General features: G+C 32.1%; 33 protein-coding genes, 2 long non-coding RNA genes, 1 other non-coding gene and 6 pseudogenes across 62 annotated transcripts in view; 23 read left to right on the top strand and 19 right to left on the bottom strand.

Moving 5' to 3' along the window:
• LOC100820495 (ATP-dependent 6-phosphofructokinase 4, chloroplastic) overlaps positions 1–10,266 on the top strand; it is a 10,594-nt gene extending 328 nt beyond the window's left edge. Inside the window, exons 1-15 of one of the 3 annotated variants that reach the window (XM_014763284.3) lie at positions 1–56; positions 1,351–1,397; positions 1,538–1,577; positions 1,688–1,750; positions 1,820–1,957; positions 2,410–2,568; positions 2,666–2,719; positions 2,818–2,886; positions 4,294–4,423; positions 4,596–4,636; positions 6,879–7,103; positions 7,691–7,739; positions 8,694–8,848; positions 9,267–9,371; positions 10,069–10,266. The exon at positions 1–56 is cut by the window's left edge and continues 327 nt beyond it. In XM_014763284.3, the coding sequence (XP_014618770.1) occupies positions 1–56; positions 1,351–1,397; positions 1,538–1,577; positions 1,688–1,750; positions 1,820–1,957; positions 2,410–2,568; positions 2,666–2,719; positions 2,818–2,886; positions 4,294–4,423; positions 4,596–4,636; positions 6,879–7,103; positions 7,691–7,739; positions 8,694–8,848; positions 9,267–9,371; positions 10,069–10,077 (1,340 nt within the window). In that variant the 3' untranslated portion in view covers positions 10,078–10,266. Of the gene's footprint in view, positions 57–1,350; positions 1,398–1,537; positions 1,578–1,687; positions 1,751–1,819; positions 1,958–2,409; positions 2,569–2,665; positions 2,720–2,817; positions 2,887–4,293; positions 4,424–4,595; positions 4,637–6,878; positions 7,104–7,690; positions 7,740–8,036; positions 8,206–8,693; positions 8,849–9,266; positions 9,581–10,068 lie in introns of those variants that run through there. The other 2 variants (XM_003536226.5, XM_041005829.1) reach the window with 2 other exon arrangements.
• A 760-nt stretch (positions 10,267–11,026) lies between these two features.
• LOC100499732 (DNA-binding domain-containing protein) lies at positions 11,027–12,510 on the top strand. The gene has a single exon (NM_001248324.3). It carries the CDS (start codon positions 11,317–11,319, stop codon positions 11,920–11,922), a length of 606 nt encoding a protein of 201 aa, NP_001235253.2. The 5' UTR covers positions 11,027–11,316; the 3' UTR covers positions 11,923–12,510.
• A 3,015-nt stretch (positions 12,511–15,525) lies between these two features.
• On the bottom strand, positions 15,526–18,281 carry LOC100814994 (UDP-glycosyltransferase 79A6-like; annotated as a pseudogene).
• Positions 18,282–23,158: 4,877 nt separating this feature from the next.
• Positions 23,159–24,966, bottom strand: UGT79A6 (flavonol 3-O-glucoside (1->6) rhamnosyltransferase). The gene has a single exon (NM_001288595.2). The coding sequence runs from the start codon at positions 24,943–24,945 to the stop codon at positions 23,551–23,553; it is 1,395 nt and encodes a 464-aa protein (NP_001275524.1). The 5' UTR covers positions 24,946–24,966; the 3' UTR covers positions 23,159–23,550.
• An 8,127-nt stretch (positions 24,967–33,093) lies between these two features.
• On the top strand, positions 33,094–37,316 carry LOC106794862 (inactive UDP-glycosyltransferase 79A6-like; annotated as a pseudogene).
• Positions 37,317–41,146: 3,830 nt separating this feature from the next.
• Positions 41,147–41,936, top strand: LOC100306353 (putative oleosin). The gene has a single exon (NM_001250553.3). It carries the CDS (start codon positions 41,212–41,214, stop codon positions 41,653–41,655), a length of 444 nt encoding a protein of 147 aa, NP_001237482.1. The 5' UTR covers positions 41,147–41,211; the 3' UTR covers positions 41,656–41,936.
• Positions 41,937–43,423: 1,487 nt separating this feature from the next.
• Positions 43,424–61,974, bottom strand: LOC100814462 (polycomb group protein EMBRYONIC FLOWER 2). Its single transcript, XM_006589274.3, has 24 exons — positions 61,850–61,974; positions 61,338–61,396; positions 58,140–58,233; positions 57,903–58,050; positions 57,501–57,556; positions 56,233–56,338; positions 55,964–56,126; positions 55,804–55,872; positions 53,197–53,336; positions 52,935–53,003; positions 52,132–52,259; positions 51,512–51,544; positions 51,364–51,395; positions 51,124–51,176; positions 50,977–51,033; positions 50,834–50,893; positions 48,792–48,838; positions 48,603–48,694; positions 46,942–47,545; positions 46,169–46,217; positions 45,333–45,416; positions 44,726–44,802; positions 44,332–44,421; positions 43,424–43,910 (listed from the first exon to the last, which is right to left on the bottom strand). The coding sequence occupies exons 3-24, from the start codon at positions 58,187–58,189 to the stop codon at positions 43,769–43,771; spliced, it is 2,349 nt and encodes a 782-aa protein (XP_006589337.1). The 5' UTR covers positions 58,190–58,233; positions 61,338–61,396; positions 61,850–61,974; the 3' UTR covers positions 43,424–43,768.
• A 1,284-nt stretch (positions 61,975–63,258) lies between these two features.
• LOC102659934 (RNA-binding protein cabeza-like) lies at positions 63,259–64,161 on the top strand (annotated as a pseudogene).
• Positions 64,162–65,955: 1,794 nt separating this feature from the next.
• On the top strand, positions 65,956–66,880 carry LOC100813926 (uncharacterized). Its single transcript, XM_003535422.4, has 2 exons — positions 65,956–66,205; positions 66,702–66,880. The coding sequence occupies exons 1-2, from the start codon at positions 65,956–65,958 to the stop codon at positions 66,878–66,880; spliced, it is 429 nt and encodes a 142-aa protein (XP_003535470.1).
• A 1,599-nt stretch (positions 66,881–68,479) lies between these two features.
• Positions 68,480–71,257, bottom strand: LOC112998193 (cytochrome P450 76T24-like; annotated as a pseudogene).
• A 182-nt stretch (positions 71,258–71,439) lies between these two features.
• Positions 71,440–72,551, top strand: LOC100500505 (uncharacterized). Its single transcript, NM_001248400.2, has 2 exons — positions 71,440–71,615; positions 71,937–72,551. Exons 1-2 carry the CDS (start codon positions 71,456–71,458, stop codon positions 72,332–72,334), a joined length of 558 nt encoding a protein of 185 aa, NP_001235329.1. The 5' UTR covers positions 71,440–71,455; the 3' UTR covers positions 72,335–72,551.
• Positions 72,552–74,055: 1,504 nt separating this feature from the next.
• SODB2 (iron-superoxide dismutase) lies at positions 74,056–78,352 on the top strand. The gene is made up of 9 exons (NM_001250972.2): positions 74,056–74,109; positions 74,203–74,246; positions 76,116–76,166; positions 76,523–76,711; positions 76,803–76,974; positions 77,213–77,334; positions 77,451–77,477; positions 77,598–77,621; positions 77,936–78,352. Exons 1-9 carry the CDS (start codon positions 74,094–74,096, stop codon positions 78,023–78,025), a joined length of 735 nt encoding a protein of 244 aa, NP_001237901.2. The 5' UTR covers positions 74,056–74,093; the 3' UTR covers positions 78,026–78,352.
• A 602-nt stretch (positions 78,353–78,954) lies between these two features.
• LOC100819431 (ethylene-responsive transcription factor ERF062) lies at positions 78,955–80,527 on the bottom strand. Its single transcript, XM_014763282.3, has one exon. The coding sequence runs from the start codon at positions 80,383–80,385 to the stop codon at positions 79,222–79,224; it is 1,164 nt and encodes a 387-aa protein (XP_014618768.1). The 5' UTR covers positions 80,386–80,527; the 3' UTR covers positions 78,955–79,221.
• Positions 80,528–87,665: 7,138 nt separating this feature from the next.
• On the bottom strand, positions 87,666–87,992 carry LOC100812861 (glutathione S-transferase U7-like). The gene has a single exon (XM_006590119.1). The coding sequence runs from the start codon at positions 87,990–87,992 to the stop codon at positions 87,666–87,668; it is 327 nt and encodes a 108-aa protein (XP_006590182.1).
• A 4,439-nt stretch (positions 87,993–92,431) lies between these two features.
• LOC100818544 (chaperonin CPN60-2, mitochondrial) lies at positions 92,432–96,990 on the top strand. The gene is made up of 18 exons (XM_003536222.5): positions 92,432–92,618; positions 92,898–92,922; positions 93,044–93,175; positions 93,399–93,558; positions 93,666–93,841; positions 93,962–94,057; positions 94,334–94,438; positions 94,583–94,669; positions 94,745–94,834; positions 94,917–94,997; positions 95,085–95,153; positions 95,399–95,476; positions 95,598–95,693; positions 95,798–95,897; positions 95,981–96,084; positions 96,286–96,391; positions 96,501–96,579; positions 96,666–96,990. The coding sequence occupies exons 1-18, from the start codon at positions 92,581–92,583 to the stop codon at positions 96,775–96,777; spliced, it is 1,734 nt and encodes a 577-aa protein (XP_003536270.1). The 5' UTR covers positions 92,432–92,580; the 3' UTR covers positions 96,778–96,990.
• Positions 96,991–97,614: 624 nt separating this feature from the next.
• Positions 97,615–100,850, bottom strand: LOC100812317 (pentatricopeptide repeat-containing protein At3g23020). The gene has a single exon (XM_003535420.5). The coding sequence runs from the start codon at positions 100,468–100,470 to the stop codon at positions 98,029–98,031; it is 2,442 nt and encodes an 813-aa protein (XP_003535468.1). The 5' UTR covers positions 100,471–100,850; the 3' UTR covers positions 97,615–98,028.
• A 1,087-nt stretch (positions 100,851–101,937) lies between these two features.
• Positions 101,938–114,453, top strand: LOC100811780 (general transcription and DNA repair factor IIH subunit TFB1-1). Of its 4 annotated transcripts, XM_041005828.1 has the most exons (20): positions 101,938–102,455; positions 102,549–102,627; positions 102,768–102,829; positions 103,039–103,099; positions 103,635–103,743; positions 104,547–104,622; positions 104,947–105,042; positions 105,970–106,014; positions 107,331–107,387; positions 107,507–107,662; positions 107,761–107,826; positions 108,548–108,671; positions 109,355–109,411; positions 109,492–109,601; positions 110,571–110,762; positions 110,933–111,046; positions 111,281–111,358; positions 112,402–112,449; positions 112,596–112,664; positions 114,142–114,453. In XM_041005828.1, the coding sequence occupies exons 1-20, from the start codon at positions 102,375–102,377 to the stop codon at positions 114,223–114,225; spliced, it is 1,764 nt and encodes a 587-aa protein (XP_040861762.1). In that variant the 5' UTR covers positions 101,938–102,374; the 3' UTR covers positions 114,226–114,453. The 4 variants fall into 4 exon arrangements, with proteins under 4 accessions (XP_040861762.1, XP_006589335.1, XP_006589334.1 ...); XM_006589272.4 differs by lacking the exon at positions 110,933–111,046; XM_006589271.4 differs by lacking the exon at positions 111,281–111,358.
• Positions 114,454–116,359: 1,906 nt separating this feature from the next.
• LOC106794861 (probable glutathione S-transferase) lies at positions 116,360–117,295 on the top strand (annotated as a pseudogene).
• Positions 117,296–121,313: 4,018 nt separating this feature from the next.
• Positions 121,314–122,206, top strand: GSTU42 (glutathione S-transferase GST 15). The gene is made up of 2 exons (NM_001304515.1): positions 121,314–121,625; positions 121,847–122,206. Exons 1-2 carry the CDS (start codon positions 121,314–121,316, stop codon positions 122,204–122,206), a joined length of 672 nt encoding a protein of 223 aa, NP_001291444.1.
• Positions 122,207–124,496: 2,290 nt separating this feature from the next.
• On the bottom strand, positions 124,497–130,905 carry LOC100811257 (uncharacterized). 2 transcript variants are annotated; one of them, XM_006589267.4, is made up of 7 exons: positions 130,744–130,905; positions 130,552–130,650; positions 129,797–129,931; positions 129,593–129,682; positions 128,085–128,234; positions 125,977–127,559; positions 124,497–125,634 (listed from the first exon to the last, which is right to left on the bottom strand). In XM_006589267.4, exons 1-7 carry the CDS (start codon positions 130,804–130,806, stop codon positions 124,707–124,709), a joined length of 3,048 nt encoding a protein of 1,015 aa, XP_006589330.1. In that variant the 5' UTR covers positions 130,807–130,905; the 3' UTR covers positions 124,497–124,706. The 2 variants fall into 2 exon arrangements, with proteins under 2 accessions (XP_006589330.1, XP_006589331.1); XM_006589268.4 differs by having other exon boundaries at positions 129,797–129,919.
• Positions 130,906–132,966: 2,061 nt separating this feature from the next.
• Positions 132,967–140,215, top strand: LOC100810711 (uncharacterized). The gene is made up of 10 exons (XM_003535417.5): positions 132,967–133,313; positions 133,529–136,325; positions 136,407–136,712; positions 136,788–136,874; positions 138,183–138,335; positions 138,585–138,748; positions 138,837–138,984; positions 139,319–139,441; positions 139,569–139,656; positions 139,951–140,215. Exons 2-10 carry the CDS (start codon positions 134,046–134,048, stop codon positions 140,136–140,138), a joined length of 3,537 nt encoding a protein of 1,178 aa, XP_003535465.1. The 5' UTR covers positions 132,967–133,313; positions 133,529–134,045; the 3' UTR covers positions 140,139–140,215.
• Positions 140,216–147,593: 7,378 nt separating this feature from the next.
• Positions 147,594–151,154, top strand: LOC102659661 (uncharacterized). 2 transcript variants are annotated; one of them, XM_006589266.4, is made up of 5 exons: positions 147,594–147,825; positions 147,911–148,019; positions 148,470–148,704; positions 150,653–150,781; positions 150,866–151,154. In XM_006589266.4, exons 1-5 carry the CDS (start codon positions 147,737–147,739, stop codon positions 150,991–150,993), a joined length of 690 nt encoding a protein of 229 aa, XP_006589329.1. In that variant the 5' UTR covers positions 147,594–147,736; the 3' UTR covers positions 150,994–151,154. The 2 variants fall into 2 exon arrangements, with proteins under 2 accessions (XP_006589329.1, XP_006589328.1); XM_006589265.4 differs by having other exon boundaries at positions 147,600–147,825; positions 150,863–151,154.
• Positions 151,155–155,283: 4,129 nt separating this feature from the next.
• Positions 155,284–166,836, top strand: LOC100817476 (non-lysosomal glucosylceramidase). 2 transcript variants are annotated; one of them, XM_006589264.4, is made up of 18 exons: positions 155,284–155,778; positions 156,623–156,733; positions 156,911–156,967; positions 157,086–157,162; positions 157,323–157,422; positions 158,025–158,098; positions 158,985–159,094; positions 159,181–159,284; positions 160,502–160,555; positions 160,655–160,710; positions 160,801–160,839; positions 162,441–162,582; positions 162,682–162,866; positions 163,662–163,729; positions 163,903–163,975; positions 164,535–164,596; positions 164,679–165,882; positions 166,295–166,836. In XM_006589264.4, exons 1-18 carry the CDS (start codon positions 155,698–155,700, stop codon positions 166,554–166,556), a joined length of 2,859 nt encoding a protein of 952 aa, XP_006589327.1. In that variant the 5' UTR covers positions 155,284–155,697; the 3' UTR covers positions 166,557–166,836. The 2 variants fall into 2 exon arrangements, with proteins under 2 accessions (XP_006589327.1, XP_014618766.1); XM_014763280.3 differs by lacking the exon at positions 155,284–155,778 and having other exon boundaries at positions 156,617–156,740.
• A 3,479-nt stretch (positions 166,837–170,315) lies between these two features.
• Positions 170,316–174,695, bottom strand: LOC100810184 (protein disulfide isomerase pTAC5, chloroplastic). Of its 8 annotated transcripts, none has more exons than XR_005886680.1 (8): positions 174,052–174,695; positions 173,566–173,661; positions 173,271–173,399; positions 172,412–172,649; positions 171,259–171,320; positions 171,059–171,154; positions 170,807–170,910; positions 170,316–170,690 (listed from the first exon to the last, which is right to left on the bottom strand). XR_005886680.1 is itself a non-coding variant. In XM_006589260.4 (7 exons), the coding sequence occupies exons 1-6, from the start codon at positions 174,643–174,645 to the stop codon at positions 171,059–171,061; spliced, it is 1,230 nt and encodes a 409-aa protein (XP_006589323.1). In that variant the 5' UTR covers positions 174,646–174,691; the 3' UTR covers positions 170,316–170,910. The 8 variants fall into 8 exon arrangements, 2 of the variants coding, with proteins under 2 accessions (XP_006589323.1, XP_040861761.1); XR_005886678.1 differs by having other exon boundaries at positions 174,037–174,691; XR_005886679.1 differs by having other exon boundaries at positions 170,316–170,679; positions 174,037–174,691.
• A 2,506-nt stretch (positions 174,696–177,201) lies between these two features.
• On the top strand, positions 177,202–181,270 carry LOC100816419 (pre-mRNA-processing factor 17). Its single transcript, XM_003536218.5, has 2 exons — positions 177,202–179,125; positions 180,946–181,270. The coding sequence occupies exons 1-2, from the start codon at positions 177,390–177,392 to the stop codon at positions 180,950–180,952; spliced, it is 1,743 nt and encodes a 580-aa protein (XP_003536266.1). The 5' UTR covers positions 177,202–177,389; the 3' UTR covers positions 180,953–181,270.
• A 1,106-nt stretch (positions 181,271–182,376) lies between these two features.
• LOC102669879 (uncharacterized) lies at positions 182,377–185,385 on the top strand (annotated as a pseudogene). Its single transcript, XR_001383256.3, has 2 exons — positions 182,377–182,466; positions 182,759–185,385. The product of XR_001383256.3 is annotated as an uncharacterized protein (transcript).
• A 2,241-nt stretch (positions 185,386–187,626) lies between these two features.
• Positions 187,627–192,003, bottom strand: LOC100815883 (nuclear transcription factor Y subunit B-8-like). Of its 2 annotated transcripts, XM_006588431.4 has the most exons (7): positions 191,814–192,003; positions 191,351–191,581; positions 191,040–191,169; positions 190,569–190,574; positions 190,385–190,465; positions 190,207–190,245; positions 187,667–188,025 (listed from the first exon to the last, which is right to left on the bottom strand). In XM_006588431.4, exons 2-7 carry the CDS (start codon positions 191,569–191,571, stop codon positions 187,978–187,980), a joined length of 525 nt encoding a protein of 174 aa, XP_006588494.1. In that variant the 5' UTR covers positions 191,572–191,581; positions 191,814–192,003; the 3' UTR covers positions 187,667–187,977.
• Positions 192,004–195,847: 3,844 nt separating this feature from the next.
• LOC100809650 (lysine-specific demethylase JMJ706) lies at positions 195,848–199,657 on the top strand. Its single transcript, XM_041005826.1, has 9 exons — positions 195,848–196,144; positions 196,803–196,959; positions 197,045–197,264; positions 197,475–197,528; positions 197,609–197,688; positions 197,784–198,061; positions 198,356–198,751; positions 198,952–199,061; positions 199,287–199,657. Exons 1-9 carry the CDS (start codon positions 195,955–195,957, stop codon positions 199,506–199,508), a joined length of 1,707 nt encoding a protein of 568 aa, XP_040861760.1. The 5' UTR covers positions 195,848–195,954; the 3' UTR covers positions 199,509–199,657.
• Positions 199,658–200,495: 838 nt separating this feature from the next.
• LOC112998148 (uncharacterized) lies at positions 200,496–203,481 on the bottom strand. The gene is made up of 2 exons (XR_003263210.2): positions 202,880–203,481; positions 200,496–201,113 (listed from the first exon to the last, which is right to left on the bottom strand). It is a non-coding gene; the product is annotated as an uncharacterized lncRNA (long non-coding RNA).
• Positions 203,290–203,412, bottom strand: MIR10189 (microRNA MIR10189). Its single transcript, NR_161645.1, has one exon. It is a non-coding gene; the product is annotated as a microRNA MIR10189 (primary transcript).
• A 3,665-nt stretch (positions 203,482–207,146) lies between the features above and the next one.
• LOC100815350 (peroxidase 5) lies at positions 207,147–208,700 on the top strand. Its single transcript, XM_003536216.5, has 2 exons — positions 207,147–207,523; positions 207,622–208,700. The coding sequence occupies exons 1-2, from the start codon at positions 207,308–207,310 to the stop codon at positions 208,390–208,392; spliced, it is 987 nt and encodes a 328-aa protein (XP_003536264.1). The 5' UTR covers positions 207,147–207,307; the 3' UTR covers positions 208,393–208,700.
• A 601-nt stretch (positions 208,701–209,301) lies between these two features.
• On the top strand, positions 209,302–210,640 carry LOC102669652 (uncharacterized). Its single transcript, XM_026124253.1, has 6 exons — positions 209,302–209,420; positions 209,483–209,628; positions 210,024–210,070; positions 210,162–210,318; positions 210,387–210,431; positions 210,499–210,640. The coding sequence occupies exons 1-6, from the start codon at positions 209,302–209,304 to the stop codon at positions 210,597–210,599; spliced, it is 615 nt and encodes a 204-aa protein (XP_025980038.1). The 3' UTR covers positions 210,600–210,640.
• A 410-nt stretch (positions 210,641–211,050) lies between these two features.
• LOC121172896 (uncharacterized) lies at positions 211,051–212,873 on the top strand. The gene is made up of 3 exons (XR_005886677.1): positions 211,051–211,236; positions 211,328–211,375; positions 212,578–212,873. It is a non-coding gene; the product is annotated as an uncharacterized lncRNA (long non-coding RNA).
• A 2,247-nt stretch (positions 212,874–215,120) lies between these two features.
• On the bottom strand, positions 215,121–220,357 carry LOC100808570 (uncharacterized). Its single transcript, XM_003535413.4, has 8 exons — positions 219,890–220,357; positions 219,028–219,167; positions 218,781–218,880; positions 218,556–218,654; positions 217,299–217,646; positions 216,271–216,363; positions 215,959–216,165; positions 215,121–215,540 (listed from the first exon to the last, which is right to left on the bottom strand). The coding sequence occupies exons 1-8, from the start codon at positions 220,214–220,216 to the stop codon at positions 215,283–215,285; spliced, it is 1,572 nt and encodes a 523-aa protein (XP_003535461.1). The 5' UTR covers positions 220,217–220,357; the 3' UTR covers positions 215,121–215,282.
• Positions 220,358–221,267: 910 nt separating this feature from the next.
• Positions 221,268–225,730, bottom strand: LOC100808041 (uncharacterized). The gene is made up of 4 exons (XM_006589258.4): positions 225,184–225,730; positions 222,351–223,592; positions 222,197–222,267; positions 221,268–221,622 (listed from the first exon to the last, which is right to left on the bottom strand). The coding sequence occupies exons 1-4, from the start codon at positions 225,625–225,627 to the stop codon at positions 221,322–221,324; spliced, it is 2,058 nt and encodes a 685-aa protein (XP_006589321.1). The 5' UTR covers positions 225,628–225,730; the 3' UTR covers positions 221,268–221,321.
• A 6,978-nt stretch (positions 225,731–232,708) lies between these two features.
• LOC100527139 (RNA recognition motif-containing protein) lies at positions 232,709–237,702 on the top strand. Its single transcript, NM_001248545.2, has 6 exons — positions 232,709–232,899; positions 233,010–233,112; positions 233,218–233,288; positions 235,767–235,958; positions 236,041–236,159; positions 237,262–237,702. The coding sequence occupies exons 1-6, from the start codon at positions 232,786–232,788 to the stop codon at positions 237,305–237,307; spliced, it is 645 nt and encodes a 214-aa protein (NP_001235474.2). The 5' UTR covers positions 232,709–232,785; the 3' UTR covers positions 237,308–237,702.
• Positions 237,703–238,069: 367 nt separating this feature from the next.
• Positions 238,070–242,607, bottom strand: LOC100807504 (carboxyl-terminal-processing peptidase 2, chloroplastic). Of its 10 annotated transcripts, none has more exons than XM_006589252.4 (7): positions 241,596–241,658; positions 241,014–241,360; positions 240,740–240,874; positions 240,339–240,421; positions 239,984–240,192; positions 239,376–239,525; positions 238,070–239,138 (listed from the first exon to the last, which is right to left on the bottom strand). In XM_006589252.4, exons 3-7 carry the CDS (start codon positions 240,759–240,761, stop codon positions 238,955–238,957), a joined length of 648 nt encoding a protein of 215 aa, XP_006589315.1. In that variant the 5' UTR covers positions 240,762–240,874; positions 241,014–241,360; positions 241,596–241,658; the 3' UTR covers positions 238,070–238,954. The 10 variants fall into 10 exon arrangements, 8 of the variants coding, with proteins under 8 accessions (XP_006589315.1, XP_006589318.1, XP_006589317.1 ...); XM_041005824.1 differs by adding an exon at positions 239,204–239,283 and having other exon boundaries at positions 238,999–239,138; positions 241,014–241,819; XM_041005823.1 differs by adding an exon at positions 239,204–239,293 and having other exon boundaries at positions 238,999–239,138; positions 241,014–241,817.
• A 5,770-nt stretch (positions 242,608–248,377) lies between these two features.
• LOC100814470 (haloacid dehalogenase-like hydrolase domain-containing protein At2g33255) lies at positions 248,378–250,661 on the top strand. The gene is made up of 5 exons (XM_003536215.5): positions 248,378–248,787; positions 248,858–248,900; positions 249,049–249,109; positions 249,335–249,469; positions 250,289–250,661. Exons 1-5 carry the CDS (start codon positions 248,448–248,450, stop codon positions 250,451–250,453), a joined length of 744 nt encoding a protein of 247 aa, XP_003536263.1. The 5' UTR covers positions 248,378–248,447; the 3' UTR covers positions 250,454–250,661.
• Positions 250,662–251,254: 593 nt separating this feature from the next.
• Positions 251,255–254,566, bottom strand: LOC100806973 (pentatricopeptide repeat-containing protein At3g57430, chloroplastic). The gene has a single exon (XM_003535410.5). The coding sequence runs from the start codon at positions 253,978–253,980 to the stop codon at positions 252,088–252,090; it is 1,893 nt and encodes a 630-aa protein (XP_003535458.1). The 5' UTR covers positions 253,981–254,566; the 3' UTR covers positions 251,255–252,087.
• Positions 254,567–258,042: 3,476 nt separating this feature from the next.
• Positions 258,043–259,560, bottom strand: LOC100813935 (myb-related protein 305). Its single transcript, XM_003536214.4, has 3 exons — positions 259,338–259,560; positions 258,900–259,029; positions 258,043–258,810 (listed from the first exon to the last, which is right to left on the bottom strand). The coding sequence occupies exons 1-3, from the start codon at positions 259,495–259,497 to the stop codon at positions 258,300–258,302; spliced, it is 801 nt and encodes a 266-aa protein (XP_003536262.1). The 5' UTR covers positions 259,498–259,560; the 3' UTR covers positions 258,043–258,299.
• Positions 259,561–269,603: 10,043 nt separating this feature from the next.
• LOC100806441 (ripening-related protein grip22) lies at positions 269,604–270,267 on the bottom strand. Its single transcript, XM_003535409.4, has one exon. The coding sequence runs from the start codon at positions 270,236–270,238 to the stop codon at positions 269,765–269,767; it is 474 nt and encodes a 157-aa protein (XP_003535457.1). The 5' UTR covers positions 270,239–270,267; the 3' UTR covers positions 269,604–269,764.
• Positions 270,268–271,115: 848 nt separating this feature from the next.
• Positions 271,116–279,595, bottom strand: LOC100805915 (ripening-related protein grip22). The gene is made up of 3 exons (XM_041006220.1): positions 279,582–279,595; positions 279,186–279,498; positions 271,116–271,202 (listed from the first exon to the last, which is right to left on the bottom strand). The coding sequence occupies exons 1-3, from the start codon at positions 279,593–279,595 to the stop codon at positions 271,116–271,118; spliced, it is 414 nt and encodes a 137-aa protein (XP_040862154.1).
• Between the last annotated feature and the right edge of the window lie 4,712 nt (positions 279,596–284,307).

Below are 284,307 nucleotides of genomic sequence, written 5' to 3'. Positions count from 1 at the left end.
ACGATTTTGTCCTCGAAGACGTTCCACACCTCACCGACTTTCTTCCCAATTTGCCGGTACCACTCCGTTGCTTCTCGTTTTCAATCTGTTTCCATGATTGTGATTTTGTGGACAAACACGTAAAACCACAAAAATGCAGAAAGAGTAAAAAAGGATATGATTATATGATTTTTTTATTATGTAGATTCTATTTTTCATTTTGTAGATAAATATATACGAGAAATTAGGCCATGACAGTGTAAAATAATTTGACACGACTTTTACCATAACCAATTTAAAAGTCAAGGATGATTTGCCGCTTGACCATTAAATTCTAAATATATTATTATGTAATTTTGTTATTTCAGTTAAACTTTTATTTTCATCCACTGGTCAATGTAAAGATTTTTACACTGTGAAGTGCAAACCAATCAGAAATCACCCTATAACTTTTGAAATCATACATAACAATTTGTATTTTAAACTAAAAAAAAAAACTCTGATTCGATTTAATTGTAAAAACTTTTACATTGTAACATGGACCATTTTATCAATTGTACAAACTTTTACATTGAAATCATACATAACAATTTTTATGTTTTTCTGTTCAAAGATAAAGTAGGCATACTTTTGTCAATGTAAAATTTTTTATACTCTCAACCTATCATAAATGATTTTTTTGATATTATGATGTATACCGTGGATTGTAATGCTGTAGTTTTACATCATGATTTCTCCTGGAATATCTGTTGTTGAAATGATTGTCTGTTTTGTTTCTCTGTGAAAACAGCATTTTCCTTGGAAAATTTTCTTGTGGATTTAGTCCAAAAACCTTATTTCAGTCTCTCAATAATATGTTCATTCTCAATTTAGTCCCTCATACTCATAGTCATGGATCAATTTTTACAATTCAGTCCCTCGCTGTCACTGGTTAAAATTTGCTTCAATTTTGTCCCTTGGGAGCTGAATTCAAGGTAAATTTTGATTGCAAGGGGACTAAATTGGTGTATGCTAGTAATTGGTTATAGAGATTCGACAAAGTTGATCCATGTAGCCGACCCCACCTAGTGGGATAAGGCGTTGTTGTTGTTGTTGTTGTTAGTAATTGGTTAATGAGGGGCTACATTGCCAAAATTGATTTGTGAGAGACCAAATTGTGAGTGAACACATAAATGAGGGATCAAACCTAGGTTTCTGTCAATTTGTAAAGGGATTGAGGCTCTTCAATGTTGTGTGTTTGATTTTCTTTGTTCTGATGTATTAGTTGTTTCAAAGGGACTTTTTCCCTCCTAATATGTTTTTTTTCCCTCTCTTCTTTTCTAACCATATCGGTGATTTCTAATATCTAATGCATTTCTTCCCTTTTTGCAGTCATATCCAAACCCATTGCAAAAGAGCCAAGGCTACTCAATTGTCAAGTAAGTCCACTTGCAATTTTTTTTAGAAAAGTTTGTGATTTGGCATTGTAACTTCAAAGATTATATTTTCTAGTTCCCAAATTTTGTTTCTATTGATTATTTTAATTTGATTCTTTTTTAAAATTGTTTTATACTTTCAGGAAAACTTTTGTGAGCCCCGAAGATGTGGTTGCTGAAAATGTAAGTGATACAATCCTCTCTGCGATTTTTTGTGGAATTATTTTCTTTATGAATGATTGATGTCCCTCCTTTAGCATTTCTCTACATTTCTTATAACTTTTCATGTCCAGGTTGTTATTCAAAAGGGAAGTCCTAGAGGAGTTCATTTTCGGCGTACAGGACCTCGAGAAAAGGTATAAAACATGGAAATGTCTGTCCATTTGTAATCTTTAGTAACTGATGATGCCTTCTTCTAATATTAGGTTTATTTCAAGCCAGAAGAAGTACGTGCTTGCATAGTGACTTGTGGAGGATTATGCCCAGGAATTAATACAGTGATTAGGGAAATTGTATGTGGCTTGAACAACATGTATAATGTTGAAGATATACTTGGGATTGAGGTGAGTTTTGTGAAATTATAATATTCTGATCTGACTATCTGTTAAAATATAATACTCCTTGCTTTTGTTAATTAAAGACTAAATGATTATTGGTTTAAATTTATAATATTCTTTTTATAAAGTTCAGTAATTTATGGCTATTTTCTTGTTTGTTGAATGACTAATGCATCATTTCTTGTTTTAAATCTATATTTTTATAACTAATTTATTAAAGCGATGAGAAAAAATTATTAATGTGGAAGACATTCTAGATTGTAGATTGGTTTTTATAAAAAGGACCAAGCTAAACTTCAAATTTGGGTGTAGTAAAAAGGGCGTAAATATTTTCTATTTTTGTTTCATTAACCAATGCCCTTTGGTTGGGCATTGGTTAGCAACTTATCATTTTCCTTTTATTATGACCTTTTCATGAGTTCTTATTAGTCATCATGTTAATCCTGAAACTGATTTAGGGAGGATATAAAGGGTTTTATTCAAAAAATACCATGATGTTGACTCCTAAAGTGGTTAACCATATCCATAAATGTGGTGGAACCTTTCTTCGTACATCTCGTGGAGGACATGATACCCACAAGATAGTAGATAACATTGAGGACCGGGGAATAAATCAGGTGTATACTTGTTAAATTTTATTCATTTTTTCTTTAATTTTCTATAAATTGTGGACATGATATCTAAACCAAAGGAGATTTGATCTATGTGTGTTAGGTATACATTATTGGAGGTGATGGTACTCACAAAGGAGCTGCGCTCATTTATGAGGTAATTGGTTACTTGCACAAAATTAATTATTGTCTTCAGATAGTCAATCATGTAGTTTTCTTTATGGAATAATGTAATATAATCATCTTTTTATGAAGGAAGTTAAAAAGCGTGGTCTTCAAGTGGCTGTGGCTGGGATTCCAAAGACAATTGATAATGATATTGCTGTAAGTTCTTAGCCATAATCTGTTCTGAACTTTGTTTACATGGAGATTTAGAATCATTAGTGACATATTCTTGTAGTTTGATTTATGGAATAATGTAAACATGTCACAACCCAAAATTCAGGGCAAAGACTAGTGCATAGGATGTAAGCCTTCCAACCATCTGCCAAAATCATAGGAAAACAAGAAAAATTCTGCAGGAAATCAGATAGTTTCCCCTAAATTTGTAGATCCAATTGTAAATAATGGGGCAACTCTACAAAATCAATAGTCAAATAAAAAAATAACATCTATTAAACTCGTCCACCAGTACAAGTGTGGGCAACATAAGTGTTCACTCTCCTAAATATGGCTCTGAATTGTACGCTATTCCTTCCCTCCCATCTACTAAAAACAGAAATTCAGAGTAACAGAGTCATACGGCTCAGTGAATTGATCTATCAAACACTTTTTCCTTGGCAGCATTACTCCATTGCAACCAATTTCTCAGTCTGTTAGCTTTGCTAGGTTGGATTAATACACTGCTTTTGGAATCACATTCTATTATTTTATTGTTTGGTTGTTGGGGAGAGTTGTCGGATATTGCTTGTGATGCTCTTTCTTTAAATACTTGTCAAGATCTTAGTGAGAGTAGTTATCATAAGGTACCTCGAAAGTATATTGAGGATTATAATACGGCAGGATTTTGTTACAAATCATATTTATGCTGCTTGTATTTCAGAAATCTGCTTTGTCTGAACTATTAGAGAGAGGGTTGGAGTAGCGCCTATTGTAGAGAAGATGGTGAAAAATAGACTTAGGTGGTTTGGGCATGTAGAGAGAAGACCGGTAGACTCTGTAGTGAGGAGAGTAGACCAGATGGAGAGAAGACAAACAATTCGAGGCAGAGGAAGACCCAAAAAGACTATAAGAGAGGTTATCAAGAAGGATCTCGAACTTAATGATTTGGATAGAAGTATGGTACTTGATAGAACATTATGGCGGAAGTTGATCCATGTAGCCGACCCCACCTAGTGGGATAAGGCGTTGTTGTTGTTGTTGTTTTAGTTAAATAAAGTGATTTTGACAATTATCTTTTTTTTTCTCCTTAAACTAAGATTTTCTCAAGAAAGATAGGAGAGATACAAATGCAAGATGATAAAAAAACATAAAAAATTGTAGGTTTTCTTTTGAAAATTAGGTTTTCTTTCTTTTTCTTGCTTTGTTCTGCTACCATTGGAAGAGTGTTTGGTATTTTTATTTATGATATATACTAATTCTTTACTTGAGTGTAATTTAGTAATTGTAGCTAGTCGTTTATATATGAACACTGTCTACTTTCAATGGCATTCTTTATATTTATTAAAACAAGTATATCCTTGGACAAATGAAGCATTTTTTATGTTATTACTTGTTTGTGTTTGGCTCCAGGTGATAGACAAATCTTTTGGATTTGATACTGCTGTGGAAGAAGCCCAGAGAGCCATTAACGCTGCACATGTGGAGGTTGAAAGTGTTGAAAATGGAGTTGGAATTGTCAAGCTGATGGGCAGATACAGTGGTAAACAGTAGTTTCTTCTCTTTTTGTATTGCAATTCTAATTTTCTAAATAATTTTATTCAATGAAATGACAAAAAATGGGAGCTTTTTCCTATGAATGAAATATTGGTATTAGATCTTTAAGCATCATATTTCTCTTTTCAGAGATATACTTTACAAGCTTCCATATGCAGGTTTCATTGCAATGTATGCAACATTGGCAAGTCGAGATGTGGTAAGGCATTTCCCCTATCTCAGAATTTATCAGTAATTATCACGTTTGGTGAACTGATTCTTTTAGTAGTGAAAAATTTGTATTTCTTTACTGTTTGTTTTTGCCATGTCCTAAATCAGTCTAATGGATCATAAGCTTTAGGACTTGTAAAATAAAGAGATTTTTATAAAAAGTGTATCCTATCTAGAGTAGGGATGGCCAAAAAAATCCACGCCTGTGGATATCCGCATATAAAATCCGCAATGAATTTGAAACGGGTAGTGTAAATGGATATCCGCTACCTGCAGATACGGGTATTTCATCTACCTATTAGTTAATGGGGTGGGGGAGGATATCGTAGTCCCTGCACCCATGGGTACCCACTACCCGTAGAATTACCAAAATAACCTCATATATATATAACTTCGTACCCCATTGCCCAGAGGCTCTTCGCTATGCGAAGGTATGGGGGAGGGATATTGTACGCAGCCTTACCCTTGCATATGCAAAGAGGCTGTTTCCGGATTCGAACCCATTACCAAAATAACCTCATATATATATATATATATATATATATATATATATATATATATATATATATATATATATATATATATATATATATCAATTGAAGAGTAAGGTTTGTTTGAAGAGTAAAATATCAATTGAAGAATGGAAGTTGAAGTTGTTTCTATTATTATTTAGACTTAAGGAATTGAATGGATGTTATGCAATGGACATGTGTTAAAGAGTCTAATTCTCGTGGAGTTGTTGAGCATTATATATTTTTCTTTGTTTTGCTAAAAAAAGATTTTTTTCAGTTTTTATTTTATTTTTTTAATATTCATGGATATCCATGGATATCACGGGTTTACAAATATCCGCGGATAGTTGCATATGCGGGTTCACAGGACGGGCATGGCCGGGTATTTTAGCACACGGGATGGGTAGCAGTTAGGCACTACCTGTGTCCGCCCGTGCCCGTTGCCATTCCTAATCTAGAGCACACTGATCTTATCCCTTGGCTTTTGAAAATCCTCCTCCTCCTCCGCCATTTCAGGCTTCGCTGCTAAACTCTCATCCTCCGCTGTATGGAGAGATCACTCTTCTGTCCTGGTGACAAATCCGATAATTTTTTCTCATTAAATCACATAAGTTAGATAAGATTTTTTTCAACAAATTGAACCAGTCATCCAGGCTCATCACCTTCATCACTTCGTGGTTGCTTCTCAAATTCCTTCTTGATTTCTCACCGAACTGGATCTTGATAATAATTGCATCAATCCTGAGTATCTTGTGTGGAAACAACAGGATCAAATACTTCTTACTTGGCTTCAATCTTCTCTTTCCACCTCCAAACTTTGTAGGGTTCTTGGTTGTGTTCATGAATACGAAATTTGGGACAAAATCCATGCCTATTTTCATCATCAAACTCAAACAAAAGCACGACAGTTGCATTCTGAGTTACACAATTCTTTCTCGACAATAGCCTCGGAGCAAATTCCTGCTTCGAATAAAAGCCCTAGTTGATTTGCTCTATTCTGTTGGAGATCCAATTTTGCCAAAGGAGCATTTGGATGCTATTCTCTAAGGTTTACCCCAAGTCCCTAATTGCTTTGATTGAAAGTCCCAATGATGTGATTACTATCGAAGAGGTTAGGGCCTCATTCTCGCTCCGGAACTGTGATTGAAAAAATATTGCAAGAAAACCTCACCAGACTCTACCTTCTCTGGATCTTGATCAATTTGACTCAATCTGCTTCTCAGATCCCTACCACTTCTTTTGATCAAAACATAACATGTTCCTCTGATCAGAATCAATCTTCGCAATTTACTTAATATCATGGTTTTGGTTGGAGGCTGTTTTGGCCATGGTAGGGGCCGTGGCGGTCGTTGTTCTGTTCAGTGCCAGGTGCGCTTCAAGTTTGGTCGTTGTTCTGTTCAGTGTCAGGTGCGCCTCAAGTTTGGTCACACTGCTTTCGCCAGCTATAACTAGTTTAATCAACAATTTTAACCACAAGCTTCTCCTAATGCCTTTGGTACTGTGTGGTCTCCATCTATGGGCCCAATGCACAATCAGATGTTTAATTTTTTTAAATTTCTTTTTCTTGTTAGATGACAATTCAGACCTCTTTTATGATGTAATAGATATTTTAAATGAATGAAAGGAGTTCATCACGAAACTCTTGTTTGGCTTGATAGATTTTTATCTGAACATTAAGAGAGGAAAAGAAATGCCTACTAATAGCAAGAGTTGTAACAGGATTGCTGCTTGATTCCAGAGTCTCCCTTTTATTTGGAAGGAAGAGGTGGGCTTTTTGAGTTTATTGAACAGAGGTTAAAAGAAAATGGGCATTTAGTTATTGTGGTAGCAGAAGGAGCAGGTCAGGAATATATTGCTGCAGAAGTGCATGCAGCAGATAAAAAGGATGCATCAGGGAACAAGCTACTTCTTGATATTGGTCCATGGTTATCTGATAAGATCAAGGTATGTTGCACTATCTTTCCTTCTGTTGTAACATAGACACCTTTAAATTCACTGGGCTTGAGACTCCATAAAATTGGTGATCTTTTGGAAAGCTGATTTTAGAACTTTTAAGATTTATGATTATGACTCTAGCAAAAAATCTAATCCAAAGAAAGTCCTGCATTTCCTTTAGAATCTGAATTATGCTGATGGGATCTATTAACTTGCTAATAGACCAATTATATAGTCATAAATATCAATTATAGTCATTTGTAATTTTCTTGTTAAATTCATTTTCACATTATGTTTCCTCTCCTTTTAATCATGACATTTAGTGAGATTGCTGTCAGATGGGAAATTTGTTGATGTGAACTATAACAACTATCCCAACCTATCTTCATAGTCTAGTTCACTACTTAGTTTTCTGATTATGTTTTATTCTTTGTTGGAAAGTCGCCTTATTGCAGTCACCCCTAGGCCAAAAGGGCTACCTATGGGCTATGGAGGGGCTAACCAGAAAGGTTAACTGTCGTATAGTGTAGCCACCAGGATTTATCATCTTAAAGTTATTCACTTTGTTTCTTAATTGACATGTTTTTTTATTGCAGGATCATTTCTCAATGTCTCGAAAGATGGCAGTGAATATGAAATATATAGGTATTTTCATGAGTTTCCCACAAATCTTTTATATTTATTTTAATTATGCAAGATCATCTTAATGACAGTTGCCTACCACTAAGGCACTAACAATAGCTTAATCAGTTTGTCTTTTTGTAAGAAATCTCATATATGTTATCCAGGAAGAGATCTAAATATTTTTTAATTTTACATTATATTGTATCCTATGGAAAGGAAATGCATAATTTAGTTACTTCTAAAAGATTAGACAAAGAAAAGGTATAGAAAGTTATGTTTTGGCTCCAGAATGTAACAGAGGGTGTGTTTTTGTGCTAGGATATACATCATTCTGCCTCCTGTGGAGTTGGCTCTGATGATCAACACTTACATTAGTCATAAAGAGATGGAATCTGCTTCAATTGGACAATTTTATTCCTCTAACTGGATATACATTTCATAACCGAACGGACATAAAAAAGTTTCATCAATTCATTTAATTCAGCGAGAGCTATAAGAGTAGTATGACTTTAAATCCTAATCCTCCATGTATGATTTATATGGCCTAGATTTATTCCTCTCACTCTTAAAAATGACTCTCACTAGATATGCTCTCTTTATATGTATGTGTGCGTCATAATAGATTTGTTATTTGATATGAAAAAAAAATTAATATTTTCTGATAATAGCTATTACATTTTTTTATGTAACCACTAAAAGTCTAAAACATTGTAATTGAATTATCATTATTATAATCTGAGAAGTTCAATAGGTTATGGAGGAAAAAAATTACTTTAATATGATAATTTAATATTTTAAACATGTGGGCCATAACATGATAGTTTATATTTGTAAAATTTTGAAATCAGTTAGAGTAGTTCTTCACTACTTTTATTTAAAATCAACTAATGATGGGGGCAGTTGTTACTTCTCTATTCAAATCTTGAATTTTGTTGTTTTATTTTTATTATAAAACTTGTTTGTTTACTTTCATAGATCCAACATACATGATTCGGGCTATTCCAAGTAATGCCTCGGACAACATTTACTGCACTCTTCTTGCACATGGTGCTGTTCATGGAGCTATGGCTGGATATACTGGCTTCACAGTCGGGCCTGTGAACAGTAAACATGCTTATATCCCAATTGCCGTGAGTGGTTCATTTCATTACTCATGTTTATATTCAATTCAATTAAATTACTTTTATTGCTAAAAATTATGCTACGCTTAACAATTTTAGTATTTTTGTGTTGTTTTGTTTTAATTATTTTCTGATATTTTTTTTTGTATTTTATTAACCACCTTTAGATTCTTGTATTTTTTCTTGTATGCATTGAGGAAAATACCATACATGAGTCTTTTAAAGAGACATTTTTTTATTGGAAAAAAAAACTGAACTGATCTAACTAGGACTAACTATTTATGTAAGTTAGATAGTGTAGATGACTGAATTAAGATCCTGAAGAGATTATGTCTCGTTTCTCAATCTCATATATTATCGTTTTACTTGTTTTTCCTCGCATTATGTAATATACCTGCTGATCTGATCTTCGAACATCTTGTTGCAGCGTGTGACGGAGAAACAAAATAAGGTCAAGCTGACTGATAGGATGTGGGCTAGACTTCTTGCATCGACGAATCAACCAAGTTTCGTTGCCTCTGATCAAGAAAGAGTTGAGAAAGAGATAATGAATATATAAATAACATGAATATTGCCTCTCTATCTAGGTTTAAATGTTTAATGGGTATTGATTGATTGCAGCGAATTGATTAGCCAGATGATGCATTAACATTTAGCATATGGGGGCTGATAACCTATTCATTTTTTATATTTTATTAATTGGGCAGTTGATGTGTTGAATGAAAATTATAATTTAATAAATTGATGTACGGGCATGATAATTCCACCACAGGATACACCCACACTCAATCTGTACACTTTAGGCGCGTAGAATGTGTTTACACTTTACCAAAAATGATTGAAAACAGTTTTAAAGACCTTCATATTAGCATTTGCATTTGTTGAACAAACTTAAGATTTTATTATATTGTTTTTATGTGAAATCAAATTATACACACACACATATATATATGTATATATATATATGTATATATATATATATATATATATATATATATATATATATATATATATATATATATATATATTATTTCGTGTGGTTCTTTTTCATTTATTTTTAAAATGCTCTGAATGACTAAATATGGAATATCATATATGCTATGGTTATGGTAATTATCTGAACGACTTAAAGCTTCATCTGCCTTAATCTAATTGGATGATGCATTAACGTATTGTGCATGAATATGATACATTGATACTGATTTTTTTTTTTTTTAATTTCTTAATAGGGAAGTTGACATGTTGAAAATCAGAATTTAATAGTACAGGCATGATCAGAGTCATGACTCATGGCGTAACCGTAAGGAAGGTGTACTTTGTGACCTACAAGTTGTAGATTTAAATAGCCTCTATGCTTATGGTGACCCGGCTGCGGCCAGACGTAAATGAAACTAGAATACACATAACAATATCAATGTTTTACGTCAGTCTTGTGTTTAAAAACTGCAATTCCACATTTACTTGCTAAAATATTTTGTTTTAATCAGAAAAAATTAATTGGAATGGATCATATCGGGAATAAAAAAAAAGTGATTTAGCCATTTAGGGGAAGTGAGACAACGCTCTTGGCTTGTGTCTACTAACTGTTATACTAGTTGCAGCGACATTTGCACAAAACTAAATTATATCTGTACCAAACAGGAAAAAAAAAACTTTTTTTGTCAATTATATTAGAGATAAGACATATGAATTCTCTTCACTCTTCTGCTTTTCTGGTTTTGGCTAAACTACTGCGCAAGTGTATGAATTATACATCTGCGACTACGAGGGTGCTTTTGATGTGATTTGTTTAAAATATCAAAATTAATGTCCTTAAATGTTTTGATACAAGTTGAAGTTGGTTGTCCAAATGTATTATTAATCACATCATTAAAGCAGCAGCCTTTTTTCTAGCTTGCAATGCAATGTATACTAATCAGCAAGATACATACCAAAAACAACTTGTTGACTCTTGGCATTGCAAGTTGCCAAGTTTCTTGTCCCTGTTTGTTTAATTTATTTATTTGCCCTTGTACAAAACAGCTGTATTGCTAACTGCCAATGACCAAGTTGAGTATCTAACTAATAATGATTTTGTTGCATCAATGTGGGGTACCACAGAAGACTATTTAATTTGGATAAGATTATGTACTTCCAGGGTGAAAACCGTGTACATTAAGGGCTCCATTCCATCAACTAGACACACGTACGTAACTAGATCATCAATTCTGATGTATCTTGTCATAAAACTTGGTTCATTTGTTAAGGACCGGGCTTATATCTTATAAGGACATGAAATCCGTTACCAATTTAAAGACCCTGTTGGTGGCTTACCCTGATAAGTTCAGAAATCCAACTCGTCTAAAAAATATCTGATGTATCACACGTCAGAAAGTAGGACCCTTCTCTAGTGACAGATTTGTCTATATATATCTTACTTGTATCTTCTTTTCTGCATCCCAAATTCAACCACCTACTGCATCAAAAAATTCTTAAGGATGGCCACAGCAGAAGAAATTTCAACTTTGAAACTGTTGCGCCAATATCTCTTGGGGGATATTTCAGACCCTTTTCTCACCAATCTCATTCCAGTAAAACTCGAAGACCGCTCATCAGAACTTGATATGGGTTCAAACTTCTCAGAACATAGCAGCTTCTGCAAGTTGCTAGAATGCATTGATTTTGAAGCAGACACAGAAGTGGTAGGTCTCACGTCTCATCATAAGGTCGAAAACTCCATTGAAACAAGTCTTCCACATAATTCCAATTTGCCAGAAGAACCAATGGTGTCAACGAAAAAGGAAGCAACATGTTATGCAACAAGGCGTTACAGAGGTGTGAGGAGAAGGCCATGGGGGAAGTTTGCGGCAGAGATTCGCGACCCCAAAAAGAAAGGGAGCAGGGTGTGGCTTGGCACATTTGACACTGAGATTGATGCTGCTAAGGCTTATGATTGTGCTGCCTTCAGAATGAGGGGTCACAAAGCCGTGTTGAATTTCCCTCTGGAGGCTGGAATGTCTCATCCAGAGCCCAACAGTAGTGGCAGGAAAAGGAGAAGAGATTATACAACAGCTGTCACAAGTTCAAGTCATGTCATGTCATGAGAAATAATTCAGTGTGGGATAACCATGTTTTTCTTTTGGCATTTTTTGTCAGTTACATAAGTTAATGCAAGGTTTTATAGTTCTACTACAGTTGAGCGTGATGAGGTCTGTTATTTATATCCTTGACTTATGATTAAGGGAAGCAAATGGGGTGAAATTGAATTAAACCAAGAATTAAACAGTTCATAAAGAAACCTAGTTCTACTTTTTTATTTAAAGCTCTCAAAGTAGAATGTGTGATAGTCAGTTAGTCACGACTCACCTTAGTCATTATATAATTAGAAAAATTCTCATTGTATCTTAACTATACCTTTATTCTCAGGATTACTAACCACATCGATAATGGCCTGTTTTCATGATTAATTATAATAGGCAGCTTTCTGATAAGGACTAGGGTATTATGGGATGCTTATTAAGTCCCACATCAAGTAGTATGAGATATTCAGTGGAGTATTTAGCCGTTCTGTCTTTCTTACCTTCCTAACATCTAATTCTTATGGGATGATTTCCCAAGTGCCTTGGATATGACAATGATTTTTGCTTTCATAGTTACTATAATCTAGACAATAATTTGGTCTTTCCTATTTATATTTTTTTAGGAGATCCTATTTATATTGGTTATAGTTCAATTAGAATTTATTATTTTCTTATTTTACTCAGATTCTACTTGCATATATATAAACGATGTAAAAAGACTTATGAAAATTTGACACTTTTGGGCAAGAATGTCCCGTGGAATTGCCAAATGGAGAGCAAGTAGTGACAATACTAAGGACGAAATTATGATCCTTGAAACTTAGCAATGTTTAATACGTTCCTATATTGAATTGTAACTTAACCTAAGTGCCTCAATTGATAGATGATGCAGACATTGTACAATTCAGTTTCCTAAATTTATGTTATGCAAGAACTTACCTCGAGGAAGATGATTGGAGTGGGCGAACAAAGAAATGAGTTATACTATTTTAGAAGAATTCGACATGAGAAAGCTTACAAAGTTGGCAAAGTATCTTTGTTTGATATTTGACATTGACACAAATGACATCCTATTTTGAAGAATATCGAGTTAATCTCAAAGGTTAGTAGAAAAAAAAAATTACTCTCATAGTAGCAATTTTTGAACTCCTAAGATTGGGGTGGTGGTACGAGGTTAGATCTGGTGCGGTTCTAGTGCATGGTGATGAAGAAGTAGTTGTGCTTTTTTTTGGATAAAGTGAGTTTGAAGACGAAAATGGAGTGAAGAGAAAAAGGAAAAACAAGATATACACAGATCTGACTCATAAATGTTAGCGGATTGACTAATCCATAATGTTGTTGATGTTAAACAGTCTCCAAATTACATAATTTAGAAGTTTTTTTTTGGTATCCCTAACAACAAATCCATAATTCTTCGAACATAAGTTTTGTATGACTAATCCGGAACACATTCTAGATTACTCAATCCGAAACCATTAGAAGACTTCCGGAGGAGCAAATTTGTGGGCCAACTTACTGTTTTTGCTATCTACAAAGAAGGAGGAAGACAGAAAGAAGAAAACAACTATTGTTTCATTGAAAGACTGAGGGAGAAGGAAGGTTAATTTGGGGATATTAAAAATTTGGGGTGCAGAAAGTAAAGGCCTGTTTCATTCTTAAATCATTGGGCTTGAACAAACCCAATTTTTCTTTTTGTTCACATTTTATTTTGTGTTAATAATTTATCTTATTTAATATCCAAAATAATATTTTATATTCAATTTAAAGTCTTTCTTTTGTTTCTTGTGAGGTTGGACTTCCACAAAGATAATAAAAATATAACAATTAAAATGTAATTTTTGTTCTCCTATTTTCTCATTCATTTTTTACTTGAAATATTTCATCCTCCACTTTAAAAAAGTTTTTGATTTTAGTCCCATATTTTTTAATTACGATATATCGTCCCTTACCTTTAAAATATCCACAATTTTAGTCTCTATGACAAATTTCAAACGTTGATATATGTACTTTGTCAATGTTGATTGACATGTGTTAATTTATTATCCACATGACAAATGTTTTTTTAATTATTTAATTACTAACAAATTTAATTTATTAACAAAAATAATTAAAAAAACTATACAGACAAGTTTAAAATTAATTAAGGGAACTAAAATTATAATTTTTTTAAAAGTAGAATGATGAAATATTTCAATTTAAAAATAAGAAGCTAAAATCATAGATTTTTTTAAAATGAGAGATAAAATGTCTCAATTAAAAAATAGAGGGACTAAAATCATATATGTTAAAAAATAAGAGAATAAAAATTATATTTTAGCCAAATATAAAGTAAAAAAAATATAAAAGACTTTAATATATATATATATATATATATATATATATATATATATATTTAAAATTTAATATATTTTTATTCCCTATAATATACTATTTTTAATTTTAATTCTTATAATATTTTTTTCAAAATAGTCTTGTAAAATTTCTCTTTAGTTTTAGTCCTAACGATATCCAGTGAGTTGATATATATTGAATTTTTTTTTATCTTCAACGTACGATTAGCATAATAAAAAAATGGGAAATAGGTGGCTGGGATTAAGATTGATTTTTCTTTCTTTTTTTTTTTCTATCTGAGAGAGGCGCGTTGTAGTGGCCATATTAGAGAAGCTAACACCTACCTATGATTGTAAGAATGCCAATTGTATGGGTTTGAACTTTTTTTTTCTAACAAAACCATTGCTGAGTAAGTAACCATATATTTTTTTAAACATTATATAATAAAGCTAAGTAGTCATATTGTATTATACAAGGAGTAATTTTTCAGAACCATATAACAACGATAAAAATTGTGCATTAAATGTAGGCGGAAAGTTGTCCCACTTTGAATAGTGAATATGCAAAAAAAGCTGGATGCTTCATTTTGTCTTTAGCTTGCCTATTTTCACCAGCATAGGAGGATGACAATTAATGAGACTCTCATGCATGCGTTAATGCTATGAAAGTAGTTAGACTTATACCCCTAATTTAGAGTGTATGGAAATGAAAAAAAAAAGAGAGAGAAAGCAACGAAGTCCTAAATATGAAACCAGATCGAGAAAAAGGCAAAGTGCATTTCATTTTGCACTTCAACGTTGTTATAGTTGTTCCACGTGCTTACTCTTAAAACTTGGGCAGGATCTTACAAAAATAATATATATTGTGACATTTTTATGTTCCCATTATTGTTCAACCTATAATCCAAACCAATTTACTGTAATTTATATATTTCAAACATTAGAATGGTTCTACAATTTTGATTTATTTATTTGCATTTCAAATTTTCAAAATAAACCTTGTGCAAAAACTACAAGCCAACGTTCACCTTGATTTCAATTAAGCAAGGATGCATTCAATTCCTTAAATTTTGACCTCAACCAGTAGGAACTCGATATTCTCAATTTACATACAAGCAATATGTAAACTTCTAAGGTGGATTATGCAGCCAGCATGTTTGTTTAGAGAATTCATACAGTAGAAGCTGGAGAAAGGAGACACATTGGAAGAGACTAGACTAAGAAAATGGATTGGTCTTAGTAGACTTTATTTTACACTAATATTGGAAGAGACAAGATTAAGAAAATGAGCACTCACCAAACTAGTCACACATTCACACAGCGCAACTAATACACGATCGAACAGTTCAGATTTTAAATGATAGCTGATAGTCCAAGAAATTCGAATCCTGAACACTAAGCTATAGACTTCAATTGGGCAACCAGATCAGTGATGAATTTGTTCTGAATTCCCTTATTTGATAAAAACTCCTTCCATTTCATGTGATTTTCTTTTATGTGCTTCCCAGGCTCTTTATCATCCTCCACCATGATAGTTTTTACTGCCTTCAGTATATCCTCTTTCTTAAAGTTCCCATCTTCACTCCTATTCCCCTCAATCCCTGCCTCCAAATCCTTGGCTATGAGCTTAGCATTGAAAAACTGGTCAGCCTTGAAAGGCAACAGCACCAGTTCACAGTCACTGGTCAGAGCTTCAACCACAGAATTAAAGCCACCATGGCCTAAATGGCATCCTACACTAGAGTGTTTCAGCATAAGCTGCTGCTAAAACCAACCAGTGTGCACCAGTCCCCTATTCTTCACTCTTTCCAGAAACTCTTTTGGCAATGCTCTCTCCAACTCAGCTTTGGCAGAGAGATTGGATGGGAAATTTAGAACCAAAACGAAAGGTAAGCCAGTGAGTTCTAAGCCACTGGCCACTTCTTTGATTTGATCATCATTCAGAAATTTCTCATTGCCAAAGGAGCATAATATGACAGATTTGGCAGGGAAACTATCTAACCATTTGGATCACTTTTCCTCTAGCACATCCAATGGTGGCTCTGGGACAAGGAAACCAGATAACAAAACCAGTTTACCAAATTGCTTTTCTATGTAGTCTAAGTAGGGTTCTTCTATCTCCTTGCATGATCTAAACACTACAAGTGAGCAGTCACACATAACCGGTAAGGTTTTTTTCACCAAATCTTTTGAAGAGGAACATCAAGTCCATGGCCTCAAAGGCCTTGAGGGAAATGTTGGATTTTTTAGGATACCCCGGTGGAGGCTTTTTAAGATCATCAAAAGTGATGTTTCTTCCTTCAACACCAGCAAGCCTTGAAGGCACATTAATGCAAGAATCAGAAATTGCAGAGAAGGACACAAAGCGAACAGATTTGATCTCAAGTTCAGAAGCTAGTTTTGGGAGCCAGTTTTGTGCAAAGTCCAAGAAAACATAATGGGGTTTGAGTTCCAACAAAAGGGACTTTACATGAGATTGAGTAAGGTCAATTGCAAGTATGAGCTTTCCAGCCAAGTGAGGTGGCAATTCAGCAGTGCTGGTTATGCCATTTGGTAAGTGTAATGGGATAACAGTGATGGCTGGATTGAGATTAAGGGTTGATTTGATTCTGGGAATGTTGGATGCAGCTGACAAGAAAGTGATACTAACACCATGATAGAACAACTTGTTGGAGAGTTGAACAAATGCGTTAAAGTGACCAAATGCAAGGAATGGAAACATAACCACATGAAGCTGATCATTGTTCACAACTTCACTATATATCTTTTTTTTGTTTATTTTTCTGCAAGTTCCTTGTGGATGACGGCTTGCTCAAACCGTGCATGGTCATTGGTGGTTATAGAGTGGTCTATTACCAGATTTGGTATATTAGATAATGCTTTGTGTATGGATTGATTACCAGATTTGCTGAAGTCGTGTATAACACTTTCATATTGAATCAAATTTCGGGGTTCAACCAAAATTGTTCAATCGGATAAAATCAGAAGATTATAATTCAAGAGTTTTGTTTTGGTCTTGTATGTTTTGTCACACACCGTTATGCTTTTTGAATCAGAATGATTATTTATGATCAAAGAACAGGTGGTTTTTGGCGGTTGATGGAAGTTTTTTTTTTTTAAAAAAAAACTGCCGTTGATGGAAGTTTTAGTAACTTCCATGTAACTTCCAACCGTTGATGGAAGTTTTAATAACTTCCATGTAACTTCCAACCGTTGATGAAAGTTTTAGTAACTTCCATGTAACTTCTAAAATTTGCCTAAACCGAACATCTCGTTATTACATTAAAACAAGCGTGCACTCTTATTTTAACATAATAAAGAGATCAATTACACTAAAATGTCCAACACCTCGTACCTTGATGGGGCTCCGGTTATCAACCTCCGGGTAGTTGAATTGAAACGTGTGGTTCATAATCTTGCCAAAGTTAATTTTAATATTCTTGGCCCAAATTATGAATGTAGTCCCACTACAACAACCAATGAGTCATTAAGCAAGATTTTGGGATCAATAGAAAAAACATGATCGAGAGAGAGACTTCACTAAAGTAATTTTTTTTAAGGATATTAGTCATTAGCAAAAAGTCACAAAAGTTTCCTTTGGTGGCAATTATTTTTACCCTTTCGTAACAATAAAAAGAGCCACTAAAATACTTACTGACAATTAAATTATTGTCGGTATATCAAAAGTCAGTAAAAATAGTACCAACAACCATGAAAGAGTGTGGGTTAAAACCCTTTCTGTGCAGCATAAATAACAACCAAAAGTGTGACACCCTCTACCCCAAACATATATGTATTAATAATAAAAAGAAAAAAAATATAATTAATTAAAAGTTCTTAAAACACATTTAAATAAAATCATTTCAAAAGGGTAAAAGGCTCACATTCACTTTTTTTTCATAATAAAACTTGTCCAAATAAATAATAAAATTATTTTTGACTCAAACAAGGTCGTCCAAGACTTCATGCAATTAATATAGAAACTTATATTCCAAAATGTCACATCCTCTCAGAGCATTGTGTTCCTGCATCTTCTAGTATGAGGTTCTCCATAGTCATTCACCTAACCATTTGCTCCTACGAAAACAAAGTTTAAGATTATCACAAGATTCAAACACAAATAGCACACAGGACGTGAGTTATCACATTCCTAACTAATAGAGAGAAACGAGACAACTAAATATACATATCATGTAAATGAGATACAACTTAGTTAAACATAACTCACGTAATTCCACCACTTTGTCGCGTTACATCACATCACAACACAACACGTCTCATTTATTTTCACATCATTCACATACTCAAATATTAAAACACAATATCACTAAATCAATCAATATCAATGAATACACAAGCGTTCTGCAACAAATACACTAAGACTCAAGCCTATATGCAATGTGATACCATGTTAGTGAAAACCACCCTGGGGCGCTTAGGAGTACATAATAAGTCACACCACATAATGGGTATGCCAGGTCATTCTCACTCAATAAAATCATAAGGTGACTAGTCAGGGTCACTCTGTTTTGCGAGAATGCTCCAACCATATGGGATCAACATAGGCTTAAAGGAGCACTCAAACCGAGAGTGTCTTTACCCCCAAGGTCTAGACTCCGAATAATCCGTTAGGGCCTCACCTTCCTGATTCAGGTCCAACTCCTAAAACAATTTTTGCACGGAGGCACTACTTATGAGTTATACAATACCCACGACCTAACACTCGTGTTTCAAACACGTTCAATACATTGCCCTACAATTTAACACTGGTTCCTTACTAGGAATCCTACACTTTCCCTTTAACACTGCATATAAATATTTTTTTCAACATAAACACTAGTCAGATTATTGTATAATTCACAGCTCACAACACAAGTATTGTCACATTAAGTCTTAACTACATACTTATTCACAACTAAATCTCGTGTCCACAATTTAACATATCATAATATCACAATCCACCATCACATGTTTACTTGTATCTAAAAAATTAACACATTTAACTTTACACTTATACTCAATCTCAATGACAATGTTATAATCTCAAAACAACATGTTATTTTACAATTCATCACATATTCAATTTATAAACACTGCTCATGAATTATACAATACTCATGACCTCACACTCATGTTTCAAACATGTTTAACACATTGCGCTACAATTTAGCAGTGGTTCCTAAATAAGAATCCTACAACTTCTCTTTAACACTGCGCATAAACACTTTTCTCAAGATAAACATTAGTCGGGTTATTGTATAATTCACAACTCACAACACAAATATTGTCACATTAAATCTTAACTACATATTTATTCACAACCAAATCTCGTGTCCACAATTTAACATCTCATAATGTCACAATCCATCATCACATGTTTACGTGTATCTAACAAATTAACACATTCAACTTTGCATGTATACTCAATCTCAATATAATTATTTATCATGCTAGATCTTATCCAAAACACAAACAAATCATACAAAAATATTTCTCATAACACGGGGAGTAAAATCCGTCAAACAGCTCACATAATCATATAGAAAGAATTACAATAATTTGTATAAAATAAACAATTAAAGAGAATATTATTTAGAGTACAATTCATGTTAATTAACAAGAAAACTCAAATTTTAGGATTCATACTCAACACAAAACGCATCAATTTCATGGTAATTTCTCATTGGGATATCAATTGGTTTGTCAAACATGTATAATTCACAGTTATAATTGTAAAAATAAAATCAAAAATTTCAAAAACACCCAAAAAACACATTCCAAATGATACTCTAAGAACCCCAACACATGTTTTTATTACTCCCCAATTGTGAATAACACATCTTTTACTTCTAAGCAGGTTCACGTGTTCATTTTGATAGTGATAGCGACATCTCTAACAATTTCCTGAGATTTTTCAAGCTTTTCCTTTGATTTGTTCTGATAGGATTTCCAAGTGGTAGAGAGAAGGAGAGAGATTATAGCCTACATTTTGAATTGTCTTCGTGTGATTCCTTTTTCTCTCTCCATGAGTAATATTTAGCAAATCCCAATGGTGATGGTATGCATAATTGAATTGCAAACCAGGTGTCTAAATTTCACGATGATCTAACGGTTAATGAGTCTGTGATCGTAATTTTACTAGATAGATTTTGAGTCTCTACGGGAAAAAAGAAAGCTACGATACGAAGGACATTTATCTTAGCTCGATATTTTTTGGCAATTTCCAACGATGAGAATGCTTGAAAATGAGTTTCTAACCTAGTTTTGAAATATCACGATGATCCAACGGTTAAAGAGCTCAAGATCGTCATTTTATTAAGACAAATTTGAGTGTATAAAATAAAGAAGATTTTGGAAAGAAAAAAGAAAAAATGAGAAGGCGTAGAGCATATTGTCAAAACTGACCTAACATGTCTTTATATCTAAGATACTCATAACCTATTATTTACTCTATTTATTTATTTTTATTATTTTATAAAAAGGAACTCTATTTTTCCTATCAAATAAATAAATCAAATATCCTTTTTTATTTTTTTTCAAATCATTTTTTTAATACATTTATTTTTCCTTATTTATTTAATTATAAAAATCTCACCATTTTCTAAAATTCTAGTTTTTTAAACTAAAAAAAACCTTTTTAATTTATTTACACAAAATTAGATGTTAGAAAAAGCTCGGTCAAGTTAAAAAAATGTTTTTTTCTTACTATATAAACTACATTCTGAATTAAGGAAGGGAAAAAACTATGATCCTGCGCTATAAAATCTGATCATATCCACATCTGCGAAAATAAATAAATAAAAAAAAATATATACAAGGTAAACTAAATAATTTTTACTTCTCAACAAAATATGTGTGGTACAATCTTCATGAGTATGCAGGGTTGCCATGATCAAATTACATTTTGAAGTCTGAAATAAGCTAAATAGTGGATCGTATAACACTGCTTAACATAAACTAATTAAGTAAAAATGGTCTGAGATACTAACCCAAAGGCTGGGTATACAGGCATTGGAGGTGATATGCCTCTTGGATGTCTAACAGGAAAGCACTTTCTTAGGTCCTAGGGTCTTGTCCAAATGACCTTTTCATGGAAGTTTCCCCTGGTACACATAATTAAGCAATTATTCATAATAACAGGTAGTGAAACTTGACCGTAGACATAGATTATTAGGTATATAAATTGTATTTGGAAAAGCTATAATTACCCTAACTTGGCCACCTTGATCTGTCATTCTCTTTTATTCTCATAGTTTGGGTCTTTGAAGATTTGGGGATCTCTCATTTTTTTCAAGTTCTGTAACTCAGCCTCTTCTAGAGAATGAATGGCAAATGTTGTTGCTTGCTGCAATTGAAGTTACATACTCATCATCTCTTATATAGTCATCATGAAAAGTTGTCCTTTGGAGCCAGTTCCAAGCATTGTCATTTCTACTGCCACTGGATCCATGATGTTTTGGTGAATGTCAATCAGAAAATGACACTCTAAAGTAGACACCAGCAATTTTGGATCTTAATTGTTGCAAAAACAGAACAGAGCATAAAAGAAGGTATTGAAATGAGAAAGAAAAGAAAGAACTTTACTGAATAGTAAGAAAAGAACAAAAAATGGGAGAGAAAACTCTCCTTCAAGGATTTGTCTTTCAGAAATGATTTCTCTTATCACAAAGAGCTAATGCTCAATTTACAATGACAACAAGTTTGTCTCTGCCTCTCTTCTATCCTTCTTCCCCTATTTATATCTAATAAACCTCTCTAAACAACTAACTCATTAATAGACTAACTATCTTAACTAAATTTTCATTCTCCTTATATATAAAGAAGAGAGGAGCAAAACTGGTATGGTGTAATTCAGATTTTCATACTTAGATTTTGTACACTTCTAAACTGTTACAACTAGTAGTCATCATTAGTCCACACCTCCAACTAGCTTTTTCTAAACACAAGCAACTTTTAACCAACCTTACAAGCTCACAACCAAGTTGCTGTAAGAAACAGTTCTGAATGAAACTACAAAAACAGAACTTAGAGCAGGCCTTATACGTAAAGCAACTTCCATAGTCTGGATCAAATATGATCTACCTCTTCTCACTTTTGACAAAGAATTTTATATAGCCTGATTTTTTTTAAAAAAAATTACTTATACAGTAAAAATTTATAGTAATTTTTTTTATATAATCTAAATGAAACATATTAATTTAAAATTACTTTTTTTTTTACCAAATTTTAAAATTACTTTTTATCTTACATCTTAAAATATATAAAAAATTACATAATCAATTTTATCTATAATTAATTATTAAAATAATCTTTAAAAATAATAGAATTCAATCATGTGCGTTAATTGTTGCTCCATCAATGGTGTAAGTAAACCTTAGCATCGAGAAATCAGGATAGCACCGCATGTGGTCCATAAGATGTTTTTGCTAAATTTGATATGAATTATTAGGTACATATCGTGGACATGTAAGCAAAGAAAATTTGCAATTTCATTATTGAAATCCAATGGAGTGCTGCCCTCTTTGCACTCCATAACTTTCATTAAAAATAAAATAAAAAATCCAATGGAAGTGCAGTACATGACAGTCTACAAATTTCATGTAAATTCAAGTGTCTACACTGGATAAACTTCTATATTTCAAATTATGCAGAAAACTAAACAGGGCAGTAGAAACAGAATGATAAATGATTCTCGGACACCTCCTTAGGTGTAGACACCAGAGAAGCATATTGACTGCATGGCTCCATTGAAAGACCATGAAGTTGTCTTGCAACAACAAAACCAATCGTTTATCAATCATGTTTTCTGTGATACCATTAGTGAGTTGGCTAGATTGATAACATGTCAAAAGAATATTGGCTAGGACCGTAATTGACTTGGTGGTGTTAGAGTAGGTTATAATTTCTTGTATTCAAAGCCATATTTATTTAGAATGGTTCTACATTTATTGGTCACCTATATTACAAACGATATTTGTTCCATGCTCTACTTTTTCTTTTCTTTTTTCCTTTCTAAATTTCAAAACAAACCATGTGCACAAATTATAAGACAACTTCTTGGTCTTGACCAAAATCAGTAGGAATACAATAACTTCAAGTTACAAAAGCAATTTTTAGCTTTTTTAAGGTGAATCTCCTAACTGCATTAATTGATCGGGAGAAAGGAGACACAGAATAAAACCTACAACGGGAAAGCAAAATCACAAGAACAACGAGACTGACCACGCATATCTCAATTGATATATGATAATATGATCATTTTGAACTATAGTTTATACTTTCTAGTCTTGGTAGACTTTATTTTCCATTGGAAGAGACAAGACTAAGCCATAGACTTTAACTGGGCAACCAGATCTGTGATGAATTTGTTCTGAATTTCCTTATTTGATAAAAACTTGCTCCATTGCATGTGGTTTTCTCTTATTTGCTTCCCTTGCTCTTTGTTATCCTCCAACATGACAGTTTTCAATGCCTCCAGTATATCCTCTTTGTGAAAGAACCCATCTTCATCACTCCTATTCACCTCTACCCCTGCCTTTAAATCATTGGCAATGAGTTTAGAATTGAAAAACTGGTCACCCTTGAAAGGCAACAGCACCAGTTGACACTCATTGACCATAGCTTCAATCACTGAACTAAAGCCACCATGGCATACATAGCACCCCACACTTGAGTGTTTCAGCACAAGCTGCTGCTGAAACCAACCACTGTGCACCACTCCCCTATTCTTCACTCTTTCCAAATACCCTTTTGGCAATGCTCTCTCCAACTCAGCTTTGGCAGAGAGATTGGATGGGAAATTCAGAACCAAAATGAAAGGTAAGCCAGTGAGTTCTAACCCACTGGCTAGTTCTTTGATTTGATAATCACTCAGAAATGTCTCACTGCCAAAGGAGCATAATATGACAGATTTGGCAGGGAAACCATCTAACCATTTGGACCACTTTTCCTCAAGCACATCGGTTGATGGCTCGGGGACTAGTGGACCAGATAGCAAAACTGGTTTTCGAAATTGCGTTTCTATGTAGTCTAAGTAGGGTCCTTCTATTTCCTTGCACGTTTTGAACACTATGAATGAACACTCACCAAGGCTTTGCAAAACTCGCTCATAACCAGTAAGGTTTTTTTCACCAAATCTTGTGAAGAGGAACATAAAGTCCATGGCCTCAAAGGCCTTGAGGGAAATATTAGAGTTTTGAGGATACCCAGGTGGAGGCTTTTTAAGATCCTCAAAAGTGATGTTTCTTCCTTCAACATCAGCAAATCTAGAAGGCACGGTAATGTAAGCATCAGAAATGGCAGAGTAGACTGAGAAATGAACAGACTTGATGCCAACTTCAGAAGCTAATTTTGGGAGCCAATGTTGTGCAAAGTCAAAGAAAACATAGTGGGGTTTGAGTTCCAACAAAAGGGACTTCACCTGATCTTGAGTGAGGTCAAGGGCGTGTATGAGATTTCCAGCTAAGTGAGGTGGCAATTCAGCAGTGTTGGTTATACCATTTGGGAACTTTAGTGAGATAACATTGATGGCTGGATTGAGATTAAGAGTTGATCTGATTCTGGGAATGTTGGATGCAGCTGACAAGAAAGTGACATGAACACCATGAGAGAACAACTTGTTGGAGAGCTGAACAAATGGACTAATGTGGCCAAATGCAAGGAATGGGAACATAACCACATGTAGCTCATCATTGTTCATAGCTAATTCACTAGGCATTGTCTCTACTTTGCTCAATACTGGTTATAATATATAGTGGCCTGGTGGACACCAGATCTGGTACACTAAATAATGCATCGTGCCTCAATTGGGCAACGTACCTATTTTCTAAAGTAGTTGGAACGTGTGGTTCATAATCTTGCAAAATTTATTTTACAACTAGATATTGCTTCCATTCTACTCCAAATTTATGTAAGATGAATTATCCCAAATTATAAAAAAATTAAATATATTTTTTTCAATGGAGTACCCTTAAATGATACAAAATTAATTGTCATATGTGTGACACCCTCTACCCCGACATATAAATAAATAAATAAAATATATTGGTAAACAAAAATCAAATGGGTAAAAGGTTCACATTCATTTCAATTACCAAATAAACTCATTAAAAATATATTCGGCTCAAAATAAGGCCGTCAAATTTACAAAAATATTTTGTTAAATCAGTGAGGTGAAATAAAATAGACTAACATCATAAAATTAACATAAAAACTTATATCCCAATGTCACATCTTATCAGAGCGTTGTGTCCCGACGTCCTTCAGCACAATATTCCTTAAAGCAGTTCACCTAGTCATCTGCTCCCCCGAACACAAAGTTCAAGATCATCACAGGATCCAAACACAAACAGCAAACTGGGAGTGAGTTATCACATTCCTAACTAATAGAGAAACAAGACAACTAGATATACATATCATATAAACCAAATAAAACTTACTTACATGTAATTCACGTAATTCCACCACTTTGTCATTCAAAATTCACTTTTCATCCATCAATCACACTTTTTAATCATCAATCACATTACACAATAATCACACGCTCTGATCAAGACATAATAACACCTCAATTTCATAATAAACAATTAGCAAACGCATGAGACAATTATGCTAAGACTCAAGCCTACATGCAATGTGGTACCATGTCAGTGAAAAATCACCCTGGGGCGCTTAGGAGTACATAACAAGACACACCACACAATGGGTTTGCCAGGTCACTCTCACTAAGTAAAATCATAGGGAGACTAGTCAGGGTCACGATGTTTTGCGAGAATGCTCCAACCATATGGGATCAGCATAGGCTTAAAGGAGCACTCAAACCCGATGACCCCCAAGGCCTACACTCCGAAGAGTCCGTCAGGGCCTCTCTCTCCTGATTCAGGTCCAACCCCTAAAATCATTTTAGCACACAGACACTGCTAGTGAATTATACAATACCCACGACCTCACACTCGTGTCTTAAACACGTACAACATATTGCGCTACAATTTAACACTGGTTCCTAAATAGGAACCTACACTTTCTCTTAAACATTGGTTCCTAAATAGGAAACCTACACTTTCTCTTTAACACTGTGCATTTACACTTTTCTCAAGATAACACTGGTCGGGTTATTGTACAATTCACAGCTTACAACACAAATAATGTCACATCAAGAATTAATCATACATTTATACACAACCAAAACTCATTCACAATTTCACATCTCATAATGTCACAATCCACCATCACATATTTCATTTATAAGCACTGCTCATGAATTATACAATACCCTCGACCTCACACTCGTGTTTCAAACACGTTTAACACATTGTGCTACAATTTAACACTGGTTCCTGAATAGGAAACCTACATTTTCTCTTAAACACTGCACATCAACGCTTTTCTCAAGATAACACTGGTCGGGTTATTGTATAATTCATAGCTCACAATATAATTATTGTCACATCAAGTGTCAAACACACACACTTATTCACAATCAAATATCATGCCAACAATTTAACATCTTATAATATCACATCAATCATCTCATTTTTACATGTATCTCGCAAATTGACACATTCAACTTTGTACTACTCAATCTTCACTATAATATTATAATATCATTATAATAACTTATTACACCTTATAACTCATACACATCACACAATAATAATATTTGCATATACAAAACATATATATGTATATGTATATATTGTTTTTAATCAAAGGATTTCTATAACAATTAATTTAATATTACATCAAAAGAAATTACCACTAGACATTAACCTTATAATTTTCTTTAATTTATTATTCTAGTATTACAATAATTATATACACATAACATGTTGATCATCGTCGTAGAAAAATTAGAACAAGATAATAATTTGTATAAAATAAGTCATTGAATAATATTATTTAAAATATAATTTGCTTAATTTTTCTAAGGGGTTCACACTCAACACAAGAACACATCAATTTCATAGCAATTTCTCATTGAGAGATCAACTGATTCATCAAACATATATAATTCACTGTAATAATTAAAAGGATAAAATAAAAATTGCAAAAACACCCAAAAACTCATTCCAATTGATATCTCTAAGGATCCCTACACATGTTCTCACTAATAGCAGCATCTCTAGCGGTTCTCTGAGATTCCCCCAATTTTTTTTCCTCTAGCTGCTCCGATAGAATTCCTAACAGAGAAGGGATTGAAGCCTCCACTTGTACTGTCACCATGCGATTTATTTTTCTCCTTCCACAAATATTATCTCGCAAATCCCAACGGTGAAAACGTGCGAAATTGAATTTCGAACAACATATCCAAATTTCATAAAAATCCAACGGTTAACGAAACCGGAATCGTAGTTTTACCGAGACAGCTCTGGGTTTCTACGGGAAAGGAAAATGCTACAATGCGAGGGGTATTTCTCTTAGCTCAGACATAATATCGAAATTCCCAACGGCGAGAATGCTCGTAATTGGGTTGCGAACGTGGTGCTCAAATTTCACAACGATCTAATGGTGAACGAGTCCAGGTTAGGTGGCCTGCGGGAAAAAGAGAGGGTTTTGGGAGAAGAGAGAAGAAACGAAATTGTGAGGCAGAGGAGACTGAGGAGTCAGTCCGAAAACTGACCTAGCATGTTGCTATTTATAGCTAGAGGCATTTACGACCTATTATTTACTCTATTTATTTATTTATTATTTTATAAAAACAAACTTTATTTTATTCTCTATCAAACAAATAAATAAAATACCTTTTTTATTTTCTCTCAAATCATTATTTTAATTAATAATTATATCTCCTTATTTATTTATTTATTTATAAAATCTCATCATTTATTTTAAACTCTATTTATTTATAAATAACAATCCTTTTTAATCTAGTTTACGAAAATTGGGATGTTATAAAATCTCATCTTTTATTTTTTTAATTAAGACATTTTGTCTTCCATTTTGAAAAAATCTACAATTTTAATCCTTATGATTAATTTCAAACATTAATCTATGTCTTTTGTAAACGTTGGCGGACAATGGTTTGTTTATTATACCCATGAAAAATATTTTTATTTTAATTATTTAATTACTAACTAGCTTAATTTATTAAAAAGAATTAAAAAATATATAGTCAACAAGTCTGAAATAGATAAGGGGACTCAAATCACATATTTTTTAAAAGTAGTGGAGGGAATATCTCAATTAAAAAATAAAATATTAAAATTACGAGTTTTTAAAAAATAGAAAATAAAAATTTCAATTAGAAAATAGAAGGACTAAAATTATATTTAAAAAAATAAGAGATGAAAATTATATTTTAATCTTTTAATTATTATATGGTCTCCATCGTGACCCTAATTGCTCTAATAAATGAGTCATTAACTTTAATATCATTGTATTTTTTTTATACATATTGTCATTATATTTTTTTTAATGTCAATCAATTAAAATAACTTTTTTTAATGTAATCTTTAAAGCACCTTTTATTAAAATGAATAGTTTTATTATATAATAATCTTTAATTAGATCATAATGTAATTTTTTTAGATTCATAATGTAAATTACTTATTACGGTGTCAGTTAATTCTAATTAAATTTTTAAGAATGTTTATGTGTTCGCTTTGCACGTTTGCAAATTGCAACTAATATCAATTATTTTTCTTCAAAAATCAAATATAAATTATTAATTTTTGTTGGGCTTAAGACTTTATTATATTCATATCAATCAGATTAATCTTTGATACATAACACTCATAATCTCGTATAAAAAAATTTAAAAAGTATATAATTAAAAGTGACTCAAATTTAAACATAAAAACATATAATTAATGAAAGCGGGAAAGGTAGGTAGAGATCATTGGTTGATGCTAGTCATTTCAACCACCCATTTTGTGAATTAAGGGCTGTTTTCACTTTTCAGAAGTCTTTAGTGGAGGACCACTCTTATTATTAGTTCTATTGTTTTGAAAATTTGTATTTTCTTTCTGCACATGCATTAAATGAAAATGTATATAAATAGAGATAAATTGTAATATAAAATATTTTACATGTCCTTGTTGAAAATTATATGCAACATAAGTTGTATTTATTTGTTTTTAAAAATTACAGATAAAATTTTATTGTTAAATATCTTAACAATATTAATTAAAAGTATTAAATACATTTTATTGAAAAATTAATCATTTAAAATAAGTATTAAATATTTTAAGTTTATGATACATTTTTAATATATTTACAACTTTTATTTTTCTAATTAAAGTGATTTAGTTTTAGGAGCTATTATTGAATGAAAGTGTTTTTAGGATTTTTTTTAATTACTCATCTCTTTCGATTTATTCCTTTCAGCTTTATTTCTAAATTTCGCTACAATAATAAAAAAAAATTTGTTAATAAATAACAATAGTCTTAAGTTGCAATATAAATTATTTATCATAAATTTAAAATCTATATATTTAAAATATTTATTTATTATAAATTTTAATTATATACAATAAATATTTATTATTGCTTAAACCTAATATATATATATATATATATATATATATATATATATATATATATTGAAAAAGTTGTAAAAAAAACAATAGTAGTGTATGAGGAGAGGAGCCATCACGTATTTTTATATCACTTTTTAACTTTAGATTTAATTATTATATACGTCATTTAAGTTAAATTTAATTTTTTAATTTTAAAAGGCTCATATATATTGATCGTGTTTTTTTAAAATAATATGTTCTTCCAATATCTTTTTATGTTTTAGTTTTTTTTTCCTCAAAATAATTGATGTTTTAGAATTTTAAAGTATAATTATTTTTTTCTCAAATATATCTTTATTTAACATTCAATGTTAATGGTATAGTAGGTATTAAAGATTAAGTATTGAATAAGGTGATTTTAGTCTAAAGACATCAATTTTAGGTTCCATTAAACGTTTCTTAATATGTGCGCAATAATCTTAAACATTAAAAAAAATGAGAGTTAAGTAATAGTTCAATTAAGTTCTTTATGTAAGATCTCCATCTAAATCATTAAGGGCAAAATTGAGAGGCCACGTTACAGTGAATATGTTGTTTGTGGGAGGGGGTGAGATAACAAGGGAGACCAAAGGAATTTAGATTGGTCGACTGAATATAATATGATGTGTGAGCATTGTAATTTTCTTTTAGTCGTATCCTTAATTTTTATGGAAAAAAAAGGGGTTGAGAAAAAAAAAAAGTTTGTTACAGTATTACATTATATGCTAGGGTTACTTTAATTGCATGTTTCCATTTGATACATTCAAGGATTGAAAACAATGTTGGAGAGAGCTCCACACATTTCTTGCGGGAGAGGATGAGTGTAACATTCTATTTTTTTTAAATAAATTAAAAAAGTTTTTTAGTAAAAAAAAATAGTTTTAGAAAATGGTGAATACCCTAGTTATTCATTTGATAAGAAATAAAATAGAGTATTTGTTTATAAAATAATAAACAAAGAAAAAATAGAGTAAATAAAAGACTGTGAATACCCTAGTTATAAATAGAGGTATCTTAGGTTAGTTTTGAGACTCACGATATTTTTTTTAAGCCTCCTCATCCTCTCAATTTCATTTTCTCTTCTCCTCCTCCCAAAACTTTTTTTTTTCACATACCATCAAACCTGTCTCAAAAAAACGATGATCTCGGACTCATTCAGTGTTAGATTGTCATGAAATTAGAGTACCAAGTTTGGAACTTATTTCTGAAAATTTAAACCGTTGGGAATTATGAAAACATGTGGGAGCTGAGAAAAATACGCTTTTCATCGTAGCTTTTTTTTCCCGCAGAAGCCCAAAACTGTCTCAATAAAATTACGATCCCAAACTCATTAACCATTGGATTATTGTAAAATTTTGATATGTGGTTCGTGATTCATTTCCGCACATCTGTACCGTTGGGATTTGTAAAATAATGTTTTTGAAAGGAGATATACTCATCACACTTAGACAGTAGAATGGAGACTTCAATCTCTTCTCCTTCTCTCTAACGTTTGGAAACCTTATCAGAACAGTCAGAGGACAAACTTGAAGAATATCAGGAAACCGCTAGAGATGCCGCTATTGCTGTCACAATACACACGTAAGCCCACTTAGAGGTAAGGGATGAGTTTACTACAATTGGGGTTAGAATGATGAACATGTGTAGGAGTTCTTAAAGGATTAAATTAGGATTTATTTTAGGATGTTTATTATATTAAAATTCTTCTTGTATGATTATGTGAAATTGTTTGAGGAGTTTTACTCCCCATGGATTGAGAAATATTTTTCTATAATTTATTTGTGTTTTGTATAAGATTAGCGTAATAAATAGTTATATTGGGATTATGAAATCATGATTGAAATTGTATATAAGTGATAAATTGAATATATGATGAATTGTAGAATAGTATATTACTTTGAGATTATAATATTGTTATGGAGATTGAATATAAGTACAAAATTGAATGTGTTAAATTGCGAAATACACGTAAACATAAGATGATTGATTGTGACATAATGAGATGTGAAGTTGTAAACATGAGTTTTAGTTGTGAATAAGTGTGTGGTTAACACTTGATGTGACATTACTTGTGTTGTGAGCTGTGAATTATACAATAATCCAACCAGTGTTTATCTTGAGAAAAATGTTGATTCATAGTGTTAAAGGGAAAATGTAGGTTTCTTAGTTAGGAATCAGTGTTAAATTGTAGCGCAATGTGTTAAACGTGTTAGAAACACGAGTGTGAGGTCATTGATATTGTATAATTCATGAGTAGTGTCTGCTTGCAAAAATTGTTTTAGGGGTTGGACCTGAATCAAGAAGGTGAGACCCTAACGGATTCTTCTGAGTCTAGGCCTTGTGGGTAAATACACTTGATTTGAGTGCTCCTTTAAACCTATGTTGATCCCATATGGTTGGAGCATTCTCGCAAAACGGAGTGACCCTAACTAGTCACCTTATGATTTTACTTAGTGAGAGTGACCCAACATACCTATTGTGTGGTGTGTCTTGTTATGTACTCCTAAGCACTCGAGGGTGGTTTTTCACTAACATGGTATCTCATTGCATGTAGGCTTGAGTCTTAGTATAATTGTTGCATAATGCTTGCTAATTTTTTATTATGAAATTGATGAGTGTTATTGCGTCTTGACTCGAGTGTGTGATTCATGTGTAATGTGATTAGTGATTGAAAAACGAATTTTAAAGATAAAGTGGTGAAGTGACATAGGTTGTATTAAGTTAAATTACGTTATAAATATTTCCATAATTTATTTTGATTACATCTTGTTTATTTGTTTTGTTATTTTTTTATGTGCTAACTCACTCCCTGTGTGTAATTTGTGTTTGGATCGTGTAATGATCTTGAACTTTATGTTCATGAAAACAGATGACTAGGTGGATGACTTTAAAGAACCTTGTGCCAGAGGACGTTGGGACACAACCAGACTCTGATAGGATGTGACATTGGGGATGAGTTTTTATTTTAATTGCATTATGTTATTTTATTTTATTTTACCTCACTGATTTAACAAAACATTTTTTGTAAACTTTGACGATCTTGTTTTGAGCTGAATATATTTTTAATAAGTCTTATTTGGTAATAGTGAAGTGAATGTGAACCTTTTACCCACGTGAATTTGTTGATCAATAATTTTATATGTTTTATTTATTTATATGTATGTCGGGATAGAGGGTGTCACAATCAGCTTCCATTCAAGGGTTGAAAATAATCTTGAAGAGGGCTGCAAACATTTCTTGGGGAAGACCGGAGAGGATCGACTTCCTAGGTTGGAATTGGATTTAAGATTCAAGGTACTAACGATGCTAAAATCTGGTGTATAGAATATAGAATATAGAATATTATCAACCTTCAACAAAGAGAAGATCTCATGCATGCTCTTGACCTCACTCAAGGTCAGGTGAAGTCCCTTTCATTGGAACTTAAACCCTATTATGTTTTCTTTGACTTTGCACAACACTGGCTCCCAAAATTATCTTTTGAACTTGACATCAAATTTTTTTCACTTCTCGGTCTACTCTGCCATTTCTGATGCTTACATTAGTGTGCCTTCAAGGTTTGCTAATGTTGAAGGAAGAAACATCACTTTTGAGGATCTTAAAAAGCCTTCACTTTTGTTGAACGTGTATCAGCAGTTGCTTGTTAGTTTGTTATTTTCTATAAATTGTTTGACCAAGTTTTTTTGTTATTGTTATGTTAGTGGTTGGTTATTATTTAGGAAGTCAGTTAGTATTGCTTCTTTTTGTTACAACAAATCTATATTTAAACAAATGATCATTCAATAAAAAAAAGTGTGCATTCATCTCCTTTAATATTGTGATTTATGCTTATTTTACAACAGATTAGTATCTAGACCCTTCTTCTTAAGAAGGAACTATGAGTGAATTGAGTGAAAGCCATCACAAAAAAGCCTAAACACCTTGCTTCAATTCATTTGATAAATGGATTTTGAAACACCATACACAATACTAGCACCACCTGTGTTTGATGGTGACAATTATGAAATCTGGGCAGCAAAAATAGAGACACATCCGGAGAAAAATGATCTTTGGGATGTTGTTGAGGAAGACTACAAAGTTCTTTCCTTACCAACTAATCTAACAATGGCTTAGATAAAAAAATCAAAAAGAAAGGAAAGCAAGAAAGTCAAAGGCAAGGGCTACTTTGTTTGCTGCTGTCACAAAAGAAATTTTTACTAGAATCATGACCATCAAATCAGCATATGAAATCTGGAGTTTCCTCCAGAATGAATACGAAGGAAAAGAAAGGATTAAAGGAATGCAAGCCCTAAATTTGGTTAGAGAATTTGAGATGCAAAAAATGAAGGAGTCTGAAACAATTAAAGAGTATGCTAACAAGCTTCTTAGCATTGCTAACAAAGTAAGATTGTTTGGTTCTAATTTTTTCGACTCAAGAATAGTTGAGAAAATACTGGTGACTGTCCCTGAAAGATTTGAGACTACTATTACATCCATGGAGAATACTAAAGATCTGTTCAAACTTACCTTCACAGAACTTGTAAATGCTTTACAAGCCCAAGAGAAGAGAAGAAAAATAAGGGTTGGGGTTTTATGGAAGGAGCATTGCAAACTAACCAATGAGAGAAAAACAAGTGGAAGAAATACAAGAAGAATAATTTCAACACCTAAGAAGCAACAACTAACACTAGCAACAATAATGGAGACAACAAAGGATTTTCTTCTTGCAAGCACTGTGGCATACTAGGTCATCCTCCTTTCAAATGATGGAGAAGACCTAATGTTAAGTGTGAAAAGTGCAACAAGTTGGGACATCATGTGAGAATTTGCAAAAGCAATTTTCAACAAAAGAATGTGGCTCAAGTTGCGGATCAACAAGAAGAAGAGTAATGTTTGCAGCAACATGTTTTACCAGCAACAACTCAAATGAATGTTGGCTAGTGGATAATGGTTGTACCAACCACATGACCCACGATCAATAGCTTTTCAGAGAGTTGGACAAGTCACAGGTATCAAAAGTTAGAATTGACAATGGTGATCTTATCACTGTTGAAGGAAAGGGGACTGTAGCCATTGAAAGTTGTGCAGGTACAAAATTAATTTATGATGTTTTGTATGTACCTGAGATTCATCAAAACTTGCTAAGTGTGAGACAATTGATTGAGAAGGGGTTTAAAGTCATATTTGAAAATAAGCACTGTTTGATTAAAGATGTCAATGACAATGAAATTTTCAATATCAAAATGAGAGGCAAAACTTTCTCATTTGATCCATTGAAGGAGGAGCAAGTAGCCTATCCAGTTATTGTAAACAATACAAAATTCTGGCACAAAAGATTAGGTCATTTTCATCATGCAGCTGTTGAGGAACAATGCGCAATCTCACTCAACCATTATGCAACGAATGTTTTAAATAATACAGATTCTGCCATGAAGAGAACATCGTCAGTCTATTAAAAAGAAATGGACTAATGGCTTTGATCCTCTGAAGCCTTGAAGGTTAAAAAGATGGAGTTGGAGATTGAATCACAATTTATGAATGAAGCTTGTTTAGAATTGAATAATACCATTGAGCATTCAATCCAAAATGATAAAAAAGAAAAAGAGATCCTTTGTAAAAGAAAGAATATGTTAATGGGTGAATTGGAACAACTCCTTACTTTAGTTAAACAAAAAGAAACAGAGATAACAAACAATGACTATAATTTAGAAGTTGTAAAAAATAAGATAAATAAAATTGTCTCTAGATTTAAAGAGATGCAGTCAAGCATCCAACAAGGTATAACATCCTTCAAGCAAATGATTATTTTCATAGATAAAAGAGTCCTTAAACTAGAATTAGAAAAGAAAGTTGCTAGTGCTGTAAGAAATTTCAAGGAGGTTGCACGAATAGCTATTAAAGCAAAGTCATTGTGTGTTGAAAAAGAGAGCATTAAGATAGACATAGATACAACTACATTAAATCTTGAGCTACTAGGAGGAGTGTTGAACGTGTATCAGCAGTTGTCTGTTAGTTTGTTATTTTCTATTAATTGTTTGACCAGGTTTTTAGGATTATTTGTTTTATTTTCTATTACCTACTAGCGGTTATGTTAGTGATTGGTTATTATTTAGGAAATAAGTTATCATTGTTTCTTTCTGTACAATAAATTTGTATTTAAATAGATTATCATTCAATAAAAAAAAGTGTGCGCAGTCATCTCCCGTAATTTTGTAAGTTACGTTTATTTTACAACAACTTAGGTATCCTCAAAACTCCAATATAATTTCCCTCAAGACCTTTGAGGTCATGGACTTCATGGTCCTCTTTACAAGATTTGGTGAAGAAAACCTTACTGGTTACGAGTGAGTGCATGATCGGTCCAAAAATAAAATAACTTTAGGCCTATCAATATTTGTTATTAGTTTTTTAAACTAAAAAAGATCATACTTGATGTCTATAAAACCTCACATATCACTTTTTTCTTTAAAGTAAAAATGGTTTCTCTCAATTTTTACTTTAAGCTTCACTACTTTTCGACCATGAGGAGTGTTGCTAAGCCTTGGTGAGTGTTCATTCATAGTGTTCAAAACGTGCAAGGAAATAGAACGACCCTACTTAGACTACATAGAAACGCAATTTCGAAAACCGGTTGTTTTATCCGGTCCACTAGTCCCCGAACCATCAAGTGTGGTCCAAATAGTTAGATAGTTTTCCTGCCAAATCAGTCATATTATGTTCCTTTGGCAGTGAGACATTTCTGAGTGATGATCAAATCAAAGAACTAGTCAGTGGGTTAGAACTCACTGGCTTGCCTTTCATTTGGGTTCTGAATTTCCCATCCAATCCAAAGCTGAGTTGGAGATTTTTATGTATCAATTCTATTTTGTTTGATCTGTCTGTTATTCTCATTCTTTTGTTTTTCCCTTTGTTGGTTTTGTTTTCTCTTTCATTTATTGTAATAACATAAATTATAACAGCACAGGAAATCACACACGCTTCCTTTTGTTACTCTGTTTTTCTTAAAAAACAAGAAATTGAAGTCAGCACATGCTAATCAAAGCAATATTCAAATCCTGTGATTGCTTTCATTTATCTAAATGTTTAACCTCCTAATCTGTTATTCATTTTACGTGAAAAAGAAAAACTAAACTCAAAATATTTTAAATTTGTGAGATTTCAAATAGTTAGTCATGAATTTAAGTAAACTTTGTTTCATCTTTTCCTATAAAAATTGTCATACAATTTCAAATAATGGTACATATGTAAATTAGAACATCCATGTAACATATAAAAGTGATTCTATATATTTAATACCTTTTTCTTATTCAATTATTTCAATAATTTATTTAATTTTTATAAGTAAAGCCATCAATTTAGACCATTATTAATGAGAACTACGATTAGTATGTTGATGCAAGATAATGACGTAAAAACACAACCATCACACCCATGACACAATTTTTCGGGTTCCACACATCATCCATTTTCCTGCTTTAAAATCCCAAATAACGAAATTAACAAAGGTCTTAATAATACATGTATAATGAAAAAAGTTATTAATTTTATCTGCATATAATATTCAAAACGACTATTTTTTTTCTTCTAAAACAGTGGACCTCAATATGTCACCTAAGTTTTCTACTTCTCCACACTATAAAATCCTCTCAATCCCCCTTTTATTTTTTCTCAAACTAAAATGAACGGTGTGAGTGTATCTGAGCAATGGAGCGACGTGCCGTTTAGGATGGGGGACATGATCATCTTCAACTCCCTCCGCGACGCCGTTTCACTCGGTTGGTCTTTGTCCGATTGCACGACATCGAAACCCGAAAACGACGCCGCAGCAGATAGACCAGCGCACGAAATAGGTTACTCCGATTCCAAAGATGTCGTTTTGGCGCAGAAGAAGAGTTTGGGAACGTGCTACAGAGTAGTGAGGCACTTATCAAACGGCTGAGGGAGAGGGTGTAAGACTGTACGTACGTGTGTTGATGCATTGCATATCAGCATAGGGTGTTTTGCTAGACAGAGAATAACAGTTGCCTAATTAGTGACGATTAACGGTGTTTTTAGATATATTAAATTGATAAAGAGATACATGTAAGATGCCATCAATAATGCAAAGAATAAAGATATATAAAAGTGTTATATGGGTAATATAACTCTTTTAGTGAGTGTTTATCATGTAAATCTAAAATATTTATTTATGAGTTATTTTATAATTGAATTTCAAATCTTCTTTTTCATATTTATTTTATAAGTTATAAGCTTCTTTTTCATAAATTATCTTCAACCCTAGTATTATTGAGTTTCAAATATTTAAGTAAAATCTCAAATATTTTAAATAAAGTCTCAATTTCCTGATTACTTTTTTACTATTCATTAGAATACGAATGTAAATATACATATTTATATCACATCGGCCATGACTAAGAAATTTTATTGTATAATTTTCATCTTTTTTCATCAATTCAATATGTTCTCTATTTCTCTTTCATTTTATCTTCACATATCCTTTTTATCTTCATAACAAAAATATTTAGTAATTGTATAATTCATGATTAATTGATTCATAATCTAAAAGGTAATAAAAACGCATTGGTGGATTAAAAATAAATCCATATTAAAAGTTTCTTTTACCTTAAAAAATATCTAAACAAAATTCTTTATTATTAAAGGTTTTTATTTTAAAAGTGAATAAAACCAAATAATTGAGTATATTAAAATTAACGTTAAATTATTTGAATATTGTTTTGAATTAATCAAAATCTATTTTGCTTGATTTAATTTTATACGCACCAATAAAGAATGACAAATTGGACATTTTATTCCACTTCTCATTTCCTCGAAATTTTAATCAATTAAGCTTGACACTTAAGTAATTAATGTTGGTGAAATTCATGAAATGTTAATGTGAAAGACTAATATAAATTGAGCCAATATGGAAGAATGGTGGCTGAGATATTCCTTCTTGAAAAACACCATTCTATCTAATCAAGCTTGACCTGGACAAATAGCCCGAAATAACATTCCATTTTACAGTCAATGGAATAAATGGACGACTTTATATTTTCCATCCCATAGTTAATTGATGTTCTTATAGAAATTAATTGTCTATAGTTTGCCATCATAGAAGTCAGGCTATTCATATTTCTGAATGTGAATATACAGTCGTTTTACTTGGCATACGATGGTAGGGCCGGGAATAATAAATTAGACCGCTTGACAAATATTTTACTCATTTTTTCTTAAAAAAAATAACAAACAAATTTGTTTGAGTAAAAATAAACACTGAATTAAAAAAACGATCCTGGATTTTTTAACCGTTGGACTGTGATGAAATTTTAATACTTGGTTCATGATTAATTTCCTCACATCTTCACTGTTAGGATTTGTAAAATAATGTCTGTGGAGGGAGAAATACTCGTCGCACGTAGACAATAAAATGGAGTCTTCAATCCCTTCTCCTTCTCTCTAACGATTGGAAACCCTATCAGAGCAGCCAGAGCAAAAACTTGAGGAATCTCAGGAAACCACTAGAGATGCTGTTATAGCTGTCACAATACACACGTGAGCCCACTTAGAGGTAGGAGATGAGTTTATCGCAATTAGAGTTAGAATGAACATGTGTACCGATCCTTAGATAATTAAATTCAGTTTATTTTGAGATGTTTATTAAATTGTAATTTTTCCTTTATGATTATAAATACAATATTGATGTCCTGATGCAAATTGATTGATAAAATAAAGTACTTTTGTTGTTTTCATTTTTTTATACCTATGTTTTGATTAATTGATTTTGATATAATTGTGTGAAATTATTTGAGGGGTTTTACCTCTCCATGTTGTAATAAACCTTTTGTATAAATTGTTGTATTAAAATTATGAAATGGTGATTCAAATTGTGAGTATATATGTGATAAATTGAACCTGTGATGAATGTTGAAATACATGTGTATTAGGATGTGTGTACTGAGTTGTGAGTTATGAATTGTGCAATCACACAATTGTAAGACCCTTTAAGGACGATGAGTTTTTGCGCGACGAGTATTGTGATGAGATCCACTATGCGGACCTAACAAGTTTAATCACAAGCGCGACGAGATAAAATTATTTTGAAAACAATTGAAGAGTCGTGTGTATTGCGTAGTTCATAGGTAAAGTGTATATGATTCATGAGATATGATAACGTGTTAAATTGGGATTATACCATTGTAATTGAGACTGAGTGTATGTGATTTATTGAGTATGTATTAACTTATAATATATATGTGCATTGAGATATTGTGTGCATTGAGTTATGAACTATTAATTGTACAATCGTGCGACTATAAGACCCTTTAAAGGCAACGAGTTAATGCTAAGACCCTTTAAGGGCGACGAGTTAATGTGCAACGAGTATTGTAATGAGAATCACTATGGGGACCCGACGAGTTTAATCACAAACACGACGAAATAAATCTATTTTGAAAACAATTGAGGAGTCATGTGTTTTGTACAGTTCATAGATATAGTTTGTGTGCTAAAATGTTTTTTGGGTTGGACTTGAATTAGGAGGAAGAGGCCTTGACGGACTCTTCGAAGTGTAAGTCTTAGGGATAAATACACCTGGTTTGAGTGTTCCTTTAAGCCTATGTTGATCCCACATGATTGGAGCATTCTCACAAAATAACATGACTCTGACTGATTTTCCTATGATTTTACCTAATGAGAGTGACCTGACTTACTAGTGTGTGGTTTGTCTTGTCATAATATTTGCTTATTTTTTGGAAGAAAAAAATAAAAAAAGTTAAACCATCAATAGGTCTAATTTAATTAGTTGGATAAATGTACATAAAATTATTATAAAATTTTAGCATGTGTTGGATTCTTACTATCAAAAAAAATAATTACACTAATGAACTCATTCTCAAATATTGCTTTATGCAATCAGAGCTATTTTAGTTATGCATATGCAAATGTCCTATATGAGTATGATTCCTTGTTATATTTATGGCAAATATATTTATATGGAGTTCGTTCTGATATAAATCGATAGCGTTTTGTGGATATATATAATTGTTAGAGAAAGTAGAAGCTTTATATATCTTGTCTTGGTATATTAAAACGGTTTTATTAATTACATTTTCTTTCATTGCAATTATTCATTACAAAAACTGAAATAAACTACTAGCACATACATGAACATGGCCATATAGAAGCTAGAGCAGCACATACACATGTTGACCTACGATCCTTGTAAAGTGTTAAGGCTGGTCCAAAACATGCAACAAACAAACAACCAAAGCACAAAAAATAGGTACAAAACCTAACGTGTCATCAAACCCTGGCATGGTTTTTGCATGCAAGCCTTGCATGAAAAGCTTTCCAACACGTGCCACACCACCTCCTCAGGTGTTGCCACACAGCCCTATATTCACCAATTTCTCCATTTATACCCCCATTCCCACCACCTCAAACCCTATCACACTAATCACTCACTCTTCACTCAAAACTCTTCTCTTTCATTTTCATAATTCCCACACATTATGGCTGAGCTTCACTACCAACCACAACACCAATACCCCCTCCGCTACCCTAACGATCCACACCAACAAACCCGTTCCTCCACCCACCAGGTCGTCAAGGCCGCCACCGCCGTCACAGCGGGCGGCTCCCTCTTGATCCTCGCCTCGTTGATCCTCGCCGCCACCGTCATTGCCCTCACCATCGTCACCCCGCTGTTCGTCATTTTCAGTCCGGTTCTCGTCCCCGCCGTAATCACCGTTGCGCTCCTGAGCCTGGGGTTCCTCGCCTCGAGTGGGTTCGGTGTGGCGGCGATCACGGTGCTGGCGTGGATCTACAGGTACGTCACCGGCAAGCAACCACCTGGCGCGGATCAGTTAGACAGCGCGCGTCACAAGATCATGGACAAGGCGCGTGAGATCAAGGACTACGGACAGCAACAAATCAGCGGGGTCCAGGCTTCTTAATTCTGCACTCGCACGCACATGATCGTATCCATCTCGTGGAATATTTCTCTCTTTGTCTAGTTAGTTTATATTTACCATTTATGAATGAATGAATGCATGATTGAGCGTTAAAGTTGAATTTGAATCTCTCTTTTCTTTGTATTTTCGTTTATTGTGGGTGTTCGCTCATCATCACTTGTTGTAATGTCTTAATTTTGTGTGCATGCTGCGACTATTCAAGGACGATCCATTTGTGTTTTTATTCTACTCTTATTTATTTATTTATTTCCTTTTTTTATGAATCGGTTTGCTTGTTTTCTAATTTTTAATTTTACGTCCCCCCTCCCCCTCCATATGCATACCTGAAAATAATAAAATATTTGATTCATCATAAAAAGAGGTATTTTAATAAGATTAATTATAAAAATTTGGACTTCGAAGCCTGAAGCAATGTTCATTGTTTTGTCAGATATAGAGCATCTACTAATTTTCACCGGGAAACTTCCTTAGTAAGATTTTCCCTTTCTAATCATATTTTTCATTGTATAAGTATTTACTAGTTTTTTTCTTATTAATTTTCATCAAGAAACTGAATCTCCTTTCGTGAGATTTTCTCATTCACAGTCTCGCAAACAAGACCCCAAGACTTCCTTAAGACTTAATTAAGGGAGTTGAATTTAGCACTATTTCAACCAACCACTTCTTGGTACCGAAATGATGCTCATTATCACTTTATTTTATGACATAGTAGAATCTTCCGTTGTTGTTATTTATCAGCGAGAAATAGTTTTTCTGTGATATTTTAGTTCCAAAAAAAAGTTGAAGGGTAACAACGGTGTATCTATCCTGTTTTGGAACTTGCGTGTCAAGAAATCTTCTTTTTTTTAATGTTTTATGATTTTTTTTCATCTCACGATCGCTGATTCGTATAAAAACTCATTAAACTTATTTCTAAGGAGTAATCTGTATCCTTACCCTCGTCTTTAGATACAAGCGGAATGATGTTATAAATTGTCTTTCGAATCACTATGACAGACTAAACTTCAATTACTTAGGTACTGAGGTTTATTTTTGAGATTAATTTATCTCTGTTGTAAATATACACGAGTTTGGGAATTGGGTTCCATCAGCATCACTGAACCAAATTATAGCTAATCTCAATCAAATCCTAATTTAAAAAATTAAGCCCTTATCATAGCTAAATGACTAGTCTAATTTTCAATGTTTCTTAATATTATGTAAGGTTTTTTGCCCTATATCTCTTGTCAGCCATATCATACAATATAACGTGAAAGAGAGAAAAAATATAAAATTAGAAATTGAATCCTTTGCCCACCCTTGCATTTGTCCCTCTGCTTAGACCATTGTTCCAAGTGATCTACTACTAGTAATAGGTGGATGGGGTTGGGTGAGATTGAGAACAAAGATGGCTCGGCCAAAGGTGGAAGGAGTGCACCAGATTATGGGCATGGTGGCCTCAAAGCCGGTCCAAAAAGTAAAGTAAGACAACTAAATTTTAGATTTATCAACGATAAAAAAAATATTTATTATTAATTTTATAAAATAAAATATTGCGGATGTTGATCAAAATGTTCAACATAGCTTTATCATTTTGAATAAAATAAAATTCTTAAAATTTACTTTAGTTTAGGCCTCACTTATTGTTGATCATGAGTGGCCTGTTTCGGGATTCTGCTAGTTGGTGGATTGCTGGTTTTGCAAAAGTTTGCAGGATACACGTCTGCATAAATATGCATGGACAAATTTGGCTTGCAATCAAGAGCTCAATTCAGTAAATTGGAATCTAAAAATTGAAAATATGAGCCTGGCAATCCGTTCTTGATGTCAAGAATAATAAAAAGTATGGCATAGCAGAATTTCAAACACTTAACAGAAATGAATCAAGAATATAAAAACTTAGGGAGCTTAAGAACTTCTTCAGCTCCATGCCGCTGAAATTTTTATCCTTGGCAAATTTATGGTACAACCAAAGGTAATAACTAATAACAGTACATCAAAGACAACAATTAAAACTAAAAAGATTCCGCAAGACGGTGGCAGTAATTTGCACCTTGTAAAGAGAAGTCCATTCGTTTGTTTTGATTTGAAGGAATTAATTAAAACTAAATTTTCTTTAGCTTTGGGGATCTTGATTCTGCCTTTGGGGATCTTGGTTCTGCTTCCGGCATTGTTCGAGAATATTATTGCATGCAACGAAGGTCGATGTCTTTAGAAGACCCTGATTAATTAGTTTGATCATAAACATTCTCCAATTCCTGTCAAAATTATTAATTTCGTAATTATTTCCAGATTTTTGTACATCCAATTCGAGCATAATGCATGACATGTTGACCAAGTAAAGCCACAAAAGGTGATGAAATAGCACAATCTATTGCAACTATTAGAATCAAACTATCTTGACAAAAATTGTTTTTGAAGATGTACATGTTGTCATGATTATGTTTGTTGAATTAAGGTTAAAATCAATAAAAAGGACAACTTAGTGTCCGTTAGCTCCCACCTAGTGAGATTTAAGGTATAGATGTATGAAGCCTTGTCACCACAAACAGAGAGATTATGTAGAAAAATATTGATAAATAAAAAAAGGACATCAGGCAATGATGAAAACAACAAAGTTAGGTATAAAATTTCTTATGTCTCAAACGGGAAAATACAAAAGAGATCGATGCTAGTTACCAGGCTAACGAGTTGGACTGGGCAAACTCAGCAGAATGATATTTTGTGAAAGCTTCACAAGCCCAATTTATGTGACCATCTGCCAGCACTCTGCCACTAGAAGAAATTGATTGAAACCAGAAAGTAGAAATCCAAATGGACAAGCATGGAGATATAAAGTGGGTTGAATGGTTAAAGAAGAAAAAAAGAGAAAAAAATTGTGAGTTCGATCTCTCCTAACAAAACTAACATTTGACAATAAAAAAAATGGACAAGCATTTCACCTTTCTATATCTCATATCTCAGCATTCAGCATATATAATATATACATTTTACTTGTTAATGATGACAATAAACAAAACTAGGAAGATCCAACAAGAAGTGAATTACTTGAATCAAAACGAAAAGAACTAACCGATGTTTCTTAATAAATGCGTTCCACAGAGATAGGAACTCTTTCACATGGTCTGGCGCATCAAGAATAGCAAGTCTCTGCATATCAGTGTGTGTCAATGCTTCCTCAAAAGATAGCAAAAAGTGTGAAAAACAGTTAAGGGTGAAACAGACTTCAAAATTCAACCTCAGCCTCAATCTACACCTATGTTGAAATTCTATTCGATGAATCATGAGATAGTTTTCAAGTTGTAAACTTGGAATCACAAAAACTAAGCTCTCAGAATAAGGTCCAAAACATGGTTAAACCAAACAATTATAGTGGAGATGATCTAAAATTCAAAAAACTTTTTTTTTTCTGTTAAGAAGAATAATATGGTATGGGGTCAGCTTATTTATTTCTACAATCTGGAATAAAATTTGTTTAAAAAAATCCTTATGATTGAGACTCTCAGTCACAGATAGATAAAGCTTCAAAGAAAGGTAATTCTATATCACTTTTAAGCTCTTGCCAGCCACTCATTACTATTAAGTTCTACCAGAGTTTTGTTGTTCAAGAAAAATTACAATTAAAGAAAATTAAATTGTAGAAAACCAAAACAAGAGATCACTTATATAATGGTACATACCCTTCGATCTTCAATCTCCTGAGCACCCTCATTCATTTCATCCTCACTATCTTCATCTAATAGCGCTTCTTCAAGTGCCATAGGCTTTTTAAGCAGGAAAAAAAAGACAAAAATGAGTCAGATCGTCAGACATGCGATAGCAAAGGGAAGTATTAGAAACCAACAATGACAAGTAAGCCTTTTCCTACTAAAAGTTGTTGGCTAAATGTAAACATTAGACATTTGAATACAATGAAACATGAACTTATTGTTTTGTTTTGTCTGACAGAAAAGAATGTTGTTTTCAGGTCACCATATCTCATGACAACTAGAAACCAATATAAATACTAATAGTAGTGAAATTATACATAATGCAAAGTTTCTGCAACCATAATTACAAATGATACCAATAGAATGCATAGCTTGACAGCCAAAATGCATCACTTTGATGTTGTACCAAAGTCAGAACAAAACTTACAACTATCAAAGAAAAAAATGTACTCAAATTGTGATAGTTTTCTATATTTCTTGCATACAACCCCAATTCATACATGCATCTCCATTGTCTAGAAATATATATTTGATAATTTGTTTGTTTAACGGATAGAAACAGGTAGCAAATAAAAATTTGTTTTAGAAAATTAAAAACTGCTATCTGATTCTATAGGATGAAATTACATTTCCCAACTAATGTTAAGAGAACCAAAGAATCTCCACACATTTATATCAGAAGCATTGAGTTTAGGCCTCTCAATCGAACTTATAAAGTTCATGGTTTCTTCAACACAATTCCTATTTACATGAAAATAGAATAAAAGTACAAAAACATAAATTAGTAAATGGCTGTCACTCATCACCTGGTATTTGTGAGAGTGATAGAACTGCCGCTTCTCAAACCGGGCAACGCTGAAATGTTTTGAAAAGAACTATGTCAAAGCTGTGTCCATTATGTTATTTCTACTTTATAGCAAGAGTTATAATCACAAGTAGAAAATTATAAATGAAAAATTCTTTTTCAACTCTGCCTATATAAATTCCAATGAGATCACGCTTATATAGGTATCACATATATGGAAAATTTTCTATACCTAAATGTGTAATGACATCCTGGACAAAATAGAAATTGTTATGACATCAACTACATTTGACATAAAACATAAGAAATTTTGAATTCAGTGATAAAGTGAAAAATCAAGCTCATGCATGGCTAATAGACCCTGCTAATTAGCATACACTGATATTCAGAAGTTAACAAAACTCAAACAAATCAACAGCCTGCCAGCCACATACGAAGAAGATGCCAGGTGTGACAAGCTGCTACAATCAATTAGTTTTATATATTATTAAATCATTTCAATTTTCAAAAATAACTAGCAATTATGGCATCAATGATCTATCAGGGGCACTGTTTTTTATTATGATAATATGACAGCATACAATTATGTAAAAAAGTATTAAGTTGCAAGATGAAGTTATTTTTGCTTGGGAAACATATTTCAGTAACATTTTGTTTTAGCATTGAGATCAGAACATTTCCGGTTGTAAACTCGTAATAATGGATATATAAAGTTCTCAGAATGTATGAACTGCCTTTAGTTTTCCAAGGATAGAGAAAAGATCAAGGACATACATTCTTGGGTCATATTGCTCAATTGGTAACTTGTCTTTCTTCCTAGCTTTCCGCACTTTAGGAGCCCCATGATCATGCTTAGACGTTGATGCGACACAATCCTGGCTAGGATTTAAAACAATTACATTTGAAACCCCTTCATGGTCAACTTGTGGCACTGCTCGTGTCCCACCATGATGATCAGATAGTGATGGGACATAATCTGGACGAGGAAGTAAAATTGCATTTGTAACCCCTTCACTGTCATCTTCTAGCATTGCATGTGTCCCATCATCATCTGATGGGACACAATCTGGACCAGGATGTAAAGTTGCATTTGACCCTTCATGGTCATCTAATAGCATTGCACGTGTCCCATCATCACGATTAGAAACCCCTTCATGATGTAAAGTTGCATTTGAAACCCCTTCATGATCATCTAGTATCATTGCATGCGTCACATCATCATGATCAGATACTGATAGGACACAATCCGGACCAGGAAGTAAAATTTCATCTGAAACCCCTTCAGGGTCATATTGTAGCATTGCATGTGTCCCATTATCATGATCAAATATTGATGGAACACAGCGCGGACCAGGATGTAAAATAATAGCTTTTGATTCTGCATTGTCATAGCAATATGTGATACACTTTTTACACTTAAACATTAATGCTAGTATTCTACAACTATCCCATCCAACACATGATTCTTTCATAATCATGCTCAACAAATATAATAACGATTAGAATATATATAAGAGAACCATTTGATACAATTTGTCAAACTAGAGATTTGTAGTTTAATATCATTACATTGAGCACATATATTCTAAGCTAATTTTTTAATGGTTTTTTTTCACTTAAAAGAAGCTTGCAGCCTTGGTTGATTCAATAATACATGTCTAGCTTTAAGTGAGTGTGTACAACCTCTAAACAGACCTGTAAAATGTTTAATACAAACTATTAACTGTAGAGAGACTGGTCAGAACCAGGCTTTCTTTAGGTCATGATCATTGGCTCCGGGTGATTTGACGACAAAATTTCCAGAACACAATGTTGCTATCGATTTCATGGAAATTATATTGCCCGGGTTTACATCACACTCCTCTGGACCAGATCAAATATCTAATCACAGCTATCCAATAAGGAGATTGACCTCCTCTGTGGTCACATCTTTTTCTTAATGAAAAGGAAGCACTAAAGCACCTAGGTTTTTAAGGTGAAACGAATTGTGCCATATATGATACCATATGTTGGAAAACAATAGTTTAATAAAACCCTAAAACCTATCAATTTCTTTCTAGCCTTAATTTCCCCAGATAGAGTTTTCTACCCTTAAATAAGTATATAAAAATGGCCCTAACTTTTCATGTTTTATATCCTTAGCCTTTTACTATTGTGCAGATAAGTAATTCTCAGATAACTACATATTTGGCCCTTCCTTCAACATGTAGTGGAAAGAATTAGATGGCTAGAATTTTATTTTTGGCCACACTGTGTTGCCACTGTTATTAATTCTTAGATGATTAGAGGTCCCCACCACTTTGACATAATCCAATTACCACCCTTGAATCAAGTCAAATTCTGACCGGGTTCTGTCAAATTTTGTAAGCTATGTAGAACATAAATTGTATCACCAACTAAAATACTTCATATAGTTGCAAAAGTAAGTTACACACCATCGGGTGAAGGAACTCCAGCATTAAAGAGCAATCGGTCTGTCTCATTTGTTCTACCACGAGTCGGTTCTCTATGCTTAAGTCGTTTGGCACTGCATATAGATATTCTTAGTTGACCATTTTACTTCATAACATGTATCTATATGAGGAGATGAGAAATTTCAGAACGGTGAGAATAAAATAGCTTACCAATATAGAAAAGTTTGTAGTCTTGGATTAATACCCGCTCCAACATCCTGCAGAGAAATTAATTAAAAAATTTGAGGAACAAATACAAAATTCTAAATGCATTCATCCTAAAACCTTAAACAACCTTGTTATGCTTCCATTTTTCTAGACATTTGTTCTCTACAAGACTATAAAACCATAGAAAGGAAGCAACCATGCATCCTACAAGATTAAACTATTATGAACCAGAGCAACAATGCTTTAGCTATTAGATTTCACCTCTTGCACAACAACAAATATCTCAAGTTCAACAGATATGTGAAATGACCGCAGAGGAATTCTTAATAAAGAAACCACTTTTCCTTCTTCAGTACTATCAGAGTAATGCAGATTGGAGAAACATATTTAAGGATTGCTGTGCTTTCAGGGACTATCATGTTAACTTATACAAATTTTGGAATTTAATTTTCTCTTATTTAAGAGAATATATCATTATTTTATGTATAACTAGAATAGTGACCTATGCAAAAGAATAGGAAAAAGCCTTCAAAAAAACTATTCAAATGAAAATTTCCTGCTGAGGAAAATCAACAAAATATCATATTAAGCAGAAAAGAAAGTAATGACAGCTTGACATGAGATAATATAATGTTAAGATTTATAGGAATATTATAGATAGGGGTGGGAATAGGTCAGACCAGCTTTGAAAGGCCTGAGCCTAGCCTACGATGAATCTTTGAGGCCTGAGTCTGGCCTATAGCCTATCAAAAACTTTTATTTTGACTTGGCCTGACCTTTTTAAAAGTCAGGTCTAGTCTTAGCCTTTTTAAAAGCTTTCTTCATAATAAATATTTAATATTTTATAAAGTAGAAACGTAATAGGAAAGTTAACAAAAAAAAAAGAAAAGTCAATCAAAATAATGAGGAATATAAAAGGGCACATGATTCACACCTAAATTATAATTAAAGTCCTTGATTATAGGAATAGAAGTTATGGAACAGTGTAATCAAAGTCTGATAGTTTGAAAAAATAATTAATTGTATCCAAAAAATAATATTATATATTGGTACCCAAAAAATAATATAGGTCGGCCTATCAGACATATAAGGTTTTTTAATAAGTCTAAGTCTAGTCTATTTAATTTAATAGGTTTTTAAAAAAAGTCTGAGCCTAACATTTTAATTAAATAGGTCAGTTCAGATCAGACTTTATGTAGGTCGAATTGTAAGCCTATGTAGGCCGGCCTAACCTATTCTCACCCTAATTATAGACAAATTATGCATTCATATGAAAATATATTATAATGTTAAGATTTCTTATTTGATTTTACATTGTTTTTAGGAATATTATATTTGTTAGGATTATCTAGGATTTTCATTATTTTTGGGTTATAGCTTATAAATACCTCTTAGATGTCTTACGTTATTCAAAACTTCATAATAATAATACTGAGATTTTCTTTTTCCTCAGAATATTTGAAATCTGATCCATGGAATACTATACCCTAGAGGAGTACTCTAGGCCTATCATTCTACATCACATTTCACGATGCCACTGAAATTGATTGGAACTGGCATTCTATATGAGAAACCATGTGTTTTCAAAGCTTCTATCCACAACTCTAGTTTACCATTTAATCTCTATAGGGTAGTCTAGAACCAAGGTGAAAGGATAAGTAACAAAAATATTATTCTTGCTGTAATCCTATGCTATATATAGGTCAATCCCCAATTGCTTCACCACATGGTGTTTGCATACCACTTTCAACACCAGTATACAAGTTTTTCTTTTCGAAGTAAATTGTAAAAAATGTCAAGTAATTGCATGTTATGGACATAAAAAGTATGGACATGGAAGAATAGAATAAAAAAGAAATAAAACAAGCTTCAAAATAAGAGAATCTAATAAGCCCCCAAAACATTAGAGGTCTTAAATGAAAGAGTATGATTAATATTTCCAACAATAAACACCAACAAACAGATTATAACCAATTTGATATTAAGATTGATAATAGATTTACAAAAATTAAAGACGAAAAAAATTGAAGGCAAACTGTTCAGACCTTTATAGTACTGATTACGGTCTTCACACTCAAAAAGACAAATGGAAAATCCTCCGAATTCTGCAAAGTTATTTATTATTGAAACCATGGCTTACTACAACTTAGTGATTAGAAAGCTATCAAGAGTTTTGAAGATTACTGACCGAAAATTCAAAATTGAAATAGCCATCATGTGACGATTGTAGGTGACATTTTAATCCCTAAAACATGTCAGAAACGTTAACAACAAGTTTATATTATCATACTGATAAATGTAGATCTCTAAATCATTACTCAAAACTAGTCTTAACCTTGTATGATGCACATCGATCCAAACAAATTGTACAGGAGAAATTTTCAGTTACTGCAGTCAAAGCTTTCAGTTAATATTTAACACCAATGCTAATATTCTAATATAAATGTAAATATTCTAACATGTGTTAACCTGTACAGTAACTAATTTGTTTGAAAAACACATTATTTAATTCACCAAGTAGAAAAAAAAATCAAATAATAAACAAAAGAAAAACGAAGAACAATATTTGCATTACCTTCCGTTCTGTGCAACTTATTATTATAATACCTGTAATATTTTTTATAAACAAAATTGATTAAAATAGACAGAACAGAATGATTATAATTTCTTCTATCAGAGAAAAATGTCAAAAAGAGACAAGAGTGCACTAGAAAATGTAATACCTATAACAAAATACCACATTTCCTTCTTTGGACCTGAACCAAAGAAGCAACAAGAAATTAAAATGTATGTCAAATTTGTCTAATAGAAATTACAAGAAAGTTCAATCACCACCACCAAAAAAATCTAGTACTTTTAGTTATTGGAATTCCAAAATAATGTAGTACAACAAAAAAAAATTGATAGAGTTGAAGAACTAACATTCATGAAAACCCAATGATTTATGGTAGTTAATAAAGATATACCCCAAAGAAGGAGAAAGGTATTCATAACTTCATGAATCACTGTTTTTCTCACTTTATTAATGTGACAAGAGAGCTTGATGAACAAGCTTTAACAGCTAAAAAGTTTATATAGAAAATTTATTAAAAGATTTTTTTGTCATATGACATATGGAATATTCATCAACTTTATTAATAATTAATTTTCATCAAAAAATTGGATTGGTTTCCTTTAGTTGAATTTTTCTTCTCAATTATATTTTTTCATTCATAAGACTCAAATATAAAATCTTATTTAGGCAGACCAACGGATTAACATATCTTGCTGGTAAAAGTCTAAAACAATAATATCATCATATCTTGTACTCTCCAACAGAAGCTTATGACAAAAATGAAATTACCAAAGGATTTGTGATGAAGATGGCGGAATCCATGATACTTCTGTGCTTGTATTTGTCTGGCTAGAAGATTTTTCCCTAGCTCCAAATTCTTCAAGACAAAATGAGACTTCAAATTGCTCTAATTTAGCCTTTTTAGATTATAAGAACAAAAAAGAAAAAATCAACGGTCACTATTAATTCTCCATTAAAGAATTAAGTTGTTGTGTATGCATCAACTTAAGAGGGGTGTCAAAGTGGCTAAGGTTTTTTTTTCAAAATTTAAATAATTCTTCTAAAAACATAAGCTAGAATAAGATCAGATTAGGCTAGAATACGATCAGATTTATCTGCTCTTAGTCTTATTTTTTGTTTTATTATATTAATTTGAATTGTAATCAGATTTCCACAAAATATGCCTATTTATATCATATTTTGTAACTTCCACTAATCAATACAATAAGAATTATCATTTCTTCTAGAAAATTAGGTAAAATAAAATCAAATTAGCCTAATTTTTTGTTTTGTTTTTCCTTGTATATGCTAGTTTGAATTGTAATCAAATTGATTAGAGAATCTCCAACTAACTCTACCTATTTATACCATCCTTTGTGATTTCAATTAATTAATGATATAAGAATTATAATTTCTTCTTCTAAAATCTAAACTACAAATTGATTTAGTTAATTTACTCTTTGGAAACCATAAGAACAGAAAAGAAACAACAAGAAGCAGTGAATATAAGTTATTCATTAAAGAATTGAGTTGTGGTGGGTGAGTATTTTTGCTTAGTGGGTAGATGATATTGATGTAGAATAAGCCTCCACCTTAGAGTTCCTGGAATCTTGAATTGAGATGATCTTGCTCTTTCTTTGAATACAATACTGCAAATGATACTGCAACATGAAAAAAATTGTTAAGTAATACATCTGTCATAATTGTGAAGACTGAAGAACAGATAAAAAAACTTGACAAGATTGATAGACAAAAGCAGTACCCATAAATAGCATATATTTAACTAGAAACAAAGGAAGCACCAAAGGGGAAAAAACTATTTGAGCATCAATCAGATATAGTTAGATTTCATACCGTCAAAATACATGGATGCAAATTCATCTCAATCTTAATCTTGCCTGGCTTTCGCAAAAGAAAATATGGAAATACATTTCCATTATCTTGATGAAAGTTCAAAGATACTTTTCCATATAAACATCTCTCTCCGCCCCATGCTGTCAAGTACAGAATGAAACGATGTGATCATATGAAGGTTAAAAAATTACCCTTTTCCATAACAAAATCATCATAGTATTAAGGGAAAAAAATAATCCTCGAGTAGTAAAGCTTGTAAAATATCAGATTTATTTTTATTCTGATGAAAAAAGAAATTCATTAAGACAAAGAGAAGGTGATTGCAAAGAGTTAGGGGATAACAAATCCTCCTTACAGAAATAAAGGAACAAATATATAAATCATCAAACTATCAGTACGAGAAACCACTTCAAAAAGACCGTACCACCTGTCCAATTCTGTGATTTTCAGGAGACTGTAATACTATCATCCATTATGAAATGCCCTATTATCTTTGGGGGATATTCAGATAACAAAATCATTTCATTTACTTGCAACAAAGGTGACCAGGGTTTGAGTAGTAAGGTACAGAGAAATAGAACCAATGTAAACAGGCTACAAATTGAAGCATACATTCTGTCAGGCCTGCACATGCATTTATACTACACAAAACAGTATATAAATTGTGTAGATATCAATCGATCACCCCCTTCAATCTAGCTCCAATCAATCCATCTACACTTCCTTAATTCACAAGGTTTTCCCTTAGCAGTACTACTAGTTTACTAGATATCATTCATTGGCCTCTAAATCAAATAACCTGGGCAAATGAGAAATGCTAGAGTCCGAACAATTCATTTGTCCCACTTAAAAAGAACTATACATACATGTATATATAATCCTCAGTTTCTACCTATGAAAAGAACTATATATATCCAATCCTCAGAGTCTTGTTTACTCCTAAAAATGACCATAGCACAGCATTTAAAATCGTGCAATAGAACATTCCTCAGATCACCCCAAATCATCCAAGAGCTTAAGTTGTTACATAGAGACTAATAATTCTTTTTATCTCAGACACACCAATCATGTGCTGAAAATTGAAATTATATTTTGTTTAAGAATAGGGTGGTAAAATCTAACTGTTTACCAATATCAAAGAGGGTTAATGCCACATTACATACAAGGTAAGAAAGCTGAAACAATTATTGATAACGGTAAAATTTAAATTTAATTGATAGTCAAATCAGACAAGAATGGTTAGATTTTCTCTATTTTACTATTATTTTTTATAAAATAACGAAGATTTTAATATCTTTTCAATTCTTGACCTGCAGGAATGCAGGATTCAAAAAAAAATAATTACAAGTGCTTTGAAGATAAATGATGCAAAAAATTTAAGAAAAAACCTTAAGAAAAAGTGAAGTTGGAACATCTCGTTTAGCACAAGCCACGCCCAACATGACACCTCACTTAACAGCCAACCCAAGCTTAGGGCAAAGGAAACCCATGAACAAACCTGAATGCATGCTCAAAGCGAATTCCGCGCTAAGCGCGTGATCACCACCATACTCGTTAAGCTCAACTGTCGTGCTTAGCGCAGGATTGCGTGAAAATTAAGTTAACTAAGGTTTATAAAAGGAGTAAGAAACAAAGGATAAAGTCATACCGAGACTTAGAGTTCTCTACTAAATACACCCAAAAGCATTTTAAATAGGAGAAACCATTAACCCTCTCTATAGCCATTTCTTCCCTCCTTATCTAGCTCTCTTCTTCTTCCATCCTCATTAATTCTTAAAGTATAAAGTCTCTCATGACAATAAAAGACTAAACTCTCATTGTTGAGAGTCTACCAGTCAAACTCTTGTAATGTAATTCTTTCCTACAATTTATTTAATGTAATTCTAGTTTTTATTGTTCTTTTCTGTGCTTATTGTTATTGATTGCAGTCTGATCACCTATATTTGTGCATCTATTTAGGATGTAGGCATTGGAAAGTGTTTATTTTCTAAAGAATTAGGAAATAACATCTAAATAAAATTGTGTCTAGGAATAAAATGAGTTTGTTTAGTCTATTCATACATCTTTATTCTTAATATAATTTACTGTTTTATCTTTGAAAAGGAATTTGCGAAGAGAAAATAGATAAATTAGATTCCTTCACTTAAGGAATCAGGATTAGAGTATCAGAGTGGATATGGATAAAAACTAAGATAACATTAGATAGAAAAAAATTATTAACATTACACCTAAGTAGTTTTGAATGCTGGGATTCAACATATTTGCATTCTGAATTCATCTTTTGCATTCAAAAATTATTTATTTTTCTTGTCTTTTTTATCTTCTATTTTTTTTATTGATTTCACTTATAATTCATCATCTCTTTTATTATATCTATTGCTTAAAAATTGAGTTTATATTAATCTAAGTACAAACAAAATCTTTATAAATTCAACATTCGAACTTTTGTTTTAACTTTACTATGTATGACAATTTAGTACACTTGTCAATGAGTTAACAATCGTTAAGAATATAATATAAAGAGCGATGGACCAAGAAATAAACATAATTTTATAAAGAACAAACATATTTTGAGTATCAGAAGTTAGTAGTTGAAGCATATCTCACATTCATTAGAAGACACCTCCACAGGCCACGGGCTCGAATTGGCTCTAGATAATGAAATTGGGTTCCCCGCTGCAAGTAAAATAGTTAGAACATGGAGTTTAGCAAAAAAATTAGGCATATGTATTTTCATGTTAATTGGCTCAAACAACCATATGCATACCAGAAGCAAAGACCAAGAACCAATATTTGGCAGTGCTAACTTCCCCAGCTAACTTATCAAATTCGGGAAGCATGAAGTTTACTTCGAGTTGAGTATTCCCCTTCCCATCAACTCCTGAGAGTCCTTTAAATGAGGATATCTTACCAACATGATACCTTTGTGCCTTTTATAAGTTAAAACAAAAAGTATTATGCAGCAAAAAATGTTATTAGAATAAGGCACTATACGATAAGAAACTAATAAGTGTATGCAAGAATAACTATTCCTACGCTTCGAGCTTCCGTATTGGGATCCAGCCTTCCCAGACAGACACACAAAGGAAACAGCGCCCGATTATCATCATCTTTCCATGACAACGAAGCCGTCAATACAAGCCTATACATTCAAATGAGATACCTCATTAGCATCTCAAAATTGATATTTATATTGAACTACAATGGCAAAATGAAAACAATGACTTCAAATCCCTAGAAATTATCGAATTCAACCTTAGCTGGGAGGAAAAAAATGTCATTTGAATTAAGGTAAAAAGAAAATGCATCACAAGGTCTACATAATAAAAACCTCATCTATCTTGAAGCATCATAAATGGAAACAATATTTTGAGATGGATGCATTGATTTAGTCAATGTCACATGTAAAGTGCACACAATAAACCACAACAATAGTATTAATAGGTCTTTATCTGTTAGAAATTCTACCATAATTAAGGTTGGTTCACATTCAAGTAAACATGAAAATTTAAATACTTGGAAAATTGAAGAGTGCATTCCAAGATATGCATAGGAAGTTGTGGAGCACTTTACAAAAATTTGAGATTGATTTCTTTGGTCTTGAGACTTACACATTCCACTTAAGAAATTGAAGGTTAGAGTTATAAAGAATTTTGTGAATATAACTCATTTATTGACATTTCTCACTCACTCTTGAAGGAAGTCACACTCATCTCCTATAAATAAGGAGGCTCATAAAGAATTGGAGCATCCCATCTCATGACAACCAAAAAGAAACAAAGCGAGAGTGATAGTGAAAAAAGATAGTTCTGATTTTCACCACACTTGTGAGAGTTAAGAAAAATTATAAATCATCTTTATTGGGTGAGGTTGAGAGATATTCTCTTATATCAAAAGAATCATTTTAATCCTACTTTTAATAGTAGAATTATTTATTAACTTGTCTCATGATTTTTATTTTTTACATTGAAAGAATTTTCATGTTAAAAAAAATTGTGTTGTTTTTTTATTCTCTATTCTTATTTTTTGGTTTCTGTTAAGTGCATATTTTAAGTTTACAAACAGAAAAATAGTGTTTGTTTCCCAACACTATGTTAGAGGCTCAAAGAAACTCGATTACAAATGCCACACTCGTGAACCAAAACTAGCATGTTAAATTACAAACTAGCAACTTAAATACAGTTATTCAACTGAACATTACATAGCATATACATCTACATGGGCATATAGCATATAATAAACATAAATCTCTTAAAGAAAACGAAGTAAACAGGAGAAGGAAGATTATATATAATAGATTTTACCTCTTCTTGCGCTTAGCCTTTATATGGTAGTCCATACATCTCCGAAGGTATAATGGCTATAAGACAGACATGTATATTATTAGAACAACATGCAATGATATTATCAAGAGCTAAAATAAAAAAGGAAGCAATAAGTACTACTAAAGAGAAGTAAATAGTATAAGAAATTCTCCTAAAACAACAGGTAGAAAAAGAGACAATTTTCAAAATAAAATAAAATAATAATACCAATAATAAAATCAGCCCCTATGAGGTTATGACTCATGCAAAATATATATATATATATATATATATATATATATATATATATATATATATATATATATATATATATATATCCCAATTCCTAATAAAAGTTATAAATTATGACATAAACAGTAAGACTCTCTTAATAGATTTTACCTTTTTTTTAGTACGACTCTTAATTATGTTGTAGAGCTCTATAGGCCTGCAATAAACAGTAAGACTCTCTATCGCAGCAAGCTTCTCTTCCTCAGATAAATTCTCCCAAACAACTCTATTGTTTCGTTGACCTGTTCTTCTAGAATTTCTGCAGAGGCAAACAGATATCAGCATTTGTTATGTTGCACCCCTTTTGGGGTGGAGGGCTGCAGTAACTTCCCGTGGAAGGGAACTTACGTTTCAGAAGCTGCCATTCTTGCTGAAGAAGTCCCAGGTATATCTGGCATTGATCTGAACCTTGACAATTGTGAAATTCTCCGAAGCAACAAGCCTACAACGGAAAAGCAGTGCAAAAGAAATCATCAAAACCATATATATTGAAAACATAGCAACACTCAGATATAAAGATCCATTGAATGTTGAGATTCCATATCACAGCTGAAAGCATTGGTGCTATCTAAGGTGAAGAATCGAATCAAGTGGTGCATTAAAATTACCTTGTATAGCAGGTTTCTAACTGGAAAAAATAAATAATTAAAAATTATGTAGAGGAATTTGGCTCCTCTAAAGTGAGCAGTTGCTTACTTTGGAAGGTAAGTAACTACCTTTTTTTTATTGAATAATATTAATTGTTAGTTTTTGTTAATGGGAGAATTTAAATTCGCAACCTCTCTTTCTTATCTTTTCTTCTTTCTTCATCACTAAATCAACCTTCTATGTCCAGTAAGTAACTAACTTCAGTCAATATGAAAATATCAAATGTTGATATTTCAACACATGTTATGCACGATAATTGATTTTCTCATCAACGATTAAGATTACTCTATCCTCTAAAGTGAATACTGAATATTAGCTTACTTTAGAGGAGACGGGTCCAAGAGTCATTGAAATTTTTTGAAATTGCAATACCTCCAGTTCCTACCCCAGATTAGGCAGATGAGACACATTGGTGGGAACATCAAATGTCTCACAGTGTGCCATTGCCTGAAAACCGAAAGTGGCCATGTCTATTTGATTGTTTTCAGTTAGAGTTTCCTTGGCATTGATTCACATTTTCTATCTAATTTCGTTTCTATCACAAACAGTGGTTGGATTGCAGCTTATGAAGCAGTTTCATTAACAGTAGTGAGTGAGTCCATAAGAGAGAACCAAAAATGAAATCAAAAGCCACCAACTCGGTCCCAATTTAGCAATGCAACCACATGAGAATGTGTTGGGTTGAAGACTTAAATATTGGCCAAGAAAACTGTAGGCAAAGTTTAGAAAGAAAAAACATTTTTTGTGTCCTTACAACCACAATAACATACTTTACTGCGTCTATGTCGCTCTGTTCTGTCTTAACTCCTAGTATTCTGTCCCTAGTATATGTGGTCGTAAAACAATTGATAGCTAACCAACAAGTTGTTGGTCCTATTCTTAGCCGAAGTGATTCTGGATTCAATCCTCTCATGTTTGGAAAAGACGTGTGTTAAGACTTAAGAGAGAAAATCTTATTAAAAATGATAGATGGTTGTGTACTTTGAGTGATTATCGATGGTTTAGCAATCTAACATATTTGAATGCTAAACAAGACATCCCTAATTAATATGAGCCCATTCTTTAGAGCTGTCAAAACGGGTCAGCTCAGCCCACGTGGGTTGGCCCGCAACGGGTTAAGCTAAAAGTGAACTAGCCCAGCTCAGCCTACTTTTGTGTGGGCTAACAAAATGTCAGCTCGGCCTGATCCATCACGGATTGGTGGATTATGCGGGTTGATCCATTTTTCTGTCTTTTTTTGTAAAAAAAATTAAATTATTTCAAACAACTTAAAATAAAATCCAATATAAAAATCAAACTAAATCAAATCCAAACATTTAATATTAAAGTGATTGAAGTCTTCAAAATAAACATTCAACATTAAGATAATTGAAATTTAAATATCATCAAGAATAAACTTCTAAACTATTAAAATTAAACATTAGAGTCATGGACTGTGAAATCCAGAGCAACTTCCTTTTCTTTTTCAACATCACCATTAATTTCATCCAAAGACAAAAAAAAATAAACAATATCATTAATAAGTCAAATAAATAAAACAACACACATTATTGTTATGATTATTTTAAGAACAATTATTGTTATGTTTTTACCCATTACTTCATATTGATTATGTGAGTGAGAAATTATATAAATGTAAAATTTACTCACATTATTGTGATTATATGCTATAAAACTATACTCATATCTTTGATGATTTCAAAGTTAAGTTAATTATTTTATATTTTACTCTTTTTACTTATTTAAATATTAATAAATATGAAATATACAGGTTATAAGAAAATATATGATAAGTTGTTTTAATAAATCATAATATTTGATATATTGTATTTTATGATGATAACCCCATGAAAAGATTGATCATCAATATGTTTAATTTTAAAAGATATTCATAATACTTACAAATTTCATTTATAATGAATTATTTATAATAAATTATAAAATAATAAAAAAATTATTTTATAAATATTTTATAATGCAAAATTTTAATGAATTTAAATTTAAATAATTATAAATTTATATTTATTATTTTCTTTTTAATTTATACGCACAAGGAGCAAATCATGGAAATTTTCAATAGGCTTAAACATGTTTGAAGATAATACCTGTTTAATTAAAAATATAATTAATTTTTTTACTCAATTTTAATGTAATTATATTTAATATGATACTAAATATTTAGAAAAAGATAAATTTATTGATATATATATATATATATATATATATATATATTAAATAATATTAAATAACAATAAAATATTAAGAAATTATATTTTGAAAAAATTAAGAAAGGTGCACCCATATCACTTCTTATTGTTTTTTGAAAAGCCTATTTGTATTTGGGAATGGACTTTCCTCCCTCTCTCCTTTATGTTTCTCCCTCACCCTACTACAATCCTTTGTATGACCCAAGGCCAGTGTTTATCGTTCAACAAGTACTCATTACCTTATTAATTCTCTGCCTTAATATCTCATTTCGTCAATTGTTACTCAAATGAGTTAAATTAGTAATAAGTAAATATATTCCTAACATTTTTTAACATTTCAAATAATAAACTAGTATAAAATTATAAGAATGAAGTTAAGTAAAATTTAGTTTAAAAAATAGTTGAGTAAAATTTTAAAAAAAAATCTATAGGAATGAAAGACAAATACAAAATAGTATACAACAATTCACGCATGATATTCAACCAACTAAGAAAAACTCTAGTAAGATTCTAAATTAGTATAAAAAGATCATAATACATGTCTTACAAAATAATAAATTCACAATAAATAATTAAATTATAGCAATTCATATGTAAATATCATTTAAGATCCTTATTTATTTAAAATTATATTGAAACAAAATTAAAAATTAAAATTGGTTCAAACCAAATTTTGTCCCCTTGTTCTTACCTAGTTTTCACCGATTCTTGATCGATTTTTCACTCCACTGCATTGCTCAAATTGGGGACCTAACCAATTATCGATCAAATTAGATAAAAGTTTAAATTAAAAAAATATGCATATTATATATACTATAATATAAAAAAAAATAAAAGAAGTGTAGACTTTATACTAGGACCCTCATTTATCTCAAATATATTTTTGAATAAAAAATTCAAAAAAAATGTCATTTGCTTTTAGTCCATTTTTGACCTTTTTGTTACTTCGTCAAATTCTTGGACGACCCAAAATAATGACCTAGTCAATTACTGTATTTCTTGTTAAATTGATGACCTAATCGATTCATCGATTTTTCCATCAAATCAATCAATTGATTTTCATAAGATTTCTATCTCTATTGAATAAAAGCTTCAAATATAATTATCAATGGTATCAAACATATGAAATCCATATCCACCCATAAGGGAGATGCAAAGATTTTAAAATAAAACCTAATCCCTACTAAAAATATTAAAAAGTACCTGGTATGACTCGATCTTCAACAATCTTCACAATAATTTAGAATGAATCTAGATCAATCCTTTTTGTAACTCTCAAGAATTAGGGTTTGTATTCGGCGCAATAGGGTATGAAGAAATGAAATGGGAAAACCCAATATATAATACTTTGACATCGGTCCAATTAAGATAATATTTTATTCCTTCAGAAACAGTTATCATAAAGTAACAAATCACTATTCGACAAATGTACCCAATTTTATTATTGTACAATAAAATAACTTAATAAATGTGGTTTGGGATGTAAAAATAGATTGGGCCCAATGGATTAATTTGCTCAAATGGATTGGGTTGGTTCATGCAGTTCAACCCTTCAAGCCGACCTGCACAATGCATCAACCCAATTGTTAAACTAATGACCTATTTGATTCATTGATTTGTCTATTGAACCAATTGATTTCATAAAATACCTATCTTTGTCAAATAAAAACTCCAAATATAATTATGATTTTACATTTTTTTATCAATAGAGGAAATTCATATCCACTCATAATGGATATACAAAGATTTAAAAAAATCCTACTAAAAATACTAAAAAGCACCTGGTATGTTTCAATCTTTAATAATCTTCTCAATAACTAAGAATGAATCTGGACCAATTTTTGTAGCTATCAAGAACTAGGATTTGTAAGCGGTGTAACGAAGTGAAAGGGGAGAATCCAATATATATAGAACTTTGAAATTGATCCAATTAAGGTAATGTTTTTTTTTCTAAAAAAAAGTTGGAATGACCCATTAGATTGATTTTTTTTTCTTGAATTAGGTTAGGAAGTTAGATTTTCATAGACACACCACAAACAACTTCTATTTTAGATCAGAATTCACCTCTTACTCACTACACACATCACATGCTCCCTGCCTCCCCTGCTCAGTGCTCTCAGCAATGCTCCCTCTTAGTACCGCATGACTCCTTTAACCACTCATCTCTGATCTCAAACATGATACGTATATGTTATTGTGTATGATTTGCTAACGAATTTTCAATGAGTCAATTACATGTTGTTTCAATTGTTTTAATGATACTCGGGTTGGCTCCTTCGAATGCTTAATGCTAGCAAGTTATTTATATCTTAAAATACCTTAATTTGATCCCAGCTAAATTATTCAATAAAGACTTAAATATGTTTTTAATTTTTAATATATATCCAAATTTTGCATTTAGTCCCTAATAAATTTTTACTTTGTAATGGGTCTTTAATATTTAAAAAGTTTTGTATAAAGTCTCTACCGTTAGAAGGAATCCATTAACTCTTGATGTAATCGTTAACTTGACACGTCGACAAACTATATGTGATGCCACGTCGAATTAAATGTGACACGTCGACAAACTATATGTGATGCCATGTCGAAAAATAGAAGTTATATCTGCAAAAATGGACCCAAAAACAGACGAAGGCGAGGGAGGGTATGGTGAGAGCGGCAATCCTATGGATCAGTTCCACCGTAACGAAGCTATATCCGTTGTTGCCAACGAGGGTTTCTTGGGCGAGGAAGAAGATTGATGATTACGAGGACCCTTACAATGATGTCAATGTCAAAGAAAGGTTCTTCAATCTTTGTACAAGAACGATGATTTAGGGTTTTGAAACAGTGACATCGAAGAAAAGAAGCCTTCGCCATCATCGTTGATTTTGGATGTCGTCTGTGTTTCGATTGCAGGTGTCGGTGGCAGTGGAGAGGGTGTCGGTGGTGGTGGAGGAAGCGAGGTTATGGAATCTAGGGTTTTAGGGAGGGTTAATGGGTTTCAGAATCAAGGGTTTAGAGGAAACAAGGTGGGTGTCATAGGTGGGATTGGGGTTGAATTAGGGAACCAATTTGGGAATTTGAGTGAAATTGAGGATGAAGGTGGGAATGATGGTGTTATGGTGAAGGGGATTGGACAATAACCACATGATGGGGTTGTTGGGATTGTGGAAAATGAGGGTTTTGTGATACAAGGTCAAGGTGGTGTTGGTGGTGGTGGAGGAGGTGGGAATGTTAATAGGGTTGGTGGAAATGGTGTTGGGAATAATGCGAGTGTTGTTAGTAGTATTAATGCTAAAGGAGTTGAAGGTGTCGGTGGTGGTGGTGTTGTTGGTTCTGATGCTACTATATTGTTTGTGAGTGATTTACATTGATGGACTATTGATGTTGAGCTTCAAACTGAGTTTAGTAAATATGGGTCTGTGAAGAAGGTGAAATTTTTCAATGAGAAGGCAAGTGGGAAGTCAAAAGGGTGCCCATTTGAGTTTTTTTACCATTTTGTTACAATTGCTTGCAAGGTAGGAATGGAATGAATGAGCATGTTTTTTTTTATTTTAATTTAATTAAAATATGATGTCATATCAGACGATACATGATCAGCTTACATATCATATTTAATCTGATATGACATCACAAATAATTTATCAACGTGTCAAATTAACAGTCACATCAACAATTAATGAATCTTTTCTAAAGGCAGAGACTTCGTACAAAACTTTTTAAATATTAAGAATCCATCACAAAACAAAAATTTATTAAATATCAAATGCAAAATTTAGATATATATTAGAAATCAAAAACATATTTAAGTCTTTATTAAATATACTAAGTTATCTATATCTTAAAATACCATTGATTCATGCTCTATCTTGTTATCATAAAGTTCGCGCCTATTACATAAAGATTCGTTGCTTAAATGAATCAAAAAGCCAAAGTTATATGTTACCTATTTTATACCAATATTTTACAATAGCTTGTATTGGAATTAAGGATATATAAACCCTTTGTTTAATACTACTACTCTTATGGTAATGACATAAAGTGTTTGCATCTGTTAGAGGAAAAAAAAAAGGTGCAGATTTTATCGTGTGGTCTCATAAAGTTGTTGTATCACCATCACCAAATTATATTACCGAATGATTTCATAAAGCTGTTGTTAGCTAATTGATGAGAACTAATTAAGCGAGTGATTTTGAATTCTATACATATTATTTATCACCGAAATGACTCTCAGATACAGCAGCCACATGTGGTAGAAAATAGAAGTTGGATACACTGTATTAGTCTGCATATGACCATAAACAGATCTCTTATGCTAGGAAGATCTGGGGCATGGAGGGCTTATCAGAGATTATCTTAGACAACATGGTTAGCAGGTTTCTCAGAATCATCTGGTTTTTCAACTAGTTGGCCTGAAATAAGCGATATCAGAATGTCATTTGCGAATCGAATTCAAAGCTGGTTATCAATCTCATTTAGTTTTTAGTATTTTTCTTCTATTGAAGATATTAAAATTTTACCTTAATAGTTTAGATTCATCTTTCATATTAATTAATTTTAAGATTAAGTTATAATTTTGATCACCTTAATTTCTCAAATTCATAATTTTAATCTCGTGATTTTTAATTGTAACATTTTGTCTTCCTAATTTTATAAATTGATAATTTTGATTCACCAGTTAGATTATTAAATAATAATTATAATTAGAGTTATTAAGTTAATTGTAAATAATTAAAAATTATTAATTATTAAAAAAAACTTTAATCAAGAACTAGGATTTATAAGCGGCTTAACATGATGTAACGAAGTAAAATGGTTTTTTAGTATGAAACAGTAGTCTAAGTAATATGTATTCATACAAAAGTATACTAATCATTGGTGTAAGTAATATGAAACATTTCAATGTCGAAGTTTAGAGTTTGTTGTTAATTATTTGAACAAATATCAACAAGCAAGTGGAGTCTAACTATTTTTTTTTTAAGTCGGAGTCTAATTATTCTTTATTGGAACCATTTTTGAAAAATTCACATTTAGTTTGTTAGAAGACGCAATAAATAAGGTGATTGAATTGGTAAGAGGGTGTGTGAGTGAAGAGAGAAAAGATTGCCGAACTCATTGAAAGTGGCATCATTCTCTCGTAGAGACTTTTTCTCATCTTTCTTTGTTTTCTTTTTATTTGGAGTTTTTTTTATTGTGATGTACATGTTGTTTTGATGCACAACAATTTATGACTCTGTGTTCCTCTAACTTTTTCTCTCTATTCCAAATTAATTTACATACAATTTTCTCAACTTCGAAAAAAAAAATCAATTAACAAACTAAATAAGATGCATAGGTCTGCAAGCTGGAACAGGTTTTCTGATGATTACTTCAAGCATGCCACGACGAGTTCTCCATCTTCAGGACATAGATCATCTTATTCTATGTTTGATGGCAACAATTTGCCTACATATGACCCCATTGCAGAGTTGGCTAAGAGGGAGAGGGCACGTGTGAAGTTCGCTGAGAATGCAGTGCATGTTATCCCTTTAGTGCTAATTATTTGTGCCATCATTCTTTGGCTCTTTTCAAATCCAGGTGAATGATATAGAATAACATGCATTAAAGTACGTACAAATTTATTTCTTGAAACGTATATCTGAGTTTCAAAAGTTGGTTCTTCTTGATTGATATGATTGCATTTTTGATAATGAAGTTTTTAAAGTATATACGTTTTGTTGACAAAATAATGTTAATTTGATATGATATGTAAATTCTACTATATATAGATCATTGTTGAGGTTGATAATCTTTCCCAACCTTACAAGGGAGTGTGTGTCTTCTTCTAATATAAACTTTTTACAAAAATAAAATAAAAAAGATGAATTAAACCTTCCAATGCGTGAAATAAGATATTATTAGTCATAATTGAATTATTTATAAAAAAATAAAATGTGTCTCTAGATTATAATTTTGTATCATTGCTTATTTGATTATATTTTAAGAAAATCAAATGTCGTGTACTTTATCTTTCTCTTTGAATTATTTGACTGATTAGTTTTTTTTTCCTTTCTGTTTTTTCTTGTAATAATAGATGTGGGAATCATAGGAGATCCAATAGGAGCAAGAATCGAAGGATTAAGTCTTGAAGGAGAAATTGAAAATGATAGTGACGGTACTCAAATGGGTTTCTTACCTATTGTGACCTCAGAAGAAATATCAACGACAGAAATTGGTGCTGATAAAGATTCGATAATTCCAAAGAATTTTTAGTGAATGATTTTTTATTTTATATATATGCGGAAAAGCTAAAACTAGTCACCTTAATTAACGTGTATTATTGAAACTACTAATGTAATATTCTTTAATTGCTTGAATTATTTCCTAAGGTTTGATCAAAGAAAGCACAAGTTTTTTTCTTTTGGTACTTCTAAACATTTTATACATTAATAAGATTATAAAGAATTAATCGTCATCAGAAATCAAATTTATTTTACTTTGTAGCCATGCATATATTTAATTATGTGTAGGCCTATCATTTTTTTGTATTTATAACTCCTAAATATTGTCTAGTTATGTTTTACATTAAATTAACCTCAAGACACAAGAGGTTGGCTGAATATATAGCATTTCAATTTTGACAAGTTAAAATGTAATTAAGTACTTTGTAAATTCGGGTACCCATTATATTTTGATTTATTTTAAATTGAGACACTAAATATATTTTACTTTGATTTTTTTTTGTAAAAAATGTTCTTACATGAAATTCAATGAGAGTTTAGGTTCAAATACACTACAAGAAAAGCATATATATATTAGAAGGATTCACTTGTATGAGTAATGATATATACTTCAACACCCATTATTAATTTTAAACATCTCATTAATATATATTTTTTTATTTTTTTATCTTTTTCTTCTTATCACTTCATAAATCCTCTAATACAAATATTTTTCTTTCTTTTTATCATTATCTTTCTCCCAAAGTATTTAATAGCATTGTACGTGAGTGACCATTTATATTTTTTCCTACTTGTATTTAGGGGCAGTTAAGTTTACGTATACTTTTATTTTCTATTTTCAATTGTTTGTTTTCATTTTTTAATTATAAAATTGTCACCTTATTTTTATTTTATTTCCTGTTTTTAAATATATATTTGTATAGAAAATACAAAAAAAAGTTGTTAACAGGGTGTTTCCTGTACAAATTAATTAAAAACAATATGGCAAGTTTGTGACTAAAAAGTGAAAATAGAAAATGAAAACAAGAAAAAAAACGTCCCTTGCATTTTCTGATTTTATATTCTGTTTCCATTTTTTAATTATATATTTACTATTTTGTTTTCAATTATTTATTGTTTTTAAATATTTGTACAAGAAACGTAAAAACAATTATTTTTCTACCATATCATTTTTTTTCTTACTAAATCAACTTGAACAAAGTTACACTCACATATATAAAACTTAAAGCCATTAAATCGTCCAATCTTTTGCAACAAGGTACATTAAGGATCAAGTTATTCAAAAGCCTGCATCAATTTCAGGCTCATCTACCAAAAACACAATACATGGAAGGAAGAAACATACCCAACAAAGCTGGCAATAACGAGAATGAAAACTGAAAGCAAGTCATTAGAACCTGTTTAAATACAAGGATTGTTAAAAGTGTTTTTAAGACCTCTTCTACCAGAAAAAAAAAAAATATTTTCAGTAAAAAAAACTCATAAAAACATTTATGACTTGTATCCAAAACAAATGCTTAGTATACTTGTTGTTTATAATAACGGGAATAACTCGATCGCAATGGTTGATCCAAGTAGTCCATGTCTTTAGGCCCCATGTTATTTTCAGGCTTCAAGTCAAAAGTGTTGATCAAAGATCCCGACATGGATCAAGTGCAACATTCTGATAGCAAGTGGAGAGCCAGGTAATATGCATTCCCCACTGCCAAATGAAGTAAGCTCAAAATTTCAACCTTAAGAACCTTTCTGGTGAGAACACGTGTGCATTATCCCAAATGCTTGGGTTCTTTCCAATAACCCACTTATTGATTAGAACTTTTAGGACATATGATAGAGTAAAAATGAAAAAAAGAGTTATAAATTTAATTAAACATTAAAATTTTAAATTAAAGTGTGGTTTCAAAAATTTTTATGTCTTTCTGATTTATTTCTGATTTATATGCCGTTGTATTAGTCCCTAAGTAGATCCTATTAATTATAAAATAAAAATATCTCAATTTTACTATTAGTTCTTCTATTTCCTTAATTATATAAATTTTGTGCTCAAACTTTTTTACAAATTTAATTTCCAATATCTCAATTGTAGTTCATTAATATGTTAGCTTAACATGTCTAATATTTAAGTAGAACATTAACATGGTACTCAAATGTGCATCAACACATTTATGTTGACGTGATATTCTACTTTATTATCATCATGTCAGTATTTCTATATTAAATATTATAATTGTACATTTAAAATAGTGAGGGTAAAATAAATTAATTTCATGAAATAAAAAATAGAATGACAAAAGTATTCAATGGAATATATACACGTATAAGCAGACTGGAATTACGACAAAAATATATAGAGGGAGATAGGAATTAATATACATACAAGGAATAAATGTTTGATCTGTTTTTTATTCATCTTCTCGCTATTCCCTTGAGAAATGTCCAGCAAAATATCCAACATGTCGTTATTGGTGTCAATTTTCCCTTCCCTAGCTCAGCTTCATCCATTCGTCAATCAAGGGTTCCAGTACCTCGAACAACTTGTCTATGTTTTTTTGGAAGGCAAAAGTTATATTAACATTAATAGTTAAAAAGGTACATCAATATGAAATGGGAAGTATAGTAAGGCACTATACATATATACCCCTATGTTAACCCAAAAGAGTTAGCAAAAAACCTGCAGCTATACCAAGTATATGCAAAACAAAAAATACCCTCATAAACACCCAAACAGATTCAAACACCACGAGGAAAAAAGGATCCCCTCTGTGAAACCCCTTTTACATGCAATACATTGCCAAGTGACATGCTTGATAGAATTCAGACAGTGTGCCTTCTAATGCCTTGAGGATCAAACACACCAAGTTTGGCGTTCCGGTTGCTTTCAAGAGATAGAGTTCCCGCTATGTGCTTGTACTCGTCATTACCTACAAACAAAAGTTATAAGATTGGTTTGTTGATAAAAGGAAAAGAAAAAAAAAATCATGAATTCGTTAACAAAAAATCAATGATTAACAACTAACGTTTAATGATAAAAATTAAAATAAAAAAAAAAAAACATTATCTACATAGGGAACCAAATGGCGAGACACAAACGTGTAAGTCAAGAAGTTAATGCGTTAAGAGTTGTTTGGCCGACATCATTAAGAAGTTCCTGAAGTTTTATATGTCTATGGTTTTGGTGGAAAACAAATGGCCGTGGCATATATTTCTAAGTTCTTGCCAAAGCGGTGAGACCGGGAGAAAGATCAGGCTGTAACGGTTCTGTCGGGGTTTGTTCTGTCTGAGAATAATGTGTCGTGGGTTTGGAGAATCTCTTTGAGTGCGTTTGGCGAAGAGATTATGATGGTGGTTGCTTGGCCTATCTTGATGCGCATTCTTGTACAGTTCAATGGAGTTTCTGATGATAGTGAAAAGGGAAGGTCCTGGTGGAAAGTTCGTAATTTTTCTGCATCTTGCATGCAGTTCGACAAACTGTGCTGTGCGAAAGAAAGAAGAGGAAGAATATGGATTAAACCTATTTCACAATATTTAATCTATTTACTAAGACAAACATAATAACATAATAAAACAATTATTATTTAATGAGGAGGGCATTACGGTCATTACCAGTGAGATTTTTTCCGTTGAATTCAACAATTGTCAGCTGGCTGCTTCTAATTTGGCCAGTCACACGGGCACCAATGCCCCTTAAATGAAATATTGACACTTTTGTATTTACAAATGGTAGTTAGACATTTAATATAAGTATAGATAAAAAATAATTTACTGAAATTTATGTAACTTAAAAGCATGTAGACCAATTTGTAATTTAATCCTTCCTCGTGTCTATATATATATATATATATAACCTCCTTTCAAAAAAAAAATTAAATATATATATAACCAAAACTGTTAATACAAAATGCATGATTTTACGGTTCATAACATTTAATATATTATGATGAGTTTTCAAATTTCATAAGTTTTTATAACATTATTCAATAATTACGACCAATTACAAATGGTATGTTTATTTTAAACATTTTATGGTATTTTTTACATAGACACATAGACATATTAAAAAATATTTAAAATGGTTTATATATATCATTAAATAAATAAATAAATCTAATTATTTTTAAAATAAAAATATTATTTAAACTAATGATGAATGAAGAGTAGTAAAACACAAGAAGGGTCGCTAAATTGGTCGCTATTTGCTATTGATATTAGGTAGTGTCTATGCTAATATGGTGATTGCAACAATGAATTAACTAATATCCATAAAGGTGTGGAAAAACATAACCAGTTCGTATGATGACTTAGCTTTATGGTAGAAGAATAAAAATAAACATCTTGAATAAATTTAATTTAAGTCAAACCATTGGCTTAACGGCAGCTCAATACCGTTTAACCACTGCCCAGCTAACATAACTCCTTCTCAGTCCATCCCACCAACTTGATGAAATGCATATTCCAACCTTGCAATGTAGAAGCAACTATTATTTCTTCTAATTTTTTTAATATATAATGTAGTCTTTTTTCTGGGTAGGTTATCCAATAATGAGCAAACTTCAAGTATATAAGATGGATCCTATGGTGGCCCAAGTTGTTAGAACTCTTGATCAACATGGAAAAGTTACTCTTAGTCTATTCTCTTCTCTTTTCTGTAGTGATTATCACATGCTCAGCCACTACTTACACGGTTGGAGATAGCTCTGGCTGGGACATTAGCACAAATCTTGATGCATGGATTGCAGATAAGAATTTCAGAGTAGGGGATGCTCTTGGTAAGTCCCTCAAATCTCTTGTTATAACTCAAGGGCATTTGAAAGAGCTCATGAAGAGTATATTTGAATTTATAAAAATAACTTGTAACTTTTGTAAGCTCTTTACTTTAATTAGACTCTTGGAGCAATCTAGGCTCATTTTAATAACTTATTCATTGGGAATTGAAACTTCAGGTATAGGTGGATAGTACTTTCAATCAATTAATAACAAAATTCATGGAGATCAAATTTTATGCTCTGCATTTGTAATTTTTAAGATAAAATTTATTTGTATCAGAGACTAACAACAAATCTTTGAGAATTTATTTTTTTTCCTTTCAGTTTTCCAATATTCATCAGGCCAAAGTGTAGAAGAGGTTACAAAAGAAAACTTCAACACATGCAACACCACCAATGTTTTAGCAACTCATGGAAATGGGAACACAACAGTGCCATTGACGAGAGCTGGAGACAGGTATTTTGTATCTGGAAACAAGTTGTATTGCCTTGGAGGGATGAAACTTCATGCTCATGTCCAAGGCGACGATAAATCACTAGCACCAACTCTAGCACCTAAGGCTGTGGCTGGATCAGATCAAAACACCGCCACACTTCCACAGTCTCCTTCATCAAAGAAGAACACACATCTTTCGGCAGGAGCGGCAAATCCTGCAAGGGATGCACTTCATCTAGTTTATATTGCTCCTATGGCTGCTATATATGGGATGATGAAGATTTGAGCATCTATGAAACTTTCTTTTTTTTTTATGTATTATTTTCATATTTTGTTATATTAATTCGAGAGAGAAAAAAAAAGTGGCAGTTTTGCTTGGTTTGGAAGAGTCATATACAGCACACGTTGTACATGATTGTTGAACATATTTAAAGGACATGCACATTCATATTGTTTTATCTGTAACAACCCTAGCATATTGATCCCTCATGAAAATGTTATGCACGTTCATATGCTCTGCCTTTGAGGTAGGGGTGATCTTGTTACTCATTCAGAAATCACCTTTCACTATGCAGAGATCACCTTTCACTATGGACAACATCTCGCCGATTAAAATAAAAAATAAAAAACTAAGGACAGCATCTACAAAAAAAAAAGGTGTTTTAAAATGTTTAAGAATATTTATGTTTAATATTTTTAGCCGTATATTTATTTGAATAAAAAAGTATTAATAAAAACCCACGTTTTATTTTTGAGTAATGATAATTGTGCAAGTTTACACTAGTGTTAACTCATGTGTTGATATACAAGCCACAAGATGACCTAAGAACAAAAAAAATTAAAAAATACAAGCCACAATATAATTTGTACCTCTCTTTTGTTTTTCCATCAAAGATTCTTTATATGCGTTCTGAACCTTTATCCAACAAAGTTTAATCATTTTAGAGTCTGATTGTTTCAGCGTTAATGTCATGGGAAATGAAGTCTAGTAGTAGAATGGGCAATTTTTAGAGCATTTTTGTTATAGCTAATCCTCCTCTCACAGTGGATTAGCATCTTTTTTTTTAATAAGTCAGTCATTATAAAGAAAATTATATAATTGGCTATATTCTAATTAGTTTACAACGGAAATTAATTTGCATTATAAACTAACCATTATAGGAAGGAGATCTAGTTCACTGGTTAAATAAGATGTGGGGGTATTTTTTTTTTTTATCAAATGGGTGTGTGAGTGTTGTAAATTCATAATATGTTTAATTGATACGGATAAAAATAAACCATTATAATAAAAAATTATTATTTTATATTTTAATTTTATTTATAAACTAGCCACTAATTTTTTATTAATGAAATGGTATGCATTTTTCATTATTTTTAGTTTATTTCCATAAATAAAATAATTTTGTAGTATTTTTAAATATTTTTCAATTTTTACATATTTATTGTTATAAAATTATAATAAAATGCATATGCAGAGAAAGACTTTATATTATCATTCAATCACAAATTATCATTAATTATTTTAAGATAATAATTTTAAAGATTATCAAAATTATCATTATGATCAATGATTCTTTAAAAAAAGTTACTCTATAACTTTTTTCTCAATAAATTAACTGAAATAAAAATATAAAAACACACGGTATGGTCCACAAAAATTAGTTAAGAAATTAGTTTTGAAGTTCTATTTTGTTATAATTTTTAAATCTGATGCGGTAGTATAAATTCCACAAAAATAAGTTAATAAGCACATTTAAGAAATTAAGCATTCATCCGAGATACTCTAATTGGATAATTTAAACTTTTGTGTGAGCCGTACAATTAATATATGATATAATTATGTAATAATATATAGATACTAATCGATAAAGATGTAATAATAACGTAGAATTTGTACTGATGGGGCTGTGCTGGTCGTACCTGCACAACTTAGTGTACTACAACATTGGAATTGTACTAACACACTTTCTTGTTTATATTGCCCTGTAAGGAATGGGTAGACCTTTGTCCAAAATCCTCACTCCAGCCACACGCCTCAGTAGACCATGGCCTCATTGGGTGGTAAGTTTTGCACTAACTCTATCCTTATGCACAGTTAGTACCTTTACATTTTTTTTTCTCCAATTTTTTTATTGATTTCGTGTTGCTTTGCAGGGTTACAAAATCTAAGCGGCATCAATTTTCTTATCAAAAAAGAGGTATTCTTTTCATCAAGAAAATTATTTGAATGTGCATTCACTGTGTACAACTTTTGTTGTTGTATAAAGTTGCTGCTAATTACTTACTAATGGGTCTGTTTTGCATAAAATAAGACCGATAAAGGTCATCCTAAGTACACTTTTTGCATGTGTTTAGAACTTTAGATCTGTTAGATCAACCAGAATCATATTAAAATACTGGTTAATGTGATTTCATATGTGAATGTTCATATGTTTGATTCTATATATATTAAAAAAAACTTATAACTAATTTTGATTTAAAATATCTTTGGGTAGTTTTGTGTTGAATAAAAAAAATACATTAAAGCATTCACACATAAATTCAAAATCAATTTTAACTCAGATTAATTTCATTCAAGAACAATTTTGCAAACGCTTACTCAAGCATGCACACTTCTTCTATGTTTAACATTAAGAGATTTCTCAATTAAATTGGCACAATTTGTCAATTTAGTTATTGCTTTATTTTCATTGAGCTCATCAATATGTAGAAAGCTGATTTTCGGAGTGCATGAAACATTTCAGAAATTAATTTCCGAAATGCATTTAATATATTCTAGAGATAAACTTTCGAAACATTTGTACATGCTAAAATTATGGGGAGGAAGTGTAACACTGGCACCAAGGAAGGGGTGGAATGCTAGTGAAGATAAGAGAAGGAGGTTATGTGCAAGAGATGGAAGAGATATTGTGATGGAAGGGGAGTAGGTGCCAGAAAAGTGGGGTGCTGAAAAGTAAAGGGGAGCGGTATAAGAGGGAGGGGTGAGAAAGGTATTTTGAGAATTTTTAAAAAATCGCAAAAAAAAATGGGAGGTGTGTAGGACAAAACAGAGAGTGTAAAAAAAATCATCCTCCATCCAATTTTAAGGAAACCCAAGCTGAAATTCACTTCACCCGGTGTGGGTTGGCCTAGTTTATTGGCCCATCCTCTTATAATAGTTTTTTTTTTATCAAGATTATATAATACTTTTAATAATGATAGTGCAAAAATCTTACGTACTTTTTTATAGGTTAACTCTTTAGATTAAGGCTTAACAAAAGTTAGAGAGTGCAACTTTTTTCAACATCAAATGTTTTAAAGACAAAATTTAGTTTTAAATAATCAAATGGGGTAATGGGCTTATCTGTCTGGCATTGGCCCACAAAAGACTCGTCTGAAAAAACAATCTTTTAGTCCAGTTCAATTAACTAAACCTAAAAAAAATATATTAGCATGCACTGGGCTGACCAAATTGACCGATCCGAAATAACAAGTAATCCTTTCGTTCCTAATTATAATATTTTTTTAAAATAATTCAAATTCTTCAAAAAATACTGATTAGTTTAATTAATAACATTAAATATATAAATAATTTTTATTATTTTTTAAAAATATCCTTAAAATTATTTGAACTCTTTCTCTTTTTATCTAATTACTCTCTGTTTAATTAATGATTGAATGCTAGTTTTATTCTCCAATCCTTATAAAAGAGATAATGCATTTATCTTTTTAATTCATAGTATTTATTATAAAATAATTGAGAATATTTTGATGAAAATAAATAAATAAAAAACTTAAAAAAGAGTATTAAAAAAAACAACAAACAAATTTGATAAAAGAATCTTATATCTGAGAACAGTGAGAGTATATTTGTACACAGCATGAGTGTGTATCAGTGCACTGTGCATGTCTTGCAATTTTTAGAATTTAGTGTGTGTCTCATGTTTCTGCAAAGGAGGTTAATGAGTTATTGTAAATTTGTTGAGAGTGTCTTCAATTCCCGCAAATAAATAAAAAATCCTGTGCTTTCGCATGTTAAGACACATTTTGTTTTCCTTGTCCTTAAGAAAGGATGTTGTATGCTGCAGGGTCCAAAAGTCAATGCGAAGTTCGAGCTGAAGCCGCCACCATATCCACTGGTAATAAGACCTAAAGTTTCAATGTTTACAAGAGAAATCATTATGATTTTTCAAGAGGAGCCATGTTTCTAATGGCACATTGAAGAAAGAATACTTAGCTTTTTATAGTTTTCAAGTTTACTTTCTATAGAAACTTTGGTTAGTCTTATTCTAGTAAAGAAACTTTAAAAATGAAACGATTTATGCACAGAGGCATAAGTTACTTTGGTTAGTCTTATTTTCTACCCATCATACTCAAAACTTAAAATGAATCACACAAGGCTTCTAGTGGGAAAAAATTAGGTTACCTCTTCATCCTATTTTATAAAACCAAAAGAAGAAAATTCTAAAACTGTTGTGATAATGAAATGTTTCAGAATGGTTTGGAGCCGGTGATGAGCCAGCAGACACTTGAGTTTCATTGGGGGAAACACCACAAGACATATGTGGAAAATCTGAAAAAACAAATTGTTGGGACAGAGCTTGATGGGAAATCACTAGAAGAGATTATAGTGACATCATATAATAAGGGTGACATTCTTCCAGCTTTCAACAATGCAGCACAGGCATGCATGCTTGTAACCAGAAACTCTTATTCATGTTTCAAAACCATGGCTTAGGAATCAATTAATCAATCTTGTAATGCGTACTGTGCAGGTATGGAACCATGACTTCTTCTGGGAGTGCATGAAACCAGGTGGAGGTGGAAAGCCATCCGGGGAGCTTCTAGAACTGATTGAAAGAGACTTTGGCTCATTTGAAAAATTCCTTGATGAGTTTAAGGCTGCTGCTGCAACACAATTTGGTTCAGGATGGGCTTGGCTTGCATGTCAGTAATAACCCCCTTCCACCTTACTTTATGCATAAGTTACAATCAAATTTTTGGAAAAACTAAAACGATAGAACTTCTACAAATTAATTTATGCATAAGTCAATTTTAACTTATAAGTTTATTTTATTTTAACTTTTTTTATGTTATTCACTTATAAGTGCTTATCAAGAAATTTATCCAGACAGAGAGTTACATATCCTTCTTGTTCATTCACTTTTTTGTTGATGAAATATAGATAGAGCAAGCAAATTTGATGGGGAAAATGCAGCAAATCCTCCTTCACCAGATGAGGACAACAAGCTAGTGGTGCTCAAGAGTCCCAATGCTGTGAACCCCCTTGTTTGGGGAGGCTATTATGTAAGTAGTAATAATATTATTGTTCCTTACTTATCTTGAAATATGAATGATAGTTGGGTCTAATGAGTTCATTTCCCTGGTAAATTCTGATGTGATTTTATCTTAATTTCTTGCAGCCACTTCTTACCATTGATGTTTGGGAGGTATTAATCATATTTGCCTTTTGTTTGTTATTTGATGAAACAATTTGCACATACAAGCTTTATAACAGTCATTAATAACAACTTGCTGACTTTGTAATACTTGTTTTCATTTTTGTACAGCATGCTTACTACCTTGATTTTCAGGTGATATTTTGCTCCAAGCATTATATAATTAATGGAAGAGTTGCTAACTCACTGTCTGACATTTTTTTCCTATACACTCTCTAGTATTGGTTGAAATTTATGTGAATCTCACTAATACGGTAATGGGCTCACCAATTCGGAAATGAGATCCACATATTTAGTGAGACCCATATGGATTTTATCCAATAAAAGAATGTGTTGGAAAAAGGGTGTCAAAGAGTGTGTTACTAGCACTTATCATACAGTTATTAGCGAGAGTTGTGTCCAATAGATAAATTTAATTATGACTTGAGACTTTTTTGTTATCTTTCCAGAACCGGCGCCCTGATTATATATCAGTGTTCATGGATAAGCTTGTTTCCTGGGATGCAGTGAGTTCTAGACTTGAACAAGCAAGGCTTTAATTAACCAGTGCATGATGCTGAATTAAATGCAGAATAAGTGATTTATCCTGATAGTGATGATGAATTGGATGGCGTCATGAGGAATAGTGGATTATTTTTATCTAGAAAGTGTACGATGGCACATCTTTTGTACTTTAAATAGGTGTTGTGGTATCAGGCTAAATCACTTCAGCCTGCAGATTATGTTCTATAATTAGAAATCTTAGTTATGGTTCTCTTTGTGTGACTGTGTGAACAATAAAATTGCTTATGCATGAACATTCAGCAAAATAATACTATGTTGTAGAACCTTTTCACGTAACTTGTACGAGAGCGTATCTTTTTTTCCATGAGCATCACTTAGGATTCAAGTTGAAACTACATTATAAGTGAAGGGATTGGGAAATAGGGGAAGGAAAGTCACATTTCTGCATAAAAATGTGTCTCAGATTAATTATGACACAAATCTCCATCACAGTCAACTGTTTAAAATTAATCCTACCAAATTCTAAAACCAACCAAACACAATATCTTGTAAAATAGCTACAGCCTACAAGATCCTATACCCACCCAAATACCGGTCATTTGGCTTCAAAGTTGTAGGACTGTAATGGATTCAGACTACTTTTACAGAAGCAGAACTGTAATGAATCCATTCCAGGCACATTCTTCAATATACGTGTTTCCAGTGGTATATTGCAGTAGAATGTTAAGGACACAGTTTTGGTATATTTTATCATATTTTCAAGCTTTCAAACACAAAGCATAAAGTTATACTATTGGCTTCTCTGTTATTTTTTTTTGCCTATAAATCTATGCAAAGCGATCAATACAGGTGAATAATTCTTAAAAATCACAATCTCTACCCTTGTTCTCAATGTTGACTAGGTATTTCTCAAAGACTCAAACAGCCGTTGAACCAAGCAAGTGTTTTGTTCAGAAGCAAAACAATCTGTGAACCCTTAGCATGATAATAATTGGTGGAAACTTAAATTCTATCTATAAATGACCCTGAAGAAAGGGTGTTAAAAAGGATACTAATTTCAATACATCATTATAGGAAAATAGGAGCCCGAAGATTCAGTGTGGGATAGGAACTGCAAAATCTAGAACTAGGTAATGTGCTTCTAGCTGAAGTTGTGGTCCAAATGAGAAATATAATTGTAGATAAAACAAGAGCTATTGTATGTGTGCTTTCAAAGTAGAAAAAAAAATGGTTATGAATTCGAGACAAAAAGTTCATCCCAAATGATGTCCATGTCTAAGGAGGGCATTCTACTTAACTGAACACCTTCCACATCTGATGTCTCATGGTGTGTGCTTTTGCTTCTCTCAGTTATCTCAGCTCCAAGCCTTATGGATGAATCCTTGCCACTTATACTTTTCAATTTGCCATTCTCATCATTGTGCTTATTGCTTGACCCTGGTGGTGAATCAGTTGGCTTCCTATGAGAAGAACCACCTTTTGATATTGCTTGTAGTTTTGCCTCCACAAGTGCAGCAGTGGTTCCATTTAGAGAATTTGCCTGAATTACATGCTTGAGGTCAGGGAAGTTCAACTGAGCATACTCGCCTCTTAGTATATATGCTGCTGTGTCATATGCAATGGCGGCGTCTTCGGCTGTGTCGAAAGTCCCTAGCCAAACCCTTGTCCTGTTTCTTGGTAATCTAATCTCAGCTACCCATTTCCCCCAGTGTCTTTGCCTCACACCTTTAAACAGCTTGCCTCTTCCACCATTCTTCATAGGCTGAGTCCTAGTGGCACTCAACCAATTCTCGTCGAAAGACTTGGACTGTGAATTTGATAGGCTCTTGTTCATTTTGTGTGCATCCCCACTACCTGCTTGATGCTGGTTTTGGACAAACTGAGACACATGATATGAGGGGTCTGAAGTTGCTGACATGACTTCACCACCTTTGATATTTGAGGATGATATTGATGAGTACACCATGGAAGGTTCCTGCAAAAACAAAGTCAAGTTTGGAAATTTTGGTATGGCAGAAGAGGATGCTAAGGAAGTTACTGGTTCATCAAAACATGGTGCTATGGTTAATGGTGGGAGAGTTTCTAAAAGATTTAGAGGAATGGAGCTGTTTTTTGTGTCTGAGGCTGGGAAGATAGAATTGGATTGGTTTTTCTCTTTGCCATTCTTGATGTCTTGATGGACATTGAACTTTGCAGGGATATGACTAATCCAAGTGGCTAAAGGTGCCTCTTCTTTCATTGAAGTAGGATTTGAACATGAGAAAAGGTTTTCAGGTGATGATGCTATTGATGAGTTTGCCCCACTTTTTAATACATGAAGATGATTAGAGGCAGTGAGAAAGTGAGAATGGCCTCTTATAATTGCATTGTCCAAAAACTTTGATCCTGTTGCCATTTCTTACAAACAAGTTGGAAATTTCTTTTGTGTGAAGATTTCCTTCTTGGGAAATGTATCCTTCATATAGATCCTTCAGGCAGTAAATCCGAGACAGATAGAAATGATTAAAATGCATGCACTACACTAAATACATTTCCTTCGGGCTAAGGCACACCTCATATTGGAAGGTATCAATTAAGGTTTATTATTATAATACTAAAAGGAACCTACTTTGTATTTCATTAGGTATTTGTTATGGCTTCAATGAGGTATATTTCTTTATAAGGATTTTATTTTCTACTTACAATTTATGCTTGCATTCTATAACATGCTTTTCCTTCACAACCAATCGGAATCAGACAGCTCAGGCTTTTTTGGATCAGCTGTCATACAGGATGCAAAGCATTGAGAATTGACATTCGTTTAACGACAGAAACTTACTTAATTTAAGACCTTCATGTTCATTGTTTGTTATTATCCCGGGTATTATTCTTTTTTCTCATTAATAATCATGTGATTTTGTTGAACACCCACATGCTATATTCTTCTCTTGACTGTGCTAATGTAAATTAATGTAGACACACAATGAACCAATGACAATTTTGTTTTTTTGTCACTGATGCATTTCTTAGACACTAGGCATGATAAAAAACTATGAATTTATAATAATAGATATCCACTGATCTACTGATGAAATGTCTTTTTTTTCCTGGTAAACCCGATATATCTCGTGATAAAAAACTAAAAATAGACTAATCATTTGAGATACTAATATTTATTTGAGTTATTTTCTCTGAATAAATGTTCTTTCATATACATAAACTTAGAGATTGCATTTCTGACCACATGCTTAAAGAATATAATTATTTGTCAACCATACCATATAAGTTGAAATGTCTTTCTAATCACCGAGTGAGGTGGCAAACTACATAATTTGTTCTCCTTAAAATGCACTAATTTTGAAGGGTTTGGCGGTGCAATTGATTAACAAAGGTTAGTTATTTGTTTTTTCCTTTCTGGTGGTGGAAACGAAGGCTTATTTTCTATATTATCATATATACACGAATACTATATTTATCAAGGATTTAATTTTAATATCCTTTGTGTTAGTTTGATGAAGTCATTGCTACCTTTTTCCAAGACTAGTATTAAACAAATCCTTAAAGAGCGTGAGCACAGCAAAGTATGCACTTTATGTATTTTCTTTTCAGCCCGCACTACAGTGTCTTTTGAGAATGGCTTAAAGACACTGAAAACGGTTCATGTGGTAGATGCAAAAAATGAAAGTGCACCAGAAGCTAATGGCAGTATCCACCTCCATTTTTGAGGCTACAATGATTAGAACTGCACAACATTGTGATTCATTGCTCTAATCTTAAGCCATCCCATTTATTTCATGCCACATGGCAAGACCACTCTTAGGAAGTAAACACAATTTTTTAAAATGCTTATATGCGAGACAGATTCTAGGCATCTTTCACTCTTCATGTAACTTTTTAATAACACACTTTATACCATTTACAATAGGTGTAGCTGTTTTCTCAATTACTTTATAAGCCATGCACATGGTTCTGACCAGGAAAGAATGTGATGTATACCACGAACTAAAAATTGCTTAGTAAAATAAACAGGACAGGAGGTCATGCATCTGATTTTGCTTTAGTTAGCTGTCAACTTTTCCCAAATCAAACCATGATTCTTTATTCCTTGCCTTGTTTTGTACATCAGCATTGATAATCAAGAACAGATTAATTAAAAAAATGAGCCTCTTCCACATCAGCTCTGCCTAAACTGAGGATCATGGTGGTCTTGCAGTTTGTCTAGTTGATTGAATAAAGATGTGGCTTGGTTGGCACTTCATCACTCGATGAGACATTTCATAAAAAAACAATGGTGTGAAAGACTGAGTAGATGGTGCCCTAAGCCAATAACCTCTACTTGACCAACTCTTTGAGATTGGACATTAAATTTCAAAAGTTAATATAAATAACAGAAAATGCAATACAATACTACCGTTTATTTAATTATTATAGTATTATTGTATTAATATGAAATTTTAAAATATAAAATATTAAAGAAACAAAGAGTATTTAAATGTTTATGCATCGTTGGTTGAAGAAATTATTTGGTACTCTTAGACTACTTAGTCTATAGTCCCAACTAATCTCTAGATGACACACATAATCAAGTGTTATTAAATTTTTTCTTTTAAATTGAAAAACTTAAATATATGTAATTAAAAAATTAGTCGGTAGTCTAAGATCTCCTAATAAATTCCTCCTTTTCATAACTCTTCTCCTTTATCTGATTGAAGGAACAAATCATTCTTACATCTGTATTTAACGTTTTATGCTCTCAATGTTTTCTTTCTTTTTCTTTTTTTTTGAAAGTCACGCTTTCAATGTATATAATCAATTTCAGCATCAATTTTAAAATTTAAAAAAAATCAATTTGTTAAAATGGTATACGTACAAGAGTTTCAGCTTCAGCGGAATACGAGTAAAACTCTAAATATAATTGAAGTTCGCTAATTGTTTTTAAGTGGTTTAATGAATAGTTATTTAATTCCATTTTTTTCCAATGCAAGCATCCGTGCAACCAAACGTATAATCAAGTCAAAATTAAGTAAATATTCTAGCTAATCCACATCTTTTATTTAAAGAGTATATTTGTATGACTTTTTCAATAACACTTGTGCTAGTGTATGAGAGAGTGGCATTGGTACATGATGGTATTATTTTTTTTTTGCAGAAGGTACATGAGGATATGTTGGCTTGTTAACTTGTACAACTACCCTATGTCTATTAAAATTTTGTAATGGGTCACAAGTTAAATATTATAAGATGGCTTTTAAAACATTAGTCATATGTTTTTCTTAAAAGAGTTACAAACCTATATTACCATATTTGAGATCAAATTCGGTTTCATAATTCACTCATATTTTGGATTCAATTCTTATTGGTGGTTCTTTATTGTTATGTCACTTACAATTTTTAACAAATTAACTTGTAGCACGCCTTCTTTTATTTAAGAGTAAGAGAATCTCGTAGCTCTCAAACTTTGATTTCACCAAAAAAGAAAATTGGCATGGGTTTCATAAAAGGTATCAGTACATTGTAACTACTCCTATACGGTTGGTCGAGAAACGCACACACTCACACTTTTACTTTTGGTATTCCACTATACGTTCTGTTGTAGGATTCATGAACCTCTCCAAGCAAAATATTCTAAAACTATGGACAATTATTAATTACCAGTTAGGGTATTGAAAAAGATAGATCATTTTACAACAAGAAACCACCTTAGTAAAAGTGAAAAAGAAAAACAAAGGAAGTTTAAATGTATATCAGATAAAAAATATTGAGTAATAATCTTTTCTATTTTATCAGAAAAAATTAAAAACAAATATTTCCTTAAAATAAAATGAATTATACATGCACCAAACTAATCTTTTTCTTCAGCATATATACCTCTTTCAATCTTGAACGAATATGATAGTTTTGTCTCGGAGGAAACAGAATCTATTTCTTATTTAAAATCTTCCGGGTACAAATATATATGTAGAGGCAAATGCATGAACCCTACGCCATCATATATTATAACATTATTTGTCCACATATTTAAATCTAACAATGTTGATCGTGAAACACAATATGAAATTATGTTTGTAGTTTTTTGTTATTTTCTTCAAAACGATCCAAGGCATGCCTAACATGTCTATGCTACGCATTCTTCAATGATAGCATCGTAAATTGTTTTTTTTCAAATTTTTAATTAATTCATTCATATAAATTTGGATTTACTATATTTTTAGTATCTAAACTTTTTAAGAAAATTGTTATTAGTTTCTATATAATTATTTTTTTTTTACTGATTTTAGTCTTTAACTTTTTTCCGTCAAAGTTAAGGGACTATATAAGAGTAAGGAAAAAAACCAGTTAAGAATGTTGATTAGTAAATTCAGCATTAAAAATAAAAATTTTAAAGAATTTAATTACTAAAAAATAGTAAATCATTTTTTATGACCAAATCATCTTTTGTTTTTGTAATAAAAAAAATTTTAGAAAAAAACATGTGGAAAAAATGGAGTTACTTTAACATTTAAATGCTAGCTAGCTTATGGGTTATGGCTAACAAGAATAAAAATAAAGTTGTAATTATTACCAAGTAATGGCCCTTCGATTCAAGATTCAAGTATGCTACTACCTGTAACATCCCAATTTTCGTAAACTAGATTAAAAAGGATTGTTATTTATAAATAAATAGAGTTTAAAAAAAATGATGAGATTTTGTAAATAAATAAATAAGGAGATATAATTGTTAATTAAAATAATGATTTGAGAGAAAATAAAAAGGGTATTTTATTTATTTGTTTGATAGAGAATAAAATAAAGTTTGCTTTTATAAAATAATAAATAAATAAATAGAGTAAACCTAGCTATAAATAGCGTTAGGTCAGTTTTCAAACTGACGGTGCCTCTTCTTTTCCTCATTTTCGTTTTTCTCATTCTCCTCTCAAAACTCTTTCTCTTTCTCGCAGCTCACCAAACCTGTCTCAGAAAAACGACGATCTTGGACTCGTTCACCGTTGGATCGTCGTGAAATTTTAGTACCATGCTCGCAACCCGATTCCGAGAATTCTCACCGTTGGGAATTTGGTATCATGTATGAGCTAAGAGAAATACCCCTCGCATTGTAGTCTTTCCTTTCCCGCAGAAACTCAGAGCTATCTTGGTAAAACTACGATCCCGGTTTCGTTAACCGTTGGATTGTTGTGAATTTTGAATATGTTGTTCGAAATTCAATTGTGCACGCTTTGACCGTTGGGATTTGCGAGATAATGTTCTTGGAGGGAGAAAAAGGAATCGCATGAAGATAGTTCAAATGGAGGCTTTAATCCCTTCTCCGTTTCTCTGACGTTTGGTACTCTACCGGAGCAGTCGGAGAAAAAACTGGAGAAATTTTAGGGAACCGTTAGAGATGACGCTATCGCTATGAGAAGACACGTGAATCCGCTTAGAGGTAAGGGATGAGTTTATCACAATTGGGGGTTAGAATGAACATGTGTAAGGATCCTTAGAGAACTAAATTTGGGTTTATTTTGGGATGTTTATTGAATTATAATTTTTCTTTATGATTATGAATACAATATTATTGTGTTCTATGTACCAATTGACGTCCTGATGAGAATTGATTGATAAACTTGAGTGCTCTTGATGTCTTTGTGTTAACCCATGATTTTGATTAATTGATTTTGATACAATTGTGAGAAACTATTTCAGAGGTTTTACATCCCATGTTGTGATAAAACCTTTTGTATAAATTGTTATGTTGAGGTTATGAAATGATGATTCAAACTGTGAGTATGTGATAAATTGAACATGTGACGGATGATGAAATACATGTGTATTGAGATGAGATGTGTGTATTGAGTTGTGAACTATGAACTGTGCAATCACACAATTGTAAGACCCTTTAAGGGCGACGAGTATTGTGATGGGATCCACTGTGGGAACCCGACGAGTTAAAATGATTTTGAAAACAATTGAGTAGATGTGTGTATTGCATAGTTCATAGGTAAAGTGTATATGATTCATGAGGTGTGATAACATGTTAAATTGAGATTATACCATTGTGATTGGGATTAAGTGTATGTGATAAATTGAGTATATATATGATTGAGATATATATGTACATTGAGTTGTAAACTATGAGTTGTACAATCACACGATCATAAGTCCCTTCAAGGGCGACGAGTTGATGTTAAGTCCCTTTTAGGGCGACGAGTTGATGCTAAGTCCCTTTTTGGGCGACGAGTTAATGATAAGACCCTTAAAGGGCGACGAGTTAAAATTATTTTGAGAACAATTGAGGAGTCGTGTGTTTTGTACAATTCATAGATAGAGTCTGTGTGCTAAAATGTTTTCTGGGTTGGACCTGAATCAGGAGGGAGAGGCCCTGACGGACTCTTCGGAGTGTAGGCCTTGGGGGTCACATGGTTTAAGTGTTCCTTTAAGCCTATGTTGATCCCATATGGTTGGAGCATTCTCGCAAAACACTGTGACCCTGACTGATCTCCCTATGATATTACCTAGTGAGAGTGACTTGACTTGCTAGTGTGTGGTTTGTCTTGTCATGTACTCCTAGGCGCCCGACAAGGTTTTTCACTGACATGGTACCACATTGCATATAGGCTTGAGTCTTAGCATAACTGTTGCATACGCTTGTTAATTGTTTATTATGAAATTGATGTGTTATTATGTCTTGATCGGAGTGTGTGGTTCCTGTGTATTGTGATTGATGATTGAAAAGTGTGATTGATGAATGACAAGGTGATGAAATAGTGTGAGATATGCTAAGTAAATTGTATTTGGCTACTATATGTTGTGTTGTTTCTCTCTAGTAGTTAGAAATGTGATAACTCACTCCCGATTTGCTGTTTGTGTTTGGATCCTGTGATGATCTTGAACTTTGTGTTCGGGGGAACAGATGAATAGGTGGATGACTATAAAGAACCTCATGCTAGAGGACACGGGAACACCACGCTCTGATAGGATGTGACATTAGGATATAGGTTCTATATTAATTGTATGAAACTTAGATGACCTTCTTTGAGCCGAGATGACTTTATTATTTATTTGGACAAGTTTGAATATGATGTAGAAGAAAGTGAATGTGAGCCTTTTACCCATTTGAAAGGCTTGTATTTTAAAATGTTTTAAAAATACTTTTAATTAATATTTGAATTTTACTCATTTATTAATATATATGTGAGGGGTAGAGGGTGTCACACTACCAATGTTCTCTAATAATCTTACATCCCAACTCTTGAAAAATGATTTGAAATTAGGCATTATCTTCAACACTCATTCCTTGGAAAATTGACTGATATTGACTGATTATATATATATATATATATATATATATATATAATAGCAGTATCATTTTCCAAATTTCACAACTAAATTTAAGACTGTTTACATCACGATCATAGAAATCCCAAAGTCTTAAACTTTAGAGCTGTCAACAAAATTTTTGAGTGACAAAAAGGGAATTACTTCTATTTATAGAATATGACTATATGACTGGATCAAAAATCTGAGGTCCAACTGTCTCATTCTAATCCGTCTATCATTACATATTTTTCACATCAAAAGTTGAATAACAAATATTAATAATTCAAAATTTTAATTAAATAATGTTAATCTAAAGGAAAATCCATCAAATTCAAAAGCCAAACACATATATATATATATATATATATATATATATATATATATATATATAATGCAAAATTCCTAGTGGTGGTGGTGACAAGCTTGTGTAACCATTGCAAGAAACATCTGCCTCTTTTCTCTGAAGTACTCAACTGCTAGCTCATGAGGTGGGAGATTGTTATTTATGACAGGAATTTCCAAGAAATTCACCATCCAAGAGTGAATGTGAGGAAAGGTATCAGCTGTGATGAACTTGACTCCAATCACATCTCCCATGGCCACCAAAGTATGTGCAACCCATGCCAAAGCTAAATCTGCCAATCCAATTGTGTTGCCACCCATCAATTTCTTTTCACCAAGCCCATTTTCCTTTTCTATCACTCTCAAAGTTTCCAAAGTCTCTTTCATTGCCCTCTCCTGTAGTTCTCCAATCAAACCGAAAAAATTTCCACATGTCTGTTGTCTGTGAAAAATAGGTTATGGAAACAATAAATGGATTTTTTTTAATAAATGGGAACAGTTGTGTAGCCAATTTAGTTTTTTTTTTCTCCATCACTGAAACGAAGGCAAATGCATGGTTAGCATTTTGTTATTTGACCCTTGCACAATTTTATTAACGATAATTTTTAGTTAATTGACAGTATGAAATCTAACTCTACATAAAAATTATGCTCCAAGTTTTTTATATTATCAAAAATCAATGTCTTCTAGGGATAATTGAGATATTTAGGCTTAGTGCGTTTTGTTTTAGGTTAGATTCTTCAGAATTACATTGAAATATCATGATTTTAAGTAATTTTTTACATATTTATATGACGTTTATGAATTAATTGTCAGTTAAAATATTTTTATATAACTTTTGGATAAAATAAAAAATATACTAAATTTTATTACTAACTTGATTTTACAATAAATATATTCAAATGTAAATTATATTATAAATCAGAATACATAATGTGTGTCTTCAATTTTTATTTTTTTTGAGGTACATTTCGTATATTATCTTTTTAACTAGAAAAAAAAATCATCTCTTAATTATTTCATATTATATTTCTTTAATCTTTATCTATATACTAATGAAAAATTAAATTCTTATATTAAAGGTCCAAAGGTATAATTCTAACCCGAGATGCAGTTTTTAACATGACATAAGCCAACCCATAAGAAAGGTCCAAAATAAAATCTTCAAGATATTGCATTGTAATGTTAGCAAATGGGAGTGTTTTTCAAACTTATCAAAAATAGTATTTCAAAACGAATGAACTTTCTCCTCTTCAATTAAAAACTTTCTCCTCCAGAAGAATAGAGAAATTACTGTTGTACTTTAATTTTATGCAATAATTATTATTATTAATTATACAAAGGAAGAGATATCGAAACTTCCGTTGACTTGACTAATGCTAATTTACGAAAATGAAACTCCCCACTCCCACAAGGTAATTTATTTATTTATTTTAAAGGCAAAAGAAAACTCCAAACAGATAATTGTAAAAAGATATTGAACAAAATAGCCTTTTCCCCCTACACTTCCAATTCACGCTTGAATTACACTTGCTAATGACAAGTTAGTTATTTTGATTAGGCGTGGAGCTAATAGTATGATCCTTTTTGATAATATATATATATAAAATGAGAGATCAAATTATACTGGTTTAACTTTAATAATTATTATATTATTTTATAATTTTTAATTAGATAATGTTTTTTTAAAATTGATTGTTGGATTGAAAGTTCATTTAACATAAATCATATATACAAAATTTTATATTAATCCAAAATCATTTTTTACCTCGTTCATATAGACTAAAATCAATATAATACAAATATTTTAAAATATACAAAAATATGCATTATTTGATTATTTACTTATTGTTCAATTTTAATAAAATTTAACACAAATAATTTTGATAATATGTAAATATAATTCAACAGTTAAATAATAAAAATTATATTTTATATTAAATTATAAAAATAATATAATAATTATCAAAATTATATTAATATAATTTGATTTTACTTAGATTCATGAATAGGGTGAATCTTAGTAAAGCATCCAATTCATAAACTCAAATTGTCATGGATTGTGGCAAGTGACAAGGTGATGTAAAGTTTATGAGTATCATAGAGGCCCAATAGGCCATTGCAGGAGCCTAGAATATGGAAATTGACATCCATAGTGTAGCTAGCTACCACATTTTTGGAACATTGATTTTGTAGGATGCAAAATTGTTATAAAGTGAATTTTTCATGAGTTTAACTTAATCCTACAATATGTCTCATTTTTTCTCATGACAACCTGCTATGTGAGACATTCAACACACTCCTCTATCTAGAAATGACTGACCAAAGAGATTAAGGAAGAGAGCTCGCCGGAACCTTAAGTAGGATCTCCAACATTAATGTTTTTCTCTCTCTCTATGGATATGTTTGACTTTCCAAGAACGTAACGCTTATCTCTCTTTATGAATATGTTTGACCTTTAGATTTTTTATTTATTTTTGATCCATTCATTTTCTTCATTTTAGTATCTATAATTTCTTTTTTTTTTTTATATAATTTTGATCTTGCAAGAAATTTTATTTATTTTTAGTTCATATAACTTTACATTTTTTCAAGTTTAATCCTTTTAAATTCTAAAATTTTCATTTACAATTCTCATAAGTTTGTATATATAAGAATCAAATTAAAAAAAAAATATACATAAATTAAAAATAAATAAAATATGTTAAAGGAACCAAATTAGAAAACCTAAGAAATCAAAATTTGAAAAAATAAACTTAAACACAAATTTCCTGCACACTTATTAAAAAAAATAAAATTTTGCACGCTTTTTTAAGATTTTTTTTTTCATCTCTTACTTTTGGTATCATTTATCACACTTCTCTTTCTATCTCACTCTTTGAGATAAAAACATGTTAAGGTTTTTTTAGAATGAACTTACTCTATTTTTAATTGAATTTTGACCAATCAGAAAGATTACAAATTAACTCACGGTCAGAGGGTAAATATCGGCTGCAGTCTGCAGACTGTGATGGCCATATCATGACGTTACTTAAAGTCTTTTTCTTTTTATATTAAGGTCTAACGATTAAAAAACTCACGTACCTGATTCGTAATAAACAAGAAACTCTTGATTAAAAGCATAATTAATGCGGTCAGACTTAATCGACCTAAGAATTAGGATCTTGCTAAGGACACTCTTAAATTTTAATTGAACTGAAGCGTTATTCCATGAGAGGATAAGCAGAATGTGTAGGTTAATTTGGGGTTCAAGGAAGGGAAAAAGAGGGTTATTATGTTTGGAGGATGCAAGAATATGAGGATTCTTTCTTGGGAGGTGTTAGAATTCCGTTGTACATGGTTTTTAAGAGTCTCAATTATGTATTTTATGGCTTCAGATGGATAATCATAATACCTGTAATAAATTATTTGCTTGTAATATTCTAAAATATATTTGTAGATGTCTTGTTCCTAGATAGATATTGCGTAATACATAGGTAATCCAAAACTATATTTTGGAATACCTATTTCAAAATATTTATTTTCACCACAGGTATTTTAAATTGTATTTTTGGATTATCTTTGTATTATGGCTTCCATTCCCACGACATCAAGCAAAAATGCTAGTTAGTATTATTATACAAAGACGCAAGAGGTGTCTATTGGTGAGTAATAGATAATGAAGGACATATTTCTTCATTTTCATTTCTTTAAAGATTCCTGTGGGGTGTAGAAAGTAAAAAATGAGATGCAGAAAACAATGGTCTTGTATAAGTGGTCACCTAGGCCGAAAGTTTTGTATCAGCCCAATTTGCTTAATGCACTACATTTTTTGTTTGGTGCACCTCCAAAATTTCCTAATTCAAACAAAACCCTAATTGCCTCTCTTCCAAACTTTCATGACCAATGCACTCCACCTCCACCCAAACACCACCACTGCCACATCCAATGCCTCCACACCACACCAAACCCACCACCTCCACATGCATTGTTGTGAGCCACAAACATTCATGCCACTCTAACTTCATCATCATGCAGCACCATCATAATATAATTGTGAATTCAGCAATATGTAATACACACAGATGCATTAGCATATAACCTATCTTCTCATTAAATAAATGGTAATATAAAATGAACATAATAAAAAAAATTTAGAGCATAAAAAATTAACATAACTAGTATTTTAATTCCTATGTACACCAAAAAAAATATTTTTTTTATAAATTTCTATAATTTAATAGTATTTGTGCACTTAACTTTAAAGAATCGTACATTGTTTTCTCTATGTCTTTATACTTTTGCCAATTTATTATAATTTTACGGATTCAGCAAAACATAAGAATTAAAATTGTGTTTAAGTCAATTTTTGACAATGATAAGAGTGGATAATCTCATTTAATTTTTATTCACAAATTATTTTTTTTATCTTAACATCTCTCTATATTTCTTTAAAATAATTACATGTAACAATAATGTCAATTGTTAAAATTAATATAATTAAAGTGATTTAGAATTCTTAATAAATATATTTTGCAATTGTAACATAATCGTCAAAATAGATCATGTTTGTCTTTCTCAAAATTTACACGAGTGTTTTAGCATCATCAACTAATAAATCAGCATAAACCATGCAAGATATTTTTTGAAAAAATTTAAACATTAAACAATTATCTTAGTTATTATGATTTTTTTAAGAATTAAAAAATTGATTTTTGATATATCCAAATACCATTAAACACAATGAAAAAAAAAAAAAAACAAGAGTGTTGGTTGGGAAGATAGGCACGTCAATCCTCAAAAGGAAATAATAAAATAAACAAAACAAAAATAAAAACCTTTGGAGTTTGGAACATAAAACCCTAAACCCTAGAAGGTGCTTCTTCTAGAGCCTTCCTTTCATTTCCCTTGAAAAGGAAGCGTGAAGCGTTTTCCCTCTGCATTAATTTGTATCTGCAGTCTGCAACAACTTCTTCTTCAGTTCTTCACACCAATCATGTACCGCTTTGCAACCTCCCTCGCCTCCAAAGCTAGGTAAGTAACTCTCCAATGCCAGTGTTGCCTTCTCTACTACTCCCTCCAGCTTCCTTCCTCTCTTTTTTTTTTTTTGTTTTTTCTTTCTATTTTCCGCAACTGCTCTTCTGGGTCGCTGAAACAATGCCCGAGTATGGATCATTTTTTTTTTTAGGGTTTTGGGGGGTTGTATCCGAGATAGATCCAGTCATGTTGGTTTCCTATTTGTGGTGCTTTATGCTATAATATCTCATTGTCTTCAATGCTTTTGACTGTAAATTTTTGTTCTTTTGGTTGCAGAATTGCTAGGAGCAGCACTCAACAGGTGAAACACCATTCTTATAATGACATTTTTTTTGTTCAAATTGTTTTGAGATTAATGAGATCTCTTTTACTTGTAATCTCTGTTCTTTATGATGATGGTGAGTTTTTTTTGCATTGCATAGATTGGAAGTAGGGTCAGTTGGAACAGGAATTATGCTGCCAAAGACATTAAGTTTGGTGTGGAGGCCCGGGCTTTGATGCTTAAGGGTGTTGAAGAGCTCGCCGATGCCGTCAAAGTAACCATGGGCCCTAAGGTAACCAAGCTGATGCCTGATAGTTTCTTTTCTTGTTATGTCTGCTAGTGAAAGATATCTTTGGCAAAGTGTGGCACCTGTGTTTTTATCAATCATTTATTTATTCGGTTTTCTAAGGGGAGAGAATGTCTTTTGGATCCAGGCTTGAAACATATCAATAGTAGTCCCTTCATTTTGATTGGTGTTGATCACGATTGTTATTGTTAAATTGGTGTTTTTATAGGGGCGTAATGTGGTTATTGAGCAAAGTTTTGGAGCACCCAAAGTGACAAAAGATGGAGTAACCGTTGCTAAGAGCATTGAATTCAAGGATAAAGTCAAGAACATCGGTGCCAGTCTCGTAAAGCAGGTTGCCAATGCTACCAATGATGTGGCTGGTGACGGTAAGCCATTATATCCGTACTGGGTTATACTTTATTGTTAAATCTTCAGCATTGACTACTTTGTTATTAAACAAATGGTAATAATGAGGGAACATTCTAATTGGCAGGAACCACTTGTGCTACAATTCTCACTAAAGCAATATTTACGGAAGGGTGTAAATCAGTTGCAGCTGGAATGAATGCGATGGACCTGAGACGAGGTATAAATATGGCTGTTGATACTGTGGTGACAAATCTGAAAAGCAGAGCACGGATGATTAGCACTTCTGAAGAAATTGCCCAGGTTTGTGAATCTTCCTTTTTTGTTGGAGCCACTACTGGCATATTGCAGGAGATTGGAATCAACGAGAATGATTTTGAACCATAGTATTAACAAAGCTGCAATTGATAAATGTGGTGATAGGTTGGAACAATATCTGCCAATGGGGAGAGGGAAATTGGTGAGTTAATTGCAAAAGCTATGGAGAAAGTTGGCAAAGAGGGTGTCATCACGATCTCAGTAAGTTATTATTTGTTCATCTTGTAAAAAAAATCCTTTCTTTTGGTTTTACAATGTTTTCCTCTTCCTGGGGACAGTTTCTTTTTTGTAATTTTTTATCTCCTTATAATGTACGGTATATTTCCCCTTTATGATTTTAAATTCCATTTCAGCCATCCATATTAAGCCTTTTCCATTCATCCTCGTTGCCTCCTCCAAAGGGGTCCGTGGTTTGAATTATGCCGTGCATTTATCAATATGAATATGCTAGGGCCTAACTTTTATAAACTGTTTCAGGATGGTAAGACATTGTACAATGAGTTGGAAGTTGTGGAAGGAATGAAGCTCGACAGGGGATACATTTCTCCATATTTCATAACAAACCAGAAGAACCAGAAATGTGTATGATCTCACTTTACATCTCCTACTTCAATCATTAGAAATCTTTCTGGATAATACTATCTAGAATTTACCTTGGTAGTGAGTCCTTTTTATGTTAATTTCTGATATATTATGTGTAACCATGTAATGACTTTGTGCCAACAGGAACTTGAGGATCCTCTCATTATAATCCATGAAAAGAAAATCTCAAGCATAAATGCTATTGTTAAAGTATTAGAGTTGGCTTTGAAGGTGAGCAATGCCATTCACTTTATTTTGCACTGACTTTTTAAATATTGGTATCGGCTAACACTTCTTTATTGCCAGAGACAAAGGCCTTTACTGATTGTCGCTGAGGATGTGGAAAGTGATGCCCTTGCAACTCTTATTCTAAATAAACTTCGTGCTGGAATCAAGGTTGGTTTTGCCTATCTGTAGTTTTACATTTTAGTTCTTAGGCGCATTAAATTTTTGGATCGTTGATTTTTCTGTCCTTTAGGTATGTGCCATCAAAGCTCCTGGTTTTGGTGAAAACCGTAAATCTGGTCTCCAGGATCTTGCTGTTCTTACAGGAGGTCAAGTAAGTTTTCTGTTTGCTGAGGTTACTACTGTATTAAATATTCCATCTTACAAACTTGTGAATGATACATTTTTGGTATTTATCTAGCTTATCACTGAAGAGCTTGGCTTGAATCTTGAAAAAGTAGATCTGGAGGTGTTTGGCTCTTGCAAGAAGGTAGCCTTTTAGCTTAATTTGCTGTAGCATTTGAATTTGAATGCAGGGATAGAGCTTTAGTACTTTTTCTTTTTTTTTCAATGTTCATTTCATAGTTTTGGTATAGGATGCTGACTTTTCTCCTGGAGCAACTACTTGTGTTTAAGCTTTTTAAAGAAAGTGTCATTAAATTTCTCTATTCTATGCCCATACTATTTTCAAGGTTAAATGATTTAGAAAACTGAATAAGGTTCTGTATGTTTTAGATAACAATTTCTAAGGATGACACTGTCATCCTTGATGGAGCTGGTGATAAGAAAGCAATTGAAGAAAGAAGTGAGCAGGTCTGTTTGAATCTTCCACTATTATTAATTTTTATTCTACCATTGTTGGTGTATTCTGTTTCATGTACTGATACTTATTGATGTTTTTTACTTGTTTCTTGTGATGAATTTTAACAAGCAGATTAGATCAGCAATTGAAAATAGCACTTCAGATTATGACAAGGAAAAGTTACAGGAAAGATTAGCCAAGCTTTCTGGGGGTGTTGCAGTACTGAAGGTTTGTTTATTTGAGTTTACCTTGCTTGCTGTTAAGTCTTATCTGGTGCTTCATCATATGGTTTTGTCATGATAAAATTAACATCTGAAACCTTACTTTTGCAGATTGGAGGAGCCAGTGAGGCTGAAGTTGGTGAGAAGAAGGATAGAGTGACAGATGCCTTAAATGCAACCAAGGCAGCTGTAGAGGAGGGCATAGTACCAGGTAGATTATTAGCACTGGCAGTTGTATGCTTAGTTCTAATTCTATGTTGTTCAATCAAATTTGATGTGTTGTGCTTTGTGCAGGTGGTGGTGTTGCTCTTCTCTATGCATCAAGTGAGTTGGATAAGCTTCAAACTGCTAACTTTGATCAAAAGATAGGGGTCCAGATCATCCAAAATGCTTTGAAGGTTAGTGTTTTTCTTTTGCTGATTTTCATTTTAGATTATCCATAGCATTGTTTCTGGTAGGTCACTACTCCACAGATTTTTCTCTCTCTCATCCCTTATTCCCTTCAGGCCTCATTCTGCAATATTTTGAGCTTTATTTGCCTTGAGACCTGGTATGGTTTAACTAACCCTTTTTACTACCTGTTCTGACGAACAATGCAGACTCCTGTGCACACAATTGCTTCAAATGCCGGAGTTGAGGGTGCTGTTGTTGTTGGTAAACTATTGGAACAGAATGATCCTGATCTTGGATATGATGCAGCCAAAGGTAAGGGTTCTTGGTTGCTTTTTGCGGATGTGCTTACTTCTGTCAAAAGATATAGCCATTTCATTGTTATTGATTCTGCTGCCAATTGTTTTCCCTGCTTTGTAATCAGGTGAATATGTTGATATGGTTAAAGCTGGAATCATTGATCCATTGAAGGTTATTAGGACCGCCTTGGTTGATGCAGCCAGGTAGGATGTTGGGAAACTTGCCGTTAGATATTGATGTATTTGGTTTGTTTTATGTAGCTTTGCTTATCAATATTTTTCTCTTGCAGTGTGTCATCTTTGATGACAACAACTGAAGCTATTGTGTCTGAACTCCCAAAGGACGATAAAGATGTTCCTGCCATGGGTGGCATGGGTGGTATGGGTGGCATGGATTATTAAGGGGCTATTTCCCCTGATGAATCTTGCTCCCTTTAAATGGACGTAGATTGGGGTGGTGTTTCACCACTATTTTGCCTTTTTTTTCTTCTTATTTATTGACAGAAGGCATCAATGTAATCATAGTGAGAGATAAGAGATCTTGGGAGGAAAATTTGCTATTGTTGTTGCAATGACATTAAGGAACGTCTGAAACAATTTTCAGATTCCAAATTATTAACACTGTTCCATTCTAAAGTTGTCAATTGAAAGACGGCTCCTTAATAATTTCAACAGATTGAAGTCCTTTTCTAACATTGTAAACTTTTTTATTTAAATAACTTTTTGTTGCAAGAAAAACTACAAGATGTTTAAAATAACGTTTTTTAATTTGAATAGTAAAAAATATTCATAAAAAAGCTGAGTGGTTAAACGTGTTCTGATATAAATTTATTAAAGCTCAAAAGTGGATGTGTTTTTACTTCTTTTCAAACAAAATTTTACTTTGCAAAAAGCATTTTCGTCAATTATGATCTTTAATATAGGATCTCGATTGAACAGTATAATTCGGTAATATTATAAACACATTTCGAATTCCCCGTTTTCTCTTTAAAATATATAAAGATCAAAACAAAGAGCTGATAGTTATAAATTTATAATATACATCATACTTTCTTTTTTGAACTCAATATACTTGAGATAGATAAAGTGTTTCAAAATTAAAATTCTACGAACAGCTTTATCATAAAAATGATTAAAAGGATTCTCTCCTATACTTCGTTTCTATTTCCACAAATGCAAACAAAGTGTTAGAGTTGAATGCATAATTAATCATAGTTCAAAAGAGGAATATGACTATGATTTAGCAAAACATGGTTTAGTCAATCTGAGCATACGATCTTGATCTTCACGTTCATTCTGAAAAAGGAAATTTATATTTACATTAAATACAGAAAAATTTATACAACATAGGGTTTCATGAAGTACACTTTTATCTTTCAATTTACACTTAGGTCCAACCAAATTTAAAAGATTTATGCTTGGATTCTGTCTCGCTGCATCAGTTCAAAGTCTCGGCTTCAGAATTTCTTTGCTCCGTATTTGGCAAAAAGTACAAGGTGATCCTCATACCTCAGTCCATAGTCATATTGCAACTTTGCAAGGTTTACATAGAATAGATCACGTTCAAAAGTTGTTTGTCTATTCTCACAACTTTAACGCAGTGTCATTTAAACAGTCAACTGAACTTTGCATGCTTGATTGCAGAGGATATATCTAGTCATGATCATAATCATCTACTTCAAGCACACTTGAGAGTGCTAACATCCATGCCTGCAAACCGTTGGAAGCATCCTTTTTCACCAATGCTTCTAATTTGCCAACAGCCAGCCTTGATACTCCATATCTCAACAAAAGATTTCCAAGTGATCTAAGACTACAATCATTAACTTGAATGGAAGCTCTTACCATTTCCTTAAAAGTCTCTATTGCTTCCTTGGGTCTCCCAGCAATAGCATACAGGTCAAGCACATTGTTATAACTTAACTCTGTCAAGGGTCCCAATTTTCTTATCTGTTTTGCAATTTGAATGGCTTCATCAAACCTTTCAATCTTCTTATACAAGCATAGCATCATTGCAAATGTAAATTCATTTGCACCTCCATTTTTCTTTAAGGTATCAAATATCTGTTTTGCTTGGCCAACCATAGATTGCTTAACATAAAGATCAATCATACAGTTTGAAGAATATACATTAGGACCTTCTTCTGATAATTGAAGCAACTTGTATGCTTCTTGTGCTTTTTCCAGGTTGTCAATTTTTGCATACAACTTGATCAATGAATTATATATAACTGTATTCCCTGGCAAGCCAGCTTTCTTCATTTCGTCAACATAACTGATGGCTTCTTTAACCCTTCCAGCATCAGAGAAAACATTGATTAATATGCTGTAAACTATAACATCAGGCTGCACACCATGCCTAATCATTTCCCAGTATATATCTTCAGCCATTTCCAATTGGCCTAATTTTGCAAAGCTGCAAATCACAACACAGTATGGGATGCAATCACTTACTAATCCTGCCTCCTGCATTTTTTTCAGATATGGTTTGGCCATATGCGGCTGGTCAGAAGTGGTCAAAATTTGTATGAGAGAAGTATAGCTGCATCTGTCTGCAACTACACCATGTTGCTCCATACTATCAAACAATTGACATGCCTTCTCATAGCATTTCCCTATGCCATAAGCTTTAATCATCACATTGAACTCAAGGACACTGAGATTCTTCTGTTTTTGGCTCCAAATGAAGACTTTCTCGGCTTCCAATGTATGCCCATGCTCCCCATATGCATCAATGCTGGCAGCATAGCACTCAGATGTCATATTGCCAGCTACATGAAACCTCAGAAACCATAACAAGGACTGATCAAGCATTCCAGCTTTTATGTACATCCTAGTCAAAGCAGACTGGGTATATTGATCAATTTCAAGCCTCCTCTCATCCATCTCCTTTACAAGCTCTTCTGCTTCACCAACCATTTTCCTTATTGAGTATGCATACAAAAGAGTACGGTAACTCACAAGATCAGGCTCAAGGCAGGCCTCCTTCATTATTTCAAAATACTTTGTTGCCATGCCTATATCATCATGCTTAGCATAAAGAGAGATTAGAATATTATATGTCCTTGTGTTCGGCGAGCATCGAAGTTCTTCCATTTTCCGGACAAGCAAACTTACTTCCTCTAACTGTCCATGGTTTCCACAAATGTTAATCATCGTATTGAATGTCACCGTGGTTGGTGCCACGCCTTGTTTAAGCATCTTCGCAAAAGTCTCAGATGCCTCTTTCAGTTGACCAGCCTTTCCATACGTATCAATCAAGGTGTTATAAGTATGCGAGCCAAAAGAAGCATTAGCACACACAACCCTCTCATCCAATTCCAGAGTAGCCATTGCGTTATCATTACCCAATGACCACTTTTTGAAAAACTCCTCAGCTTTCTGAAACTCTCCTGCCTTCTTGTACAACTGAACCACAATCACCATAGTAACCTCATCAGGCTGCACCCCTTGTCCCAACATCATGTCGAGCCAAGAAAGCGCATCGTCTCTGCGCCCTCCTTTGCTATAAACATCAATCAAAGTTCCATAAGTGGAACAGGTGGCAGCAATGCCTCTAGCATTCATCTCATTCCACAAACTCTCCACGCGCCTCCACTGACGGGCCCTGCCAAGGCTCCTCAGCATGATGTTGTAATGAATCGTGTTCAATTCATGACCCTTTTTGTTGAACCACTCGAAAATCTCCAAAGCTCTGTCCCACCTCAGCTGCTCCTTCAAAATGATGCTCCTCTCCTTGTTGCTAAGCCTCTCCTCCCACGGCCCAAGAGCCTCGTCCACACCGAGAACTGCGTCCAATGCTTCTAAAATCGCCGGAATGCATCCACCATAAGAGACGCGTTTCGTCGAACACTTGGTGTGCGACTTCTCCGGTTTGCTCTTTCTGGGAACACCCTCTTCGGGATTCTTCTCCGGACGGCGTTTCTTCGAATGGGTCTCTTGCTTAACGGTGCCGTTATGAAGAGGGAGTCTTTGTTTTCTGCGTGTGGGGGAGACTTGTTCGGTTTTCTCTGGCAGAAGAAACGCGTTTGCGTTTGCGTTTGCGTTTGCGAGGAGGGGTGTATGGGGGTACAAGAGTTGCAGCTTCACGAACATTTCTACGAACAGAAAGAAGAACACTTGAGTGGTAAGTTACTTCAGCGTTACTCGGCAAAACACGACATGAGATGTTTAGGTTTGTTAATTTGCTGCGGGTTTTGGTTTTTCAGTTACAGGGAAGACTGTGTGGTGGAGTGGGGTGAAACTGGATTGTTTTGAAGCCATTTGGATTTTTCTGTTTGGTTTTGGTAATTGCTGGTTTTTCTGCTATTTTTTTCATTATTAATTATAAAAAATGTCATTTTATTTTTACAAATTTGTATAGATATAATAAAAATCCTATTTTATTATTTGTTAATTTATTTTTTATTTTAACTGTTTTTTACTCATTTTTAAAATATAGATCATATCTGAATTAGTAAGTTTAGTGTGAGAAAATATATTTTTTTAATTACAAAAATGTCAATTTTTTCTAGTATTTTTTTTAAATAAAATACTCTAACACTAAACTTACTTATTGTAAAGAATTTCCTTTTAGTTGAGGAATCTTCTTAAAAATTCTCAAAAAATTTAAAGATAAAACGTAAAATTTAACCTTTATTAAATTTATATTAATTAGCTATAATAATGATAATCCAAAGCTATTAGCATGTTTGGTAAAAAATTGAAAAAATGAAAATTATTTTTTTTAGTATCTTATTGGTATAAAATATCACTAATTTTGTTCCTAACTAATATCCGTTAGTTCAAATTTTAAATAAATCAAAGTCAATGTCATTTAAATCAACATTGCTAACAAATAATTATTTAGTATGTTAAAAAGGAACAATTAAATAATAAGTGAGACTTAAATAATTTTTATAAGATACTTTTTACTTTAAATATGTTGGATATTTTAAGTAACATAAGTGGTCTTTTTGTCAATGAGGCCCTTATAGTTTATAAATACTAACAATATATTTTTTTATGAACTTAAAGAATAAGTTTTAATTATTTTATTTTTAGGCGACTTTAATGTGTGTTTGCATCATGTTAGAAACTTATTTTACTATTTGGATTCGACTAACCTCCACTTCGTAGTTGGTCCCGTAAACTACCTGAATACATAGAATCTTACGAGAGGAATTGAGATTCTTTCATTCAATTTCCCTTGTATAAGATTCAGACAACTTAAACTTTAATTCAATCTATACTATGATGTCTGATCATACCTCTAAGCTAAGGAACTCACAGAATAATATTAGTGAGAAGATTTTACCAAATTCAATAAAAAAAATACTGTCAAACAAAAAAACACATATTCCAATACACCAAACAGAGAAATAAGTGTTTTGTCTCGTTAGGATCAAAAAACTGTCGAACCTAATTTTTATCTAAACAAACACAACTTTGGCTTTGAACGTACTTTTGAAATTGATTTATGAAAAAAAATCTCATCTAAACATGTTATTTATAGGATTAACTGATTAAGCATCCTCCGTCCAATATCATAAGGTGTAGTTGAAGTAACTAGTCACTTGGATTCTTTAATAGAACAGCATTCTGGTCATACCTTACTTTGAAAAACAAAAAATCACCCACCGGTAAAATTAAAGGATAATGTGAACACTTAATTTTACTGTTCGTTTGTCTTTGCTCTGTTGTTGAAAAGCATAATATAATAACATGATGATATAATTCCTCTCCCAGTGTTGGCTTTATGATTCATCGCCTCCCCTTTACACGGCGCCGTTCTTCTCTCTCCTCTTCACATCGACGGCGGAGACGCGATTCTCGGAATCTCGGAAGCGGTTGATACTTTGATCCTCTTCCTCAACCCTTCCCTCTTTAAAAGTTTCACGTCACAATGCGGAGCATACCTCATTTCCCAAACACCACACTCTCGCAAACGCGCTTCTGATTCTTTCTGTTTCAGATTAATCAATCCTCTGAACTCTTCGCGCAACCGAAATTTCAAAAACATGTCGTCGCGGCAAGTGGTGAAGCGTGCCAAATACAAAACCACTGTCAAAGACCCTGGCACCCCCGGCGTCCTCAAATTGGTGCAATTCGCATTCCCACCTTAATTTGTTTATTTAATCTTTCGTGAAATCTGCGTTTAATCGTTTATTGAATTTTGTTTCCCTTCTCTGCAGACTCAAGATAGGTTCGTTTTCAAGCCGAATGATCCTACCTCGAAAACCAAGCTCGATGTGGAGTTCAGATTTATTCAGGGTACTTATGATTCCTTAAACTGATTATAAAGTTAAATAATATGGACTCTTATTTAATTGCCTGAAAATTATTGATACTGCAATATGCATGATTTTGATTGCGTCCTTTTTTCTTTTTTGTTCTGCTGGGAAACATTGTAGGTCATAAAGTCACTAAAGAGGGATCAAAGCAACCACCATTGCTTAACCTTATCCGTGCACAGGTTTTTCTATTTTTAATCTTGCTGCTCTTGTTTACATTTGTTGTGCCATTTAGTGTTGTGTTGGTTCCTTTTTTTTTTTTGCTATATGTTATGCTTGAATATTGCTTGTTTGAATTTTCAATGCTTTTGGTTCACTAAGCAGTACTACACTTAACATGCTCTTGTCTCCTCCTTTTTATATTTATGAGTATTAAGATGTGGTGTTTCAGGGAAGTTGCATTTTCGAGTTAGAAAGTTTTGCAGATCTTCATGTTTGCCGGGAATTGGTGGGTAAGTTCCTTACTTTGGCTGCTTAAAATTTTATCCTAGGGGCTTCTTTACCTTTTCTTTTTTCTTTTATTCTTTAGTTGTCATATGCTGTAGCTTATCATGAGGCGCTACTATGCTGTTTACTTGTTTGATCACAGGCTTAAGTCTCAGAGTAACGGAGTTAAGAGTTTTTTTATAAATTAAGCATGTTAAACCAGTAAAAAATGTAATTAAAATATGATTTCAGATGTGTTGCTTGATAACTTATAAATTAAGCATCATGTATTTATTTCCCTGGTCTATACATATGTCAGAGAAGAAAATGATGCATTGCTTGATAACTTATTTTCTAGAATTTTGTTGTATTCTCCCCCTCCCCCTTTTGTTTTCTTTAATGCAAATTTACTTGGGAATTGAAAAAAGACAATGGTATAAATTTAATTAATGAGGAGGTTTTTGTGATTTTTCTTTTATTCCATTTTTAATGTTTAATATTTTTTATTTTCAGTTGTTTTGAGTATGCTTCCATATTATGCTGTTTGTTCTGTTTGAGCAGGTTTTGCCCTTAACAGGAATGTGCCTGGAGAAGCTACAAAAGTTATTTCTGAGGAACAGCTCAGCCCTGCTGAAATGGCACTCAGGATAAAGCTATTGCAGGAAGATAGGTATTTGGTTTATGATAATGCACTTTAATTGCTTTAAAAGAAAGGAGTAATGATTAATGTGCCGCTGGGATTTTCTACCCAACGTCAACCTGTCACATGTGGTTAACACGTATTGAGAAAAACTCAAGCCGCATATTGACAAGAGATAAGGCCACAATAGAATATATAAGTAGGAGACAACCCTCATCCTAAGAGTTAGCTTTTGGGGTTGAGTTAGGTCCAAACTCACATTCTAAGATAGTATCAAAGCCTATCCTAGATCCATTAAACGGGCGACCCACCATGTCATCCACACACCAAGCCCAATCGTGATGAGCGTGAGGAGGTGTGTTGAAAAAAATTCAAGTCCCACATCGGCTAGAAATAAAGACACAATAGAATATATAAGTGGGAGACAACCCCTCACCCTATAAGCTAGCTTTTTGGGGTTGAGTCAGGCTCAAACCCATATTCTAAGAACACATGAAAACATGATTAATTTTACTTCACTAGTGGCCAAGACTAAATGAATGTGTTTGTATACAATTACTGATTTGTACTTGTGGAACTAATGGTTAAATATGCCTCTTTAACAAAGTGTACAACCAAGAAGAGAGAAGGGAGAGAAATTTGAATTTGAAATGTAATAAATGATAGGATGGTGGAGAGAGATAAACACAAAAATAATATTGTATAAATTGTTGTATGTGTATCACATCTCATTTTTTTAATATTATGTTTTATCTACTCTAAGGTTATCTTAGTTTCAGATATTCCTTGCTTCCCTCATTGTTACTGATTTTGCTAAAGTTCAACTTTTGCAGCAAGTTGCAGAGGCTTCATAAGGAACTTGTGGCTAGTGGTAAGCTCACAGAATCAGAATTTTGGGCTACAAAGAAGGTAAAGATATTATGGATATAATATAATTTTCTTAGTAGTTTGTTATGGTCTGCAAATATCATTTGAATTTTAAACTCTAGTGAGACCATTCTATGTTGCTGATGATAGGTTGTTGGTTGATATAATGATGGTTTAAAGAAATTTACTCATGAAAAGTACCGTGCAAAGTATTTTTGCAAATAGATATTCAGAGGCATTATGCAGCTTTGCTCTATTGATGTTTACTCTTTTTGTTTTCATTCGGAAGATATCTTAGCCTCCAATTTCCTTGTATTTTTCTTCTCTTCATCTGAATGAATTCCTTATATTAAATATATTTTACAGAAATTGCTGGATCAAGATGAAAGCAGAAAGTTAAAACAACGGATTGGTTTTAAAAATTCTTTGATCTTTGACACAAAGCCTATGAGTGATGGACGGGTATGATACTGCATCTCCTTCTGCATTGGTGCTCTGTCTTTAAGATTTCTCTTAGATGTGTCTCTGCATAGTTGGATGTCATCATGAGAACATTGTATAAATGGGCATTGAACCTGATGAACATAGTTAATTTTGTTACACAGTTCACAAGAAACAACTTACAACACAAAATAACCAAACATTTGTTTTGGTAATTTATTATGAAAACTTGTTTCAGATATAATACAACAAGCAAATTCGTTTGGGAGAAAAAGATTATACTTGCTCTGTTTTTATGAGCTAAACCCATATCATGTCTATTACCCTGATTTTAAAGTCATTCTCAGATTGTTTAATACAAACATTATGCTATTTGATGAAGAACTTGTATAAGAAGCAGAGACTGGGTCTAGAATTTCTGATTTATTTACGAGATTTCCATTAATGAACTTTAGTAATCATGGACCTGCCTCCATAAAAGAAAAATGTTTTCAAAATAAAAACTGAAACATGTAAAAGCTGTTTGTATTTTACATTTTTTAAAATAACCTATTCTGCTTCCTTGATTATAAACACTGAGAACAGAACGTTTACTTTTGGCTTTTCAGAGTTTAAAAATGTTTTGAAAATGGTAATCAAATGGGCCCTATATTTTTCTTGTATCTGTACATTCAATTGGTTTTTTGACATTGAAAAAGTAGCCAAACAAGTCCTATATTTTTTTTCCATATATAAAAATGATTTTAGTAAAGCTCAATAAGATCATTTGATCTATTTAGCCAACCCCATCTAATGAGATAAGTCTTGTTTATTGTTATTAAGCTCTTATGTAGAGTTGGTGAATTTTAAATCCATGTTTAGTATCTTTTAATAGTTTCTGGATTTTATTTGGCTTCAGATTGCATGCATATTTTAACTGAGTTATTTTCCCTTATTCTTCTTTTTCAGATAAACCAGGTTAAATTTCAGTTGACGCCAGAGATAAAATATCAGGCATGCTTTTAACTCTTCCCGAAATTAGTTAATTAGATTTCAAGCTAAATCTTGAATGATTTGATTCTATGCTACAAGTGTTTATGCTAAAATTTAAGGTACACAATTGTCTTTTTATTGTGATATTTGCTCATTGGTGGGTGCTAATTGTGATATTTGCACAAGTGATACTGTTGTGCACTGTACAATAGAGGGGATGGTGGGTATATAGACAAAATCTTATGCATGAAATTTTAGCATGATGAAAACAGTATTTAATTGAGTGACATTACAGTCACCTTTATACATGCGTTATATTTTATACAATCATTTATAGCACATGTTTTAGTTTTCTCCTCTTTTTATGTTTGTTTTTTTGCACATTCATGTGCATGCACATGGTTCATCTTAGTGATATCAGATGGAAGTGATAAGAAAAATAGTTTTACTTGAGAAAAGTGGTGATTTCATTATGCCCCTAGCATTGGGGTTTCTAAATTCCTTCCATGTAATGGGGTAAGACTTGGTAGTTGTTGATGTCAATGAATTGAGCAAACTTTCAATTTCTTCATTATTTGTGAGGATCAGCATGATTAATATATAAGGTAAAATATAGTAGCACACTAGCACTTGAACTCCTTTTATTTGAGGTTGTAATTGTTTGTTCCTTATTATGGAATCATCTTTTTGGGGTGTTGGAGTTGGTTAATTTGTTGTTTAAGAATATTAAGATGGTTTTTCAACCAAAGACATACAGTTCAAATGGGAAGATGGAAAAGGAACTTCCAAGATTAGTCACCACAGTAAATCACGGCTTCAAAAGAAATTTTTTGATGTTGGCTTTTCAAAGTTAAGAGAGGGTTCTTTTAAGTTTACTTTTAATTTAGAATTTAGACTCTTTAAGTTTTAACATGCAAGTTATTCAGAGGAAGTTTTCTTTTTAGTGTTTGGGTAGTTGCAGTGGCTCTATTTTCGGTTTTATCGTATGGCTTTGCACTGGTTTGTGGTTTATCTTATGTGTTTTTCCTTTTCTTCCATCATGTGGTTTTGTTAGAATATCTTGGCATATCTCTGAAGTGCTTTAGAATATATAGGATCAGTTAGTTTGCTAATTGACCAAGCAACCTTGAGTTGTTTCTCAATCTCATTAGAAATGTTTCCTTATTTAACTGGGGGTTAGGATTCTTATCACATTAGTGGTCTTGGGATTGTAATTTCAAATGTAATTCTTTCAAAATAATTCTTCTAAAGTACATTTTCCAATATTTATTTCTTATTTCTGGAAAAAATTGAACACATGACTTATCCTTACTTTCTTTGCACTATTGTCTTTCCAGATTTTTGCCCTCAAACCTGCCGTCCACCAGGCATTCCTCAATTTTGTACCTAGTAAAGTATGTTGAAAATCAGTGAAGTATTTATTATTTATCTTTGATGATAATTTGTGTGAAATAACCTAGCACTCTGCTTATTAAAATTATTTCTTTTTCTCCCCGTGGTCTTCAAATTTAAGATGAATGAGGTAGATTTCTGGAATAAATATTTCAAAGCTGAGTATCTCCATAGCACCAAAAATGCTGTTGCAGCAGCTGCTGAGGCTGCTGAAGATGAGGATCTTGCTGTTTTTCTGAAAGATGATGAGATATTAGAAATTGAAGCTCGAAAGAAGGTCTTTGTCTTCTTTCTCTTTAATCTTGATTCTCATTGAAGATCTTTTAGCTGCATTCTCTATTCCATTTATATTATTATGTTTATGTCTGTTTGCAGGTTCGAAGGGTTGATCCAACTTTAGACATGGAAGCAGATCAAGGAGATGATTACACACATCTTCCTGTATGGTGAATGAAACTATTCCTCAACCTCATATAGGAGGTTCTTTCACAGCATAGTTTTTCATATTTTATGCAAGTTCACCCTTTTTAGTGTAAAATTTCACCTTGCAACTTGTATCACTCTTTGTATTAAATAGTGATAGCATACCTTGTTACATTTTGCTAACTATGTTGGTAAGATGATAACTGGAAGCATGATTATAGTTATATAAATTATTTAATTTAATTTTTATTTTAAGGATTCAAATCTATAGTTGGCATATCTTTTCCTTGAAAAAGTTGTTTTACTAAGGCTGTCTTGTATGTAATTTGCTATTGTTTGCGCAATGAAGGAAAGCAGTTTTGCTTTGAATTTTTGTAGCAGAAATTACTCTAGTAAAACATTCAGTATTTTAGTGTAATTTTAGGGCTCGTTTGGTTTGAGAAAACTTTTTCTGAATAGTTTTCATTTTCAAATTTTCAAGATTTAGAAAATGTTTGTTTTGACTCTGTTTTCAAATTTTCTGTTTTCTCCCTAGAAACCCTTGGTAATGCTTTCGCATACCCATCTCTCTCCCAGCATTTGACATCTTATTAAGTGTATAACTGTATATTGAGTTATATGTGTGTGTGTCTATATATATATATACACACGCATACATTTCTGTTTATGTCATTGATTAGAAGTGCTAGATTTGCATTGAATTTCTGTATCTTAACCTTCTATGCTATTTGATGATAAGGATCATGGGATTTTCCGAGATGGTAGCAAGGATATATCTGAAGCCCAAAATTCTTTGTATAAGAGAACATTGTTGCAAGATCTTAATAGACAAGGGGCAGTTGTTCTTGAAGGAAAAACTTTAGGTAGTTTCCTCTCTTCAATTTGACTTTTTCTGTGTATTTACCAAAAATAATTGTTTTATAATTTTATTCTTAAATTTTGTTCACATATTGGCTATATTTTATGTCTTCCCATATCATAATGCTTTCCCTATATTTTATTTTGTCTAAAATTTATCTGTTGGCAGACAAAAAAGTTATCGATTGTAAATTCATAAGATTGGCAAACACTGAATAATGCATATCATAATTAAGTTATTACCTTGTGATTAATTTGCTTTACTCCTGTAGCCATATTTAAGTTAGCTTTTAATTATTTCTACTCTGTAAAAGAGCTCATATGCAAAGTGAGGGGAGAGATATTTACTCACACACACATGCTTGTATTATCACTTCTCTGCTATTGGCTTCTCTTAAAAATTCTTCGATGGTTTCAGCAGGATTTTTAGTGGTTGTGAAGAATCATGGTACAAACTGGAAAAGCTTAGCTTTTAAGAATCTTAAACTTGTCTTCTGTTCTTATTTTGTTGAAAAATTTTATTGGCATTAAGTGTTTCCTTGACCTAGAGTAAGAAACACTTTAACAACATTTTCCCATGATCAATTGAGACTCTTGAGAATAGAATGCATTCAAATGTGGATAGGTGCAACTTATTTATGCCCATATGGTCTGGTCTGATGAGTCAAATTTGAAAATATAAATGTAGATATGGAGATGGAACACCCAAGAACAGTAGCAGAAATTCTTGCCCGGAGAAAACAGGGTTAGTGTGGCTGACTTTTTTCTTGTCCTTTTTCCCTTTGATTCACACGGAGCAAATTCTTATATCATTCCACTATTCAGAATGTGATGGGGTTGTAGATGAGGAGCGACGAAACAGAATTTCTAAAATGACCCCGATTGAGGATCTTCAGGCACAAGATAATCATCCATATGCACCACTCTGTATCAAGGTCCAATTTTGTCTCAGGAATTAAATGAACAATGATTATTATAGCACTGATATATTTTTAGTTAATAACTCGATTTATGAAATGTGTGCTCGTGGGCACATGGTATGAAAGTATTAAATACACCCTGATAAAGGCTTTAAATTACATAAAAGATAAAGCATTAATAACTTTTGTGTATAGTTATTAGAGTCGGACCGGTCATCGACTTAGTCAAGGTGCTGATGCGGATTATATTAAAAAAATATTAAATAATTTATAACATAAACTTTTATACATAAAAAAATATTAATATAATTATAATCAAATGATAGTATATACATTATATTTGTTACTACTTTACAGAATAATTATCTGGGTTCAAATCAATCCTTGTGCTTTTTAGTAAATTGTTTTTATTTCTAGCACTTAAATGAATACTATGTGTGTATGTGAAGTAACAATATTAATATAGGGAAGAGAAAGAGGCATAGCCTCGTAGGTAAGGGTGAGGTACACGTACAACAACTCAGGAGAGAGAAAAATATGCATTGTAGTGTGTGGCAGTGGTACAGGCGTATAACAAGCAACAGAGGAAAAAGAAAAAGAGGCATAGTAAAAAGTGAGCATGCAGACAGACATCGGGGAGGTTCTAAAGAATTCTCCGAGTGACCGAGTTTGCTAAAAATCGGCCGAGTTAGACCTTTTTAACCGGTTCATATACATAACCGATCGAGTAACAGGCTTGAACCAGGGCACTGGTTCCCGGGTTAATGAGTTGACCCGGTCGGTCCGAGTCGAGTCCAATAACACTGCTTTTGTGCTTTTGATATAATAATTTTTTTTCAATAAAAACTTTCTATCTTTGACTTATCATTTACTCATGGGCATACAATAGAAAACCCATATAAAATTTATTAAATAATAATTAATTGTATTTTGGGATAAAATATCTATTTAGTGTTATGACTTTTATATTTGTTTCTTGATCAGGATCCTCGTGACTATTTTGATTCCCAACAAGCTAATGCTGTAAAAACATTGGATGATTCCCAAGCTGGAATGGAGCAAATGAAATGCAGTTTGGGTTCTGAGGAAGCCTATGACTCTTTGAGGGCATCAATATCTAAAATCAAAACTACTGGATTAAGGGATCCTCTCTTTAGTCCAGATGTTGCTCTTAAGGTAATATATTTGTATCACATAATTCTACATTTAAAAAATATATATCTATTTTTTTTTACTATTGACAAATGTATATGGTTAAATGCTCGATATTTTTCTATGACAATGTTTCTTTTGTAATAACAAATATTCTCTCCTTTTGAAAATAAAAGCCATTTATTTTTTTCCAGGTCCTTAACGGATTGACTAAAAATATCACAAGCACCAAATATCATCTTGGGAAAAGTTCTCAAGAGAGTGTCCTTGATATTTTACCCAATTCAACTAAGGAGAAACTACTAGATGTGAGTCATCCCCAATTTTTCTGAGATCTTTGAGAAGGATAAAGGAAAATAAAAAAGAATGGATGGAAAGAACAGAAAAAAGAGAAGGGGATAATCTATTTGTGTGTTGAGATTATTTGCTTTTACTTTCAAGCTTTAGTTTGGCTTTCAATAGTTTTTTTTTTTTTTTCTCTTTTTAGGATAGTTCTGAATGTTTGTATTTATGTTTTTGTCATACATGCATATTTCTTCCAGCATTGGGTGTGCAGTCAGGAATTGCTGAGGCACTTTTGGTCTTCATATCCAGTTTCAACACAAAACCTTGTCAGTAAGGTACATGTTGAGCTGTTGTGATTTCAACAAGATCTTTCAATGATGATTGCTATGCATGACCCATCTAATATTGCACCACTAGAATAAGTCTGGGATGTGGATTTGCTTGCAATTATTTCTTGAGCTCATCATATGTCATTTGTTTTTGTCATGGATCTTCATCACACTTTTTTCCCCCATCCCTCTATCTCTTGCTGTTTTATTTTAAAGAGCGGCATATTCACTTCATGATAATATATTGTTATGGTTTACATTGCAAGAAGTTTCTATTGGCTTGCATGATAGGTCAATCAGTAAACCAGTTTTGTCAAAAATCCTGCTTGATTTTATATAAACTGTTGTGCTGGCTTTAATAAGAATTTCTTAGTTTGATATGAGAAGAGGTAATGATATGGGGTTTGATATTATGTCATGTACTATGTGCATTTTGATGAACTGTTTCAGGCTAAGTAATTGTTAATAAACCATTTATCCCATTAGACTTGGCTTTTACATCATGTATCCAATAATTACATCTCTAACATGTGACTTATCAATAAAAGCCCGTTTGTTTTAAGATGTTAGTAACTATTAAACTAATATCTGTAACCTTATGAACTTATTTTGCTCAAAGGGTCAAAGAAAGGCTTCGATACCTTGTAAGGAATCACTTATCTGAGCAGTTAAGCAGGGGCTTAAGCTTCACTTAAAAACTCTAATATAAGTAGTCTACGTCAGATGAGTATATTAGTTGGGCAACTTCACTTAAAAAATCTAATATAGTATAATAGCCTATATCACATCTTTGTGAATCGTCTATTCTGGTAGGCATCACCTCTTCTGTCAGGCATTTGTGGAGAGGGGCTGATGAAAAGTCCCACATCACCAATGGTCTCAATTTTTGGGGTGCAACTTATATATTTGTTGGGCAACATTTCACTTAATGCCAATTGGTTTTAGGATGAAATCTAGCAGTAGATATGTTTATAGTGATTCATTGAGTAATCATGCCAAATTGCATTTTATTATATCTCATGTTTTCTTCACTCATCAATTAAATGCAGACAAGAAGACTGAAAGATTCCATATCACAAATATATTCTAAACTTGAGGTATGCATTTAGCAAAAGCCTCTACTAGTGTTCCTCACTCCACTGTGTTTGCTCTTATTCTGTTATTTTGTGGATACCTGCATTAATTTTATTTGTAGTAAGTAGTAACTACTATACTGTTTCTATTTTTATTTGTTGATTCCTAGGACATAAAGGTATCTGCTGAGTCAGACCTGCGGCACCATGTTTCCCTTGTTGTCCATCCTATGCAGCAGGTGAGCTCAACATACTACCATGCTTCATTTTTTGTGTGTGTGATCTTCCTAAATTGCTGCATATCCTGCCTCCTAAATAAAAGAAAAGTACAACTTTTATGGAAACTAATGCATTTTCACAAGTTTAATAGAATTGTTTCTTTTTCAGATTGGATTTGACAAACACAAACCACTTCCTACTTAATGAAATCAACTACTTTGAAATAAACCTTTTATAGTTTATTTTATTGGTATTTATTGTGTTTTGGCTTAAATGTGCTTTGAGTTCTTAAAAATATGGCTAAATTTGATTTTATTCCTTCAATGTTTTTTTTCTGTTTTGGTTCTCATAAAGTTTATAATTTTAGAAAATGATTTCTGACCTCTGTCGCCACCTGGTGGAAATGTGACATGCATTTAGCCATGCCACTTTAATGACCATTTTGAGATGGCATAAGATGTGACATGCTTAGATTCATGCCACTTTGCCAGTAAGTGGTGGTAGAGACTCTTAAATTATTTAAAATTTATGAAAACCAAACCAACAAAAGATTTTTTGAAGGACTAAAAACAAAATTTAGTCATATTTACTTGGTTCCTTCTAAACGCAGTTTGGTCATGTGAGTCCTAATGGGAGATAGTCTGATTAAACTTTCATTAAATGGTATTGAAAAAGTGGTTTGTGAAAAGCCAAATGGCATCAGACCATGTATCTAATCCCACTTGGTGCACTGTTTGCAATTACCATATCTTAAACTGCTTGTTTTCACCTTTCATGCTCCTAAATTATTATTATATAATTTATAAACATGTATTTTATCACTTGAGGATGCTAATTTCTTTTTGTAATTTATATTGTCACCTTTTAATATTTTTTCTCTCTCAGAAATATGAGATAGGCTTAATTATGCTCTTGGTTCCTAAAATTATTATTTAAGTCAGTCCCTACAAAAATTAAATGCTGTTTTAGTCCCTGATGAGGAACTAAACAGAGTGTTTTTGTTAAATACAGAGATTAAAAATGAATAAAATTTAAATTGGAACTAAAACCAAAAAAAAGTAATATGTTAGGGACTAAAAGTATATTTAAGTCTTATTTTATTTTTCATTTATCACCCATCCTGACTTTCTGCACAGTGTGACTGATGAAATTATGTGCAATGGAGAATAGCAAACATTGACCATTAGTTTCAGTGTTTCATGATTTTCCCTTTTCTTTTTTTGTTTTTCCTCTTTCAGAAAGAAGGCTTTCTGCTTCAGTTATGTCTGGGTTCCCCCTCCCCCCAATCTATAGTTATCCACTAACTCTGTCTATGCTCAATTCAATTCTTGTTTTTGGCACTAGTACGGGTGTTTTGTGACTACTGACTGATGTTCTTGTTCAGTTCAATTTAGTGGACGGATCATCATGCCATTGTTTCTTATTGTCTTTTTCTTTTTAATCTTGATGTTTATTCCACCTTATGAAGGATTAAAAAATAAAGACATTTTGGTGCAGGCTCTGAATGCTGCCTTGTTACACTATGAGGCTGACATCAGGAAAAGAAATGCAAGAGGACAGAAGCCTAACGGTTATGTTTAGTTGGAGAATGTTTCGCTCTCTGCACTGCGAGCATCATACTATAACAATTTAGGAATGTATATTCCATCAATTTTGCCGTGAACACAAACCCGAATGGCCATTTATATCGTGATGAAAAAAATGAATTTCCATGAGAATTAGTCAGCAACAGTCTTAATTGATAGTTAACATGTAACGTAGAATTACTTGTTAACACTGTCCCAAGGCAAAGGACACAAGTTTCCAGCTCCTCCTGTCTCCCTCTTCCTCCCTTTAATATGTACTTTACTGCTGCTTTACTTTAGAAGCACATACAACAAAGGATAAGTGAATAACGTGGTTTAATTAACTGCTCTGTGTTTGTTCAAGACGGAAATAATTATACTGCTTTGTGCTTACAGCAATACAATTTTGTATATTTATTGTATTGCATACTGTCATGTTGATAAAAAAAAAACTAGAATTGTCTTACTAACATGGCATTAGAAAAATATCTATAAGTTTTAGAGGGTTCATAATCTTGCAAGAGTTTACTATAATTACAAAACATGAGAAAAAAATAAAGAAATAAAGATAGAGAAAAGAAAATGGAAAAATGAAGGAAGTAAGAAACCCCCACAGTAAGAATGTGAGAACATCATCATGATTTGTAGACATTGCTGACTACCTGAGTAAGAAGCAAACATCATGTTCTCTTAAATTTAATTAACTTTCCGTCAAAATGATACTTTCGTATTCGCCAAATGAATATTTGGGTGAATCGGGATATTTTTTGGGCGAAAACATTTCAATTAATATGTATGATTAATTATTCTTTGTAGCACAATTATTTTTTTTTCATTGTGGTTGACATGTTTGTTTTGAAATAATTCTCATTTTAGAGATTTGAATATGCTAGGAATCATGTTATTTAAAAAAAAAAATAAAAGGTAATTTTTAATTGTAGTAAAAAGGAAGAAACCCACAGTAAGAAAGAATGGCATGAATAAAGTGAGAAAGTATATTTATTTTAAAGAAAAAAACACAATTTAATACGAGTATATGAATATCAGTGCACGCGCGTTCAGAGTAGGTAGTGGTCATTTTTCGGCTTTGCTTGGCCTTTTGGTACTTTGAAAAGTAGACAAAAATTCACAGTTTAGTAGCACGGTAGAAATGCAATGAAAAATTCATAGATGGTTAATCAAGAAACACGTTTCAAGATTAATTTATGAATTTTCCCTTTATTTTTACTCTCACGTCAAAACTGACCCTAATAAAGTATTCACAATGGAAATACATTGGTAGGGTTGGATCGGGGGTTCTGGCAAATTTGTTACCTAAACCAACAATAGATACCAACACATATTTAACGTAAAAAAACCTCAGTAGATAAGAGAAAAATAATAGGTAAGAGTAGAAAAATATTTTCACTATATATCTTCCCCTTCAAATGAAAACGAAAAATAAAATAAAATCTAATTAAAAAGAAACTATATCATTAAATGAAGGAAAAGGAGTGGGCAATTAGGCATAGATATATTTATTAATTACTGATGCAAGCAATGACGACACCGATCGATTTGCCATAAGATCCTTATCAAATTTCATCACCCTAACGAAATGTTAAATACCAAAACTCAAAAACTCAGACTTTTCCACAAAGGTATATATCGGATTGTATTTACACTAAATAATGAAAAGAAAATTAGAAAATCTTATTTTAAAAAGTTGTGCTAACTTGTATAACAATAGGTAAGCCTTTAACAGCATATTATAACAATACTTCAATAGAATTTGGATATTTATCCTTTAATAAGTTAAATTTTTTGGGTAACCATGAAAAAAAATTCCTAAAGATTTGAAGCATACATGCCGTTTTTTCTTTCATTCTTACATTAAAAAATCCTTATCACATAAATTTTGCTAGGATAGGAACTTGCGTCATTCGATATATTGTAAATCAGAAAGACAGCAAAAAGGGGAGCACCTGACTATTTTTTAAAAAAATACGAGGTTTCTGAATATTTTGAGAATTTTTATTTAGGTCTTTAAATTAAAAAAAAATGTAAACAGGTCTTTGATTTTGTAAAAAAAAATTGTAATTAGTTTCATTTAGTTATTTTTTATGACATGAAACTATAAAAAAAATAACAATTTATTGTGATTTTACTAAATATGGCCACACGACCAATTGCTTCCTACTGATTCCTATGAGAGAGCTCTGGCTCGGTTTGGGTTAAATATGCTGATGACATGGTACAATATTTTTAGAATGTTATTGTTGATCATATAACAAATTTTATACAATACTTTCTACAACATTATTATTTCTGTTCTCTATATTTTTTTCATCATAACTTGAATAAAATTGTTTCTTGTGAATGATACATACATGTGGACGGTAAAAAAAATATTTTTCTCCCAATTCTTTATATATATATATATATATATATATATATATATATATATATATATATCTTTTTTCCTTAATTTGTACAAAAATGTTAGTACAAATTTAATATATAGCTATCATTTTTCTATTTTTTGAATACTTAACCATGCGTATTTTTCTAACTTTTCCATCATGATCACAATTTAATGTTCTATTTACCTTTAATTAAGTAATTAATTATAACCAACTTACTGTACTTTGTTTTCTCATTAATTACTTTCTATGTTATAGAATTCCTATATATATTAGTTGTTCAGAGTGACGATCGATAATGATGGTTTTAATGTTTTAGGATGCAGTTGTGTCACTTGCTGTTAGCAGAAATGGTGAATAGCAAGAGAAGGCCATAGAGAATAATAATATATGGGAGCATTTCAGAGTGGTTGAGGATCAGTGCTTAAGTGATCAGAATAATTTTTTTGGGGGGAGACACTTTTAACATTGTGGACATAGCTTTTTGGGTCCATAGTCAAATTTCTTGAGGTTGTAGAAGATACTCTTGAAGTGAAGATTCTGGATGATGAGAAATTCCCTCACTTGCATTCATGGTATAATAATTTCAAGAATGCTCCTGTTATTAAAGAAAACCTCCCTGACCATGAGAAAATGGTGGGTTTTTTTAAGTTTTTCAGAGAAAAACTTTTGGTGTCTTCCTAACAGAGTAAGTGAATCGTTTTCTGCAACATGGGAATTCTTGGTGCAAAGCTAACGATACCGTAAAGTTGTATTTCTTTGGTTAATAAAATTTAAAAAGTTTATCGATCCTAGGAAATTTACATTCATAATAGGTATATAGAAATTATTTGCTAGTTTTAGATAACAGGAGATCAAATTAAAAATTTTACAAATAAAGAAACCAAATTTAACTTATCTTAAAAAATAAGAGACCTGATTAAACCTATTAAAAATGGAGGGACTGAATTGAACATAATAAATAAATTAAGAAACAAGAAAAATTATTGTATTCAACATTTAATTTTTATAATCAAAATTTAAACAAAAAATATTTTTAAATTTTTAAAAAAACAAATAATTTTAAAAACAGAATTTTACAGTGTGAATTATGAAACAGAATTTTAATGTTTGCGTCAAGAAACTTACAAATTATTATAAGGTGGAAAAATTAAAGTGAATTATAAATATAAATAAATTTCATAAAATTGAAAAATACACGTCATATATTATTATTTTTTATTATGTTATGTGTTATATAATGCTGATACTAAAAGATATTAAAAAATATATTAATTTTTATAAGAAAAATGCAATACCTAAATAAAAAAATCGACACACAAATAAAACAATACCTATATTTTTATAGTAATAATAATATTAGGATGTAAAAATAGTATAGAACGGATAATCATATTATTCACAACAATAATACTAAACATATTTTAGATCCACTAACTATAACTAAATTACTTGCTGAAATATTAAATACATTAACATTATCATAGATATAGTGTCATTAAAATAATATTTTTAATACTATAATAACCTTAATTATAACTAGTACGTGTAAATCGAGGAAAAGAAAATATGTCATGCAGCGGTGCTCAAAAACAATGATGTTGCTGATAAGTATATTAAAAATTGGTTAAATATTTATTTTTTCCCTAAATATATAATTTGCTGACAAATATGTGAAAGATGAAAATATAAAATTTAGTCTTTGAAAATGTAAAAAGTGTGATAAATATATTTGGCGATTCGGTTAACTTACATCACTCAAATAACCTACATGAGACATAGGGACAAATTTATCATTAAAATAATCAATATAGTCATATCTAATTGTCAACATATACGCATATTTGTCATATAATATTTTTTTTACTTTTTGTCTTCCTAATTGGCTAACAAATGCGTCCTTAAAATATGAAAATACAAAATTTAGTCTCCAAAAATGTAAAAAGTACGATAAATATATCTAAATGTTAAAAGTAAATTGTGATAATTACTATAATTTGAAAAAAAAAATATAATGATGGCGACAATTTTTTTTAACAAACTCATTAATTGAGTTCAAAAGAAAAAAGAATACTCGTTTTATAAACTATAAATAATTTATTTTACACTCTCATGCTTGATTGAAGGTTTAAGTAAAAAAAATGTTTATTGTAAAATATTATAGTTAAATTAGATCCATGAATAATTTTTAGGAAAAATTGTAATTACAATGATACTTTTAATTTGTAAAAAATATTCACCTCTTTTGGAATGATTTTTTTAAGGTTGTGATTTTTTAAATGATCAGTCAATAAAAAATAATTGAGTGATTTAAAAAAATCAACAAACTTTTATTATAATTTGTAATTTGATGTCATTGCATATACTAATAGACATTCATATTTTTCGTGAATCTTCTTTGCGCTAAACCTGGATTGCGCACTAAGTAAGGGGTCAAATTCTTCCAAAAAAATTTCAAAGGCTTTTTCTTTTAATTTTTGCATTAGTTTTCCTCCAAAGCACTTATATTAATCAATAAGTGCAAATATATTAATTTCTTTATTATTTCATTAAAAATAACAATAAAGTACAAAAATTGTAATCATTCTTAGTCAAAATTGACTATCAATTAATTCAAATTTTGCAATTATCATAAAGTCATATAATTGGACCAACATTTTATTGATTTAAAAAAAGTATGAAAAATGACTTATAAACTTTAATAATTTAATCCTCTACAACTATAATTTAATAAATGAATAATATGTTTATAAATTATTAAGTAATGATATATAAACTTTTACATAATTCAAACTTTTGAATTAACTTTCTTATAAAAAAAACCATACTACTAAAACTGATGTATCTATTATTGTATTTGGTCTCTATGTTTGGATAGGACATTATCCTATGGTATTAGAAGGTCTAATGGTGTTAGGATGTCCTAGCAAGCCTAGCAAATTATAATTTTTTTTAATATTTATATAGTCTTTCAAAATGAAGGAAAATAACTTATAAACTTGATAATTTTTCCCTCTACAACTATATTTTAATGAAATATATGTGCACAAATTATATTTATATTTAATTAAAATTATTATATATGAGAAATTAATTATTTCTATAATAATTATTTTATAAATTATACTAAAAAAATGTTTATGATTGATTAATAAAACAAAAAATGTTGAATCTATTACTATATTTTGTCAATAGGTTTGAACAAGGAATTCATCACATGATACTAGAAGGTCTCATGATATTAAAAGATTTCAACAAATTATATTCTTTTATATATTTAAATTGGTGTTTTTGCTAGCCTACTTTTATATATACTCTTTTATATATTAAAAATAACTTTTTAAAAATTTGAATGACTAATTTTTGAAGAAACAAAAAAAATAATTATCAAATTTTAAAAAATATATTTAAACTTAAAAAAAACTAATCCCTACATTTAAAAGAAATTAAAAAAACGTAGTAGGCATGTGAATTGTGATTGCTATTAGTGACTCCTTATTATAGCGTCACTCCTTATAAGGCCGAACTATACGTCCACACCCATCTCTCTTTAGGTAGGAAACTGCAAAACAAATTTCATTGCCCCAACTTCTTTCGTTTATCCTTTCCGAGTCAAAAAATTTGGCTACGCGTTTTAGTCTTGTACGTCACTTAATAGTAAATTCCTACTTTGTCAACTAAGGAGGACACGTGTCAAAGGCAGAAACGTATTTTTGTTAGCCTATTCTTTTCATATATGTTTAATTAATAGAATAGAATAGATAGGTCATTGATTAGGCATGGTACAAAAGGGAGGGTTAAATTAAGTACCCAACAAACCCAATAAGTTGTTATGTAATGGCTTTGAAAATTCGGACGAGATCATTACTTTTAAGAAGCATTACAAGATGTTGGTTTTTGTTTTGGCAACTGTTATTTATAAAATTAATGGTGACACCCGTGCATTGCACAATTTTTAAAAGAAAAATAAAGAGAGACTAAAATAAGTGGGGGGAAAAACTTAAGTAACTTTAAAACTATATGAATATTTTTTTAAGAAAATTGTATGAACGACACGGGATGATGATGGAATAATTTTTATAATACTTGATAATTTGAGAAAAAAGAAGAGGTGAAAAAAAACTTTATTGGCTAACTTTTTTAAAATAGCAAAAAAAATATTTTTTTTAATTACCTTTTCATTAGAATTGTTTTTTTAACTGAGCTAAAGAAAACAAGGTTGGACTTTCATTTTGATTTGTTTATTTGATTTTTTATTTTAATTAACAGATAAAAGTAAAAAAGAAAGAGAATAAAAAGTTGATTTCACGATTATTATCAAAAGAAAATAATTTTCACAAATATGGAATAATTGTTTAATATTCAAATGATAAAAGTCATATTTATTAGTTTGTGATGTAAGCAATTACGCCAACCTCAGAAAAAGAAGAAGCAGCAGAATGTCAGTCTTCAAATAAATCAAATATTTCGTCACCAAGGCTAAATTTTAACTTGCTTTAAAAAAATTAAGGATAAACCTAAACATTTTCTTAATTCAATCATTGTCACGAGTCACGACATATTTTTGTTCAAACTTTTGTTAGCAATTAATAGTTTATTTTATTTCCAAACTTGTGCTAGAAGAAAACCCCAAGGATGAACAAAAAACAAGATGGATCACTATATAAACAGGTTAGTGTTGGATTAGGAAAAATAAGTCAGGATGGCAGAGGTGAAGCTTCATGGATTTTGGTATAGTCCCTACACTTTGAGGGTGGTATGGACCTTAAAGTTAAAGGATATACCATATCAAAACATAGAAGAAGACCGCTACAATAAGAGTCTTCAACTTCTTGAATACAACCCAGTATACAAGAAAACTCCAGTGCTTGTCCATAATGGAAAACCCTTATGTGAGTCCATGCTTATTGTTGAATACATTGATGAGATTTGGTCACATAATTCATTACTTCCTGCTGATCCCTACGAGAGAGCTCTGGCAAGGTTTTGGGTTAAATATGCTGATGATGACATGGTAATTTTTAAAAACTTAATCATGTAGTACTACTTAAAGTTTCTAGCCTTTGATCTTGATCAAGAGCACCTGCATTTATACAATTAATATTAAATTTATCTGAACTTTGGCAATAATTAACTTAGCATACCATCTTATATTTTCTCATTAATTACTTTATATGCTGCAACATTTCCTATTTTGATCCAAGTGATAATAATATTTGGGGTCAACTTTTGAAGTTTTCTGCAGTTATTGCATTCTTCCTTAGCAATAATGATGAAGAGCGAGAAAAGAGCATAGAGAAGATATGGGAGCATCTCAGGGTTGTTGAGAATCAGTGTTTTGGTGATCAGAAGAAATTTTTTGGGGGAGACATTATTAACATTATGGACATAGCTTTTGGGTCCATATTCAAAATTCTTGTGGTTGCAGAAGATATTCTTGACGCGAAGGTCCTGGAAGATGAGAAATTCCCTCACTTGCATTCATGGTATAATAATTTCAAGGATGTTGCAGTTATTAAAGAAAACCTCCCAGACCATGAGAAAATGGTGGCTTTTGCTAAGTTTATTAGAGAAAAACGTTTGGCATGTACCTAAGAAAGTAATCTTATATGAGATCAAGTATGAATCACTTTGTATCTGTCTGAATCGTTTTGTTATGCGTGTTTCTTTAGTTTCCACTCCATTATTAGGATGTCTTGACATATCTGTGAAAGCAATAAAAGTTTAATGGGATGTACTGGATTAGAATTTTAGAAGGATTTTAAAAGAATTTTTTTATAAAAGAATTTCTTGTAATATTTTTTTAGGATTTTTAAATAATATAAATAAGCTTTATCATATTTAATTAAGATTTATAGAATTTTTTAAAGAATATAACTAAATCCGTCAGTATTTAATTAATATTTTTTATAGCTTAAAAAATTGATATTTAAAAATATACAAATTTAAATAGATTATTTTTTAAGATAGATTTCGATGAATTTTATTTGATTTTTTAGTATAAAATATCTATCAAATAATCTGACTCAAACCCTTACGATTTTGTTAGACTATTTTCTGTCTTATGATTACTAGATTTTCTTTTTCCTCATCACAATGTATTTTTCTCAATTCAATACCTAATGCAAAAATGATATTGACTAATTGAAAGAGATACTGAATGAATAACCGTCAACATTAATATTCTTATTCTTCTGAATGTATGTGTCATATATGTTTTTTTATTTTTTTAAACCAAAAAAGGTCAAATATACTCCTCCCTTTTACACTTTTTTGTTTGCTTTCTAAACTAAATTAATATTTATCTTATCTATTAATGTTAATCATGTTTGTCTTATACTAATTATGTTCATCACATGATTGACTTAATATTTTCATAATTATCACCCTTAATTTTATCATTCTCCTAACTTAATAATCCTCTTACAAATTTTTCACCTTGATCACTCCCTTCTAGTATAGATTTATTATTACATTTCATTTAAACATGTCATTAGATTTATCATGAAATAATTATATTAATTGAAGAAAAAAAATTAAAAAATCAACCTATAATTTTATATTTATTGTTCAAATCTAAAAATGAGAATGAGTAGATATTATTGTAAAAAGGATTACTGTAAGACCTAAAGTTAGAAATAATTTAGTTATTAAAAGATTAAAAAAATTATATTAATTTTACTTTTTTTAATTCAAATTTCATTATTTTTTATTACTTTTTTATCAATTATTATAATTTTAAATGTGTTTTTAAAATTCACATAATTCTTTTGAATCTTATAAATATATATAAGCTCTTTTTAAATACTTTAAATTCTTATGATATAAATGTATTAAAATCTAAATTATTATAAAAGTCTTATAAAAAATCTAATAACTCATAATATCTTTCCACAATCTTTAAAATAAAAAAAATTATACTGAAATTATCATTTTAAAATCCTAATTTAATACACACATAATATAAGATGACTGTACTTAATATTAAATCAAACTTCCAATTATCGAATAGGTTGCTGCTCGCAATTGAATTAGTTGACTGACTTGTATTTGCACCACTATAGTAAATATTTGCAACTTTAAATTAAGGGAAAAAACAAAACAATCTAATTTAAGAAACTATTATTTTTTAAGAAACAATTTTAATTTAAGAAACTATTATGAAATGTAGGATGGACATATAAAATAATCAGTAGTTAGGTATACAACTATGCAAGCACATACGACCTGGATTCACGCAATGATCCATCACCTTATGGAATTTTAAATATAACCCAAAGTCTAACTTTTCCACAAAGAGTCAAAGGCAGATGAAATTACATTTACAATACTATACAATGTATGTACAGAAGTTAGAAAATCTTCTAAACAATTATGTTAGATTATATACACAATAGCTATGCTTTTTAACTCTAATGCTTTAATTTTTTTTAATAGAATTTGATTATCATCCTTTGAACAAATTTAATTTTTCGCTATAAAGACAAAATATCCTCTAAAAAATTAAGCACATACAGTGACCTTTTTTTTCTTCTTTACATTAAAGAATCATTATCCAGATATGTTTTCTACAATTTTTAACTTTGCTTGTACTAGGATAGGATAAGTGCTTGGGTTCGGTACAGAAAATAAATTTTTCAGCAGTTTTTCAAATTACTTTATTATTCATACTCCTCCACAATATTATCACCTCATTTTTCTGTTCACATTATTTATCTCATCTTTCACTTTTTCTTTTCCTTTCTTTTTATCTCACTTTTCGCCTCCTACACCCAAAAATAGAATGTATATGAATATCAATCATTTTTCTTTTTAAGTAAAATAAAGTTAAGGGGGGCAAAAAGAAAAATAACATCATTTAAAGTGAAGACATTGCTACGGTACATAAGTAACAGTCTTCTAGTAAAAAAAAAAAAAGTAACACTGTCTTGACGTAAGACAGATTTCGTACTTGAATGCTACATAATGCTAAATCACTACAATACAAGATTAGTAAGGGTAAGGAGGAACTAAATTTTACTGAAGATGATCTGCCACTTTAGATTTATACAGAAGGCAAAGATTTCTTTACAACAAAACATGCATCAATCAATAATCAAGCTCGAGAATTACTCTGCATAGAAGATGAACATACCTCACCGCTCCCGGTCAATTCCTCAAAGTGAGTAATTACGTCTTCAAGTTGAGAAAACTGAGTCAAATATTTTACATGCAGTTCAGTGGTATCAAAATCATTAAGCTGCCACTGGGATAGACCGTCACCAATAATTTTTAAACCATTTTTCAGCAATTCCACTCCTCTGTTAATTCCATCAGGAAGTTTCCTCTTTTTATGTGATTGGCTCTTGTGATCAACTTCCATGACCTCACATTTCTCTCTCTCTTCAGCAATTGCTGAAATCTTTTGGACCATCTGTTTCAACACAAAACCTTCTCTCCCAAGCAGCTCAAGCTGTTCAGGGATTGGTGCAAGTGTAAGAAGAGCTATCTCCTTTTTAAGAAATTTTCCAAACTCAACCATAAATCTTTGCTGATCTGACTCCACTCCTGAAACTATATCATATGAAAGCGCTGCATCTTCTGGAACAAATCTCCATAGCTTATTGCACCTAGTACGAGAAGCAAAATATCCAAATGCAGTTATTGCCAAGTGACTGAGTGCCCAGTGCCGCTCTTTCAGGAGCAAGTGATATAATTCCCACACAGCACAGCTCTTTGCATCATCATCACTTTCTGAAATTTCCATGTGAACAAGTCCTGCAAGGAATTGGGCCAAATGTGGTTTGCATTTGTCCAAAAGGGCTGGAGGCTCAGACAAAAAGATATTTTGAATCTCCATGATGACTTGTTCAATATCATTTGAGGTATACAGTTTTTTAAAATATGAGATGATCCCTAGAGTTTCACTGAAAAGCTGAAGATAACGGTCCTTGATTACTTTGTCTACAGTACTTTTGTAATTAGAAGAAATTGCAACCAAAAACTTCCGGGCCCTTTCATCAATATGAGATAGTCCATCCTGGCTGCAGGAAAATGGGAACACAAGTCTTAAAGCTGGGACCAACATAATATTCAGGTTCAGTGAAAGGATAGAAGAAGATAGGTTGAAAATTGAACTGAAGCAAAATCAAGTCCGTCACATTCAGATCAGGTTGAAACGTGCATGTGAGAGATCAAACTCAAATCTGACTTTTGCTTCCAAGATTTAAGGAGTCTTTGATATAAAGACATAACAAACTATACAGAACTAATAAAAATTCCAGTGTACATGCCTGTATGTGCTGTATGAAGGCTACTTTAAATATTTCATTTTGACTTATAATAATCCAAAAATGGATGGAATGTAACAAACCAGAAATACTTACAGTGATTGCAAAGAAGCAGAAAGAATAAAAACTGGAACACCAAACAAGCCAGAGGAGCATGCCACCAATGACGCTTCATCAAAGTTGTCTATGAAGTCAAAATAATCAGATATAATTCTTTGAATGGAAGTCTTTCTCAATTCATCTGTCAGTAAATCAAAAGGAAAACCTTCCATGAACAAAGCCAAACAAAAAATTGATGACAACTGTGATTTCCCATCACCAACAAGAGACATGTACACCTCGTTAACCATTGATTGTGCACCATTGGTTAAAAGCATGCATATTGATCTTGCCAACTTTCTGAAGGAAGAATAAGGCACAAAAACTGAGTATGAGGATGCCAACAGCTTAAGTAATGAACATAGTTTGCTAAGGATGTTGTTTGCCATTTGTGTTTCAGCATATCGCAGCATAAAGCACCAGCATTCCATCACAATCTCCCAGCATAGAAAGTGAGGATGAAAGAAATTCTCTAGTAAGAAAGACTCCAACTCCTCCCAAGCTGTACTTGAACAGATCACAATCATGAAGGTTTTGAATGCTTGCAAGAGGGAAGTAAACATAGGTTGCCTCACCAGTTCTGCTGTTTTTCCAGATCCATACAATAAAGGAAATTGCAAAACAAGTATATGAGAATAGACATCTTCCTCAACTAAAACATCCAAAAACCAATAAAGCTTCTGAGTTATTGCTATTTTCATATCTCCATCGAGCCCAAGAGAATATCTGAAGAAGTTAATAAACAATACAACTCGACCAAGTATTAGTATTTTTGCTCTGCTCATACTTTCATAACTATTGCAAAAGATATCATTAACCCATGCAAGGTTACAATCACTTAAGGTTGGACAATCAAGGCCAGAATGAGAATCCCCTTTATTAGTGAACAACCATTCTAGCACCTCAAGCTTCTGTTCCAGTTTCAGTTTATAAGAATTTAGCAAAGACAAAAGCAAATTCAATGTTGTTTCCTCCAGTAGTTCGGTAATTACCACAGATGCACATTTCAGAAGGTTTTCATTACTTACAAAAATCCAAAAACATGTGATCTTGAGAACACACTCTGTAATTTCCTTGTACACTGTATAGGCCTGATGAGGATACAGTGAGCATATTTTAACAGCATTAATTAGGTAAAATTTCACAGGCACAAAGATCCTTTTAGCTTCAGTTACAGAAATGGCTTCATTCAGTGAGGAAGACCAAGCCTGGGCAGCACATTTCAAAGGCTCCGTTATCAATGCAAGCAATGTTAACACTATATTTGCTACGTCAACTTCTGTAAAATGCCCACCACCAATTTGAAGCAAAGAAACAATTCCTTTCCAGGAGACATTAAGAATATTGACTGAGTTGCCACCATCATTTGCAGCAAGGACACCAATCTGAGACAGCTTTTCTATTGCACATTTTGTTATGTTGATAACATGGTCAACAATAGCAGGCTTGTCAAGCCTCAACCATTTTTCATCACCTACCTCCTGGTTTATTAATTCAGAACGCACCTTGCATAATTTTACCACGGCATCAATGACCACGTGTGCAACCTTCAATATTTCTGATCCAAATGATTGAATTTTCTGCTTAATAGCAGAAAATAACTATGCTTAGAAACAGATAGAAAATTTTGCAGTGTAAATATGAATACAAGAAATATCATCTCTGCAACATTGTTTTTGCTCTTACTAGCACTTTAGTACCCAACATTCACTACCATAGAGTATCACTGAAATAAGAATATAGAAATAATATATTTAACCATTCAAGGACTTTATTGAAACAGAATGTCTCACAGGGATCAAAATTTCAAAGGCATGCCAAAGGACTGATAAACTATTGAGTTCAATTTTGATCAACAATCAGAGAAGTCTTTTAATGCTACAACTCAATCATGTGTTGACGGGTATGAGGTTGAATTTTTAAGCAGTTGTCAAAGTCACTCTCCTTTAATAATGTGGAAATGCATGATTAAGTAATAATAAGGTTGAAAGAAAATAATAACTGGCAATAGATCAAAACTAAATCCCAAATCATTTAATTAAAACGAAAAACAAATATAAACTGTTCCCACATTGTCAAGTGTGGTACAGAGAGAAACATGTTACCTTAGCCTCTGATATAGAATCTTTAGTCAGATTTAATGCTTCTAAAATGAAGATTTCAACAGTGTCCATCAATTCCTTGTCACCAAAATCAGTGAATTTCAACAAAGTTGAAAATGTTGATGCAGAAAACCTTAGGATCTCCACAAGAAGCTACACAACATGACAACATAATAAAAATTGATGTCACTAAGAAAATTATCAAATGAATGTTTCAAGAAGACTGAAAATCAAGCAATTCCTCCAAGAGCTTTACAAATCAAAAGACTTGTATGTTCCCTACTTTTGACTCTGTCAAATTGAAATCTCAATCAATGACATTGCCATAAATAAGCTTGTCAGTAAAAGCTTTTATCAGGAAAACATATCAAATATTTTCATGTTTCTATCTTCTTGGACTTTTGCTAATGGTTTGCTTTTCTATCTTCTGTGTTTTTTTGGTGCTTTAGGAGGTCCTTTGTTCCCTACTTTTGACTCTGTCAAATTGAGATGCTAATGCCATAAATAAGTTAACAGTAACAGCAATGTGCAGTTCTTCATCCCACATCAGTCACAGTGCATTTCATTGTCTCCTGGGATATTACTAAAAGGAAGCATCTTAGGTTTTGAGTACTTGGAGTATTATCAATGAATTTGTCTAAAGTAGAGTAGCAATGATCTTTAAGGACCAAGGAGATTTCTTTGGCAAAGCAGCTGATTTGGGATGAAATTTAGTGTTTCACTTGTATTTTCTATAAAACAACGTTGAGGTATTGGCCTATTGTGCATCTTTGCTCCATTGCTATTTTCTTTTTTTTCTTAGCCAAGTTGTGTCATTTTGAGTTTTATAATATACTCAAATTTAATAGACAGAATTAGCTACATTAGGATGGGTTTCACAAACCATAGCTTGCAGGGGCCATAACTTATTTTCCTAATTGTCAGTTGCAACTTGCAAGTCAATTGGTGGTTCAGGTTTACAAATCAGCACATGTAATTGTAAGCTCACTTATAAATATTTCATCAATAATGACAACCAGTGAGTAGTGATTCAACATTGAGACTACTTAATTTTTCCTCTTACTGTTTTTCTGTTGTCCTTCATTGTCCAATGTTATTTCAAATAAGTAATCCTCTTTGAGCAAATTGCAATATTGCATGATCATAAAGAATCATAAAAAAAAATAACAAGAGAAACATAATACAAATATTATCTCTTCTTTCCCTTTATTGATCAAAGGAAACTTGCATTCAGTCATATTTGTCCAGCAAAGGCATCTCTTAAATATCTACTTTTCCTGGTGTTGGGGAAATAAATATATTCTATTATCTGCAAGAGTTACTTTTACTGCTAGTAAAGGAGAGATCAATTCCAAATTATTAATCAAGGGAAAAATATACAAAACGATCAAGAAAAACTATTAAAAATATAATAATATATACAACCAACCAAGAAACCCTTTTTTTCTATTGTAAAGTAAAATACCTTTTCAATTATTATTTGAGTTCAGTCTATGACAAAGAACTCTTACCTGGTAAAATACAGAGCTATGTTCATCTTCCTGAGAATCTTCGGATGACAAAAGACTCATCTTTAGATGCTTGTCACACCAGACACAGGCCTGATAATGAGATTGTGTTATAAGAAAAGACATACAAAATTAGGACATGTGAAAATGTAAAGGGATATGTATATGGATAAAGAGAAAGTAAAAACACGAGACGAGTAGAGATACCCTGACTCCAAGAGTGAGAAATTGTGGTAAGCAACTGGATGGGTTAAAATCCATATAGCTCAAAGCCACTTGTATAATGCTTCTATTTAGCATGCACTGGGTCACATCCAAACATGTGAAGTTCTCCCAAAAGATCAAACTAGTAGTTAAGGTGGAAACAAGGAAGCAGACAAGTAATAGAGTTCCATAATAGTAGCATACAAGTAAGATCATAGCTCATGTCCTATTTGAATAAACTTCTCCATAAACACTTATAGTGGAAGAACATAAGGTAGAATGGATTGAGCTTCTTCCATAAGTTAAAATCAACTCATGCACCTCAACTTTTGAAAAAGTTAGATGAAAGTACTTTTATAAAAATTAAGTGTATAAGTTGAATTTAACTAATGGAAGAAGTTTAATTCATTTTTAACTCCTTAATTTCTTCTTCTACAAGCACTTATAGAAAAACGTCTGCAAGCAGGGCCTATGGTTATGAAGTTTCATTATCAGGTAATCGAGCTCTTACTTATTCTTGAATTTAAATAAAAAATAATCTTAGGCCTATATATTGCTTGAATTGCCATGAATCTTATAATTTCAAGCACAAACACTAATGAAATCATAATCATTAATAATAATTAAAAAAAACCAATAATGCATCTAACAAGTAAGTATGCTACAAGTGATTGATTGGAAAGATATAACGGAGTTTTGCAGAGTTTTGAATTAACATGCATCTGTACGGAGATTTGAAAGAAAGCAAACAAGGATACTACGAGGCAGTTAATGACGGAACCATAGTCGGACTCGGACACGTTCTTCAATTCTATGCGTCGAAGATCGTTAAACAACTCAACGCGATCCTCCACAATCTGTACATAAAACCCTAAAATCTGAGACCACATTGATGAAGTGAAGTTTACAAATAGAAACAGAAACGATAGAGAGAAGAAGAAGAAGCTTGCCTCGGAGGATTTAATGGCTGCGAGTACTCTCTGAATATCTGTGCTGGAGCTCCCTTCCGCCATTTTACACGCACTCTCTCTTTCTCTTCTCTTTTTCCGTTTTGCATATATCCATTTTCGACTGTGTTTTGTTTTTTGGTTCCTGGTTTTCCCGCCAATGCGAGCGATTATTTTTCGTTTCCGGTTTTCCTTTCCTGCCCTTGCTCCGGGTCCTTTTTGAATTTTAAGTGGAGGATTAAATTGAATTAAAAATAAATAAATTAAAAGGCAAAAAGTAAATTCAAATCACACTTCTCTGTACAAAAAAAAAAATCACATTTATTCCATCTAACAATGTTAAGTGTTAGGTCAACCAATTAAAATATTATTATGTTATGGAAAAAAAATGGTCCAAATAAATATAATGCTACAAAGGATTAAATAGAAGACAACATTCCGTGGCTAAAATTAAAAATAAAAGAAAAATGAGAATCTCACTTATTGAAAATGTCAAAAAAACAAAAAGAAAATTTAAAGCGGAAAATAAATGATTATATTAAATAGTTTATTTTTTAAAAAACAAAAATTAAAGAGTTTATAATCACATAGAATCTCATCCAAAGAATTATTACTCCATACGTAAATATAAGAGAAATAATTAATAAGTTTGTTAATGTCAATTAATTTTATTAATTAGATTTAAAAATAAAATTTTTCCTAAAATAATTTTTATTAGAAGTTGATATGAAAAATTAAAATAACTCAACTAAAAATCACAATTAATTGATGAATATTTTTTGGATAATATCATTAAATAGGACAAATATAATTAAAATTTATTTATATTTAAGTTTAATTTTTGTTGTTGCTTATATTTAAGATAGAAGAAAGCATATATAATTTGAATTTTTACGTATCTTTAAGATTCTATGGTCTACAAGATCAATACAGATTAAATAATAAAAACATAATGTAATACATGTTTCGTGCGGATGGGTGTCTATACCATAGACACTAATAAATAAGTTAAGTTATAAAATTATTATTATTAATATTAGATATAGATTAAAAAATGCATTAGATGTAGATTAGGTTGGGTTGAGTTAATCGATTCTAGAACTCAGCTGCTTATACTTAATCTCACTATAATCAAGTTATACAAGATGACTTCTAACTAAATTTGATAATCTAATTCAAACTATCGAATTGTAGTTGAGATGAGTTGGTGAGATCTTAGAATCAATTTGTAGATGTTTATACCTAACAAATATATATAGAGAGAGAGGGAGATGGATAAAAAAAATATAGCAAAATTTTTAAAGAGATTCATAAACAAATATTATTTTTTTCTTATGTATAAAAAAATACTTCTTTATTTTCTAGTTATAAGATCCAAGTTTGAAACAATATTAATTAATTTTTGAGTAAATTATAATTTTGGTCCATAATTTCTTAAATTCATGATTTTGATTTTGTTAAATTTTAATTATAACATTTGGTTTTTTTAGTCTTATAAAATGATAATTTTTATCCTCAAAATAGATTAATAACAAAAAAAATTAATTAATTGAATTATCAAGTTAATTACAAATTAATCAAAACCATTAATTCTTAAAAAATTGAATAAAAAATTTACTATCATAATTTTTTCACAATATTGTATTTTTCTTCTTCTATGCAAGCACTCCTTCTACCTTTACTATTGCATGTGATTCTATCAAAAAAATAACATGTTATGATTAATAATCTTTTATTAAAAAAAATTATTAGTTAAAAATTTATCAAGGGATTAAATCGCAAATTCATAAAATTAGAGGACCAAATATTATAATTAACAATCAAGGAAACTAAAATCATGGTTCATGGAGACCAAATGTTATAATTAAAAAACTAAGAGACCAAAATTACAATTCAATCTTTATTTTTATAAGAATATACTTGTAATGTTTTTTTATTAATTATTCTTAAACTAGAAATAATTATCATTAAAAAAGAAAGAGAATATATGGATAAATTATTAAAAAAAAAAGAAATATTAATAATAATAATTATATTTTTTAGAAAAAGTTATAAATTTAAGAAAAAAAATTATTATTATCAATTAAATTAATATATTTTTTTTAATATTGATAAATTAGATAGCTGAATTTTATATACAGGAACGAGTTAAGGAGCAAGTATCAACTAAAAAAAATATTTAAGACCCTTGGATGAAGTTCCCCCATGTAAAACAACACGATGATGTGGCCTAGGCAAAGGTCGTGGAAAGATTTAGGAATGTTTTGAGATGGAAGTTGGAAGAACCTCGTTTTCATACTGTCCAAATCCTTACTGCGCCATTTTAAGCAAATACAATTGTTCTCCCACATCTTCGTTGGAAACTCCGAGCCTCATGGAACGTTTTTTCCTCTTTCTCTCTCTCATTCTCCCGCCTCACAAACAACAAACAAGCTTTCTCTTCCCTCTCAACAAAAACCAAACTTCAACTCCCATTTCTCTCTTTTGGGTTCCTCCAACCCTCCCCCAAAACCTTGCATTCCCAATTCAACAATCTTCAAACCTCAAATTCCAATGCATGGGCAAACAAAAAGGTATCCATTTTAGAAAAAAAAAATCATTGGTTTTGTGTTTAGTTTTAGACCAAAGGGTCCAGTTTTTTATTATAATTCTGCAGCATGCAACACTTTTGTTTCTTTTGGTTTAATTTGAAAAGAAAAAAAAAGGTTCTTAATTTGCTGAAAATGCGTTTCCTTTGATTCCTCCTTGCTTACTTTGTATTTGGCTGTTCATGTGCCTATTATTGCAGGGTTGGAATTCTTAAGTTCCTTCATGGAACTAGGGTGCAGGTTCCTTTCTAGGACCATCTATACAAGAAATATTATGTGATCATAGTGATATCAATGGTGGTGGTGAACATTCATATTCCTCTTATGATTGTTAATGAAGGGATTGTGTAGAATTCCCAGGATATTTGTTGGTTCTCCATCATAATTATACAAGTTTCTCTGCTGATTTTAATTGCTTTTTTAGAGGGATTTAGTAATTATGTCACCTTCAGAATATGGTAATTAAGACGGGTGGATGATGTATGAAAAATTGTACGCTGTTTAAGGTTTGGAAACTCTTTGTGTTGGATAGGTTGTTACCTGGAAATTTGGCTTAGAAGTGAAAGAATAGAGGATTTATCTTTTTGACTTTGTGTCTTGAATGGGTAATTTTCAACAGGACAAAAACTAGCACTGGTTAAACGTGGTTAGATGTGGAGAATTCAATGCTCTAGTGCAAAAACTGTTTATATGAAGCTAACTATATGATCATCCACCATGAGCAATGAGGATCCTGGCATTTCAGGCAAGCAATATATAGATACGGTGAGTGTTGGTTTAAGCGACAGAATCTCTTCTGATGATGATTCAGACAATATATGTCTACAGACGGGTGAAGAATTTTCTGCCGAGTTCTTACGTGATCGGGTTGCCTTAAGGAGATTTCCTGTCGTTACTAATGCAGACCAGCATATGCCAAACAGGTTGGACTTTAATATTAAAGAAAATAATTATCAACTGGTTTATGAGGATCTAAAGCATGTTCTTGGGCTAAGGAGAACAGAATCTGATAGTAACTCAGATTTGTCTGAGATTGCTTCAGTCAGAGGATATGCTGTTGAAGTTGACGGCAGGGCTTATCCTAATAATTTGAGCAGATACCAGTGTGAACACGGCGGTTTCAGACAAGCATCAGGTAAATTTTCTAGACAACTATCCGGTAAATTTTCCGAGGGAAATGGTTGTGATCAAGTTAATTCGGGACCAAATGCTCCATCTGTTTATGTCGTTGAGTCTCCTCATTGCCATCCTTATGGATCAGTATTCTCAGAAGGTTCTTTCTATAAGAAGATAAAGTTTCTGTGTAGCTTTGGAGGTAGAATACTACCAAGACCAAATGACGGGAAGCTCAGATATGTGGGTGGAGAGACACGGATAATATCCATCAGGAAGAACATCACATGGGAGGAACTTATGAGGAAGACTTCTGCTATTTGCAGTCAAACTCACATTATCAAGTACCAGCTTCCTGGAGAAGATCTTGATGCTCTTATATCTGTTTGTTCCAATGAGGATCTTCATCATATGATTGAGGAGTGTGAAGAGCTTGAAAGAGCTGGAGGCTCTCAACGGCTTAGGAATTTTCTCATACCTTCAAATGAATGCGAGAGTCCAAGTTCCAATGAAGCAAGAGTCAATCAGCCAAGTGATGCAGATTATCATTATGTTGTTGCTGTTAATGGTTTGCTGGATCCAAGTCCAAGGAAGAATTCCAATGGGCTGAGTTTGGCAAGCCATGCCAATCAGTTTGGAAATACCTCTGATTACAACAGTCCACATTTCTATAGAGACTCATCCACATCTGCATTTGCTTCAGAGATGAAGGATTGCACCCCAAATTCTCCAAATTTGGTAGGCATACTCTCAAAACCTGGTACTCAATTCTTTCCAGTCCTAGCAGGCAAGTCATTCAGTCAAATGTCTCCTTTATCTCCCACTTGTGTACAGCCTAAAGATCCCAAAATTTCTAATGTACAGCTATTTAAGGATAAACCATATCATGCTATTAATGAAAGCATTACTCCCTTTGTTATGGAAAAAGTTCCATGCAACAATTCTTTGTTTGTAGAAAATGCCAATTATGTTGATCCAGTTGCACACCATAACAATCTTGCTCAAGGGCCTACATGTGTGAATTACCATCCTAATAACCAATATATAGTGGAGCCTGACCTGATCAGGAAGCCTGGTGAGAATCTTCACCTTCACAGACGGAACAACAGTAGCAATGAGTTTGTCTCTTCTGCGGCATGTAGTCTAACTGATATGATCTTCGAGAGACCTTTAGTCAACAATGAAGGTTCATACCATTTTAACAAGGTTGTCTCTCGTCCTCATGAGTCATCGAGTTTATTCTCAGATTCTGATGTTAGAGAGGGATCTTGGTACAGAATGTTGCATGCGCATTCTGACTCAACTCTTAAGGAGAATGATGAGAACTATAAAGTTCACTTGCAATTTCCCCTCAGTGTAGAGAGAGACAATTTGCCATCACTGAAAAATTCAAGTTCTTTAGAAGAATGTTCAATACAGCCTGGAGAGATGATCGATAGGAAAGAACACCTGGCAAAGTATCAAAATTTGCCCATTTTTGGAAAGACTGATAGTTTTAATGTGTCAGAAATTGGTAAAGATATCTTGCAACTTGCAGATAAAAGCAATGATTTTTTTGATGAAAATGCTGGAGCTATGTCACAAGACAATGCCATAGATTTAAAACATTTACAGTACATTTATAGCTCACATGGTGTTTGCTCATCTTCACCAGATTTCCAAAGCAGTGAATGCAATTTATCTACTGCATCATTTATCTCTTTAGAATCCACAAGAAACCTGAGGGGGAAACCATTAGACAGAACTGCTTCTGAGTTTTCCAGGAGGAGCCAATACTCATCGATGGTTCACCAATATGCTATGCCGGAGACAAAAGACGGTCAACCACTTCTTCCTTGCTCTTTTGAGTCCCAAACTGACAGAGGGTCCATACTACCTATCTCAGTATGTATATCTCTTTTGAATTCGTCAAATCAACTGCAAGCTTGCATATAATAATCACAGTATTTGCATATTTCAATTCAGTATATGGACATGTGTTCTTCCTTAAGAGAGGTTGTTATCCCTGTTGAAGATCCTGCATACTACCTGCACCAAAAGGAACATAACACAGTCATTAAGAATCAGTGTTCTGAGTATATCAATGAATTTTGTGTCCACAAGCCTGTGGCAGAACCAGTGGCTGTTGTCAAGGGACCAAGGGATTATAATTCTTCAGGTATCCAGTCGTGCTTAAAAGTTGTCTCAAATGTAGATGAAGAGGCTGATGTTGAACCTACATCTCCTGAAAAGGAAGGGATAGAATGTGATAATCCAGAATCTGAAAGTAAGGTGAGAATCTGCACATCAAGTTGCTGTTTATGGTTTGTGATAACTGATTATATAATTGACATGAGGTTCTTATAGCATGCAGAATCTGATAGTGGAAACTTCAATAAGCCTAATGGTGATAGAGCAACTGCTGAAACTGAGGCTGAAATTTATGGTTTACAGGTGAACCTTTGCAGTTTGGTATAGTACATAGATGAATGTTACTATTTGTATCTTCAGTATTATCATGAATGCTTGGAATGGTTTGCTGAGTAATTTTTCAACACCGGGGTGGTGATAAATGCCCTACACTCTAAATTTTATCGTCAAAGTTGAATTTCACAAATATGATGTTTAGATATTTGAGTCCTGACCAACGGTCTATTGTGTTCCAGGATAGATAGTTTTTTTCAAAGCTATTGTTTTGTTTCTCCTAGGAATTCTGATGCTAACAATGTCGGGCTTGCCTGTTTAGCCTCGATACACCTTTTCTTTTTGTGTTTACGGAGGCGGGGGGAGATGTTTCCCTAATCTTAACAAAATAAACAGTTCTCAGAAGGGTGGTTGTACTGAATTGGGGAGGGCCAGGTGTGCTTAGCCAGAATAAAACTTATGTGGATTCTGTATTTTCTTAATCTTGAGAAAACTGGTTTACCAGAAATAGTTTGTTGTCATAATTTGAGCCAAACTGTCTTTTCATATAGAGGTGTAAAATAATATTCACTTAATGGACCAACCTGTTTAACTTTTTGGCTGGATTGTGTTTCCTGAGGCTTTAAAAAATGCCTTGCACTGGAAAGGAGGTTGCCCATTGCCTGAATTGAGCCTGGCCAACCTCATTTATCTTGAAATTTTGTTGGTGAATTGTGTTTTCATAAGGTTAAAATTGGCCCAACCTTTTCTATCATGAAATGGTGCGGTCGTGCGCTGTTTGCTTTCTAAGTCTTGCAAAAATGCCTGTCTTGGTCTTAAAAAGTGGTAGCTGGCTTGAACTGAGCAAGGCCGATTTGCCTGATAAGTGGAGCTGTGTTTGCTTACATTAAAAAAAATAAAAAAAAATTGGCCTGGCTCAAAAAGTTTGTTGACCCTTTTGAGACTAGTGGCCAAACTGAATGAGAGGATAATACATTAAAACCCTGAAACTGTCTGACCTTATCAATATCATTATATTACTGTGTGTTTGTGTGTGAACAAATTATATTTTCATGAACATTTTATACTGCAAAATAGAATCATCAGACAACATAGTTATAAATTATATTGCTGTTAATCACTTGAGGATTAATGGCAGTATTAGCAAATGAGAAAATTCAGATAGGCCTAATTCCTACTGTAATGCAATCTTTCCTCCAGTTGTTATCTTCTTTCTTTTGTTTCTTTTTTCTTTTTTACACTACTCTTCTTGAAGCTGTTTTAATAGGATTAGAAGAAGGCAGATTAGAACCCACTTGTATCTGCGTTTAATCTAGTGCTTCTTTTGTAAAAATGCAGAATATTGAGAATGATGATCTTGAAGAATTGCAAGAGTTAGGATCTGGAACATTTGGAACTGTTTATCACGGAAAGTGGAGGGGAACAGATGTTGCAATTAAGAGAATAAAAAGTAGCTGTTTCTCTGGTAGATTGTCGGAGCAAGAGCGGTTGGTAGGTCCCCATAAATTATAAGCTAGTTGAATTTGCTAGTATCATTTATTTAGTTTACCTCTCGAATTTATGTTGATACAATTGCCTGTATAAAATTATACATGGAAAAGTACTTCCATGGTAAATGAGGAATTTGATTTCATTGATTTGGAAAATCTCATTTTTACCGGCCATTAACATATATTTACATAAAAATCTCTTGTTTGATAATGTTTCTCAGCTGTATGCTTTTTTCATCTGTTTCTGCAGACTAAAGATTTTTGGAGAGAGGCACAGATTCTGTCAACTCTTCACCATCCAAATGTGGTGGCATTTTATGGGGTAGTTCCAGATGACCCAGGTGGAACATTGGCAACAGTAACCGAATACATGTTGCATGGATCACTGAGGAATGTTCTCATGAAGAAGGATAAGTAAGCTAACTTACGTATCTAACTTGCCAATGCTAATTGTAAAATAGACCTGCAATTTATCACTCTTACTCTACTATACTTTGTGCAGAGTGCTTGACCGCCGGAAAAGGCTCCTGATTGCAATTGATGCAGCCTTTGGGATGGAATATTTGCATTTGAAAAATATTGTTCATTTTGATTTGAAGTGTGATAATTTACTTGTCAATCTGGGCGATCCTGAGCGACCTGTATGTAAGGTATTTTGCAGCAGAAACAATAACTCTTTTTTCTGACTTGTGAGGTTTTAAACAAGTTATTCTCCTAAACATTTGTTGTAATGATAAATAAAAACAGAAGTTCACAACTATTGGAATCATTTCATTGCTTTATATTACTTGTTAAAGTAAGTTTTCCCAAGTTACAAATTTAATCCTAGTTGTTATCCAACTTCCATACTAGTTATTACCTTTTCTCGTTTTCTATATCTGTTTAGTGATCTGTATTTTCTCTATATCCTTCATTTTCCCTCTAGTAAGTTTGTTGAAAGAAAAATTATTGGAATAACATCCTTGGCGGATGTCTGTTCTCTAGGTTGGAGATTTTGGCCTATCCAGAATTAAACGCAACACACTTGTTTCCGGTGGTGTCAGAGGAACCCTTCCATGGATGGCGCCTGAATTACTAGATGGTAACAGTTGTAGGGTATCTGAGAAGGTTAGGAACTTCATCTGTCTTTCTGTCTTGTTTACTTTGATTTTTACCAGGCACTCGCATGTGGACAGAGCAAGCACTGTCTTGGAGAATGTAATATTGAGTGTCTGTCTATTCATGACTCTTGTAGGTTGATATTTTCTCATTTGGCATTGCAATGTGGGAAATGTTGACCGGGGAAGAACCATATGCTAACATGCACTGCGGGGCTATCATAGGTAAGGTTTTGTTACTAAAACCTCTGGATATCGTTTCTGTCATGATTCGTGTGGAAGTCACTTATTACAAGCAATTGTAGTGTATTTTGCAGTTTAGCATTAATAAACATATTGCTTGCATTTTTAGCATAGGTGTGATAATATGTTCCAAATTATCATGAGCATAGTGCATTACTGCTTCATCATTGAAGCATTGTATTTATTCTTATCACCACTCAACAGAAGATTGCTTGCAACAAATCTTTGTTTGAATTCTAACGATGAGTTTGTTTACTTTCTAATTATTTAATGAAGGTGGTATTGTCAATAATACGCTCAGGCCTCCGATTCCAAAACGATGTGATTCCGAGTGGAAAAAGCTGATGGAAGAGTGCTGGAGTCCTGATCCTGCAGCCAGGCCAACCTTCACAGATATTAAAAATAGACTTCGCAACATGTCAGATTCAGTGCCCAAAAAGAGACATAACATTGCTAGACGATGAAACTTACATTTTTTTTTCTTGTAAATTAATGTATGCAAATACAAAAGAAAGATGAAAACAATTGTTCAAGTTGGCTAGCATTGTTTGTACAGAAACCGTGGTGTTAAAGGCATAAGCTGAAAATGAGTAAAATCCTTTTTATTTAGGTTTAATTAAAAAATTTACCACCTAAGTTTAAATTTTATAATTTTTATCATTCAAGTTTTTAATTTTAACATGTCAAAAAAAAGTTAAAGATAAAAAAACTATGTTGTTTTGTAACAGCTCGATAATAAAATACACAAAAAAAAATTAAATGATAAAATATATGAATTATTGAAGGTTGGATGGCAAAATTAGTAAAAAAAAAAATGGATCGTAGAATCAACAAAATCATGAAAGTTTGGGAATAAAATTCACAAAAATAAAATTTGAGTGGTAAAATTTATAAAATAATAAAGATTTGGAGGTAAATTTAACAATTAAGACTTTTCTTTATATTTTCTTTGGTATCAACCCTTTGTGTACGAGTATCCTTTTTTATTTTAGGTTAAAGCTGAGAAATTCATTTGCTATTAGTAGATAACAACATTACATCTTTGTTGATGAAGGTAGCCACTTGAAAAGGGGCATCCTCTAGCCAGAATTTTTCAAGATAAACAAAAGCTAAATGAGCAAAGCTACGAGCTACTGCATTGGCACTTCGTTTGGTCCAAGTCAAACAAGGGTTGTGGGGGCCCGTGAATAGGGATGGAAAATCGGACCAGGCCAGCGGGTCAGCTAGTCCGTTATCAATTTGATGGGACGGTATGGAAATCTTAGCCCACCAATCTGTCGTGATTCATCCTGCTTAACATGTTAATCCATTAGGTCAGAGATGGGACAGTTTGGCTTGTCAGCCCACAATATTAATTTTTTTAAAATAATTATATTAATATATGAGATTATTAAAAAAAAATGATAGGAAGGATATTTTAATTTGGTTTGTATTTAATTACTTTGCATTATTTAAGATTTTAAAATCAGTTTTAGAGTTTATGATTTTGTGTTGTGATTTACCTACTTGATAGACTTGTTATTATTAATTATCATTGAAGATTATTATTATTTTGTGTGTCAATTATTTTTTAAGAATTTTTATTTTTTTAAAGGATGAATTAGCTTATTAGCCCACCTTCAAGCAAGACAGATCAGAATGTCCAACCTATTAAGTCTAAGCGGACCGACTCATCCCACCTTATTTTTGGTAGACTAGTGGCAGACCGGGCCAAAATAGGTAATGCCAACCCATTTTGCCATCCTTTCCCATGAAGGCGAAAGCACAATCCTCAATGACACCATCAAAGTACGTTAAAGGTTGCTTTGGTCTATTCCTTCAAGCGTGAAAGAGACTTTGATAATCAGTCTCATGAACCACTCTTTGGAAACATATGTGAAAACCCATTTTTATACACCACCAAAAAGCTAGAGCTTCCTCATTTTGAGCCTCAAACACAAAAGGCAAAAGAAAAGAAGCTGCAGCTAAGTATGAGTTCACTTATTTTTGTAAATATTAAATTAAAGTTTCATTATTTTTGGATCTTGTATTTAGGGTTCTATAATGTAAGTAAGGTACTCTAGAAATGTAAGATTTTTTAGTCCTTGTATTTTAGGACACCTAGACTAGATTTTGTATTATGAGTAATTTTGTAATTTCACATGCATTAAGTGAATATTTGATGTGTGTATTGGAAAATAAATTTAATTGAATTGAGAGAAATTCAATCCAATTAAATTTTAGAGGGAGAGATGAGCATTTGGTTGTTACATCTCTTTGTCACATCATATAGTCACACTTTGTGCATGTCATTCATGATTTACATGCTTCATAACACCTAAGTACACTTAGTGGAGAATTTCGGAATTGATCTTGGATTAGTGGGCTAAAGTATAGCTACAAAATTCACTAATCATAATTAGTGAAATTTTGACTCCAAAATGTGGTTCCACAAATTCAAGTAAAATTTGAATAGAAATTCAAATTTTCCTCCAATTTTGTGTGACACTTAGGCTATAATTAGAGGTCATGTGTGTGTATATTTTGAACTTTGATCATTTGAGAATTAAACTTCAAAGATCTCATTTGAGGCACAAAATTTCGTGCTCCTTCTCTCCTTCGCCCTTCACTAATCTTCTCCTACCTTCAAATTCTTATTTATGGCTTCCTATGGTGGTGAGTTTCTTCTTGACTCATCTTCTCCTTGAAGTGGCGTCTTTGATCATCTTTATTCCTTTTCCATTTTGTTGTCATTCATCTTCAAGAAGCAAAGGATTCCATTGATGAAGAAGATTCAAGGCCTACAAGGTCTACATGGAGCTATATCAAGGTCCAGACCAAATTTATATTGGTAATGGACAAGGTTTGCCCATTCATTCCACTAGTTCTTCCACTTTTATTTCTCCTATTAATTCTAAATTGTCTTTGTCCTTGAATCAGCTGCTTCATGTGCCTACTATAACAAAATATTATGTCAGTAAATTTGCTCTAGACAATGGTGTATATTTTGAATTTCATCCTAATTATTGTTTTGTCAAATCACAGGGAGTTAATGAGATCTTGCTTAAAGGCTTACCTGGACCTGATGGTTTATATGTCTTCCCTAATCTTTGTCTCCAAGGCTCAATTCCTACCAGTTCAGCCTCTTGCTTTGTTTCAATTTTTGTAACCAATGTTTGTTCTTATGTAAATACTCTCAATTCTGCTATAAAAAAAACACTTTTGTTGATAGTGCATGTACTAGCATAGGCTCTCAAACTCTTTACACCTTAGACTAGGTCATCTTAGTTCTAATGTTTTGAGACTTGTTCTTAATCATTGTAAGATACCAATCTCTAATAAAAATGTGTTTTAACTTTGTATTGCTTATTGTGTTGGTAAATCTCACTGATTACTTACCTGCCTCACTATCTGAAACAATTTATAATAAACCTTTGGAACTAATATATAGTGATCTATAAGGTCTTGCCCACATTCCTTCTAAAAATGGATTTTAGTATTACATAACCTTTGTTTATACCTATTCTAGGTTCACCTGGATCTATTTGCTTAAACATAAATCAGAAACCTTCACCATTTTTCAACAGTTCAAGCTAATGGTTGAACTTTAATTTAACTCCAAAATTAAGAGTGTTCATACAGATTGGGGAGGGGAGTTCAGACTGCTCCCTAATTTTTTAGCAAGCCAAGGTATCAGTCAGATTGATTTGTCCTCTCACTCATCACCAAAATGGTGTAGTTGAAAGGAAACACAAACATATTGTGGAATTAGGACTCACTCTTCTTAAACAAGCTTCCCTGACTCTCAAGTTCTGGGATTTTTCCTTCACTACAACAATATACTTGATAAATAGATTGCCTGTTGCTTTTTTGCATTTTAATGTCCCCTATATTGTCTTGTTTAACAAAAATTTAGATTATAGCTTTCTTAAAGCCTGTGGTTGCTCTTGTTTCCCTTTCCTTAAACCTTACAATCATCACAAGCTTGAATTTAAGTATCGGGAGTGTGCTTTTCTCGGGTATTCCACATCTCATAAGGGTTACAAATGTCTTTCTCCTATCGGCAAACTCTTTATCTCTAAGGATGTTGTTTTCAATGAAGTCAAATTTCCTTATTTAGATCTGCTCTTATTTTCCTCTAAGTCTGATTCACATTTTAATAACCCCATCTCTTTTATTCTTTCCATCCCTATTGTTCCTCAACCTATTTCTTCTTTTTTCCCCCTTTAGCAGTTCTGTTGCTAGTCCTACTTCTGTTAATCCTAAAACTGATTCAAATTCCGACCCTAGTTGTTTTGTCCATGCCGAGTCTAGTTTTACTGTGGCATCTGAGGTTCCTAGTCCTACTATTGATGCTGAATCCACTTCTGTGCAAGACAATTCTCCTTAGTCATTAGATTTGTCTACCTTTGAAGTATCTCACAGTGCAGCATTGGAGATTGTTCCTACAGTTAATTCTTATCCTCTGCAGACCAGATCAAAGTTTGGAATTTATTTACCAAGACTTAATCCAAACTTGTTACTTGCTCACTGTGAACCCAAATCTGTGAAGTAGACTTTGGCTGATTCAAAATGGTTAAGTGCAATGAAACAAGAATATGAGGCACTGATGAATAACAATACCTGGGATTTGGTTTCTCTTCCACCCAATAGGAAAATAGTGCGGTGAAAATGGGTGTTTAGGGTCAAAGAAAATGCAGATAGAACTACTAATAAATACAAAGCTAGACTGGTAGCAAAAGGATTTCATCAAGTGGCTGGTTCTGATTTCACTAAAACATTTTCCCATGTTATTAAACCTGTTATAGTAAGGTTGATTCTTACCTTGGCCCTAACCAACAAGTTGGAACTTTTTAAACTTGATGTTAACAATGCCTTCTTAAATGAGGAAACCATTTATATGCAGCAACCCTCTAGATTTGAAAGTCCCGATCTTTTTCTTGTTTGTAAATTGAATAAGGCTCTATATGAGCTTAAATAAGCACCAAGACAGTGGTTTTATAGAATAAAATCTACACTCTTGCATCTTGGCTTTTCTGCAAGCAAGTGTGATCCATCTTTTTTTGTCTTCAAAGATACCACTTATATCATCTATGTTTTGGTGTATGTTGATGATAATATAATTATTGGCAGTTCTGTCAATTTAGTCCAGCAGTTCACTCTAATGTTTCCCTTAAACAACTTAGGAAACTAAATAATTTTTGGGAATTGAAGTCAAGACCCTAACTGATGGCTCTATTCTTCTAACTTTAGGCATATATATAAGAGATTTCCTATGGAAAACTAAAATGGTTTGAGGCTCAACCTATTGCTTCCCAATGGTTTTTGGATGCAAGCTTACTAAAACATGAGCATGCCTCTTCTCAGATCCTACCTTTTATAGATCAGTAGTTGAAGTTCTTCAATACTCCACTATAACCAGACCTGAACTAAGTTGTTGTAAACAAAGTTTGTCAATTCATGGGCAACCCTCTTGAATCTCACTGGACAACAGTGAAAAGAATTCTTAGGTATCTCAAAGGCTCTTTACACCATGGCTTACTTCTCAAAGTTGCTACTCCTGGAATTCCCGTTCCCATTAAGGCCCTTTGTGATGCAGACTGGGCTTCTGAACTTGATGATCACAAATCTACTTTAGGAGCTGCTATTTATTTTGGCCCTAATCTTATATCTTGGTGGTCTAAGAAACAATAGATTATTGCAAGATCAAGTACTGAGGCTGAGTATCAAAGCCTAACACAAGCCACAATTGAAGTGTGGATTCAAGCTCTGATGCCTTCATACAGTTTCTAGACTAAAAGAATTAGGAGAGAGAGAAAGAAAATGAAGAAGTAAAATATCATTTATTAACTCAATGAACTTGAGGTTTACGAACAATATATATAGACAATTATGTTAGTCTCTAACAAAATTGGCTAACAACTAACTAACTACTTATAATTGACTAGCTTCTACTAGAAGTGTCTAACTAGCTTCCACTAGAAGCTAGAGGAAACTGCAGTTGAATAACTGCATCTCCTTATAATACTCTAATAGTACAACACATTCTCATTTCATCCTTTGAGCTTTTTCCACACCCTTTCACGCACAAAATGAAAAATCTGAGTCTTGGATCTGCCAACCAGAGCTGGTAAACCAATGTATTTTCCTTGCTTTTCCATTGCCTTTACCTTCAGAATCATTTCAAGTTCATTAATGTGATTACTAAGCACATTTCGGCTACAGGAAAGTTCAAATTTGTGCAAATTTATCCTCTGACCTGAAGCTGACTCAATCCTTTATAATGGATGCCAACTAAGAAGCTTCCTCTTGAGTTGATCTACAGAACATCATGCTATCATCTGCAAAAAAAAAAAGATGGGTAATCATAGGTGCCCTAGGGCAAATCTTCAGACCATTAATAGAGTTCATCTCCACTGCTCTACTAATGGAGGCCGAAAGAGTTTCAGCACACAAAATGAAGTATCCTTAAAAGTTCCTCATTGCATACCAAATTTTTCTTGGATAGTTGGATGAATATTTCTCTTTATGCATTCACTGTTGCAAATAAATAAAAGGGAATGTAAATACCAAACAAATACATATACGTGCCAATAATCTCCATGCATAATGTCTAGAATCTTTTCGTCCAACATTTTTTTATAAGAAAAGTTGATGAATGACACTATGCATAACTCATTTTCAGCCTAACCAAATAAAGTCTAAATTAAAAGAATCGACTTAGAAAGTAAACAAAAATAAAATGTGTTGATTGAATTACTGAACGAGTAGATCAACTAGAAATGAATTGTTTTATCTTATTGAGTTCAAGTTTAAAAATTACATCAAAGTTAAAATTCATTCAAAAATATTCTTAGCTTAAATTATCATACTCAAATTCGAATAATATAGGTGAAATTTAAAGAGAAATCTGTATCCACCTACCATTTTATAATGTTTCATTGAATGAATATTTGAGATTCTTGTAGTCATTCAACATCATATTTTTATGTTACAATCTTGTGTCACTTTATTGTATGTATGTATTTTTTTGTTTAAGAGAGAGGACAACGAGTGTCCCACTCTTTTTAAAAAAATAAGAAGATAAAAAATGTAATAAATAAGTGTTGATAATCTTATTCAATTCAATGAATTTTTTTTAAATAAAAAATTAAAATAATTGAAAAAAATTAAAATTTTGCATTAAATTAATTGAATATTATATTTGATTTTAAAAACTAATTTATTTAATCCAAATTAAACTTATACATATACATATTTTTATTTATAAATTTATGATATAAGTCATATTTATATTATATATATATATATATATATATTTAAAAAATTATAGCACAACTTATACTTATTTATAAAATATATTCAATTAATTTTTTTGGTAATTATTTGAATAAAGATATACTATAAATATAATATTATTTTTGAAGCAAAAATACATGCAAAAGCATCATAATAGAATCAGGCATCCTAACATAGTTGACATTTCTGGCACTAACCATCATTTGCAACACACCTAAATATCACTAAAAAAGGAGCAAGAATAAAAAAAAAGGGAAAACATCAACGAAACACATAAGGACGAAAAAAACAATCTAAGTATACCTATAGTATAACTATCAAGTCGTGTAAATATAATTTCAATAATTCATATTTAAACACATATGAAGTTATTAATTAGATAATAACTTATAGGTGAGATATTTGATATTTTTAATTATTTTTAGTATGACATTATATATCTTATTGTTTACTATTTAATTGTTTTTGAAGAAAAATAAAAGTAAGACTAAAATCTTACTATTTCTTCTGCGTATGGGCTATTCGAGGAAGTTATGGTCCAAAATCCAAATACTAAGCCCACTTTTTTTTTGGCGCGGAAAGAAAGAATTTTGAATTTCACAAAACTAAACAAAACCTTTTCCCCTTTCCCGGAAAAACTTTCACGAGTGTCACACAAACAAACACTGATACTAAAACACCAACACTCACTCTTACTCAGTTACTCGTCCCTTTCATTTGAAAAGAAAAGAAAAACGAATTGAAATTCCTGTGTTCTGGTCGTTTCACTCAAATCACGAATGCAATGAACTCAAAAAACCAAACACCGATTAGGGTTTTCGGGCAGCGAACCATTGCTTCAACGTTCCGCAATCTTCCACCACGCAATCCTCCGTAAGTCAGCTCTGTTCCATAATTCCTTAACTTCAAAAAAAATAAAATCGATTGATTTATGATGACGCTTTTTTGCTGGAACCAGTTCTGAAGGAAACGAGAGAAATCAAGCTTCACGCAAGAGCGAAACCGCGCATCACTCGCTTTCGCACTTCCTCACCCTCAAGCCGCAAAAATCTCCTCAAACAGTTCCGGTAATTTCTTTCTATCATTTTCCTCCCTTTTTTTGTTTAATAATTTTATTTCCGTTTATTAAAATGAAATGGTAAAATTATATCGTCAACCAATGATTTGTACCATCGAGCACCGGATGAACTGATATAAATTGTTCTAGCTTAATCAATAGTCTCAAGTTTATGAGATATAAGGTTGGCCCCTGTGGTTAACAAAACTGACAAACTAACATTTGTGGATAAAAAAATAAAATAAAAATAGGATCTTGAGTTTACTGTATTCAGTATGCAGTTGTGTTAAATAATCGAAATGAGACATTTGTTGCATACAGTAATTTTAGCCGGCTCGAACAAGATTGACTCTAACAAGGAATGAATATTTTTTCATCAAAAAAATGATAATTTGCTCGTGTCCTCTAGTTTTAAGAAGTGTTTTTTTTTGTGTGATGAAATTCTTTAATTTTTTTTAAGGGGAAATCGACGCCTTTTCTGTCACCACTGGGTTTAAAAGGTGAGGAGGGTGGAGCTGTGAAAGAAGTTGAAAAAGAGAAAAACGGTGGCAGTGATGATAAGGTGATTTTTAAAAGCTTTAAGCACACTGAAGAGGACAAAAGAGACTTTGTTGATCAAATTGAGGTTGGTGAATTGGAAAATTCAGTTGCGGAGGATATTCAGGAGTCAAATAAAAGGAAAACTCCTTTCGAAGGTTTGTCTTCTCCATCCTACCAAATTTGACCTGGTGTTTCTTAGAAGTTAAAATTAGCAATTTATATTTATTTTGTTATTCAATATTCTGATTGGAATTTCCAAATGATTTTTCCAATTACAGTATTATTGCCTGATCCTTTCTTGAATAGTTGTTGCACACTAGCTTCTTTGCCTAAAAGAATTTATTGATGTCATAAACAACATGTATTCTAGGTATGTTTGAATAATCTTCTCCGTAAACAATTTTAGGAGAAGAACATAATAAGAAAAAATGAAATGAGTTTCTTCATAAGCTAATAAATTAGCTTATGTATAAGCTAATATATAAAAGCTTTCTCATATTTAGTTTCTCTATAAAGATGATTTTTTAACTAACGCATAAGCTTATTTTAGTTTATAAAAAAGCTATTTTCATTCTTTTCTTTTTCTTTTCCTCTAAACATATTTATGGAGAATTTTATTTTCCCTAAAATCTATACTGACATCCTTTTTAAATCCATCTTTGGAAAATCAAGTAGCAGTGGGTCTCTTATTTCATTATTTTCCCCCTTGTTCGTGTCACGAGCATTCCCTTTGGGAACTTTACTATGTAATATCTATACAATTTACAATGCAATGCAATGCAATGCAATGGGTCTCTGTTTTCATCATTTTTCCCCTTGTTCGTGTCATGGGAAAATTTTTGGGAACTCTGCAAAGTAGCGCGACTTAAGTTTTCTGTTTGTTTAGCCCATGTTTGTGAGAAGTGAAAACCTAACTTTGCACTGCTTTGAACTGAGACATTGGCAAGTACTTTTTTATAGTTGACCACCTCTATTTGACTGACTATTTTTTTGGGTACAATTTGACTGACTATTTATGAATTACTACCTCTGTTCAATATCTATTGATGTTTTAGTTTTAGTTTTTTTTAAAATTTATGATATTTTACAAATTCAAAGTATTATTAAGTATTTTTTTTCACATATACTCATATTTAGCAATTGCTACAATAGTAATTTATCACAACCAAATCGGATTAAATAAAGATATTTTAGTCTAAATACAATACATCCATTAAATACTCTTTAAAGTTTAATCAATGCTAATAGTATTAACTTTAAACATCAATTTATGAAACAGAGGTAATATACAATATTGAGAGGATTAGAGGAAGATTGTTTTCTAATATCTATATTGAATACAGGGTCAGCTGTGTATTGATTCTGATTGAGAAGGCTGTCTAATTCGAAAACAGCTTTTTTCTGTGTCTAGCTTTAATAGGATGGGATCAGTTAGGTTCAGAAATGCCAAGAAACCTAAATAGTTAAAGGATTTTATTGGATGAGCTAAAGATATTTATACTACATGTTATTGTCTTTCTTTTAATTTCCTAAAAGTAAGATGCACACTTGGATGGTTGTTATTATTTGTGGGCAGCTATGTAGGCTATTTAGAGGAGGGTACCGCATTGTGTAAGGACATGAAAAATAATTATCCGAATAGTATATTTTTCCCTTTTAGTCGCTTTTCTAGTCTAGTCTCCTTTATTTACCAGTAGCTTCCCACCAAGACTGGTGTTGTGAAGGAATCTACTGTTTCGTTTGCCTTGGTTGCAGGCATGATTTTGAGTTTTGATCATAACTATTTCATCACAATAGTTTTCACTTTTCACCCAGAGGTATCTACTCTTATTGGATAATTGATATGGATGTAATAGCTTGCCTGAAAATATATCCAGAAGCCATTTACTACGGAGGTTTGAGATTGAATGGACAGAAGTTAAAAAAATAAACTGCAAGTGCCAACATAAATATGACTAATGTTTCCAATTGAACAATCAAATACTGTAGAACTCTTGATCAATATAAAGACATGATACTCCTTTTCTGCGAAGGTTTTTCTTTTTTCATTTCATAGCATTTTTTGTTTCCTCTTTGGACACTCTTTATTCCATATGTTCACAGGTGCAAATGAGAGCCAAACTGCACGAAACAATGTGGTAGTTCTTGGAGGAGCATCAAAGTTGAAGCCAAAAAAAGGACAAATTGGAAATGACACTAGCAACAAAAGGCCAAGACCTCATTATAATCACTGTATGATTTACATGTTTTCATATATTGTGTAATAGACGATGGATTTGAAATCTTAGATATTACAATTTACATTTTTTTTAGCAGATGCAAATGGCCGTGGCTGGTGGGATTACGACATGGAAGGTGTTGATAATGAGGAATTGGGCTTCAGTGATGAAGTATGGGAGGGGGTGGGATCCACCACACTTGGTGGAATAGTAGATTGGCATTGATTTAGACATTTTGTGGTAGTGAGGAATTTTGTACTGTCTCCCTTGGCTTATCATTGACATCAATGCAATGCATTCCTAAACTCATTACTCCATGTAGACAAGAAAGTCACTTAGTGTATAGATATTTGAATTGCATTTCAGTTTAATTAGTTTACTTCAAAGCATATGTTCAAAAAGTTGGATGCCTTGCGTTATTTGAAAAACAAAAGTCTTAAATTAATGGTTCTAATAACTTTTTTAAAAAGGAATTGGAATTAAGCACAGTTTGTCTATGGTGCCGTGTCATTGTTATTATTGGTAGCATGCTTGAAGGTCACTCCCAACAGAATCCAGTAAAGGTTAAAATAATTCTTTAAAACTTTTGCGATACTTTAAAATGTTGCAAGTGTATATATATATTTGGAATTTGGAATTGCCAGTAACACGAGTTTATGTATTCAGTTTGTTTCCACTCTCATAAATCAAAGATTGTTTTGCCTGATAGGGATAGTAATCAGTTTTGCTTTCCTTGTCTATTGAGTAACAAATTTGGTGGTATAGTATAGTTGATACGTTAGTGAATTTCTTCAGAGCATGAGCTTAAAAATCTCAATCAATATTATAACTGTTCTAAATATACATGAATCCTCAAGTAATTGGGGATGCAAAGTCAACCCTTTGAAACATTGATGGGTCTGAGATCAAGGAGTCAACCTTTTAAGCAATCTGTTTTAACACACTTGATTTGAAGTTGGTAATTTATTATTTTTAAAGTTACCAAACGATATTTGATAAGAATATTCACGTAGGAGTCATGGGTTGGTCTAGTTTCTTATTGCTTTTGTGTAGAGAGGGTGCTTGGATGCAACTTAGAAAATATAATTGTTTAGACCAGAAACTGCGCAATAGCTATCAATTTTCAGCAGATCTTTTTTCTAAAAGTTCACACGGTTGAATTACAGTCTTTTTCTTAATAAATAGTATATGATTGATTAGTTTGTTGATTTTTTATAATAACTAATTTTTTTATACTAACAATGTATATAATTATTTTTGCATCATTATATTGTCATGAAAAAAAAACTAGTCACGTACTTTTAATTTTTCTAATTTAACTCACTAATTTCTTAAGAAATTCTAAATGACAAAGTTTAAAAGCATTATTTAACCTACCTAACTAAAAAATTTACATTGTAAATTCATACTAAAAAATTTAAATAACTTTCAAAGAATCGATGGCTTTTAAAAAATAAAACAAAAGCATTTTGCAAATGGTAACAAAATAGTATATTGTCGAGATTAACTACTTCCACCAAAATTATGGAGGGAATAAACCTATAGGACCATGATGTCGAAATAAGATACTCACAAGGAAAAGGGAATATGGGAAATGACATCAGACGAGAGAGAGAAGACGTCTTGCTTAATGAGATAAAAAATGTTAATATTATTAAAAAAAATCTAATTCGATAAAAAAAATAAAAACTAAATCAAAATTTAAGAATTGCAAAAATTAAAAATCTATATAAAAATTAGAATAACTATATCAAACAATAATGTATATGTAATGTATTACCTTAAGAAAACTATTGAATGTCATCTTATGTGTATATTATTTATATATGTCTATTTTTTAACATCATATAGAACCCTCTAATTTATGATCTCATTATATTTGTACTTTCTCCATAGTTACTGATATTAGCTTTGTTTATTTTTAATTACATAGTAGACATGTGATTTTTTATTAAAATTTTAATTCTGAAATTATTCAGATCATCTTTTTTTTTTGTTTAAAACTCTTATTTTTAGCACGTCATTATTAAATCTTTATGGACATTGTGGTTTTGTCTTTAAATACACTTTCTCTTTTGTTTTTTCAATATACATCGCTTTGTAATTTAATTCTCAATTTATATTATACTAGACTTTGTACTTTGATTCATACCACTTTGTAAATGAAGGGGACCAAAAAAATTAGAGAGCTGTAAACTCAAATGAACGTGAATATACTTTCTCTTCTTTTTGTTTTTTTTTTTTAATTTAAAATATTAAAAAATATAAATATTATATTATATAATTTTTTTAATTGGTTTTAAAATTACTTATTTGTTAAATTAAATTTTATAATTTTGTTTTTTTTATTTTTTAAAAGAAAATGATATTATTAAATATAATTATTTTTGTTTTATTATTTAATTTACTTAACATATTTTTTAGTTGAATACTTTTTATTTTAAATCTGAATTTTTTAATATAATTATTTTTAATAAAATTATATTACTAAATATAATTTTTTTGTTTATGTCATTAGATTTAATTAAAAATTATAAGACTTTTTGTTTAACAAATTATTTATAAAAAAAAATTATATTGTATTATTAATAAAATACTTAAACAATTACACTTGGCTAAGGAAAAAAATTTAAGATGAAAATATGTTAGAACAATTTTTTGTGTTATGATCATCATTAGTTTTGTCATGTTTACATTGTAATTATATTTTTTAATATGTTTCATTTTTTTCGACTATCATCTAAGTTATTACACTTTGAAATTTTATGTCTATTATATAAGATAAATGTATCGATTATTTTTTGAATGTATTTTTAAATTTATTTTAATACTACTAACTAATTTTCTTATTTTTTAATTAACGAACATAACAACAAAAATATAAAAAAAATAGAAGAGAGAGTATATTCAAGAAAAAAAACCCACTATTGTTGTTGAGTGAAACTTATGTTCATTTATTTTCATGGACTAATATTCCTGATATCACAAATCCAATCTCACATCTAGAATTTCAAGTAATCAATCAATTCTAAATTTATTCTTGATACTTGCTCAAAGTCTTTTCTCCATGGCTAGTGTCACTTGATAATATATGATAAAAATAAATTAGGAAAGAGGTAAACTATATATTTTTGTATTTACATAACAGAAAAGATTAATCTATAAATCTGGAAACAATTTATCATCATTGAAGGTAAAATAAGATTATATCTTTAATTTAATTACATAATCTTATTAAAAAATTGAAATCATAAATTCAATTTCACATGGTTTCAAGTATTATAATAAATATTTCAATTAGTTTTTGATCTTTTTTCAATTGAAAAATGCATTTGATTATTCAATAAACAAATTTTTGAATAATTTCTAAATAATTTTTAGTTTTTTTTAAATGCCGGTTGAAATAATATTTTTTAAAACATTAATTTTAGTTTTTTATATTTTATTTTATTTTTATCTTTAACATATTTATCTGACTTTCTAGTTATTTTTTCTAAATAAATTATATTTTTTATTATTATTTTATAATTTTCAATTATTTTATCGACTAATTTTATTAAATACTAATAATTTAATAATATTATTTTTTAACTTCCAACTATTAACTAACTTATTAGTTTTTGGTTAATTTTTTCGAACACAAATAACTGTGGTGGGCTTTTCCCTCATCTTCTCCTGATGAAACAGCGTAACAACCGCCCCTTGACCCCGTCCGTGATAGAATCAGTGAATCACCTTGTCGCATGGCGGAGACGCATAGAGTGCGCGTGTTTGGTCACCGAAGGCACATTTCATGTTATTTTTCGTTTCAACGGCGTCTACTAGTCACTTAACGTAATAAAAAACTGTGTTGGAAACGTGTTTCCAAACACGCGTGCACACTATTTTTATTTAACTGAATTATACAATTGATCCTAAATAAAAAATAGTGACATTATTTTTGTTCAAGTTTAATTATATATTTAGTTTGGAATAAAAAATATATAATTAGTCCCTAATTATAATTAAAAATCAATTAAATTTCTTATTTATTAAAAAAACCACATCTTTCAATTATTTAAAAATACTATAATTATATATTTATTTTTAAACAGCTAATTGAGCTAATGAAATTAATAAAAATTATAAGATTATAATATTTTTAAACAATTAAAAGATATAATTGAAAATTTAATAATTAAGAAAACAAATTAATCTTTTAATTGTAATTATGAGATCAATGGTATAATTAACCATATTATTTATTTACCATGATTGATGAGCAGTCATTAATATATTTTATATTAGCACTAAATGATTAAATAATCCAAGAGGAAAAATACGAAATTATAGTCTAGGAGACCCACCTTTATTTAAAAGCGATCAAATGAAAGAGACCGGATTTTACACATCAATCCAAACGAAAGTTGTTCACCACCAAATATACAATACTTTTACTTTACGAGCACAAAATTTTAAATGATTATTATATTTCAGAGTTATTATTAAGAGAGAGAAATAAATAAATAAGCATTAAAGAGTGGTCACCAGAACATGTTGTTTTTCAATTCAAACACTCTCTCTCTTTCTTTCTCCCTGTCGATCCGAGTTAGCATTCCAAGGAGCGAGTCACTGACTCGCTAGCACAGGCGGCGTTTTCTCGTTTCGCCACGCATCATTCGATTTCGCTCTGTTCTGCTACGCTCCACTCCGCACCATAACGAATCGAATCGAATATCCCGAAACAATCACGTGATATTCGATCATCATCTATTTTCTCCGATCAATCACGAGATATTCGATCTCCTTCTCAATCTCCACAGTTTAACTCCAGCTTCAAACACACACCACGCGCGCAAACTTTTTTTTTTTTTTATCTTCGCGTTGTTATTGATTTTTCGTGGTTGATCTCTCTCTCGTTGTTCCGAGAGAGTTCTGTGTCGTGGAAGCATGGTTAGCGGCAACATTTTTCATTGTAGAAAAAACTCGTGGCCTCCGCAAGAGTATATCAGTAAATCCACTTTGCAGCTGGTATATAACTTATTTCTTGTTTCTTATTTTTGTTTCCGATTCTTCTGGTGCTGATTGACATGGCTGCTATTTTGTTTTTGTTGATAACTAATTCATTTCGAGATTCTATGGTGTTTTTTTTTATGTAGTTATTGTTATTATGTTGCTATTTATTTTTGGTGAATTGGCGTTTTGGTTTCATGATTTTAGTTTTGTGTTTGCATGTGATTTTAATTTTTTAAATATTTGTGGTGAAGAAAAAGAGAAGGAAGGAAGATGGTGTGAATTAAAGGAACACTGTTAATTTGCTGAACGACATGCTGCGATTTTGTTTTTGTTGATAATTGAATCCATTTCAAAATTCGATGGTGTTTTATTTATTTTTTATTTATTAAGTTGTTCTTCGTTTTTGGTGAATCGGCGTCTTGGTCTTGTTATGTTGCCGCGCCTTTTGTGATATAGTACGTTTGCACCTTTTGTGGTAAGCTTATCCAGAGTAACTTCTCGGAAAAGAAAATAAAAAGAAAAATGAAATGACTTTTCTATAAGCTGAAATTCCGCTTATGCATAAAGCTAATTTGTAGAAATTCTCTAAAAGAACTTCTATAAATTAGCTTGTCTATAAGTTAATTTGAGCTTATGGAGAAGTTCATGTCATTTTTTCCTCTTAATTTCTTATCCTAGAAATTCTTCTGGATAATATTACCCAAACAGATCCTAAATGATGAAGAAATTAAGGAGGAAAGATAGTACGGGTTAGATGAAAAATTGTCGCTTAGCTAACGGCTGTGCCACATTCACACGTGTTATTGATAGTTGTTGATTATATCTGAAGTAATCTGTGTCCCTGGCATGGTTTTTGCAGTTTGATTATGATAGTTCTGCTCCCCCTGAACAAGCTTGGAGAAGGAGATTAAACAGCCATGCCAATCTTCTTAAAGAATTTAGAGTAACTTTTACGGAAGCTATAAAAATGGCAAGTGGTATTTCTCTTTCCCAAACCAACAACTGATAACAAGGATTTGCCAGTTTAATAGATGGGAATCCTTTGTATACATATTTATATAGATAGTTTTATTATTATTTTGTTAATAATTTGTAAGTTCATGTTTATCTATCTCTTCTGATTGTCTATTGTGTTTTGAAATTCCAGGTTCGATTAGGTATACGCATTTGGTCATATGTTAGGGAAGAGGCTTCTCATGGAAGGGTAGATTTCAAATTCTCCTTCATTTTTTGGTCATTCATTGCTGTCTCTGTGTGGGTACTAGAGTAATATGTTGAAACTTAGGATTCCAGACTTCATTTTGTTGGCCTGTTTTCTTCAGAAAGCGCCTATTGATCCTTTCACTCGAGAAAGTTGCAAGCCATCTGCATCTCAAGGAGTTCCACTTGGAGGGATGGGGTATGATTTGATCCAATTGAAAGCTACCAATTAATTGCCTGACTTGCTAATTCTGTATACCATTCTTTACAAATGTGTTTATCCATGGCCTTTTGTAGTAATTTTCTAGAACAAGTTTCTTCTTGTATTGATTTGAACATGACTATATATACCTACACAGGAGTGGCAGCATATCAAGAGGATTTAGAGGCGAGTTCCGACAATGGCAAATTATTCCCAGCTTATGTGAAGCATCACCAGTCATGTCAAATCAGTTCTCTGTGAGTCCTGTTTTTCCACTTACTATTGACGTGCTATATTCTTCCCTATTGTATGGCTTTAAATGTGTGGATTTATTTCCCTGATTGTCACTGATGTGTTTGGCGTGTATATTTTTGTTTAAAATTATAATGCACATTGTTAACAGAATAAGGAAAATAGTTGGAATGTATATTAAAATTTAAAATACAAAATTTTAACAGTTGAATGGTTAGTTAGTGGCTAAGTTGGTATATTGAGGGTTGGAGGCAGGTAAGCAGTTATAAAGAAGAAGTTGAAATAGTGATGGGAATTCAATGATTCTTTGCAAGTAGAACAAAGCCTTATATCATTTGTAAAGGAAAATTCCCTTGGAGGAATATTCTCCTAGTTCTGTCCCTATACAGATACACCCCCCCCACCCCCCTTTCTCCTATCGGTTCTTTCTTTCTCCCTGTATCTCTGGTTATTTTGTTTCCCTTTCCTCTTCTCTGTCTCTGCTGAATCTTAACACAGATTGTATTTATCATGGTATTTTATGCATTTTACTTCAAAGATAAGTTAATGGCCATTCTGAACTGTGGTTTATAATACATATTATATGGTTTATTTACTTTTGTTGCAGATTTTTATAAGTAGAGAGGGAGGAAAGAAAAAATTTGCATCAGTCTTGGCTCCTGGCCAGCATGAAGGTTTAGGGTAAGCTGGCATGTGTAGAAGTTTGTAAAACAAACAATCTTGCAAACATATTAAGAAACACTATTTAGCATTTTTATCAATTTCTGTTTCATATTACAATATGCCCATCTTTATATCTCAACTATCTAGTAATACTAATCAGTGGTAATAGCAAATACCAATATAAGTATAACTATCTGATGTTCACTTGGATGATAATGATTGATAAGTTAATATCCGTCATTTCTACCCAAAAATTTCTCTTATTTTGACAGTCAGAATTTCATTGCGGTCCTATGATTGTCTCACTGACCTTTTTTATTTCTTAAATGAAGTTCTAGCCTTCTAGTTTATATATGAAAAAAAAAGCTCTAGTTGTGCAGAATATTTCCATCTTCATTTCTGAGATAAGTTTCTGATGATGAAAATAATTGTCAGGCTTGGCAGAATGTATATATAAAAAAAAATTCGTACCCCATTACCCAGAGGCTCTTCGCTATGCGAAGGTATGGGGGAGGGATATTGTACGCAGCCTTACCCTTGCATATGCAAAGAGGCTGTTTCCGGATTCGAACCCATGACCAACAAGTCACCAAGGCACAACTTTACCGCTGCGCCAAGGCAGAATATATATATATATATATATATATATATATATGGTTTCTAAGTATTAAGTAGGGTCATAACACAATAATCTACAAAGCTTTCACTAATATACTTCTAACTGCTACCCATTTGACACCCAAGAGTAGATTGACAAAAGCAACCTAGTTGCCAAATTAGCACAATGTTACTCTTCCTCTCTGGTAATGAGTATAATCTGAATTCTAGATTCTGCTTAGGGTTTTTTTGGGTGCATTTCATATACGTACATGAACTCAAATTTTCTTGTTAATTTGTTTTTCAGATCTAGCAGGAAACCTGATGATCAGGGCATATCATCGTGGGGATGGAATCTAAGTGGCCAGCACTCAACCTACCATGCTTTGTTTCCAAGAGCTTGGACAGTTTATGATGGTATCTTCATTTATGTTAGTTCTTCGTTTGCTAAATTTCTATGATCATTATGAATTATTGTTTAATAGCTGTTTTCTTATTTTCAGGTGAGCCAGATCCAGAACTAAAAATATCGTGTCGGCAGATATCGCCGTTCATACCACATAATTATAGAGAAAGCAGTCTACCTGCTGCTGTTTTCGTTTATACGGTGTGTAATTTTGTTTAACTATGGTTACTTGAAGTTGTACGTAAAAAAAGGGAATGGCTGATTTCTTTGCTATTATTTGATTCCCCCCCCGCCCCCCGGGCCTTTTATTGACATATTCAAAAGACTTAAATACCTTGTGTCCTTGCCAATTATGTTTTAAGGGCGAAAAACAAAACAAACATAATTTGCAAGGACTAAAAAGGTATTCAAACCTATACAAAATACAAACTAGTTATTTAGCTTTTTAATTGAAAACATTAATTGGATTTTTCTTAATTTATGTCAAATTAACATAAAATCTACTATAGTGTCCTATAGTATGAAATGACAGTTCACCTGTATATGTTTCATCCTCATGAAAAATTGGATTGGATGCATTGTTTTTTTTTTTTCAGCAAAAATAATATGTATATTAAAGAGTACCAGAGGTACTAGAAATACAAATTACAGCTCAAAATTGGTCCTGAGACAATTGACATTTAACTCTGGACCAAAAGCTGACTATATAAATAAGAGTACTACAAATTTTGGTCAGGTGTGCTATCCTGCTCTATTGAGAAACTCTATCCTGATATTGGAAGACCACTGATTATAGTGGGTATTGAAATCCTTCTCCAAATTTGTGAGCCACGTTCATAATAAGAGAACTGCATCATCTAGGATTCTGTTGGCATCGGATGTACCATTACAGAAGATCATGTTATTTCTTTGCTTCCAAATGGTCCATGTCAATGCTACCCACCACCATTTCCATCTGCTAGACCTCATTCCGTCTGTCACTCCATATATGTGTTGGAGGAAGTGTTGTCTTGGGTGATTTGGGAAAGCACCCATGAAATTCACCCATGACAATGACTCCCACCATACTGGATGCATTGTATAATGCTGTTTAATTGTTGCAAATCAGTGGCTTCAGTTTGACTCTTTTCAACCCCCGAAGATGTTTCCAAGAAATCCTTTTTCTAATTTCCAAATCATTTGTTGAATTGGGCCATGTTCCATCTTGGTAAATTCCTTTGGAAGCCAAAGCTGTGATTATTTGAACTGCCATGCTTAACGGAATTCCATTAAGCAAAGTGGGTGAAGAACTTAATATACTATACATTTTCCATATTGTGCATTCTTTTCATATTATCCAATGTTTAATTTCAGTGTTTTGATGCAAATTAATATATATTCTCAGGCTTATTAAAAAAGTTTACTTGTTTCTTTGTTAGTTGGTGAATACTGGTAAGGAAAGAGCTAAAGTCAGCCTTCTGTTTACTTGGGCGGTAAGATAGTATTTTATTCAGAAGTGTTGTTTTCACTTGTCACAAAAAGATATTTGGGTGGACTGAAGGGGGATAACCATCAATATTAATTTTCTGCAGAATTCCATTGGTGGAAGCTCACACTCGTCAGGAGATCATGTGAATGAACCATTCAAGTAAGTGTTTTCTTTTAATCTGATAACTGTGTGCTTCTAAATAGAATATGCTTTAAACAATATTTTAACTCTTTTTTTTTTCTTGTATAGAGCTGAAGATGGAGTCTCTGGTGTACTTCTATATCACAAGCAAGTTATTGAACCTTATAGCTATATATGACGGTTGGTTTGCAGATTTCTCTTCATCGTTTTAGTGCAAATACTTAATAATAAGTTGATGACTTAAAGGTTCTGAATAATCCAAAGGCGCTCTGGCTTATCTTTATTAACAAGTTGAGCCTGATATGAACTAGACAGATGCCTTTCCCCAGACTACTATTGTTTCGAGAGCTCATTCCCCAGCTTTTCTAAGGCTAATGATGATGAGATAAGGAGAGAAAGGAATCATTTTAAAAGATTAAAACTTTTTCATGGTTCTTAAAATGAATATTAAGGGTCAAGACCCCATTGTGCAGTGAAACTTTCTTCAGGAACCACCTTGTAATTCTTGCAATCTTTTTTATTAGAGCTCCATACATAAAAGTAATTCCTGCAGCCTCTAGTGCCCTGCCTTTTCTCCAACCCATTTATTTTCTTGAAGACACATGATGTCCAGAAAAATGTGAGGGCCCTTGCTCATTTAACACCTTTTGGGCATCGATGCAATGGCCCTATCTCAGTTAAGTGATTATCACTATACTCATGCCATACAACACATTACTTCCAGTTAAAACCTAGCATTAACACACATAATCCATTGTGAGCTCAGTTCCTTACAGCAGAGAAAATTTCTAGTACGGAAGTATTCTCTACTCATCTTATCCCTAACTATATTTTCAGGGTTAAAGATGTTAACAGGAGTTGATACAAGGACATTAACCTGAACTTGCACAAAACCAAACCAGTATCAATAGTTATCCCACTAGGTAGAGTCAGCTAGATGGGTTAAACAATGCTATTAATAGTAAGGACTATTTTAATGGTTACACTGATCCACTTCAACAGTTACACTGATATCTCACTCCAGTAATTTGCTTCCCAACATTCACTATCTCAGAGTATCACAATTCACAAGTGTTATAGTTGTACAATAGAATTTCCTTTCACTTACAAGGCACTTTACCATCACAGGTTACATCTGAAGCATTTTTCCATTTTATCATCCAGATTCCTTACCAGCTTAAATCCCATGTTTTATTACTACATCCCCATCAGTTGTACATTAATCCAGGATACCCAAATCATGCAATTTGTGGTATAATGTGTGATGTGATCCCCTATTTTCACCTCCAAAACACTGCTAACACTATTTTTGATAGGAAAAAAAATCTCATGAAAAAAGAATGGAGAAAGTACAACTGAGGGAATTGTGCTAGTGAGGTGGGTTAACAACATGCCTCCAAAACAGATGAAAACGAAAACACTATTCTGAAATAGATTGTTTTTACTTTGGGTTATCTTTCTGGTTTGGATTTTCAATTAGCTTGTAAAAATGACGAAATTTCAACTTTTTAATGCTATCATTTTCTTTTAACTATTCAATAAGATATTTTGTTTGTAATGTTTATATTTAATTTCTACACTTAAGTTTACAATTGCCACTATTCTGGTTTGACATATTTGCATGCATGTAGATATGTGTAATACATGTGTGTGGGTGGGTATGTATGTATTTGTAATTCTCTTGTCTCCTAAACTGTTATGTAAATGATGATTTTGGTGTATATATTAAGGTCATTCCAATATTGCAGGACAGCGAAAGGAAACCCTCCTGTTACCTTTGCCATTGCTGCATGTGAGACACAGAATGTTAATGTTTCTGTTTTGCCAAGTTTTGGGCTGTCTGAAGAAAGTAGTATGACTGCAAAACACATGTGGAGTAAAATGGTGAAGGTACTGACTGCTCCTGTTTTTTTGGGCTTTCTAAACAATATTTTTGGTGGAAAGTATACAGGGTTGGTTCTAATTGAAATGGTTACATGTTTTTTTAAGGATGGGCAATTTGACCAGGAGAATTTCAATTCTGGACCTAGCATGCCCTCATCACCTGGAGAGACACTTTGTGCTGCTGTTGCAGCTTCCACATGGGTTGAACCCCATGGAAAATGCACCGTTGCATTTAGTCTTGCATGGTCATCTCCAAAAGTAAAGTTCGTGAAAGGTAGCACTTTCAACAGGTAATCAATGTTGTGTGAGAAATATTTTATGCAGTAAACATTTATGCTTGAACAACTTTTCTATATCTTAAATAAATAATAATTTTATGCATATATACCTGCCTGCACAAGTGAACCAATTCAAGACATCATTTAACTACTTTCTATGAAGTGGCATGGGTTGCATTTTAGCTTTAGTGAATTTTGAATGATATTTTTAGTTTTAAGTAGAGCAGCTGTACCTTTGAGTTGCTAAGCTTACCGGAAAATTTTTAAAATATGTCCCCCATCTGATTCCAACAGAAACCTTGTGTTTAAACAGGTAGTGCATACAAGATTTTGCATATAAAATTCTTATGTAATTAATAAGTCCATTTCATCCATACGTTGCTTTTAAATGTCTATGATTGTTCCTTCAATAGTATATTGTCCAAGTGACCAAACTCCTCCTTTACTTTAGAGGCATATATGGTGAAAATGGCCATTGTATCTTTTGATATTATACTCTTATTTTTTGCTTCTATGAAGATTTTCTTGCTCTCCTGCTCTTAAATACTATTATATCATATTATCTTGCTTTTTCATGCTGTACTACATGATCCTAGTGAAATATCATTATCCTAAATAAAGCTCTACTAGATCTCCAAATTAATAGTGGCTCTTTATATGGAAAAGGCTGAACTTTTTAATACCCCTCAGATGTTTTTGGAGGAGGAGATGTGCCTGTTGCTAAACATGCAGCATACCTACAACCCAATACTTCTTTTGTATAATTGTGTTTCAATAAGTTAAATTTGCTCAATTCTTTTGCTGCAGGAGATATACAAAATTTTACGGGACTTCTGAGAAAGCTGCGGCAGACTTGGCCCATGATGCATTGACACGTATGTTTTATGATTTGATTAAAATTGATATTCTCCTGGCCGGGCTTTACTTGCATTCCTGCTGTGATTATCACATTTGAAAAGGGAAAAAAAAGAATAGAAATATTTCTGAAGTGATTGATGCTCTTATCTGCAGCATTTAAAGACCTAATTAAGTTTTGAATTCTAAACAGATTACAATCGGTGGGAAGAAGAGATTGAGAAATGGCAGAATCCTGTTCTTAAGGATGAGGCCCTACCTGAATGGTAATTCTCAGTTTAACTATCACTGTTTTGTGTGTGTGTGTGTGTGTGTTATGGGTCATTTCCAGTTTATTTCTATTTTAGAATCAAATTTTTGAAATTTCTAAAGTCTAGGAGTCTACTACAAAGACACAAAGCAAAACTTGGTTTTTTGTAGCTGATGCTTGACACTTGTATGTGAGAGAGAGAGAGAGCAAAGAATTGCATTTTAGACTTGTTAAAATAACTTCACTGTGTTCTAGAAATGGTATGTTGTGTTTCATCTTTCAAGCAAAGACGTATCCAAATTATGTTTCATTATAGTAATCAGTTCCCTTTGTTCAAAGGTTGGGTTTACGGGACCTATAAGTCTGGTAATCAATCAGTGTCATTTAGTAAAACATACTGTATTATATTTTTAAAGTCTTTGAACCGAGCATGTATGCCCTTGTGTAGTCTCTTGAGAGTTTTCCTATGTCTTCCTCTACCTTGATTTATCAAGCTGTCCTCTATATAATCAATTCTTATTGTAGCTTCTATTGGTCGAGAAGATGCATAATGTTCTTAAAATTTATTTTTACAGGTACAAATTTACATTATTTAATGAGCTGTACTTTCTTGTTGCTGGAGGAACAATTTGGATTGGTATGTATGAAATATAAGCATCTTGTATTGCACTTTAATTTTCTTAATGAAATCATTAAGACTTCTTTTATCTTTCTTCCAGACTCTCCTGTGCTATCTTCGAATATGCGGAATGACCAGGATCGAGTAAGGGAGTTAGAAAGTGCAGTTGTGAAAGAAACTGAAGATAAAATGAGCGACCGAAAAAGGACAGTTGTGGAGAGTACAACGGATAGTACCTATGATTCTGCTGTTATTACAGGACATGATCGTGCAGATGAAAAATTGTATGAAGATGATGATGATGTTGGAAGATTCTTGTACTTGGAAGGAGTGGAATATATCATGTGGTGTACATATGATGTGCACTTCTATGCCTCATTTGCCCTTCTTGAGCTCTTTCCTAGGATTGAATTAAATATACAGCGTGACTTTGCTAGAGCTGTCTTGTGTGAAGATGGAAGAAAAGTAAAGTTTCTGGCAGAGGGAAATTGGGGCATTCGCAAGGTTTATGGAGCGGTGCCACATGATTTGGGGACACATGATCCATGGCATGAAATGAATGCCTACAACATCCATGATACTAGCAAGTGGAAGGACCTGAACCCAAAATTTGTTCTTCAGGTGTATCGAGATTTTGCTACCACAGGTGATTTGCAATTTGGAGTAGATGTGTGGCCTGCTGTCCGTGCTGCAATGGAGTACATGGAACAATTTGATAGAGATGGTGATGGTCTTATTGAGAATGATGGGTTCCCTGATCAAACATACGATACATGGACAGTCCATGGTGTGAGCACTTACTGTGGTTGTCTTTGGCTTGCTGCTCTACAAGCTGCAGCTGTAATGGCCCTTGAACTAGGTGACAGAGAATTTGCAGAAACATGTAAAAGGAAGTTTTTGAAGGCTAAGCCAGCATTTGAAGAAAAATTGTGGAATGGTACGTATTTTAACTATGACAGTGGATCAAGCGGTAACAGTAAATCCATTCAAGCAGATCAATTGGCTGGGCAGTGGTATACAGCATCCTCAGGGCTGCCCTCCCTTTTTGAGGATTCTAAAATCAAAAGTGCTCTTCGGAAGGTTTATGATTTCAATGTAATGAAAGTTAAAGGAGGCAGAATGGGTGCTGTAAATGGCATGCATCCCAATGGTAAGGTGGATGAGACCTGTATGCAGTCTCGAGAAGTATGGACAGGTGTGACCTATGGTCTTGCTGCTACAATGATACACGCGGGAATGGAAGAAGAGGCCTTCACAACTGCTGAGGGAATATTTCTAGCAGGCTGGTCAGAAGATGGATATGGGTAAGTTCTTATGTCCACTGTCATCCATAACTGTTTTTTATTCACCTGCATTCTTGCTTTTTTGTCTGTGAAGTAGGCATAGGATTTCTTGATGCGAAAAATAGTAACCAAAACTTACTCCTTCACAAGATATACAGTCAGATTGAAAGCGTACTCCATGGATATTGTGCTCACATGCATCTACATATTTAACAAACAAGATAGTTTTCACTTCACACTAAAGATTTTCCGTTATTCTACTTCATATTTATTTTTCAATAGTATGATAATTTTTTAATTTTTGATTTAAAAAAAAAATCTCACATACCGCAAGTTACCTAGAAGTTTAAATGTGAAAAGTCTTAAATTGTATGTAGCTATTCTTTCTCTATCAGGAAATGAATTCATTCTTTCCCTTTCTACCATGAGACAGGTACTGGTTTCAGACACCAGAGGCATGGACAATGGATGGGCACTACAGGTCCCTTATGTATATGAGGCCCCTAGCTATTTGGGGCATGCAATATGCAATAAATCGGCCCAAGGCAATTCTAGAGGCCCCTAAAATCAATATCATGGACAGAATCCACTTATCTCCTGTTATTGGAGGATACTCTCATAATGAAACAGGTGTGAGGAAGATTGCAACAAAAGCAGGATGCTTTAGCAATTCTGTATTTAATTGTGCTTGCTGATCGTTAACATGTAAGAAGTAAGAAAACATAACTTTTGTATAGGTAACTTTTTCCCCATTGTTCCTTACCCAACCCTCACCTAGAGAAGCTGTTAATAATGGCGGTCAAGGTCTGGAGGGAAATGTTTTGGAAATAAGCAGAGTTCGATTATAACTTATAATTTATATAGCCACTTAGTTTAAAACAACATAGGTTACCCGTCCTTTGGCCTTTACTATAACTGTTGTACTGTACATTCTTATTTGTTTGAGCTCTTAAGATATAATATTAATTTATAGCACATTCCAGCTTCTAATAGACTAAGGTCTGTTATGGATGATATCATTGATGAAAGACAGACAGCTTTTATCAAGGGAAGACATATTCTTCACGGCATTTTGATCCTTAATGAGGTGGTGGAGGAAGCAAAGAGAAGTAACAAGCCAGCAATGATCTTCAAGGTTGATTTTGAAAAGGTTTACGACTCTGTTTCTTGGTCCTTCTTGGACTATATGATGTCTAGGTTGGGGTTATGCCAAAAATGGAGGAATTGGATATCATCTTGCCTTCAATCAGCAACCATTTTAGTCTTGGTTAATGGTAGCCCATCTAAGGAATTCAGCCCAACGAGAGGCTTGAGACAAGGGGACCCTTTAGCCCCCTTGCTTTTTAACATAGTCGGAGAAGGTCTCACTGGTATGATGAGGGAAGCAGCACAGAAAAATCTCTACAGAAGCTACTTAGTTGGAAAGAGGAAGGAACCTATTAATATATTGCAATATGCGGACGACACTGTTTTTGTGGGTGAGGTTGCTTGGGAGAATGTTTCTGCTGTAAAGGCTCTTCTCAGAGGCTTTGAAATGGCTTCTGGCTTAAAGATTAATTTCATGAAAAGCCAATTTGGGATAATTGGTGGAGGAGCTAACTGGGGTGTGGAAGCAGCTCATACTCTGAACTGTGGTCAAATGGATTATCCTTTTCTATACTTAGGCATCCCCATTGGTGCCAACCCCTCAAGTCTGATGGTGTGGGAGCCTCTCATCAATAAGTTCAAATCTAGATTATCCAAATGGGCCAGCAAAGATATATCTATGGGAGGGAAGCTCACTCTAATCAATTCTGTCTTGAATGCCCTCCCAATTTACCTCCTCTCTTTTTTTAAGATACCTCAAAGGGTAGTTCAAATTCTCATTTCCTTACAAAGAAATTTCCTGTGGGGTGGTGACAATACCCATCACAAAATCCCTTGGGTGAAATGGGAGGATATTTGTCAGCCCAAGCATGAGGGGGGTTTGGGTGTAAAGGATATTTCGAAATTTAACACAGCTCTAATGGGTAGGTGGATTTGGGCCTTTGCCTCTGGTCAGCAGCAACCCTGGTTTAGAGTCCTAAAATCTAAATATGGGGACTGGTCAGAGTTCCAGCTTCAGTCTAACAAGAGGGGCCATTCTCACTGGTGGAGGGATATTAGAAAGATTTACCAGCAGTCGGATCCTAATATTTTCAGTCAGAATATGACTTGGAAGGTTGGGAGTGGGGAAAGTATCAAATTTTGGACAGATAGGTGGCTTGGGGCAGATTACACTCTTGAGCAAAAGTATAATCAGCTTTTTCGGATTAGTAGACAGCAAAGCTCCTTCATCTCAAGCATGGGCAACTTCATTAATGATAGCTGGGAGTGGGACCTCAGGTGGAGGAGAAATCTTTTTGATCATGAAAATGATATAGCTGTGCAGTTCATGGAGGAAATAAGCTCCATTCCTATTCAGAGGAATAGTAAAGACTCTATGGTGTGGTTAGCTGAACCACATGGTCATTACACTACTAAATCAGCTTACAATGTCTGCAATAACCTCAATACAGTAAACACAGATGGGAAGATATATAAGCAAATCTGGAAGTTGAAAATTCCCCCTCGGGCAACAATTTTCTGCTGGAGACTCCTTAAAAATAGACTTCCCACCAAGGAAAATCTCCTAAGAAGAGACATTAATATCCAGGACCAAAACTGTCCTTTGTGCGGTACTGCTCTGGAGGATGTGGCTCACCTTTTCTTCAATTGTAATTTGACAAAAGGTTTATGGTGGGAATCCATGAGATGGATCCGGGTAGTAGGCCCCCTGCCAAGTCACCAAAAGTGCCACTTTACTCAATTCTTTGAAGGCTTTGGGGATCCTGTAAATCAGGATATAAGGGGTGGTTGGTGGATTGCCTTGGCTAGTTCTATTTGGCACCATAGAAACAATCTGATTTTCCAAGGAAGTCCGTTCGACCCCTATAAAGTCATGGATCATGCCATTTACCTTCTTTGGTCCTGGTTCAAGGCTAAAGATAAAGATTTCAATACTAGCTTCATCCACTGGTCTTCCAATATTTCGAAGTCCTTTGGATAGATTTGATGGGTTTCCTTAATCTCTTGGTTTAGGATGGGTTTTTTGGAGGGCAGCACTCTAGTGCTTTGTATCTATCTCTAGTACCACTGGTACTAGTTTTTCTATTATTAATAATATATATATCTTTTGCCTTCCAAAAAAAAAATGTTCATTTAAATGATTAACAACAATAATGTTATATATATGACGTAGCTGACAATGGTAATTCGTCATTTTTCGTTTATAGTAGGCTGAAGTTATGTTCGATAACACATTTTATTTAGCTTTTAGTTTCTTTTTTTTTTACTAAAAAGTTCATTTGGTTATTTGATAAATAATTATTTTTTAATAGTTTTTAGTATTTTTTAAAACGTTAGTTTCTAGTTTTTTATCTTTAATATATTTATTAAATTTTTTGTTTATCTTTTTAAAATAAATAATTTTTATTTTTTTAATTATTTCAAAAGTTAATTTCATTGAATATTTATAATTTAATTAGTTTATTTACTCTCTGCTAACTCCTCAAACTTTTCAATTAGTTTTGTAAAACTGGATGTGATGACAAGATAAATTGGAGATCTTCCTAAACTTCTATTAAAAAAAGAGAGAAGATTGCAGATTATTTATTTACTTTTAAATATTTCAATTTTTTTATTTTGGATCATCAATTTTTTTGTCATAAAGATTAAACAAAAGAGTAAAAAAGGGTGCAGGAAGTGATTTTTTAGGTGCACTGTCTCGTTTATGTTTCAATGGCTTAAAGTTCTGAAACCAATCCGTGATGCAGTTGATTCGGGCCCTTAGCCCTCTAACGCAACGTTTTTTTTTTTTTTTGTTATGTTAATATATTTCCCAAACTGCATCACTTTTTTAGGTGCACTGTTCCGTTGCAGAAGAATTCCTTACCATGAGGTCGTGACAAGGAACATTGCTGGTGGTGGCAAACCTAGGACAAGTTTTTAGAAGTTTTAAATGAAGTTATGATTTCCTTGTGCAAGTATTGACAATAAATTAATATGAATTTGAATTTTCAACTTACAGGAAAATTTTGTTGTTGCCGCTGCATTTTGCACTTAGCTATTACATACTGAATGCTAACCAGCTCATTGCCTAATTCTGGATTCTCTTTTTATTAACTTTCAATTACTGATAGCTATTGAATTTTTCATTTTCTCTTTATGCACATAAAGGTGCTCATTTGTGGTGTATCGCAGAATATATAATTTGCCGGTGAAACAGAATTAGAAAATGGTCTATTGAAAACTTCATTAAGCAACAGTATTGTTGACCATTCAAAAAAAAAAGAGAGAAGAAAGTCAGCTGCAAATTTTGATCTTTGGTGAATGGGGAACGTTAACATTTTCTAAATGAGTGAGAAGTTAATTAGATCGGCATGTGCAAAATAAAATTATAATGACACTTAAAAATTCGTGGTTATTCGTTGCTAACCACCTCATTTTAGTTGGCGCATATTTTTTATTCACTGACCATCTCATATTTTACTCATTTTGTCATGTGTATCTAAAGCTCCTTAATCTCCAAGTCCCTCAAATAAATAAGCATTAAAGATATAGGTCTAGTGCCAAGTATTTGACTGAGCTCGATGCTACCACACCTTTATTTCGAGTTAACTCGAAGGATTTTGGAAACTGCTCACACTTCCGCAACCCTTGCTATAAAAGCCTTTGTGCAGTCTTCGATTTGTCATTCCCTTCGGCCACCTATTATTTTTGGCTTATGGCCAAATAGTATTCAAAGATGACAGTGTCTGCCTGTGAAGCATCTACAAATTAACAGCATTACATAACTTTGTGATTTGACAAATCATAAAGTTTGAAACAAACGTAGTTCGGACAAGGGGAAAATGTATGTTTGAATATACTCAGTATGGCATATCACCTCATTCATTTTGAAGGTTTAAAATTGCATGCACCGTTCAATCTATGTTGTAATTTGTGAGGTTTCTCAGTAGAGTTTCACGTAGCTCTGTAAGCTCCAAAGCCCTGAAAGTTGAAAATCTCTCATAAATATTAAGTTCCTATTTCTCAGTTTTGATGATTAAATAACATACTATACAAAATTTTGTGATGCATTGATATTGATAACTATATAATTGTGTATGAAATGATGAACTAGAAATGTATGTCATACCTATACCATAGTTTTCCCTCCACATAGATCACATACAGTATACCCTAGGCCTTTACAATATGGGCATTTTGTACCCTCTTCCACCCATTCAATAAACTACATCAAAGAATTCATTGATAAGTTCAATAGCTTGTGCAGCACAAGTAAATAGTAAATACCTATAAAAGTAAATTTTCTTAAAATGCGTATGTATTTCTTACTTGAGGTTCAATATTTGGCTCGCCAGATCCATCACATTCTGCAATTAAAGAATGTAAACTGACTGGAGATTTCCACAATAAAAAATAATGCATTTAGGAAACCAGTATCATACAGACATCATCAATCTGTCAGAAACTAATATAGTGGTTGCCCTTAGAATGGTCATTATAATTTATAAGATGCCGGAATGAGAGATTAAACCACTCAAAGTCTTGCTGCTCCATTGGGGCATAGGGCCATGCCTGCTATCATGATAGTAATTCCTAAATTCATACAATAGAAATGACCATGTCGGATTGAATGTAGAGATTATGGTTGATTTTCCAATGGTCTACAAATCAAATCTCAAGTAGAGACAATTTTGAATAGTCAAGATGGGAGCCTAGAGTTCATAAAACTTCTTTTTAAGCTGTATTCAAGTAACTAGCATGAATAGGGATTTGGAACAAGCCTTCTCAACCAGCTGAATTTATGAAGAAAATGAAATAGGCTTCACTAAAACCTAAGCTAGACAATGTATGGAAAGTCTATGAAGAATTCCTGTTGGAGGAATCATATTTAAACAAAACCACCTAGGGAAACAAAAATTATAATAAATGAAAATGGAAGACATTTGAACAACTTTGTCCAACGAAGGAAATGGCAGAATCTAAGGAATGAAAGGAACCAATCATTGAATAGGCAGATGAAGCTATAATGATAGGGCCCTTATTGTCCTTCAAATATCAATTCTGTGATGGTTTCACCCAATGATCCTCCTAATGATGAGCATATTATTTCCATTCTCATTAAATTGGTCAACTAGTGGGGCAAGACTGCTATCTAGGTTCTATAATTTGAAGCATGCATGAAGAATGCCAATATGCCATGCATGACACTGAATTGCTACTCAAGTTATGAATTCCTCTAAACAAGATTATGTAGAAGGCAATGGATACATGAGACAATTGGTGTATGTTTAGCATGAGGATTGGAAAAAATTATATTCTAGAAAATACATGATTCATTTTGTTTTTGCGAACTGCTTTGTTTCTTGGAGCTTGTATCAAATTAAAAGTGAATTTTCAGTGAGATGTCTTCCAGAAGAATGATCAATGAACCTACTGCGGGATAATGACAGTTTCATTCAAATACAAGGGATAAATTACATACCTGTACACATCAAGCGACCTTCCCCACGACATTGAAGGCATTTTGTTGTCATATCCTTGTTCTTGCTCTTATCAACTCCATCCCTTGCAACAAGTCTTGATGGTTCTTCCCACCGATTCTCTCCAAGGAGAAAAACTCCCCGGTGGGAGACTTCTGTTTCCTTATCATTTTTCACATCTTTTTGCTGAACCTCTGAATTTTCTGCCACTGAAGCAACTGCAGCTCCATTTTCAACTTCCTATAATTCACAAAATAATGAACATACAAATTCAAACATTTTACAGTTTGAATATTTTGCCTCTTTGTTGATTTAGAGATATAAAAAATTGTTCCTAGGCTTCCATCCAAAAGCTTAAACTTTTAGGAGATTGTGTCCTTGCTAATTGTCAAGTTGTGAATACATCCATGCACAATATCAAAAACCAAAATTGCAGTAAAACATGTAATAAAATTAATGCAGAAAATTAAAAGAAAAATACACAAAATTATGTCTTATTATAATCCAATGAAATATATATTCAAATTTCTGTCAATAATACAAAAACTATCCAGTTTAATTAGGACCAAGCAGTCACATGATTGATCCCCAAGCACATGGGATTAACTGAGTGTTTGATTCCATGTCTCTGGAGAAGACATGAGTCAAGATGAAGCTACTAAGAGTAACATCCACATTTTTTTGGTGATTTTGATGTGAATTTTAGTTGGAAGGTGCCTAATTGATGGGAATCCAAACAGACACTAAAGTTACTAGTATTTTTGGACGATGCATTTAATATAAACTCTTAAAAATTGTGGCAGGTTCTCAGCATTTCAAAAGGGATAAAAAATCACATTTGATATAACCAGAATAGCATACCTTTGGCAAAACAGTAGTAGATTGTTTGTCTTGAGTCGCACTACCTGTGCCCTTATTCCTTATCTCCAAATACAACCTTTCAAGAAGTTCAGCTGTCATGATACCATCCTCAGGGGCACCTAGTGCAGCCTTTTAAACAAATAATCACACAAACATATAAATCACAAAAAGAAAAATGTCCAGGCATAGCACAATACATATCATATAAAAAAGTCAGTTTAAATTGAAAATTAATCCAAGACAAATTTCCCTCTCTTCTCATCAAAAATCATATATTATGCAGACCAATACGAACTTGCCAAGTCTTCACAGCACGCTCAGTTCCACTTGAGAAGCTGGAATACTCCATGTCTTCCTCGCCAGAGTAAAACCCCAATTTCAACAATGCTTCCTGTTATTTCATTTTCAACACATCAAGTAAGATTCCACATTGCACCAATTATCCACGTGCAGATTGCAACAAACCAATCCTCGTACTAGTAGATAATTAAGGTCTTATTTGACTAAACTTCTCCCTAAGCACACTCATATGAGAAGTAAATAAGAAGACAAAATAAATCCAGTTTCTCTTGTAAGCTAAAATCAAGTTATGCACTTGAGACTTTGGAGAAGTTAGATGAGAAAACTTCTGTAAAAATCAAGTGAACAAGTTTATTTTAGCTTATGAGTGAAGCTCAATTCATTTTATATTCTTTTACATTCTATCCAAACAGGCCTATATATCATTTAAAAACAGAATAAAAAGTAAAAAAAATCGAAAATGAACCTGCATTTGTCGAACCTCTTCTCCTTCGGAACCTATCCGCAACGAGATCCTCTTTTCAACCCTAGCAGATTCCTCAACCATCACAACCTCCTTTACGTGTTCGACAACCTCTTCGAATTGCTTCTTCTCCTCCTCCTCTTCTGCCTCCGTGTTCCGCAGACTCGAAACGCTCTCGAGAACCAGATTCTTGTCCTTCAGCACCTTCAGGAGCAACGTGACATTGGCGACGGCGTCGGAGACGGAAGCCGGAGAGGACAAATCGCGCATCGAGAGGCGACGCTCAAGCGCCTGGATTTGGAGGTTGAGGTCGGCGATCTCGCGGAGGAGCTGGTCGCGCTCGCGAGCCCAGCGCTGCTCCTCGCGGAGCCAGCGCCGTTCGTCGCGGAGCCAGCGCTGCTCCTCGCGGAGCCAGCGCTGCTCCTCGCGGTCGGAGAGGGAGCAATGGCGGACGAGGGAGTTGAATTTGAATTTATAGGAGAGTAAGTAGTGATTTGAGAGAGGGAGGGTTTTGGTGAGAGTGGAAATGGGAGTTGCTGTCACTGGGAGAAGAATTGATAACATTGTAAAATTTGGATGATGGAGGCCATGGATGGATGTTTCAGTTATCATATTGCAACACGCGGCCAATTTACCACTTCAATTGGGATCGTTTTTTTAATTATTATGAGATGAGATTGGAAGTCTAGGAATTCTTATTTTATTTTTTTAACCGAAGTTATAAATTTTTTTACTATTTTATGACCACATAGTCATTAAATCAAATTAATATCAAATAAAAAATAATTTAACATATAATTAAATTAAAAAAATTCAAATACTTTTTATTAATTAATTAAATAAATGATTATATTATATAAAAAAATATTTAAAAATTAAAAAAAAAAACAAAATAAATTAGAAGTCGTAATTTAATATATGACTTTAAAAAAAATTACTTAAATAAAAAAATATAACTTTAAAGTCCTAAAAACAAAATTAAAAAACCTACAACTTTAAAATCATAAATAATAAATAAATAAATTCAAGTCATAAAAAAATTTATAACTTCGGTTAAAAAATAAATAAAAATAAGAAGTCATATCTGATTTAGTACTTCAAATGTGATACCTAAAATGAATAATAATTTAAAAATAATGGAGACTCAAAGCCACACATTTGTGAAACAAATATAAATTTGGAATGTTTTAGTCCCTGGTGGGGCGAACCTAATCATTTTTTTTCTTAGTTTTTGTTTTGATTTATGAATTTGGAGTGCATTTTTTTAGTTTATAAATTTAAAAATATATTTTTAGTTTCTGAATTTTGAAATTTTATTTTTTTAGTTTCAAATATAATAAATTGATATTTTGTAGTAGTTTTAAAACACTTTGTGATAAAAATTTTAGCATTTTGTATCAATTTTTAAATGTAAATTTAAGTGTTTAAAAAATAAAAGTTAATTTAAGACAAATAAAAATCATCACAAACTATCAATTTATTACTAAAATATGTAATTTTTCATATTTTAGAAACTAAAAAATATTTTTAAATTTCAAAGACTAAAAAAATATATACCCCAAATTAAGTTTTCTCTAACGTAATAATGGGTCTTTTGGGTTATTTTATAAAATAAATATTAATATGAATTTTTAAAAAATATTTATTAATATGTGTTTATTTTGATCGTTTATCATTCAAAATTATATATTTGACCAATACGTCCAATGAGAATATAACATGCGTCAAAGAATATTATGTATCATGTTTTTTTAAACCTATTAGTCAAATTATTAATTTTGATCAATCAACTATTAATAAATTATTTTTAAGGAGACTCATATTAATTTTTACTTATAAAAATGATCCAAAATAATCAATCACTTTTGTCGGTGACTAAAAATAGGAAAAAAAATCATCTTATCTCTATTTTTTGTTTGGTTTGTGTAATTACACATATTTTATCTTTCTTTTTTTATTTTTAGTCTTTATGCTTAAAAATCTTCTATTTTAGTTTAAAGTACTTATAAATCCTTTTAGTCCCTCACATTAAACTTAGATCGATTCAATCGGTTCGACCTGTTCGAGTGAGAACTAGACCAGTCGTTAAATCAGTTCAATTATTCGATCATTTGTACTACTAACTCATACATGTCATCAAACTGGGCAAAAACGATATTTGACTCATATGGGTTGAGAATAAATTCTAATCTCACAAGTCACAAGCATTTTCCAATTTTTCGTGCTTTTTCAATCTTATGTGCACTAGACAAGCCTTATCCATGTGTTAGACCTATTTCATGACACAACATGACTTTTCTCTCACTTCAATCTACATAGGTGTTTGACCTCTTTTTTTTTTTTTTTAATAATCATGATATTAGTGCAAAGTAATACCACAAAAAATAATGACAAATTTTCATAAGAGACTTTAAGCACATATAAGATGAGTATTTTTATTTCAACATAATTTATTTTACTCCTAAGGTCAATCATAATTCAAATTCTAAATCACCACTTGTACCTGATTTTTCTCTTATACAATACAAGTTTCACTACGTTCATTAAAAAAATGAAATATACTCTCAGGAAAACAACAAACTAGAAAACTGAATTGAATCTTTCGGACACCAAGAGCTTAGTTTATCTCTGGGCTAAGTATGTATTTTCTTAGATGTGATTCAAACATAAATATTTGTATGTCATTTATAATATTCTGATTTTATTATAATTTATATCGAATCAGGAATCAACTAGTGATTTATTGGATCAACCCTTGACCTAATGACTTAGTATCACATTCGAGTTAATGACTGATCATAATCCAATAATTATAGACATGATTGTCTTTGTCCTTACTTGATAAGAACATTTTAATGTAAAATATTAATATTTTTTATTCATTAAAACATTTAAATATATTTAAGGTAATGATAAATGATCAAAAATTATTATGGACCTTTAATAATTTTTTGATGAGTCACACCATCACAACTCTAAATAATGTTTGAAAAATCAATTAATAAAACAACACATCATCACTTGATTGATGGTAAAAATTCACAATAAAAATTTAAATATATTAAAGACTTAAAACAATAACAAATTTTGTTAAGAAACTAAAATAAATTTTGGAGATACCTTCCTAAAAAAAATATAAAGTGAACTAATTACGACAAGTAAACATAATTGGGTTTGTGTTATCGCATTTGTTTGTCCTTTCCCGATCGTTAAACCTCCCCCACTGCAATTGCAAATCCCTGATAATTAAACCAAAGAACCATTCCGCTCCAATCTTAAAAGCACTTCCCAGTTCCTAGTTCCCACTCTCTCATTCTCGCATTCCTCTAATCACATAAACCCTATTTTTCTCCACAATGGATCTCCTTCATCAATACTCAGACGGCGACGATCCCGACTCCCCCTCTCAAAACCCTAGCTCCCCGCCGCGCCTCCTCGCCGGCCGCTCCGCCGCCCCCAAGGTCGACGACACCATGCTGGCCCTCACCGTGACCTCCTCCTCCTCCGCGGCCCTCTCTCGGCCCATCGACCCGACCCAGCACCTGGTGGGCTTCAACCCCTCCTACGACCAGCTCTGGGCCCCCATCCAGGGCCCGGCCCACCCCTTCGCCAAGGATGGCATCGCCCAGGGCATGCGCAACCACAAGCTCGGCTTCGTCGAGGACGCCTCCATCGAACCTTTCCTCTTCGACGAGCAGTACAACACCTTCCACAAGTTCGGCTACGCCGCCGACCCCGCCGCCAACAACTTCGTCGGCGACCTCGACGCCCTCCGCGACAACAACGCCGTCTCCGTCTACAACATCCCCCGCCACGAACACAAGAAACGCCGCATTGAGGCCAAGGAGAAGAAGAAATCAGATGAAAACACCGGCGACGACGATGACAACAACGACGAGGAGGAGAACCAGAACCCGGCCTCGGAGGCGTGGATAACGAAGAACAAGAAGAGCCCTTGGGCGGGGAAGAAGGAAGGGTTGCAAGGAGAATTGACCGAAGAGCAGCAGAAGTACGCGGAGGAGTATGCGAAGAAGAAAGGGGAAGAGAAGAGTGGTTTTGGAGGGGAGAAAGTTGAGGTTGTTAAAGATAAAAGCACTTTTCATGGGAAAGAGGAGAAGGATTACCAAGGTAGGTCTTGGATCGCGCCTCCCAAGGATGCAAAGGCGAGTAATGATCATTGTTATATGCCCAAGAGATTGATTCATACTTGGAGTGGACACACCAAAGGGGTTTCTGCTATTAGGTTTTTCCCCAAGTATGGCCATTTGATTCTCTCTGCTGGCATGGATACCAAGATTAAGATTTGGGATGTTTTCAACTCTGGCAAGTGTATGAGGACTTACATGGGACACTCGAAAGCCGTTAGGGATATCTGTTTCAGCAATGATGGGACCAAGTTTTTGAGTGCTGGGTATGACAAGAATATTAAGTATTGGGATACGGAGACAGGGCAGGTGATATCGACGTTTGCCACTGGGAAAATTCCTTACGTTGTGAAGCTTAATCCAGACGAGGATAAGCAGAATGTTTTGTTGGCTGGAATGAGTGATAAGAAGATTGTTCAGTGGGATATGAATACCGGGCAGATAACTCAGGAGTATGATCAGCATTTGGGGGCTGTGAATACCATCACCTTTGTTGATAACAACAGGAGGTTTGTTACTTCCAGTGATGACAAGTCCCTCAGGGTCTGGGAATTCGGTATTCCCGTGGTTATAAAGTATATTAGTGAGCCCCACATGCACTCCATGCCTTCCATTTCGCTTCACCCCAATGCCAATTGGCTCGCCGCGCAGAGCTTGGATAACCAGATACTTATTTATAGCACAAGGGAGAAGTTCCAACTTAACAAGAAGAAGAGATTTGGGGGACATATTGTGGCTGGATATGCGTGTCAGGTCAATTTTTCTCCAGATGGACGATTTGTCATGTCGGGGGATGGTGAAGGGAAGTGTTGGTTCTGGGACTGGAAGACTTGCAAGGTCTACAGAACTCTCAAGTGTCACGAAGGTGTTTGCATTGGTTGCGAGTGGCATCCCTTGGAACAGAGCAAGGTAGCCACGTGTGGCTGGGATGGGATGATTAAGTATTGGTATGTAAACTCTCGTGCTATGCAGCAGTTAATCACAGAATCTTATATGGTGTTTGTTCAAATATGCTTTTGCTATCACAGTTGCTGAACTTATGGTCTCTCTGTTGCTAACATGATATAATTTTTTTTCTAGCTAATACTCCGTACTTGTTTTTATTGGCTAAATTTTTAGTGTGTTTGGTAATAATTTTGATTATAAGAGTTTAAAATACAAAAATAAGCTAATACAAACACAGACCACATATTAATCTCTACTTTATTTATTTTTCCTTTTGACGCCTCCCCTTGTTTATATAGCATTGGATTATAGGGTCAGATTAGCTATTTATTGGATTATAGGTTCACATTTATCAGTTCATTGGTATAGTAGTCTACATGAGTTATGTGTAAGCTCTAATTAGGTGAGGTCACCAAAGAAGATTTTTTCTCTGTTCTTTTCCTTTGGAGTTGTTTCCCTTCCATATCTAAAACTACTTGCCTGTCTGTAACCAATAACCATGTACTTGTCTTGCTCCTGTTGTGTTATTCTTGAATTTCCATGGATGTGGGATACTCAAGTGCCAGGACAGGAATTCCATCTAAGGTCGAACAAATGTAACTAACAATTGAAAAGTTCTCAACTTCCTTCTCTGCTTATAAGTTATAACAAAAGGCCCCTTTGCCTGGTGTCATATTCGTAGCAATTTAGTGATGTAGGTCTTGTAAGATAAACAGCTGAATTTTCTTAACATTCTAAACCTGATTCTCAGAAACAATTTTTAAAAAACCCTTCCTGCAAAGTGGGAGAGCCCTAGGGGGACCTATTCTACAATAATGAACTGTTGTAGACACTTTGGGATGCCTGCTTCTCAAAATTTATAACAATAAAATATATGTTTTGTATGTCACCAAATGTTCTTGGTTGAATAAACCATGGCATTGGGGGTTTGAGAAAGGGGGGGGGGGGGGGTGAGGGACCTCTAAATTGAAGAGTAATAAGGCTGGAAACATAAGCAGCTGTTGAGAACCTTTACTGCCTTTTATACATAGCAAAAAACTGTGACCCATCAATGTCAGAATCTATCTCAAATGTAAATGACTTTACGTCTTGAAATCCAATTTCATCCAGTTCCTTTTCTAAGCTATATCAACATAGCCAACTATAAAACTAATGCGCCTGTCAATTAATTCTTGGTGTAATATGTAAATGATCGGTGTCAGAAATTTTCACTGATCAGTCTCATCCGTGTAAGAATTCAGAATTCCTCTTCCAACTCGTCCCGGAATGGGTGTTATGGCAAAAAGCAAGAAGAAAACAAAAGGAGGAATTTGTCCTATAGAAATTTTATCATGATAAAACTTGTAACACCCTTTATAAGTTTCAGAAGCTTATTCAGACATTTATAGAATTTATGAACAACCTTTCTGAATGTCTGCTTGCCTTTTGAACTTATAGCCCGACAGCATTTTCATCTCCCAAGTCTTGAGTTTATACTGGTCGTAAATCAACTGCATACATACCAGCACAGTACTGGGCAACAGCACAGTACTGAAATCAATAGAATTTAGTCATAGTCCATCCTAATAAAATTAACATTGTATTTTGTCCAACAGCTTTCGTACCTCTCCTCAAATTGCAATGTTGATGCATCTATATCCTACTTGTTTATTATGTATATCATTTTGGCTGTAGTTGCTTGTACAAGGACTGATTTTAACCACATCTACAAATATCCATATTCGTAGTCATATATATGTTTTTAATCCCTCTCCCTATCATCATTAGTTGAGTGATTTAACTCTCAAATTTTTCATTGAGATCGATGTCTGTTGGTTTGCAGGGACTAGTTTCTCCTGATCAACCTGTTGCTGGAATCAGTTGGCAGAAGCAGGGCAAAGAAAGGCACTACTTCACGACAGAAAGGAGAAGAAACATTGAATTCACAATGTTGATATATTCATCCTTGGTTAAAAGTACAATGGCTTTTATTGAATATTATCACGAGATTTCTCTTCACTCATCATGACATGGCCATCCAGTGTTGTGCTAATTGCAATTTTGCCATCTTTTTAGGGACTTTTGTACAATAGTCATTTTAAGTTAGATATTCATGTGTGAAAATTGCCCTCTCATGTTGCAGTTTAATTTAATTACGTTTTATGCTATGAATTGTGCATACTTTGGGTGGGGATTTTTGTCACTACGGGATATAAAAGAATATCTGTACTCGGACCGTGTTCTCCGCACTTTAATTCATATGAAAAATTGAATAAATAATATTGATTAAAAATATGATAATAATTAAATTTATAAGGGTTTGACTATGGTGAAATATCTCAAACGGGAGATATCGATAAAAATTATAAGAAAAATTACATTTGACACCTCCATTTCTTAAAATTTCACATGATAATTTTGCAATTTTTAATGTCTATATAATGTTATAAATTATTTAGTTTATAATTACTTTAAAATTATAATGTTTTTACAAATTTTACTTTTTCTTTTGCGACTTAAAAGGTTGATGTAGTGGTATAAGATTTCATTGCTTCACATGAGTAAGAACAGTTTACTAAATGAGAGAATTCTATTCAATTTTCATTGTATGTGAGGTTTTTTTGAATCATGCACCGTGAGCAAGATTAGTATTTGATTCGGTAGGTTGGGAACACTCGTACCTTCTGACTTAAGGAAAAAAAATCTTACTTCTCTTTAAATTGAGTTTTCAAATAAATATTTACCCTCAAACATACTTTTAAAACATAACTAACCATAAATTTAAATTAATTTTACTCTCATTTCTACTTCTAGAACCCTAATACAAATATATCCGAATAGGTAGACTCACCTCATTCAAATTACGTAGAATTAGTAATATATTTCTTGCCCCTTTTTATATGGAAAATGTTGATCGATGTCTTACCAATTAAAGAATAAAAGAAAAAAAATTAAAAACTGTAATAATATATTCTTTCATAATTTTTAATATAACTGCAATAATAATTTTTATTTATTTATTTTAATCATCGTTTTAAAAAAAAACTCTTGTTACCGGGACCCTTCCTCTATTTACATTCTAATTCTAACTCTAATTTATGGTTTGGCTGGAAAAAAAGACAAATGTTTATGTCAATCCAGGCACCAACATTAAGAAAAAACATAAGAGAAAGTTCTCTAATCTTATTTGCTAACAAAAATTAATATTTTAAAGTTTGTCTTCCCATAAATAAAATAGAATAAAAAATCCACGCACGCACTATTTTATATTTCTCCAATTTTACAAATTTTAGTGGCCACGACCACGAGACTAAAACCAAAACCAAAACTCGAGCAAGCTTTCACTCCCCTAGGATCCAACCTGGTACTCAACACTTTCCTCTTTTATTAGTTTTTCCTTCCTTTTATTTGGACTTTTTGTAGTTCATTTCTTCGACGGGCATCAAAATTTGAATCTTTATTTACTATCTCTGTGTGCCATAGGCAAATTTATGCAGTTTTTCCATATGCGTTTTTTTGCTTTATACAAAGTTTTTGGTTGAGGAAAAGAGATTTTTTTTTTTAACTTCCTAACATGTTTTCAGTGTTTAAATAGCTTTTTTACATGGAAGAAGCACAATTGTAAAAAAAAAAGTTGTCTGCTTGTTGAATTTCAGAGTCCACGTTGACCCATTTTGAGAGCATGGATGATGAAAGAGAAACCCTAGATGAGCCTGTAGAAAAGGAGGGATCTTTGGTTGGGGATGGGAAGGACTTAAAGGTTGGGGTTTTGGGTTCTGATTTGTGCACAGAAGATGGTGTTTGCACTCGTGAGGGTGATGCTGAGCTGAATGGTGATGTGGGTTTTGATGGATCTAAAGAGGAGGGTAAAGGTGTGAATCCTTCAGGTGGAGAAGCTGCTGAGGCTCTTGGTGAGGGTTCTCAAGTTGTAAGATCCTTAGAAGGTAAGAGTGAGAATGAGATTGCTGAGTTGGATGGAAATGATGCTACCTTGAAAACATTGGATGAGAAGAAGAACATTAATGACAGGAAGGTGAAAAAGTTAGTAGAAAAAGAAGCAATTAGTGATGTTATTCGGGTCAAGTCAGATGTTAGTCAAAGCATTGAAGAGCATGCTAAGGCTCTTGGTGAGGGTTCTCAAGTTGTTAAGTTCTTAGAAGGTAAGAGTGAGAATGACACTGTTGAGTCTGATATTAGTCAAAGCATTGAAGGGAAAGCTGGCTTTCCTGAGCAGGTTGGTTCACAAGGAGAACTAGAGATTGAAGGTGAAAATTTTGATGATGCTAAATGGAGAAAACCAACACATGGAAGAGTTACAAAGCATGTGTCGAATAAGAGTTCAGGAAACATTCTTCATGCAAGTTATCAGCTGCCAAAGGAGAGAGGTGAGTTTTCTGTGTATGATATGGTTTGGGGTAAGGTGAAAAGCCATCCATGGTGGCCAGGGCAGATATTTGATCTCTCGGATTCGTCTGTGGAGGCAAAGAAGCATTTAAAAAAGGACCGCCACTTGGTTGCGTATTTTGGGGATAGAACATTTGCTTCTCTAATATTGTAAAGCAGAGCAATTCAGATGCATTTCAGAATGCTGTAGATTGTGCTTTGGATGAAGTCAGGCAATGTGCAGAATTTGGGTTAGCATGTTCCTGCATACCTAAAGATACTTATGACAAGATTAAGCTCCAGACTGTTGAAAGCACTGGTATTCGAGAAGAACTAAGTTTCACACGCAGAGTGGATGAGTCTTTAAATGCTAGTTCCTTTTCACCAGATAACCTTTTGGAATACTTGAAAACTCTATCTGAGTTTCCAACTGGTGGCTTTGATCGATTGGAGCTTTTAATTGCTAAGGCTCAGTTGCTTGCTTTCTATCGTTTAAAGGGTTACTCTTGCTTGCCTGAGTTACAATATTGTGGAGTTGTGGATAATGACACCGATGCCTTCTTAATTAAGGACTTACTTAAGGGTACTGATAAAAGTTTGAGTAAAGTTAATAAGCATGCAACTCATGCGAGTAAAAAAGGTCAAACTGGTGCTGGAAATTTGAAGACAACAAATGGCTCCTGTCGCAAAAGCAAGCATAATTTGAAAGATGATTTATATCCAGAAAAGAAGAAAAGAATCTTGTCAGAATCAGTAGGTCGGACTCCAGATTCTTCACATGGTTATTATCGGTCAGGTGATGCCACTGATAATCTGATTTCTCCTGCCTCTTCCAAGAAAAGGAAGACTATTGATCACTGTGCTGCTGTTTCAGGGGTGAAAGATCGGAGAAAAACAATTTCCCTTGCCAAAGTTTCAAATTCCATAAAACAATCATTTAAAATTGGTGAACGTATTCTAAGGGTTGCTAATCAACTTACTGGACCACCGTCTGTGTTGAAGTGTTCTGGAGACAGGTCTCAAATGGAAGATGGAAGTGCTGATGGCTTTTCAGGAAATGGATCTGGTTTCTTCTCCCCTAATCTTGAGAAGACTCAGAAGTCAAGCTTGACTGTTCCAACAGAATATTCATCTCTAGATGATTTGCTACATTTACTTCAGTGGGTAGCACAAGAACCCCTGGGAGATTATAGTTCCTTGAATGTTATAGTGAGCTTCTTCTCTGATTTCAGGAATTCAATAATTGTGGCCAATGATTCTGGAAAAGAAATTTCGCCTACAAAGAAAGTTGGTAAAAAGAAGAAACGACCTGTGGGTGGATCACCTGAAACAATTGAATTTGATGATCTAAGTGATACACATTGGACTGACAAGGGCATCCAGAGTGGTTCTGAAAAAAAGCTGCCGCGGAGAAGCAACAGAAGAGACTATCAGCATGCCCCTGCTGAGCCAGAAAAACCTATTATAGTTTATACTCGTAGGTCCTATTCCAGGAAACAATGTTCAGACAGCAATCTTGTTGTGGTTCCTGAAAAGCCTTTTGTTTGTGCAGATGAGAATTCTCCGGCTGAGCTTGTGTTGAACTTTGCTGAGCTGGATTCTGTTCCCTCAGAAATGCACCTAAATAAGATTTTTAGGCGATTTGGACCTCTAAATGAATCTGAAACAGAAGTTGATAGAGGGAGCAGCCGGGCTAGAGTGGTTTTTAAGAAGTGTACTGATGCAGAGGTTGCTTTCAGTAATGCTAAAAACTTCAACATATTTGGATCAGTTCTTGTAAATTACAAGCTTAACCATACTCCAAGTACATTGTTCAAAGCTTCATCTCTTGCCACAACTCAAGACCAGGAGAATGGAGATGCATGTTGATCTCTCTAATTCTGAACTTAATATGATCTAATCATTTGGTAAGTAACTTTTTTCTATGACATGCAGTGTTTGGTAATTGATTATTTTGATAGGTGCACTCGTCCTATGGTTGATGTGATAGTAACTGCATGCTATCCTGGTGGAGGATGCAGTAGCATCAATAGAGCATAGCTTGAACATGAAATCATTAGTTATTTTCACTCTAGTTTTGATTTGGGACTAATTGAATTATTGCCTTACTAGGTCATAAATATTTTAGTATCACTAGAATGTCTTTAAGGAAGCATGTCAGCTGACCAACAATCTAGAATAGTGAAGATAAGGAGGAGGATGTTATCAAACATTCAGCTTTCAATCCCGCCACTTCAAGACAAAAGGAAATGATTTTGCATTTTTGCAGCAAGAATCTGAGACTACAGAAGAAAGAAATATGGAAGAAAACAAGGGTATTACTTACTTGGGCAAATGTGATTAGTGATATTTAGCTATCACGATACCAATGCATCTCTGTTAGCTCTATTTACTTAGATATCTGTGTCATTACAAAATGAAAATTTTCAGTCTGGGAGCAGTAGCATTAAGAACATTAGATAGATCCATTTTAATTGTATATTGGCTTTAAAATGTTGTTAAGTAAACGGTCCTGTTTGTGGTAGAGACAGGAATTTGATTTCATTTTTCCTTGGTTTAGCTAGCCTGGGGCCTCCTAATTTAGTTGTTACTGTAGAATAAAGAGAGTTGAATATACTGAAACTTTGGTTTTTGTAGGATTTTCCTGTTTGTTATTGTTTGCGCTGTACATCTTTTGTTTGATTTGGCACAATTTTGACATTTACTTCAAATGTGATTCTTTGAGCGCCAACCCCCCATAGACTCTGATAAGAACAGTTGATGGCTTAGCTGCATTTGATTTGAAGCTCCTGCATCGTACAGGATTACTTCATAAGCAAGCTCGAGTATCCTAGCAGTGACTCACTTACATCCAGATGATGGCTTAGCCGCATTTGAGTCCTATAAGTTGATCACATGCAAAGACACTAGGTAAGCACATCTTTCAATACATTATTACTCCGCTAACTATGTTGTTGGAGTGTTTTTGCAGGTACCTTCCATTTTCATCATCACAATTTGACCAGTAGATTTCTTCTCATCTCAAAGAGAAGCAAATATAGTGGCCTTACCAATCATTTTGGTGCTACTAGATCAGCTATTCTCTATCCAAAATAAATTACATTTGCAGTTCTCATTGTAGGGAGTGCTGAAAACATGGGAGCATATACATAACTGAAACTGCTGAACCAATTTATTGCTAAATGGCTGGCAAAATAACCGAAATGCTATTTCATATAGCCATCCATTATTTTGTTGTAGGATGCACTATTTTATTGCTTGAATAAACCTTCAATTTGGTCTTCTGAAGTTACCTACGTTATCACGTTAGTTTTTCAAAAAATTTGATAACCAAAATAGTCTCCAAACATTTTAACTATTACCATATTAGTCCTCCAAAAAATTGTATTCTCAAATTAATGCCCTAAAAATTTATTGTTGCCAAAATTGATCTATTATTGAATTTTTGTCACCACCTTAGTCCTTCATTTTAGATATTTAAGAGAAGAGATTAATTTAATGGCATTACGGCATTAAGTTTTATTTACATGACATTTACAATTATCAATGTAAGGTGTCTAAGGCAAAAAAAAAAAAAAACAATTGTACATGTTATGTAAAGTGGCCACGCTATATTTTATACATGCGATACTATACCATCTTAAAATATTTAATAATTTATAAAAAGTGTTAAATAAAATAATCATTTGATAAGGAATCTGATTAAGGAAATAAATATAAATATTGTAAACAACTGAGGAAATAAAACTAGGAGTCATTCGAAATATGTTAAAAAACAAAATACTTGCATATAAACAATTTAAAAGGATTCTCTTGATGAACCGAGTACATGGGTCTATGTATGGTGGACATTGAATTCACAAAATTCCCACGTCTAGAAATAAATCTGAAACAACATATGAAATTGAAAACCATTGAGTCCTCGTCTATTGAATGAGCATAATCAGAACTGCATAGGAGAGTGCAACCATTACCAGACTCATACAATTGTGAAAAAAATATGAAAAATTAAAAAGTCGTGTAGCAGTCTCTTTTTTTTTTTTGGATTACTGTGTAGCAAGTCTTTAAAGATTCTATTACACTATTACGAATTTTCTAGATGAATGACAAGTGAATATTTTTTACATCATTAAGAGAGAAGCAAACTGTATGGCCTAAACTAAATAAACTAACAAATGCAGTGTCTGCAAATATTATATATTATATAATAATCTAAAGAAAACACTCAAAGCAAGTGCTTCTCACCATGACAAGCTACATGGCGAATCACATGCAATAACCCCAAACACATCTCTCCCTTGAGTTGGTCAGGCAGCTAAATATGACATGTATAATGTATTAATAAAAATCTACCTTAGTACCGTAACAAAATTCTGACACTGATGCCTTCTAAACGAGAACCTAAATATTAAATCACCAAACCATTGTTTCCACCCATTCCATGCGTACAAGCATTCAAGGGAAATAAATAAGATGCGTAGAAGCATCTAAACTATTCATGGCCTTGCATTGAAGGCATAACCAGATGTTGTGGTTGCACCTGCAAATCCCAACAGATTAAGAAAATATCATTAGTCTCAAGAGAGAAGGTAGAAGAGATGTTCTTAGCATACGACTGAAAGCAAAGAAATCACACTATTCACTTGAACAAGCATTTGAATTCCTATGCCCAACCAATCTTAATTGTTAAAAACACCATGATTAACAAAACGAGTAGCATTTGATCATCAAAGAACAAGGACTCATAGGATGAAGCATGCAAAAACATAAGGAATACTGAGCAATCTACTTTTGCCATTATGAATTATATTTTGGCTTATGTAACATAAGTATCATCCTAGACTTTAGCCGAAGGACAATATTAAGACAAGTATTCAGGTAATTAGCAAATGATTTCCAATTTAGGCACCGCAAAAAACCTGAAATCACCAATGCCTTGTATTTAATGCTGAAAGGCTAAACTATTGTACGATGTTTAAAAATAAACCAACTTTATAATGAATCAAAGAAACAATCTCATAACCTTCTGTTGTCACAGACTCCAATGAGCCCATCCATATTTTATTTATAGAAAGGGCTAAAGAATTATTATATTTTTCTATATCTTCAACAAAGTACCTACAAATTTGGGACAGTCATCATTCAACACTACGATAACTCACTTCTGAACAGATCTGGGGAGTTTTGCAAAGGATGGAGTAGGTAATCATGTGCACAGAACTTAACTATCACGTTCGATGAGGAGAAACAATAGACTAATAGAGAGGGCAGAACAAATTTGGAAAAAGAGAGAAAGGGGATATTATTAGAAGAGAGGGAGAACAACCAACAAGGTCCAGCATAGTTAGTAGGCTAGTAGATAGTTGGGTTCCTTAAACATGTTGTCAAGGATTTGATTCCTAGCAATGTGTACGGAGAAGACTTTACTAGTGATCTCTACACTTCAAAAGGAATTAATCTCTGACAATCAGTTGGGAGATATCCTTGATGAAAACCAAAAAGAAAAGAGAGAGAGGGAGAATAAAACAACTCGACAATCAGTCGATAACAATCAATCCTAAAACATAAGCTAGTAAATCAAAGTACATAGACAAGAAATACAATTTTAAAATAAAAAAGCTATTATACAATGGAAGTCTCAAATCCCTAGAACAACTCAGATAACTGCACATTTCAGGGGTGTGACTATGTGTGTGCATCAAAGGTATTTCTCAGTTGACAACTAATGACCAATTCCTTTCAAGATGAAAAAATCACTGAAGTGTGTACAACCCCATGGTTATGAGTTATGAAATTTTTAAGTGAAGTTTAATTTTTAGTATTATGAAATTATGCATATTATTATTTTTTTTCGTTTAACACTGCTTTATATATTATACTAAAAATATAAAAAAATTATAGTCGGTTTAACCTCAGTTAGACCATTGAACCTTTAATCAGTGTTTTCACCATTTCAATGACCAATCTGGTTTTTAAAACATGCCTCAAACAAAAAAAAAATGTTCAAAGAACCTGAAGTTGTGTTAATAATATAAAAGGAAATTGAAACTCTCTGCAACTAAAATGAAAAAAAGAAGAAGATAGTAACTCAATTTAAAAGAACAAGAGTGTGGAACACAGGAGAATCCATCAACAATTTCCTGTCCCTTTTCAAGTTTAAGGGTAAACTACTGACACACTCAAAACATATTGTATGTTTAAGGGGGGTTGTCAAATATGCAGAGGGATTGGATAGCCTTACCCCATTGAAGTTTTCATTATTCTTAATTTTTTTTTCTTTTTCATTTTTATTTATGGAGTATTCCTTACCCACCAAATTCATCGTAATTTTCTTCTCTGTCTTGATGATTTTTTTTTCCTTTTATCTAAACAAATAAAACTTGTAAATCACTTTATCTCTATGCAATATAACAGAGAATGTGTGTGTAACTGACATAGCACATTATTACGCTGACTTATCTCTTTTGTCTTCACATTATCATGAGTTCATGACATCCAGAGCTGGGGAAATAAACGCTAATGTCCCACACTCCCACTGGTTTGGCACATTGTCAGCAGTATTAAGTAAACACGTAGTAACACTATAATACCATGCAGTGATTAAGTAAACATCTAGTAACACTATGTTTTCTGAATGTCCATAATTGAGCTTGCATGTGTTTGCTATAAAAACAATTTGAGCATTTGTGCATTCAAGAGAGATGGAAAGAAAGGCTATTACCTGCAAACCAATATAGTTCAGCGAACCCTGATGAACAAGCTGCCAGAAACATAAACCAACAGTGCAGACAAAGTACGTATTAACTAATGAACCAAACCATATTTACATCAACAAAATATCACAAGAATAAAAATTGTTAAACCAAAAATAAAACTCCAAAAAGGTTATGAAACCACACCTGAGCATTTTGACCTGCAAGGCCAACTTGATCTGGTCTAGCAGATCCATCACCACTTCTAGCAGATCCTTTAGTGTCACCCTATAAAGAATTTGTGTTTGCAAACATTAACATTTCCATTGGCAAAATAGTCCAAGATAAACAACCAAATAACACAATTAAGCCAAGGGGAGAATTAACTAACCTCCGCCTGTGATATCATGGACATTTCAAAATCACCAACCAAATAATAAGAAAGAAAGAAAAAAAGATCAGATAATTATAAAGGCATAAGGAACATTATCAAAACTTCAACATTAAAATGAAGAGAGGAGGATGAGAATGTACAGATCCAGTAATTACCAGGTTTCCCACCCACCCAGCTCATCTAACCAAACACCAACCCACACCTCGAGATGGAAAAGGAAATGAAAAATGGGAAGTTTATGTAATTTCACAAAACCTCAGGAGTAGTTAGTGTAATTTACTCAAGAATAAAATCGTCTTTTATATGTATATCTAGATTCTACAATTCAAGAGAGCCAGATGCATCAGACAAGGATTCAATTTAGATTATTCCAATTATCAAATTTTCTCCTCAAGTTCTAACATATATCAACTAAAAAAAAACTGACAGAAACCCTCAAAAAATATACCAAGAAAAAAGAAATATTACCTCTCTGTACCTAGCCAGGTACACCTTAAGCGGCTCAATGTAGTCTTCAAACCCTAAAGTTGCCATGGCCCATAGTAAATCGTCTCCATTGATTGTCTTTCTCTTCTCCTTCTGGCATTTCTCACTCGCCCTGCAAGTCATAATAACCACGTGCGTGGAATTCAGTAATTAAAAAATTCTCAGAACCCCCAATCCCCAAAAAATAAAAATTAAAAAACTGCAGCTTTACATTAAAAAACATTTTGAGCTAAAAAACAAAAAACATTTGATATCGATAACTGGATATGTATAGTTGCTAATAACTGACTCACTCGCTGGTAATGAAGCTGATGAATTCAGAAACGCATTCTTGCATTGTGTCTTTTGCATCCTTCGCAATCTTGCCATTGGGAGGCAGAGCCTTCTTCATGATGCGGCTGATGTTGGCAATGGGAAGGTACCGGTCCTGCTCTCTAGCCGCGCCGGACAACGAGCCGCGAGGGCTCTGCTCGCCACCACTCTCGTGACTCGGACTCGCCGGTGCATCCGACATCTCACAAACCCTACAAATTACAATACAAAATATTTCTGATTTCTCACAAACCAACCACCAATGCACCTTTGTTTGTTGTTGATGATGATGTTTATAGAAGAAACATGTATTATGGGAGATGAGAGGGAAGTGAAAAAAATTGAGGGGAAGAATTAATTGGCGATGGAAAGTGGACGGTGATGTATAAAAAAAATTGACATGGATGGACCCCAAATTTAACAGAAGAGGATAAAAGTTATTACCGGTGACAAAGAGAGTCAGTAAGAGAAAGGGGAAGGGATGAGATTTTGTATTTGGCGCCAGCGATGATTGGTTGGATCGGCTCCAAAAGCCAGACAATAACACAGAAAGCAGAGAAGATACTCCACTATTTTTACTTAACATTCTTGTCACCCTTCATCTTGTTTCTTTTCTTTAAGATATCTATGGAAATGGAAACAAATCAAAAATGATTTTTGTACGGTCAAATAAAAGTGATTTTTTAAAGAAAGTTTTTCTGGTATAAACTGTAAAGTAATTTAAAAAGAGATTTTCTTATGTATTTTTTTATTTAATCAGAATATAGTTTAAAGATTTTGTATATTATTATTTTAATTATTAACTATATGTATAATAAAATATTATTTTTTATAGGTTTAAATATCATTTTGTTCACTTGGGTTGGCACAGCTTAAGATATTTCTTGTTTACTTTTTAATTGTAACTGTTACTTTAGTTTGTTGGATGCTCAATAACGCACGTCTAATCTTTACACGTAATCGCACCTTACTCTTTTTTTTATATATATATATATATACTATCTTCAAACTAACAACACTCAAATCAAATAACACTTTCTCATCTTATAATTTTTTTTATTACTTTAAGTTTCTATCTGGAAATTGGGTTTACATAATGTTTAAATATTCATTTTAGATTAGATTTGGAAGGAAGGAATTGAATATAGCACACAACATAGGAAAAATATTCATTTTAGATTAGATTTGGAAGGAAGGAATTGAATATAGCACACAACATAGGAAAAATGTGATTATAATTCCTACCATGTTATCTTGCATTCAAAGTCTTCTTCTTAATCTTCTTTTTTCCTTTTTAGAAAAAGAAACTCGTTATTAATTACTTGTTTTTGAGTTTTTGAGGTGTCACATTTATAGTCAAATTTTTTCTAGTTATCTTATGTATGAAAGTAACAATGTCAACCATTTTATATTAAATGATTTTTTTTATCTCATTCCGATGCTATACGTTTTTTTTTTAATATCTTTATACCTTTAGGGAAATGAAGCTTTGGAAATATATAATTTTCTAATATCTCATGATGGTGAAAAAATGTATGGTATTGTGTTGGCAAAAAACACTTTGATCTAAAGAGAGGAATTAGAAGATACAAGGCGAGTAAAAAATCTATTATCTTTTATAGACTTTTTTTATTGTCTTCTGCTTTATTTCTATTTACTTACTTTATTATTTCTTCTTAAGTGTTTTGAGAGGTAAAGAAAAAAAATCTAATGAATTCTCCCCTATCTCATTCACATGATATAAGTTTATTTTAATTACTTTTTTTATTATTTTTGTGCCTCTAGGGAACAAAAGTTATGAGAGTGTTTAATTTTCTAATATTTCAAGAAGTAAAAAAATGCATGGCGTTCTGTTTGCAAAGACTCTTTGATCTCAAGAGAAAAAAATGAAAAGAAACTAGATGGACAAAGTAAAAAAAAATCTTACATTTTATAGACTTTTTAACTGTTTTCATCTTCTACATTATTTTCTTTACTTAATTGTTTTGTTTAAGTATTTTTAAAGAGAAAGAAAAAATCTAATAATTTTTCCCTTATCTCATTCATAAGTTTTTTAAATTTTTATTTTATTTTTGTGCCTTTAGGGAATGAAATTCATGTGACTATATAATTTTCTAATATTCAAGGATGGTAAAAATATGTATAATGTTGTGTTAGTCTTTGATCGGAAGAGAAAATAACGAACAAATGAGATAGGCAAAGTAAGAAAACCTCTTATATTATATAGACTTTTTTATTTGTCTTATATGTTATTTTTATTTACATTTATAATTAGTTTTGTGTTTTATTAATTTTCTTTTGTTTTTTATTGCTGTGGTTTTCTTTCCCTCGTTTTTTAAGTGTAGTTGAAGTATTTGAAATTTGGATGACAGAGTCTATAGGGATGAAGAAATAAACAAATTGTGAAGAACACGATGATATCTCTCAATATGGAAAGGGGTCTTTCAAAATAAAGATTTTCCTGTGTTTTCTATTTGACGAGACAAATCTGATCAATAACTTTCTGATTCTGCTGGAACCAATAGTACGAGTATTTTTTTTTTTGAGCCAGACAAATTATTGGAATGAGTTTTGCTTCCTATCAAAGACTTTTCAAATGGATTGTTTTAACTTAATTAAACAACTAAGGTAAACCGTTGGTCTTACACCCAGTTAGTTGTTAAAACATTTAACAGTGATTTATAGTTTCAAGAATCAACAAACATTCTAATTATATATTTGTTCACAAATATCATATTTTAAAAAGTAATGTGTCTTCCTTCAAGAAGGGAAACATCAAAGTAAGTTTTGCAAGTATATATATAAATATTGGATGCATATTTGATACACCAAAAGAAAGGACATAAATAACTAATTTGGTTCCTGGCAGTTACAAGTCGTTTTGGATACAAAATATGTTGTTTCAGTTTCATTAACCGTCCCTTCACAACCAATTAATTAACGTTTATCCGCCATCAAACGTGTACATAAAATACTCAATTCTTGGATTTACACAAATTCCAACAGCACCAAATTTTCATTCAACCTTTTTGGGTTGAGTAGCATGCAAGTAAAAGGTAAAAAAATAGATATGAACAGGAAAAGGAAAAGAGAAGAGTCTCTGGCATGCCATGCATGCATCATGCAAAGATGAGAGTGTTATCTTTACATTCATGTGTTACAATAGTTGCAATCTTATTTGTCTATGTAGTGTTTACACTATGATGTGACTGTGTATTTATTCCCTTTTAAATATCCTTCTTTGTTTAATGGGAAGATGATGATGTCATGATAACCACATGGCATGCCATATGCTAATGTATCCATCTCTGTTCTTAATTAATTGTTATGCTTTATATTCCAATGGTAATTAATTTCAGAGGCAGATTCAGGAAATCACATTTTCATAGTTTTTTTTTTCACCCCTTTTTTGGGGTGTTTTGAAGATCTTCATGGATAGAAGTTAATGCATCACTTTCCGTTATTTTCCCTGTTCTGTGCATTAGAAGTCTAGAATATATTGCATGTTTGCCCTCTCGTAAAGTTGGGTAGTGACAGGTTACATATGAAGCAATATTTGAAATTGAAAATATCTAAGCACGGTTGCAACTGTTATTTTGATGTTTTAGTTACTATTAGTTTCATTCACTAACATCTTGATGAAGATGCTTTAATATTCAAATTCAAAGCACTGAGGCTTATTGTCATGACTTTGGCTTTATATACTATTACACAACTTATGATTTATAAAGGAATTCGAACAATTTTTTTTTATCTGTAAGAACTTTGATTTAAATTCAGTTTGTCCCTTGAGAAAACATTAATAGAGAACTTTATTCTATTTAGTCGCGATAGTTCTACCTCTATTTGTCTCTCTCCAAGAATCAACAGTCTCCCTAGTTCCTAGTAATTCCTCATCAATTCTTCTGAGTATCATAGGAACCTAAGGCAAGATCAAACAGTAAAGCCTGTTTTGAATGCCAGATTTCTGTAAGATTATTTTGATTTCCTATTGTAATGTTTGATACCCCAACAAATCACTAAGTTTCCTTTTGAGGGGAAAGGGTGTCCAAATTAAGTAGTAAAGGAGTATTAGTAAATTTAATGAGCTTTTACCTGCTGTGGTCATAGCCATTTTGAAGCAACAAGATTTTATTTTATGCCATCATTATTCAGGAATTATTTGGAAAGTAATTAAAATGTTTTAAATTTTAGCCAATTGATCAAGGGCACTCTTGTTTCACTATGTGTAGCTAATTGCAAGAAACCTTTCTATACAAAACAAAGTAAGTCTATACATGATATTTTCTCAACAATCTGAGTGACAATAAAAATTATAATGATGCTTTTTATCACGTGCATATATACTCATCTATTTAATTTCTCCAAATTTGTTATGTTAGTTTCATTGTTGTAATCTGGTAAGTTTGTATACTAATCAATGCCTAATTGCCTAATAACTATTAAATATATTTTAGGTTGGAGGAAAGGGTGGAAGTTGGTGTCTCGGAAGGAGAATTAGATGCTAGTGATGCTTGATATATAACAAAGATCAACTAAAATTGGTGCACCAAAAGTTTCCAGACGTGGAAGAAGAAGAACAACAATGACTGGTAAAAGTCCAATTACTCAACGGACAGCGAGACATGGCTCACACAAACTGTGCAAATTTGATTTAGCGGATCTAGAATGGACAAATATGATTCCAGAGTGTCCAACATACCACCCATCAGAGTATGAGTTTGAGCATCCTTTAGTTTATCTGCAGAAGATTGCTCCTGAGGCTTCTAAATATGGTATTTGATAACTGGTTATGCATTTTTTTTCCTTTTAATTACATGCAGTTTATCAGTGTGTTGATGAGGTAAGGGCTTCATCTGTCATTAAACAGTTTACACCAAGAACTCCCTTTGTATAAGAAATTGATGCAGAATATTAGTATGGTTTGTAAATAAGTTGGCATTTTTTGCCATATAATGTCCAATTGCTATGATGACTTGATTATTCAGATGCTGATCGGTATGATCACTTTTATCTTGCAAATACAAATTCCAGGATTCTTTTAGAAGTGAAGGAGGGGGGAAATGAGGGAAATTAGATGGATAGAGAATTGAAGCTCTCATGCATGTCTGAGTTTCCTTCAAAATTGAAAGGAAAACCCCCTATCTCCTCTCAAAATTAAACTTATTTACCCCTAAATTTGATCTTCTTACATCCATTTTGTTTGTCTGCCTAAGCATACTAGGGATGCTACTTAGTGACTCTTGCAATTCTCCAATGTACTTTCCTTTGGCCTTCTTTCTAAAAGTGTCCAAGTCACAAATTAAAAGGATTTATTTTGAACCAGAATAATTTATTCAAACAGGACAGAATTATCTAGAATCTAACATTTACTGCTTTTTTATGCCTTTTTCTTTTTACATTTTTGCTTATAGTTTGATCCTCATATTTCAGGTATATGCAAAATTGTTTCTCCAATTGCAGCCTCTAACCCAGCTGCTTTTGTCTTAATGAAAGAGAAAAAAGATTTCAAGTTTGAAACAAATGTACAGCCTCTTCGTCTTTCTAAATGGAATGAAAAGGATATAATAACCTTTTCTATGAGAGGCAGGTAAAATAATATCATATTTTTAAGCTTTTGCGCTGCGTAACTTATGTAACATAAAATAATTGTTGGTTGTTATTGTTTCAACCAGAAAATATACATATCATGACTTTGAGGTTCTTGCAAACAAGGCCTTTTTTAGTAGATTTCACAATTCTAGAGACCTTCCTTCTTCTTATGTGGAAAAGGAATTCTGGCATGAGATGGCTCATGGAGAAAAAGGAACAGTTGAGTACGGAGTCAATGTCGAAGGTAGTGCCTTTTCATGTGATCCTAATGACAGGCTTGGAACAAGCAAATGGAATTTGAAGGTTGTTTTTTCAGATTGTATGCTGACTTCATTTCTTCTTAGTGTTCTCTTTGAGCATCAGCACTCCTGCAACTGATTTTTGGTTGTCATACATTGCTTCTAAAGAAGTAGAGTCTGCTATTAGAAGTTAATGTATTGATTTTTATTTGCAGCAGCATTATTTTTTATGCATGTATTTATTGTTTTATTAATATTTTGCATTTGATTTCAGAATTTTTCACGGCTTCCACAATCCCTGTTACGTTTAGTTGACAGGAAAATTCCCGTAAGCAAGCAATTTTTAAAACCTAAGATGAATTCAGAAGTTAACAAGTTCTACTTTCTAATTCCTATGCAAAATTTTAGGGAATAACTGATCCTATGCTTTACATTGGGATGCTGTTCAGTATGTTTGCGTGGCATGTTGAAGATCATTATTTGTACAGGTATATCTAAGAACAGTCTGCTTTTCCACTTCCTTAGCCATTGATCATTGTTTAACTCCAACTTAAATTTTGATATATATTTGTCTTGTTCACAGCATAAACTTTCATCACTCAGGTGCAAATAAAACTTGGTATGGCGTGCCTGGCCATGCAGCATCACAATTTGAAAAGACTGTCTTACAACATGTGTATTGCAATAAGATCATAACAAAACATGGAGAGGATGGAGCTTTCAAGTTTCTAGCACAAAAAACAACCATGTTCCCACCAAACGTCATTTTACAACATGATGTGGCAGTTTACAAGGCTGTACAAAAGCCAGGAGAGTTTATCATCACCTTTCCTAGAGCATATCATGCTGGATTTAGCCATGGTAAACTATCATTCTATTTGTAGGTGTCAGTGCAAATTTGTCTAGACATGTACTACTATATACAATGATACAAATTCTAGTTTTAGATATGGATTAGAGTTTAATTTTCAGGCAAGGCTAGGCTAAGGATTTTTATATTGTTAACCCATCAAAAGTCATGTTAAGTATAACTTTTAAAGTAATTATTATAGAAGTCAACAATTTATAATAGGATAATAGTGTAAAAATCTTTTATCCTGTCAATACATTCTAATTAAATTCTATCAATTATTTGATTCTTTTTGCTGATCCTAGGTTTTAACTGTGGAGAAGCAGTAAACTTTGCAAATGGTGATTGGTTTTCACTTGGGGCTGCAGCTAGCATGCGTTATACACATCTCAAAATGATGCCTTTAATTCCATATGAGGAACTTCTTTGTAAAGAGGCAATGTTGGTTTTCAAGTCCTCAAGAGTCAGAAGTTCCAAGAACAAACCTGAAGACAAAACATCTTATCAAGCTATTATGCTGCCTTTTGTGCATCTTGTGCAATCTTATAAGACCTCCCTCCTGCGACTGAACAGTTCAAGAAAGTTGCCTAGTTCTTCAAATACAACAGGTTCTCAGATATGCAGCCTTTGCTACAGGGATTGTTATGTAGCTTACTTCTTGTGCAAGTACTGCTTTTCTCATCCAATTTGTCTTTTCCATGGTAAGACATGATTAATATATTCATTTTGAGAATTGTTATTTCAATTGCTTCAGTTATTGATATGTGAACATGCTTTCAGTTAATATGTAGATGTAGACTTCATGATGATTTGAGACTTGTTAATCTCTAATTTGTTAGCAACAAGATGACTTGGGATTTATTGACATATGTTTTTTGGCTCTGCTTATTACACCATGCAGACATTGCACCACAGACTTGTTTATGTGGAAGAGATTATACTATTTTCAAAAGGAATGACATTTTTGCACTGGAAGAAGCTGCAAAAAGTTCTCAACAGGGAAAAGAATGTGTTGACAAATTCTCTCTATCAAGTATATTCTCTTGTAGCAGAAATGATTGCATCAAAGATCCTGAAGTAAGTGAAATGTTAAACATAATTAGGTTAAGGCATTTTGATGGTTTGGCAATGACACTTCTAAATCTTTAGCATATATGGCATTATTTTACTTTATCTTCAGGTTGCTTATTTAAAGTTTTTTTTTTCTTCCATTTTTTAAATTAAAACTGAAAGCAGAATAATCCTTGGCAGAGAGAAAAAAGTGTAAGAGGAACTGCTAGTTCTCTAGGGGCTGCATCTAAACCGAAAACAAAAGTGGCTGACAGCACCAAGCACAGTGTTGAAAGGAATAAGTCAACAATGAAACACTGGAGAAACAATGGGCTTCCATCTGTGAGGGGTACCGAAAGGCCAGGAATCATTTATAACCTGAGAAAAAGCAAATCAAAGTTGATTTAGTTACAGCAGTAACTTCCTTGGGAAACTTCTAACAATTGAGTCTGAAAAAATAAAATAAGATATTAACCTTCTTTTCTCAATTCACAGGATAGCCACTTGTCAAATTGAGACAGATTTTTCCTGATTCATCTGCTGAAATATACATTATTTAAAAGTATCTTACCCTAAATTAGTTTTACCTTTTCATTCTTTTTATATAGTATTATTTCTGGAATTTGTTAAGGGAATGAACAATATGTTGAAAGTATTAATTCTCTAACATATTCTCATTGTAGTAGTGACTTGTTGACTTCTTTTTTAGCTCTTTTTTATCATATATGGTTCATCGTTGTTCATTCTTGGAAGTTTAATTTAATGAAGTGGTATATTTTGTCTCCTCAATTAAGTGATGATTACATCACCACAACTAACTCATGTATTAAGTACCAGGAACTTCGACGATATGACCAGCATTGAGGTTAACGTTACCAGCAGTTGTTAACTTCAAAAATCTTAAATTACATATCCAATATTTCTTCAGATATATTTTCGGTTTACAGGAATGTTTGACTATGGACCTTTTCCATGTAATTTGTTCCATCTCCTTTCCATTTCTATCCCCAACCAAACCACCAAAAATTCCTATTTCCATTCTCTTTCACTCCTCAAATATAGTGTAAATGAAAAGGGCAAAATTGCCAACTTATGTACTGCTGTAATTACCCCCTTCTAAAATAAAGATCATAAATATTTACATTCTGTGCTAGGATCTAAAATTGGTTGGCAATTTGTCTCAACTTCTAGTTCCATATCCAAAAAACAGGGAATCAACTCAACACTATCCAAATGTACCCCCGTTCGGCAACATCACCCACCTTGACCCTCGACTTCTTCACAATAATTACATAGAGCCTAAAACCTTTCATAAATCAACCGAGACATTTCACTTAAATAATCGATCGCAATACTTCAAAGGCTAAAAAATGAATTTTGTCAGCAAATGAGATCTAGCTTTTAACATTTTGACATTAAATATAACAACAAATGTAACAGTGCATTTGAAATTAAAACTGAAAGGAGAATAAAATAAACCAAAGCAATCCTTTCTGATCATATACTTGGAAGAGAGCATTCCCTTGGAAGATTGTTTTGGAACCTCTCATTGTCTTGTCTTGTCTTGTCAGTAATCATATTTACTGACCCATTTGAACCACCACCTCTTTGTAGACGAAAGTGTGCCGAAGTTGTATCGGTCACCCCAACTGGTAGGGCTAGCTGCTCTGCAAAACCTTGGGTTCCAAGGATTAGTTCACGGGATTAACCTAATTTCTTGGCTTCAAACTGAACATCAAAAGTTTGATAGGTTTACCAAATTAACATTTTTTTCCGGTCTCTTGGCATGATGACAGTTCAGAATCAAAACACAATAAACAAGATAAGAATCACCATTCAAATAACCAACTAAAGTTGTCTCCATCCCCAGTTTTCATCAATTAAAGGAACCTGGTATAGTCTATATTTGAAGATTAGAACATGAATCTGGAAGCTGAAGTTTGTGCTGTATCTTGTGAATTAAAGAGACTCAGACCAGCTTGAAGTCACATGCAAATTAGATTAAATGGCAACCTACAAATTACATGCTCTAATATCAGTGTTGCACCCACTAGTCACTGAATCCATAGCAATTCATACAATATGAGTATATCAAATCAAATCGAACATCAGATCATCAATCATCAATCAAAAACAAATTATTACACTTAATCCATACAAGAGCACACTCCTAATTTGAAACCCTTACTAGCAAGTAGCAAACCCAATTCAGTAAACAAAATCCAAAACACGAGAAAAAAAACCTTCCTACACTATTAATCATCACCAAAAGGCAAACTGAGCAAACCAAATCATGCCAATAGAAACGAGCACGCTGAAACAACTAAGAACACATCAAGTAACATACTTAAATACAATTCAACACAATAATTGCCCACTGCATGCTAAAGACATGCATAAAATATTGGCAACCAATGCACAACCTTTTGTAAACAATATGAACCATACTCCCACAACATCAACATTGAATCATCAATTCATAACATCATATCATCTATAATGGAAACCGCATTTGTAATTCAGCACTGAAAAACATGTTCTGACCAAAATGTACTAGTTCAGTTTCAATCCAATAGTCACACAAACACTTAATTTAATGTATGTAATCCCAGAGTCAATCTAATTCTAGTTTGTGATATCACTCAATTGAAAGTTGCCATTCCAATAAATCTCAGAGGGAAATTGTTCGAACAAATCATTCTTTTAAAAACGAACAACTGAGGTAACTTGATCCCAGGTGTTCAAACCCCAGTGGCCCTTTGCCTTAACTTAGCCTATCTTTCCCAGTCCCCAGATATTGGACTCTTCTAAACTATATAAAAAAGAGAACAGTATCAAAAGCAAAAAAAAGTCACTGACCAAGCAGAAGCAACTGTTAGACCAAATTCATACCAATGAAACATATAGGTGCATAGAATGCCCAGCATCAGCAAGTGATAGGCATAGAGTAGAGGGCTACCAAGAAAATAAAATTAAACAGAAGAATAACAAGCTAGGTTAGATGTCTTAGCTCTTGATACATAGGCTAGAAGCCTAGAATGATTTTGCACTTTCTGTGCTCTCTAATCCACAGGAGTTGTTTAACACTATCAAAAAGCATCTTGACTGCCTAAAGCTTATGAATTGTCAGGGATTCTGAAATCAAATTTTCAGGGAAATTGGAACACTAATACAAAAGCTTGACAAAATTAACATATTTTAATTCCAAGTATCACAACATTCTGCATTGCCTGTTATTTTATCCTCTAAATCATTTTAATAAATACCTGGACCTCATAAAGCTATGACAATATAGTTTTGACATTTAATACAAGCGAACCATGGAAATTCAAGAAAGAAATCAGAATTCACAACTAGCAAAATTTTTATAATTGTGATGAAGGTGAAGAATAGTGCCTTCAAAGGCTTTGAAACGGATTGTCAGAAGAGAGCAAAACAGATTGAAACAGATGCATGATTAGTATTGTTACAGTTACAAAGAAAAAGTTTCATCTTCCAAAACATATAAGAAACATGAAATCATACACAGATTGAAATGAGACAATATAGATTACTCAAAATATAAAATCATCATGAATTGGATTGTATTTGTATGTGACAAAACTTTGGTGAAGCTATATAAAAATAAACTCATGCTGAAAAACTGTTCCTAATGCTACAGTACATGAAGTATGAGCTACAAACACATTCAACAACTACATGCTCTCTTCACAGCTAAGGAATGAAAAATATCAGACTTTACGAGCCAGTGTCCTCTGCTTGGTTCCATGCTGCACTACCTTTTTCCCACAGAAAGGCCCTTACGCCGTCCGACTGCATTAATCAATTTTCTTGCAGTATTTGGAAGAACACTAGAACCATCTCCAAACTCTTCAACTTCCTCTTCCGTTTTAGGTACAAAGAAAGGATCCTCAGGAATTCTAAGCTCATCGGCAAAACCAAAGCTCTCAGAAACAGGAAGATACGCATGCACAGTGAAGAAAGGGGAACCTTCTTGCATCTCTTCCTTCGGGAAAGTACAGCATACATGGGACCCAAAGGTGTATTCAATTCACAAAAATACATTGCTTCCACCAGCCGTGGTTTATTCTGAACCACAGCTGCTCTACAAGCATCTTTGACAGCTGCTCCGATTGTTGGTGCGTTTCAGATTCATCATGCTGTCCTGGAAATGGAGAGAGACAATTTTGCCAGATTTTGGAGATGGTTCTAGTGTTCTTCCAAATACGTGTTCCAATAGCGTCTAGAGAATATTCACCCAATGATGAATTTGCATAAAAAATTCAACAGAACCACGCAACAACAATTTGTTTTCAGAGAGAATATTCACCCAATGATGAATTTGCATAAAAAATTCAACAAAACCACGCAACAACAATTTGTTTTCAGAGTTAAGAGTGCTACTGTGCTAGTAATGGAAATATAATTGATAAGAAAAACTATCTAGTTATCAGTGTATTTAAATATAAGTCACATTCAATAAAATAAAACAAGTTATCAGTAGCACTCCTAAAATCCTGCAGTTTCCAAATAGACTCTCTATTGCATTGCCTTCTTTACTACTTTTCTCTTCTATGTTTTTCTTTATCCTAAAACTAAAACCAACAATTATTCTATTTATTGATGTGATTTTCTCTAACTTTGATGATAAAAATATGTTCGATACGATTGCAATTTAGAACTTTGTATATATTAGCTGGATTTACAACAAAACTAAGCTACTAATTTTTATTATAATTGATTATTAAAAAAATCTAATTTTTGCACATCTTATAAAGGAAACTCATAATGCTTTTGATAATTGTATTTTCATCATGTTCTTTGGATTGAACTTGATACCCATCTCAACTTTCTCTACCACATAAGCCAAGATGGGAATTTGTCTGCATTCCTCAGTTACATGGGAATTTGTCTCTTAAAGAAGGAAGTCAACTTGTAGTGACATGAGTTGTGTAGTGTAGGGATTCATCGAATGAAGATGATGATGGTTGCTACTAGTATAGATTCCAATGTCCAAATAAGATCATTTCGCTGAATGTTATGTGCTTATTGAACAACACATCTGACTTGTATTTTAGGCAAACCTAATGGATGGATCACTAGTAAAATTTCTTTTTTAAACTTACACAGGACCATAAAGCACTCCAAAAGTTTTTAAATTTCAACTTTTACCCTTCAGTTCCATTTTATTGTTGAAATTATATAAGTGTGACCCCTTCAAAATTCGGATTTTAATTGGCTCCCCGACCTCTGCATCCTTACTCTACCCTGGTACATGATGTCATGGTAATCTATTTACCTTTTTGAATTAAAAGTAGAACAAATTAATTTGAAAAGTGTAATGTGTAAAGAATTTAAAAAGAAAAGTCTTCTAATTAAAGAAACAAAATAGTGCATGTCTGTTGTCAATAGTCGTGCGTGGGTAAATTCAAATATATTTTTGTTTCTTGCAATCACACCATAAGTTAAATGCCAAATATTAAAAAGAAAAAAAGATTGAATTTTAAGAGCCAAACATGTGTGCGTGAAGTAGACATGCAAAAAGAACTAAGTTAAGGAAAAGAGAACACTTAATTTCCCTACGACCATGAAATTGTTGCATTCAGGCATTAGCTAGGTGCAACCATTAAATATAACATCAGATCATTCATAATTTATCTTAATAAATCTAATTTAAAGTATCGATATTCACTCAATGGTTCTAATTCGTGAATGTGTGAATGCAGAAAATCATTTAATAATTCATTTACTATATCAAAAGATATTACTTTATCTGTAACTTCTGATTTAACTATAACTAAGATATTAAATTGTTAGTATTTATTTTTTAAGTTTAAATATTAATTATTTATGCATGAAAGAGAGATTGCTGCCTAAAAAAACAGAAAAGAAGTACAAAATAAAAAAATATAGTATATTCTATAGATAGGAAAAATGCGTATATAATTTGTTACGAATTATAGCATATTTTATGTATAGACATTAATATTTTTACTTATTTATTTTATTTAATTTGATTGATTTTAAAAAAAATTCAATGCATTACTATTTTTATACATTATAAAAAAATTATTTTATAGATGTAATTTTAAATTATGTTGAAAAAAATAAAAATATGATAATTCATTCAATAAAATCTGATTGACTCAAATATTAAATATGTTTAAAATGCATAATTTTATTAAGATTTGATAAAAAAAAATTATATATTTTGCTATTTTTTTCTACATTTTAATGATAAAGACAAAAAAGACCCAGCATTATTTTATTTAATACAAAAATAATTTTATTTGTTTTATATTTTTATTTATATAATATTTATTTTGAATTTATCTAAATTTTTCTTCGTGACAAAATTATATTTTAGGATCGGGTAAATATTTATTTTTGTCAAGCTAATAGTTAGGTTGTTCTTGAAAGATGAAAAAAAATAAAATTTTGTCCATGAATCTACAACAAATTAGTCATGTTATCAGTATTTTATGTTAACTCAAACTGTTACGCTTACATGATATTTTTGATGACTTGACAATTGATAGTCTTCATGTGATTGTCATATGTCAAAAAGTTAATTTTTCGATTTGATCTCCAAACTTAATAGTTCCTGAACTTACTTAGGTATTGTCACTTTGATTCTTAAAATTACTTTTGAATTTTTAATTAAATCTAACACTACATATAGATTATTAGCATAACGATAATAAATGATATTTGTTTACATTGATAACAATTATTTATAGTGATGTAAATTGAATGAAATAATTATCAAATATAGAAATAAAAAATATTATATTTTATATTTTGAAATCACTATTAATTTATTTATTATATTTTATTAAGTTAAAATTTTGCCAAATAATATTATAAGGGTAACACCAACAATAGATGACATAAGTGTATGCAAAAAAAATGATTCTAACATTTTTATTTTTGTTCCTTTCTGATTGTCAAATTTTTTTAATTGTCTTTTCATCATTAACATTATTCCATAAAATAGATTAATTAATTAATTAATCTAACATTTTTACGCATATTAATAACATATAAAATAATATCTTGATTTGAAATCTTATAAAATCTTATTAGTAATGTCATAAATTTAGTACTTATTATTGCAATGTAACCATTCATAAATTAGTTTGATATTTATAGTATAATTTAAATAATAAAATTGAAAAAATAATAAAAGTGAAAAAAAATATAATAATGTTTATGCTAATAATTTTATGCAACATGAGACTTAATTGAAAATTTAAAAGTACTTTCAAGAACTTAAAAGTTAGTAGGTGATTAAGTTCAAAAGTTAAAATGATAATAAGTTATGTGAATGTCACATCATCATCCAAAGTGTATATAGGTAAAATTATTTGAGTAAATAGAAAAACTAATAGTGTGACTAATTTATTATATTTTTTACAAATTTAAAAACAAAATTTTAATTTTTTATCTTTTAAAAACCTCACTATTAATACCCAACAAATTTAATGATGAAAATTGATATTTATTCTTTGGTATCTCTAGAATGTAGAAAGGATATTAGATGGCCATTTTTTAATTGTACTTTACAGGAAAAGGAAGCTGGAGTTTCAAAAAGAAAACAATGTTGTGGACTTGTTCATGCAACATACAGTGGCTAGCTAGCGGTTAATTACCAAGCCCTACCTTAATTAATTGGAATAAATTTGAAGACTTGCTCAAATTGTACTAATTAAATGCCATCAGTCACACAGATGCAGACACCGAAAGGAAGAAAAATTCCCGCAGGACTCAGTTAAGCTGGTATTGTCATCTCACTTTAGTTTAGTATTTTGCTAGTGGTCAATATAACATGTTTGTCTAAAATAAAGGCATATATAAAATTGAGCCTGCAGAGAAGTGTTCAACAGCAGACAAAACAACTTCAACTACTTGCTATCTTAATTTAATTTGATTGACAAAGCACACGTTTTAGTTAATTTTTTGACAAACCAAAACTTCATCACTAGTCACCTCTTTCAAAACGATCCTATAAATACATTCGCTTGAGCTCAGGCTCTCTCCACCTCGTCCTTCATACTCAACAACATATATACAACTACACTTACATATATAGCAACTCTCTTCCTTGTCTTGTCCTTAATTTATACACAACCTCCAAATTCCAACCATATCTATACTGTACGCACGAGTGCCGATCTTCCCACTACCATTATTTACCAAAACAAGCAATGGATAATACTAGCATGCTTCAAATGGTTTCAAGTTTGGTTCTGATTCTAAGTGTTTCATCATTGGCTTCAGCATCTCTGAAAGTGGGTTTCTACAGCTCCACGTGTCCATCTGCCGAGGAAATAGTGAGAAGCACAGTAAACAAAGCAATTTCAGACAACGCCGGCATAGCTGCGGGTCTCATAAGAATGCATTTCCATGATTGCTTTGTCAGGGTAGGTTCACTTCCTATATACCATGTTAAAACTATTATTTCTATTACTATTTCTGATTGCAAATTAAGTCTCTATTCTTAACTGCTATGTATATACAGGGTTGCGATGGTTCCGTGTTACTAGCATCTACCCCAGGTAACCCAGTAGCCGAGAGAGACCATTTTGCCAACAACCCAAGCTTGCGTGGCTTCGAGGTGATTGAGGAGGCCAAGACCCAATTAGAGGCTGCATGCCCTCAAACGGTATCGTGTGCAGACATTTTGGCATTCGCAGCACGAGACAGTGCTCTCAAAGTTGGTGGCATAAACTACGACGTACCATCTGGACGCAGAGACGGACGCATCTCCATTGCTGATGAAGTGCCACGGAATCTGCCTGCCCCAACCTCCAGTGCCCATGAACTTGTTAGTAATTTTTCTCGAAAGGGCTTGTCAGCAGATGAAATGGTGACACTTTCAGGAGCGCATTCAATTGGTGTCTCGCATTGTTCTGCCTTCTCCAAGCGCTTGTACTCTTTCAATGACACAGTCACACAAGATCCCTCTATGGACTCTTCATATGCTGAAACGTTGAAAAGCAATTGTCCTGCACCACCTTCCACCATAGATTCAACAGTGTCTCTTGATCCTTCCACTCCCATTCGTTTGGACAACAAATACTATGAGGGATTGATCAACCACCGTGGCCTCCTCACATCAGATCAGACTTTGTACACCAGTCAAACCACAAGGGAAATGGTTCAAAGCAATGCCAACAATGGTGCTAGTTGGGCTGAGAAGTTTGCCAAGGCAATGGTGCAAATGGGTTCCATAGAAGTGCTTACGGGCTCCGATGGTGAGATAAGGAGACGTTGCAGCCTTGTTAATTAATTAATTCACAGCTGCTGCATTCTTCTTGAAACCAAACTCAATTGTTTCTTATATATTGCATTCTTTTCATTATTGTTGGACAAAAAAAAAATGGTGAGTTTGCCAATTGTTTCGTTCTTTGAATTTTTTAATACTTGTTTATGTTGGCGTGAATCATGGCTGTAATTATGTTTTAATTGGTAGCAATATATAATGTAATTATGGGAACAGAATATGTGCATCGATTTATTCTTCCTTTCCTTATTTATGTTTTTGATCCTGTATTGTAATTATATAGTCTTTGACCACAGTAAATAAGATACAGCCAACATTATACCATGTTTGAGTTGGTATCAGAGCGGGAATTTATTTTTCTTGCTGCCATGAGTAACCCCTATTTCCAACGTTCAAACCCTGAGTTTTGCACCAGAACCTACAGCTATTCTGTATGGTGCGAATTATCCCCTTTGGTCCCAAGTTGTCGAGATGTTTGTTGCTGGTCGTGTCAAATTGGGTTATTTAACTGGAAAAACTCAAGAGTCCTCTCCGAATGATGCTTCATACGAGAGAGTTAATCCACACTAACATTTGTGGACCGATCCACTTCAATAGTACTGTGCAAAAAAATAAATAAATTCGCATTCGCTTTTGTGTAACGGAAACATCATACCGCAATACTCATGGATAATCTTAAAATTTTGAGAAATTATAAATAAATTCGCATTCTTCTTCCACTGCCCTCACTGCAAACCCATTATTCCCCACAAGACTCTCTCCAATTCCCGCTTCATCGTTCCGATCATTCACGTGTGGCACCCGTTTTCGCTATTTTTTTCAGAAACCTTGTTTTTAGGTGACACATTTGTGTTTTTCAGTCAAAGTTAATGTCCTTTTGGTTTTTTGTCTGTTTCTCTAGTTGGGGCGTACAGGATGGGCTTGTCTGTTTTGAAGATTTGCATTACCAATGAGTTGACTGAGGGCAAGGAGCCAAAGCGAGAGAATTCGAAGGAAATGGCCACGCTTGCTATGTCCACTTTGTTGTTTGAAAGGTATATTCTCTGTGATTGTTTGCTTACCTTCATCGGTGTGTGTCTTTATTCTCATGTTGGAGCTCATATTTTTATTTGGACGATTGTTTGAACTCATTGGAGATATATATTTCATTGGACGATTGTTCTCTCGGAGGAGAGTACGCTGAAGCGATTGAGAAGCTAGAGGGTGTTCAAGAGTTAACAAATTCTTACTTGGGTGTTAGAGGTAAGTTTTTTTTAAATAAATTATATATATATATATATATATATATATATATATATATATGTGTGTGTGTGTGTGTGTGTGTGTGTGTGTGTTTGCCTTTTGTTGGTTGCTGCTTGCTGCTGTTATTTTTTATTTTTGTTGTTATTATCAAGTAGCTGAGAAAATGTCTGTATTATATTCTTTTTAACACACTCTTTATTATCGACTAAGAGTTGTTGAAAATCATAAAATTGTGTAGATCTCTCTTTTTATTCAATGAATCTTAGTTATGATTTTGTAGTTTTTAACAAATTTTAACCAATAATAAAGAGTGTGTAATGTGTTGCTAACACCTCTCCTATTATTATTATTATTATGCCAACAATTTTTAGTTCTATGTTGGATTTTTGTTGTAGTTGCTGCTCTTGAAACTCAGGCTGGGCTTCATCTATTGATGAGGCAGGTTGGTATTTGCATAACAATTGTAAAATGCTTGGTTTGGCTGCTTTTTGCAGCACTGTTCATGTTTTTTCAGTGTTATTTTTTTCATGTAGGATGATTTGGCAGCAGCGGTTGCTGATAAGTGCATGAAGACGGTGGAGAATCAAGAAAAACCACTAGAATATGAGTCACGATTTATAGATTATGAGGCACAATTTGTTTGTGCTAAAGCACTAAAAGGGCTAATTGGCAATGGCAATGCTGACTCAGGTTGTGCTTAAGGTCTATCTATTTGTTGCTGTTACACTTGATGAGTGCTAATTATGTGCTTGGTGCAGCTGAAGATTTCTTCGACAAGTCTCTCCGTGAGAAGTATTGTGATGGTATGTTCCTTTCATGAGGTACTGGAGCTGGCATTCTTCGACACCGAATTGATGTTTGGTTTTGTAGGTACTGCTGGTCTATCATATGCGGAATTCCTACATAAGATAGGGAACTATCAATGGCAAAGGAGGTTTACCAAAATGTCGTACAAGGTGCTATTGAAGTAAAAAATGCTGGCAGACCATACTTAGGAGCAGGTAACATGAGCGTGGACGAATTAATTGTAGGGTCCATATATGTTGCCCTAAGTGATATATATATCACTAATATAACTATTGTTGTTTCAGTGGCTACTTTAGTACAGAGCACCATTTGACACAGGCATTAAGTAGGGCAGAGGAAGCCTATGGAGGTGACTTGTCTATTCTTTTTGTCTTATACCTAAACTCAATTTACAATATTTATCACCGAGCTCGATGATGGCATATTGACTAATGTATTGTGGCTCTGTCCATTTGTTGAAGACTCTAAACATCCTAGGGTGGGGGTTGCCTTAACAAGCATTGCTCTTATGTATAGGCGTAAAGCAATTCATGAACATTCAAGTTCGCTGTTGGTTCAAGAGGTTGTAACTCTCCAATCGCTGATTTCTTAACTATGGAATTTGATCAACTTTAACTTTAGTTCACATTCTGAAGCATATGTGCTATGAACTGAAATATATTTTTGTTGCTATATGCAAACAATTCAAACAATTTTTATAGTAATTCAAACAATTCTTATAACATAAGAATCATTGCCAGGGTCTCTACCGAAAAGTGATAGATATTTTGAAGGTTCCAACGACGGAAACTGAGTCTGAGGGTAGTATTTGATTCCATAGTCCATGTTGTGTCTATAAAATATCTACCTGGTTATAATGAATGCATACTGAAACCAAACTTTCTTTTTGTAGATGCCGCACCATTGGTAGATAGAAGTGATACAGCAGCTCTTGCAACAGGTGTGAAAAATTCTTTAATCCACTATAGGATCGTAATCTATGATGTGACAACCCGAGTATCTCAAAAGATTGATATTTTAAAAGAATAAGTCTCACATTGCCTAGGAGAAAAAGTCTTTGAAGAGTATATAAGTTAACATTTGCATTGAGCTTGTTGTTGGAACACACTATTTCTCGCTCAATTGCAAGAGATGCAATTCACTCTCTCACGCATTCACTTGTGTATCACTCACTATTTCAAGCAAAAAATTGCACACCTACACACTAGGAATAGCACCAGAGACAGAAAAATGATAGAATGAAAAACACACATATTATTAAGATGTATGTATGTCCTTTTATACAAGCAAAACAGAGCAACAACCTTTCACACATAGGCTAGGCACTTATAACAGAATTTTAAAATTTTGTTACTCTCTTATATTCAATGTACAATCAAATCTACACCACACAAAACAAAATTAAACTCCCACACTTGTAAGATAGTTGGACTCCCAAATTGGTCATCTTCTCTGCTTCCTCTTTCCCAGCTTAGTTCACTGTCTCCTTGGATACCCGCCCTCTATTTCAATGCAATTGTCTCCATCCTATCTTGACTGAATATTTCTCAATAACTCAGTTAACATGTCTTCAATCCTTCGAAACTGTTCATTAGTCTCCTTGTACCCGTCTCCATTGCCTCAACCCTATCTTGACTGAATATTTCTCAATAACTCAGTTAACATGTCTTTAATCCTTTGAAATTGTTCATTAGTCTCCTTGTATCCTGTCTCCATTGCCTCAACCCATCCTTCTATTTTGTAAAACATCAACAAGAAAAAAAAAACTGAAAACTAAAATGATAGATTTCCCAAGAAGATTTATAGGTGCATACGCAGAAGTACTTAGTGTCTAAGAGGATTCAATCTTGGAGCACCAATGAACAATTCCTTGTTGGCAAAGTCTATGAATACATTAGAGGTGTCAAGCCTACTGTTAGTTGGTGTTCTGTTATATGAAACCCAGCAATCCCCCCTAAGATGTCTTTCATTTTGTGGCTTGCTAAAAGGAATCGGCTGCTTACTCTTGACAAAGTTGCTTTTTTGAACAAGGGTTCCCTTTGCCCTTTATGTTCAAATGAGCCTGAGTCAAATGCTCATTTGTTCTTTTCTGAAATCTCTCCAAGTTTGGACTCACATTCGTGATTTGGCTCCTTTTCGCAGGCGTTTCACTTCTTTACAGCGCGGAGGGAGGAAGAACAAGAAGAAGAGAAGAAGGCAAATGATAGGGACACAGCCCAACACATTAGGCCCAAGAGGATTAGTAAAGGATGTTTGGTTTGACTGTTTTCTCTATTTTCATTTTCACTGAACATATAAAATGTTGATGGAAATGTGTTTGGTTGAATTTTTTAAAACATTTTTAGTGAAAATGAAAACGGGAAACAATCACAAAATGAAAACAAAAATTTTTTTTCCAGTGTTTTTAGATGAAAATAGGAACCTTAGTTCGGGTAAAATGAAAATGTCATGACAAAGAATGTAATTTTAAGCAATTCTAAAAATAAATAAATGAAAAAGACAAAAAGTCAATATATCATACATTTTCAGTGTTTTTATTTTTCTGAAAACAGAACACAAGAAGTCAAACCAAACATGTTTTCAGAATTCTAATATTTTGAAAAATGAAAACAGTTTTAAGAGAAAATAGAAAATGAAAATGCAAACCAAACACATCCAAGAGGATGAAAATGCAAACCAAACACCCCCTAAGATAGAAAATGAAAATTGATGGCATTTTATCACTTATCTTTTTTATTTTAATCTTTTATTTTTGTTATCTTTTATTTTTCTTATCTTATCTTTTTTATCTTTATCATCTTTTAATTTAAATCTTTTTATTTTTTATCTTTAAATCTTTATCTTATCTAGTATATTTATTTATGTGTTATTTTAAAAGAAAAGTTGAAAGTAAAAAAAGAGAAAATCAAACCTACTATATTGGGTCAGGGTTACACAAGTAATTCATTGATCCACGGGTCAAACCCGCATAATCTGCAGGTTAAGCGGGACGGACCCAAAAATATGATATAACCATGAATCATTTAAAAAAATTGATCCGTAACCCGCGTGAACCACAAGCCCCGCGGGCCAGTTCGTGACTTGGACCCGTTTACCCACCCCTAGATATGATAAGGAATATTTGCATATTATCCACCTAACAAATACCTACACAAATATAGGACAGGTACCAAACGATTTTTTTTTTTCCAAAATAATGGATAGCTAGAGCTGCTATATTCCCGCTTCACTGTTGTGATTCCTATTTCTAACACATTTTAGAACACATTACCTTTTATAAATTAAAATTTATTAAAAACAATAATTTTTGTATGTCTTATGTTTTATTTAATGAATCACTCTCATAATTTTATTATTTCTAATAACTTTAAGAATGATATTTTTATTCATGACGTTTTCCAATCACTAAGACTTTGTGTTTGGTAGTTTATTTGGTGAGATAAAAGCTGAACAAAAAAAAGAATCTCATACTATATTCCGTCTTTTTATACAAAAATAATATTTTTTCAAAAATAAATAAAAAATATTTAAATTAATTAATTTTAATATAAAGTAATAATTTTTAAAAAAATTAAAATATCTATAAAATTGAATAATCTAAGTGCTGATTATTTTTAATGATACTAATCGTAATTTAAAAGATATAAAGAGTGTTGTTTTATAATATTAATAAAATTGAGATAACTTTTTCCACCAAGCAAAATGATTTATAATGTTACTAGACTTATGGATGCATCTATTTGTATGACAAATGAATAAGTATTTCATTCTGGACGGATCCACCTGTAAGATTGTGGGGGTAATTGTTCCACTAAATGAATTTTTATACTCAATATATTTAATAATTTTAATTTTTGTCCCCATAAAAAAATATTACCCCAATAAGATAACTTTTTAAATGAATTAATGTAAAAGGTTATAAGAAATAAATTAATATTACTAATTTTACCACTTTAACTTAATTTTTTATAATAGTAATAAAAAAAATTATACATGTTTAAAATATAAAAATATATAAAAGATAATTATAATGGGTACAAATTTAAGTATTTTTAATTTTTTTTATAATATTATGTATTTTGTAAAAATTTATAATATTGTTTCTATAAAAAAAATATTATAAATTATTTTTTTTCTCCCACTAAGGGAATTTTCTAAATCCATCCCTAATTTCATTGATAGACTTCACAATAAACTAAAACACATTTGTTAAAAGAAAAGAATTGGTGCTCAGAAATCATAAATGCAGGCATCATGGATCCTAAAATAAATTAGGTTTAGCGTAGTTAATTTAACCTCACAATTCACCCACACTTCCTCAAATATATAACTCCATTTTATAGTACGTTATATTATATGTAGTTAGAATAAGGATGACTATTAGAACCTCAAATTGGCCAAATTCAACTTGAATAAAAAAATCATTTATCGAGAACAATTTAATTATAATACTAAAAAGGTTCAAATAAATGATTAAGAATTCTAAATCCGCTCGCCCCCTTTTACTTTAATAAATTTATCTTGAAGTTTCAAACCAATATAATCCACATAAGAATAAAAGCTGTAACTGTCGATTTGAACTTTTTGTTATGGTGGGGTAGTCTTTTATGGTCACCTTATTTGCCGGAATGTGATCGTGTAAATCAATTGTTCCATCAAGCACTGAATCAAATTTGAAGGCATTATCAGATCATGTTCTTTTTACTTATTTATTTTCGCACATAATTAGAAAGCTTTAAACATTGAGAGCACCTTCATTAGCAATCAATAAAAAAATGGGGAACCAAATATTGAATCTGGCTCCCGATACAAGATAACCTATAACCAACCCAACCCAAAAAACAACGTTAAAGCCCAGGAATAGATTCAAGGTTGTACTTTTGGGAAGAAGATTCAGTATCCCTCTTCTCCTGTAATGCTGGTTTTGTTATGCCATCAAGAGCTTGCAGGTATGTGTAGGAAGCAGTCTGACTAGGTGGGCTTGGATTGCTGATTCTGCTGGCAAGGAAGCGACGGATCAGACCCCGAAGAAATGGAGCCATGGTTTCTGGCTCATGTTCCAAGTAATACATGATTCCTCCCATACAAAGAGAAAACAAGAAAACCTGTACCAGTTGAAAGCATAAAATGAAACAATTTCTATGTGTCATACAAGGGTATGCATACTACTCAATCTCCTCTACCATACAGAAAAATGAAAACATGTATCACAGATAAGGTTAGGTATGAAAAAGAAAAGGACAAAATAAATGAGTTACAAAGACAAGCATACTGCCACTAGAGACATGGTGGGAGATATTGTTCTTATCCCGTTTAATAAAACTCTCACATTCTCTAACTGCACGGATAGATATTGGAACTAAAGAAGCATCTAAAGAGGTATCAACCATAAAAACTGACTTTCATTTCATAAAAAAGTATGGTTGGCACTAGAGTTCTAGAAAATTATTTTCGGAGGATGCTAGAAAAACAGATCAGAAAAGGGTTTCCTTTAATTCAGTGCAAAGTAACTAGAGGGCATACCTCAGCATTCCTGATATTTGGAAGGAGGTGCCTGTTCACCAAGATATACCATAATGAATCTACTGCTCTGGGAAGAACATATAAAGCTAGCTCACCACGCCTAGCTTTTTTTTCCAATAGCACAGATAGGGCAGCTATTCCACCTGCTATCCAATATACAAGCTTGTGATCTCTTGGAAAAACTTTTCTATGTGAACATATGACTCCCTGTGTAATCAGAAAGGCACAAAGAACATTAATATTACATTTATCTATAAAAAAATCAGATTTATAATAATAGCAATGAGAAGAAGAACAACAGCAAAAATACACCTGAAAGATTCCAACAAAAGCAGACAAAAAGGTTGTTGAGCGAACAGCACCTTTAATGGCAAGCCAGAAAGTGCGGAAAGGAGCATCAGTGAACTGAACATAAATTTTCTCATTAGCAAAAAGAAATTTTCAAAATAACAAAGGCAATGACAAAAATTACAGAAATGTCAGCAATAAAAGCAGGAGTTGTGACAATGGTGGATCTAGCCAGAAGACAATATACTTACAGTTAGTTATCAGTTCATTATCTTATTCAAAGTACAAAAACAACTCAATCACAAAGTTTGCAAGGTTTTCAGCATATTTATTTCATTGTTAAAACCATGCAATGACATTTGAAATACCAAAAAAATCACAAGGGTTGATTAAAGAAAAAGATCAAGAATAAACTAATTCATACTTTGGGAACTGAGGCACCTGGACAAGTGCATTATAGTAGTAAGGAGATATGGAGCCTATGTGAAAGAAATCATTATTAGGAAACTAGGAATTAGTATTGAACTTTGAGAAGCTCTTCATTTAATTATTCTCATATACTAAATTGCATGAAAAAGAAAAATAACAATTTCAAACATGAATGTCTATTATGAGTATTACTTTAAATTAAAACTAGAATGGAAGTAACAAAGTAATGGGCATAGAGTAAACAGTGTAAAGTAATTTTACATTGTCATCCTATCACAAAGTATCATATATAGTAAGTTTGTTCAGTTTTACAATAATTACCTAGAAAGTTATACCTATCATGATTTCTAATTAATTGACAGTGTTAAAAGTAAAAACTTTTACACTGACAGTGCATAAAAGTTAAATCTAAATTTTTATATTTTCACAAAAAAAATGGAACCTAGCCACAAGCAATTTACTTAGCTGTATTAATCTTCCAGAGTACTTAGAAATGACACTTGCCGCAAACACTTACAAATTATGCACATGTTCTTTTTACATAACACTATTTTCTTGATCATTTATGCAAGTGTTTGATTTGCAGATATACAAGTAACATAAATAATTTGGAAAGAGAATACCTTCTGAAGGTGCAGAACAACAAAAGGCACAAAGGTCAAAGAGAAGTAAAGCGGGAATGTTTTCTTAAACGTTAATGATGTTGCATTTCCTTGATGAGCTAAGCATGAATTTGTTACTGGATGAATGAGGGAACACGGAATTATGGAGGGAAATTCTTCCAACTTTGCATAGTCGATCTTTCCTACACGAGATAAATAAGCATGTAGTGAAGCAACATCAACTGAATGACCTCTACAGCTATCCCTTACAGCCTTGTATACAGGCTCTGCAACTGGCCCAGTCTTTTGAATGAAGTCTTGATAGGATTTTGGCAAGCTCTCAGGACGCATTACAAAGGCATACATAACCTGAAATACATTTTTTGTTGTAAAATTATTAAAAGTAATTCCATGAAACATCACACAAGATGAGATGCTATAGACAAAAAAATAAAAATAAGATTTACATGAAAACCATAATGACGAATATTTTACAGGCATTGAGGAACCCATAAAGCATCTCACTAGAAATAATCAAGTTAAAGCCTAACTAGTAGTTATACAAGGCAATTTATACTTTACATTTTGGGCATGGGGGTGGTATATGCACATTAGGCATAATCAGAAAGCTAGTTAGTGACTCTTCTTTAAGCCTCCATGCAAGATCTGATGATAACAAATTCCACACCAGGAGGGTTGGGCATCTAGTGGTGCCTGCCTTACAGATTTTGTGTAAAACTTGTACTTCATTTACACCCATTGTATTTTTTTGTGTAAATACACAGGAAGCCTGAGAAAGCGGATAAGCCCCATTGTAATTCATTCCTTCCCTAAATCTCTATACTTCTCTTTTCATTCATTTGTACAACAACCAAGTCTCATCTCACTAGGTAGAATCAGTGAATTGGTTTTATTAAAATTAACACAGAATAAGCATCCCCACGTGGCTTGTCTAAGCTATTCAAAAGAAAATGCTAAATAGTAGAGATGTGTTCTAGCAAAATGACTTGTCAGAAAAGAAAGAAAAAAATGTTGTACTTTGTCAGTCACCTATTCTTCTTTTTTTTCTCTCACTATGATTTTGGTTATGAGGCATTTGTAACAACATAAAAAAGCTTCCACACCAAATAACATTGTTTTGCTTCTATTCATAAAAATGCTTCCCGCCTGTTTTATGGCTATTACCCTGATATCAATTATTAGGCACACATAAATATTACAAGGGTGATAGTTAAGAATAAAACCCTAGCATGAAAAGTCAGATTGAGGTTTTAATACCTGTGCACAAGCAAGGGCAAACAGCAATGAATCTCCATGTCTCCAATGACTCCCCCAAAGGTGAAACTTGTTCTTAGATTTTGCAGAATTATAAGCACACTGATATACAAGAATATGTATTAGCCTGGCAGATGCAGATCATTTTCAAGAGACTAAAAAAGCATTAAATACATCCATGTAAATCATATTGCTCAGAAATCATTTTGGGGATGCACTTTCAAATACCTGGGCTAGCCTAGCCAACAGGTATAAAGCCAGTGTGCGTCTCCTATTTGAATCATTTAATGCCATAATTGAGAAACCAGCTATTAAACCTGCTAAAATTCTGCGCCATCATCCCCTTAAACAAAGTCATAAATAAGCAACGCGTGCAAACACAAACAACAAAACAATATCCAAAACAAAAGCTTAAAAAAAATTAACTGAGAAGCTACAAAAATAAATCCAGAAAGCAGTTTGAGCTGCAACTTACGCATTAGCTGGTGTCTCTTTCTTTCTCAATTTTCGCAACAAGCATCTAAGAGCATGATAAGATCCAGTGAAACCACCAAAAAGTAAACCAATGCGGCATGCTTCTTCCCTTACTATCAGATCTTTTTCTGAAACAAGTTGCTGGAAACAAAACAAAAAAGCCATAACCTCATATGTTCTCCAATTTGTATTTGTATAAAAACAGATAAGCTAAACATACTCCCTCCAGTCTCAAATATAAGAAGAAAAAAAATAATTTTTTCTTGATCTGAAATGTAAGAAAATTTCAACTAATTTTAGCTCATTTAATGTTACTATTTCTAAAATACCATTCATTTAATTGAGGTTTTAGTTACAATGACTCCTTTTTATTCCTTATACAAATTCCAATGAAAGATGAGTTTAGAAAAAAATAATTTTTAATTGAGATTGGTGCAATAAAATGTGATCAACGTCAATCGGTTTTTTTTTTTAATATTTGAGACCGGAGGGAGTATACCAATAGCCAATACTTTTACAGTTTCATGCAACATAATATTAACTAACAACAACTGAAACCTACAAACATTCAACAATTCCACTCGATAATATTAACTACAAACTAATTGAACAAACTGATAACATCCTGCTTGATCAATTTCAACAGAATATATTAAAATAAAGAAAAATCGAAAGCGCGGTTGCTTTAAAATCCACTTTAAACTATTCCAAACTATTCCGAATTTGAGGAGCAAAAAGTATTTCAGCTAAACAAACACCAAATCTGTCACGTGGACAAAAATTTGAGTGAAGTACAAAAATCAATGTTGTTAAGAAACGGAAAAAGAACGGAGAATCGGAACCCTGATTTGACATGAACTGACCTTGAGATCAAGGAGAGAGGAGTAGGATTGGCCTCGAACAAGCTTGAAGGCGCGGAGGAGTATGCCAATGCCGACTCTGACGCCATAGGAGAGGAGGAAGGTCTGGCAGAGGTTGCCAATGGCGTGAGCCACGCAGGACTCGTCGGGGCCGTGATCGCAGGGCGGCGAGTCCACGCGGCAGTGCTGCTGGGCGTGAGCGGCGGCGCGGCGCTGCCGGCGCTGGAGCTCCTCAATGGCGTCGCGGAAGCGCTCCTCCGCTTCGCGAAGGCGGCCCTCGGCGTCGGAGTCGGAGTTGTCGACGAGCGGAGGAGAGGATGGTGGTGCCATGAGAATGAAATGGGAATGGAAATGGAGAATACTAATAGAGTCACATCACATTCACATCACAGACTCGTGGTTTCGTTTTCAATCCGATCACTCTAACAAGTTGCTCCTTTCAAGGGTTTGTTAAAGCTTCCCTTAATTGCTTTCTAGTTACTACTTTCCAATTCTATATCAAATACTCTATTAATTACTGATCATTAAATATTATTTTTTCTAATGACGAAATTAAATTAATCGGCATCTTCCTGAACTATTTACAAATTTTTGAATTAAAAAAACTTGAAAGTAAATTCCTAATTTTATAAAAAAAAATGGCCAATAATTAAAAAAATATACAATATAAGTTATTCTTACAGTTCTAAAATATAATTTTTATGTTAAAAATATTTATTTATTAAAATTGTAATTTTTTAGTTGTATAAAATAAACATTTATTATATCCCATTAACGGATTAATATACTAGTTTTTCTTAATTACATGTTAATGAAATTAAAATAGAATTTCGCCTAAGAAAACGTTAAACGCGTGTCCTGCGTTTTTCTATCTTTTTTTGGGGACTATGTGACGTCGAACTTTTTAATCTTTGTTCACGTACTGCTATGCGTGTGAGAAAAACAGAAAAAAGAAAAGTTCACGGTATGGGTATGTAAAATAGATAAGTTGGATAAGATTAAATGATTTTAAAAGTATTGTTACGTGACGTTTGTCAACGCAAAATAATGTGATCAAGCATGTATTTCAAAAGAAGGGTGTAATACTAATAGATATATGTCTTTTCAGTATTAAAAAAATTACATTGTCGTTGGATCATAAATTGTTGGCCACTTTCTCCTCAAATTTATTTACATGAAAAATGGCGTATAAATGTGAGCTCCCGTCTTCCACCCTCTTATTTTATATCCAGTGAAAGTGTTGCTGTTCAGGAGTGAAAAAAAGAAAAATATGTTTGCTTCCTATCGAGCAAATCTATTAAGTATAAATCTTTGAACTAAAATTTAGCTAACACAAGCAAGGAGCCCAAAAAACAATAGGTTATTAATTCACATGAACACAGGGCAAAGATCATGGATCAGATTTATCAACTCCAATGCTTCACAAATGTACAAATTAAGGTCGCTTCAACGACTTGCCAATTTTTTTATGCTTCGTAAAGTTCCAGAATGTTTTCTTCTTATTTTTCCTTAAATCTATTTTTTTCTGATACCTCCGGTTTCTATATATTTCTCGGTCATTCAACCACTTGGAATAATTTTTCCCCGTCTTACACTCAAGGAAATCTGCAAGTTCATCATAATCGGACAATTTTTTGGGGTCTTCTATTATGCAATTAAGGAACATTCCCCCGTTGCAGCTTTTCTCTGTTCCGACCTCTAAGTTATAGGAGGTGAAGGAAACCGATGGCTCAGCCCTCAAGAAAACATAAAAGAAAAATAGTATCAAAATTTAAAAATGAAAACCAATCAACTCCAGGACACATGGGTGAAAACCATGAATAATATAACATAACATTAATTGATGCAATCTAAATAACACAAGTAAAATCACTGTTAAGCTAAACTAAATGGAATCACCCAAACTGAGTGTAACACTAATATGCTAAACTAAATGGAATCCCTCAAGATTTATGTACCCCACGTTCCCAGATAAGCAAATAGAAGTATGATATAATTTATTAATCTAATAAAGGATAATCCTCTAGTTTCCAAAGAGGCCATAACTACAGGGTATTTCAAAACCTTGATTGAAACAAACAACTAACAGCAAAATGAGTGGGCCTCAAACTACATAGCCTGCACAGAATGGTGTTTTCTTGGGATTAACAATTAATGAACTTATGATGGCTACTCAAACCCTACCATTCCATTCACTTGAGCAAGCCTAAGTGGCAGGGGAAGGATATTAGTAAATAGAGAAATTAAGAATATGTAACTTGAAAAGACTGCATCAGGTAAAGGCCAAAAAGAAAGAGATACCATATGTACCTTAAATTACATTCTCGAATTCTACGAAACTCTGCTGCAACTGTATAGACAGATCGCTTATCTCTAGCCCCCTGCAACATTTATCGATAATTTAGCATGCAATATAAACTAAATTTAAGATTCTAAGTTCATTAGAACTGAAGGCACAATTCACCTTTCCACTCTTATCAGATGGAATTTCAGACGAGCAAGGTTGCAATGGCAGACCCCTAAATGACCCCAAACCAACTAAATCTCCCTCTTCAAAAACAAATAGACACATCAGTGCCATAAGCACGAGTATACACCCCTTAGCTAGCAAATCAAGTCCATTGCCAAAACTTATAGATAGCAAGCCTATAAAGTGCACAAGCATTGATTTGGAGACTTTGTAATTTGATTTCTGAGTTTTCATCACATTATTAAATAAAGTTTGAATTGGTAAACAGAACTTAAATTGTTGAAAAAGGTCAATGATGCTGATCAAGAAATCATATTTCTCACGCACAGAGGCACTACCCATTGTTTTTAAACAATCTGAATCACTACCATTGCTTAGATACTTAATTGCCTGTAGCAATGAAACACTCATCAACTTCAATATGGCTGCAAGAAGGCATATATCTTGGGCACTAGTATTTTCCTTTATATGGTATACTGCATCTCCAGTGGTGTCCTGAGAGAAAGCTTGACGGATAATACAATCTAAGATTGAGGTAGTCACGTCCCTGCATGAATCAATAAATATGTACTGTCTCTCTTTCATAAATGCAATGTACTCAGCCAAAAGGTCAGCTTTTGTTTTGGAAGACATTTTGAATTGATAGGAGTCCCATGAATTATCTGATTTTGATAAGACTTGATTTAATCTGTTCCTTGTGCCTTGCTGGATATAAGATTCAAAAGTTGGCTGACCTCTCTCAACCAGGTATGAATTATAGGAACATTTCAACTCAACACAAAAGCCATCTATTTGCAAACTAGACACATGTGTAGAGTACAAGACAACAGATTTTTGAAGTGCTGTTAGGAGGTAATTCATATCTGGAGCTAAAATCTCTGAAGATAAGCCAGAACCAATGGCTTTAGAAACTGTTGAAAATATGTGTGCCTGGAACATCTTTGGTGCAGAAAGCACAACAGGGTCAATCAGCAACATCATGGAGGGCGCAAGGCTAAGTTTAGGAAATCTAAAATCCTTGTTACAATGTAAAAATAATCCACTTGTGAAATCGTCAAATGCTTTCTCATTAGAAACTGACACGATGAAATGGGTAGTTATCACCTCCAGGACACTGACAATATCACCTTGTTTGAAATGGCACACAAATTTTTTTTCACAGGTGGAAGCCACTGAATCAGCAATCATAAGATGTCTTCTCAAAGATTGATGTCTTAAAAGTTCATCTGCAAATACCTGATATAACAAGTTCAATTTAGATGGATAGAACTCGAGTAAGAATTAGAATCATATACAAATTTCCATGTGGCAGATGTTTAAAATGCACAAAACTAAACATAATGGCATATATCAGAATATTATTATTAGATGACTACAGACATGTAAATATTTTTTTATATGATGTAACAATCATCAATAGGAAAAAACTTACATATAGTTCTATAGGTGTAGTATGTGTTGTTGTCCAATTAGAATTGGAGTTTCACCTCGATAATATGCATAATCTATTAAAGCAAACCTTTTTTCGCATTACCAAGGTGACACTCCAACTATAATTGGAGAACAGTACATACAACACCTATGGAACTGTGTGTAAGTTTTGTCCTAATTAATATTAGAGGGACAAGCCTTGGCACAACAGTAAGTTGTTGCCTGGTGACCTGGAAGTTAAGTTCAAATCCTGGAAACAACCACCCTGCCTGCAGGGGTAAAACTGTGTATATCTACCCTCCCCAGACCTCACCAAGTAGAAGCCTCATGCACTGAAAAACCCCTTTCGTAACAATCCCTATCACATAGACGTTTGGTTCCGTCCAAGTTGAAACTAAAAACTCAAACTCAAGTGAACTGATGAAACAAAACTATTTTTTCCCATTTCCTGATTTCTCTCCACTATACTTTATTTCCAGAAACTAGAAGACTTTACCATCAAATTAAAATCAGAATCTCATTGCCACATTACATCTGTCCAAAAAGGTTACACTAGGCAACAAAATAGAAACGAGGGAAAAAGCATAAGTGTAGTGGAGATTAGAATGCTGAGTTGGAAAAGACAAGAATAGGAACAATTTCATTGCATCTGAGAGAAGATGAAGGAAAGTTGTCTCAGGCCCCAAGCTGATTTTGGTCATGTCAGAGGCGGACTAGTAATGGTTTTAGTAAAACACAAATCAACTAGAAATTAATCAGATAAAAAAGGAGAAGGAAAATCTTAAGAGAAACCACAAAAAAGACTTCACTCTATGTAGCTTCAGGAAAAAAATGTTTATCACAGAGTCTAACAGCATTGTTTGATCCATGTAGTAGTCTATACTAAGACTCTGTATGGTTAAAATTCCCCATAAACATTTATTGGAGAATAAAATATGAAGGCAAAATGCTTTGAGCTTCTCCATAAACTAAAATCAACTTCTGCAATTAACTTTTGAAAAAGTTAAACGAAAAGAGCTTCAATAAAAGTCAGGTGCATAAGTTGATTTTTTAGCTTATGCAAGAACTCAATTCACTTTACCTTCTTGTTTTCTTCTCCTATAGATAAATTTATTCAAACAAGACCTAAATCTAGAACAAAAACAATAACAGAAATCTTAGACTTCTAGATTTAAAAACATAATAGACAAAACTTGTATGCAAATAAGAGCTCAAACCAAAAGCTATATCTAATTAGAAGCTAAATGTATAAGAACTCAAACCAAAAGCCACATCTAATTAGAAGCTACATGTATAATTAGGTACCAAATTATCATATACAATAACATCAAGCAATTAATTGGAACATATAGCTGAAAAACACAATATATAATAAATATCTCAACACCGAACCTACCTCAAGCAGCGCGCATATAAACGGACCGTAAGAATCAGGAAGCTCCAAGTCCACGTCCTCGGAGAGGAAGTTGCGGAAGCGCAAGCCGCGACGTTCGGCGACATCGAGGGAGAGGAAGGAGTTCAAGACGCGAAGAAGGGAACGGCACTTGAGGAGGAGAAACTTCTGATCGGAGTGCGGGAGCGTCAGGAGAAGAAGACAGCAGCGCAGAACGAGAGAAAGGTCTTCAACAATTGGCCACAGCCGTGAATACGGAGGCGGAAGAGACCAAGCGTGAGGGTCATGGTGGCGCAGAGGCAGAGCGGAGAAAAATCGGCGGAAGGTGGAGTTGAGTTGGTCGAAGAGGGTTTCGCAAACGCTGCGAAGGTCTTTGTCTTTGAGGATTATTGGATCTTGAGCGGTGGCGTTGGAGAGTGATTCGTACAATTTCTTTGCGTCTTCCATTAGGTTTCCATAGCCTCTGACCTCACTGAAGGCGGGAAACTCAAGAGACCACACAACACAAGCTCTCGAAACTGTACTGAGTCAATTTGACTGCTTTCGGGTGCAGGAGAGTATAAGGGTGAGTGAAAATGGATTTTGCAAAATTATTTGTTGAAATTAATTTTAAAATAATGTGATTTATATTTAAATAATTTTAACTTTTAAATTGCTATTAATAAAATTGGTTTAATTACCAATTTTATCACTTAACTTTTATTATTTTACAAATTTTATCACTAAAGTTTTATTTTTAAAAATTTTATCACTCAAGTTTTTAATTTTTGTTTATTTTACTACTGTAGACGAATTTTTTTTACAAAACTAAGTAATTTTGTAAAATTATATATTAGGTGGTTTCATAAATTATTTATTTAGATGATTATAACTTTTGACATTGGTTATAATTGTCATGTAGAAAATTGATTTTTTTATATAGGTTATAACTATAACTGATGTAAAATAATTTGAAAAAATAATTTTTTATATCTTTTTGTTATCAACATGATTGTAAAATAAAAAAAAAAACCAAAAATTTGGATTATAAAATTTGCAAAATGTTAAAATTTAGAAGGTAAAATTTGTGAAATAAAAAACTTTAAATAAAATCTACAAAATTATAAAAATTAAGTGGTAAAATTTGTAAAAATAAAATTTAAATGATAAAATTTACAAAATAATAAATTTTCAGTTGTTTGCAATTAAGCCAATAAATTTTTTATATGTTGATGCAATTGGCAATTAATTGTTCCTTGAGTGGTCAAGATTCCATCTTAAGTACATGCACATAGAAAAACTATGGTGGCTCCTGACAAAGGGATATTTCATTTTTATCCAAAAAATAGTAATAAAATTAAACATAATTATTAACTCAGTAAAAAGATTACTTAAAATTATTTCAACTCAAAATTAAGTTTAAATCATAACCAATTTTTTAACATGAAATCAAACACATGTAAATATTTATCTACAATCATGTTTATTTATCTTTGAATGTGGTGATTAATGATTCTTTTTTTTCTTAATTAACATCTAGCCTTCAATTTTTATTTTATTTTTCAGCCCTTACTTCAAGTTGTAATTTTAAAAGCTGGACTAAGCCAACCGATTTGATTGGGACTTGGTGGATCAACTAGTTTGATTGAACTATTGGATCAGACATGTCATTTGCCTATTGTGTCTCAATCTACTTGACTGGGTTGTTGGTTGGACCAATAGACCACATGTCAATTTGGCCTAGTTGATTGTAGGTCAAGTTGAATCGCATGAAAACATGTGTAGTGGGCCTCATTGCAAGCAATGGCAAAAAAAAATATGGATAAAATGTTAAAATTATGGTAGCCAAGCTCTAACTTGGGACAAGGCACTAACTTGGAATAGCATATTAACACTACACCATAGCATATATTTAACAATTGAACCATAAAAATATTATATATACTTAATCTTAATTATAAAGTCACCATTGAATCATAAAATTTATTTTTTATTATTGACTTAGTAATTCAATGCTTTGATCGGGCCGATCAAATGCTTTGTTTTTAAAATTATGTTTCAAGTAATCTAATACTATTATAGTTCTCCTTCTTTCATCTCTGAGACATTAGTTAGAGAAAAAGTTATACAGTTAGTAAAACAAATGAAAACCATGAGTTTATTCTCATAATATGATAAGAGAGGAGATGATTGATTCAAATATATTAGTTCTACATGCAAAGATTATCATATCATGTACTGATTCAAATATCTTAGTTATACATGCCCATGTCAAGACACAAAATTAAGGACGAAAGTACAATCCTAAGAAAGAGCAACGTTCGGATAAAAGGTGGAGATAATGATATTTTTTGCTTTACAACAAAGAATTAAAAGATGGACAAAGTGTAACCTGTGATCTTCTATCCACAGCTCTTAGCTTTACTCTTTTGTAATCCTAAACTCACACTTTGATTCAACATCCGAATGCACTTAAGTAGTTAGTCATTGTTCCTTGGCAACCTATATTATGATTACCAACAATAACCCTAATTTCGTAGGCGTCATCACTACATTCATGCATTAGGATTGAGATTCTCAAGAATACATACTCCATCAGAGTTTATTATAAATTTAATATTTTTAATTTCTTAGGCACACTCGCTTAAGACTCAAGCATTGGGTTCTAAATATTCAAGAATACACTCAACCACACGCCTTTTTTCCCAAATCCAGTGTAATTACATGTCTCGATTCTCAGTTTAATCTAAAATACATTTTCTTAGGCTAAGTTTAACTAGTTGATTCTATCACACCAAATGCATTAAGCAAATAGAACAGGACTGAATCATAAAGAATGAAATTGAAACAGAAATAAGTAATGCATGGAGTACAAAACAAAATTTCAATCATCACAAAATAAAATGAAAAAAAAAACTTAGCACAATATGAGGCAAGAGGAAAATTCCGGGATGCACTTCATTAAAGCTCCATATGTTTTTCTAAAGCACAACTATTGTAAAACTTCTCGAAACTCAAACTCCCTCTCGCACTAATAACTCACAATAGTAGAGAAAAACTAAGAAATTATGGAAAAATGGTGGAAGTCGTGTAAAAAGGCCTAAAACATGAATTGATAATGTTGTGCACAGTGCACACCATCATTGTGCAATGAAATTAGGATTTGGGTCATCAATCAACATTGGGCACACATCTTTGTGCAAATTCCATTTTTCTATTTTTGTTGGTGAGCCTTCCACCACTAGGTGTCCTTATAACTAAAATGATAATGATGATTAAAATAGACACAAGTCCTTTATTGAGTTTGAGAAACTCGACAACATCAAGCATTGAGTTACCCATTAGGTGGTGGTCGGTGGAATCATTTTCTTGACATTCCTTCAAAATTGCACCTGTATTTCAACAATCATCTGGGAAAAAAATCCAATTTCTAACAACATTTCTAATATTTACTAAATAGACTAAATTATAATTTTTTATTAATTTCTTAAAATTTTGAATATTTATTTCTCTAAATTGGTTTAATAATTCTCTATTAATTGAATATTCATTTTGGTCCATGTGTTCTTTTAGCAATATGCCCTGCTTGATACCCGTAAAAAGATTTAAACGACACTTTGAAAGTGTATGTATTTGAATTTCATTCATAAGTGGAGAGTCAAATACATGTTGTAATATTTTCTTATGTTCCATGTTTGAGGTTCGATTTTTCCTTCCAATGTCTCTAATTGATATACTAATATATGCTCATTTTTTAGTAGCTTAAATATTTTTATAGGAGCCTTCCCAATACAAAGCCAACTTCCCATCCTCATTCATAATTTTTTAAAATTAATTTTAATATACATATTATTTTTACTCTAATTATTTGCGTAAAATTATTTATAGACAAGATAATAAAATATTTATTTTTTTAATCATTCATATTAACATATTTTTAGTATTATTAGTTAAGAATTATTAATTTTTTCAAATAATCAAAATTTACATTTTAAATATTTTTAAATTTACAAAATTTGATCATTTGAAAAAATTAATAACTCTTAATTAATAATACATAGAAAATATTAATGTAATTAACTAAATAAAATAAATATGTTAGTAATTTATTACCTTATCTATAAATAATGAGTCATAAGTTCAATTTCTGTTAACATACATTTAATATTTTTTATATAAGTGTCATTCCGAAAATTATCAAATCAAAATCATAAATTTAAAATTATAATTAAATAATAATATAAAATTGTTTTACAATTTGATTAGATACTTTTTTTCCTCGGTACCTAATGCTTTTGTTGAAACTTATTACGTGCTACCATTTTGTTGAGTTCACTATTGATCATTTCTTACCTTTCTCAGGTTAAAATTCATCCTTATGAATATGGTTAATCGTTATATAATACATTAATTTATTTGACTTCACTATTTTATATTAAAATCACGTGATTATATTAAATTTATATTAAAAATTATTCATATAAGGTGAATTCTAATTTTTATTATTATTATTTATTAAAATATTTTTCTCATAATATATTCAATTTCATTTTGTTCATTTTAAATTATTTTTTTAAAAAAATTAATAATATTCATTTTTTTATGTTTGTCTTTCTCGTTTCTTATTTATGTTAACAACAAGTAGCTATGTAGCTAAAATCAGAGTTGCTAAAGGGCTTTTGCTATATCCATTTCCAATTTTATTAAATACACTATCCTTCTCCTTTTGTTTTAAAAATAAGTAAACTACTTAAATAACCTTCTCCTTTTAAACCTTTTTCTTTCCCTCACACTCCCTTTTTAGTCCAACAACACACTCCCTATTTCATAGCACAAGTCAAGGACACACTCCCTCCCTTTTACACTCCATTCATTCCCTTTTGATTTATTGTTTTGTCTCGCTTGCTCAATCTCTTACTTTAGTGTTATGGTTTTTTCATCTTTCAAACTATAATGTAGAATGATTATGTTTTCAATTATTTTTCTTCTTTGTTTTATTTTTGTTCACTCACATAATACCATTGATGTCTCTCATTTTTATATATGTTATTATGTAGACTATATCTTAATTTTGTCCAAGTTGCTACAATGAAATGTTTCTTAGAGTCTCCTAAATTGAAGGACCAATAACATCATATATTTTTCCCAGTTTAACTGCTTCACTATTAATTTTGTTTCCTTCTTTATATGGGGTTTTTAATGGTCCTAATGTTGTGCTTGGATTTTTCCAAATATTTTTCCTTAACAATTTGGGAAGTACTGTTTGAAATGCTAAAAACAAAACATTGTTTTAGAAAATACATTTTGAAATAATAATTATATATTAACGTTATGAGTATAAAGGTTATATATAATAATCAAAAGAACAAGTTACACATGTCTCTCTTGTGTTATGGACTTATTACATATGTACATCTTCATTTTTAATCACCAACATAAAATCCCCTAAGTTTTACAAGTTCATTGCACATACACCTCGTGTACAATAACAAAGTTAATTCTATTAAACCATAATCATCACGTGTCGTGCACATGTTTCTTTAATGAAATGCTTAGACAAAATTGTCCATCGTTTTCCTCATTGTCAAACGCCCGCTCTCCTTCAATGTTCAACTTTCTTTCTTCTTCCATCTCTTCTCCATCAGTCTCAAAGATCCCAACAAATAAAAAGGTTTTGTAAAATTGGTTGAGAACTTTGGTAAAGTAAGGAAATTCGATCAAAACCATGAAAGAAATTTGTATTTCGTTCTAAGACATAAGAGGATTTTTAAAAGATGATTCTATATGTGTTTTCATTGAACGATTCTATTCTATGTTTTTTTTCTCCAAGTTTGTAAATCAGATTTGTGAAATTGATTGAGGAGTTTTCTTCCCCTTTGAAAGAAGAGCAAAATGTGTCCAAGATTGATATGTTTTGGTATCGGAGATGAGAGATCCAAAAAGCAAAACACCAATCCGTTGATGGATTCTGGTGAAGACCTGGGCATGTTCATGTAGAACCCTGTGCGTTTCAAACCCTAGCACAAATTGCGACACACAAAATGCAGCACCAGAGCCCAAACACGTGCTATTTCGCCAATGTGTCACTTAGGAATCGAACAACATCTGATTTTCATGGTTGGTTTATTTTGTTGTTAGTTTCAATCTGTTAATAACTTAAAAAAAATAAAAAAGTTTATAGAACTTGTATAGAAAAAAATTTGGCACCATCAGATATTAACTCCTTCGCAAATGTGTGTGGTTGAAGGTGCACTAGCAAGAAAAGAGATAGAAGATCTTGGGTCTAGTTTGTTATAGTTCTTATTTATTCTAAGTGGTTTCGATTGTGTCTAATTTGTTTTTACAAATTTTGTGTGCAATTTTTGTTTTATACAAATGTTCTTGCAATGGAAACCATAGATTCGAAACATTTAATTGCTCAAGTTTACAACTTGTTTAATTAGCTTATCACGGAGAAAGGTTAAGTGGGAAGGATTTTTTTGACCTTTCACTAAAAAATTATCACCTTAGTTAATGGAGAGGCTAGGAAAAATGAAAGTAAGACATTTTAATGAAGAAAAGACAAGTGTAATTTATTTTAATTAAAATTAGAAAAAACAATGAAAGTGTGTATTTAGCAAAAAAGGGGGAAAAATATATAGGAAAAGCCATTGTAATATGGTCTTGTTGGACTTAGAGGTAAAAGTGTAAAAATTTTGGTAACTCAACCCGATCCAAATTTCAGAACAAGAAAAACATATTAGAGATATTAAAATAAAGACAAAGTATTTGTATTTTGTAAGACTTAAATTAAAAAAATAATATATTAAATAAATAATATCATAAAACAATTGTTATTTGATGAAGCATCATTTTGTACGAAATATTTGTAAAAAAATTAAATAAAAATTAATATATCAAATAGATTAAAAATATATTTAAATATTAGTCAAATATCTAACTTATTTTGATACGGTATTTTTTAATATTATAGATTTTTTTCATGCGTCAGAGATTATATATGTCTCTTAACCTATTAAACTAGAGACTAATCTCACGCTTGCGTGCAAACTGTAATTAGTCCAAAAAAATTTTGCTTATAAAAGGAATAGATGAATTATTTTATTAAATAGTTATTCATATCTAAACACAATAAAATATTATGACTATAATATAGACAAAATGGATGGATTGATCCAACCTGATCCACTTGGTTTGACGTGAATAATTGACTAGATGAGATTAGTCCATATTCTACACAATCCTTATTTTTGAAATCCAGCCAACCATGTTAATATATTTTTTTAGTCTAAATTTATATATAAATTTTAAAAAAACATTAAGAAATATCGAGTCAAAATTGATCCCCTCAATTTCAAGTTGACCTGATGGGCCCATCAAATCAGCCCAATTTTATTTGGGCTAACATTTTATTACAACTCAATCGATTTTGGCAGCTTTATTTATTACCGTGTGAATCTTATTAGTTATAAAAGGATAGATAGATAATTAAAAAATAAAATAAATTATGTGCATCCCTATAAAAGCCAGTAGGATAGGATATTTGAATAAGATCACATTTTAGGTTGTTTTGAGAAAGCAAAAAGAAAATCAGTAGGCGTAGAGAACAGCAAAGAAAGAGGAATAATGGAGCAGGAAGAGCACGAAGTGTACGGTGCAGACATTCCCGACGAGGAGATTGACATGGACGCAGACGCCGAGCAACAAGATGAGCAACTTGCCCCCAATCACACAAACAAGGTTAGGGTTTTGGTGTTAGGTTTAGGTTACGTTACTTTTCTTCCCTCTCTCTCTCTCTCTCTCTCTCTCTCTCATTAGCCTCAAATCAACGAGTATCGTGAAATTGTTAGGAACTGGAGGACATGAAGAAGAGGCTGAAGGAGATCGAGGAGGAAGCTAGCGCCCTTCGCGAAATGCAGGCCAAGGTCGAGAAAGAGATGGGCGCTGTTCAAGGTTTGGTTGTTTCATTCGTTCAGATCTCTTTGTTAATTAGCGCTACACTGCTACAGCTTCTGTTTCTTAACTTTGATTATTTTTTTTTTGTTTTTTTGTTTTAAGATTCGTCGGGCACTTCCGCAACTCAAGCTGAAAAGGAGGAAGTGGATGCTCGGTCAATCTATGTTGGTAATGTGAGGGTTTCATATCTTTGTTGTACTTCTTTTTAATCTCTTATTACGCTGCATTAGTTGTTTGGTTTAGCTGTTTTTTGAACTGTGCTTTCCTATGATGATGCTTGCTAGTTGGTGTATCTTTGTTGTGTAGTTCTTTGATAACTTTAGGGTTTCAAGGTCTTAAAGTCTTTCTTTGTCACTATTCGCTAACAGATTCACAGATTTGCCTTTTTGATCAATTTTTGTTTGACATCGGTGACGATAAATGTTGCTTTAGTTGTAAAGGCTTTCCTGCGATAGAAAAACTCGTATGCTGATAAAATATTTGTATAGCTTGTTGTCTAATCATGGTGGATTCGTGGGGTAGTTTTAACCTTTGACAGAAATCACAGGAGACATATTCATATGTTATCCCCTATAATTTTAAAATAATTGCCAAGGATCTTGGCCTTTAATTTAATTATAGTCAATAAAGGAACGAGAAGTTAGTTTAAAGGTGAGATCCATAACTGCACACTGTGCTGCTTTTTTTTTTTTTTTTTCCTTCTCAAAAAGCAGGGTGTCCATGTTTGGATATCAAGTGTCACTTTTTGGAAAGTATTTTAACTGTCTAGATTCCTTGCATGTAGGCTTACCATAATCTTTTAATTACGAAAACTAGGGTACTTATTATCTTTGTATTTATATTTTCTTGGTATCTTTATTGTATTTGCTCCGCGGTGTATTGAATGGATTCATCACAGGCCTCTCTTTTCTCTCTCTGAACAGTGCCACTACAAGCCCACTCCCCCAAATTGAGCTAACAAGCATGTAGAATCGTTTTCTGGTAAGCTTGAGTGAACTCATTTGGGATCAGCTCAAGCTTGCAAGTTGGAGACCGATTGTGCGGGTCCATCACGGCTCGCATTTCAGACCAAAATGACAACCTTTCTTAGCTGTTTTAAGGCACTACTAAAACTGTGTGTGAGTCATGTTAGGGTTTGCTTTCTCTCTGTTGGAAGGCATGGTTCTCGTTGGGTTTTTTCAGGCCATTTACCATTTAGTGATTTATATGAATCATTAGTATTTCTTTCATGGACTTTTCCCATTTTTTATATGGTTCCTTGCTTCAAAAAGCCTAAAAACTACTATTTAAATACAAGAATAACACCAAGTGTTATTTTTACCCAAGGCTTTGCTATTTCGGGCCTTTTAACCGAAATACATGAATCCTTAATATTAATACCTTAATGATGCTCATAAGTATGATGATATTGGGTTATGCCGGTTTTGCCATCATTTTGTTTGACCATATTTCAGATTTCTCTGGTAATTTTTAAAATTTCATACATTTTCCCAATTTCCCTACATCAGAAAGAAAAATGGGGGTTCAAAACCCTTCAGTCTTCAAAGAATGACACAGTTGGTTGCTGCTCTGTTCCTTTGCACCACTTGTCTCTGAATGATGACTTATTTTCCAGCAAAGCCTTTGCTTTTCCATTAGCCTAACATGTTTTTAGGCAGCCCTTGGATGCATTCTGGAAGACCCTTAACTTTGTCAAGTCTACTCCTTTTTTCCAGACTCTATTCATAGTTCATACACACATGTTTGCCTCTTTTCTATATTCGCTGCAACTTCTTCTGTGATTCCATCCTGTGTTTCTCTTTTTTTCTTTGCTGTTGATTATTAAATGCACCCCCTCTTTAGCGAACCACGGCATCATCTCTGTCACAATCATCCCAAAAGGGCACCTCAGCTTAGCTCTACTCATCATTGCTATCGAATTGTTAATTATCCCTTTAGATTGATGGCGATTGTGTGTCTAGCCTATTTTTATTATTATTATTGATATGCATTTAATTTTCTGTAATTTTTAGCATTTATACGTGAGTAGTATAAATTTCATACATGCCTTTTCCCTTATCTCTTCAGTACAGTGGCCATCTAGCTTTCTGCTATCTTGATACAGTGTTTTTGAAGTTGGCGGCTCTTTGATACTATTCAGAATTGACAACTCTATGCCTACATACCTAGTAGCTGAAATGTGATGCCCCTAGACATATCTCTGAAAAGTTAGCCTCTTTGCTATAAAGTTTTAAGCCCCAATGTGCAGTTTTGCAGCCTAGCTGGCAAACTGAACAAAACTGACATTGTAGATACCTGTGTCTGGTTAACCCTAAGGCTAAGCATCTTTATTGTAGTTTTGAAATCAGCACATTCAGGTGGCCATCTCACCTTTTTGAGCAACTGGACCTCTTTGAGCATCATTGGACCCTACTATTCACATCAACCTCACACTGACTGCATGTTAATGCTTATTTTAAGCTTAATCCATTTGCTGCTTGCAGCAAGACCACATTAATTTATTTGGTATTTTGACTGTGATATCTTACTGTTACAGTCATGTCTACTGCATGCTCAATTTTTCTGTTGGATGTTTCTAATTTAAAATATAATCTTATATAGTTTCAACAGAGTGTTGTATTTATTAAACTGGTTTCCAAATTATGTTTCAGGTTGACTATGCATGTACGCCTGAAGAAGTCCAGCAGCATTTTCAGTCCTGTGGAACTGTGAACAGGGTGACAATACTGACAGACAAATTTGGTCAACCAAAAGGGTTTGCTTATGTAGAGTTTGTTGAGATTGATGCCGTGCAGAATGCTCTCCTGTTAAATGAATCAGAATTGCATGGTCGACAACTGAAGGTCTTTACTATTAGATAATGTGTAAATTCAAATAGTCACTCCATGTTTCTTTGGTTATACCTGAATCTGGTTTTCCATTCAGGTGTCTGCCAAGCGTACAAATGTTCCTGGAATGAAGCAATATTTTGGAAGAAGACCTGCTGGTTTCCGATCTAGGAGGCCTTTCATGTCTGCTCCATTCTTTCCACCATATGGTTATGGGTAAGCAGTTATCAGAAACTGGATATAATGAAAAATTTACCGTGGATTTGATGTTGCTTTTCTCTGTGCTATATGAATTTTGATGATTTAGATAGTAAAAATGTTTTTCCGTTGAAATGGTGCTTTACATCTAGTCTGGCATTTCTAAGTAACAAATATATTTGCTAACATGTCAGTAATACATCTTGTGATAGGTCTCGCTATCTGTTTCTTTACAAACTTTTAAACATGAATTAAACTGATTTCCAAGTTATACATTCCTATTACCATGACCATTTAACAACATAACAGAATGCTACTTTAATTTTTTTTTTGTTTTCTTATGGGCACACATGACACAAACATATAAGAAAGTATTGGATTTTTTTTAAAACTTTGGTATGTCTCCTCAAGTGTTCTTATTGGGTAGTAGAGACATTGAATACGACCCTTTTAAAATGTTGGTATTTGAAAGGATCATGGTCCTCTCATAAAGAACATGATTATGTTATGTAAAAGATGGAAAGACAATTAATTAATGGGACCTACGCAAATAATACTGGGCCCTACTATAATTGTTTTGTGATTTTCTCTCACGCAACATGAATTTGTCATATTTCTTATTACTAACACGAGAGTGTCAATACTAATTAATCATATAAATTAGATTTAAGTTCCATGCATGTGAACTTTACCGCAGTGCTAGAGTTCGAATACTGCTGACAGAACTTTGTGGCCAGGGTCATGCCATCAGATACTCATGTGGGGACTAGCTCCTCACCCAAAAGTTGTAGCATTACCTTGTGGGAGAACCCCTCCCACCTACAAAAAAACCTGAAGAAAACCATAGAAGCATGCATGCTATTCTAGTTATTAAATGAGATCTGGTCCCACTTGTTATTAAGAGAAAAATAAATCTTGATCAGCCATATATATGATTATAGAACAGTTCTGAGTTCTCACTTGATATGAATGTGATTGTGTAAAAAAGTTTAACATAATGGCAATGGATGAAAGCTAAGTTTTAATTGCTCCGATTGTCATTCTTTCCGTGATTTGATAAAATGCTATTACTTCTTCCCGAGGACTTACCTTTTTATGATTAAATCATTTTGATATGCAGAAGGGTTCCAAGGTATAGAAGACCCACTCGATACAGGCCATACTAGTGCACATTCTCAGTTTAATAGGTGATCACATATTAATTATGATGAGACAGGGCGTTGTTAATTTGCCATTGTAATAATTTTCGTTGGTGGAGCAAGAACATAAGCTTTCGTTTACACAGAAGTTAGATGTCCTTGCCTGTTAACGCTGTAGAATGTATGATGCGAACAAATGTAGTTTTGATCACTTGGCTACCCATCTTGAATGTTGATAGCACTCGGCACTCCGGTTTTTACTTATACAGTGATGGAGGCAACTATGCAGGGGGGAATTTCAATAGTTTGTTAGTTTGAACATCAAAATTAGACTATTCAGTGCAATGTTGGATTTTTTAAAGAATTGATATTAACAGTGTTGGAATTGGTTACGTGCTTGCTACCGAAGTCAGTTCTTACTTAAAGCTAGCTATTTTTACTGTTATTGCGTGGCATATCCCAACTCAGGAAATTTGGGTTCAAAGAAAATGATTAATTATTCTGTTTGAGAACTTACACCAGGCTGTGTTCTTGTAATGCGTTAGATTGTTGCCGCTTTGATTGGTTTGTGGTGGCACCAATTTTAATGATAACACTAAATAAGAATTGATATATTTGATTCTTGAAATTACAAGCATACCATTTAAGTTTTAGAAATTATAATTGATTATTGTAGGCCTTATTTTGTAACTTTTTTAAGTATTATAATGAACGCCGTATCGGAATATTAGAAATTAAAATACCTATGACTCAATAATTTTAAAAATCAAAACAATAAAGTTGTTCAAATTTTTTTTTTTAAACATGTGATTAGGTGTTTAATTTCAAGGTCTGATGTGTAGTCCCTCTTGTATAGAAATTAGTATTCTCGAGTGTTTAGTTCCTCAGTCCCAGCTAGGAGATAACTTGTGTTTATTCGAAGAATACTTAAATTTCTCGAAACGGTAAGAAATAAAGAAACTAATGATACGGTAATACTTAAATTTCAAGTAATATCATTAAATCTTAGACTCAGTCAGATAATGTGACTGCCCAAAACATTTTAAGAACAAATACGTTGCTGTTGCTTCCTACACCCATTTTTTCTCGGTTTGGCTAGTCTAGAAAGTAAAATTACATTTTAGTTTCTGTAATGACCAATCTGTAAAGGTAAAAAATATTCAGGGAAGGTGCAGGAAGTAATATGCTCTAGCACAGTGTAAATGTTTTGGCACAATGTAGGAAGAAATAGCCCAAATAAAATAAAATAACACTAAAGAAGCCGATCAAGGCCCACGTAATATGCTCTGGCACAGTGTAAATGCTTTGGGGGTGTGTATTTTTCTGTTACAACGTGGAAACAAACAAACCCTTGGTGTTCAACGCACTCTAACATTCCTTGCTGGTATTTCAAGCGTAATATCTAAGACACGTATCTATATTTTACTTCAAGTTATAGTAAGTTCAAAATAGAAGGGGAAATTCAGTAGCCATTGACATTCACAGACACCTCACATTGTGAACAATTCTAATTCAGGTAAATTAATTTGTTTTGGTTTTCTTTGCCATTGTTCGGTTGATTTTCAGGAACAAAAATCTCTAGTCTTTGGTTTCCATATACATCCAAATATTTGTGGCAACAATCTCCTTTGCTCAATCAGTAAGCCCCCAAAACAATGAAAACATCATGTTCTGTTAAAAAAATTGTAATATTTTACAAAGAACTAATGTACAACAACCCCCCAAAAAATCATCATTTTGAAAATAGCTTGATCCTATTGACATAGCAAGAAGATGCTGGATCCTGGAGGCAATTGCAAAATGCATCCTCATCCTTGGGAAATGGTGTTGGTAGAGGATGGTCGGGAATGACACCAACCTACATGCAAATGCGGGGTGTTAGCGGGGGAAACCAGTTTAGGGGATGGAGAATCAAGAGCAAACCTTGTCAATATCTGTATGTGCAGCTGTCTCATAGCGAGCAACTGTAACAACTATTCCGGAGCCATCTGAGAGCTCAAAAACTGATTGGATCTTCCAGCATGTGTATAGCTCATATTAGGAAAACAACGTAAATTTCATTTTGTTGGTTTTAACTGAAACAAAAGTAACTTACTCTTTTCCAAATGTTGGCTCTCTAAAGTTACTAGATGCCTTTTGGTTGAAAGATGTTAGTTTGATATAACCAACCGTTGGGGAATCATTTCCTGAAGCAGGTAGCTTGCACAATCTTGATTTCACTGGATCCAATGAAACTTTCTCTCTCCTGATATGTAGAAACTCTTGGTTTTAGTTTTTTTAATTAGAAATAAGATAGAAGTTTTGGAAGAAAGAACAACTATTATTTAAGCCTACCAGGTATGATAACTACAATAAAAACAGCAATGTTTAGGAGGGTTAACAATGGTAAAAAATAAGAGTTAACTATATAAATGTGGCTAAACATAATGAAGCATTATCAAACTACAACTTTTCTGAATCAGCCTAGGAAACAAAATATACTCAAAGGCCTAAGCTTCAAATTCACTTCCATTTGGAAAGTACTACAATATTTAAAACAATGCGGTACTGCACTTTTAACTTGTTGGGAAACTTAAACACAATCCTATTCCTTAGTCTTTTGCACAATATTAACAATGCATTCTTTTATCGTTTTATTCTCCCAATTTGTGGAGGAAAATATTTACTTGAAAGCACAAGTGGAATGCAGGAGAAAAAACCCACTGTAGGCGTTCAGCTGCATCATACAGCCCCATGTTTTCTGTGCTTGTACAATCAATAGCCAGGATAACATCTCCAGACAAAACACCAACTCTGTATGCAGGACCTCCTGGAGAAGCTGAAATGACAACAAGCCCACCAGGTTGCATTTCAGCTTTGGTAGGGTAGCCTATTGATAACCCCACTCCAGTTAGAGCGCCTTCAGTTCCAGACTGCCTTCAACAAAAATTAGTTCTTGGGATTAAAGTGTAGGGAAGCATATATTCTGCTAGATTGGACAAATGGCATTATGCAATATGCACCCAGGACAATATGTAAAATAAGCCAAATGAAAACTTAGAATGAGAAAGAATTGTACCCTCAAACTTCTGAACTTTTCAGGCTCCAAAAATCTAGTGAATGGATCATCCAATGTGGCAAGCATCTTTCTTATCACCTTATCTGTGTGCAAATGCAGTAAAATTAGAGGTAAACTGGTATACTTTTTACTACACAAAATGATGCAATCCTATTCAATTTCAGATATGTCAAAATCATGCACGTGACTTATCATGAAACAGTGTAGAACCTTCATTTATAGAAGATACCAATTGACTTAGGATGGCTAGAAAAATAAAACTTCCATGTTGGAAAACTAAAAAGGCTAGCATGGCTGATTTTCTATGTTGAAAACATAGAGAATTTACCCTCTTAGCATGTTGTCTTTGTGCAGCAAGTTGAAAAAGAAATTAAGAAAAAGGTTGAGAATTCAAGCTATACATGTCTCTTCTCGATTGTTCATTGGTTCATTGCGGAGTGCATCTTCTCTATACCTAAACCAACTCTGCCCATTAAAACTTTTATCAATATACGCTCGGTCAATTGTTCTCCATGCCTCCAGAAAGAGAAGATTCTCTTCAGACGGGGCCCCAAGAAGGAAGAACCAAAAAAAAGACACAAGATTAAGACAAAATTAGATTATAAAAATTGTAACAGAAACTCATGATCCAGTTATATTTCAACTTCTAACTATAGCCGTATATGTGTTACACACCAGAGTCACTCACAGGATGGCTCAGTAGAAGCCAAAGAAACAGACATGACCAACATTACTCCACTAACCAGCCGCACAAACAAAATAGAAGCATGTTGTCTTATGTTGTCTGAACAATCATTCAGTCTCAGAAGACTGTTACGTTTCCTCCTTTTTGCAATGAAACCCCCACTTGATGGAAAATAACCACAATGAGGATAAGAGATGCTGCTTATTCGTGGCACCAACCCAATTGAATATTCTTTCCAAGAATCCCTATTTCTAGAACCAACACCTTTCTTCCTTCTATGTGCCAATGGAAACCGAGATTCTATTACCCTTAACGAAAAACACTTCCACTGTGACATCTGGAAATAGTAAAAAATTCAATTCAGTGCATACTCATTACGCAAATCAAAATCTATACCTAAATTGGTTTATTACAGAGACAAATAAATAAAGGGTAGCTTTCAATTTTATTTTTTTTTATAATTCTTGTGAACCAAACAGAATGTGGGGATGGAAAAGGAAAATGGGTTAGAAAAAGTGGTGACAGTGATGAGAACATAAAAGGATTCACAGAAGAGAAATAGAAGCATTCACAGAGCTTGCAACGAACTCCATGGAAGACCAGAGAGAAGGGTGCCCCACCTCTGCCTCAACCCTTCACTTTTTTTCCCTTTATGCTTTACATTATAGTTTATTTTGAAATTAAATAAAATAAAATAAACAATCATCTTCCTTTTATACATTAAATTTTGTTTTTTCTTCTTTGTAGCTTCAATCTTGTCGTAGATATTCCGTAAAAAAAAAAATCTTTGTCGTAGATGTTATAATACAAAAATAGTTTAATTATTCTGTGGTTAAACTGTTTTTTTCTTCCTTTAATTGGGACTCTAATTTTTTTATTTTTTTTAAAACATTACTATTTTTCAATTTCATATTTTTAAAAAATATATACATTTATCATGATCATTTTCTATTATGTAGGAGAATAAACAGTATTACACACCGGTCTTGGAGTAATTTTTTTTCTTTTACGAATTGGAGTAAAAAAAATATTACACTCTGGACCCATTACTCCCTATCCATTTACCCCTTGACATAGCAAATGTGTTAAACAATCTTAAAAAAAATGTGTAAATAAACTTATAGAGTTATTTTAATTTAATTAGTAACAGATTCATGTAAAATATATGGATTTTTAAGTGATAAACGAAAAAAAGAAAAAAAAAGAGAGAAAAAAATTATTAAAATAAACAAATAAAATGCTAGAATTTGACGACAACTAAACAACTTTTATATAAATATAGATCAGTAGTTTTAAATTTTATAAGAAACTAGTATGGATCCTGTGCAATGCACACTTTTTTGAAGTAAAACATAAACAAACAAAAAATAAATTGAGAGAATAAGAAAATTAAAAAACTGTCCAACTAACACAACAATGTTAGACAATTTTTATATAATTCTTAAAAACAAAAGGAAGAATTTTATGTCATCATCTACTTGAGCAAAATTACGTTCTTATAAAAAAATTGGGTTTAAATAGTTATGTGCAACATAAATTAGTTTTATAAAGTCGTTGTGATCAAATTATTTTTTTATAAAAAAAAATATTATTCCTTCCATTTATATTTATAAGATCCATATTTAAAATGATATTTTTTTTATAAAATCTAATCCATAATGTTTCTTGCATTAATTATTTTTTATTAGAAATATTCTCGTTAAAAAAAGAAAAAAAAATATATTAATAAAGAAAAAAATATTAATAATAAAAATAATTTTAGAAAAAATAAAAATTTAAGATAAATTTATTATTATTAACTAAATTAAATTAAATAATTGAATTTTACTATTATCTTATCTATAACAATAGATAAAGGAAATGTCCAATTGGATAACTTCTACAATAATAGATAAAAAGAATACATAATTGGATAACTCTATAACAATAGATAAAAAGAATATCTTATTGAATAATTTTTTTTGATCATTTTATCTTTCAAAACTTAAATTTAAAAAACGGAACAAAAATCTAAATCTGCCAATATGCACGGACAATTTATATTTTTCCTATATTTAAAAACTGCTGCCTCTCACATCAAACTAAAAACTGATGCGTACTTGATTTGTGTAACTTGTTATTTCAATTTCACTCCTATATTTTATTTTTTTTAATTGAAAATGTTTCCCTCATTTTACACATAGACATATTCAACTTTCCCACTTTCTTTAAACTTTTTTCTTTCTTTCTTTAATTGTGCCTCTGATTCATCTCGCGAATTACTCGTACCTCCATTTAATTCCTTTCGATTTCCTCCATTTTATTTGCATCCTTCTCCAAACAATTTTCCTACCATCTCATTCCTTTCATATTCCCTCTTATTATTGAATTGACCTATTAATTGTATAATTGTTTGTCAATATAATTTGCAGACTAAACATGTTTTATATGTCACCTATATATAAGAAATCATCTTATCTCTTACTGTTTTATATTTTTCAACCTTCCTTTTCTATAACATTTAATGTTGAAGGAACATGAATAGAAAAATCAATTTTTTTTTGTTCAATTTTTAATGTTGCAGAAGCTGATTTTGTTTATCTTTTTTGAATGATTAACTTGTTTACCATGGTTTCATGCAGTTTTCAGATTCTTTGTTTAACGTTTAGATGTAAGTTTTGTTTACATTGTATATTATATATATATATATATATATATATATATATATATATATATATATATATATATTAATTATTTGTATTTACGTTTTTTTTTAACATGTGCATTTCAGGTTTATCATAATACAATAACTTTAACTTTAAAAGGGTTTTTTAAGCTACTCATTAACAATCAAAGTTTTAAGGAAATTGTAAAATCTTGAATTATTTTGATTTTAAGAAATTCATTTTTTTAATCTTATTTCTCTCTTTTTCTCTTTCTCCTTCATCTTAAATCAGTTATTTTCAAGTCAACAAATATTGGCTTCATTGAGGAGGGTAAACTATCCACCACTTTGGATTGTCACATAAAGGTAAAACACCTATTGTTCTATAATTTATATTTTCAATTTTCTTCCTTTTTTAAACTTATTTTTTAATTGGTAAAATTGTAATTTAGTCTCCTTAATTGTCTCTAATTTCAATTTTGATTTCCCTTTAAGATTATTAACGTATTTTGTTCTCCTTTTTTATCTAATCACGCGATCTTAGTCTCCTAATCCATATTTAGACGTTGACCGTTAATAATTTACATTGATTGACACATGCCAATATCTAGCCTATGTCCTTTAAACCGTGTTTTTCCCCTCACTTTTCCTTTATGCCCCTTTTTATTCCCCTATTTTCTCTTACTTTTGTTTGTTGCAAGCACAATCATCACAACGAAACCATTGGAACAACCATTGTGGTGGCATGAAACCAAAGACAATCACCTATTTTGGAAGGTAAGACGTCACTTCCATTATTGTGTGCAACCTCATGTGTGAAGATGAGTTTGTAAGAGGTCACTTTCATTATTGTGTGCAACTTCATGTGTGAAGATGAGTTACAAATCTGCAAACAATAGAAAATATGATTGTTGACGAGAATAACAATGTGACAGAGGGAGTTTGTCTTTGAATGCGAACATAGAAGTCGAGGGATTTATGGATAAAGATCCCTTCCTTTCACCTTCATTGTGTATTGTTTTTTTTGTTCCCGATTTGGGTTTTTCATTATTTCGTTGGGTTTTGTAATTTCTGGATCTTCACTTTCATTCACTTCTTGATTGCCTTTTTTTTTTTACATTTGTTTCTTTGATTACCCTTCTTGATTCCTGAATTGATTTTGTTTGAAATTCTCGGTCCCATTCATTCACTTTGAATCTTGATTTCATTCCTCTAGATTCCATTATAAGTGTTTTGGTTTTTCAATACTTACTTTTGTGTTTGTTGGTCGAACTTGATGAAGGATTCGTTATCGACAAAGGTGGAGATGATGGAATCCGAGACAACATTAGTAGAGAAGGAGAAGAGGAGAATTAAAGGATAAATTGGAAAAGAGATAAATAAAAAGAGGAAAATAAAGGAGAAGGAATCACAACCATTCAATTAAAAATCACGAACCCTTTGACGGACTCCTAAGACATTGACACTTATTAGTCAACATAAGTTCTTAATGGTTAACGTTCAAATAGAGATCAAGATTGATTGGATAAAAAAAAAGACAAAATGCTTCAATAGAGACAATTAGGGGGGGGGGCAAATTTATAATTTTACCTTTTTAATTTCATTTTATATTATTCTCTCAAATCTTATTTTCCCCATCAATACACTACAAAACTCCCTATTAGCCTTTTTCTATTTATCTTTTAATTATATTCTATTTATTTCTTTTTTTACATTAATTTGCGAAAATTATCTTTCTTTAACTAGTGATATAAAATATGAATAATTTAAATATTCAACAATCAAGAGAACAATAATAAAGAGAAATATGGAAGAAAAATACAAGAAATAAACCATAAATAATGACCATGGAATAAAGACAAATAAATTGTGCAGAAATGAATAAATTAAAGAGAAATTAGAAGCAACACAATTAGCATGACAAATAACACAAGTACATTGAGATTGACATCTAATCAATAAATTATCATTTTTTTTACAGATATTAAAATATGAATTTTATATTTTTATTACTTTTAGGTGTCCGTGTTGAATATATTAATGATTAATCATATGTAATTTTATTTTTAAAATAACAATTCATATTTTTTCTTTGACTCAAATAATGAATTTTTATACAATTGTTTTAAATAATTATTTGATTTATTTATTTTTAAATTTAAATAGTTAAATATAATTTTAGTGAATACGATTTGGTCGCATCTTTACATAGTTTGGACTTATAATTTGTTTGATTTAAAGTTGAAAATAACGGTATTATTGTGGAATGAAAATAAAAGATGTAATGCAAAATTAAATGAAATAAGACAAAAGTGATTTACAATTTCAAAGATTAGTTTCTTTTTAAAAATAAAAAAAAAAACAAATTGGTTTCCGCGGAATCCCTCTTCTAAAATGTGAAAACTGATTCTCTTATACCTCTCACACCTTTTTCTTCATAATAAGCTAATAATTTTCAATTTATAGCTCTCTCATATAGTCTTCTCTCTCCCTTTATTTATTAACAAATTAACTCTTATTAGTATTGAATCTAATACTGATTTTCAGTTATCATAATTGAATTTAACGTGATTATATATTAATAATTTATTAACATAGTTAAATTAAAGTGAATCATAAATACCTTTCCACAACATTAAATTAAAAAATAAAAAACCTTCAATCAAGAATACATATAATCCCTAAAGAAAACAACAACAACAACAAAGTGACCTGTACAAAAATAAAAACAAATTCTTTGATTTGTAGGTTTGCTTTTTTATACTTTACCTATTTTTTTAAAATAAAATGAAGTAACATAAAACTGGTTCGCAATTTCATGGGTTTATTTTTATTTTTTCAAATAAAAAAACAGAAGCTGAATTTTAAAAGTGAAATAGATTTACTGATAAAAAAATTTAAACCGAGTTTAAAATTATTAATTGTAAGAAAAATTGTTGCATGCATAGAGGACAATAAATGGTGGTAACCCAATAGGTGAATACCAATGCCAACTTATATCATGGGAGAGTGTTGGCAGTTGCACGTTTTAGAATTTTTTTTTTATAAAATATAAATAGGAAACCAAATATTTGAGGGAGAAAATATTAGTGGGTAGTTACTTAAAAAAAATAAAATTATTGGGCAGTTTTGTGATAAAATTGAGGCAGTCTTGACTACACTGATAAAGTAATTAACAACATTGAGGCAGTCTTGACTGTTATTGCTTGCCTGATTTTTAGATAAATGATTTTTTTTTCTGTTTATCAAACATACAATATAACCAAATAATACGTTAAAAATAATTTTAATGAACTTATGGTATATTCAAGTATTTTTATGAATGAAGAAAATAAATTTTCAAATTATTATGTCTTCGTTGGCAATTGTCTGCTATGACGCAAAAATAGTGCCCCAACAAGTGTATAATCCAAAATCCATCAACAAATAAAGTAAACAGAGAAAAAAAAACATCGGATAAATCAATTAGTACATTTAAAAAAAAGGAGCTTTCTCTTCATCATTTTTTTGTAATTAATTACATAAATAATAGTAATTATGATGATTATAACAATTATATATTCTAATTAGGCAAACTTTTAGAAGATAAGTTATCTACTTTTTATAATTCAGGAAAGTTTTTTTTATCATCACAAATTACAGTAATTATAGTAATTATGACAATTGTAATGAATATTATCTTAAACTTTTTTTAAAAAAAGATGTTTGTATTCTTAAGTTTTTTTCTCACAATTTTATTATAAATATCTTAAATTCTATCATTTATTATCTCAATATTATATCACAATTATTTTATTAGCACGATTACATTGCATAATTTAAATTAGTATTCAAATATCAATCATTAATCAACATCAAATTTTTACCTATTTTAACATAAAAAATTGGTAAGTTTTATTTTTAACATTTCCTATCAAATTTTTTTTTATGACTTTGAAGTCATTTTTTTATGTTTAAAGTTTTTAATTTTTAATTTTTTTATTTACTTATATTTTCTTTTTTGTTTTGTTTTTAATTTTTTTTTAAATTATAAATAATTTTATTTATTTAATTATTAAATAAATATTTTATTCCATGTGATAGTTAATACGTTACATTAAAAAAATATACTTATTTTTCTTTTCTTTTAGAAAAATAACCTGTCTAAATTTTTAAAAATATTTCATAAAAAAGTTTTGAGCCATCATTTTTCCTTTAGAAAAGAATAAAAACTAAAAATAAATAAAAGTAGGTCAAGTAGTACCTAAAAGTATACAATAGCGATGATAATAAAGATTAATGTAACGTATTAACTATCACATTTAAATCATGAATATTAGTCCATATACAATTTATATTTATTTAGAAAACATATAAATAAATGCACAGTGTAATGAGATGAGATGTAATTAAAATATTTATTTAATAATTAAATAAATAAAATTATTTATAATTTTTAAATAAAAACAAAAAAAGAAAACAAAAATTCTAAAATTAAAAACTTTAAACGTAAAGAAAAAAAAAACCAACTTTAAAATCATACAAAAAAACATACAACTTCTTCGAAGTCATAAGTTAAAAAAACTTATCACCGTGAAGTTGTAAACTTTTTTTTAAAAAAACTTAATAAATTTAAAGTAGTAAATAAAAAAATGACATTAAAATAGTAAATAATTTTATAATTTAAATTAAAAAAAAGTAAAACGCTTTTAATTGAGGAATGAGAAGTAATTAGTCCCAAAATGGTAAAGAAGGTGATAGAGATGGTAGAGTGTGGGTGGGTGTAGTTAAGCAGAGAGAGATGCCATTGCTCGTATCCAATTGCGCTAAATCCTTTATCCTCTCCACGCTCCCAAAGTCCAAGCAAATGTCCCGTCAAGCTCCCGGCGTCGTCAAAACGCGCCTGAGGGGCGTCGTTTTCGACATGGACGGCACCCTGACCGTCCCGGTGATCGATTTTCCGGCGATGTACAGGGCGGTGCTGGGCGACGAGGAGTACCTGAGGCTCAAAGCGGAAAACCCTTCCGGCATCGACATTTTGGGCCACATCGACGGCTGGCCACCTCACAAACAGCGCAAGGCATTCGACGCCATTGCTGAGGTCGAGCGTCAGGGTCTCGAGCGCCTTCAAATCATGCCTGGTTCGTTTGCACTTTCCATGCATTCCTCTCTCTATTTTTCTTATTTACAAGTTTTATACCCGTTGTGCAGGTTGTGCTGAGCTTTGTGCGATGCTCGATTCTAAGAAAATAAGGTCCAGTTAAGCACACTTTCTTCCTCTTATGTTTATTTAACTAACTTATTTGTAAAATGTGAAGTTATTGTCCCAACAATAATGACATCATTATCTTGGTGGTTGTGAAATGTGAGCAAATTACTCATGTTATATATCAGTTTTTTAGGAGGGGTTTGATCACTCGGAACACGAAGTCAGCAGTTGATTTGTTCCATGAAAGGTTTGGGGTGAGTTTGCCAACAAATGCAACTGTATATATATTACTTTCTTCTTTCTAGGAGAATTGGATTAAATTGATGTGGGGAAATTGTGCATGAACTCTGGTTATCCATTTTTCTCCTGCTATGGTATTATGCTAATATCACTAAATAGGCACAACAGGGATTTTACACTACAGCTTTCTTTTGGAGTGTTAGACTTGTTCATTATATACTATTACCTCATTGATGCAGATTACATTTTCTCCAGCATTAAGCAGGGAATTTCGTCCTTATAAACCCGATCCAGGTCCACTACTGCATATTTGTTCTCTTTGGGAAGTTCAACCAAATGAAGTTATAATGATTGGAGATAGCCTTAAAGATGATGTAAGTAATTCTTTTCTTGATAATGTAAGTATTCATGATAAATGACTACTGGTACTCTTTTCTTTGTAGAGAAAACTAAGAAGACATTTCAAATACCTGCAAAGCTGACTAGTGAACTTTATTGTAAAAAAAAAAGTGATCAGTCTGCAAACCGGAGTGTCATTGCTTACAATAGATAAAACCTGTGACTCAGGCTGTTATTTTATTCTGGATTTCATTTCTCTATGCATAGTGGTATTTTGATTTTCCCATCACTTTATCTGTCAGTTTTACGCTACTTCAAATACCTGCACTTAATCAGTCATAGAATGAGGAATGTGCTGCATTGATAAATGGCTTGCAAGGGGACTAAACCCTGTATAACAGAAAATGATAAGTGATTTTAACATTTCCTTTAACTATAGTGAGAGACCAAAAATACTTTCATAGGATGTGCACTGAGTTATAGGGTAAATTACATTACTGCCTAATGGTTTATTTAATTTAGTGTCATATGATGTTTTTTTTTTGAGGAAAGTGTCATATGATGTTTATTTACCCATTTCTATAATCTCCCAAAACTATGATTAAAAGTGGAACCTTGTATTTCCTGTAAAATTTAATAGTGGCCATCTGTGTGAGAAGCAAAGTAGTGTTGGTTTTATGAGAAGGGTGCCAAATTTAATTGTGAGCAGATATTTTTTAAAGTGACTCGTTATTTTCAACACAGCTGCAAACCAATTCCTTTCCATTTTATGCACTGTTTCCCTTGTACTTGAATGTATTTGAGTTTGGATGGTAATTGATTTATGCTGCATTGCTTGTTTGACCTTTTCACAGGTGCCTTGTGGAAGGCAAGCAGGAGCCTTTACATGCTTGCTTGATCAAACAGGAGTATATGATTCTCCCGAGTATGCTGATGTTGAATTTAAACCAGATTTCAAGGTGACTTCCCTTGATGAAGTTCACTCAGTTCTGAAGGAAAATTTTGATTTGTCACCATGATGTCAAGGATTGTTAACGTGAACCATTATTTTGTGGTTTATGCTTGAGATATGGAGGAGGCATATATGTTAGGAGTAGTTTTATTCCTTCACGAAACAAAATATCATTAAAACTTTAGGTTGAAGGATTTACTAGGTGGCATATTAATAATGATGCTGTAACTTGTCTTATATGGGCATGAATGCCATCCAAAATTACTGTTCTAAAATTTGATGTCGGTAGCAAGATACATTGGATTGTGCTGTACATGTTGCCTCTCTTTCTTGGACTTGCGAGTTCTGGATGTTACTTCAGTTTTTTGGACTCGTGGGTTTTGGCACGATGTTATGTCTGGTTTTGTGCATATTAAGACTTCCCAGACAGAGTTCAGTTACAAGTATATATGTGAGGGAAACTTAGCCTTACAAAGTGTAATTGTTTCTCCTTAACCAATGTCCATGGATTCGTAATAGAAAAAAGCGTTTGCCAATTGTCATTTTGATGGATGGTTATTTATGATCTATATGGTTCTGCTAGACCAAAAGTACTTGATAAACTTATTCAAATAGGCCAGAAGTGATAAATGTCAAGAAGTACTTTTCTGCTAATTTTACATCATAGTTGGTTGTTCCATGCCAATGAAAATTTGATAGAGTTTTACATGGACTATCAAAGTATCAATTACTTAACGCAACCCTCCTTGCTTTTTGTGGGCTTGGGACCGACCGAGTATGGAATGCAACATAGTTAAATGGAATGTAGGTTTGACAGGAAAATTCACTATATCTTGGAAGAGAAAATAAAAAAAATACACAAGTGAGATAAAGTTCCTGAATCAGTAATCCTCCACTGAAAATGCAAATATTCCTATATCCTAATCTTCTACCATTTATTCTTCCTAAATCACCAATTCATACTCGTTTAATATCATTCACCTGACAATTATGGCAAGCTATCCAAGAAAGCATTCAACCTAACAACACTAAAAAACAAGAATTTGAAACTGATGATTTATCATTTTTCCCCCATGGTGGCATGAATTGTTGAATCAACGTCTACTAATGCTATTACATTTGAAATGGAGATCTTTGCTATCAGGTTGTAAATCAGAATGTGAACTCCATGCAGATCCCTATTCTTCCATTCTAGTGGGTAGTAGCTAGCTTTATATGCTTTTGATACCTAATTGCCCATGCAGTAATAAGGCTTGATTTGGAAGAAATGGTTTAAATATTATGGTCCATGTAGTTTTTCTCCCCATTTTCCTTTTTGGTTATGGGTCTCTATGGTTTCCCATAATTAGAGTACCCCTCCCTACCCTTCTCTTTTTCATGATGGTTAGGCTGCATGTGAACCTCCATGCATCTCATCTGCACATTGATTAGTTGCTTAGTATCTCAGGGAAAACGATTGCAGTCACCATGTTAAAATTTCAAAGCTGCTAATGCCACAAAAAGTTAACCATAATTACTAAACCACCTACAAGTTGGGGCTTATCTATCGTTTCTCTAACTAAAATAATGAATGGCATATCGAGTTGGGTCTTGAATGATCACCAAGCAAATGGTGTCAGAGTTGGCTGAGCTACATGACAGTCCAGTTTTCAGTGTTTACTAGACACTTCCAAGATTTTCAACACATGAATACCAGCAGATTTAAGTCAGGATATCAATATCAGCACAGCCATCTGTCATTATTGATACTAGGTCACCGAGCATTTCATAGATTAAACTAGATGAAGGATGTGCTTTGTCAGCAACAGAAAAAGAATGAGTCTTCCCACTAATAGTTATCCAACTGCAACCTGGAACCTTTTTTAAACCTCTTTCTTTCATGATTGTTCTCACCTCAGTTACCACATCCCATCTTCTGTCGGAAGCATATGTATTTGAAAGTGAGATATAATTTGAAGGGTTTTCAGGTTCTAGTTCTAAGAGATGCCTATAAGCCAGGTCTCTTGTCCTTGAATTCCCATGTATTACAGAGGCAGTTAAAAGAGATCCCCAAACACTTGGACCAGGATCTAAAGGCATTTCTTTGATGAATTCCAAGGCTTGATCAAGCTGGCCTGATCGACCTAGCATATCCACAACACAAGCACAAATTTCAACTGTTGGTTTTATTTCATACTTAGTCATCAGTGACTTGTATATACTAATGCCTTCATCTACCAATCCTGACTTGCTACAAGCAGAAAGAACACCAACCACTGTTATCATGTCTGGTTTGAACCCTTGCTGAAGCATTTTGTAATACGCAATAATAGCCTCCTCCCCTCTCCCATGTAATCCATATGCAGAGATCATTGAACTCCAAGTGATAGCATCTTTGAAGTAAGAACTAGTTTCAAAGGCTCGTCTTGCATAATCCAAACTCCCACATTTGGAGTACATGTCAATTAAAGCATTGCATAGGGAAACATCATCATTTAACTCCATTTTAATAGAAAACCCATGTATTTGTTTCCCTCCTATTAATCCAGCAAGCAAGCCACAAGCTGGAAGCGCACTAATAAGTGATACTTTATTGGGTCGTATCCCATCCTTCATTTGCATCGCGCGGAGAAGAACCAATGCATCGTCAGGTGCTCCATTCTGCACATAACCATTGATCATTGCCGTCCAAACATACACATTCCTGTTTTTCATTTGGTCAAACACTCTCCTTCCAAGAACAACTTTCTTACTCCTGGAATACATATCAATCAAAGAAGACCCCAGATGCACATCTGAATCCATCTTCAAATCCAACCCATTTTTCACAACATAACAGTGAAGCTCCCTCCCATAATCCCATTTCCCAGTATCGCCACAACACACAGGCAGCAAACTCGCAACCGTGAAAGCATCAGCCTTAAACCCTTCACATTGCATTCTCAGAAAAAAGTTCGATAAATCATCATGCGAAGTAAAATTACAGTTTTCCAATGCAGCACACCCAGAAATTACTACATTAAATGAACCCACATTCCTGTGAGGCGTTTCATCGAACACCTTCACTGCATCACCAAACTCTCCACACCTACAATACATTGACATCAGAGAATTGCCAACAACAACATCCGACACAAATCCAATCCTTATACCCTTCCCATGAATCAATTTCCCAGAAACCAAGTCCTCAAGTTCACCAAAAACTTTGAAAACCGTTGCGAGAGTGTAATCATCGGGCAACATCCCATTACGACCCATTTCGCGGAACAAAGCAAGGGCTTGACGAAAGTCGTGATTTTTAACATACCCATTGATCAGTGAGTTCCAGAGGTAAACGCTCTTGGCCTCAACGGACTCGAAGACAAACCTTGACGTGGCTAACTCGCCACACGTGGCGTAAGCAGAGACGAGCCTGGTGGCGAGGAAAGCGTTTTGCGCGAACCCATTGGCGAGGATTTGCGCGTGAGATTGCTGGGCGAGTTTCTGAGATCGAAGGTCGATGCACAGCTGAAGCAGATGAAGGAGACTCTGCGGCGTGTGCGCGAGGGAGACGGTGGCAGAAGTGTAATAACGAGAGGTTGTAAGGGTGAATGAAAATGTCCTCCTCAGAACCATATGAGCCAGCGGGTGCGGAGAATCAAGTTTGAGAGGAATACAGATTCAGGTTTCATGGGGTGTGGAAAGGGTTTATCATGTAATTTTCTTTCTTAATTTGTTGTATCTTATTTTAGTTTAGTTTTTTTTTTTTCATTCTTAAGAATTGAAGATGATATTTTATTTTAGTCTGTGTAACGGAAATGCTAATTTGCACGAAAAATGTTTTCGTGCTAATGTGTATTTCATTAAAGAAATTATTTTATAGATTTTTTAATTGCTAATTAATAATTACTTTAAAAAATGACAGTTATCCATTTTAGAGTTCGTGTGTTTCGTGTACTAAATCTCTCATATTACATAGCAATACTTGTGAATTTGTGATTTTTTTTCTTCATGTAATTGATATACGATTTCTTGCTCCTTTCTTGATTATAGTTTTAGGAGATTTTGAAATCATTAGCATGCTTATTTTTTTTATTTTTTTAAAATTAAAAGTACTCTTTAGGAGAGATAATTTTCATTAACAATTTCATGTACCCATGATATATATATATATATATATATATATATTGGGACCTATTTAAGGATGAAATGTAAGGATGCAGAATTATTAATGTAACATTGGGACCTATTTAATTATTTTTGTAGAGGAGCTTGGTTGGAGATGTTAGATTCTTATGAGATGATTAAATTAAATAAAAATAAAAATAAAAATGTGTACAAATAGGACCACTTAGGAAGAGATATTGCAATGGAGATATTCTAAGCACCAGGTGCCTAACAAGATTTGCCTCCAATAATTAGACCAAATAATAGGGTAAGAAACCTCTAAAATTAACCGTTGCATATGGCCTAATACATCTTGCCATGTCAGTGTTACAATGGTACGGGGAAAGTGTGGTCACACTAAAGCTTGGAAGATTAACTGACTGGAAAAGGTTGAACGTACATTTTATTTTTGGAGTGTATAAATAAAAAAGGAAAACGATATGAAGAAAAAAAAAAAAATAGAAAACATGATCAATACGGTGATAGGTTAAATTTAAGGAATTGAATTAATGTTTTTATTGAACTCATGTTTTAGATATATTAATGTTATTTTAACTGATGTTTAATTTAAATAGACTAATGATATTTGAATTTATATTTTGGAGTTATGCAATTGACATATTTTAAAGAGATTAATTTTCGTGAAGTGAAATTGTTAGAGCATTATATTTATATTTTTTTGTTTTGCTTTATTTTTTTTTATTTGTTTAATACCCATGAATATCTGCAAGTAGTTGCATAAGTGGATCTACGAATATTTTAACACGCCAGACAGATAACAGTTAGGCACTAGTTGTGGCCGTTAGATTACCATTCCTACTAGCCAACACATTTGTAGACGGTAGACTTTTGAATTAACTTTAGGTTGTGATTAAAAACCTCTAAAAGTTGTTGTTTTTTTTAATGACAAAATTGCATAGCAGCTTCTTTTTTCTCTTTCTCTGCAGTGTTCGATTTTCTTAAATTTCAACTTTCATTTTTTTTAACTCCAAACTCATTTGTAAGAACAATTTAGACATTAAATTGTAAATATTATACTCAATATTGGGTATAATGTATAAACACACAATCTCCTTTAAATTCTTCTCTATTTCCTTAGTTGAAAAGGAACAATAATTTAACTATATAAGTCACATATTTTTTTAATCTTAATCATTAACACATGAATTGAAGTTTTCTGTTTATAATTTTCATTTCTCATAATATAAAGATCGAGTTCTCATTATATATTCCCCACTTTGTTACTTTAACAGCATAGAAAAAGTTGCGGGGTATATTTTTTTAGGTTCGAATGAATGGAGCTTATGCATTAATATTCTCTTTAATTAAAAAAACTGATATTATTATGCTATTCTTATGTTTTTAATGGGTGCAGGTGCTGAGAACAATAAGTTGTAATATTTCTTCATTGTTAAATATTTAAAAGTTCGTTAGGTAATTGTTTTATAAATTGAATTTCGAATTTTCGACAACTATATAGCTTTGGTTGCTTTACTTATTTAAGTTTATTTTGGCATTCATATATTATAGTTTTTCTTTGATGAGGATTAAAATATTATTTAAATACGTAAAAGAGAACAAAGAAATACATAATTTACGGAAGATGCAAATGCAAACGATGCACGTATACATTGACTACGTTTTCACTATACAGAAAGATAGTCACTTTTTCCTAATATTCTTATCATTTGAAGGTTAACTGTTTTGAAGCTTAAAGAATATTAAGTTATTTACCACTCAGACTAATAATTGTTTGCGGTCAATTTTTTTTTTCTTGAGACTTCCTAGTATCATAGACTAAGAAAATAACCAATAAATTATTATCACTTATTGAAATTGACCAATTTATGCTTAGTTTTCTTTTTCATTTAACCTCTTAACTCTTGTATTTTGGTTTTTGGAGGTATCAGTGTCAAACACTATTCCTACATCTTGTTTTATTCAGCATGATAAATTCTTATACTCAACATGCAATTGAATCTGTTGTACACAATTTTGTGTGGGCAATTGTTTCCTACACTTCCAATGTTGCTGTTTGTACCTTTTTAAGGTTCTAGAATACTTATTTTGGAATATAAAATTACATTTCAAAATAATTTTTTCAGAATGTAATTTTATATTTTACAATCGGGGAAGAAAACAACAACATTGGAAGTGCAGGAAATAATTACTATTTGTGTGTTATAAAAACACTCCTGCTACTTATAAAAAAATGGGGTACTAAAAAAAAAGCTCCTGCCTTTTACCAATAGTGAGTTGAGATTAAGTTTTCGGTGAGGGGAAAAAATCGAACTCCAGTCACATTCATTATGAATTTACTATATTATCTTTATTAGACACATCGACAGATTTTAAAATCCGTAGCCCAAGTTATTTTTATACCCGATTCTGTAGTTAAATATTTAAAGTAATGTCACTTTTAGTTTTTTAAAAAAAGAAAGCGATTCTGCTTTATATTCTTTTAAACTAAGTAATATGCTTTATATGGTTTTACCAATGAATGGTCTGATTTGAGCAGTAACGAATTCAGGTTCTTTAAATAAAGTGATCAAGAGTTTTAATCTTAACTCTTCTATATCGAGAAAATTTGGTTTGGAAGGATAACTAACCTTTGAGTCCCTTCAATTTTTGTCTCAGCCTCAACGATCAGTGATATCATTGCAATCATATACATATCATAAACACTAATAAATAAAAATTTAGCATCTAAAATATTATTCTCAAACACAGATTAATTATTTGAGTGTTAATTCTTTAATAATAATTTCTTTAACATCAATATAATCAACCAGAACCATACAACTATTTTTTTTTAAAAAAAACTTAACTTTCCGGGTAGTACTAGTATCTGTCCCTCTGCAATTCTAGATTCTGAGATACTTGGGGAATGTCAGAACTCAGAACCGATGATACTTTTACTGACATGTTTAGGGTATAATCAACACGTAAAAAGATTATTGGTGAAATAAATAAAAATACTGCGTAAGATATGTGAAATTTAAAGAATCCTATTCTATCTTAGTTTAAGCCCAATTCATTTGAAAGAAATGAAAAAATAACAGAGAATTTGTATTATGTGTTGCTTAAATAGAGAAAAGAATAAGATGAGAAACGATGTCATGAAAACTCTATGTTGAGTTGTACCAATACCAAAAGTGTGTCTCATAATCTATCCTTAATTAGGGTATTCTTTATGCAGTAATGGCATGCTCTAGCTAAATGTATATAGCTTTCCCATCCAAATGAAATGACGCAAAGGATATTAAATAGTTTCTTTAAGTGCTTTATGGAATTTAAACTTCTACCTCCACCTTGGTTTCAGACAATTGCAAGAGGAAAAGCAAAACAACTGAGAATCATTAAGATTAAGTAAAAGGAGGTGCAGTTTATCATTTTCCTATTTCTTCCACTTTCCTTCTTCTATTTACTACAGCCAGAAAGTTGTCAATACTTGTTGTTTCAAAAAAATAAAATCTTCTGTACCAAAATAAAATAAAATCTTAAAGCAAAAGAGCAAAGCACATTTCAGAGTTTATAAGCAAAATCGAGACACTTTATTAATGGGTTACACAATAACACGCCTTCAGAATATCATTCACTACCCTAACTCTAAGCTTCAAGGAGGAGCGGAGAGGTTGTGAGTTTAAATTTCTCACTAACAAAAACTAACAAGTAACATTTAATGATAAAAAAAAACTCTAAGCTCCAAGATTTTGGAGCTTTATCAAGCCGTGACTCACATTAGTACTAATATTCTTCCTAACAATTTTGAAGGCTAAATAAAACCTTTAACAGAAAGGAGCAACTAAATTATGTAAACTAGCTTTGCTTGTGGCACTAGCTGCATTGAAATTGCAAAGAACATCGTCCAAGTTCCACAGTCCATCCCACAAAATTTCTTCGTTTAAGCACTCAGGTGCAGAGACATTATTGTCATTGACATTGAACATAGAGTAGAAGTAGTCCTGCTGTTCTGAAGTGTTAGGGTACATGCTGGCCATTTCTTGTGCCTCTTGAGATATAGAAGGCACTCTATGGTTATTTTCCTCAAGCAAGTTTATGATCCCTTTCATGTCCAAGTTGAATTGGAATTGTTGTTGTTGTTGTTGCTGCTGCTGAACCTGCTGCTGCTTCAACTGCTGCTGTTGCTGTTGAAATTGTTGCCTCCTCGAGGAACGGATTCTCGCCTTCTCAGCAGCATCAGAGGGGGTTTTAGTCTTTTTCTTGAAGTGAGTCCTCCAATAGTTCTTTATCTCATTATCAGTTCTTCCTGGCAAGCTTCTTGCAATTGTTGACCACCTGAAATGTTTAATTTTGATTTAGCTTCAAAGCTTTATTATAAAAACATGCAAGTTTCAAAGAGATCTGGAATTCATTTTTTTTTTTACCTGTTTCCCCACCTAGCATGCAGCTCTTGAATTATGCTTTCTTCTTGTGGTGTTATGTGACCCTTCTTGAGGTCTGGCCTCAGGTAATTCACCCATCTCAATCTGCAGCTTTTCCCATTTCTTTTCAGTCCTGTTAAGAGAATATAATACATGATCAATAAAATGGTCTAAAAATTATCAATAATAGAGTATAAAGAATGATACTCAAGAGTCAAGAGTCAAGAATTAAGAAAAATCAATAAAATGGTCTAAAAAAGGCCAAAAGAAAAACTTATGGTACAAGGGTAGTCAATTTACTAAGTAGAAGTTGGAAGCAATTTTAATTGTTGTGTCTCACTTCACTCACTTGTATTGTGAAAGTCAATTGATATTGGACATAGGTGTAAACTATGTTGAGGAATTAATTAAGAAGCAAAATCATAAGAGTTTGGTAGGGACCTGCAAGCCTAGCAACAGAGTTCCATCTGCCTTCACCATGGAACTTGACATACTGAATGAGCAATCTGTCCTCCTCAGAAGTCCAAGGTCCCTTCCTCCATCCCTCCTCTTCTATTATCACACTCCACCCCATGTTTCCTGCCATAACTTCCCAATACATACAAAAAGTTTTTAAGTTTGGCTCTTAATTAGGTAAACTTTGTCTTCCAAATTCTATGGTACTGATTTGTGTTCAATGTTTGCTGCATATTTATACCTGCAGCTGTGACTCAAATTGATCCTATCAGTCAGCCAATCTTATTTTCTTAATTTCTTATTATCCACGTCCGTGTCACTGTTGGAGACACGGGGTATGTTGTCAATCTAGTGTAAAAAGACAAGTGATTATTTTTTGTTGGGATGATTCTTTTTAAGACATCATATATATTTTTCACGGAACAATCTATTCCAATTTGATGAGATCATTATAAGGACTCATGTTTATTTTTGTGAAAGAACTTAAAAGACAAACTATTTTTTTTTTTGAAAAAAAAATTAAGCCCACCAAAAAGAATCAATATAGTAATTGTGTTCCTAGTTGAGGTGTGATAACCCTTCCAACTTAGATAAATCTAGTGGTTGAGGTAAGGTGGATCACATAAAGTGTGTTTGGGTTACCGTATTTTCAAACATGACCAGCATTGATGTCTTGGAACATGTGTAACGAAGGATAAGATGTTTATACAAACACACTTTATACATATCGGTTCTCAAGTCCAATTAATTTATAATAATTTAATTCAATTTTATAATTTGTGTATTAAAAATATCTTTAGGTGAAATCTCTATACTTTTACACTCAACTGGATTGCAATTTCATATACTAAATTTATCTATACATTGGAACATAAATAAAAAAGAAAAAAATAAACTTAAATATAGTACTTCATGTATTTTCTTATATTATATTTCTAATTAGCTCCATTTTTATAATTTACTTACCATTAAAGATTAATGTTAATTATGTACATATATGACTTTTAGTAATATTTTTTCATCTCACACCTATTAAAAATGTTAAAAGCTTTTAATAATATTTAAAAAATATTTTTAAATAAATAAATATTACTAATATATTTTTACGATATTTTATCTTGTGACATTTTACTAACAGTATCAGTTAGACATAATATTTAAAAAAATATTGTAAAAATAATTAGTAACATTTATTCATATTTGATAACATTTTTTAAATGTTATCAAAAGTTTTTAATAATATTTTTATCAAGTGTTAGATAAAAAAATATTATTAAAAATTATATGATGCAGTGAATGTAAAATTCTAAATTTTATGTGAAAAATAATAATAAAAATTCTTAAAATAGAACACCTTTTTTTTTAAAAAAAAAAGATAAATAAAATAAATAGAAGATGCAAGTTATCAACATAATATTTACCAAAATATCTTTACCTGTGTCTTATTTACGTCTGGTTGATGTTAGTCTTTGATGTAAGATATACCTCACGCCTAAGAAAAATCTAGTTCCTCACCAACAAAATGATGAGCTACTAAAAGGGCTTGAAAAATTGCAATTGGTCAATCATGAAATAATATGCTAAACTATTAGGTGACATGTTTAACAAAGATCAAATAAAACATAAATTAATATTGTTTGATGCTAAATCAAGACAAAGAAAAGGGAAGGAGAAATCTTGTGCAGACACGTGTGAACTAGGCTCATGCATCTGGACACAAAATTACTAGTTAAGAAGCATAATCTAAGGAATCACTCATAAAATATAACGATAGTGAGGTTTTTTTAAAGTGAAAAGTACAAGATCCCCAATGGGCATTCCCCAGGTGTTGGACTGCTTACCTCTTTCGGGGATCAATACAGATAATTATGAAATTTTCATTAAAAATAATAAGATTGGATACTAATTTGGGTAATGGGGTGAATTAAATATTATCGTTATGATGGGGGTGGAACGTCATCTTGGGATAGGTGGTGTGCATCGTACTTGTATTTTTGGAGCCATTGTGCTTGGTGAACTGCTGCTGGACGCGTGAATTTTCCATTTTTTTTCTTTTGCAGAGAAAAAAAAAACTTCCATAATACAGTGAAACTAAACAATTGATTTTGAAAAATATTACTGTAAATTTTCACATGTACCCTGTGTTCGGTAGGAGTGAAAAGAAAAAAAAAATATTTATAAGAGAGTAAGTGAAAAAAAGAGAAAAGTTGATTCATAGAAATATTTTTTTTCTTTTCAATTTAAGTTTTTAACTTTTTTTCCCTTCCTTCCAAGCAAACAAAGCAGTAATGTTTGAGCTTAATTAGTAGCAACTTATTACCCAGAATTGGATTATTATTAAATTTATAACTTTGCTTTTTATAAAATTAGATTATTCTTTTTTTTAACCAAGAAATGTTTGGGATTTTTATTTAGCTGCAACTAATCATCTTTTACCAAGGTATTCCATTTTAAAATAAAATAATACTTTTAGTCGTAATTCTAAATTTAAGTTGGTAGCAAATTCTAAATTTGATTAAAAAACCAAAATGTCAAATTAGTTGTGCCAATAAAAACAAGTTAGATTAATATCAGTGTTTACAAAGAAACTCAGAATTTGGCTTTTTAAATTACATTACTTTATATTAATATGGATGACTAATTGCCAAGGTAAGAATTAACAAGAGGAAAGTATATGTGATGGTTGCTAGTCACATAATAATATATTTGAATTTTATATAACTACAATTTTTTCTCAGGGTCAGGTTTTAAACATATTTTGCAAATGTTAATCCCGACAAAAATGAGTGTTTTAATTAAAATCAACATAAATATTAGGACAAAATCATATAGTTCAACGAATGTTTAAAATAAAAGTGTTTTTTAATTATCGAAATTAGAGTCTTTAACAATCCTTTGTAAAATTTTGAGTTATTCTTATAAATTTTAATCCTTTGAATAGGTTATATAAAACTATTATTTAGTTTAAAACTCAGTCACACTTTAAATTCTTTATATTTCTTTTTAATTTGTTACTTATCGAAATAAGACTCTTTTTCTTTATTCAACATTCATAATTATTTTGTATTTTAAGCTCAAAAGAATATTACAGGTCTCCAAATTAAATGAACATAATTTGATTATTGAAGAAGTGTTAGAAACTTAGAACTTAACCCAGACATTGAAAGCCGTCGTCATAAATAATCAAATTAGCCTGGTCAGTCGATTTAGCATACTAATTTCACCTGTTCGATCCCTAGCTATAAACCTTACTTGTGACGTTTACTTAAGGGGAAAAAAAAACCCTGAACACCATGCACCAAGCCTAATAATTATGTTGCCATTCTTTTAAATTTTAGTAATATCCGTGTGTGGTACGGATCGATGATCATCATCTTAATAAAGTAAAGACCATAATATATATACCTGTACCACTAAAACACTTTGTTTAACAGCTAAGCATGTGTGCGCACTTAAACGAAATTTTAAAAAACTAAAGGTGAGATCGTATATGATTTCTTGTGTTTAACATTTTCTTTTTTTTTGTAGATGTGTAATTTGTTCTTTTTTGGGTGTCTTTTCAACATAGATTAGGATCAACGTTTTGCTATTGTTGCGGGGACACTTGAGAGTATTTAAATTGAACCATTATTCTTTCGGATCTAATTTTTTAATACGATACATATATGTTGTGGCGTGTCTTCTAGAAATCCATTTCGTAATGATATCAAACTTTGACACTCGCCCAATTAACTTTGCACTTTCATAAAATTTAAAAGTTATGATACTATTTTTCAGATCGATCAGGCTTTTAGAAGATTGTGAATTCATCATCAACTTAGTTTTAACGTGAATGGTAAGTCAATTCCACAGAAATTAAAAACCCACTTAGCATGAAGCTTAATTAATATTAAGCCAATAGTTAGCTAACTTGCTTTTAGATGATTAATGGGTGAGAGTAGATGTGATTCAAATTGTTAATTATATGATATGATTGTATCTGAATAGACGATTTGCTTGAATGGAAAATTATCAGAGTTGGATCTTAAACAGCAAGACGTTAAAAAGGCCTAATCATATCGCTTTGTGTTTGAGGGAATTACTACCCGAAAAAAAAGCAACAAAGGACAAAAAAGATATGAATATTAATTCATTGTAGTAAAGATTAATCACAACAGCTAATAGAGAGTTGGAAACTTTGACAGATTAGAAAAGTTAAAGATTTTTTTAATTGAAAACCAATACCATGAGTGTAGAACTTATTATTAGGTTTCATGCAATTGTATTCTTTGTTCTTAAATGATAAATACGAACTTAACAATTTTAGAATGATATTGTGATCTCTAAGACCCAGCATTACGCCTAATAACCATAAATAGTAGCTAGATGAACTTATTTAAACCCTTGCACATCCATATCCACTAACGCTAGCCGACCTTAAGCATATGTAAGATGACAAAAATCAAACTATGGACACTTTTTACCAAATAGATTTGATAAATTTTACGAATATTTTCTCTAATGTAAAGACAGTTAAGCTAATGTTTTAAATTGCGAAGCTAATGTGGTTTCGTCATCTTCATTTCTATTATATGGAAACTCTGCTGAAAGGGAGGAATTTAAAACTTCTAAGGATATAAAGAACATCTTTATACTGCTATATTAAGTATTAACCCAAATAAAATGGAGGAGATAGAACGAGATGAGGGAATAAAATCAGCATATATATCAGAAAGTTGTTTTGAATAAAGAGGAAATATATATGCTCCCCCATTCTTGGTTTGGGTTATTTATATATATACTAGGTTCAGCTTCAATTTTTTTCAATGACATGATTCGAATCTTTTATTTAACGAACGTAATTGATATGTTCTTCTTCTATTTGTCTATTCCTTTCTCATTGGTCATTACTCATTAGGAGATGAGAAAGAATTTTGCCTTTAATCTTGACGTTTTTTTAAATGGGTCGGACATTAATATTTGGTGGATGTTGATGATGGTTGAGTGGCCACCTCTAAGTGAGTCATACATAATATTTAGGAATGTATTATAAACTAATTAAGTAAATATTTAAATTATTTCTCCAAAAACATTACACATATCAAATTTGTCGTATAAAAAAATTGGACATTCATTTATTCTTTAATAATATTGCAAAAGAATGGATTAATTGATTGTACACAATTTTTTTATTAATTTTTAGACTAATCTAATTAGATTAAACTCATATTTGTGAGAGTGTATCAAGTGAAATTTTTTATGGTTAGATATACAACTATATATAAATTTAAAGTCATAGAATCATACATATGATGAAAATTAAAAATTAGTTGATTATCAAGTAATTACATTAAAATATCGTGTATATTTTTTTGATTTGTTGTTTAAATATGATTTATATTTTTATTTATATTAATAATATTTTTTTTTTTGCTTTTGGTAACCATTATCATTGGGATTTTGTTGCTTTCCAGTGAAATTTTAAAATATCCTCGTATGTTTTGATCCTTTAAATTCATCATAAGATTAATATTTCTTGATAAAAATTTAGTTATACTTAAAGTTTTTTAATCTTTTCTAAGGGTGTATTCTCATTTGATATATTCTCCATAATATTTATAGCTTTATGCCAACAATATATTTAATTTTCATTAATTAGATAGAATTTAAACTAAAACAGAAACAACAAGTCTTTATTATTTTTTGTTGAATAAACAAGAACAAGTTCAAAAACAATAATTTGTTTTTTGTTAGTTTTTATTATGGTATGTTTGGGATATCTCAAACATACTTTTGGAACTTCAAACTTAGTTGTGTATTATGTTTAGTTTTTTGTTAAATTAATTATATAACTTAGGGTTGGGATAAACTTGATTTTGAATCATACATTATTTTTAAGTATTTTTGCTTTATATATTTACAAAACATGAAGTAATTTTTTTTATTAGTATTATTTAAATAAATTTTATTGACATACTTTTGAACAAAAAATATCCCAACATAAATCACATTTGTTTTTATCAAATTTAATTAAGTTTACTACATATTTTTATTTAAACTAATGATTGCAAACTTTAATCTAAAACATGTGTTAAATCAACAACAATTACAAGTTGGGTGATTGATACCATTTAGAGGTCGATTATCCAATTGAAAGTAGCGAAATTGTGTTAAGGTAGGTAAGTTTAGTGTGATCTCACACTTGTAATGACTCTAAAACAGCCATTATGGTTACCTAAATCTGACTAATTGTTCAATTTGACCATAGTAGCATTAGCAATCAAAGCAGGTGAAAAGTTATATATCTAACAATTAGTAATTACAAGTTAAAGATCAAAAGAACCAAATTAAGCTTGCAAGAAATTCATGTGCACAACAATGGCTGCAATAACGAAATAAGACAACTTAGTCGACCTTGCACTATTTGACCATACCTGCCAATATGTTCCCCCCAAAAGGTGGGGCTTAGAGTACTTTTAAGAATGATTGTAGTTTCTATGGGACCTAATTAACTTTGATAATTCTTAGTATTATCTTCAGTTCTTTTTTCTTACTTCTTACCTGTTTAAGGTGGATTAAGCGTACGTAAGCAACGACCAAATTCAGCTTCAAGCTTTATAGATGAAGTGGATGGTCACAAACACCTCCTTAAAATTACCTATATTTTATGTTAGGTCTTTTCCTAAAATATGATATAAACATTACTTGTGGAAATATAAGATTGGAGAAGAGAGGGATGGAGAGGTCACATTCGAATTTGTCCAATTGATATTTTTAATAAAAATTAATAAATTAATATTTATTGATAAAAAAAAAACTTATAAAAAGTTGGATTCTACCAAAAAAAAAAAAAAAACTTAAAAGAGAGGATGGTTCAGAAAACAATTTGGTCATCAATTGAATGACGAAGTTTGAGGCACGCGCTAACACATCTATGTCAAAAACTTTATGACTATAGAGCATAGTGCGAACCAAACTAATTGTCGTTGTTGGTCTGATCTACAATGTGTTGGCTGTTTGGCACTACCGACCAATTTAGCGAATGCTTTGTTTTATTTGGACGATAATGATAATCGTATCACTTGCAAAATTTGATTATATTTTATTGGAATAAAACGTTTTCTTCCATATTTTATTCGGTTAAAACGGGATTGATTTGGGTTTTGCATGTGAAACAATTAAGAAAGTACTCTCTCGGTACTTTGACCCACATCCATTCTGGAGCACTTTTCTAAATTTTAAGCCAACTTTTTGACTCAAGGATTATGCAATATCCCTGGTCAACCGGTCAACCTTTGGATTATTATCCACTTATTCAAAGCAAGATAGCCACACGCTTGGGTAGGCTTACATAGCATTCATCTTCACCGTAATCCACCATCTCATGCTTGTCTTTGGAAGTCCATGCCAACATCATTTGAAGAGCCTATAGAGTGTTTTTCAAAGTAATTATTTATTATTCAGGATATTTTATGAGAATCAGAAGATCAAGGTATTGAGCATTGGATTTTCATAAATCACGATAGTATTTCATTAAGGTATAGTGTCTAGTGTGAGATACATATTGAGACTATATATACCTAAAAATATCTATTCAGTTTCTTGATGACATGATATACACATATATGAATTAGTGATGCAAATTTGACACTCATTATATACCCATATTCTGATATAAAATAATTTGATAGGTCAAGATTAAGTATTCACGAGCTTCGAATTTATAAGTGCATTATTGGACAAGAGGATAGGCAATAGGCGTACTCAAGTCATTTATAAACATTCTTCTAGTAATAGTTTAGGTGAATTCATTCCTTGACATTTGGAACAACAATTTCTATGATATATATAAACAGCAGGTTGCATTAGACAAGCTAACGGCTCAAAAAATGAATGAAAATTGTAAACAAATCGAAACAATTTAACTGAAACTTATCTTCCAATAAAAGGATGATACTTCAGCTTGACTTAAATAATCTACATTCAAAGTTAATTAAGCACCACTTATTTAAAGTTATAAATGTCATATTTGAATAAAATATGCAATAAGTGCTTGTAAAAAAATAAAATAAACTTCTCTTATGAACTTAAAATAGATTCTGCATAAATTAAAATTATCTTTTTAAAAAATTTAAACAACTTTAGTTTCTTTAAAAAGTTAATTTTAATTTATAAAATAATTAAGCTCTTTTTTTCTTCTATAAGTATTTATAGATAAATTTAACCAAAAAAAAAACTAACGTATAAGTTTAAAAAATAACTTGCTTCTTTTCTTTTCTTATCAAAATTATTCTTCAAATAATTTTAAGTTACCATCTTGATGTTGTTCTGAGTAGTAATACACTCAATTTTCTTAAATAAAGTTTGAGTTCTCTATGAATAAAAAATATATAATTATTAGAAATAGTAGTTGGAGACTCTCTCGAAAATGATCAATTAAGTTATTTTTTTAGAGGAAATTAAATTTATTTATTTTTACTATTAATTCTTAGTTCGTTGTCTCACTTCAACGCAGATTGTCATATTTTTTTTTTTGGAAATTCAAATGTTAACTCAATGGAGTTTACACACTTTTTTTATATAAAAAAACACTTTCCAAAGTAAGTTTTTGAAAGGCCATTTTTTTTCTTCCTCCATAACTCCATTTCGGCGAATGTGCGAAAGGCTAATTAAAATCAATACCATATCAATAAAAAATAAATAAATAAAATTTATTATTAGTTGAGAACTTGAGATAGAAATATTAAATAAAATTAATTATAATATATTAATAATTAATTTTACCTTATAAATTTTGAAAAACAAATCTTAAATAAAATCATAATAATTTTTTAATAAACTATCTTAATTCATTAAAAATATTATTTTAAAATATATGCCGTAAAACCGGCTATGAGTGGGATGTAATTTTTTTGCTTTGTCGGATTTGGTTAGCATAAATAATAACGTTAATTAGGTTTTATCTATGCCTTGTACGTTGTACATGCCCGATTCCGTTTAGAATTTGTCGAGGCTCTCATTCATCTGAACCAAGCAAATATTTTTAAAAACTCAAATAAAGATTTTTTATGATAGTTTAATCGAACCAACCAATGATTACTATTTTAGAAGAATGTGTGGCTCAGTTTATTTTGCTATGTGAATTGACAGTATTTGATTAAAATATTAAATGGCTTGTTTGATTGCGTGGAAGAGTAAGACTTATAGTTCTCTTGTCGTTTTTTTTTTGGACAGAAGTTCTCTTGTCTTGATGAGGTATACACCGTTCCTATGTTTCGAATTATATAGGACAAAATTTTAGTATTAGGTATTTTTAGTGTTATTCATTAATTAATATTATTATATAAGTTGTCAAAAAGTAAAATTTTAATTTTAATTGGAGAATAAGATAAAAGAATGCTTAAAGTATTGTACTTGAATTTTATTCAATTATATTTTAAGAGTTTTGGTTTATTATGGAATATTTTTTATTTTAAATATTAAAAAAATATTAATTATTATGTAAAAACTCTTATTTAAATATCTAATTAATTTATAACCATTTACATATACAAACTCTTTTATTAAAAGAGTTGTACACGTAATTAAAAGAGTTGTACACGTAAATGCCTATAAATTAATTAAATGTTCAAATAACATATCAATATCAATAAATAGTATAACAATGACGAATAGTATAAAAAATAAGAGTTGTGTATCTTAACAAAATAATTAGTTATACTATTATGATAAAAAAATACTTTACTTTGATCATTAAAAATATTTTCCTCAAAGTAAAGTATTTTTTTATCATAATAGTAAAACTAATTATTTTAAATTAGAAAAATTGAAAATAAAGGAGCAATTTTATTTTCTTTTGCGAAAAAAATGAACGAGCAAATTGTTTGTACGTGTTTTATTCTGCATTCACTTGCCAGATCAATTCCTTCACTATACGTTAAATTTGAGAGCAATACTTAGAGCAAGACAATTGTGATATTTTGTCTTTTATACATTTCCTTTGATTAATAAGTACTCCAATGATTAAATGAAGAAGATAGAGGAAGGATTGTTGAATGAAACCAGAAAACTAGTTGCAACCGATTGATCGGAGATGAAGAAAGATATTGAACTATATACCACGAGTCCACGACATATTATTATTAATATATATATATATATATATATATATATATATATATATATATATATATATATATATATATATATATATATATATATATATGATAATCTTCAAGAGATTAATTGAAGATGTACAATGTTGTGTGATTATATTAGGATGAATTTATATATACTGCAATATTCATCCAAAGACTAATAATTAAGTACAAACGCCATGATTTATTCGGGGAGGGGGAATCCTGGCTGTATATATAGATGCCACTGTCCTTATTCAGTATTATTTATATATATTATTAGTTCTGATGATGAGTTTATACCATGGTCCAAGTGACTGGTACTTCACCATCATTGGTGTTGAGTCCCAAATCCTTCCACACGGTTTTGGACGCATCAACAACGTTCGTCTTGCATGCGTGTGATTTGTCACACCCATGAACGGAGTCACACTCATCCACCACCTTAGCCAACGTGCTCCTTCCATTTCTAGCTTTGATTCTTATCATTTTCCCGCATCGTGCGCCGTGGTTGTACCATCCGGTGGACAGTGCCACCACTCTTTGTGGCAGCGGGTGGAAATTGCCGTCGCACTCAGCGGGGCCGCCTCCGTCCCCGCCGCGAGCGAAGTTGTTGAGAGTGAGAGTGGCGTGCGTTCCAGAGGGATTGTATGGAGGGGAATGAAGGCCTTTGGATTTGCATGAAGATGCGTTTGTGAGATATGGAAGATGGGTTATCACATTCATTAGGCATAATAAGAAGACCAATAACACACCAATATTATTCGCCATATTGCTCAACCAATGAATATGTCGCTTAATTTACTTGAGTAGTTGAGTAGTATATATGGTGTGCTTCTATTAATGTATATATAGTAGGTCAAGGCAAGGGGAGTAATCTTGGTTTTATCAGTTTATATACCGCTCAAATCTAGAACATCTTTTTATTTTGTACTTACGAGGTGAAAGGTAAAATTTTGTTTTGGTTGCAAATATACTTGAGATGATTAAGCACAGATAAGACATCACATAGAATCGTAGTTTACCATTTTAAACGACAGTAATCACTTGTACAATTGTACTAGATTCAATTTCGTGAACTCAGCAAAGAAAAAAAAAATTCAATTTCGTAATTGCATTACTTTATTTATTAATATAATGCAAACTGTCCACTTAGAATATCTTTTTTTTTATAGATCCACTTAGAATATTTTAATTTAGTATTGCTGATGATCATAATAATAATAATAATAATAATAATAATAATAATAATAATAATAATAATAATAATAATAATAATAATTTTAACTTTAAAAGAATTATATGGCATAAAAATGGTATGGATCACTTACTCATTTGAGTCAATAGGTATATTAATTTATTATTAAAAACGCTACTTATGTAGCACTTATAACTTTGTACTTTAAATGTTAAATTATATTTATTTCAATTTCAAACTACCTGCAGATGTTTAAAAGAAGGTTATTTTTGTTTCATTTTTAATTTCCCCTAAGTGGGGTGAAGTAAAATAGGTTGACCTATTGATAAACTAAATCAGGTTGAGAGATCATCTTGTTTAAATGTGATTACTTTAAATATAATCACAATATATATCAGTTAATCAATGTGCCTGACCTTATTCATAGTTCTAATGATATGATTGATGAGTTTATGCCATGGTCCAAATGATTGGTACTTCACCATCATCGGTGTTGAGTCCCAAGTCCTTCCACACAGTTTCGGACGCATCAACAACGTTGATCTTACATGCACAGCCATGCACGGAGTCACATTCGTCCACCTCCTTAGCCACCGTGCTCCTTCCGTTTCTAGCTTTGATTCTTATCATTCTCCCGCACAATGCACCCTAGTTAGACATTTTATACAAAGTATATATATAACCTCTATCAGGGTCATTGTTTATGTTTTTCAGTTTTTGCTTTGTTTCTACTCTTATGTATCCCTGGTGGTAGTACTTCTTATGCTTCCCGTGGTTCCTTTTATTCCTATATATAATATAATTTGGTTTATTAATAAAACGAAGTATATAACCTCTTCAATTCCACTATATTTAATTTCGTTATTGCATTATATTTTATCCGACGCAAATTGTCTACTTAAAGTGTTTTAATATGTTACTTATCCTGTAATAATAATAATAATAATAATAATAATAATAATAATAATAATAATAATAATAATAATAATAATAATAATAAAGTTAATTTTTATATCCAAATATAAAACATTATAAATATGACTTTTAAGTTAGTTATAAATTAACAAATTTAATACAATAATACTCATACATCTCAATTTCTTACTTACAACTCACTTTTATCCTTTTATTTTTATTTTTTATCTTTCGCTACCTTTTCCCATCACATCACATCTCATTTTTTTTACTTCATTTAAGTTTAATAAATAATAATAATAATTAAATATTTTAATTATAAGAAAATAAATTGTATAAAAATGGTATGAATCACTTACTTATATCCCAATTTTCTTTCATAGGTTAATGCTCAAACGAGAATACTAATTGTTATGAAAACATTTTCGTAAAATTATACACCAAAGAATATGATTGGTTATTTTTATCATAACATACGGTATCTTATATTTCATCAATTATAACTGCGCATATGCTATTGACACGTAATGATTCGTGCAATTGGTAGGAAATAGCAATACTGAAGCTAACATTATATTTCAAACCAGCATGCGTTTGGAAGCGCAATGAAGAGCTCTCAACCTCGGTATATGCAAGAAGAAATTAATTAATTATATGCCTCAGTGTTTGTTGCTTTCTTATTTATTATACCGGTTTACATTATTTAAGTTACATGCTATATATCTTTTTTGTGAAGAAACTGTCAAAAAGGCGAACTCAATACAATAAAAAAGAAAAATCAATGTCCAGCTAAAGAAATCTAAAGACGGCAGAAACTAAACAAAAACAGAAAAAGATCCAGTTAAGAAAATCTTTCTTCTTGATTCGATTTTTTTTGGAAAAAAAAAGTATTTTGATTTCTTACAAAAACTTACTGTAACCATTGTTTTTTTTATTTGTAAATGACGGAACCCTCCATTGTAATATATTAAAAAATTGACCGATTTGAACTTTACAAATTCTTCTTTTTTCTTTTAAACTTGGCCGGTCGCCACAGAAGCCAAAAGAAAAAACGGATTGTTTGTTGTTTTTCCATATCTAAGCACACAAGACTAATTGGTTTTAACTTAAAGCTGCAAAGTAAAAACAATACAAATAAGAGCAACTTGCAAATTGAAGATGTAATGATAGAAAAGGACAAACAAACGGTAAAAAGGGATGGAATCAAGAAATGAAACAACAACCACAACGTATTATTAATTATTAATATACATACATGCATTCATGGGATGCCATCTTCAAGTAGATTAATTCTTCTAAAAAAAGTAGATTAATTGAAGTTTTGCAATTTGTAATTAAGGATGAAAATAACTATTTGTGAATTATTAAGTTTCATTTGTTAATAAATATTGATGAAGTTTGTTTGTTTAACTGAATAGGCAAATTCAAAAGTCAAAATCATTTATTTTTTTGTCAACAGTGATAAAATAAGTAAAAATTGAAAATTTAAATAATAAAATAAGTAAAAATTGAAAATTTAAATGATAAAATTTGCAAAAAAAAAATAGGTGATAAAATTTATAAAATAATAAAAGTTTAGCAATAAAATTTACAATTAAACCTTAGTTTTATAGATAAAAATATATGATTGGAATGAAAGATGAAAAAGATTGCTAAAATTGATAAGTGAAATTAAAAAAAAAAAAGTTTTAGCAAAGTCAATAGATACACTATACACCGATAAGTTACTGATACAAAAACTTTGATTTAGATATCGCTTAAATAAATTAATCAAATTTAAACAATCATATTTTTAACAAGTCTAGTCTTACCTAAAAAAACACAGTCAAGCATTTTTAAGTGTTGGACATGATTTAGTTTGTTTACATCCCTAATTGTAATTAAATTAGGGGCAATAATATGAGATGAGTTTATCTTGCATTCATCGAAATACTTAACTAATGTTTATTTAGAATGGTTGAAAAGCCACTAATTGAAAAATACACGAAAACACATTTATTAGAAAGTTTTCCATCTTATGGTAATAAAAAAAAAATTGTTGTCTCACCAACATTTATTGTCTTTTATTTGGGCAAAATTAAAGCTACAATTCATATATAAAGAGAAATTAAAATGAAAAAAAAATCATTATACCCTATATGATTACAATACATACATATATATATATATATATATATCTATATATATATATATATATCATTTTTATTTAACAATATTTATGCTATTTTATAAATATACTTATTTTTTTCTGTCACTCGCTCTTTCCTTCTCTTTTCTCTCTTACCAAACCCTTAAACAATCATCTTATTTTCTATTTTTTCTTCTTAATTACTTTCTTTCCTTTCACTTTATTTCTTCTATCTTATTCTTTCATGAACAAAATAAACATTAAAGTAATAAAGTCACGATTACTTGAGAGAATTCCAGTTGTATATATATAAATGCCTGTCTTTATTATATATCGTTAATCCTGATGAAGAGTTTATGTGTACCACGTACGGTCGAAGTGGGACTTCACCGTCATTGGTGTTAAGTCCCAGGTCCTTTTCCACACAGTTCTCGACGCATCAACGACATTGGTATATTGCTCTTGCATGCTTGGTGGTTCCTATGTGATTTGTCTATATATATAAAGAAAAAGAATTAAATTAGATTAATCACGCTAATTTTAATAATTATTATATCATTTTATAATTTTCAATTAAAAAATATTTACTTAAAAGTTACTGTTTAATTAAAAATTATTTTCACATAAATAACTCATAACGACTAAATATGAATTATTTTAATAATAAAAATATATTTAAAATATCTTTAAAAATATTTAAAAGATTGAGAAAATATAAAAAAATATAAATAAGAAAGATTTTCAACATCGAACCTAAGTTCATTATAACAACTATAAAAAAGAAATTAAGTCAAGCAACGAGGGACACCACAGAACCCCCTCTAATAGGGGAAATCTTATCACATTCATGGCTATGAGTGGTTAAATCCTTAGTTAGGGTCTCACAGGCCTCAAAGTCAAAGCGATGTATGATGTACTTTTTACTATTTATCAATACAATATCAGGTGTTTTTTATTCAATTATCTTTTATGCTTTTATCTTGTTTATATTATTCATTTTTATATTCTTTTAAGTGTTAGATGCTCGGAAGAGGATAATTTAAAGAGAATATGCATGCATAAGTTGTAAGGGTTAGACGCTTGGAAGAGGGTATCTTCTAATGGAACAAGAAGAAAATATATTATAATAAATTTATTGTTAGACATAGAGTGATTGCATTATGTCCATACGTTAAAAAAAACATCTAGAATTAGAACTTCATGCATTTTATCTATTAATTGAGTCTTTGCAAATACATTTGGGAGATAAATAGATAAAATAGGCTTGTCATGTGAGGCATCAGGAGCAAGTAAATGAATAGATGTGAGTAGGATAGAATCACCTAAATTGATAAAGAAAAATCATAAATCCATACCTCCTAGACATAAGTCAGGCTAGGAGTCCCCATATTATCTAATTCAGCTAACTTATCTTTTAATCATCTTATCTTTTCTTTTGTTTTTTATCTTTGTCTTAATCTTTTACTTTTTTATCTTTAAATCTTTTATTTTTCTTTTAAATCTTTACTTTATCTTCTATTTTTTTTATCGATTATTTTAAATTTCTTATCTCTTGCTTTAAAATTAAATTTACATTAATTTAAGTACAAACAAAGTTCTTATGGATTCGGACTTCTGGATATCTTATTACTTGTAACAAATTGATGCACTTGCCAGCGGGTTAACAATAACATATGTACACTTTCATATTAATTTAAAATTATTTATTATCTCTTTCATATAAATTAAAATTTAAATTATTTAATTATTTTTTATTATTATTTAATTTTAACAAAATTTAACACAAAAGATCTTCATAATAAGTAAATATAATTCAATAATTTAATTAATTTGATATCTATGTTCTTTCTCTATAAATAAATGTAAAATATGATATAAAAATATTCACAAATTTTAATTAAAAAAAGTAACAAAACAACAAGTAGCCTAATCAGTATGATGGTGTTAAAAAAATGACACTGATTTTAAAAAAGAATCCTTGATGCTTCTAATTAGAAGCTTGAAATTAGATTAATTATTTTGCCCAATTAAACTCGTTATAATCGACTATTTTGTGTGATAATTGAGTATTTGTTTTTTGTAAAACAAACTTTTTCATAGTGCATGCTTATAATAGTCTACTATTAGTTATAAATTAAATAACGGGTTATCTCATACGACGACAACAATAATCCATTATTCCATCGTGATAATCTACTATAAAAAAAAAACAGTGATGTAGCAATAATAAAAATATAAAGTCATCACTAGTCACAGAAATTAAGCCGCAAGCAAAGGCAGCATATATAGCAGAGAAGACATCGGATCGGAGAGGCACAATGATCTCAATCACTTATATGTTCAGTCCTTACAAGGAATAACCACTCCAACTTACACCACCAACAACAGACATGCATTTCCTAGCTACCATCTTTCTGTGTGTGTATATATATATATATATAGGATCAGACACATGCAGAAGACTGAACAGAAAGGATGTGTTTGCGTTAAGGGAGATAGAAAATATAATAGGGACCAAAAGTAAAAAAATAAAATATTAGGCATCTAAAATCTAAAAAAAAATCAAGATAAAAACATATTCAAACCTCTCTCCTTTCACTATTTTTTCACGTCTAGTCAAAAGCATTGCTTGCGCTTCTCCTCTCGATGCTTTCTTCACTTGTCAAGCCTTGTAATTTATAGAAGAAAAAATTGTAGTGTGAACAGTTGCTTAGTTTTTTTCACCGCTTTCCATAGTATACATAATACATCTAAGGAGGCTCGTGAAAAAATTTCAACAAATATGCATGGTACATTAAATATAATGCACTGTAACTTTGGATGGACCTCTATAATTTTCCCTGCCGCCAAAGGAAAATATCTTTCGATCATTCACATATGATCCATGCCGATTATTTTCTGTGACACAAAGTTGAAGCCACGTGATACAACTTTCGTCATTAACTATTCAACATTATTCATAACTTTTAGATTAAGTAAACCAAATTAACCAAAGTTTGTGGCTTTCTATATTCTGCCTTGCGTGCGTAACATTTTCACTTTGTTTCTATATTCTCTCATCTTTTCGTATCTTTTTTTAGGGTAACATCTTATCATATCAAAATGTATGTTTCATAATTATTTGAAAAACGAGAATAATTCTCCATCAAAATCAGCACAGGTTCAAAATGAAATAAAAAAGTAACATAACAATTTATGTTAAATAAACATGTATGAGTCCAGAATCGAGGTGTGATTTTGGAGAAAATCTTTAGTTCCCCTGATCAAATTTCTCTAAAATATAAGAATTTATACAAAGATTATTCTTTAATTTTGAAGTAATTAACTCTACAATTAATTAACTAAGATGAAATAACAATATTTGTATAAATTAATTAACTAAGAGGACATAGCCATTATAACAGACAAATTTCTAAAAACATTTAAGATTGGGACATGAAAAAGGAGAAATTATTATATAATTCATGATCACCGTGTGTTATAGTCTTGACTAATCTTTATGTTTGACATATAATTAAGTTTTTTAAATTTTAAAAAGAGCTTATAAAATTTGGTTATCAATACTCTTATAAAAATTATCCAGTCTCTATTTTGGTGTCCACGTATTGATTGTATGTTGTGTGTGCTCATACTTTTTTTTTTTTACTGTACTATACTTCTTTTCTTTTTCTTTTTCTTTTTTTTGTAATTTTTAGTGCACTACACTTCAAAGTTCCGAACAGTCAAATTATCCAGGCCACTACCTAGTATATGTATATAATGTGGAGATCGTTCAAAACTAAAAGTTTTAAACCATGTAATAATTTCTCATAAGAGAGAGTTGTTCTTATCATGCTCGGTGGCGAGGCAATTGTGGCTAGCTTCTTTGTCATTCATGGATATCACCAAACTTCTTTTCGGCATTTCATGGGGATGTGGCAGATAATCTGGTGCGCTGTAATTTTCAGCATATGGATAGCTAGAAATAACTACATTTTCAAGGGAAGTGCAGTGGATACCACTAAGCTCATGGAGGACATCAAATTGTATTCATGGTCGTGGATGCACAACAAAATGGAGGTAACATAAATCTCTGAACTCTGAAGTATGATTTGAGTTAAGTTTTTGAATGCGTGGGGTTGATGGCTGGATGTTCTTATGTCTGCAATTATATTTTCTTGTGGCTCTGGATAAGTGGTTATGATATTGCATATTAATTTTCTTGTGGCTGGATATGTTGATTTATATGTAGAGATAGGAAGATAGTGATACAAGGGGATTATCAAGTTCATTTTGTAAACTTTATGTTGGGAAACAATGTATATACGGTCAGCTATGGCTTTTCATAGGTTATCTAGTATTTTAATTTGTTTTGGGTTGAAATACAATATAACCTCATGAACTAGTACATATTATCACTTTGTACTGGTACTTCTGGTACCTTTTTCAGTTAGTACATATTATTTTGCTCATAAAAGAAAAAGCAAATAATGATGCATGATGATCCATGTTATTTAACAGAAATAAAAGAGAAATAAGTGAAAGCATAATAATTAAGTGATATGATGTGACACAAAATTAAAAGAGATTAAAAAAATTATGAGTGTTATAATAAGATGTTTGTAATGGAATAATATCCATACATAATTTATCATGATATAGATATTCACCAACTTTAATAAAGTGTCTCTTTTGAATTATTTTTTTCATCCACCACGAAATTAAATTTGTTTGAAAGATATATTTATATCATTATTCTAAAACAAAAGCAAGTTAGCTTTTTTTTTTTTGTCGGCAAAAATAATTCATTCATGCATAAACGGTACCAGTGAAAGTTACAGAAAGAATACCAAAGGTTAGATACAATTTATGCTTCAGTAAAAGCAAGAAAATAAAAACTAACCCAGGATCCCACAAAAGGCAATACCATGCTACAGTACAAAATGGAATGGGATGTATGGCTAACATTTTTCACCCTATTCCAGCCCAAAATGGGATGTATCACTAACATTTTTCATAATTTATTCGAACAATATGATAAATTATTACGATGAAATATTAATTAATATTGAAGTATAGTACGTACAATCTAACACTACATAGTATATACTACAAAGTTGTGATTTTATTAAAGGGAGAATACGACTTTATTCATCCAAACTAAGATACACATACATATATAGACTGATCACACAGCGTAGGAACAAAACAAGCTTTATACAAGCTTGTCCTCTTTAATATATTTTATTATTGGTCGAAATTTATTAAAATTTATAAAATTAAGAGCGATTTTAATTTGTAGTTTTTAATAAATTTTAACTAAGAATATAATAAGAATATGTTTAAAAGAGTTTATTGTTAGAACTTCTCAAAATATATTACTAATGATGATGATGATTTATGAATAAGTTAGGCCATGGTGGGTGACTGGTACTTCACCATCATCAGTGTTAAGGCCTAAGTCATGCCACACGTACATTTTCAGATGCATCAACAATGTTTGTCTTGCATGGTGATTGATTGGCGTGATCCTGGTCACAGCCTTGCGTGGAGTCACACTCGTCCACCACCTTCGCCACCGCGGTCCTACCGTTTCTGGCCGTGATTCTTACCATTTTCCCGCACCGGGAACCACCATTGTACCATCCTGTGGACAGCGCCACCACTCTTTGTGGCAGCGGGTGGTAGTTCCCGTCGCATTCGGAGGGGTCTCCTCCGTCCCTGCCGGGGCCGAAGTCGTTGACGGTGAGAATGGCCGGCGTTCCCGAGGGTTGAATGCTGGTGAGTGAGCACCATTTGATTGACAAGATGCTGCATTAGTTACATAAGGAAAAAGGGTTATAACGAACATTCAGGGATATTATGCAAAAGAAAACCATGAATACCTGACATACCTAGCTTTTCTCATGTCTCTCTTTTCAAGCTGTTGGTGTGTTCATTTAAAATAATTACGATTTAATTTTAAAAATCATGAAAATGGTATGATTTCAAAAAAAAATATAACACATTAACAGCTTAGAAAGAGACAACACAAAAATTATCTCCTATGTTTGCAAAATAAGGTCCTATATAGTAAAGGCAAGGGTAGTCTTGGCTTTTCCAATTCTTTTAATTTGGTATGTTCAAAATCTCTCACATAGAGTATTTAACTTGAAAATTGTTTTGAATGGAATGATGTCGTGTAAAGTAGACATGAAAAAAAATAAATTCATATGGCATGGTCCTATTTCATTTAATCTTGACTTCGACCAGTAACACATCATTTAAGCAAGCTAGGTTAGGATTCAGATTGGATTTTTCCTAAAATGAAAATGGCATAAACTTGGGAGTAGGTAGGAGACATAGATAGATACTTGTCTCAAATCTAAACTCAACTTCGTAATAAATTATAATGATAATAGTTATAAAATCATAAATTTGAACTTACGTATTTGTAATAATAATATGACCTGATATGATTCTTTAAGTTTTTAATTTCATGATATTTTTTAGTTGGTGTTAAATTTTACATACTATTTAATTTTTTATACTTAAAAATTTAGGATAAAAGAAGGATGCACAATCCAAGACAAAAAAAAAGTTCAAATTAAAAAAAAACACTTAGGGATGAATTTGCATTTACCTCTCATCTCAAAGAAATGAGTAAAGGCAATTTGTTAGACGACCTTGTCTTACTTTACTTAACTAACCCTTGTAGTTTATATCTTCTTTAATTTAAACTATAGGAATGTTTCTGGATCAGAATAAATTAGTTTTGGAAATAAAAATTATATAATTCAATCACACTGAATTTTCATTTTACGGTTAATCACTTTTTAAATAAAATCTATTCTAATACAAAAATGTGTAAAATAGATAAATCTTATTTTATCTATTTTACACATTTTTCTAATAAAACTTATTTTAATAAATTACAATGATCATATAAACAAATATGAAACACAATAAAAGTTTTAAAAATAATTTAAAATTAATGGATTTATAATTGGATTAAAATAATAAAAAGAAATTTAGAGAATGAAACTATAAAAATATTATAATTATATAACTTGAAAAACAATCGTAGAAATATATATGGTTTTTTTAGGGATGAAGAAAATATGTTGATGTCATTTGTGCTGATAAAAAAATTCTTTGAAATTTTTTGTTTCTTGTTTTTAAATGTTGAGAAAAATCAATCACTTATATTTCATTATATTGAGCTTCAAGGTCTTCTCTATTTCAATCGTTATCTATTTGAAAAGGATGTTCTTCGGTAAGAGTATTGAATGTCTAGAAGGACGTTTTTCTTTGAAAATTTTTTGAGGCTCTGATATTCTTTTATATGATTTTTTAACGGTGAATTCCATTTTTTTCTTATCATAATATAATATTATACAAATTAATTCTCATCAGAATTAATACCTAACTTTTGTCAGAAATCATGAACATAATAATATAATATTTATCTTTTAATCCATTTTATTTCATATTTAATAATCAATTAGGATTTAAATGTCACTTGATTAAGAAATTAAAAAATATAACATAAATTATTATCATTTACATCAATCGTTGTTTTTATGTGAATTTTATCTTATCTATAGAAATTAATGTAAATGTTTGGTTTCTAGTTAATATATCCTCAATTTTGCAATTTGAGCATCACATGTGCTAAGATCTAAACAATAACTTAGATAATTTTAAATTAAATTCAAAATAAATCCAATAATATAATGATAACTGTTTTTTCTATTTTTGAATTTATAATTATATTAAGATTAGAATGAGTCAATTATAAACATTAAAGTGTGGTAATGTATAATTCGTTCCTAAAAAAATATAATTTGTGTACGGAAAATGGACAAGGTGAGAATATGTTTAATTTCTAGTTCTATAAAATAAAATTAGAGATCAAATTTGAGAGCTTGGTTAAAAGACTCTAGTGTTTATTAACAATTTTTTATGATCACATATTCACGTATATTTTGTATGTAAGATAATTATGTTTCAGCTGTTAGAGGCAAAATTTTCTTTTCAAATACTTAATAGTATCACCAATTAAGTTTTTTCCATATAGCAAATGAGATTCAAACTCCTAGCTACTTGTTTATGAGTTATTATTAACATATAATTATTATTTTTTCATTAAATTATTCATTACATCTATTAGTTTATTTTTTAAAGTTTTTTTCTGTCTTCCTTTTGTTCAACAAAAAAAAATAAAAATGAGATGTACTTTTCTCATTTTGCTTAAATCATTTTCACGAAACTTCAACCTGTCTAGCATTTGTCTTAATAACTTGTTGGATATTCCAAGCCGGCAGTTGTTTGGAAGCACACTAATTGTGGATAGGCCTCTGCCAACGTAGGCACATGCAAAGAAGAAAGTACTATATAACAACATTTTTTTTTCTAAAAAAATTTATCTATACATTCTTATAATTTCATCAAAATTTTAATTATATTTTATCACCTCTGATTTTATATAAAAACCCTTTTAACTGTACTTCATAATAATTAAAAAATTATATTGGTACCAATATTTTTGAAACTATTGAGATTTTTTTTCTTTTTTTTTTCTACCCAATTAATCAAACATCTCTATTTAAGGGTTTTTTTAAATGACTGATGTAAATATGTAATGCAGAATTTTAAAATAATTTTTTAAGACAAAATTCACAATAAAATATTTAAAATAATAAGAGGCTTCCCTCACTTTTATTTTCTAAAAGTCAATTTTTTAAAAAAAAATTGTAAAAAAAAAATTAAAATTGTAAAATTTAAATAGAATCAATCACAGTCTACAATCTATAAAAATTTCCTTCACCTATTATGGCTCTCTTCCTATCATAATGTATGTTATTCATCGAAATAGATGCTAACTTGTAAAATTTTTGGGTGAATACAGGGAATTTTACAAGTCTTAACTAGAAGTTAAAGATAGAACCCTTGAAGTGCAAAAATACATTTAAGTAGTTAATCCCTTTCAAAAAAATACTCTTCAATGTAGATAGACCTAAGGATTAAACTCATACTAGCAAATCATTTATAAGCTTATTATTAAGTTTTGTCACATCTCAAAATTTTCCTTTGTTGAAGTTTGTGTATTTTTTTATATGAAAAAATATGAAATTGTGTATTTAACTTTTTTTTGCATGTGAATCCTAAGTTATCCCATGCCCCATGTGTAAAAGACTAATTTTTTAAGATACAAAGATTTCTTTAAAAGATTTACTTCTCCCAACAATTACCATTACATGGACGTAGACATAACGAACGAATTAGACCACATCCGTACTTTGAGATTTTTTTAAATTTTTTTTTACATTTCCTGTTTTACATTTTTAATTACAAAATTGGTGGCTCTAACTTAACTTCATCTTAATAATTGAATCGGAGTTTCATATAGATGTTTTAGGGTTTTGTATTGGTTTTGGCCTGGCTTATATATAGTTTGGGCAAATTATTTTTTTTAGGAAAATGAGAACGTTCTCAAAAAACTGTGGAAGAATCTTTAATTATTTAGAATATCTTTAATGAGAATTTTTTACAGGATTCTTATAGTTAAGCAACTTGAAAATATCATTGGAGCAAATGAATTGTTATAGCCTTATAGGATTCCTATAGAAGTTGCTTATATTAGCAAATCATAAGTAAGGTTGCTTAATTATTAAAAATATTTTTTTAACTCGATATAAGAGTTGTTGTGAATGAAAAGATAAAATAAGACTAAAAAAATTAAGAACACAAATTAGGTTCCACTAGTAGAGTAATCACCGACCAGTATCCTTAAATGCTATGCTATTTTTATTGTGAACCCTTAAATCCAATGTTGCAACAAAGAATTAAGAACTTAAATATTAAATTCTTACATTGGAGATGGTTTTGAAATTTTGCTCTTATGGGCCTTGCATAGAGGAACTCGGCCTACTGAGCCCTATGTATCTGGGTTGGGCTTTTCATCCCACGTGGTATAAAATCTACAAACTTTTAGCATCAATTAGTTCTTGCTACACGAAAATTGTTGTAACTGTACCGTTGTCAATTGGAAGGTTGATTCATTTCTTGTGTTTGTTACATGAAAAATGTTGTAATCTTTATATATTCTGAGCACAAGTGATTAGCGATTAGTTTCTCTTTCAGGTTTTTTAATCTCCCCGCATAGGAAAAAAATGTTTCTTTTTTAGCAGTTCTTACTCCCATTAGATCTTATAATGTAAACCTTGGTAATAAGAGGATATTTATCAATAGTTATAGTAGTTTACTAATTTTTATTTTGTTGTAGTAAATGTTGAAGTGTTCTTCAAGTTCCAAGTACTAACACAAGAGAGATAGAAATAGCTGGAGCCCATACTCTAGCAAAGTACAAAGTCTACCTCATCTTGGGTCATGCTCTTTCTCCACATCAAGTTCCCAAACATCATGTCTCCCACAACGCAAGTGAAATTACCAACATATCCTTGTTCCGCTTGCTTCTTCGTTCTAGAATTTTAGACCGTTTCTTCTTCTTCCATAAATAAGATTCATAACGGTGGAAAAGAACAAGTAACATGTGGGTAAAGGACAACTCACCAGAAATGGGACCTAGGTGTGGCGACAACCGCAAGTCATAGACCGATCCAATAGCCAGCAGGTGCG

The sequence above is a fragment of the Glycine max genome, chromosome 10, assembly GCF_000004515.6.
Source record: "Glycine max cultivar Williams 82 chromosome 10, Glycine_max_v4.0, whole genome shotgun sequence".
Classification (NCBI taxonomy): domain Eukaryota; kingdom Viridiplantae; phylum Streptophyta; class Magnoliopsida; order Fabales; family Fabaceae; genus Glycine; species Glycine max.
Note: the sequence above shows the minus strand (reverse complement) of the source record. Positions and strands in the feature narration are given on the sequence as shown.

Excerpts from the sequence above, each read along its gene's own strand:
- LOC100815883 (XM_006588431.4), bottom strand. The coding sequence starts at position 191,571 with ATGTCGGATGCACCGGCGAGTCCGAGTCACGAGAGTGGTGGCGAGCAG. Across the intron at positions 191,170-191,350 it reads ATCAGCTTCATTACCAGCGA|GGCGAGTGAGAAATGCCAGA; the intron begins GTGAGTCAGTTA and ends TATGACTTGCAG. Across the intron at positions 188,026-190,206 it reads TGAACTATATTGGTTTGCAG|GTGCAACCACAACATCTGGT; the intron begins GTAATAGCCTTT and ends TGGGATTTGCAG.
- LOC100811780 (XM_041005828.1), top strand. The coding sequence starts at position 102,375 with ATGTCGTCGCGGCAAGTGGTGAAGCGTGCCAAATACAAAACCACTGTC. Across the intron at positions 107,388-107,506 it reads TCAATTTTGTACCTAGTAAA|ATGAATGAGGTAGATTTCTG; the intron begins GTATGTTGAAAA and ends TTCAAATTTAAG. Across the intron at positions 111,047-111,280 it reads CTAAGGAGAAACTACTAGAT|CATTGGGTGTGCAGTCAGGA; the intron begins GTGAGTCATCCC and ends TATTTCTTCCAG.
- LOC100306353 (NM_001250553.3), top strand. The coding sequence starts at position 41,212 with ATGGCTGAGCTTCACTACCAACCACAACACCAATACCCCCTCCGCTAC.
- LOC100812317 (XM_003535420.5), bottom strand. The coding sequence starts at position 100,470 with ATGTTCGTGAAGCTGCAACTCTTGTACCCCCATACACCCCTCCTCGCA.
- LOC100812861 (XM_006590119.1), bottom strand. The coding sequence starts at position 87,992 with ATGAAAGAGACTTTGGAAACTTTGAGAGTGATAGAAAAGGAAAATGGG.
- LOC100499732 (NM_001248324.3), top strand. The coding sequence starts at position 11,317 with ATGGCCACAGCAGAAGAAATTTCAACTTTGAAACTGTTGCGCCAATAT.
- LOC102669652 (XM_026124253.1), top strand. The coding sequence starts at position 209,302 with ATGGGCTTGTCTGTTTTGAAGATTTGCATTACCAATGAGTTGACTGAG. Across the intron at positions 209,421-209,482 it reads TCCACTTTGTTGTTTGAAAG|CTCATATTTTTATTTGGACG; the intron begins GTATATTCTCTG and ends CTCATGTTGGAG. Across the intron at positions 210,319-210,386 it reads CAATGGCAATGCTGACTCAG|CTGAAGATTTCTTCGACAAG; the intron begins GTTGTGCTTAAG and ends TGCTTGGTGCAG.
- LOC100805915 (XM_041006220.1), bottom strand. Across the intron at positions 271,203-279,185 it reads AATCACCATGCAAGACAAAC|GTTGTTGATGCGTCCGAAAC; the intron begins ATTGTTGATGCA and ends TGTAAGATCAAC.
- LOC100819431 (XM_014763282.3), bottom strand. The coding sequence starts at position 80,385 with ATGGCAACAGGATCAAAGTTTTTGGACAATGCAATTATAAGAGGCCAT.
- SODB2 (NM_001250972.2), top strand. Across the intron at positions 74,247-76,115 it reads ATTTTCTTATCAAAAAAGAG|GGTCCAAAAGTCAATGCGAA; the intron begins GTATTCTTTTCA and ends TGTATGCTGCAG. Across the intron at positions 76,712-76,802 it reads CTTTCAACAATGCAGCACAG|GTATGGAACCATGACTTCTT; the intron begins GCATGCATGCTT and ends CGTACTGTGCAG.
- LOC100810184 (XM_006589260.4), bottom strand. The coding sequence starts at position 174,645 with ATGATAACTGAAACATCCATCCATGGCCTCCATCATCCAAATTTTACA. Across the intron at positions 172,650-173,270 it reads CTACTACTGTTTTGCCAAAG|GAAGTTGAAAATGGAGCTGC; the intron begins GTATGCTATTCT and ends TGTGAATTATAG. Across the intron at positions 171,155-171,258 it reads AGCCAAATATTGAACCTCAA|TTTATTGAATGGGTGGAAGA; the intron begins GTAAGAAATACA and ends TCTTTGATGTAG.
- LOC100814462 (XM_006589274.3), bottom strand. The coding sequence starts at position 58,189 with ATGCCAGATATACCTGGGACTTCTTCAGCAAGAATGGCAGCTTCTGAA. Across the intron at positions 51,545-52,131 it reads TCTTCATCACAAATCCTTTG|GTCCAAAGAAGGAAATGTGG; the intron begins GTAATTTCATTT and ends TCTTTGGTTCAG. Across the intron at positions 51,177-51,363 it reads TAAGTTGCACAGAACGGAAG|TAACTGAAAATTTCTCCTGT; the intron begins GTAATGCAAATA and ends CTTTGACTGCAG.
- LOC100810711 (XM_003535417.5), top strand. The coding sequence starts at position 134,046 with ATGAGCAATGAGGATCCTGGCATTTCAGGCAAGCAATATATAGATACG. Across the intron at positions 138,336-138,584 it reads TGTCGGAGCAAGAGCGGTTG|ACTAAAGATTTTTGGAGAGA; the intron begins GTAGGTCCCCAT and ends CTGTTTCTGCAG. Across the intron at positions 138,749-138,836 it reads GTTCTCATGAAGAAGGATAA|AGTGCTTGACCGCCGGAAAA; the intron begins GTAAGCTAACTT and ends TACTTTGTGCAG.
- LOC100818544 (XM_003536222.5), top strand. The coding sequence starts at position 92,581 with ATGTACCGCTTTGCAACCTCCCTCGCCTCCAAAGCTAG. Across the intron at positions 93,176-93,398 it reads AAGTAACCATGGGCCCTAAG|GGGCGTAATGTGGTTATTGA; the intron begins GTAACCAAGCTG and ends GTGTTTTTATAG. Across the intron at positions 96,392-96,500 it reads TGGATATGATGCAGCCAAAG|GTGAATATGTTGATATGGTT; the intron begins GTAAGGGTTCTT and ends CTTTGTAATCAG.
- LOC100813926 (XM_003535422.4), top strand. The coding sequence starts at position 65,956 with ATGCATAGGTCTGCAAGCTGGAACAGGTTTTCTGATGATTACTTCAAG. Across the intron at positions 66,206-66,701 it reads TTGGCTCTTTTCAAATCCAG|ATGTGGGAATCATAGGAGAT; the intron begins GTGAATGATATA and ends TTGTAATAATAG.
- LOC100817476 (XM_006589264.4), top strand. The coding sequence starts at position 155,698 with ATGGTTAGCGGCAACATTTTTCATTGTAGAAAAAACTCGTGGCCTCCG. Across the intron at positions 156,734-156,910 it reads TTACGGAAGCTATAAAAATG|GTTCGATTAGGTATACGCAT; the intron begins GCAAGTGGTATT and ends TTGAAATTCCAG. Across the intron at positions 157,423-158,024 it reads TCATGTCAAATCAGTTCTCT|ATTTTTATAAGTAGAGAGGG; the intron begins GTGAGTCCTGTT and ends CTTTTGTTGCAG.
- LOC100500505 (NM_001248400.2), top strand. The coding sequence starts at position 71,456 with ATGGAAAAGTTACTCTTAGTCTATTCTCTTCTCTTTTCTGTAGTGATT. Across the intron at positions 71,616-71,936 it reads CAGAGTAGGGGATGCTCTTG|TTTTCCAATATTCATCAGGC; the intron begins GTAAGTCCCTCA and ends TTTTCCTTTCAG.
- LOC100813935 (XM_003536214.4), bottom strand. The coding sequence starts at position 259,497 with ATGTATTGGGAAGTTATGGCAGGAAACATGGGGTGGAGTGTGATAATA. Across the intron at positions 259,030-259,337 it reads CTCTGTTGCTAGGCTTGCAG|GACTGAAAAGAAATGGGAAA; the intron begins GTCCCTACCAAA and ends TTCTCTTAACAG. Across the intron at positions 258,811-258,899 it reads CATGCTAGGTGGGGAAACAG|GTGGTCAACAATTGCAAGAA; the intron begins GTAAAAAAAAAA and ends TAAACATTTCAG.
- GSTU42 (NM_001304515.1), top strand. The coding sequence starts at position 121,314 with ATGGCAGAGGTGAAGCTTCATGGATTTTGGTATAGTCCCTACACTTTG. Across the intron at positions 121,626-121,846 it reads AATATGCTGATGATGACATG|TTTTCTGCAGTTATTGCATT; the intron begins GTAATTTTTAAA and ends CAACTTTTGAAG.
- LOC100808570 (XM_003535413.4), bottom strand. The coding sequence starts at position 220,216 with ATGGCACCACCATCCTCTCCTCCGCTCGTCGACAACTCCGACTCCGAC. Across the intron at positions 218,655-218,780 it reads TGTTGGCTAGGCTAGCCCAG|TGTGCTTATAATTCTGCAAA; the intron begins GTATTTGAAAGT and ends CTTGTATATCAG. Across the intron at positions 215,541-215,958 it reads CAAATATCAGGAATGCTGAG|GTTTTCTTGTTTTCTCTTTG; the intron begins GTATGCCCTCTA and ends CAACTGGTACAG.
- LOC100814470 (XM_003536215.5), top strand. The coding sequence starts at position 248,448 with ATGCCATTGCTCGTATCCAATTGCGCTAAATCCTTTATCCTCTCCACG. Across the intron at positions 248,788-248,857 it reads GCGCCTTCAAATCATGCCTG|GTTGTGCTGAGCTTTGTGCG; the intron begins GTTCGTTTGCAC and ends CCCGTTGTGCAG. Across the intron at positions 249,470-250,288 it reads GAGATAGCCTTAAAGATGAT|GTGCCTTGTGGAAGGCAAGC; the intron begins GTAAGTAATTCT and ends ACCTTTTCACAG.
- LOC100807504 (XM_006589254.4), bottom strand. The coding sequence starts at position 240,761 with ATGAACAATCGAGAAGAGACAT. Across the intron at positions 239,526-239,983 it reads GATGCAGCTGAACGCCTACA|GAGAGAGAAAGTTTCATTGG; the intron begins GTGGGTTTTTTC and ends TCTACATATCAG. Across the intron at positions 239,139-239,375 it reads GAGCCAACATTTGGAAAAGA|GTTGGTGTCATTCCCGACCA; the intron begins GTAAGTTACTTT and ends ATTTGCATGTAG.
- LOC100527139 (NM_001248545.2), top strand. The coding sequence starts at position 232,786 with ATGGAGCAGGAAGAGCACGAAGTGTACGGTGCAGACATTCCCGACGAG. Across the intron at positions 233,113-233,217 it reads AGAGATGGGCGCTGTTCAAG|ATTCGTCGGGCACTTCCGCA; the intron begins GTTTGGTTGTTT and ends TTTTGTTTTAAG. Across the intron at positions 236,160-237,261 it reads TTTCCACCATATGGTTATGG|AAGGGTTCCAAGGTATAGAA; the intron begins GTAAGCAGTTAT and ends TTTGATATGCAG.
- LOC100806973 (XM_003535410.5), bottom strand. The coding sequence starts at position 253,980 with ATGGTTCTGAGGAGGACATTTTCATTCACCCTTACAACCTCTCGTTAT.
- LOC100809650 (XM_041005826.1), top strand. The coding sequence starts at position 195,955 with ATGACTGGTAAAAGTCCAATTACTCAACGGACAGCGAGACATGGCTCA. Across the intron at positions 197,265-197,474 it reads CAAGCAAATGGAATTTGAAG|AATTTTTCACGGCTTCCACA; the intron begins GTTGTTTTTTCA and ends ATTTGATTTCAG. Across the intron at positions 198,752-198,951 it reads TCCAATTTGTCTTTTCCATG|ACATTGCACCACAGACTTGT; the intron begins GTAAGACATGAT and ends TACACCATGCAG.
- LOC102659661 (XM_006589265.4), top strand. The coding sequence starts at position 147,737 with ATGAACTCAAAAAACCAAACACCGATTAGGGTTTTCGGGCAGCGAACC. Across the intron at positions 147,826-147,910 it reads CTTCCACCACGCAATCCTCC|TTCTGAAGGAAACGAGAGAA; the intron begins GTAAGTCAGCTC and ends TGCTGGAACCAG. Across the intron at positions 150,782-150,862 it reads AAGACCTCATTATAATCACT|CAGATGCAAATGGCCGTGGC; the intron begins GTATGATTTACA and ends CATTTTTTTTAG.
- LOC100808041 (XM_006589258.4), bottom strand. The coding sequence starts at position 225,627 with ATGGAAGACGCAAAGAAATTGTACGAATCACTCTCCAACGCCACCGCT. Across the intron at positions 223,593-225,183 it reads TTATATGCGCGCTGCTTGAG|GTATTTGCAGATGAACTTTT; the intron begins GTAGGTTCGGTG and ends TTGTTATATCAG. Across the intron at positions 222,268-222,350 it reads CATCTGATAAGAGTGGAAAG|GGGGCTAGAGATAAGCGATC; the intron begins GTGAATTGTGCC and ends TAAATGTTGCAG.
- LOC100815350 (XM_003536216.5), top strand. The coding sequence starts at position 207,308 with ATGGATAATACTAGCATGCTTCAAATGGTTTCAAGTTTGGTTCTGATT. Across the intron at positions 207,524-207,621 it reads TCCATGATTGCTTTGTCAGG|GGTTGCGATGGTTCCGTGTT; the intron begins GTAGGTTCACTT and ends ATGTATATACAG.
- LOC100811257 (XM_006589267.4), bottom strand. The coding sequence starts at position 130,806 with ATGGCGGAAGGGAGCTCCAGCACAGATATTCAGAGAGTACTCGCAGCC. Across the intron at positions 130,651-130,743 it reads CAGCCATTAAATCCTCCGAG|ATTGTGGAGGATCGCGTTGA; the intron begins GCAAGCTTCTTC and ends TTTTATGTACAG. Across the intron at positions 128,235-129,592 it reads ATAGCTCTGTATTTTACCAG|CTTCTTGTGGAGATCCTAAG; the intron begins GTAAGAGTTCTT and ends CATGTTGTGTAG.
- UGT79A6 (NM_001288595.2), bottom strand. The coding sequence starts at position 24,945 with ATGCCTAGTGAATTAGCTATGAACAATGATGAGCTACATGTGGTTATG.
- LOC100806441 (XM_003535409.4), bottom strand. The coding sequence starts at position 270,238 with ATGGCGAATAATATTGGTGTGTTATTGGTCTTCTTATTATGCCTAATG.
- LOC100816419 (XM_003536218.5), top strand. The coding sequence starts at position 177,390 with ATGGATCTCCTTCATCAATACTCAGACGGCGACGATCCCGACTCCCCC.